Source organism: Arvicanthis niloticus, chromosome 2, assembly GCF_011762505.2.
Source record: "Arvicanthis niloticus isolate mArvNil1 chromosome 2, mArvNil1.pat.X, whole genome shotgun sequence".
Classification (NCBI taxonomy): domain Eukaryota; kingdom Metazoa; phylum Chordata; class Mammalia; order Rodentia; family Muridae; genus Arvicanthis; species Arvicanthis niloticus.
Window position 1 is genome coordinate 11,576,198 of NC_047659.1, and position 251,121 is coordinate 11,827,318.

General features: G+C 44.5%; 2 protein-coding genes across 19 annotated transcripts; one reads left to right on the forward strand and one right to left on the reverse strand.

Annotated features, from left to right (window-relative positions):
- Positions 1 to 9,057: 9,057 nt before the first annotated feature.
- LOC143441279 (uncharacterized) lies at positions 9,058 to 10,825 on the reverse strand. Of its 6 annotated transcripts, none has more exons than XM_076928564.1 (4): positions 10,492 to 10,767; positions 10,180 to 10,264; positions 10,042 to 10,074; positions 9,058 to 9,555 (listed from the first exon to the last, which is right to left on the reverse strand). In XM_076928564.1, exons 1-2 carry the CDS (start codon positions 10,765 to 10,767, stop codon positions 10,232 to 10,234), a joined length of 309 nt encoding a protein of 102 aa, XP_076784679.1. In that variant the 3' UTR covers positions 9,058 to 9,555; positions 10,042 to 10,074; positions 10,180 to 10,231. The 6 variants fall into 6 exon arrangements, with proteins under 6 accessions (XP_076784679.1, XP_076784676.1, XP_076784678.1 ...); XM_076928561.1 differs by having other exon boundaries at positions 10,480 to 10,767; XM_076928563.1 differs by having other exon boundaries at positions 10,042 to 10,264; positions 10,492 to 10,825.
- On the forward strand, positions 10,684 to 217,199 carry Mapkap1 (MAPK associated protein 1). 13 transcript variants are annotated; one of them, XM_034494898.2, is made up of 13 exons: positions 10,702 to 11,091; positions 22,505 to 22,662; positions 36,853 to 37,180; positions 39,776 to 39,865; positions 48,234 to 48,382; positions 96,006 to 96,178; positions 109,958 to 110,134; positions 124,590 to 124,699; positions 155,590 to 155,697; positions 173,335 to 173,475; positions 190,887 to 191,024; positions 213,200 to 213,297; positions 216,705 to 217,199. In XM_034494898.2, the coding sequence occupies exons 3-13, from the start codon at positions 36,922 to 36,924 to the stop codon at positions 216,828 to 216,830; spliced, it is 1,569 nt and encodes a 522-aa protein (XP_034350789.1). In that variant the 5' UTR covers positions 10,702 to 11,091; positions 22,505 to 22,662; positions 36,853 to 36,921; the 3' UTR covers positions 216,831 to 217,199. The 13 variants fall into 13 exon arrangements, with proteins under 13 accessions (XP_076784666.1, XP_034350788.1, XP_034350793.1 ...); XM_076928551.1 differs by lacking the exon at positions 22,505 to 22,662 and having other exon boundaries at positions 10,684 to 10,803; XM_034494897.2 differs by lacking the exon at positions 22,505 to 22,662 and having other exon boundaries at positions 10,696 to 11,091.
- The last annotated feature ends 33,922 nt before the right edge of the window (positions 217,200 to 251,121 follow it).

Here is a 251,121-nt window from a genome sequence, read left to right on the forward strand (position 1 = left end):
ACCTCTCTGAGGTTAGAAACAGAGAGGGATCCCTCGGCCTAGGCCAGGGGTGTTACACTGAGCCCTGTAGCGCCAGGCAGGGTAAGGCAGTGAGAACAACCATTCGGGCATGAGAAAAGCCACACAACACAAGGGTCATGTGGAATGATGGTTGCTGTCTTGTTTCCATAGCACCGCCACCAACATTAGAGCAGCCTGCTACAGACCCACATTGCCTTGGCAGATTTTCTCAAGAACAGCAGAAAATCTCAAGGAAGCTACAGGGAAATCAACCCTCAAGCTATTTCCTTACTATCATGCTAGTTATTATTACTTTTATTTATTTGTATGCACTCCATGTGTGAGCAGACACCTTTCTGGAGACTATTTTTCTCTTCTACATGTATCCTGGGAATAGAACTCAGAGCATGAGTCTTGGCAGCAAGCGCCTTTACCTGCTGAGCCATCTGTCTGACCCCAGGGTACTTCCATCCCCTCCTTCCCTTGATAGGGTCTCATGTGTCTTAGGCTGGTCATGTACTCACTAAGTAGTGAAGGATGGACAACCTTGCACTTTTAATCCTCTTGCTTTCCCCTTCTGAATGCTGGGTTCAAGGTGGGTGCCCCTGTGCCTACTATATACAGTGCTGGGGTTTGAACCTAGGATTTCATACATGCTAGACAAGCATTCTCCCAACCGAACTATTCCCAACCTCGCATCCCTTCTTGCAATAGCCACTTACTTTATTTCACTTTCATCCAGGGAATAATTAATTAGCATGACTTATAATCACTCTACACCATCAATACAGTTTTTGTTTTGTTGGTTTTGGATTTTAAAGAGAGGGTTTCTCTGTGTAAAAATTCTGGCTATCTTAGAATTCACTTTGTACACCAGGCTGGCCCCAAACTCAAAGAGATCCATCTGCCTCTTCCTTCTGAGTGCTGGGATTAAAAGCATGTGACATTCTGCCCAGAGTTTATTCTAATGAGCTTCACCAAGCAGATGTGGAGCAGTGTGTTCATGTGGAACATTTTCAATTGATCATTGTCGTTTTGTGTCATCAAAACATTTGTTGAACACCTACTACGTGCTCCATCAGTGCCAGTAATGAGCTGCCGTGAGGACTGACATTCGAGCTACCACAGGTTATTTCCAGCCAGGAAAATGATCCAGGTAGAATGGGAAGATGATGGAGTCACAGGGAATATTTTAAAGAGCTCTATTCTGAGACTTGGCTATTTTCTTGGCGTCACGGGCACAGCTGCTCTCCTGGCATGTATAAATTTGAGCATGGTCTGCATGCATGTGCCGGTGCTCCTTGAAGGTGATGATAATGAATTGAGATATGGGAAACCTGAAACTGATTTCAAGGCGTGTGGCTCAAGGGGGAATGCTTTAGAAAAAGAGCCCTGGGAGAAAAGGCAGAAGGAATTGGGGTTACTAACAATGTATCCCGGAGAAGAGAAGGTTAAGGAGAATTTAATAGCCATCTTCAAATATCTAAAGGGATATTGCTCATGTGTTTTAAACATCAGTTCCTGTCTACAAAGGACAGGGCATGAGGGAATTACCTTAAACAGGAGCAGGAGGGACTTAGATTAGATACCAATGAAGAAGAAGAAGAAGAAAAAACAGCTGGAAAGACCCTGAAAAGCTGGAAGGCAACTTGATTTCCAGAAAGGCAAATCACTTTAAGAACAGTGGCTGATGAAGGAAGCGAGCTTGGGGCTTTCAAGTCAGCCAATCACAAATGGTAGGATCATCAGCAAAGGATTTCACCTTTCTGAGGGTCCATCTCCCCATGGTTAAGTGGGGGACAATGACAGGATCTGTATATTGGGCTGGTTTCCAGATTGAATTAAGCTAGGTACAGGAAGCAACTAGCCTGTGGTCTGGCCTAGAGGCACGCTCACCCAGCAATGAATGCAGTTCGGTATTGTTAATCAACTGTAGCCTTAGAAGGGGAAAAATACTTTACTCATAAATACAAGCTCTCTTTTCAAGTTTATTTAGTAAATAGATACTGCTGTATGTTGTGGGGTTTGTAATCTGAGATTATGTGGTGTCAATACTTAAAAAGTCAATTTTTTTTTTTTTTTTTTTTTTTTTTTTTTGAGACAAGGTTTCTCTACATAGCCTTGGCTGTCCTGGAACTTGGTCTGTAGACTAGGCTGACTTCAAACTCAGAGATCCTCCTGTCTCTGCCTCCCTGGGATTAAAGGCATGGACACCACTGCCTGGCTTTAGATATAATCTTAAAATAATGCCATCATGGGCTGGGAGCCGACTCCCTCAGTCAAGTGTTTGTATACAAGCTTGAGTACCTGAGTTTAATCACCAGTGCTTATGTTACAAAGTCAGGTGCAGGAGCACACACACGCCTGTAATCCCAGCAATGGGCACACAGAGACAGGAAAGTCCCTGGGGCTTGTTGGCCATCAGTACTGTTCAGAAGGAAATCCTGTCTCAAAATACAAGATGGGCACCAATTAATACCCAAGTTTGGCCTCTAGGTTCCACACTTGTGCACACACACAACTTTGTACAGATACATAGAGAGAGATAGAGACAGAGAGACAGCAGAGAGAGACAGAGAGACAGAGACAGGGTGACAGAGACAGACAGAGTGACAGAGTGACAGAGAGACAGGGAAAGACAGACAGAAAGCAAAGTAAGGCACATTTTCTTTTCTTCTGCCAAGCTAGGAATAGGACTGAGGCCTTGACAGGTACTATGCAAATCTTTTACAACTGAGCCACACACCAGGGTCCACTAAGGTCAAGTTCTGAGTGAAAGGTAGGTGGGAGAGAGACCTATAGAGGTTTTCAGATGGAGAAATTACTACGAATTATGTGGATGCATAAGCATGGTGGTGCACAGTTATAATTTTAGCATTTGGAAAGCTGAAGCAGGAGGATTGCAAGTTGAAGTCAATCTAGGCTACACAGTGAGTTCTAGGACAGTCTGGGATATGTAGTGAGACCCCGTCTCAAAAACAAAAACAAACCATACAAACCACCACCACCAACAATAACAATAACAAAAGTCCAACAATCAGAAACAGATGAGTAAAAGTTGAATTCATGGGTTGACCAGATGGATCAACAGTTAAGGCATTAGTTGCCAAACCTAAAGATGTGAGATTCATCCTTGGAATTCATGTGGTGGAAGGAGAGAAGCAACTCCCACAGGCTGTCCTCTGATATCATCATGGACACTATGGCATATGTGTGCATACATACAAAACACTAAGATAAAACATGTGAATCCACTAATCTACAGATCAGCTCAGGAGGCTCTTAGATGACTTCAAAGCCATCAGTTATTCATTGTCTGGGAATCTCAGTGTTCTTAAAAATAATTGTAACTTCAGAGAAAGATAGCTATCTGTTTCTGACACTTTGAGTGTACATTAAAAAAAAAAAGCTATTAGCATCAGGTAAGAGGCGCACCTCAGCCCATGTGTGAAAGTCAGAAGCCAACTTTGTGTAGTCAGCTCTCCTTCTCTACCTGCATGTGGTTTCAAGCATTGAAGTCAGCTCTCATATGCCTTACTAAGTGCTTTTGCCTGCCAAGCCATCACACCGGCCCCCGTTCCAGATATTTTAAATGCTTTCAAGAATGCTGTCCTCTGAAATTGTATTCTAGAAAGTTTACTCCACCGCAATTATAACCCTGCAGCACATTTAACTTACTAATATTTATTGAAATATTTTTAGCTGCAAAAACATTTTATGTGCACTATTATTTATTAATGTCCTGTTTTAAAATATTACACATAAAATTTATTCCAGTGCACATTAGTAAATAAATTATGCTTGTAATTTCTAATGCATTTTTAATTATAAATTTATCCATGTCTACCTTTATTTATGATATCGGTGTCTCAGTGTTGAACATACTGTATATTAATGGAGACACTGTTAATTATGCATTCTTGGAAGTTGCATTCGACAAAACATCCAATTTTTTTTTTAAACATTCTTAGTACTGTTAGCATCTATTAATTTAGGAGTCAGCACTCAGTCGTAACTAACCTCTGAAATCAGAAAAGTGCTGTTAGGAGCTGGTTCTGAGGACAGATTTTGGAAGGGCTGCATTTATATGTAAATGGCTAGCAAGGTACTGTGACACCTGTCTGATGTTCCATTTTCACCCCAAATACCCAAAAAGAGTTACCCAACAGAGGTAACAATCAGTAGGGAAAAGCCACAGAACAATTTCTGCCTAGCCTGTACCAGGCAGCTCTATTTTGGGGCTGGGGACTGAACCCAGAGCCTCACACACTGTTGGCAGAGAACTGGACCACTGTGGAGCCATACTCCTGTGCTCACTGACAGGTATTTATTACATTGGTGTCGTGTGTGCATATGTGCGTGTGTGTGCATATGTGTGTGTGAATGTGTATGTGCAAGCTAATGGTCTGTATGAAGGTCAGAGAATCAGAGGACAACTTACAGGAACCGGTTCTCTTTTTGGCTATGTGGCTTTCAGGATTTGAACTTGGGTCATCATGCTTGGTAGCAGTCCCATGTGCCATCTCACCAACCCATCTATATTTACACACTAGTTCCAAAGTCTTATGTTTAAGATGATTTTGAGTGGTAAATTTTGCACTCCCCTTCCAGCAACCAAAGTGACTTAGAAGCAACGTATTTGTCTTTTTGAAGATTCTTTAAATTGAAGTATTATTTATATTTGAACAAAATGTATTGTTCTGAATTTTTATACTTCTGGGGTCTTCTTTAGAATAGTCTGAATGGAAATTTGACAGCAAATTTACTTTTTTCTGGATATTTCTTTGTACTATAGCAGTGCAAGTAAGTACCTATGTGTTCCCTGGGGAGGGGTAAGGGGGGGGGCACATTTCAAGATCAGAAGGCAGCAAAATCAGCAAGATAAGAAGGACAAGTATTAGCAGATTTGAATATAATGATAGTATAGGTTTACAGAGCACGGGGAAGGTGTCCCCGCATCTCCAAGCTCTGGCAACCTTCAGGAAGTATGGCTTCCTTGTCACTGTGCTGGCTCACAGCTTCCTGTACCTGTTTGCCAAAGCGGTCCTTTCCGCGCACTGCCAATGTTTATGCAGAAACAGATTTGAAATGCTTCATCTCAAGCACAGGTTTGGGCAACTTTTCAGTCAACATGCACACTACCAACATGTTGATGGTGTTTTAAGTGCACACATGCCAGGTGGGCCCCGAGCTATACCTCTAGCAGAAGCTTTTAGTACATGAAAAGAAGCAAGAAACCCTCTTCCTCGTGGCCCATCAGATAGACAGACTTGTGTCAAAAGGATAGGTGTTACGATTTGAATCGGAAATGTCCCTCTCTGACTTATGTCTTGAACATATGCTCCTTAGCACTAGTGGAAATTGGTCTTATTGGCGAAATAAGTAACAAGGGTGGGCTTTGAAAGTTATACTGACCCCGGGTGTCTCTCTGACTCTCTGTAGTTTGCTCTGATGTGAACAGTCTCTGCTACACATTCCTATTGAAGTAAAACCAAGATACCATGCTCTGGCTTCCTTGCCAGTGACAGGAACCTCCTGCAATCATGAGCCCAAAGAAATCTTCTACTTTAAGTTGTTTCTGCCATGTGTTATGGTCATAGTAACACAGAAGTAATTTGTGGAGAGAGAGCCTGACAGATGATGAACATGGAGAATAGGGCTGTGCTTGTGGCCTGTGAGGTCAGCAAGTGTGTAAGAAGATGCAGGCCTTGCTATCTTGGAACGTCAGGCCATAAAAGAATGGAACATTGCTGTATACCACACACTGTTCCAAGGACTCCCATGTATTACTTCTGGAACCTTCACAACAGCCTGGGTGAAGAAACAGTTGTCAGAGAGGCAAGTAGCTTGTTAATGCATGAGCCTCACAGCTGGTAGGCTTCTTTGATCTTCTGTCCATGGTCCCCCTATCCTGAGTCCCAGATGCAAAGCAACATCTGTTGGCTAACTTGGCTCTTTTTTCAAAGCTGGAGGTGAAGGCTATGCTGTCTGTCTGATGGTCATGGCTATGCTAAGGTATGGGCCTCCTCTGGGTTCTTGTCTCTCCAGCCCCTGACCCAGCACCATCAGTGTGCTCTATGTGTTTGCTCTTGAGGTCTTGACTGTATGTACCCATAGATCAGGAGGCAGGGCAATGAATGAGTTGTGTTCTCTCTCTTTTTAATTCTATGCATATGAATACACTGTTGCTGTCTTCAGACACCAGAAGAGGGCATCAGATCCCATTACAGATGGTTGGGAGTCACCATGTTGCTGGGAATTGAACTCAGGACCTCTGGAAGAGCAGTCAAGAGCCACCTCTCCATCATGAATGCATTCTCTTTTAATGTTCCCTTTGCCTTCCTTCGGATACAGCTCCTGCTTCTTGGGGCTCAAGTCATTCAGCTGCTTTGTCTTCTTGCTCCCTTGTCTACACTCTGGATGCTGATCTTTAGGTTCAGAAAAGCATGGAAAATGCCTCCCTCCTCCTCCTCTTTCTTCTCTTTTTCCTTATTTTCCTCTTCCTTCTCCTCTTCCTTCGATTTCTTCTATGTTGCTTTTTTATTTTTGGTATAAGAATTCACTCTCTAGTGCTAGGACAGACTTAATTGCTAACATTATATGATGCTGACTAACTAGAGTCTCACAGTACTGGCAACTGTTCTGTTATCCACAGGTCAGCTCTATCCATGTAACATTCTATCATTTAATCTTCACAATGCAGTGAGTTTATTTAGACTTTTGTCAATCCTTTAAGAAGAGTTCTTTCTTTTTATGTGTATTTGTGAGTGCTTGAATGTATATGTGTTCTCTATGTATGTGCCTGGTGCCCACAGAGGCCAGAGTAGACATCAGAGTTACGGTTGGGTGCAAGCTGCCTAATGGCGATTCTTGGGCGCCAAGGTCAGGTCCACTGCAAGTGCTCTTAGCCACTGAGCCAGGACTCTAGTGCCTGTGTGACAGAGGGGGAGCTTAGGGTGACAACTCACAGAGCCTTTGAATGGCAGAGTGGGGATTTGGTCTTTAGAACCTACACATGCTCGGCAGTCCAGTTGGTTTCAGTTTTACAAGTTTTATGTGTCTGAGAGACAATTAGACAGTTGGGTTTCAGAGTGGGCTCAAAAGAGAGAATAAGATCTAGAGGGACTGGGGGGGGGGGGCAGGGTCCATGTAGCCCTGGCTTAGCAGGCAATGACTAGGTTCCATTCCAAATAGACTGAGAGGAAAGCCCCAACTTTAAAGAACAGACCTAGAAAACTGAAGATCCACCTTTGTTAACATCTATTGCTTTACAGAGTGATGTCAGCAGCCCCCGAAGGAGTCATGGAGCTGTGTGTGTAAAAGTCCAGCAGGTCCCTGAAGGAACCATAGTGCCAGTGCCGTGTGTGTAAGAGCCCAGTTGGTGTTTGCTTCTCCTCTCACCCAAGTATAAAGTAAGAAATCAACCATATACGGCTTGAGTGAATCTATAGGATATTGGTCAGTTGGTAACTTTAAAACTGGTGTAGATCCATCAAGATTCAGCCTTGTCTTTCGGTTCTTTTGCTAGGTACATTTTTGTTCTTTTTCAAAAAAAAAAAAAAAAAAAAAAAAAAAGACAGGTATCATGCTACATAGCTCGGGCTGGCTTGGCTTCTGCTCCCCTGCCACAGCTTCCCCTGTGCTGGGGTTACTGACATTGGTGTGTCACACTTAGCTTGCTGAAAAGCCCATCCCCGCCCCCAACCCTCTAGGGTTTCTTGGTGTAGCCTTGGTTATCCTGTAGCTTGCTCTGTAAGCCAGGCTGGCCTCAAATTCACAGAGATCCACCTGCCTCTGTCTCCCAAATGCTGGGATTAGAGGTGTGAGCTTGAAATGTATTTTTGAGACACTTCCCAGAGGATTTCTCAGAGAACAATAGCATGACATAATTTATACCTTTCCTAGCTTTGTCATGACTTTCTCTTTTGTGCTGTGTATGTGATGTGTGTGTGTGTAGGCATGTGTGTGTAGGTGTATGTAGGTGTGAGTGTAGTGTGTGTGTAGTGTGTGTGTATGTGTGTATATGTGTATGTATGTGTGTATAGTAGGTGTGTATGTATGTGTGTATATGTGTATGTATGTGTGTGTAGGTGTGTGTGTATGTGTGGTGTATGTGTAGTAGGTGTGTATGTGTGTGTAGGTATATGTGTGTAGGTATGGTATATGTGTGTAGGTGTATGTATGTGTAGTAGGTGTATGTATATGTGTGTGTGTATATATGTGTGTAGGTATGTGTATATGTGTGAAGTATGTGTGTGTATGTGTGTTTATGTGTGTGTGTGTAGGTGTGTTTATGTGTGCAGGTGTGTGTCTATGTGTGTGTGTATATATATATATATACATATGTATATATATGTGTGTGTGTGTACACAACGGCCAGAGGACAATTTCAGGTATGGTTGTTCCTCAAACCATTCAACCCTTTGTTTTTTTGTTTTGTTTTGTTTTGTTTTTTTGAAACAGGCTCTCACTATGCAGTCCTAGCTGGCCTAGAACTCAATACATAAGCGAGGCTGGCTAGCCTCAGGTACACAGAATTTGCCTATCTCTGCCAACTTAATTTTTTGAGACAGGGTCTCTCTCTGTGTGTGACAATTAGGTAACTGACTGGCCAGCCTACCTCTAAGCTCTTCTCACCTCCGTTTCTCAGTAGTTGTGTGTATGTGCCAGCACATACAGATCTTTACATGAGTTTTGCAGATCAAACTCAGGTCTCCACGCTTGCATGGCAAGTGGTTTACTAAGCTGTCCCTCCAGCCCTCTGCTACTGATTTCTACCCTAGAAAGTTAATCTTACATCTCTCCCCAACTATCGACCAGTCCTGAATATGGTTGTTGTCATCACTATCTATAGGTCATCACTATAGGTGAGGAGCATGTTAATATGTGTGATGACGTGTTGAGCGCTGTGATGGTGCTTATCATACATCAACCTATTTGAGTCTCATAGCAATACCCAGAAGTTGGCACTGCTGTTACTAATGGAAACATCAAGATAAGGTCTAGTGTCCAAAGACTCACAGAAAGATAGAATTGATATTTAACTTTAAACAAAAATATTTTTAAATTAAATTTATTTACTGCTCCGTACAATGTATCCTGGTCATACATCTCCCCTGACATCCTAGATCCATCCCTACCCTCTTCCAAGTTTCTGACTAGTCCCCCTCCTCAAAAAATTTGATACCAATTTGTGTTGCCCATAAATTCCTGAGTGTGGGGCCATCCATTGGAGATGGTTGACCTATCATACCCTTAAGGTAAACCAGCTCTCCCTCCCCCCAGTAGCTACCAACTGTCCTCATTTAGAAATTGGGGCTTGTGATCTCTTCCTGCTTCCATTCTGAAATGTTGACTGGCTTCATTTTGTGTACTTCTTGTACAGGTCACCAGAGGTGGTGCGAATTCATGAATGCAGAGAACCTGTCATGTCCAGAAGGTATTGTTTCTTCCAGGCCTCAGGCTGTTATGATCTTCTTGTTCCCAATTTCAACGGTGGTTCCTGAGTCTTTCAGTGAAGGTGTGATGTGTCTCGTTGCAGGGTATTTGATCACACTGCAAACCCCAAGATTGTGTTAGTTACTGAAAAAAAACCTCTTTTTAGTTGTGGTGTAACTCAGTCCTTAGCTCACACCTTTAATCCCTCTGGCTGGAATACAGACGTGCCCTTAGTACACTCCTTTAGTCCCAAACAATGAAGATAAAGTCAGTGGGTAGAAGGAAGCAGCCATGTTTGAAAGTGATGTCTAATTGAATGAATGACAAAGTGATGAATCAGAAGGGAAAGAGGCAGTTTTACTGGGAGAGTTTTATAGAGACAGGTTGAAGAGAGAACAAGCTAGACACAGGTGAAGACAGAATGAGCCAGAGAATAAGGAGCCAGGAGATTAGAACAGATTGCTTACATTAGTATGAGGCCTAGCAGAGTAATGCAGTCAAAAACTGAGAGAAGCCAGATTGAATCAGTCAGATTGGAGAGGAGTTTGAGCCAGAATAGTCAGTCTGAGATCTAAGAGAACTAGAAAGGATCAGGGTACTCACCAGCAAGTCTCAGGGGCTGAAAACATTCTAGGCCTTGATTAGATTAAGGGAGGCGATAGGAGGAGACCTGGGTTAGCAGACTGAGATAGTAAGCCTCCCAGACAACAATTACGACAGGAGAATAAAAGTTACATTTACAGTGTCCCACTGTGGCTGAGCACTCCATGGACACTTCATCTCTGCACTTCGGTCAGTTGTGAGTTTCTGTATTAACCATTGTCCACTGAAGTTAAAAAAAAACAAAAACAAATTAAAAAAAAAAAAACCCTTCTCTGATTAGGTCTCAGAGCTTCGCTAATCTGGGTGTTTAGATAGTAATTTAAAAAGCAGTTTGATACTATGTCCATGTAGCAAATAATAGTTGTAGTGAACTCTTCTTTCTGACATGGCGGTGAAGCTGAAGACTTTTCCCTGTAAAAGTAAGAAGAAACAGCTTACAGCGATCCTTACACTTGAGGGTAAACAGAAGTCAGTTAACCTGCTCCAGAAACGGCCAAGGGCAGCACGCATGCGCAAGTCACTCGTCAGGTCCCGCCCCTTGTCCCGCCCCCGGGAGGCCGCGGCTTCTCCGTTCTGGCTCTGGGGCTTGCGCACTGCGTCCCCAGCCAAAGTCGCCTTGCCGATCGGGGACTTCCGGTACGCAGGGTACGGTTCCGGGTCGTGGCGCGGCTCTGGGTAACAGGGCTGCTGTTGCCGGCCGGCGGCGGCGGGGAGCGGCGGGGTCATGAGGGCGAGCTCCGGGCGCCAGGGCTGAGCCGGCCGGTAGGATTGCCGGTCCTCAAGGACTTCGTGGGCGCAGGGTTCGGTGCAGGGGCCGGGAGGCGTGGGGGAGTCAGGACCTCCCTCAGGGACGTGTCCTGGGCGAGGCGGCCTGTAGTGTGGAAGCCGCTTCAGGTAAAGGTTGCCCTAGCCTTCGCCCTTTCGCCCGCGGGACCCTCCGACCCCTCAGCACCCCGCTGCCCAGCGGCGCGCGTTGTGGCTGTGCTCGGTGGCCTGGGAGCATCCGTTTCCTGGTCCTTCCTGAGCCTGACAGCTGGGTGTGTGACTTAGGTGAGGAGAGACTTTGGACCTGGTGGTGTGGGGGCGGGGGAGGGGGCGTCCTTGGCTCTGGAGGTTTCAGGCCCCCGAATTCTGCAAGGTCCGGTGCCCAGGCTCCATCCTGTGAAATCAAGTTTCAAAGCATTGTTTGGGCAGTCCTGAAACAGTCCCACAGATTGTTTACCTACCCCGAGTGCCGCTGGGAACTTGGATTCCGTTTTGCTGTTTATAGGAGTGACAAGGAATGGTAAAACTGGGGTGTGGGTGGGAAGAAGAAAAGATTATAGTTTAAAGAAGTGTGTAACTCAAGTCAGAAAGTATAAGATGAAACAGAGACCTCAAAATGACTTTGAATGACTGCAGTATTTGAAACTGTCACCGTCCCCAACTCCGTGCAAAGCACCATATTTGTTACAAACCCCAAAACGGCCAAGTTCCAAACCTTCCCAAGTGTAATCAGTAAGGTGGACAGGCACATCAGTTTTAAGAGGTCGGCGTTCACATGACCAACAGAAAGGATGGGTCCCTCTGTGAACAACCAGCAGAGCAGAAATAAAGTGTGGTATTACTATGTTTAGGAGCTACACAGGCTGCAGTGAAAATTCTTGCTCAATGGTAATTACCCCCATCTTTTTCAGTCACACCCCCCTCAAGCTTACTGGACTCTGGGAGGGACGCATGCCAGGTGTCCCTTTCCTTTAAGCTGTGTGCTCATATCTGCCTTAAGCTACTAAATATGCCTACATCGCCTCTATGATCTTGTAGCTCTTGGCTAACTTTTTACAGTTAACCTTTTAAAAGTCCACACTATGGACCTTTCTTCTGCATAAGTAGGATCTTAAATCATTATTGATTTGTTCCCACATACCTAAAAAAACCTTTTTTTTTTTTTTACCCTGTCTTTCCCATACACTTCCCACAGTTTGGTTTCCATTGATAATGCTTCCCATGATCCAACTGAAGGTGGTCTCACTTAACCAATTAAGGACAACCCCAGCTTCAAATGAATGATTATCCACTCTCCCATTTTTAAGAATTATTTTTTAAAATATGTATGTGTGTCCATGTGGGGTTTGTTTGTGTACATGTGAGGGCAGTTGTCTACAGAGGTCAGAGGAGCTGAAGAGTGAGTCAGATCCCCTATAACTAGAGACGTTGGTGCTCTGAGCTGCACACTGCAGGTGCTGGGAACTGAACATGGGTACTCTCCACAAGAGCAGTACTGGTTCTTAACTACTGATCCATTTCTCCAGTCCTGGGAATAATTTCTTACCAAAAACCCTATAAGCACCCGTTATTTACAGCCATTTCATTTAGCAAGCATTTATTGTACATGGATATAGGTCAGCCACTGTATGGCAGTTTCATAAGTAAGACTCAGTCATTGTGTACAGCCAGTTCTTACTGTGGGAGGGAAATTAGTTACTCCAGACATGGTGTGAGAGTTTTTCTATGATACAGAAGTAGTTTGTCATGTTAGTTTTTAAGAGATGACACTCGGTGAAGGGAATGAGCATAATGTGAGGTAAACTGGGCTTCAGTTTTTCCTCATTTAACCATTTTAACTCAGGTTGACAGAGTTAAATACACAGCTGGTATGAGACAGCCTTCTTTCTTACCATGCAAGTACATATTGAAGCAACTGACTAAGAGGAACAATGAAATGTTGCAGTGGAGAGTAGACAAAGTCTGTGTTGCAAGCCTGTCTTAGCTGCTTGGTAGGCTGAGGCAGCAGAGTACTTAGACAGATTGCATGAGCCAGCCTGGGCAATGGTGAATGGCTCAGTGGTTAAGAGCATGGGCTGCTCTTCCAGAGGTCCTGAGTTCAGTTCCCAGCATCTGCATGACAGCTCATAACCATCTGTAACTCCAGTTCCAGAGGATCTGATGTCATATTTTGGCCTCTGTGGATGCCAGGCAAACACGTGATGTTTATACATACAAACAACCCATATACATAAAGTAAGAAGAAATGCTACATCTTAAAAAGAGAAAAAAGCATATTATGGTCCACAGCATGGGGATGATAGGTGGGTGGACTAGTGTGATAGTAGTCCATGGAGCATAGATAGGCGTGGTCTCTGCCTTTGTGTCTTGTGTGGCATGCCGTCCTCACTAGATATGTGGCCTTTGCTTAACTCTAGCCAGCATTTTCTTCATCTTGGGAATGGAGCACTGTGGATATTTAATAAACTGATCTAGGTTAAGAGCCAGGGCTTCCCACTGCCCCTGTCCCACAATGTGTATGAGGTCAGCCTGGTCTACAGAGTAAGTTCTAGGATAGCCAGGGTTACACAGAGAAGCCATGTCTCAAAAAAAAAACAGAGAGGCAGAGTGGGGGAGGGAAAGAAAGGGAAAAGAGAACTAAAGAAAGAAAGGATGAACCTGGTAGAACCTGAGTCCCGTGGCTTGAGCTTTCTGTGAAGCATTTGAGATTGGGGATTTTCAAGTTAGTGACACTCATCTAGTAAAGTCAGTGAAAGTGCTCTAAAACTTACTTAGAAAAAAATCCAAAAATCTGAAAACACTTCAGACCTCAAGCATTTTGAATAAGGAATTCTCAACCTGCAAATTGTCAGGTCTGCCTAGTAGTAACTTTAAGAGATCTGGGATGTGGTCTTAGAGGATCAGTTGGTTTCTAGTCTAAGTAAAGCAAGTCACTGCAAATGTTTCTAAACTGTTAGAGATTTATTGGAAGTCAATGTCCCATGACGTTTTACTCAAATCAAATTACAAAACGTTCCAGTCATATCACCGGGACATTGCCATTTCTACTTTTAGCAGGCATTTGAGAGGTAAACTGGAAGGGCTAGATTCCAAGAGCTCAAAGCCAGGCAAGCCATATCAGTTTTGGTTTGTTGATGAAGACTTGGAGGGTATCTGATTCATTCAGCAGTGCCAGGCAAGTGTTAGGCACTGGGATGCTGCTGGGAATAAAGCCAAGTCCCCACTTTGAGGTCTTTGACATTCCAGTAGGGTAGAAGTGTCTTCAGATGAAGTAGTCACGTTCTGTATGCTGCATAGAGCCCACAGGAGGGAATACCAATAATGGCAGTTTGTGTTTCCCATGCATCATCCTGATGAGGGAACTAGGGCATGGAGGAGGAGAGGGGTTCACAGTGCAGCTTAGTGCCATGAACGATGTCTTAGGCTTTTCTTCCAGGAATCAAAGTTAACAAAAGAAAAAAAAAAATCCTGACTGTATACAGTTGGTGTTTTGAGCTAGAGCCATGGTTTTCAACCTGTGGGTTACAACTTCTTTGGGGCTCCCAACAGCCGGTTCACAGGGCTTGCCTCAAACCATTTGCAGATCAGATGCTTACATTATGCTTCATAACAGCAACCAAGTTGCAGTTAGGCATGGAAATAAGTTTATGGTGGGGGTCACCACAACATGAGGAACTGTATTAAAGGGTCACATCATTAGGAAGGCTGAGAACCACTGAGCCTAGGATGTCCTCTGGCTTCTTCAGTCCTGTACCGTGTTGCTTGTTCTTGCTGCGTAGACAAGGACTTGGCAGAAACGCTACTAAGAAGTGCTAGCTACATATGGGGCTTCACTGCAGTGTCACTGTTAGGTACGGTGAGGATTGGAGCTGGCTTCCGAACTCAGGGCCCATCAGCTGAGCTACTGTTTCAGGCAGTGGTTTGTTGCTGGTTTTTTTTTTTTTTTTTCAGTTTTGGTGGGGATGTATTTTGCTTGTTGACTCAATTGAAGACTTTGGAAATTGTTCTAGTTCAGTGTATTTACAGGTTTCAGATTCAGAATCTTTTAGAAGTAGGTTATTCTGATGTTTAGGCCTTACTGTTAAGGATGTAGCCAGATGTCAGATTGCAGATGCCAAAGAAATCTGTTAAGGCTTCCCTACTGAAGGTGATCTGGCCTTGAGTCTTTAGAACCGTTACTAGAAGTCAGTGCAGTGAAGGAAGTATCCTGATGGAATTACTGATCAGAAGTCTGGGGAATCACCAGTGTGAGGAGTATTATAATACTTATTGTTCTGTTTTGCAGAGTGGCCAGTATATGGTTTTCTCATTTTGTCAGGCTTAAATCCCAAAGGGGTGAGGTTTGGATGAGGGGACCTTGTGATACTAGGATTTGGTGCTTGTAGCACTGTAAACACCATCAGCTTTATCCTTTGGTCCTCATCACATGGTTTCTTGGATAATGTTGTTGCATACATACTATGTTCCTTCACCCTTGTAACTGTTTAGAGTAGATGATATGACATAGGGAAGCAGGCAGAACTTTTTGAGATGAGAAAATAGGCAGCCAGAAAGCCACAGTTTTGGAGAAAGTCTGAGCGATAATAAGCTTATTTTGCTGAAGTCTTTTCAGGAATTGCTGGGCTTAAAGTCACACCGCAGGATGTTGGCAGGCCCTGGTAGAGAATGTCTCAAATCTCCGATGCTCTTCGTCTCTGCCTGATTAGGCTAGGTCCTATATTCTTTGTTATTGCTTCCAAGGGAACTAGGTGGGTCAGTGCTTCGCTCACATGTGCAGTGCTTTGTTTATATGTAAGACTGAAAGGGGACAGAGAGTCACCAGGAGAGTCAGAGAAATGTGGTCAGGGAGTTCCCAGCCCAGGAGTTTAATTTATTTTTGTTTTAATCCGCTTCTTCCACCATGTGAAAAGTGAAGAAATATTGGCCTTTTAGATACTTATTTTCATTCATACTCTACTGTATAAAGAAATAATAGAATATAAAAATGAAGGAAATAAATCCTGAGCAGTCATTTAGAGTTTATTACCTCTACTTGGCAGCAGTCTGGGTACATCAGGGAAGTAGATTTAAGATGGGAAATACAAAATTTGAACTGAAAGTAGAAAATAGTTTTTAGAAATTAAAAGTGAGAAAACAGAAAGAAACCACTTAAACACACACCACCAAACCTGAAGTGTAGGGAAAAGGTGTGAGAGATTGACTCCTGGGTTATTGTGATTGCTTGTGAGATAAATTGTTATGTCGGATTTACCCCCACATGTGTGCAATGTTAGGTTCATAATACCCCACAACAGAGCACGTTTTTATGAATATGCCTCTGTTATTGGTACAGTTAAGTGGTCAGAAGGTGTACATAGCTTCAAAGAAATGATAGTATTCAGTTCTCCCCCCTCTTCCTGAGGCTTGTTTTGAGATTCTGTGCTGTAAGTACTGCTTCAGCAGGGTAATTGGTGGGAAGTCATTTGAAAGAACGTGCTTCTTTTAAAAACAACAGCAGCTCTTTAATATAAACTTTAGTTGATGCCATCCAGGAGACTAAGGAACTGAGGTGCAGCTTGAGTATTGAAGTAGTGTGGAGCAGAAACCACACTCACCTGGGTTTTAAACTGGCTGGCTGTCACTTTGTCACCTAGACAGTCTATAGAGTGGTGTTAGCGGTACCAACCTACAGTACTTGTGAGAACTAAAAGAGACAGTATTTGCTATGAACCTCAGTGCTTTTAGAGAGATGCAGTGTCTGGCATGCAGAACTGACCTTCTGGAGTAGTTATGAACAAATATGATTTTCACATCTGGATGCTGAAATTAGTCACCATAAATTTGATTGTACTTTGTGAATTACTTAGCATCATGACTACTATGCACCGTTGAGACAAGTTTCAGTCTTTTTTTTTTTTTTTTTTTTTTTTTGAGTGGTTAAATAGATTGATCTGCAGAGTAACATTAGAAACTTAGATTGGGGTTGCGGAATGGGGAAAGGGGATGGCATCTGAAGTGTAAATAAAATATCTAATAAAAAAAAAAAAAAAAAGAAACTTACACTAAAGCTGGGCATGATGGTTCACGCCTTCAGTCCCAGCACTTGGGAGGCAGAGGTAAGTAGATCTCTGAGTTCAAGGTCTATAGATTGAGTTCCAAGACAGCTACATGAGAAATTTTGTCTCAAAAAAGTCAAAAAGTCCAAAAAAAAAAAAAAAGAAAGAAAAAGGAAAGGGAGAGGGGGCGGGGCGAGGGAGGACGGGAGAGAAGAGAAGAAGGGAGGGAGAGAGGGAGAGAAGTGGGGCAGAAAGAAAGAAGTGTACACTGGCTCGTGTGGTCTTGCTCTGTGCCTCGACTACTGCCTCATCTGGTACTTTTGTCAGTATTTCATGCTGCTCTGTATGTAGATATTGGAAGCAGCCCTTGTTGTGGGACTGTCATCCGCTTTGAGCATACTCCTTATTCATATATACTTAATTCCTTCCAAAAGTCATTTTTCATTATTTGTGATTGAGTGATTGTAGGTATAACCTTATGACATGAAGTTTAAAGATTTGGTGAAACTGTATATTGCTGGCAAAAGTTGGTGGTGAGTGTGTCACCCAGTCATTACTTGTGTGACTATAAGTTGGTAAAAATTTAGTAGAACTTCTGAAAAGACCTTGAGCAGTATTTAAGCTTTATGATGGAGTTATAACTGCATTTAAGCTTATAATTTTAGTTTTAAAAGATTATAGATACAGAAAAATGTTTATGTTCATGGATGTTTCCTGTACCTGGGCATGGTGGTCTACACCTATAATAACATTGGTTGGGAAACTGAGGCAGGAGGATCGTAAATTGAGGGCAGCTTGGGCTACATAGTGAGAATTTAAAAAATCATGGAAGAATTGGCATTTGCTTTGGGTACTGGTGAGCACATGTTACCATCACCTGTGTAGTGGGATGGGGGTGAACCTGCGACAGCTTCAAGTCTTTACTTTCAGGTGGGCTGTGTGCATTCATGTTAAAGTTTCTAGCTGATCAGTTGCGTTTAAAAAAAAAAAAAAACCAAATCTAAACCAACCACCGGCTGGCAAGATGGCTGAGTGGGTAAGGACACTTGTCACCAAGTCTGATGAACTGGAGTTCCAGGTTTGATTTCAGGACCCACATGATGGAAGACGCACAGGGGTATGGGGATGACACACACACAAATATAAAAAAAAGAAAGGTCAACTAAGATATAGCATAGATTTTTGTTATTTTCTTGGGTGTGATGTGCATGTGCCATGGTACCTGGCGGAGGTGAGAGGACAACTATAAAGTCAGTCTTGGCCTCCCAGAAACCAAGCTCCAGCCATTAGGCCCAGCAGCAAGCTCCTTAGGCTGAGCCATCATCTTCCTCATGTTTGAGAGGCTCTAAACCAGAAGTGGTTCAGCTGCTCTGCTAGGAAAGGCAAGGCTGACATTGTTACAGTAAGAATTAAGTAAATCGAAGGAAATATTTGGTTGTGGACTTACAGCTACCTTGTCTGATTTCTTTCATGGGTGATTCCCTAGTTACAGAATTACAAGTTAGCTGTAGCTGTAGTTGACTGACTGAGCTTAGATTCTGTTTTGCTGTAATGTAAGTAAGCATTTAGGAGAAATAGATCAAGTTAGTTTTGTTTATGTTTACAGGTCAGGCAAGATGGATGTCCCCTATGTGGCCTAGTTAACGTCTGCTCAGGGTGGCCTCTACTTTAATTTACTTTCAAAAGAACATATTCTATCGTTTTTATCAGAAAAAAATGAAGACAAGTTTATTTTCAATTTTCTCTAGTGTCATTAAAAGGTATGAGTATTAAAGTGACATGATGCATTGTCACCTTAGACTCTTCTAATTGTGTATTTCATAAGTGGTATCAAGTTAGTAGTATCAGCTTGCACATTAAGCATTATGACCAGTTAGGTGGTTCTTTTAACCGTGCATGGTAATTCTCCTGTATGTTGTTTAAAAACATGTGCAAAATTTAACAACTGTGTGAGCATATTTAAATTAGGAAAATAGCAGGCAAGTTGTTTCCTTTGTAAACTGCTCTGTCCAAAGCATTCTGTGTATTATCAGAATGAAAAATGACAGCACTTTGTCATCTGCTCAAATTGATACTGCACTCTTCAGGATGACAGCTGAAAAGGCCCACAGGTGCCATATAAAGAGGTGACCATGTTGTCATATTTCATTTCGGCATCCCTCTGCAAAGCCATAATTACCTAATTAGGTTGTTAATTAGGAGATTAGCATTTCACTATATTGATAGAATGCTCTTTACTGGTGTGGGGCTAGATAGAGACTTGGCTGCCCTAATTTATAATCTCTGCCTGTTTTGTACTTATTTATTTGCTTAAGATCCTTGTGTGGAGCAATTGAGTTTATCTGAGAAACAGTTTGTTTACAAGCTAATGAAGCTTTGATAACTCTGAGCTAAGGTATGAACGGAGCTAAAGAATGGCCACAGTCCAAAGGAGATTATAGAAGTTCTGAATTAATAGAACTTCTGTTAGCATAAGAAAAAACAGCTGGGCAATGGTGGTGCACGCCTTTAATTCCAGCACTTGGGAGGTAGAGGTAGGCGGATTTCTGAGTTCGAGGACAGCCAGGGCTACACAGAGAAACCCTGTCTCGGAAAAAAAAAAAAAAGAAAAAAGAAAAAAGAAAAGAAAAGAAAAGAAAAAACCAAATCAAACAAAAATCATAAAAATTCGGATTGTTGGAGTAAAGTCCAAAATGTGAAATGGGAGTTGAAATGTGATGTGTGTGTCCTGCACAAGACGAAGGGCATTACTTTTATTGACTGATGCACCACTTTCATTTGTACCTGACTGTATGCAGTTCAGAAACTGAGGCTTGCTCAATTACTTGAGAGTAAGTATATCCACTTCCTTAGTTTATTTCACATGTACCTTCTGTCTCTTGGTCTGTGCCGGGGACATTTTCTTACTATTCTTTGGCCTGAGTCTTTCTGGAATTTGAAGTATTTCATAATAACCTTATGTTGGTATTTGGATTATGCAGTGCGTCTCTTTTCAGGGGCTGGGGGCCCATTACTTCCTTTCTCAGTATAATGCCTATAGTTTGGTATCACAGGTGCCTTTCTTACCTTCCAGTTCAGAGCCCTTTCTCTAGGCCAGTGGTTCTCAACCTTTCAAATGCTGTAACCACTTAATACAGTTCCTCATGTAGTGGTGGCTCCCACATAAAATTATTTTTATTGCTACTTCATAATTGTAATTTTGCAAATGTTATGAATCACCATTAAGTATCTGATATGCAGATGGTCTTCCTTTCTTTCTTCCTTCTTTCCTTCCTTTTTTTTTTTTTTTTCCCAGAGAAGAATACATAGGGTTTCTCTATGTAGATCAGGCTGGCCTTGAACACACAGGGATCTACCTGCCTGTTTCCCAGGTGCTGGATTCAAGGTATGGGCCAAACAGGACTCAGAAGGATAAAGAAGTCAGGTGACTGGGCAGACAATTTTCAGAGAGAAGTTTTTGTTCAAGGTTGGGTGAGAACAAAGTTCAGTATGGCTAGAGGAAAAAGCACTGAGGGCTGCATGGAAATGAGGCTGCACTGCTTGGTAGGCAAGGCTAAGGCATCTCAAGAAGTTTGGGAAGTCAGTGAAAGACCTTAGGACAAGTTAGGAAGCAATTGTAGTAGCTTAGGTCAGCCCTGTGGCTTGCTTAGGTTATTGAAATAATGAGAAATGGACGAGTTTGAGAGAGAAGAACCAGAATGACAGGATTCTGACTAAATGCCTTTAGGGTCCATGGAAAGGAAGGAGTGAAGGCTCCTGGTATGATAGTCCATTCTTTGTAATTTTATGTACATTTGAGAGTATATATCATCGATATGAGACCTAAGTCCTACTTCCATTTTGACCCAAGTAAACATACTGAGCATCTGACTTGCTTTCAGGTGAGTTGGTTTGGGGTCCTATAGTGGCAGCTTTGTGACATTGGGAGGGGCTGAGGCCCAGAGAAACTGCACTTTTCCTTAGCTACTGGCTAATGGGTTCCAGCGCACAGCTTCTGTGTCTTCCTCATGTCATGCTGGCTTTCTTGTTTCTTTGTGCCATCTTGCTTATTCCAAACTGAATGGCTCCCAAGGACTGGCAGCTCAGTCGGTGGCGGACAGAGGTGGTATGTCACCTCTCTGTGACTTCCTAGACCAGAGTGCTGATGCTCCAGCATGCGGGCATTTCTCCTCGAAAGTAAGAGACACTGTTGGTATCTGGGCATGGGATTAGGCTCCCTTTACTAGAAATTTGGGTCAGCTGCCTCCACACTGATATATTTCACAGTTTCTTTCCTCCACTAAAGGAGAGTTGGAGCCTTGTGTTTCTACCCAAGTGATTTCCTACCTGTCTGATGGCACCAACTTGTTTTATAGGTTGTTTAAATGTTTTTGATTCTTGTTTGTTCATCAAAGGACTGTTGCTCTGAAGAGACTCTATGGCTATGGCAACTCTTTTAAGGAAAACTTGTATTTGGGGGTGGTTTATGGTTCAGAGGTTTAGTTCAGTATCCTTGTGGGGAAGCATGGATGGAGAAGGAGCTGAGTCTTATATCTGTATTGGTAGGCAGCAGGAATGGGGGAGGGAGGCAGAGACAATCGGACAGACTGACCAACCGTCTAACGGACTGAACCTGGCTTGAGCTTCTGAAACCTCAAAGCCTAACCCCAGTGACATATCTACTCCAACAAGGCCACACCTCCTAATATAGCCACTTCCCATGGGCCTATGGGGTCTGTTTTCATTTAAACCACCACGAATGTCGCATGGATTCTAGCCTTTTGTAGCTCCCGATGCTTTTTTACTGAGTTATGTATGACTCACATGATAGCACACCCTTTTCCAGTGTACAGTTTAGTGGGCTTTATATATTTGCAAAGCTTTCTGACCATTACCATTATGTGCTTAGAGCAGTCAGACCCCAGTTTTTCTGCCCATAGCTTCTGACATTTACTCTTCTACTTTGCATCTCTCTGGCTTTGCTTTCAGCCTTTTATAGAAATGGAACTGTAATCTGTGACCTTTCATATCTGGTTCTTTTGCCTAGGAAAATGTGGAAACAGCTAAGATTGTATTCCATCTCCCTTTCTGATCAGTAGTTCAGCATGTGTAGGTACTGCTTTTTGTTTATTCACACACCCGCTAGACTTTTTGGTTATTTCTTCCTTGCGCTATTATGTTACTTTGCACATTGGCTTACAAACTTGTGTATGAACATGTATGTTCAGTTCTCTAGGGTGCATGTTGATCCTGCTGGCTTACATGCTAACTCTGTGTCTGTAAGCATTGTGAGGCTCTGTCTAGTTGTCTCCCAAAGTGGCTGTACTGTGCTTATACTCCCAGCACATCTTTACCAGGCCCTAGTGGACAGTGGTGGAGGTCAAGGAAGGTTCGTCGTGCCTCCCTCGCAAGGACTTCTGATCCAGTGGATCTTCCAAGCTAGGGAAGAGAGGAAGTAACTGCTTAGAATTTGGGAATTTATACAGTATGCTTAATTTTCCATGTGTATGTGCATGCAGTGTGGGTGTGTGTGGGGGTGTATGCATGTGTCAGTCTGCCTGTCTGTCTCTTATTCTACCTCTGTATCAGTCTTTATTTCACTGTCCTTGTCTCTCTCTCTTCTCTCTCTCTCTCTCTCTCTCTCTGTCTCTGTCTCTAATACAGCTTCTGGGTTTTCTTTGTAGGGCTTCATGCTTGCGAACCTACCTTTAAACTGTCGCTGTTTCTTGGGCTTTCTTGCCATACATACTCCCTGGGCAAGCTCATTCACATCTATGGCTCCATCTGTCACACGTATGTTGATGTCTTCCAGATTTACACAGAGTTTTCTCCAGAGCTACAGGTATGTCTCTCCTCAGTCCCCAACAGTTCATATGTGTGTGTGTGTGTGTGTGTGTGTGTGTGTGTGTGTGTGTGTATGTATGTATGTATGTATGTATGTATGTATGTATGTATAGTATATAGTCTAAGTTGGTTTCAAACTGTGACCTTCCTGCCTCTGCCTCTAAAGAACTAGTATCCCAAGTATAAGTTTGGGTCTTGCTAATGTCTTTGGGTAATCCATACTTAAGTTCTTTGTGTCTGAAAATAATTCATTATCTGCACCCCACCCCTACTGTCAACTCCCACTACCACCCCAGCTTGCCTGCTGACCTATTTCTGATTACACTCTTAAAAACCGCTTGTGTGTCACATACACAGAGGTCAAGAAACAACTTACAGGCATCAGTTCTCCTTTGTGTGGGTTCTGGGGATTAGACTGAGGTAGTCAGACTTGACAGCAAGTATCTTTACCTGCTAAGCCATTCCGTGGCCTGTGTTTGGTTGTTGGTAGTGTAAAGGTTCCCCTACATCTACTTACAGCCACCAAGCTCTCTCGATTTTTCTCTCTGGAATCATTCTTGTTTATGGAAACATCTTACTGCTTCACTTGAGACTTCATCCTTTCTTCTATGGACTGTTGTCATAGCTTCACAGACAGCTTCTGTCCTGTCCATGGGTGTGACTGTGTGACTCCATAGTCTCTGAAATGCTAATCTAATCAGCAACTTTGAACTCCATGTAGTTTTAGTGATACTGTGTGCTCTGCTGTTTCTAGCTCTGCTGTTTCTAGCTCTGCTGTTTCAAGTAGGTGGCCACTTGGCTTGTTCTCTAGCCATCCAACTTCTTTCTTATCTTGTAGATGAATCATAGACCAGGAATAATAGCAATAGTACTAGTAGGTGTCCTTGTAGTGCCTGCTATGGGCCAGGCAGTGTCACAGGTATATAACATTCATTCATTCATTCATTCATTCTTTACAAGGTACTGAGTAGCCATCTGAGTGATTCCCATTTCCAGATAAGAGAGTAGATAGGAAGTTGTTATTCTCCACAGGTCCTACAGTGAGTGAGTGCCCAAGTCCAGATTTGGACCCAAGTAGCTTTGATTATTCTCAGCCCCTCAGACCTGCCTCTCCTGCTGATTTTCTCAGCGCCCCCACCATTCCCTTGACTTACTATAAGGATCCTATCTTTGATTCCATACCAGTTCAGCTCACAGATGGCCTGATGTTAATTTGAAGTCCATAGGACAGAACTAAAGGGGATTTTATTGTACACTTTCTGGTCAGACAGCCAGCATACAGAAGAGTGTCAGGTCCTTCGTGCCTGCTCTTCAGGTAGGTAAGTTGGAAGCAATGACCTTGTTGTCTTGGCTGCACTCATGTCTTGGAAAGCCTTGACTGAACACCCAATTTCTTTCTTTCTTTTTAAAATTTTTTTAAAATTTAATCTTTTTTTATAGTCCAGATTTATTCTTCTCCTGGCCCACCCTCTGACTGTTCCCCTATCCCCATGAGGATGTCTCCATCTCCCCACCCTCCACTGCACCAGACCCCACCCCCCCACCCCCACTCCTTGGGGCCTCCAGTCTCTTGAGGGTTAGGTGCATCTTCTCTGACTGAATCTAGACCCAGCAGTTCTCTGCTGTATATGTGTTGGGGGCCTTATATCAGCTGGTGTATGCTGCTTGGTTGGTAGCCCAGTGTTTGAGAGATCTCGGGGGTCCAGGTTAGTTGGTATTCCTGCAGGGTCGCCCTCCTCCTCCTCAGCTTCTTCCAGCTTTTCCCTAATTCAACCACAGGGGTCAGCAGCTTGTGTCTATTGGTTGGGTATAAATATCTGCTTCTGACTCTTTTAGTTGCATGTTGGGTCTTTTGGAGAGTGAGCACCCACTTTGATTTGGCTGTCTGTTAGTTGCGTTTCTGTAGCACTCTGTTGGAGTCCTTTAGTGTGGCTCTCATGTTTTATGGTAAATATTTATAGTCTTGTGTTTTCTCACTTGTCTGACTCTCCTCTTTCAGATAGGCACTACAGCTGAGTACCTGTTACCCTGACTTGCAGCATGTGGTAGGAGGGACAGATGTTTGTACACTCACTTAGATGAGTGTGCGCAGTAGGTTTGAGACTGTGGTGAGTGAACTAGGGATAGAATGTATGGGTTCAGGGTAGAGTCGTGGAACCAGCTCCCCGGGTTTTATCATGGCCCCACCTCTTCCTTATGTGGTCTTTGGCAAGTTTGTGCCTCAGTTTACTGATCTATAAAACTTGGGTAATAGTTGAATCGATGTCATAGTTTTGCGAATGAAAAAAGTGACTTTTTCAAACCATAGTTAGGGCTCTGATCACGGGAAGCTGGAGTTAGGTTTCTCCGTGGTCTATATGTGTGGTCGTACTCTTGTTGAGCTCAAGCTCAACTCGAGGGAGTTACTTCTGTCAACCATGTCTGTCTTCGGATTGAACTGAGGTTGTCAGTGTTGGGGGCAAGCGCCTTCAGTTGCCGGGCCATCTTCCAGCCCCAGAGAGATCCTGTGATATGTGTTTGATCCCATTACCATTGCTCTTTTCACAAGCCTCCAGTAACTCCTCATTCCTTTTGGAGTAAAGGGATATCTGCAAGGATAGATCTGTTCTTCTAGCTCTTACTCTGTGCTGCTTGTCCTCTTGCAGAGCCACTGGGTACTTCCTGAATTGGGGCAGGCATGTATGTCCCTGAACCTCTAGCTTGGCAGCTCTCTTCCCTCAAATGCTCACATGCCCCTGGCTTTTCTTGTCTTGCTTTAGATGGTCAGTAGGAGGCACCTCAGTCACTAGTCCTGTGCTAACTTGTTTACAGTTGCGACCCAGTACCCCATCTATCCCACATCATTCTCCCCCTGTGCTTTGCTCCACAGTGCTTCTGGCAGCCATAGTACACATGCTTTGTTTGCTAGGCTGACCTCATTAGAACGTGAGCTTCGTGAAGGCAGGGTTGTGAGTATAAGTGCACACTGTGTTCGGTATCTAGAGGAGTGCCTGGCAGATATCTGCATAGCTGCTGTCCAGTGCAGAGTTGCTGAATGTCCCCATTCGGTACTTAGTTATTGTTATGGGTGGATTCTTTTCTTAGAGGTAGACAGGCCCTAGCAGTGCAATGGAAGTATAAAGGAACAATTAACTGGGGATTCATTAGGAAGTTCTTGAAAGAATTAACCCTTGAGCTTGAATTTGAATATGAATAGGAGGCACCCAAGTAAAGAAGTGCACTTGAATGTGGAGAATGTTGGGTGTCTTCTTATTTATTTATTTATTTATTTATTTTTTTGAGATTGTCTCTCATTGTACCTGGGGCTCACAGACTCTAGCTAGACTGGCAAGTCAGCATGTAAATCCTGTAAATCCTCAAGATCTTGCCTCCCCAGTGCTAAGATGGCAAGCATGCTCTCAGGTCCTCATTCTTGCATGGCTAGCATTTAAAGTACTTGATCACCTGAGCTATCTTCCCAGCCAGGCAGACAGGCTTCGTAGAATAAGGAACAAATGTAACTTGTGATTGTTATTTGCTTTATAGCGTGCTCTTGCAGTCTTAAGTGCTGGGAACTTGGCTATGTATTGATGATGACCTTGACCTTCTGATCATTTGGCATTCCTCCCAAGTGCATGATTATGGGCGTATACCACCATGTCTGGTTTGTGCAGTGTAGAGATCTAACTCAGTATTTCTTTCGTGCATCATAGTGGACACTCACCAACTGATTGACATACTCAGCATTTTTTTTTTTTTAAAAGACAGAGTCTCAATTATGTAGCTCTGGCTGTCCTGGAACTTTCTAAGTAGATCAGACTTGCCCTTTGAACTCAGAAAGATCTGCTTGCCTCTGCCTCCCTAGTGTTGGGGTTAAAGGCTCTCATGCCTGACTTGCAGTTTGTTTTTATACAATGATTTGAGCTCTAGGTCTCAGATCTAGACCTATCAGAACTATCAGAACACATATGGCAGGAGCTGGTAAAAAAAGGTACTGAAATAAGTGACAGGATTTGTTTAGATTATTGATATTTTGAGTATAGATTTTAGTAGCAAAGTTCTTTGCTTTAGTCAGAAACAGTTCTGAGAGAATCAGAAATGACCACAGATGTCTTTTAAGTCACATATTAAGGATACTAACATTTTGATGGTACAAGTTTTTTGTTGTGTTTCCTTGTGCACTGTAGCATGATTTGCAACATCCTTAGTGTTCATCCACGTGTCAGTAGCACCCATCCCCAGTGTGACAACCAGAGATATCTCCAAACATTGCCAAATGTCTGACTGATACTGTTGCCATTGTTGAGTTTTCAGCAAGTGATTTAAGGAAAGAAACAGTCATACCTTCATGAAATAACTACCTTACTAAATCAAGAGTTGTGTCAAGCAGTTTAGAACAGACAGATTCTTAGAAATGATATTTCTACAACTAACAAATGAAGGCAGAAATAAAGTGTCTGTAAGGCCACTTGGGCCTGGGGTTCAGAGAAGAATTTGCAAGGGGTGAGGTGCTTGTATTGGATGGAAGAGAATGATTTGCTGTGTTGGAGAAGAGCACATTTCAAACATTTCCCAAGACCAGAAGACACATAGTTTCCCTGAGAATTGCAGGAGGTGGAGAGAAGGTTAATGGAGAAACCAGGCTGTAGAGAGCCCTTTGTGCTGTCTACAGAGGCCTTTAGGCTTACATGTGACAGTCATCGCAGACTCATGGTGTAGAGCAGTATAAACTTAGAACAGCTAGACAGGAGGCAGGTTCCAGGTGGGTTCCTTCCCCAGTCTCAAAAGGTTGAAAGGAAGGGTGTAATTGGTGGTGAGCTTCTGAGCATCTTAGGTTATTGGTAGGATGTGCTCCTAGTGACTGAGGGTTCCTGTTGTGTTTAGCTAATATTTGAGACATTTTCAGTGCCCTTGGTCTTTGCTGTGTAGTTCTGAAAACCAGCATTTGCTTCTTCCGGGCTCTTGGGAATCTCTTTACCATTTCCCTCTTCACTGGGCTGAGGAGTCTTGTATGACAGAAGGTCACCAAGGGATTGTATGTTCACACCTTTGACTTGTTCTTTTGTATAAGGTCCCACCTATGCTCAAGGAAAGAAGTAGCTACACCAAAGAGGTGGATGATGCAGAGGTCAGACTCTGCAACTACCTTAGAGTTCTGTCTCCCCCATAAATCTCCTGTTCCTTAAGGGCAGTGGTAAAGTCTCGATAGTGCCTTATGCATTGGAACACTCATCAAATGGGTAAAGTCTATGAGTGAGTACTTGGTAGGCAGATGAGCAGTGCTTTCTGCAGAAGTCCTTAAACCAATGATTTCACATCGAAAACAATCTGGTCGCTTTGACATTGTTTGTATCTTCACTCTAGAGAAAACTATAAACATTTTTACCTGAGATCTTAAAGTAAAACCTCAAATTATTTATTTTTACAGCTGCCAATCAAGTCTATTATGTCAGAGAGACAACACCAAAAAATAATTTAGGGCTACATTGCAGAAACTGGCAGATTTCTTATAACTGCTGAAATTATTGTCAGGTTTGGAGCTTTGAAAGTGGTGTGTTGTCTAAAGTTTTACTGCTACTGCTAGTTAATAAACATTATTTCAGTAACCTAAAAGTGCTGTTTTCTAACAGGGGAAGTAACACTGTAGTGTATGATTTCTGTATTATTGTTAACTTGGTGGTCAGTGCTTACATTCTCTGGACTTGTCATCAGGAATATCTTAGGCAGATTTTTAACTTGGAGTCGTCCATTGAGAAGGAATGACACTAAAACCAGTTTTATCCTCACCCTTGATAATCCTCACCATTGATATTGGGGTTCAGGAAAACCCCTGTGTGTTCTGGGAAACTGAACCACACAAACACAAGCATTGCACATTTTTCAGGGCTATCAATTTTAGTAACTTTTTTTCCTAAAGATTTATTATTTTAAGTATGTTAATGTGTGTGTGGTGGGAGTATGTGCACAGGAGTGCTGATGCCAAAGGAGACCAGTAGTGACTGGAGGATCCCTAGGAGCTGGAGCTATTGTAGGCGGGAACAAACCTCAGGGCCTCTGAAAGAGCTGTTTGTGCTCTTAACCACACAGCCACTTCAGTCTGTTTGACTGTTGGTGTATGTCTACTCGTTTGTTTGTTTTTGTTGTTTTTACTCTAGACTGCCTTGAACCTGCAATGTAGCTGGGGATGACTTCGAATTTCTGGTCCTACTGCCATCACCTCCCAAATGGAGAAGCTACAGGCCTGAGCCATCACACTTTGCTCTAGTGGTGCATGCATATATATATTTTTCTCTTTAAAAAAAAAAGAGGTATAGTTAGTTGTTTTGGTTTTTAATAGGATAGAATGTAATTAATGAGTTGTAAAAACAAGTTTTCTGGCCTGGTAGCAGTGACCTAGCCTTTAGTCCTAGCACTGGGGAGGCAGAGGCAGGAGTGGTGTACAGAATGAGTTCCAGGACAGCCAGGGATACACAGAGAAACCCTGTCTCCAAAATACAAAACAAAACAAACCACCTAAATTCCCTGGCACTGTGGCTGTTGCCCAGTCGTAGTGTTTGCCTCGCATGCACATACCACACACAGCGTTAAGATGGCCCAGTTGCCATGTAAGCATGAGGACCTGAATTCAGATCCCCAGAGCATAAAACCTGTGTGCATGGGGTGTGCCTGTCACCCTAGCACTAGGCTTGTGGAAACAGGTGGATCCCTGAAGCTCACTGGCAGTAGCTGGATTGTTGTACCTTAGGTTCAAAGAAACTCTACCTCAGAACATAGGAGGGAGAGTGCTTGAGGAAGACATACAGTATCCAGCTTTGGCCTCCACAGAGACACGTTCATGTACCTGTGCAGACACCTATATACACTTGCCAGAACATGTATGTATAGCACACATAGTTTTTCTTTTGATGTTGATTGGAAAGTAGTTCAAAGCCAGGCATTTAGAGGCCAAGATTTTGAAATTCCATTTTCACTACATTTGATCATTGTAAATCATGATGTGAGCCCAGATTCAAGGACAGGGCAGTGGACTTCAAATGATTGGCTTGATGTGAGAAGCTGCACAAAGATTATCTGCCATGTGCCCAGTAGGGTATTTAATTTCCTGTAAGGCTTAGTTTACAAAACAAAGATGTTCGTACATCCCAGTCTGGCTGTTAATAAGTACTACTCTTGGGAAAAGCCACCAGGACTCATCTATCACTATTCTTGTGTTTCTGCCTAAGCGATGCCTAGCCATCCTTAAAATGCTGTCACTTCCTTTCTGGGACTGTCTTGAAAGCATGCAGCCATTGGGAGGTGGTGTGTGCGTTGCACTGGGTTCTTGCTGGGTCATGTGCTGCCACTGTCAGCTTGTAGGGGACCAGCACACTCATGTAGATTCCCAGTCTCACTCTAAAATAGTGAATGAATCTCGTTCAAAAGAACATACAAGCTTTGCTTTGCTGCAGCTCTTGTTGCCTTTATTATCTTCAAGTAGCTTTACTCAAACGGTAGGAATAGAATGGGGGAGGATAAACTCCAAATCCGTGTTCTCACTGTCTTTGTACACTGAGGCTAGGCATAGTCCCTGGAAAAGGTTTAATTCCCAGAACAATTTTAAAAAGCCTTTTTTGTTAGTCTGAAAAATAGATGAAGGCTTAATTTAGAGTTACATTGGAGAGCATTAGAGAAGGAAATTTAGAAGCAATAAACCAGTTTATTTTAATAGCCATTTAAATTATTTTCAATTCCAGGAGGCATGAATTCTGAACTTTAACTGGATCAGAGAATGTTGATCATAGTCAAAAGATAGTCCTTTGGTTTCTATGAATGGAAAACTTCATATGTAATAAAAGGGTTTTATTTTCCTAACGTGTGACCATCCTGCATCATGGTAGATAAACAAGACTGCTTTTGTTAGTCTGTGGTAAGGACTTCTGTATAGGAATCAGGTTATCATGCCTAATATTAACAGTGTCAAGTTGAGGTACAGTATGGAAAGGTTAAAAAAAAAAAAAACCCTCTCCCATCTGCTGTTACATGTTGTTAACTCCCTTAGCAGACGGTAAATCATTTCAAGTACAATAATAGTGTGGGAGGTAAATTAACTAACCATTAACAATCTTATAAATACACAATTAACATGCCAGCATTTATATGACACATTGATGGGGCAGCAGTAATTTTTGATTGGGAGTTTGCAGACCTTTGAGAAGCCTCAGGCTGTTGCTTGTTCAGATAGGTTTCCACAGACTGCAGGTGAGGGCTGCAGTTGGCTGGAGAGCCGTGGGTGTGGCACGTGGACAGGAAAGGCACTGAGGGCTCTGGGTAAGTAGGAGCTTGAACACAGGCATTTTACTTGCAGTCCCGTAGGGAGTGGGGGAGTCCAGGGAGGGCTCAGGGTTTAGGAGGAGTTATTTGAAAAAAGATAAAATACTACAGCTATGGGTTTGTAGCTGAGGTCGCATAAATTAGTAAAATTTTCAAAAATGTCCTGGGGTAGGGTTGGAGGCATAGCTAGAGGCGGAGTGCTTGCCAAGCGTGCAGAGAGTTCCTAGGTTTGATCCCCAGCATTCCAGCCAATCAGCCAGGCGGAAACCGGACTTAGACCTAATGTGTTATGTGAAGTGAGAGCTCTGCGGTTTCAGGTTTCAGGTCGAAAGCAGATAAGCAGGAGCATTCCTGCCATGTGAGACATTTCTGGTGTTTTTCTTCCTTCCTTCTTTCTTTCCTTCCTTTCTTCCTTCCTACCTTCCTTCAAAAAAAATCTTTTTCAATAATTATTATAGGTTCTGCTTATTTTTTTTCTGTTGTAAAAAAATTACTATAGCATTAGCAGAAAGTAGCTAAGAGTCTTGTTTATATCTGAACACATTTGTGTCTTAAAGCTTTTATGAAGACCTAGGAAGAAATTTCTCTCAGGCCTTAGAACCCAAATAGCACAGCAATGGCATATTTGTTTAAAGATGGTTTATGGTGACTGTTTGTCACAATGGGTAGGACCTGTGCTCTGAACAAGTTTCTTAACCATTTTTTTGTGCCTTTTTTGTTTGTTGTTGTTTGCGTGTTTGTTTTAGAGACTATGTAGCTGGCCTGGAACTTGCTGTGTAGACCAGGTTGAATCTAAACTCGAAGAGATCCTCCTGCCTCTGCCTCTGAGTGCTGGGATTAAAGGCATGGGTTACTATGCCTGATGATAGCAGCAATCTTTAAAAGGTTGTTTTGATGGTTATATAAATTAATTCATGTTAAAAAGATAGAATAATTTTAGCTTTTACAGTCATTTAAGGTTAGGTACTGCCAGCTCCTTTGGCTTCTGGAGTTCTGTGGTCTAGTTAGAGCAGATATACAAAGTTCTTTGGATGCATTCTGTTTTATCCTGAATCACTGCCTCCTGGCGGCTTTCCCTGCTCAGCATGTATGTTTGATCAAGCTTCAGCCTGTGCTTTCCCATAAGCCTTTGCCAACCAAGCTCGGGGGCTTGTGTGCATAAAGTTCTTATTAAAGAGTATTCAGAACTGGGCCTGGTTGCTTATGCTCAGTTCTGAGACAGGAGATCTTCCTGGTTTGAGACCAGCCTGGGCTACAGAATGAGATCCCAATCTTAAAATGATTTTTCAGACCTGATGTTCATCAGAATCTTCTAAAAATGATCTCCTTTTCAGACTATGTGCTGAGTTACTACATGTAGGTTCTTTGATTATTAATGAGCATAACTAGGTGTGAGAAGTTGTGTGTAGTACCCATATTACACCAGGATCCTCTCAACAGAGTGGTAGGAACCAAGCACATATGTACTAAATATCTTTTTATAAGGAGACCAACTTCATATATGAAAATTACCTGTTATTTTTAAAACTTGGAAAGGTAACACATACATATAATCCCGGCACATTCGACATAGGGAAGAGGATCTGTAATTCAAGGCCAGTCTCATAGCAAGTTTGAAGCCAGCCTGGGCTATATGAGACCCTGTCTCAAAAAGAAAAAAAATTGTTTTGGAATTGTCCTCACTCTGCATAAATGTCCCTATTACTTACATTTTCTTAGTAAACAAATATGCTTTAAAGAAATATTAAAAACCCACACTATTTTGAAATTTAGACAAAACTGGTTAATTTTGTTTCACTTAGTTTTTCCCAGATTTAATTTTTTTTAAATTAAAAGATTTTCAGTTACAGTAAAATGTACACAACATGAAATGTATCATTTTAACGACTTCTAGATCCAGTTCAGTGGCATTATATATACTCTCCGTGGTTTGTAGCCATTACCGCTGCTCATCAGGAACTTTTCATCTTCCTAGACTGAACAGTACTGAACATCTGCCCAGTCCTCCTTCCTCCAACCCCTGACAGCTAACAGTGTCCTTTGTGTCAGTAGGAAATGATGTATGCTCTAGGTGGCCCATGAGAGTACACGGTCTGTGTGACCTGCACATTTCACTCAGTCATGTCCCTAGGCTTCATCATCAGTATTTCCTGGATTTTAAGGCTAATGCTATAGCCAGTCTATGTGTCACATTTTGTTTATCCTATATGTATGTTTCTTTTTTAGTAATATTTGTGTGTGTGTGTGCATGTGCATGCATGTTCTTGCATGCATGTATGTGTATGTATGCTTCTCTCTCTCTCTCTGTGTGTGTGTGTATGTATGTATGTGTATGTGTACATGTGGGTTTATGTGTGCAGAGGCCAGAGACATTAGGTGTGTGGTTCTGCTGTTCTTTACCTTATTCTGTTGCAATGTGGCTGAAGCTCACGCTAAGCTGCTGACCAGCAAACTCCAGGATCCTCCTGTCTCTGTCCTTCATAGCACTAAAGTCACAGGTGTATGTTGTCATACCTATTTTTTTAAATTTAATTTAATTTAATTTAATTTTTGTACATTGGTGATTTGACTGTATGTAAGCCTGTGTGAGGGTATCAGGTCCCCTGGAACAGGAGTTACAGACAGTTGTGAGCTTCCATGAGGGTGCTGGGAATTTGAACTCAGGTCCAAATCATGGTCCCCAATAGCGTTCCATTGCATGTTTGTGTCAGGGGATATGTACAGTTGTTTGGATGTTTAGGTTATGTTTAGATTTTCAGTACGTGTTTCAAACAATTTTGAGGTTAACACTTATGCTCAGTTACTTCCTAGGGCAAGTTCTAGAGTGAATTTCAGAGAGTGTTTATGTTTTATATTTTGATAAACATTACCAAGTTTCCTTCGCAAGTACCCATTTTCACTCTTCCTGTTGTAAATGAGAGCGTAATGTCTCAGGACACATGCCCATATTAGTTCTTCAAAATCTTTTTGCTCTTTGTACAATTGAACAGGAAAAGTAACTTGATTTCATCTTTGTTATGAACATCTGTTTTAGAAATCAAATACACCTTCAGGTGATGCTTAGCTGCACTTAAAGAGATTTTAAAAAACTGTCATGGTTCTGAAAAGCAGTATTGGCATAAGTTGACAGTATCCCAAGGTGACAGTTTTGAAGGGCACATTGGTGAGAAGCTCTCTTTTCTGTGTTAAGGAAATGTGATCCCTTCTCTCTAACTACAAACCTGACATGCTCAAAAGGCTTATCTTGACAGCAGAGTTGGATAGTCATTGGAAGTTGGAAAGTGACATGTATTGAATGTCCTGCTTGGTGTAGCATCTTGTTGCTGGTGGGATATGATGCTAAGACCCTTCCTTGTCCTTATGGAACTGCTGGCACACCTCATAGGATCCCAGAAATGGCACCCGCAATAGCATGTTTCCTAGGGAAGTCCTGAGAAAGTTCCCTCAGCTGGTATGGATCAGTTCACACACATGGTCAGGGTATGGAGTCATACTGTTTAATAGACTGCCTGCTGGTGCTAGGGTGTGCTCAGTTCTCTCTAATAAAGGGTGAAGTCGGGGAGCTAGTGTGCCTCCTCAGAGGTGCTTAACCCATCTTCTGGTGTTTGTAAGCTGCACTGGAGCAGATTCACTTTACTAGAAAAGAGTTTTGTTGTTGTTAGAATATTATTATTATCATTTTTATTATTTTTATTTTTTGAGGGAACTTCAGTGTACTTTTTCGTTGCTCTTTGGGTTTTGGTCCCAGAACGCTCAGTAAACATTTGGTTTTTTGGGAAGGCTAAATAGTATAAAGGTAAAAGGCACAGCCCTTTTTGCCAGCACCTTTCTTTCATGGAGGGAAGACTGCCACAGAAAAGCTTGCAGGTGGCCAGCTGTGACTTGATAGGTCAGCTTCTTTACAAGTGAGTCCATGCTCCATGCTCCCTCCATGGCTATAGAAAAGGCTTCATTTTTACAAATGGAATGTAAATGCTCACTTTAAATTTTATAATTATTTCATTGATACATTAACATTTTAACATTTCAGAGATGAGTTATTTCAAAGATGTGTGACGTTTATTGCATGTTATTGGGGCATAGGAGGTATGCATAAAGTTTTGTTCAGGCATGTGGCACTTAGCTTTGCACTTCTCATGAGCCTCTGTGAGAGCTGTTCATGAACCAGATATAAAGGAAAGAAAACAAATATTAATGTGATTATCTTGATTAGCAATGTGCTTCAATTAAATTTCCTTTTAATATCAGTATCTTTTAAGATCTACTAGATCAACAGTTTTTAAACTTGGAGTCATGACTCCTTTGGGAGACCTCTGTCTCCAAAAATATTTACAATTATGATTCATAACAGTAGCAAAATTACAGTTATGAAGTAGCAACAAAAATAATTTTATGGTTGGGGGGGTCACCACAACATGAGGAACTGTATTAAAGGGTTGTAGTGTTAGGAAGGTCAGGAACCACTGCACTAGACAATATCAGCAGAATGATGTGTTACCAGGCAAAATTAAAAAAAAAAAAACAATGATCAGCTATCATGATTTATGTCATTAGATTTTCCCTTTCTAGAAGAAACAAGACAAGATGACAAAAGTCTTTCATCTTTTATTCCTCTCTTTTCTTTTTCCTTATCTTTCTACTGGGAATCAAACCCAGGGCCTTGTACATGCTAGGCAAGTAGACTACTGTATCCCCAACCCCAATGGTAGGCATTTGTGTACAAGTGTGTGTGTGTGTATGTGTGTGTGTGTGTGTGTGTGTGTGTGTGTGTGTGTGTGTTCAGGTGCATATGCCCATGTGTATGAGGCCAGATTAGGACATTATTCTGCTGTATAACTCTCTGCCTTATTCCCTTGAAATAGGGTCTTACTGTATCTGGAGCTAGGCTAACAGCTGGCAAGCCCCAGTAATGCTCTTGTGCCTGTCTGCCATAGCTCTGGGGTTATAGGCAGTGCTTCTTCTGATTTTTATTTTAAGATTTATTTCATTTTATGTTTATGAGTGTTTTGCCTGCATATATGTATGTACACCAGGTTTGTGATTGGTGCCTATAGAGGTCAGAAAGTATCAGAGCCCCTTGAATTGTAGTCACAGATGTTTGCAAACCATGTAGGTGCTGAGAATCAAACCCAGATCTTCTAGAAGAGCTGCCAGAGCTCTTCTCCAGCTTCCAACACTTGCATTTTTATATGGGCGCTAGGGATTTAAAACTAGTTTGGTCTCTAGGTTCTATTTCCTAGCTACAATGTGCATTATTTTCTGTTGAGTATTTCCAGCCAACTTAGAGAGTTCCATCTAGTCCTTGGAATAAACATCATTGCATGTAGTTTTAATAGGATCAAGGAAGCAGTTCTTATAATTGTGTTTCTAAAATAAGAAATTAATCTTGTGGCAAGGCAATTATGATTAATGTGTTTTATTTTAAAAAACACAATATTATCTTAAATCAAAAGAAAGAAAAATGTTTATTAAGCATAGTTACTTTGATGATAAACTTTTGTAAAATCCCTAGCCACTCGGAAAGCTTCTGTCCCCTTTAAACTGACAGCCATGGCTGAAAACTACCTGGCAGCACCTGGCAGACCCCCACCTCCCCACGGTATCATCATGAGCGGGTGCATGGAGCCAAGGAAGAGGGAAGGAAAACATCTGCTCCCATAGTGCTTCCTTGCTTTGAATGGCCCTGCTAAGTGTTGCTATGATTTGTTTTCAAGAGAGCCACAGGCCCTAGTGCTTGTAAGGATTTCCTTTCTGTTTAGATTTAATTGTTCAAGTTCCTGGGTACAGAGATAATGTTGGTTTTCAAGGTAGAATTTTACCACGTTGAGTTTGTTTGAAAAAATGATTCAGCCATTTTCTGCCTGATTCTTAAATATTGCTGTGTGCATCATGTTTCTAGGTAGGTGAGCCTGTGAAACAGTATGAAGAGGAGAAAGTAGCCTTTTAAAGAGACTGGCCCACAGAAAGGATGGCCTTCTTGGACAATCCAACTATCATTCTAGCTCATATTCGACAGTCACACGTGACCAGTGATGACACGGGAATGTGTGAGATGGTTCTCATTGATCATGACGTTGACCTAGAGAAGACTCATCCTCCGTCAGTGCCTGGAGACAGTGGGTCAGAAGTTCAGGGAAGCAGTGGTGAGACGCAGGGCTACATATACGCCCAGTCTGTTGATATTACCTCGAGCTGGGACTTTGGTATTAGAAGACGCTCAAACACAGGTAAACTCTGTCTTCTAGTTGTGTCTTCCTAGCTTCAGATCAGTAGTCAGCCAAGAGATAATGGGCAATGTTGGTGGAACAGGTTCGTTGGGGAGTCTCTGTGTCTAATTGAAGATTGTGGCTGAGCATCTCTGTGTGGGTGAGTGGAAGAGCCTCTGGTATGGGGCTGTCAGAAGTAGACAGGAGAGCTGTGTGTAGGTGGAAGTTACCTGTACAAAAGGAAGTAGGCCTGTTTTGAGACCTTAGTGCCACCAAGTTTCAAGTCAGGTTCCTGGAGGAAGGTTTCAGGGTGACAAAGAACTCTTAGTATGGGAACAGGCTAGCCCAGGAATGTAAGTCATCAAAGTCAATACAGGAGCAGGCTAGCCCAGGAGTTCAGGCCACCAAAGTCCTAGTTTCTAGAAGAGCAATGGGATGTGGTCAAAACGGGACTTAATAGGAATTTGTACACTGGCTGAGGAACAGAAATGTCCCTATTTTTGTTGTTTTCTTTTCTTTTCTTAGGTTGATCACTAACTTTTAATCTGAGAGGTTTGTAGATGCTCAACTTTGACATATATATTTAGTCCTTAGCTGTTAGAAGCTTATCATTGTCCATTTCACAGCTGACTGTGCTTTTGTTATCTTTCAAGGAGAATGCGGTGTGCCAGTGCTTTTATTGAGAGAGACAGAGAGATGGGAAAGGGAGGAAGAATACATACATACACGCATATATATATTAGAGACAGGGTATTTTAGGGATTATTTTTAGACCATTTAAAATAAAATCAGCATTAGTAGCAGTAACCTCTTAATCCTAAGAAAAGGGAGTGGCAAGAAATTGGACAACATTGAAAATGTTTATTTTCATGGTGCAAATGTAAAATGTAACATGGGAGTTGGTGACATAGCTGGGTACACCTCACAGTGCAAGACAACATTGATGTTAGATTCAGAATGTAGTGCCTGTGACATCAATAAGAGTAGTTTGCCCTTACGATAAAAATAACTAATATCACGTCCCAGCATCTAGAGGGACTTTTATCAAAATAGGGTTTGAGTACAGGTTTGTATACAATTTAGAGACATTGATACTTAGTGCTATAGTTGGAACATCTTTGCAAGTCAGTGTGATGGTATCGTCTGTGACAGGCTGTAGAGATTTCACCAGGATTATGCTGCCCAGTCATAGCTTTATGATATTACTGTGGCTATACTCTCCATAGTTATTAATTACAGTGTAATATGTTTTTCCTCAGTGGATTTCATTAGATATAGTGATATCAGAATGCTTTGGCAAGGCAAAGTGGCCATGGTAACGCACATCTCTACTCCCAGCACTTGGGTGGCAGAAGCAGGCACATCTCTTCTGAGTTTGAGGTCAGCCTGGTCTCTAGAGCTAGTTTCAGGATAGTCAGGGCTACACAGAGAAACTTTTGTTTTGAAAAAAAAAAAAATCAAACAAACAAACAAAGAATGCTTTTGCCAGTGTAGTTTAAATTTCTGGCAAGATTGTTTCCAGAATTCTTCCACCCAGTGCTAAGGAAAGAATGGTATGGTTTCCCACCTTGAAAGTGGTTGTAAAGAAAATTTATTTTCTTTCTTTCTTTCTTTCTTTCTTTCTTTCTTTCTTTCTTTCTTTCTCTCTTTCTTTCTCTCTTTTATTGTCAAATGTGTGTGCCTTAACAGGATGTTGAAAATGAACAAGAGAAAGCAAGCTTTGAGAGAGGCCTCGGCTCTGACTTTTCTCAGTTGTGGCCTTGAGCAGCAGTTGCTAAGGGATACTGGTGATCTCTGTTTGAAGGATCAGGCCACTGGGTTTTAAGGTTGAAGGCTGATCAGCCAGTGATATTATAAGCATAAATGTGTAATTTTAGGTGACTCTTGAAGCTGAGATTTCTTTAGTTAACAATGAGGTTGTAGCAGTTAATTGAAACTATGGGCTGTATTGGTGATCAAGGGATTTAGTTTTTAATCTTTTCATTACATCTTAAAGTTTTTTAAAGAAAAATTGTTCTTTTTAAGATTTGACTAATGTTACAAAGATACAAATCATTTATTTTACTACCTATAAACTGTTTCAGCCCACTGAAGAAAAGCTATGCTAATTTATATAGCTTTGACATTTTATAATTTTCATGATTTTTAGATAAAGGATTTTATATTTAAAACTTTAATAGTCTAGTCTGAGTTCATTTATCTTTAATTTTTGAAACGGGTAGAGTAATTCATAACAGTAATTTTATTCCTGTAATGTAATATTCACTTCAGTTCATTTGTGCATTAAAATTCCTTTAAGACCGTTATTAATGATTTATATAATGAAATGTCATATTAATCACAGAAGTTTTCACATTTTATTATTCTCTTCCATGTTAATACTATCTTTATGATCTCTATTAATGTTTTATATCCTCTAATTTCAATTATAAATCAAGAATATTTTCATGTTTTTGTTGGTATTTGCTTTTCAGGGGTGCCACCTTTAAAATTTTATGACTTTCTCCCTCCATATGCAATATAAAACATCTTTATTCATATAAAGGTAGTTAATTATGTCTTTGTTTATAGTAAACTTTCATTGACAAACTTATAGTTATAATATTTCTTTTCAAGCTCAAAGATTAGAACGACTCCGAAAAGAGAGACAAAACCAGATCAAATGCAAAAATATTCAGTGGAAAGAAAGAAATTCTAAACAATCAGGTAAATGGATATAATTTTCATTTATGATTTGGGATTTGTATATTTAGTTTGTTCATTATGTATTGATTTTTTTCTTTTAATCTTTCCTTCTAAGTATATACATTTGTGTTTTAAGCTTTGTGCTCTGTCTGTGTGTATTGGCCTCTGAAGCTGTGTGTTCCTTATATATTGTTGGTTGGTTCCTTCACGGTGGTTCTCAGGGGTTAGTTAATTTGGGTAGAGGGCCTTTTCTAAGGCACCTTGTTCTTGGGACCAATCTGTGTTTAAGTTGTAGATTCATTAATACAGTTCTATTCTTTCTTTCTTTCTTTCTTTATTCATTCTTTTATTGTTTCTGCACACATGTCATAGCACATTTGTTGAATCAGAGGTCAGCTTGCAGCAATCCATTTTCTCCTATTGTGTACGTTCAGAGAATTGAACATGGGTTCTTGATACAGCAGCCAGAACCTTTACTGGCTGAGCTACTGTGCTGTTCCCATCTGTATAGTCCTAACCTACACTCTTCACTTGCTTCAGTGTCCATAATAACTGCCTTTTCTGCTTATATGTGTTGACTCTTTCAGCTAAAACTCCAATCTGGGATTGTCAGCATTGAGGTTTTGTGTTCATACACTGTATGTAGATATAGGCTGGCCATATTATTATTATCATTATTATTATTACTACTTTGTTTACTATGAATAACACTTTATTTAGCCTTTTTTTTTTTTTTTTAACAACTGAAACTCTGGGCTTTTAAAATTAGCATCCTTGCCCATGACCTTTTCTTTCTTTCTTTCTTTCTTTCTTTCTTTCTTTCTTTCTTTCTTTCTTTCTTTCTTGTACACTGTAGCTGTCTTCAGACATCCCATAAGAGGGCATCAGATCTCATTACAGATTGTTGTGAGCCACCATGTGGTTGCTGGGAATTGAACTCAAGACCCCTGGAAGAGCAGTCTGTGCTCTTAACCACTGAGCCATCTCTCCAGCCTGCCTATGAGTTTCTTATATACTCTAGAAAAAGTTCTGACCTTGTGCTCCATGTAGTGGTACATGCATTGTCTAAGTGTTGCTTTCTTCTGTCTGCCTCTCGCCTTTTATATGTCTCACTTCTAAGCCTCGCCTTTAAGTCATGCCCTTAGGGCTTGTCTCTAAATCTGATCTCTAAGTCACACCCTTAAGCCTCGGCTCTAAATCATACCTTTAAAGTCTCACACATGGGCTGGAGAGATGGCTCAGGGGTTAAGAGCACTGGCTGCTCTTCCAGAGATCCTGAGTTCAATTCCCAGCAACCACATGGTGGCTCACAACCATCTGTAACTGGATTCAATGCCTTCTTCACATAAAATAAATAAATAAATAAATAAATCTTAAAAAAAAAAAAGAGTAAAGTCTCACACACCCAAGGGAAGATCCTGGGTATCTAAAGCAAGATGTTATCAGAGTGTGCTCAGCTGTTATAGGCTGATGTAATCAAGTCTCTTATCAGGGTATATGGCTCAAGATGGTTGCAAGGATGATAGCTGCCTTCTGTCAGCTCCCCACAGGCTTCACAATCTCAGGGCTTGAATTCAACATGGCTTCATCTTTAGGGTTTTGAAAGAGCCATATTACATATTTTCAATATTTCATTTTCAACCAGAAGAAAAAAATTTAAATCTTCATTACTGTGGAGATGGCTCAGTCGGATAAGTCAGGTCTGAAATTCGAGTGCTGAGGATTCAGTGGCAGGAGGATCTTGTGGGCTTCTGCCCAGCCAGTCTAGCCAACCAGTGAGATCCAGTTCTAGTGAATGACCTCAGCAAAATGAGGTGGGAAGTGATAGAGGAAAAGCCTGGACACGATTGTTGGCCCTGCACGTGCATGTGTGTGCGCGCGCGCACGCATACACATCTTGATAGTAAAGTGGTCTTAACATACTTTAGAATGATTAGATCATGTTTCCAAAATGTCCTCCTTGTTCTCCCAGCACCTCCCAATACTGCCTTGGCATGCTGGATGTCTCCTCTATCTCTTGTTATCTCAGTTGACTGTCCCCATTGGTGCTCAGTAGTTCTAAGGCTGGTGGTGTCAGTGACTGCTGTTGGACTAGCAGGGCCTCCATATTCTTCCCTCTACACACAGGGGGAGGGATTGCTGCATATGATCACAAGGGAGACAGGCTGGAAGACTTGATGAACTCACCAAAGTCGCATACACAACTAGAAGGTAGAAGCAGGGTCATGTCGCAGTTTACACCCAGCTTTGTTTTCTTCACTAAACCACGCTGCATGTACTTCTTGTTTCCTTCAGCAGTGTTTTCATTAGGTCCCATTTTCTTAGTGGCTTCCTCTAATTGAGGCCTAAGTAGAACCAGAAATCCCACTGCCATGCTGAGCATGGCAGTACACACATGCCATCCAGCATTCAGGAGGCTCCTGTAGAAGAATCTCAGATTTAGAGTCTGCCTGGGCTACATAGTGAGACATGGCACTCGAACACACATACACATAGACCCTTTCTTTTTCATATACCTCACCAATTGATTTCTTACAGTTTTCAGTGGTTTCTTTTCTTTTTTTAATGTTCATGTGAGTTTGCATGCGCCTGTGTGTGTGTGTGTGTGTGTGTATAGACTAGACAGTGACACAAGTTCCTTTCTCAGTCGCTATCCATCTTATATATGGAAGCAGGAGTTTGCCTTTTCATCCATAGTGGGGTCCCCTGTCCACTTCTGCCATGTCACACTGGATTAAAAAGCTTTTAACTTTGGTCCTTGCATTTGCTTGGCAGGCCTTTATCTGCTGAGCCATCTCCCTAGTCTTAGCTTTGCTTTTGATATTTTAAAGATCTGACTGGGCTGCCTCTGTTACCCCTCTCTTCATTGTATTTAACATGACCTGAAAACATGTCAGTCATGTTGTTTCTTTCAAATTCCTGTGTATTTGCTATAGTTGCTGTGAGTCTCCTCTTAGGAAGACAAGAGAGCTTACGCTCTGATTCATGAGCTACCCTTCATTCGCTTTCTTCACTTTCAATTCTTAAGTCTATAAATAAATAACATCGTGAGCCCAGCACCTCTGCTGTCTATTCAGCAGTCCCTTTCCTGCTGGAGAAAGATCTTCATCTGTCTTTTATTTCATTCTTCACTAGAAGAATCGTGTAATTATCATGAGCTCCCCCAGAATGCTCTTTTTTCCCACTGATTTGGTGCATTCGTGTGCATGTGTGTGTGGGACTACACACGTGCTGTGGTGTCTGTATGAAGGTCAGAAGGAAACTAAGGAGTTGTTTCTTTTCTAGGAACAAAGTCAGGTCAATAGGTTTGTCAGCTTTACCCTCTGAACCTCTGACTGGCTCCAGTGTGGCCTTTTCATAGAGGAGTTAAGGAGACTTGGATAGTGACACAAATCCACATGACATGTTGTAGGCAAATGTTTAGGGTAAGAGCATCTGCATGTCCTGTGACTCAGACTTCAGAGACAGATATGGACAGTGTCATCAGCAGTCTACTGTGTCAAGAGTTATGTCACTTAAAGGTGAGAGAGAAGAAACTGAAAAATTGTAAGCTAACGGTTCCACACAGGGAAAATGATTGTTGAGGTTATTGTGTATTTACTGCACGTTTTATTTGTGTAGGTGCGTGAACGTATTTTAAGCTGATCACATGATCATTTGTGTGCACAAATAGCTCATAAGTGTATCAATTGTAATGTCTGTAGAGTCTCCACTTTTTTGGTTTTTTGAAACAGAGTTTCTCTCTGAAGCCCCTGCTATCCTAGAACTTACCCTGTAGACCAGGCTGACCTTGAACTCAGATCCACCTACCTCTGCCTCCCGAGTGCTGACATTAAAGGTTTATGCCACCACCACCTGGCAGATATTCTATGTTTAATAAGTCTTAATAAAGTTGTTTCTGGAGTTTATATTTTTATTGTAAATAGCAAGTTCCTTTCTTTACTATCAAATATCTATTGTAAGATTTGTCTGATTATCTCAGTTTATGTTTGATTTTGCTTTCTTCAGATTTGAAACTTAAAGTTTCTTTGTTTCTTTGTTTGTTTGTTTGTTTTGAGACTGGGTCTTGATATTTATTTAGCACAGGTTAGCCTTTGTAATGAATTCCTTCATAATAGCAATATCTTTGTCTTATAATACTGTTAATCCTTCTTAGCTACCATTCCTTTCCCAATCTAGAGTCAGCAGTTTCTTCAGAGCATGTAGGTCCTTTTTAGTGCCAGCAGGGACTCAGTGAGCACAGCCTGAGTGCTGATGTTGTTTACAGATTAGAGTTTTCTTTACAGATTAGAGTTTTTCTTGTAGTTTTGTTAGGCTAGACATAGGTAAGGAAGTCAGTGCTTGAACTGAAATGTAAGTTTATGATTGTAGAGTAGTTAGTGTTTTTGTTTGTTTCTGACAAGATCTCACCATTCTTCTTGTAGCCCAGGTTGCTCTCGAATCTACCATCCTCCCACCACAGGCGTTGCCCCTCACCTCCCTAGATATTTGTTGTTTTGATTTTATGCTCATGTGTCTTTTCTCCTTATGTCGAAAGTTTGAGTTCTGGATAGAAAATTTTCTGTTAGAAAATGTATAACCACATTATTATGTGATTAAAAAATAATAATTTCTTTATAAATTAAAAAATACCAACTCATTATTGCATGTAGTCTCTTCTGTTTCACTTTTCTTTAGGTTGTAAGATTGCACTTTTAATTTAGTAGGTATAGGAGTAGTTTGGATATCATTGTAGGATCTGTTGATGGGTGGAATACAAGATGTGAGAGAGAAGAGTCAGGCAGCTTCCAAGCTTGGAGCATCATGGGATTGAGTTGCCACTGGAGAAGGAGAAGACTGTAGAGGAATTAAGTTGGGAAAGGAATACGAATTTGATTATGGGCATGGTCACTGATACACCAAATGAGGGTGTCAGATATAAAGTTAGTGTGTGTGGCTGTAATATTAGGACCACAAATAATTACTTAGGAGTCACCAACATATATATTGGATGTTTATTTAGGTCTTCACAGAGAGCACATGTGAGGACCAGAGGAAAACATGGAGTCAGTTCTTCTCTTCTCCCTTTATGTAGGACCTGGGGCTCTAACTCAGGTCTCTAGATATAAACACGGGAAGTGCCTTTTCCTTGGAGTCATCTTGCCTACCAGCCCTGTTTTCCTTTTTTTCCAAGGCTGGATTTTACAAAGAGTGAAGTTTACAGATGTTGAATATGCAGTTTGACAACTTAACAAATACATATACCTATGATCAACACCACAATCGTATGTAGAGGGATTCTGTTGCTCCTCAGAGTTTTCCTTCCTCAGAGGCAGACATTGTTCTAGTTTATATCACTGCAGTTTAGTTTCACCTCTTGTAGATGGTATTTTAAAATACAGGGCTAGTAGAGGTCACTTAGGCTGTAAATGTAGATGGAGAAAGAAGAGGCCAAAGGCAAACTTTGAAGAATTCCAGTGACCTAGGGAGCCAAGGGGAATCCACAGTGTGCTGAGGAGTGCTGGCCTGTGGGAGAACAAAAGTCACATCAAGTAGAGTCCTCCGAAAGCCAGTGAGAACAGTGTTTAAGAGGAAGGGAATGTCAGCCATGCCAAAGACTGCAGGGGATCTAAGGAGAGTCCAGAGAGAGAGAGGTGTTTTTTGTTTGTTTTTGTTTTGTGTAATCTCCATGAAGGTTAATTTGGTGGAGTGGGTGGCTGGAGTGTTTGAGTGACTGGGATTGAGTGGTGAGAAGGCTGAGATAGTAGGAATATAATAGGCAGTGGCTTTGAGCAGGAGAGAAATGGTGCAATAACTAGGAAGAAGGATTTTTTTTTTTTTTTTTTTTTTGAGCAGTATTATATGTACTGCTGGAACTAATGGAAAGTGGAAGAAAGAAGGAGCGGTACTTCTGGCTCAGCATCAGGGTGTGTAGGAGAGGAACTGGGCTGAGAGAGATGTTCTTCCATGGTATTAGGAGCAAAGACAGGAATATGTGCAGGTGACAGCAACAAGACTTTTCCTTGGTTATCTCCATTTCTCCAGGACACAGAGAGCTAGAGAGGAAGGAGACAGCAAGCTGGAGTAGAAATTGTTCTGAATGGAAAGAGCTAATAAATGTATCATCATCCTATCCATAACCCTCCTGAAAACACATTCAGGGAGTCATTCCCACCTCCTCTGACCGTTTCTCTGTGGTGCTAGCTATTTCTTAAGCTCAAGAGGACAGAGCACATAGCACTGTTAATAGGGGACCTTTCCTTCCTCAAGTGTGGCTAAAACACTGTTAAAAATTACATGTAGCAAGTTAGCTGTAACATTGAAAATACCACCTTAATCCTCTTGCAATAAGTTCTTCAGATGTGTATTTGATAGTGCCTTAGTCACTGTTCTGTTGCTGTGAAGAGGAACCTTGACTAAGGCAACTCTTAGAAAAGAACACATTTACTTGGGAGCTGGCTTACAGTTTGAAGAGGACTAGTCCATGATCATCTTTGTAGGAAGCTGTCAGGCATGGTGCTGGAGCAGTAGCTGAGAATGTTACCTCCTGAGCCAGACAGCAGGTGGAAGGGGAGGAGGGAGCCATGAGAAGAAGGGGATGAATGGACAGACAGACACTAGGAATGATGTGGGCTTTTGAAACCCCAGAGCCCACCCCCAGTGACATATTTCAGCAAGGCCATACCTTTTAATTTTCACTAACTGGGAACCAAGCATTCAAACATATGATATTATGGGGGCCATTCTAATAAGACTGGCACAGATAGATTCAGTGTGTTTATATGCCCAGAATCCAGATTTAGGCATCATGTGTTTAAAAAGAGTTTGATCTGCTAGCCCTGACCCCAATCCCAGTTTTGCTTCCCATGGTTTTAATTTCTGGTCAACCCTGCTCTGACAGTTTTAAGTGGGGAAAATTTAGGAATCAATAATTTGTTGATTCAAATAACCTATTACAGAATGCTGTTATGATGTGTAAAAAATATTAACAGTAATTTTTTGCTGTTTTTATTTTATAAGTGAAAGTTTATCATCAATATGTATGTGTAGAAAAAACAGTATAACCATGCATCACCTAACAATTTGAGAGACATTCACAGAATTCTTTCTGGCAGTTTTGTTATTGAGAGTGTAAGGCTAGGAAGGACTGGCATAAGCCAAAATGGTTATGATGCCACTAGCTTGTGCAACTTTATGGAGGCAGCACCACACGTGCAGTTTGTCTTTGGCTGGAAGAGGCAGTATGAGCGTGTTTGCAGGGATTGGTTTTCCCTAGGGCCTTAGAACCTGTCCCCTGTGGAGTGGGTACTTTGTCATCTGGCTCATTGCACTAACTCTGTAGAGATTCATTTGATGAATTTGCCTTGCCAGCCTTTTGATAAGCTGATGGAGTTTTCAAAAATTGCAAAATAACTAATGGAGAACTCTGTTGTTTTCTCTTGATTTAATTTGACACTGCTGAAGGGTTGACTGGGATTGAAGCTGTTGATTTCAGATTTAAAATGTGGGATTGAGTTATATAAAAGTTGAAGTGTAGACAGTTTTTAAGTTTATGAAATGGAAAAGTGTTCTGGTCCTTGTGTACTTGCCTTGTTACCGCACTGGTCACTGGTTACCTTGGTGGGTGGTCAGGTGAATTTATGGAGCTAAATGATTTTCATGAAGATTGTGGAACTGTTTTGAGTCAGTGATGAATAAGAGCTGAAAATTTTGATTTGATATAATTTAATTTGAATCCCTTCAATCATTCAGCAAGTATTATTGAGTTTGTGATATCTTCATTAGCATCTCCATTGGTGTAGATCCCAGGCCTGGGGTTAGCTAGCTGCTTGATTCTGGGCTTAGCCAGAATACTCAAAGCTGGTTTCTGCATTGACAGAATTGGCAGTACTACAGCCCACCTCAGCCTTGTTATGAAGGGTAAGCTGCATTGATGTGTACAAGGAGTGTACACATCTTTGTTCCTCCTTTTCCTTGTCTCTGTTTTTGTCCTCAAGATTTTGTGCTGGGTGCCACTGGAAAATGTGAAAGGACCTTGACCTTAAAGCTCTAAAAGTTTAAAATCAAATAGTAGTAGGCCACAAGAAAACTCCTTGAGGTTTTCTGGAGATTGACACACCAGAGAGGTGGAGTGAAGTGCTGAGTGTCACACAGCAGTAGCTTCTTCTAAAGCCCGGAGGCCTCACTGTGAACACGCTTCTGAGGAAGGCTGCTTTGCTGCAGAATTCTTTCCTTCTCATTTCAGGGCTGTGCGGGTCTGAGCTTGCTGCCCCTGCTGTGCACAACCCCCAAGTGTGTTTGAGGCTTTCTGCATACATCGACCCCAACCCATCTCTCCACATGCAGGAAGGGTGGACAGACTGTCTAATGTACATAGTGACAATGATGGTTTTATCCTTTTCTATCACAGCCCAGGAGTTAAAGTCACTGTTTGAAAAAAAATCCCTCAAAGAGAAGCCTCCAAGTTCGGGCAAGCAGTCCATATTGTCTGTACGCCTGGAGCAGTGCCCTCTGCAGCTCAACAACCCCTTTAATGAGTACTCCAAGTTTGATGGCAAGGTAAGTTCAAAAGTAAAAAGGCTTCATCCCTTTAAGACTGAGGAAGTTGATGTTGGCATTATTATTTTTATTAGATTTAGGTTTAAGACTGCCTCAGTTATTATAGAGCACCACATTTTTAAGACCATAGATGTAAAAAGGTAAGAGTATGGGCTCGTTGTTTCGAGAGTAATATTTAGAAGGGTTAATGCCTAAGCCTGGCACGCTCCCTCTTTGCTTCTCTGTACTTAGAGTCCAGGACTGCTTTAATTTTCCAAGATGCATATTTTGCACACATGTAAATAAAAATACATGTATATAAAGTCGAATAAGATGGTACATACCCGGGATTCTAACACTCAGTACGCTAAGCAGTTTGAAGCTGGCCTGAGATATATACATAGCAAGCACTTGTCTCTAAAGTCAAATCAAAACATGCCTCCATGCCTCTCTCTGTCCCCTATCGCCTTCATTCATTCACACACACACACACACACACACACACACACACACACACACACACACACACACGTAGAAGCAAAGGGAGGGCTGTGTGTCCCTATTTCTTTACCTGTTTCATCTCCGTGTACTTGGGAGGTCGGGCTGGGTAGACCGATGACGAGCTGTGTTGGAAAGCCTTGGAAGTGGGTCTGGAGGTGGTTTGCATTGTCCTGTCCACTGACTACAATTGCAGAAACTGTGAGGTCTTTCCTTATGAATTCTAGGCGATTGCATTTTGGTCTTTCACTCTTAGGGGATCTTGTTGGATACTGACAGGGATGGTGACTTTTATTTTTCCCTCCTATTTATAGTAATAGTTTGGTGTTATAAAATTAAAGTATGTGTATTTTCCTTCTAGAAAAATGGCCACTGTTTCAGGAGGAGCCTGGTGATGTTCTGAGCCTCATTTCTGAACTAAGTGGGGCCCTTTTTAGGAGACAGTTGATTTTTAAATTTATTGCCACTGTGTTTGCTGCCTGGCAGTGGTGTGGGGTACTGAGTGATAGCTTGCTCCCTGGAGGGGTCGTATGTGATTTATCTCATTTCAGCACCATTGCAATTAATAAATGGCAGTGCTTTGCTCATGTTTGCATTTTTCTTCTTCACTTGCTAATTCTGTCAGTTATTATCTTTGAGCAAAGAGATCTTTTTCTTTAACAACATTTTACCTTCTTCCCTAGGTGGGAGTCAGTACATGGCCATCAACAGTAAGGCTGTTGCTGTCTGAGGGTGGAGGACAAGAACTAGGAACAAAGCACATAAGTAACATTCAGGCCTTCAGGTGCTCCAGAGCTCCTCCAGAAAACACCCAAGAGCACACCAGTCTTTTTAGATTGCATTGCTCTGAGTTTCTATTTAGTCGACCCATGCTACCCAGGGATGTGGAAAGTAGCAAAAGGAAGGAAGGTTCCCCAGGATCTTGGAATGTCTCCAGCTGCACTGCTGAGGATGCATTTAGATGGGTGAGAAGCTCTTCTGAGGTGGGATAGGAGAGCTCCCGTAGCAGATACAGTTTCATTGTTTGATGTTGAAGAGTAGATAGAATAAATAATGTGTGATTCCATGCCAACCTAGTTCAATTCCATTCCAAGCTAGTTCAAACTTCACAAAAATAATGCATTCCAGGATTTCCCACTTCTCATTAGCCAGGTTTGGATTTGTCAGAGTTGTGAGCATTGGGTGGTGCAGGCAGCTGACTTCTGAAGTCTAGGGAGATGTTATTTCCTCGGTCACACTTGAAGTTTTGTTGGATGTGTGTTTATGTTTAAGTTGCCCTATGGTTTGTCATCATAGGCCTTTTGGTAGTCTATAGAGAGTGAGCATTGATTAAGAAGGATTTATATATCGATAAGTCTATCTTACAATGCCTGCTCTTTTATTATTACCCCATATATTACAGTGCTAAAATACAATTAAACCCTTGTTCTCATCTATTATTTAATATTGATGCATTTGGCAGATATGTAATGAAAGTGGCTAATATTTGAAGGATATTGTACTGTACATATTAAATCAGTCTTTATCTTTGTGAAAGGCATCAATATGATAGTCAATGGCATCTCAGTGATTAATAGAGAATTATACTTGAGTCAAGCCTTTTTGTAACCTAGAAATTAAAATGACTATTCAAATAACACCTCAAAAAGATCAAATTAGCATTTCGTGATTACATAATAATGGGATTGTAGTCGTGCTAACAGCGCCATGGCTGCCTCCAGAGTTGAGATCGTGTCAACCCCTGGATAATAAAGCCTTTTTGTACAAGTCAGCTTTAATCATTTCCAGATTGATTCTTCCCATAAATCATCTGACATTCAGTACTAAATTTTTGTTACTGTTGTAACTTAGAATTATTTTATTTTTATTCAGCTCATATTTAAGAAATGAAACGAGTATTCTTTCTTAACGATTCATCATCTTGTTATTGGGACTACATGTTTTTGCCTCAAATATAACGGTTTTTCTTGTGTTTAATACTGTATATGAATATGCAAATAAATGTCTTGTATAATTACCTGTATATAAATATATATGTATTTGCAAAGAATTTTTAAAGCCACTAAAACATATACAGTGTTTCATTTTCTTTTTACAAATATTCATGATGCTCTCTTTGGGACTAGTGCCTGCCTTATTTACATAATTAACTGAGTAGCTTAGGTCTCCTGGGCAAATGGTACATAATCGGGGAGAGAAGGGGACAGGAAGAGTTTGGGGTCTAATTAAATATGCTAAAAAACTACTTAATTATGTATTTCCTCAAGAGACTAGTGGCTGTGCAGTCTGTGTCCTCAGGATGCTGCTGTGTCGGCTTTGAAGAAAGGATTTGTTTCGGGTGTGGAGTTAGACTCTTGTAGTAGCTAAGCAAGCATAGCTGGTGTCTAACAGCTGAACACTTGAGTTGTTGGTTTTAGTGAGTCTAATCTCAGATTTTTCCTAAATGACAGTATTTTCAAATAATTTTGATTCCTATAGTTAGCTAATAATTTATAAAAAGTATTTTGCGGCTAATATATTTTTAGAGCATAGAGTTGGGAGGTCTGTACTGAGTTACGATTTTTGACAGTTTGGAGGGAGGGACATGCCAGGCTTATAGTGTTTATATTATGTCTTTGGTAAATAGATGATGGTGTCTGTGACTTGATTTGGATCTGTAGATTAAGTCTGTTTCTGAGTGTTTCAGAGAGGTTCAAGGCAGGCTCCAAGGAGCTGTAGGTGACACTTGGTCTGCTGAGACAATCCAGTATAGCATCTGCATGAATGAATTCTATTTTTGTTTGTTTTGGGGGTGTGGGAGTGGGAGGAGTGGTGTTTTCTGAGGATAGACTGCGGGCTTCCTGTGTGATGGAGAGGTACTCTGCCATTGAGCTACCGCCCTGGCCACTGTTAGAGACAACCTCTGTGAAACCTTCATAAAACACAACCTCTGCTGTAGGTTGAGGTCAGAAACTTCTGTTTTCACTTTAGGGGATGTGAGCTCTGCTCTGAGATGCTTGATGATGAGGAGGAGAAAGAGGAGGAGGAGGAGAAGGAAGAGGAAGAGGAGAAAGAGGAGGAAGAGGAGGAGGAAGAAGAGAATGAAGAGGAGGAGAAAGAGGAGGAGGAGGAGGGTGGGCTCTGGGGGAGGCCCTGGGCTAAGTGACCTGGAGATGCTGTGTCATGCCCAATGGAGTCGTTAGAGGGTGAACCCAGGGTTTCTTACACACACATGCTAAACATATGTTCAACCACAGGGCTGCATTCTTGGCCCCAACTTTATGTTTAGAGAATGGATTTAAGCCAGGTGTGGTGGCACACTCCTTTAATCCCAGCATTTAAGAGGCAGGGGCACCATCTTGATGATGCTTTAGGCATTGGAAGAACAAGACAATTATTTATTTATTTGCTTACTTCTCATTTATTTGGAAGGTAATGGCTGCTAAAAATCAGTTGGAAAGATAGTTGTGCATTAGTAATTGCTTGGCAGTTGTAATAAAACATTAGGTATCTACCTACTGTGATATAGCTAAATATTAGTCCCTAAATGTGAGGGTGCATTGTTTGCCTAGACAAAGGCTTAAAGAAGCAAAAGAGGGCTGGTTCCCACCAACAGCTGTGACTTTGATTGTGTTAACTTGTTAGAAAGTAGCCACTTCTCAGTTAGAAACTGTTTTAACGGGAAACTGCAGGGCGTGGGGGAGGGGATAATTCACAACTGCTAATTGCTTGGCTGTTAATTTTCATAAGTGTTGATAGAAGCAGTTCCTTAAATTAAACTTTGTTTAAAATGTATCAGGGGAAATATTCCACAATGTCGAGCCTGAAGTGAAAATTAATATGAATGCCGTGGCAATTAACACATACTGGTTAATAGCTTTTAGCAGCATTTTGGGATGATAGTCCTTAAATACATTTTTGCATGCTGCTCTTGTTTCAGCATTGTTCTAGTGGATGTCTGGGTAATTATGAACAAATGTTTCCTATAATCATTGGCATTTAATAGCTCTCTTCAAAGAAAGTCACTTGAAACTTTTACAGAAAAGAATGACGTCACAAAGAAATGTTATACACTTAGAAAAGGTCAATGAATTGAAACCATGTTTTGAATAAACAGCTGGGCTGGACAGGTGGCTTAATGGTTAGTGATTAGGAGCACTGGCTGCTCTTGCAGAGGACCTGAGGACCCAGGTTCCATTCTTAATACCCATATGGCAGCTTACAACTGTCATAGTTTCATAGCTTACAAACTGTTTAGTTTCAGGGGTGCACAGCTATATACATCAAACAAAAATAAATATTAAAAACAAAAGCAGCCATAGAATAAAGGGCTCCTCATCTGAAGTTGGGAATTTTGCTATTATTATGGGAATGAGCCCTTCTAATGTTAAGTTACTTTAGCTTCAGAGTATTTTCTAAAATTGTGATAGTTTGGGTTTTAGTGTTGGCTGTCTTTCTTTCCAGTAGTGGCCTTGAATTACGAGCCCTTTGTCCTTCCTCTTCCGTCTGCTGAAGGGGCCTGTCCACCCTTCCTCTCCTACCCCAGGGAAATAAGAGAAACTAAGAATGAAGTCGGCTGCATTGTTACCCTCTTCTCACATACATTGCACCCCTCTTTTAATAAGGGGTCTCCTGAGGTCAACAGTAAGTTCCCAGTCAGAGACAAGCACAGGATGACTTAGGGCATTTTTAGGAGATGTCTTATTCTTTTTTTTGTTTGTTTTGTTTTTTGTTTTTTGGAGACAGGGTTTCTCTGTGTAGCCCTGGCTGTCCTGGAACTCACTCTGTAGACCAGGCTGGCCTCGAACTCAGAAATCCGCCTGTCTCTGCCTCCCAAGTGCTGGGATTAAAGGCGTGTTAATCACCTTTAATCCCAACCATTAGTCATCTTTCAATTAGATATTTTCCCTTTATCATCTTAATGCCTCAGCCTCCCAAGTGCTGGTTGTACAGGCACGAACCCCCATGCTTGTGTTTATGTTCATAAAACAAAGTTAATGGTAAATATAGTATTGTGAGGATCCAGTGGAGAGGATGTTGGTAAAGTGCCTGGTCATGGCCCGTGCTGAGAGATGTGTAGTTTACTTTCCTCACATTCATTTACTTTCTATGTAGAGGTCCAAGTGTGTAGCAGCACTTGAGTCTGGATAGTGGTGAGGGCGTACACCTGACTTCTGATGTGTGGGCTTCTTCCCTTGGGGGCAGGGAATAGATGTGGGACTATCTCACTTGAATGATAACACAGCCACCAGTGAGGAGGGTCTGAGGAACTGGAAGAAGTAAAGGCTATATAATTGGAACCCAAGGTTGAGGCAAATGAGGCTGCTGAGGCAAAAGTGTTCTCTTTAACCTAGAAGTACTGAGAGCCTTGAACGAGTTCAGATGGAGCCTTGAGGTATGCTGATGTATGCCTGAGTGCGTGCAAGCATGCGTGCGTGCGTGCGTGCATGCGTATCTTAAGGGGGAGGGTTGTTTGTTAAACCCACATGCTAAGGAAGTGTGCCACTAAGCTTTTACCACAGCCCTTCAGTTTTGTGTATCCAGATGGTCATTGGGAGTCTGCTGGATAGAGTATGCAAGGACAGAGACACCAATCAAGAAAATCTTACCTTGGTGAGAGATGAATGGGCAGGGGGTAATGGGCTTAATCAGTGATGGAATTGGAGATGCATTTGTGATGTCTAGTATATAAAAATGGTTAGACTCGATGGGTGATGTGTAGGGAGATGGAGCAGTATCACTTAAGAAAATAAGTTGATAGTAATTCTTGGATGGTAGCGAACTAAGAAGTCAAGTGCAGCTATGTTTCTGGTCTAGTGAGGTTACTATTAAAGCACTCCCTTCTCCTTAATTACCCCAGGTTAGTAGGAGGAAGTCTGGTGGAGTGTGTTCTTAGCTCTGTGGTACCAGGGAAAGCCTAGGAAACAGCCCTTACTACTGCTAACAGCTGATGGTGCATCTCTGACCTCGCCTTGCTCAACATGAATTGCAGTAGATATTCTTGTTTCTCAAAGCTCTAGGCCCCGAATCACTTTTGTTACTTACGTGAACAAACTGATGTTGAGATCTCCAGCCAGAGCCGAGTCTGGAGATTTCAGTCATTGCTTTTGTCCTGGTAGTCCAGCTGGTCTTGAACTTTGTAGCTCAAGTGATACATCCGTCCTCATCTTCTACACACACATTATTTAGTGTTGATTAGGTATGTACTACTCTACCCTGATTAATTTTCATTCTTTAAATTGTTTTTTATTTTTTGAGATTATAATCTCATCACATCACTTTCCATTTCCTTAATGTTCTTTCTTAATGTTATTCATGTTAACAAAAGGAGAGCCAGAAGACCATGTGTTGATAGGAATGCAGATACAGAGTCTCTTCCCGTGTGTTAGCTGTGACTGTGCCATTCTTTCTCTGGGTTCTTCACTTGCCGTTTCTCACCTATGAGCATCGTGTTTTCACATGTGTAGTTCCATGGTAATGGATAGTAGTAGCGTCTAGAGGGTTGTAAATGAAAAGTTTTGAATTCTTGAAAAGTTGGTATGTACATGTGCATACTGTGTGTTGTGGCCCAGGGTTTGTTACCTCATTTTACAGATGAGGACAAAGGCTGAGAAAGGGTACCCCACTAGTAGGTAACAGAGTTGGAAAGAACTTCTTTTTCTTTAGGCCCAGTGCCAAAGCTGTCTTTGCTGTATTCTTTTCTTCATTGTTATGAAGAGGAAAAAAGGTTTATACTTGAAGATTTTCAAAATTTAAAAACAAGTTTTTTCTTTGCCAATAAATTGGAAACCTGATAGAGCAGTTTGGGTCTTATTATCAACTGTGTGGTTGGATTAAGTTATTATCTCTTGAAAGTCTCAATCCCCTTAGAGGTAAAAGGGGACATGAAGATAGGGGCTGGGTGTGGGGGAATATTTTTTTGTAGACTTCACTGTGTGCCTCACAGGATATCTCTCTTCCCATTGATCTTCCTTGTGTGCAGAGTGGACTCACCCTTATTCTCTGACCTCCTACCTGTCCATTTTAGCCAATGGCGTACTAAACAGCCCGCCTGGATTAAACATTGCATACCAGTTTTGCAGATAAGCTGTAGTTAACTCCTTGAAGGAGTTGGAAGGTAATGGATCCAGTGATTGAAGAGTAGAAGAACCTCCTCCTGTCCCCATTCAGGGGATGGAATTCAGGAACTTTCAAATGTTAGGCAAGTGCTCAACCACTGCGCCACACCCCCAGCCTAGAAACCAGCTTTCCCTTCAGGGCTATACTCATTGCTGGGGACCCTGAGAGTTGGCTTGTGACTTCAAATGCATCAGATTCAGAGAGGAATAATCCCACGGACATCAGGCTGTAGCTAACATGGTACGCCCTGTAGTAGAGATTGACATGGCAGATTCTGGAGGGTGTCAGGACAGCAGTGGTGAAGAGCAGGTGTAGGTGGCTCTGCTCTGTCTAACCTCTTCCGTTGTCAGAATTTCTGTTGTAGAAATTCCTAGAAAGCAGAGGTTCTGTTTTGTTCACTCTTGTAAGGAAGCTCACAATGGCATTCTCCACATAAATGTGGAAATTTTGAATGGTAGTGGTAAATTTTTAAGGCCTGCTTTGAGGCAAGAGCTGTGTTCTATTCAAGTCTCTTCTCCCTTCTCTTATGCTAAGTTTAACACCTAGACAGAGATACACGTAAGAAACTAACTTTAGGGAATTTGCAAAATATGCTACTATGCAACCAAAGATTAAATTGATTTGTTATATGTGCATTTAGCTACAATTCATTTTAATTGTCTGTATGAAGTTAAAAAGTATTAGTGTCAGATAAAGATTCATCACCAGTGCGTGATTTGAGGCTGGTGCTGGAGCGTGCAGGCGTGTGCTCTGCAGATGTTTGTGTAAGGCGCTGTCTTTCCTGACAGCAGTTAAAAAGTATGGCTATAGTAATCAAATTGTGCTGCAGCGACTCTGAGGCTAGGACCAGATTGAATTAAAATAGATATAAGATTTATGAATAGCAATAGCTGTGATAAAATTTCACTGCCTTTTTCAACAGGAAGGACTTTCCACAGTGGAAAGAAGAAAATCTAATAACCGCTTTCCTAAAACCATGCTTTCGCTGACTTTCATTTTCCCTTCCTAATTACAGCATCAAAACAGTAACTTACAAGGGCATTTTCTGTTCTTTTCTCTCTTTCTTTGGCCGTAATAACCTTTCTTCCTCCCTACCCCTGTTGTATTCAATACATAGCATTAAAACAAGCATTTTGATATAATACTGTTTTAGTTTAGAAGTATAGTTCCGATAAAGCAGCCCAATTAAGAGAGGTGGTTAAGCCCCATTTAAAGAAAGCCTTTTTAGCACCACTGTAGCTGCATTTCCTTAGTTTCTGTTTCATGCCTTGTTCTATAAATTGGCCCGTGTTGTCTGCTTATTCCTCGGGCTTCTAGCGGCTATTAGCACTGATGGTCAGGAGCCTGGAGCACGGCAGAAGGAATGCATGATGCTCTGGCCAAATGCGTGAAACTGTGGCTCTTATTTTCTCTTTCTGAGACAGGCTTGCTGTGTAGAACAGGCTGGCCTTAAACTAAGGATCTGCCTTTCCTTCTGAGATGACCTTCTTGTGGGACTGTGCCTGGCTAATTTTAATATTACTCTGTCCACAGGAATTGTTTGTTCAAGACAGGGTTTCTCTGTGTAGCCCCCAGCTGTGTGGGACCTTACTGTGTAGACCAGTATGACAAGATCTAAGAGAGCTGCCTCTTGCTGCCTCAAGGCATGTACCACCACACCCTGCTTGTCCACAGGAATTTATCAGACTAAAATCTCTGTGATTTGTTTTCTTTACTTTCCAGGGGCCTTGTCACAGGTTAAACAGTTCTTTAATATTAATCATGTATGCATTTTTAAAATAGAGGACCTCTGTGTTGATAGAAGATGTTAAGAGTTCAGTCTTGGTTGACATGATAGCTATCATGATGCCACTTCTGCCTGCCTGGGTTGCAGGCTGAGGTAGGAGAAGCTCAAGGTATGCTTTGGTTACAGAGTAACTTGAAAGCCTGTCTGAACTTGGTACAACCTTATTTCAAGTGAGATCCAGTACATTCTGGGTAGTATGGCCATAGATGAGACCTTACTTCAGAAGAAAAAAGAAAATGCTTGTTTACCATGTGGAAGACCTTAGATTCAATTCCAGTACTGCGAGCACACAAACAGGTATGTATGTTTCTGAAGTGACAACCATTTTGGAACCAACATTGTCAGGGTTCTCTCAGAATCACTTACATGATGAGAACACTGCCTGCCAGTGTTTATGTTCCAAGCTCAGTCTACTTACAGGATAAATAAGAGGCAGAGGGGTGCTGACATCTTCTCTCCCAAGAGCAGACTCTTCTAACATTAGAGTACTGTGGACGTCCTCTTAGGTGACATTAGGGAAGGAAGCTCAGTCTCATTGGCCACTGCTCCCTGGCTGTCTCTAAAAGGGCACTCTTCCCTGTGCCTTCACTGAGCTCCATCGCTCAGATGTTGCGGGGGAAATAAAGTACTGTTTGACTTGAGGGTGGCAGAAGGGAAGGGTGCTGTCCTATCTTTTGTAAGCATGGATGGGGTCTGCCCCTGCAGCTTTTCCTGCAAAGCCCTGGCTTGAGTCCCTTCTCTGTCTGATCAGAGGCTGAACCGGCTTCCTTTTGGTGCAGCTGCCCTTTCTACTCAGCTCCATTCTAGCCGCCTCCCTCTACTTTCTCTTCCTAATAGCTTCTCTATGTATATGAGCACAAAGGATGGAGAATGAATTTCTGTTTGTCTTGTTCTCTCCTCTTGGTGATTTTGAGATTTCTCTCCACCTTCTGCATGTCTGAAGATCTGCCACATTATGAATGATGATTGTGCTGTGTCTAACATGCTGTTGAATATTTAAAAAAACACATTTTTCATATTCAATTAGGTATACAGAGAAAAATGTTAAGATGTAATTTTGATCTTGAAATGCAGTTATGTAGAACTAGAAACGGATATTATCTCTTTAAATGAGACAGCAAGAATAGGTCTGTTGACCATGAATAATTTTTGTCAGTTTTGCTACCCCGGCAGATCCTTCATTAAGCGTTCAGCATTAAATTAAAATAAAACCAGTTTCCAATAGTAATTAACTTGAGTATATCGGGAGGCCATTATTCACATTAAAGTAACCTTTTAATAGCTCTGCCTTTAACTTCACTGCAGGTAATGACTTTAAAGAGCACTTATTAAAAGAGAAATGGTAATGAGCTTTAATAAAGCAGAACAACTTGAAAATTAAGAACCATTTTCTATGGAACAGGATGTGTAGGTGTGACTTCAACACCACATTAATGCTGCTAGTAATTCTTCATCTAGTCTCTTAACGTTAACAGTGATTGCAAAGGGACAATTGTATTACAAAATTAATTTTGCCATTTTGGGGTAAAATTGTGCTAATATGGAATATTGTGTTTCATATTTTTCAAGGACTCTTACTACTAGAATGGATGAGTTGCTCACAGTTTTAATTCTGGACCCTTATTATGCACCCATCTTTAATGAAAATAATTAAGGTAAATGGGTTAATGAAGGTTGTCTTGAGCCATCTTGGTAGTTCATACATTAGACACTTGCCTTAGGAGGTTCTAAGGTGATTAGTAAAACCTGTCGTCCACCTGACATTCTTTCTTCTAAGAACACCCCCGTGAAGATCTATGGCTTTCTGATCTGCAATCTCCATCCCCTTTTCACCTCTTATGGGAAGGCCGGCAGCTTCCTGAGTATACCAGGTTTTTTTGAGCTCCGATTGAATTAAAACTTATTCCTTTTGCTGGTGTTTGTTTTTTGAGATAGAGTCGATCTAGATAGCTTAAGCTGACCAGGAACTCACCGTCTTCCTACCTCTGTCTCTTGAGTGCTGGGGTTAAAAATGGCATCACTAGCCCAGTTTTAAGTTCATAAATTTAAGGATTGGTATTTTCTAACTGTCCAACTGATTGTCTTAAAAGACAATGTTCTTCTGCATTTATTTATCAGTTCAGGAATTTCAAGGTGAGCCAAAGCTAGCAATGACAGGGAATTTCTTCCCATGTTCACACTGAGAAAATGTACATCTACAGTGGATTTAAGACACTATCAGCTTTCATTATTTATGTGTTGGAAATGCTGGCAATCAACCTAAATGCCCAGTGCTAGAGGCTGAGCAGAATTTGAGCATTAGTCTCTACGTAATAAGCGTTAACTTATAATAAAAATGATGGCACCTGTGTTACTGCTTGGCAGTGACAGACCTTTGTAACCTATGTAAAAGCAGGTTATGAGAACTGTGTATATTGTCATCAAGTGTGTAAATGTGCCCATGTGGAGATGTGCACAAATACAGAGTGCCATGTTTTTATTGATTCAGCAGTTGGTGTCTGGATTTCTTTTTCAAAGTGATTGCATTGTTCTTTTAATTGACAAAGACACAGAGATGCTAAAATGTAAAGTTTTAAGAAAAAAACAATTACCTAAGTTATTTAGAGAAACTTGGTAGGCTTTGTTTAGACAGATGAAGCTGAGTTTCAAAATAGTGAAATGCATTTTTTTGTTTTTTGAGATGGGATTTCTCTGTGTAGCCCTGGCTGTCCTGGATCTTACTTTGTAGACTACGCTGGCCCAGATCTCTGTGATTAAAGGCATGCATCACCACACCGAGCTGCGAAATATGTTCTTAAAAACTGTTGTAGGGCTGGAGATATGGCCCCCTTAGGACCTGGGTTCCATCCCTAGCAACCATAGAGCGGTTCATGACAACTTGTATCTCCAGCTGTAGGGAATCCTCTGCCTACTTCTGGCCTCTGAGGGCACTGCATTCATGCACACAAATCCACACACAGACGTACAACAAAAATAAAGGCTACTTTATTCCCTCTCCATGTGCATGTCTACTACTGACATCATAAGCTACCAGATTAATTTGTTTACAGATTAAGAAAAACCATTGAGTACTTGTTTGAACACCACTCTCTATCATAACGTCAACAGATGTTAAGTATCTGCTGTATCCAGAGCACAGACTGGTCACTGGGGAAGGGGAAAGGAGTCCCTGCCTTTAAGAATTATACAGGGTAACAGTGTCTGCTGTGCTGAGTCCCCCTGTGCCAGGCAGCACATGGTTCTGTGATCTAGACATTCTTACCCCATGTTGATACTGGCCAGCTCGGGGGAAATGAGTTAAGCAGTTTTCCTCCCAATCATACCTGCTGTGGTACAGATTTGGGTCCAGACTATAATGAAGTTTGGAGTTTATACTGTTTTAAGAAGAACTACATGTCTTAAGAGAAATCTTTTTAAAGCTAGATATAGTGTCTGTACAGTTAGTTCCAACATTTGGTCAGCCTGGTCTACACAAAGTGTTCCAGGATAGCCAAGTCTGCATAGAGACCCTGTCCAAAACAAAGAAAAAGAAAAATTAGAAAAGGAAAAATACTGTTTCAATGAATGCTATTTTCTTGTCAAATATACCAAATATTGGGGTGTAAGAGTCTCTAGTTTTCCTGACTTATAGCATGAGAAGCTTACTAGACTTGCCCTTTCTACATTGGCTCTAGGAAAGTACTTGATTCATAAACCCTGGATTTTATTTTATTTTATTTTATTTTTTGAGAATGAAATGTTTTCCCTCATAGTGTACTCTTTTGTTTTGTTTTGTTTTGTTTTGTTTGAGACAGGGTTTCTCTGTATAGCCTTGGCTGTCCTGGAACTCACTCTGTAGACCAGGCTGGCCTCGAACTCAAATCCGCCTGCCTCTGCATCCCAAGTGCTGGGATTAAAGGCATGTGCCACCACTGCCTGGCTCTTATTTTATTTTTTGAGACAGGGTCCCACTGTATATCCCTGGCTGACCTGGAACTTATATAGACCAAGCTGGCCTGCACTCACAAATATCCAGCTGCCTCTGCCTCCCAGTGAGATTAAAGGCATTTGCCATCACACATGGTCAAAATCCTGGATTTTATTAGTTAGTGTCATTCACTTTCTTCTTCTTCCTTTGTATCTCAGGCTGACCTCAGCCTAGCTTTCTATGTGATTTTGAATGCATCATCATATCCTTTTAAAAAGCTAAAACCATATGGTGACACGAGGTGTGATCCATTATTAAAATTAGATAATTTTTTGAGATAGTGTAGGAGTATTTGAAAACCTATAGCCATGTAGGTTCTTTTTCAAAACATACTAGTGTAGTCAGGGCAGGTGTTCATCCATCAGCTGTTTATTGTTTGTCTGGTTTCAAGTAGAGTGAGCAGTCCCAGGGGTACACTGCTGAGAGGGTGCTCCCTGTTCTCAAGGGCCCAGCTCAGAATCTGACTCAGTAAACAAAGACAGAAGGATCTGTAAGTTCAGAGAAAGGAGCTGAGCTAAGACAGAGTCTGAGTTGGAGATGTTCCTGAGTCCCAAGCCCAGCTTCTAAGATGAGGAGATACTAGCTAAAACCCTAATAATTTAGTTCTTCATTGGCTGCAGCTATCCCACTGAGGGCCCAGGACCCCCAGAGTTCCCAGAGTGGGTTTATGCTAGAGACCTTGTGGCATGCCTATTGCCATGTGGACTTTTTCTTCAAGAGCCAACTCAGCTGTTACTTTTCCTGTAACATTTCTTCTGGTCACCTAGCTGTGGCTTCTTCTGGACTCCACAGTGCCTATGCCTGCACCTTTCAGATTCCAGATCTGTCCATTTCTGTGTCCCTCTCCTTTTCTTCTCCATCACAGGGTACTCAGCACAGTGCTTGGTAGGAATTGGGAGGGAACAATTCACAGAAATGAAGTAAGTTCAGAGAAAGGAGCTGAGCTAAGACAGGGTCTGAGTTGAAGATGTTCCTGAGTCCCAAGCTCAGCTTCTAAGACGAGGAGATACTAGCTAAAACCCTGATACACACTGATGTCCTGGTGTGCCTGGCATGGATCAGGTGAAGTTCACTATATCCCTATGAGGTGGTACTGTGATAATTCTAATGACAGGAGAGGAAACTGAGACTTGCCTGTGGTTGTGTGGTTAGGAAGGAGTCAGCATTTGAATCCCTGCACTGTAGCCCTTGGAGTGTTCCTAACCTGTTCTACTTACTATGTGGCAGGCTCCCAGAGGGCTTCCACTTGTTATTGTGAGGTTAATTCTCAGCCAGTTTGTAAGTGGCTCCCACTTTACCCAAGGGGCTTAGCCACAAAGGTGGTAATGGTTCCTTCTGCCCTGAGGTTTTCATGAAGTCCTTTTGCGATGGAGTATTTGTAGCCAGAGCCATTTAGGAGACAGTGAAGTGCTTAGGGGCAGAGTGCTGCTGTTCTGCTCATGACACAATGTTTTATGTCCTGCAGCATTAAAGGGCACATATCTGCTTCCTCTGCTGAGTGATTGAGAGACATGAGTGGGAGTAACTTCTACTTGGAAAGATGAGGGTGCTTTACAGAAGATGAGGGTGCTTTACAGACCCGTGTTTAAACATGACTGGAGCTTGTAGAAAAAGCAGAAAAACACTCAAGTGTGGTTTCTGTGTCAAATAGGGTCTTTGTATGAAATCAGTAACATCCAGAGAAGGATTGTTTCTAGAATGTACTTTCCTTCTGTCACTCTGTCCTGCAGCACGTGTTCACCGCATTATCTGCCAGACTCACCGTCAGTCCCTCATGTCCTGTTTGGACTTTCCACACCCTACAGTAGCGACTTCTCCGTTGACCTCTCTGCCTCTTTCCCCTCTTATTTAGTGTGTCCTATGTTGTAGTGGCCAGATTCCCCACAGCCTCCCCACTGAACACAAGCATTACATGTACATGGACACATACACACACCCCTACACCTTTTCCAGTACACTTTTTGTTGTTGTTGTTGTTTTGCTTGTTTGTTTTGAGCCCTGGCTGTCCTGGAACTTACTATGTAGTCCAGGATGGCCTCAGATTCACAGAGTTTGTTTTTTTCTGTCTTCTCTCACTTTGTTCTTTCACACATGCCTCTCCAATAGCCTCTCTCTGTGGGCATGGCATCTGGTGCAGGTATGGTATTTCAGCCTCTGCCTGGCCCAGAGCTGTGGTGTTCTCAGAGCTTGTCTCCTGCCCTGTTGTCCAGCAGCCGGTCCTTTGGTTCCTTCTTTCACAAATCAGAGGAGGTAGACTTGGGAATAGCTCCTATGTGGCCTCTGCCCCCAAGTTCTTGTTTTTTTAGGGGAAGGCACCTCAAAGTAGTAGCTGTTCCTGCCATAGAAGCTATAGCTGATGCCAGGAGATCAGACACGTGCCAAGCCGAGCTGAGTCCAGCTGACTTTTCGCTGAGTGAATGCAGATGTACCTTCTAAACATTTTTCTTTAATGAAAAATCTCCCAAGCTCCATGGATACAAATATGAGTATCTGTTAGTGTTCTGAAGGACTTGGTGGCAGTAGTAGGTGGTATTGCTGGAGATAAGTGGGAAGGAGGAAGAGGCAGGGACAGGGAGATGGACCAGCCATCGGGGTACTTAGTCAGAGAAAGGTGCCAGAGGGATGGACCAGCCATCGGGCACTTAGTCAGAGAAAGGTGCCAGACAAAGAAAGGATGTGGTACAGTGGTGTGATCATGAACAGCAGAAGACTCTCCATCAAAAGATGTAGATTCCATCCCCCTGTTCTGGATTTTTGCTGATAAACATTCAGATAAATTCATTGGGAGGCTCTTTTTCCTGACCTGGAAACAGTGAGGTGAGTAAGGCCTCCTGCTAGACCATTGCAAAGGTCCAATAGAGAACAGCATTCAGGAAAGCTTGCTGGGGTCACCAGCTGCTAGACACCGCACTGTTAGACATTGTGACTTTTCAGGCTTTGACTTCTTATCTTCTTGTGTCAGGCAGTATCAGGATCATGGTAGGGAGAAATGTAAACCAGGCGTAACTTCACCAGTCAGTACTCAGTCTACCCAAAGGAAACAGGAGGGTGGCTCTGTGTAATGTGCATTTGCCTAGTTAGAAAAGAGGTGAGATCATAATGGTTTCTGTGGGGGTTTTCTTCTTCCTACCTTGTGAAAAGTGTATTCATATGTTTTCTAAGACTCCCTTGCAAGTCTAATTTGATGGCAAGAATCACCGTTGTTCTAAATTTATTATAGGCTCACCTCTTTTCCCTGAGTGACTCATTATTGAATCCTGGAAATGAAACTGTGTTTTTGTTTAGGAAGAGGAGGAGGAGGAGGAGGAGGTGGTGATGGTGGTGGTGAGGGAGAACTTGGGGATGACTTTTAAGTAAGAGAACTTTGTATTATATTTATCTGTCTGGAGGCAATAAATCTGCTTCAGCAGATTAAATACAGACTTCTTTATAAAGCCCTGTTTTCTCAAACCCCTTATCAACAGCACTTGGCAGTAATCACACCTATGGAAACTTGTAATTTTCCTCAAGGAGGTGACACTGACAGAATTAAAAATGAAGGCACCCCCCTGAAAAGCAAGTTCATTACAAATTAACAGTGGTCTTAGGAAAGCAGTGGGCTAAGGCGTGTCAAATAGCGATATGGATAAAGAAACCCAGCATTTTAAACTGTCAGAGCTGGGAGCAGGGCTAGCCTGAGAACAAATTAATCACATATTGTCAAGGCAAAGTTGCATCAAATTAACACATCGGATTCCAGCATATTAATGTTAGAATGCTTTCACCTGATTATTACTGCAAACCATTGCCACTCTTTGAATGCAAAGATATAATTAAATTGCTAAATAGAAAGTGCATATAATATCTCCACATGCATTTAGGATGCATGAGCTGAAAAGTGCACATCCCAGGAAGTGACAGGTTCTATTTGTAGGGGAAACTTTACTTTTTTTCCCCTTTTGTTTACTTGAGAGTACTAGAGTATGAAATTAGAAAAGTTAGTTATGTTATTCATATCCTATATGAGTTAGATGAAATACAGGTTTAATTTAACTGATTTGCTACACTGGCTATGAGTCCATAATTACTTCTGCATTTTTCTGGAAGAGAAATAGGAAAATGTTGCACAGTAGTTCTTTGCAAAATTGCCTATAGCCCATACTCCTAGCATGGATTTGTCATCAGAGTGCCTTAGAGAAACTGGATTGGCTGTTCTGACAGCTCTTTTACATAAGGGTCACTTTCCACTCTGCTTTAGCTGGTATGTGTTTTATTACATTTACGGCAAGAATCCAGACTGAGGCCCCAACTGTGGTTGACCTTTCTGATCAAGAAAGCAGCCTAGCAGAATGAACTTTGTCTGCTCATCCTTGGACCAGGCTTGCTGTCTGTCTCATCCATACTGAGCCTTGATTATCCTCCCTCAGTCTACTACCATCTCTCTCTGTCTATGCATTCTCTCATAAAACTTAACCTTCTTTCATGAACTCTCTCTCTCAGCAGCCAGCCTGTATTCATAGGTTCTCTTCAGCTCTGCGAACCTGTGTTCTTGCCTTTACAGCTGTCCACTTAGCAACCAAAGGGCTTCTGTTGTGTGTTAGAGGGAGGTGCATGCTTATGTATACGTCCCTGGGTATACATGGAAGTCAGAGGAAAAGCTCAGGTGTCCTTTGTCACTCTTTGTCGTCTGTTAAGATAGGATTTATCATCAAGCTTGGAGTCATATTGGCAGCTAGTAAACCCCAGTAAGTCTCCTGTGTCACACTCACCCTTGTGCCATGTTCCCCCAACCCCCGGCCCCTGAGCAGTGGAATTACAATTATGCATCAAGCAATGCTCAGGTTTGTTTTTTTTTTTTTTTTTTAATAATGAGTGCTGGGTATTTGAACTTAGGTCTTCAGGCTTGGACAGCAAGTACTGAGACACCTTTCCAGCCCAAGGCTTGTAATCTCACAGAGAAGAAGTAATGATCACCAGCAGCCACTTGTGCTGATTCAGAGCTAGAAAGGCAGGATGACTTGGTTCCCTTCTTGAATGGGGTGGGTGCTAGGACATTTTGGTCATTATGTTTACAGTCTTAATAAAGTATTTATTACTATTTTAGCAGAAACTTGGAATCTTCTTGTAGCCAAGCTGGAGAAATGTTGAAAAGTAACATTTTGGTCAAGTAGACTCTCAGCTAGCTAGTGAGCAGCTGGAGTGGTGGCTAACAGATGTGTGTCCAGCTCAAGAGCCATTTGTTGTGGTAAGCTGTAAGCAGTGTTTGCTCATTGCTGTCAACAGCTTGAATGAGTGCATGGGTGATAGGCTGAACACACAGTGGAAGGTGGAAATGTAGGTGAAGTAGAGTAGGCATATACATTGGTAAAGCCAGGGGCCGAGATCACAACAAACCAAAGTGATTCTTGCAGTTAGGTTATCAGGTCATTTTGGTGGAAAGCTGTGATGGAGAAAGGGAGGGGAAGATGAAGCCTAACCCAATACCAATACTTAAAGAAGGTTGGAAGTTACAACCAGTTATTGTTAGCAGAGCCAGACAGTTATAAGTAGACTATCTGTTTGTTTCTCAGACACTTACTGAGTTCCTTCACATCTGCCAATGTGGTTAATGCTGAAGATACCATGCTGAATGCGGCGGACACAGTCCTGATTTTAACAGTATCTTGTGTTACAGTAACTTTGTGATCTTTAAGGGAACCACATTATAATAAGATGTGATAAGCCAGGACGGATGACAGTCATGAAGCTGAACTCCTGAGAGATCACTGACTCTCAGGAACTGAGGAACCAGATGTAGTCAGTGGACCCAAAGTCTAGTCTTGAAGGTTGGAAAGGAGGGTATACACTGTCCAGAGGCTCTTAAGCAGTAGAAATGCTGGTTTAAAACAAACAAACAAACAAACAAAACCTTGAGGAGACAGACTTGTTCGTATGAACAAGTGAAAGCTGAGTGTGCCTAGAAGAGAGATCAGCTAGATCCAAGCAGTGCTCCATAGCAGAAGACAGTGTCTCGGGCAGAGGAGCTCGGCACAGCTCTACCAAGGCTGCAGTACCTACTACCCTTTGAATAGTTATCACTCAGTTGGTGGCTACTTGTGGGAGAGCACAGAGAGGAGCATTAATTACCTAGGTTGGCATCACAATACCAGGGCTGCTATACTGACTTGGTAAAGGAGTTCATCATCTGTAAAGTGATAAACTACATGTTTTGTGAAGGGCACCGACCTGGAACAGCTCTCCCATTACTACAGAGTCAAGAGTTCGGGGCCCCTTGACTACTGCCTGGCATTGACTGGTGCTTCTGTTTCTCCATGTCAGTGTCTGTGTCTTCATTCACTCCAGGTTCAGTGCCCCCTTCAGCACTCTTCTGTCCTACTTTGCTACAAAGACTTTGTCAGCTCAGGCCCACAAACTAATTTTGATAATCCATGTTATTTGAAACGCTTAGGAATTAAGTGTGTTGTGAAAGTAACATTTATCGTAATCCAAAGACCTCTAAAAGTGTTTATTATGGATAGCTCTCTACTTCAGTTAGTGTGGAGATTTGGGAGCGAACCATGCTTACATTTCCATATTTTTCATTAGGCTATACTAATTACACATAATGATATGATTCATTATTGTATTTTCATACACACACACACACACACATACTGTATTTTGGTCATATTTATACCTTAATTTTCTTTGGCCCTGCAACTCCCACTTATCCCACTTTGTTATCCCAATACATTGCTGTATTACTTTTCTCTTTTTAAAAAGAAAATGATATTCATGTGTTTGTTTCCTTATCCATTTCTCCATAGGTAGATATTTTACTTGTTGCTTTACTCTTGACTCCTGAGAGTAATGGGTGTTCAATAACATAAAAGGTACCCAGAAGTAGTGTTTCTGGATTATGTGTTTACTCCGTCTGTAGGTTTTCTTTGTTTGTTGCCTCTGCATTACTTTCTGTTGCAAGCACAGGTGTACATTCCCAGCAGCAGTACAGAGTTCAGTTTCTTTGTGTCCTTATCAATTCTGTTTCTCCCTCTCTCCATCCTTTCCTTGCTCGCTTTCCTTCTATTGGACCTTGCTAACAAGGGTTTGATTTGCCGCACTCTGATGTCATGTCCTTATCATCTGTGTATCTTTGGAGAGGTGTCTGTCCAAGTCCTTTGTCCTGTTAAGGGTTTTTCTGCTTTGTTTGTTTGAGTTGTAGTTGTTCTGTAAATGTTCTGGATATTAACCCCTAGTGGTTTGGAAACAGCTTCTGTTACAGGGGCTGTGTCGTCCTCTCTTGATTCTTCCTTTGCTACAGAGAGGAGGTCTTTTTCCTTCTTTTTCTCCTTCCTTCCTTTCTTCCTCCCTCCCTCCCTCCTCCCTTCTCTCTCTCTCTCTCTCTCTCTCTCTCTCTCTCTCTCTCTCTCTCTCTCAAAGATTTATTTATTTTATGTATATGAATACACTATTACTCTCTTCAGACACACCAGAAGAGGGCATCGGATCCCTTTATAGATGGTTGTGAGCCACCATGTGGTTGCTGAGAATTGAACTTAGGACCTTTGGAAGAGCAGTCAGTGCTCTTAACCACTGAGCCATCTCTCCAGTCCAGCCCGGGAGGTCTGTTGTTGTTGTTGTTTTGAGATAGAGTTTCTCTGCGTAGCCCCTGCTGTCCTGGAACTCACTCTGTAGATCAGACTAGCCTCAAACTCACAAAAATTCACCTGCCTCTGCCTCCTCAGTGCAGGGTTTAAAAGTGTGCCTCACCACTGCCCAGCTTCTACAGGGAGCTTTGATTTGATGGAGCCCATGGTCTGTTTTCAGTTTTGTTGCCTGAGCTTTTATGATCTATCCAGCATTGTTAAGCTTAGCTCTTATGTTGTCTCCAGGGATTTCACAATTTTAATTTCACATGAAGGCCTTTAATACTTCTTGAGTTAATTATTGTTTATCATCTAAAATAAGGGTCCAACCTCAGTTTTCACATGTTAATAATCTAGTTCCCAGAATGATTTTGCTGATGAGACACATTCTTGTCTTATGCGCCTCATAATGGAGCATAATGCCATGTTGAGACTTACATCCTACATATAGTCCTTTGACTTTTCTTGATATCTATATAGTGAAGCTTTTATTTAGAATGACCTTTTCTCCATATTGTCACACCACCTTCCCTGTCTGTGTCATAGCTTTGTACATATTGTTCTCTACCCAAAATGCTTTCCTTTGCTGATGTGTTCATCCTTTATGATCCACTGTACATAGGATCTCTCCCGATGCCTGGACACTCACTCCATTGTAATGATATACTTGAGTATCTTTTTTTTTTTTTTTTTTTTTTTTTTTTTTGGTTTATCTGCTTGCCTGCTTGCTTGCTTGCTTTGTTTTGAGACAGGGTCTCATTATTTAACCCAGGCTGGCCTAGAACTCAGAGAGATTGGCTTGCCTCTGCCTCCTGTGTGCTAGGATTAGAGGCATGGTCATCTCACTCTGCTATTTATGTATCTTTGAGTTTTGAGAAGGAAAGCAGGATGAATGAAAACCTGGCTGTTGTCCAGTTTGTCTGTATAACCCCAGCAGTCACACTCCATCCTTCTACCCAGTATCCACTTAGTAAAATTAAATGACGAACAGGCCACTGTTGTCTGTGAAATGATGAGAAGACTATAAGTAATAGAAGGCAGGAAGTCTCAGTCTTACATATAATCTGCTGATCTTCTGTTTTCCCAGTGCTGAAATTAGGCCGTGGATTGGCCCTCCAGAGTCTCTTCCGACTCAAGCAGGGATGCCAATCACACAGGGCTTGTTGGCCAGGCCTTCCCAGGGCTGCCTTTTCAGAACATGTACCATTAGGTCATCAACCCTTTGTGTCCACAGTCTGTGTGAGGATAAGGAGTTATGCCGATCCTGTCCGGTGAAGCAGAGCACACTGACCTGGCTTCTCCACTGTGTCCTGGCTCCGGCAACTTGTCCCTCTGAAGGGCAGGCATTCCCACCATACTTTCTGTAGCTTTACTCTTCCTTCCCCTGAAACTGGGAAGATTATTAGACAGGGTGATCTGTTCTTATGGCCTAGTGTATATGTTTGAGGAAGGAATGATAGTAGTTTGAAAAAGCATCCTCATGTTGTAAAGGAAATGAAAAAGTAATTTTTCTATGATAGCTTACAAAAAGTGAAGCCTCAATAACGGTATTTAGAAACATGCAGAGGCAGCTGTGGTAGTGGTAGAGTGCCCACCGTTGTGGGAAGTGGGAAGCTCAGGTAGTCATTAGAAGGAGCTGTAGCTCAGGCTGGTCTTGAGGCTCTGCAGCAGCTTCTGTCATTGCTGCCACTTTCTGGGACTCTGGGGACAGATGCAGGAAGCTTTGGTGGATGAGCCCAGCTTCTGGAGTTCAAGAATGTTCTGTAGATTTGTTTACTTTCATTCCCCTACCTATTTCTCCAAGTTTGAATTGTTGTGTCTAAAAAAAGTTTAAATTACATTTATTTATTTGTTTATTTATTTATTTATTTATTTATTTGTGAGTGAGTGAGTGATATGTATGCACCATGGAATGCATCTGGAGGCAGAGGCCAGCCTGTTGGAGCTGGTTCTCTCCTCCCACCATGTGGGTTCCAGGGACCACACTTAGGTCAGGCCTGAGAAAAATGCTTTTATCTACTAAGCCATCTTGCTACCCATAGTTCTTTTTATTGTTGTTAAATTGTAAAGGGCATGTCGTGGTAACACCTTTATAAGATTATCCTCCGAATATAAATAGATAATTAAAAAGTGCTTGTGCAGTGACTGACACACCATAAATATTCCCTATGTGCCACTTGCTATTAGGAATTCCATGCTAGCTAGTAACCAGACCTCCTCTGAAAGTTACATGGGGAAATCAGAAAAATGGAATTAGATAGAGCTACTTTATCATTGATGAATAGGACCTATAGACCTAATCTGGTTCCTTAATACCATCCTTTTAAGTCTAGACTAGCAGTTGTGCTAGTTTCTGTGATGATGGAAATGTCTACTGTGGGAGCCAGCAGCCAGATGGGACTGTTCAGCCATTGAGCTGTGACCAGTGTGATTATAGAACTGAGTTTCAAATTTTTATAAAATGTTTCAGATGTGTATAGGTAACATGTCTTAGCACCAAAGTCTTGGATAGTGCAGGTGTAGACATAGACCTGACTCAGCTAGGGAAGACTAGCTTTGCAGAGGAGACAGACTTAGCTAGAGATACTGTCTTTTACTCTTCCCATGCCAGTAATGGGGTCAGAGAGAGCTGAACCCCCAGACCTGCTTCTTGAAGGGAACTGAGGTGCTGACCCCACTGTGCTGAGCATGCAGAAGCAGCTGCTGAAGAGGCACTTCTGAGGGCTGGGACAGGTGAGCCGTGCCAGGCTACTCACTCTTCCTGGTACCACTCTTTCCAGCATTTCTAGAAGAACAAGGAGTCTCATTTTTATTCATTTTATGGCTAATACTTGGAAGTCTGGGCCTAGAAGCACTGGTTCTCTATCCTGTGTAGTAACTGAAACGCATTTGCCTAAAAGTAAAATTTCAGTTTTCAGTCCTTGGTGATGAAACTTGCCTGTGTTTTCCATGTTGTTGGATGTCCCACATTGCATGTTTTTTAGATTCATAAAAGACAAAACTTAAAACTCTGCTGAAATATTTTAGCCAGAAGTCAGGATGCTAAGTGGGAAGGGGGGGAGTTTGAGGCTAGCCTGCCAAAGGAAGGATGTTCCCCAAGCCTTTGTCCTGTTTCCCTCTTGTCTCATTTTTGAGGTAACAGTTCAGGCATGAGGTCTGGGGTCTGCTTATGAAGAGCCAGCTGCTACCTTACAGTGTGTTTCCTCTTCGTTCGTTGTCTTTTAAGCAGCATTAAATACTAGGCACAGTCTAGGTGGCCTGTGTTTGTGGAGAATCAAGTTGATGTACCTTTGAAACTTTGCCCAGATTGCAGCAAGTGTTGCATGACAGCAACACCGGTAAACAAAGCAAACGTGAGAAATGTGGAGAGAACTGAAACGGCAGCAGCTGTGAACAACAGCCTTCATTTTGGAATTTTAAAAGTTATAGCCACTTTTTTTCTAAGAATAAATGGTAATTATACCTCCTGACTTACCAGTTGCTATCTTTCTCAAGTGTTAGACAACTGCTTAAAAGGCTCTCCATAGTCATGGAGTCTGAGCAGCCATATTGAGACCCTGCAACTGATGTCATGAGGATCAAGCACTGCTAATCAGAAGCAAACAAAGAACTAAACTTTATTTGATTCAACTGATTGAAATGTCCTTGAAAATAGTTCTGATTTTGGAAGGCATTGCCCTGAGTATTTTAGATACGTTATTTTCATTATCTTCACATACCTGTGATACAGCTCGGGACCTCACTTTCCTCTCTTGTATGTTGGGGTTACTATTAACCTCCTTGGCTGTGTTCATATGGATTAAGTGAGAATCATACCCATGTTGAAATGAGTAGATTATTGTGTTGTATTGCTGTCTATTTTGGGTTTCAGGTTTTCAAATCATTAATTCAGGTTTTAAAAATCATTAAATTTAAAAATGTAGTTTTTAAATTTAATGATTTTTAAAGGAGTGTGTGTGTGTGTGTGTGTGTGTACCTGTACCTGCAGAGATCAGAAGCTCCAAGACTCTGTGGAGTTGAAATTACTGGTGGTTCTGAGTCACCCAACATGGGTGCTGAGAACTGAATTTGGGTCCTCTAGAAAAGCAGCAAGGTGCTTTTAACTACCAAGGCAACACCCCACTCCCACCCCTCAGTATTTATTTTTATGTTGGTGGTGTGTATGTATGCTCTCTCCTTCCACCTTTGCGTTGGCTTTAGGCTTTAACCCAGGTTGCCGGGCTTATGTAGCAAGTGCCTTTCCTTTGGAGCCACCTCATCAGCCTGATAGGACATTTTTATGGCTCAGGAATAGAAAAAGTTATTAAGCATCAGAAAGTCTCACTCTATATCCTGTGATTATATATTTCTCTTTTTATGCAAAATGTTGTGTCAGTGTCTATACAGTTGTGTTTGCTGCTAGGGTGGATCTCACAGGTCCTGGTGTATGGTAATAGTAAGTGTTACTACTTACTAGTAATAGTAAGTAAGTTCCAAAGCTGCAACCCCATGTCAAATTTGGGAAGAAGTCTGAGTTAGCACCCAAAGAACTTCTTACCCGTTTTCACAGCTACATAGTATTCCATTGTGTCCAGGAAATGTCATTTATTTAACCAGTTCCCTATTGATTCAGGCTTCAGCTGTTTCTAGTCTTTTGCCATTACAAACAATGCTATGGTGAATAATCTAGACTTCTTGTACATGTACAATTATAAATGTAAGGTAACAAGAATCAGAATTGTGGGGCTAGAGCTGATTTACATTCGTCACTTTCGTAAGCATTACCAAATTGCTGTCTACAGTGTCAGTTATCCACAGTGGGGATTTGGGGGCCTGATCTTTATAGCTTTGCTATAGAATTTATTAAGTGTTTGTAATTTTGCCAATTTAACAGATGAAAAGTGAATTTATATAATTTATATTTACATTTTGTTATAGTAAGGTTGGCCTCCTTTTAATTTAAGAACCTTGATAAATTTTTGAACTTCCTAGATATTTCTAAGGGTTCTTAAGGGTTTTCTTTTCTCTGGATATTCTTTATATATGAGACAGATTAGTTGAGTGTATTGAGTTTTTGCTCATGGATTTATTTTTCGATCCATTACACACTAATATTTTTTGTACTAAAATATATCATTTTTATATAGTTTCTATATTTTGTGTTAATTAATGTGAAAGGTTTATCAAATGTCTTGCTTATTTAATATTATATAGTTTCTGCTGTTAAAAATAGGCTCACTTTCTGTTAGATTTTTGTGTGTATTTTTTTTAACGAAGTTTTCTATAATATTTTTAAAAATTTGTTTTTGTGGGATTTTTTTTATGTAGCATGTATAGGAATACAGTCAGCATGCAGCAGAAGAAAGCAATGACTTTGCCTCTTTGTGTTCATCTGTGTCCCTGTGCCTACTGCTCCTGCTAATGTTGGCCCTGCTTGTCGCTGCTTCTGAGCTTCCACGGCTATGGTGTGCGGCTGTGAGCTACAGTGGGCATGGAGTCAGTGTTAGGTCTCTTTCTAAGTTACAACATGTGAATAGTCTCCACTGAAGCTAGCCAGTGCTATGTCAAGCCGAGATTTTTGTGCAGGTTCTAATGAGTGAAAGCTGAAGACAGGGCCTTCTGAGTGGTGCTCTCCACAGTGCTCAGGAGCAGCTGTATGAAATAGTTGTTTGTTGTTGTCTTAAAAGGCCATTGTTGAAAATATTACATGGAATTTGTGCTTCAAGTGCCTGGATTTATTTACCTTTGAAATCACTTGGTACTCTTGTTTGCTTCTGTGGAGGCAGCTCGTGCTTGACAGTAAACAGAAGTCTATGCATTTGTTTTCTGCCATAAACAAAGTTGCCTTTGATTTAATATAGATTAGCATTCTAATTATCAATAGAAATCAGTTTCAGGGTTTCCAGGACTTCAGTTAAGTGTAGGGTTATCCTTTTATTGTTTCTTTCATCTGCTTCCTTCCCCTCATTCTGGGTCTTAGTACAGACTAGACAAACCCTAGCAAGCATGAGTGCTCCTTCCAGCCCAGGATGGTGGTTTTGATCTGTGAACTTAGCAGGGACTTGCAGAATTTGAAAGAAGTTGACTTAATGTACTTCTCCCTCAAGTCCTTAAGTAAAATTGGTTGCCTGGAATTATAGGACTTCCTCTGAATAAGCTTGCAGGGTTGCTTCACACTCATCAATAAGGAAACGATTCACTTGTAAATATTTTTGTTTAAAAACTTTTAAGAGTAAGTATTGAATGTCTACTAAATTTTATTTTAAAACTACACAGAGCAGACTCAGTCCTACAGCAATCCCCATCTGTCTTTGCTCACTTTGAGAGGAAGGACATTTTTTTTAAAGGTCTTCTGGCTCCCCTCCCAGTCACAGAGTGTCTTTAACTCCCTTGCTGCTCATGCTTTTATACCAGGTATTTGTATCCCTGAGCAGGGTCTATCCAGTGTTGCCTAAAGGAATTATGCTGGGAGCTTGCTCATGGAGCTTTCCTCTGGCAGTATGATGGTCCAGAGATCCATATGCATAGCTGTAGTTCATTCATTTTCATTGGCAAGGAGGCTCTGTTGTCTGAACATACTGCAGGATATTTATGCATCTCACTGTTGGACACCTGGGCTGTTTCCAGCTAATAGCTACTGGAAACAAAGCTGTTTATAGACGTGTCACATGTGTAAGAGTTAGGGAAAGCAGATACTTACAAACATTTTGACCACAAAGTGACATGAAAAATATATTTGATATCCTATTTTAGTATTTTGTATAATATGTGCATGTATATAATAATAGAAACAAAAATTTAAAGAAAATATATACTTTTATCAATTGGGAATATACACTGAGTTTTAAAATTTGTTAATCTTCTATTTAAAAATTGCTGGTGGGGCAGCCACAATGGCACAATAAGGAAAAGCATTTATCCCCAAGCCTCGGGACCTGAATTTGATACCTGGAGCTCATGTACTAGAAGGAAAAAATTAGACATCTGAGTCCTACAGCTGTCCATTCACCTCCACTTGTGTGCACTGGTGCATGTGTATCTTCAGACATTGCATATATGTTGTGCACAAACGTATGTGCAGATAAAACATCCAAACACATAAAAATAAGTAAATTTCTTAAATTTTTGTTTAATTTATAGATAGTTTTTAAAAGATAATTGTCTTTATCAGATTGAATGTAATGGTCCTTGTAACCTTGAAAGCACTTTTGCAGATCCAGGATGGTCTGTGGCAAAATGACCTTGTATCCTTTTCCTTGATCCATAAGTTCATTTGCCTTACTCTGTCTATGGCTGAGTTGTTTGCACATTTAGCATCATAACTAGTAAAGGGTAATAAACATGCCCTTCTTCAAGTGTACTGATGGGGTGTGTACCTTTCTGCCTCCTTTTGTGTATTGGGAGTCCTGTGTTTTCTTCAGAGGTGTTTGCTCAGGTCAGGACAGTAGTTTCTCATTTGCCTGTGGTTCCTTGTCATAAAGGGCTTGGGCAGCTGTACTTACTTTAACATTTATTGGAGCTCTTGCTTTGTTTCCTAGTGGATACCTATTATCCCCTTGGAAACCAGGCTCCTGCCGTAAGAAGGGCTTCAAAGTGTAGGGACAAGAAGCACAGATACCTCAAGTGGGTTCCAGGGAGTGATAGTGAGTGAGACCATTCCTACTTTTCCCTTAGTTCCTTGAGCCACATATTCTGTCTCTTGGGGACATAGGATGTAATTGTTGGTTTTTAGTCTTACATGTTGCCACCTGGCCTCACAGGCTGTTGTCTCTGAGCTAGTATCATACCTTTATCTTCAAAGGGTTGTTCAACCCCTCTCTCAACCATCTCTCAGGTAGATCAACCAGTCATTGGTGACAAGTTGATGGTGCTAGATCCCATCCCCACTGGTGGGTTTGGGCAGAGATCCATACATATTCAAATATTGATATACCTCTCTGACAGTAATACTCAAACTGTACGGTATTGGGGAATCAGTATTGGTTTCTGTTGCTGGAAGAGCAAACATTTGATAGTGGGAAATGACAGCATTAGCTGTGAAGAGAGAACATGTTGGTAGCTCACAGACAGCCTCTCCTTGTTACCTTGGATGATATTGTGTGCCCATGTGCCAGCAGCACTGGGAGGCCAGTGCAGAAGGTAGCTGAAGTAAAAAGAGTCCCTAAGATCACTTGTTAGATCACTAATTTCCTAGGACCCACAGGACTGAGCAAATATTCACCCTTAAATCTCTGCTACAACACAGTGAGAATATGCACAGCACCATGAGCAAAGAGACAAGGTGCTGAGTGAGTCTAGAGAAGGATGCACAGCACTGTAGGCAGAGAGACACGGTTTGCAAAGTATCTAGACAAAGCCAGGTGCTGTCTGTTTCTCTGAGCTTTTATGGAGTGATGTTCCTTAAGGATATTTTCAGCTTTAGCTGGTTTGGAGTACTGTGTATGGAGTTGAGTATGGCATCCCTGCTCCTTTGGGTCAAAAAGGGTTCCTTCTTCCTCTGCCCAAGGATGTTTGTCCCATTCCACAGGGAATACAAGGATAGATAGGTATTTACATTGTCTCCAGTTCAAAAAGTAACCAGAGTTCCGGAAGTACCATTCAAAAAGAGGCACACATGCAGTCAACAGGGATACAGAGATACAGGACTGCTGGCATTGGTTAGAAAGTAAAGCTGAGGCTTTCCCCCTGTGCTTTGCTGTAACTCACCAAAATCTAATTTTCTATAACTGCTTAATTGGGCATCTTACTAGGAATGGGGGCTTACATTGCCTGCCTCCGTCTAGCCTTTTGCTCTCAGTTTTCGAATGTCTAGAGAGAAGAGATGCATCTTCATCACTGCCTTTGTGCTTCTCCAAACTACTGTTGTCACTTTGGTTTTCAGTAGAGGAAATCGGCTTATTTGAAACGTTTGTTTTAATCCTCTATGGAGATACCAGTTTATGGGAAGGTTAAAACAGCTCGCTTGGGTTCCTCCCAGAGTCTCTGCTGCAGTTGTTGCAAAGGAAACCCTAGGGAAACCCCAGAGCAGGGCTTCGGAAGAGCTGGGGCTATGAGATGCTAGCACTGCAGATGCTTTATCAGGTGCTGTCTGGAGAGCAGAAGGAATGGTTTGCATTCAGTGTCTCTGCTTTCCAGCAGAGCAGACATTGCCTTTAGGTACCTCAGAGGCAGCCAGAGAAGCTTTAAATGCGAGTATGTTTGCCTTTTAGTATTTTACATTGGCTCTGAAAGCATAGTATTTGGGTTTTGTCTGACTTGAATTCTTACTGTGCCCGTGTTCTGGACAGGGTCTCACTACATAGTTATGGCTTGTTTGGAACTCATTATGTAGAGCGGATTAGCCTTAAACTCCTGAGTGTTGGTTTAAAGGCTGCTCCACCACACCTAGCTTCCCACTGTCAGTGCCATTTTCTTCTCTGTTTACTCTTTACATAGAAGGATTCAGGAAGTAAGAGGAAAACAGACAAATGAAAAGGCAGACTAGAAACTTTGCTGCCATTGTCTTGGCCAAAAGGGTTGCCTGTAGCATCTGGTAGCACAGCAACTCTTTGATAAAAACTTTAGGCTTTTTCTTGGGAAATGTTTTTCCCCCTAGTAGGACTGTGGCCAGAGAGGAGCAGTGTGCTCAAGTAACCCAGCTCAGTGGGACTTGCTGTGTTGTTCTCTCACTCGCTGCAGGTGCTGTCTGAAACCTTGCCCTTCCTGAGGCCCACTGATACCTCCGCCACTCACAAGGGCCAAAGATTGATTTGTAAGTCATTTGCTGTTTGTCTTCACACAGCTATATTAAATACAAAATAAGTAATGTTGTACTGGGGGAGGCAGTTTAAGTTGGCTGAGAATGCAGGCTCTGGAGTTAGATCCAGGCTTGTACCCCACCATTACCATCTGTTACCTCAGGCAGGTCACTTCCTTGTAAAGTAGGAAGAACGATGACTGTCCCTCATGGAGCTGTTTTGAGATTGTCCATATCACTGTGTATGTCATTCACAGCACAGTGGGACCCACAGCAGTGTTTAATAAGCATCAGCTAGTGCAGCATTGGAATCAGAGGTAGGCTTTTAAGAACACCTTTGTCTCTTGGCTATCTTCCTTTCATAAGAGTGAAATTCATTCTGCTTCTGAAAATTTTCACTCATTTCTCCAACTTACTCATAATACTTAGTGTCTTAGTCTCTATAATATTGCCATATGAAATTACAGTCTTTGTAGGTGATAAATGATTGAATGCGAGCAGTTTCGTGTGATTCACCATAATCTGTTGAGTGTCTTCTGCCTGCTAGAATGTGTGTTTGTGCTTTTCTCTCTCTTACTAGCATTCCTGTGCAGGATGCACTGTTATTCACACCATTTGGGAGTAGGGAATCTGAGGATTAGGAAAGTGCCAGAACTCTAATTCAAGTCTGTTGAGTCCCAAGCTCAGTCAGTGTCTCTCCAAACTTCTGTCTCATGGGGAGTCCCACAAGTACTGTCCAGAGCTCAGCACTTGCTTCTTTCGCCTCTGTTGCAGATGACCTGGGTTTGTCTCCCTGTTTGAAGCACAGCACCTGCAGGGGTAGGCTCAGTCGGCTCGGCTCTTTCTTCAAGCTGGTTCTCACTGACTCATATGCTCTTTTTAGCATCAGCTCTGCAAGAATGTACGGGGACTGTGTCTCAGTTTCCTTGGAATTACTGAGGATAGATGCAGACTCCTGTACAGGGGAGGAAGCTGAGGGTGGATGGGTTGTCCGACTCAGTTAAAGGCTTGAGCCTCTTCTGCATCTGCCTTGGTTCAGAGCCCAGGTCTCTGCTTCTATTCCCCACTCACTTCCTCCTCATTTTTAGAACTGCTGATAAAGCTGAGGAGGTGGGAGCCCTTTCAGGAGGACAGCAATGTGCTTTTCCTAGTGAAGGCACCTTCCTATCTCGGTAATGAATTTTAAGACTGGAAGCCTTTCAGTATATTTCCTGAAAGAAATCATATTCTTGGTACATTCTTGTTTTGTTTTGTTTTGTTTTTTTTTTTTCTGGCACTAAAAAGTATTTCTAGATTTAATTCGCTTTCAGAGGAATTATTATCTTTGAAAATATGCTACTAAAATAACTATGGTTGAATTCTAGTCAATCTCAAAAGAGAGTGACCTCAGTCCTTAAAAGGCAGTCGGAAGTAATTGCTTAATACCTGAAATCAAGATAATGACATAGCGTGTTTTGAGAAGAGCTGCCTTGACCTAGCAGTACTGAAGGTCTGTGTGGTCGGGCTCCCTCCCCTGGCCTTGGTGGTGAAGCCTCTGGTGTTTGCAGCTGGAGGCTGCACTGTTTCTTTGTTGTTCCTTTGTTTCCTTTAGGGTAAGAGAGTAATTAAGGGGAACATCTTTTCTGAGCAGCTGGAGCCAAATTCCAGCTGACTACAGCACCTGCAAAGATGGCACCTCGGCCTCTGGATTGCAGGGTGGGATGCCAGCCATGAGTCACAACAGTGGGCACCAAAGTGCAGAAATGTGGCCATGCCACACAGCTCCTGTCTGCCTGGGAGCTTCAGATGGTAGGAATACCACTGAATGCAGTGTCTGCTTTAGACTAATCAGTGGGATGATTTGTGAAATGGTGGCTATTTATTTAATTAATCACCAGCACAAAGCCGTAAAACCCATATTTTAAAAATCCCTGTTACTTTGCCATGTGGTTAATAGATTGGAGCACATTAAAAAGTGACATTGTGATGTATTAAAAATGTTCCACCTAAGACTCCTTCAGGAAGGAGCAGAAGCTGTCTCAGATGCTGAGATGGGCCTGCCAGGATTTACCCTTCTGAGGTTCAGATGTTGCTAACAGCATTTACCTTTGGAATGGTGTCTGAATTAGAATAGCTCCTCCCAGAATATTCCAAATGGAAGAATTTTGTAAAGTAACTAAAAAATTAGGATTGAACTTAATTTTGTAGTGTCTCTCTTAATGATAAGGGCCTATAATTTTCTACAAATTACTATGTTGACCAAGCATCTCTTATAATATAGGTCTTTTGCTCTGTTTGTGGGTAAAGAGGCCATTTAATTAACAGAATACTAAATGCAAAAACATTTTCGTTGCAGCTGTTAGAACTGCATTGTTTGGCTCCAGTATTGTTTTCTGTCAATGGGAGAAAGGGTAATTGTTGTATTTGTTTGATCTCAGTTCAGGTGAATTGTTGTTCAAGAGATGAAACTGCCATTAAAATGAGAATAAATTACTTTAATTGTAACAAACTATGGGTGGCTTTTATAGATTCCAAGTTCCAGTTGATTTTTAGGATCAACTAGACACAAGCAAGTACACCACACATTGGATAGTATTTGAACCTCTGCAGGCGTCTGTCTGTGCAGTGCTTCTGTCCCATTCATACACACGGATTATTGAAGCAGTTCGGTTTAGAATGGCATGCAGCATGTCTGGGCCATGGGCTCAGTCTCCAGCACCATTGAGGACAATCAAACCGGTCATTGTTCTTGCTAAGAAGCAAGCTTACTTACAGCAGCTCTGCTCTCTAAAGTCCTGTAGTCATGTGGGAACAGGCAGTTCAGGGGATGTTTGTAAAGGGAGTTGACTAGCTCTCTGCTGTGCTGCAGGAGTCCCTGCTCTGTGAGGAGGGGACTGGAATAAAACATGATATGTTAATGCAGCCCAGAGCTGCTGTGCTGGTGATGATTACAATGCAGAGAAAGCATCTCTCATAACTGCTAGTGCCTACTGGAGCCTTTGAAACATCTGGACTTTTAATTGAAAAATAGTGTGGTGCTGTGTAAGGCAGACATGCTAAGTGAAGTCACTCATTTAGAATACAAAAATATAATTGATAAAGTGTTTTATTTACACTGTATTTAAGTATTCATACTTTGTTATGCTTTGTGTAACAGGGAGTTACTGGGTTAAATTTCCATGAACATAGACAGTCTAAAATGAGATAAATTAAGTGAAAGCATAAGTAGAATTTTCCATTGAAATCAGTGAACAATTTGCTCCAGAAGGGTGTGCAGTGTTTCATCAGTTTGAACCTTTCAAGGAAGCAAAGAGTTTAGGTGTTAGCGGTTGATTTCATGTTTTAAAAGAACTTAACTTCGACCTGGTAACACCATTACATTTCTTTCCTGTTACTGCAATCAGTTTTGTTTGTTTTATTTTTTTTAATTTTTTTTTTTTTTTTAAAAAGGTTTCCTGGCATAATGGTAAATGGTTCTAATGGCAGCATTATTGCCCAATAAACCAAAGCCTTCCCCACCTCTGGGGCAGGTTATCAGAGTCTGCCCAGGAGAGCAGAAGAGCTGGTGAAGGGCGCGCAATTAACCTTTGTCCTGCCTTCCAGCAGGGAACTGACCCAGCAGCCTTCTGAGGAAATCCAATTTAATTTAAAATGAATTTGAAAAGACAAATTAGCCATATCTATTTTAATAAGATAAAAATCCGACTCTGCCTGTGTCTGGTTTAGTTAGGACCTCAAAGGAGATCAGACTGACTGAGCCTCAGGATGAGCATGAAGAAATGTCAGGGGGCTGAGATAGACACCCTGGGGATCCAGGTGCACCAGTGACTCTTCTGTTTCTGCAAGCCAGCAAGTCTGGACTGCCCTTTCCTGCAGAGGGTTGTAACTCGAGAAGCATTGTGATCACCTCAAGCCAGGGATGAAGGTTGATACCATATGCTGCTGACCCTTCCCTCCTGGGGCCAAATTGTTATTTTCCTCCCTGGATGAAAGCACACTGGAGTACTGCCACCTGGGTACCAGATTTACTAACAGAAAGACCTTACAATTACAGATGTGTCTCTAATCTCATAAGAATGGCTATCCTTATGACCTGTGAGATAGTATTGACTGCTGCTCCTGAAAACTGAAGAGGTTGCTACCAGCCTTTTAAGGGTTCTTATGTTCTTTTGCATTTTTACCCCCCAAAACAAAGGATTACCGAGCTTCACAGTGCCCACCTGCAAGCCTCTCCACTCCCTGAGTAACTGAGGCAGCTCTTCCTCTGTGCCTCTTCCTCTCTTTCCAATGGCAACCCCAGTTTTGAATTTGTGGCTGCAGCATTTGTGCCCCTTGCTAGATAGTGAGTGCTTCAGGTATGAAATTCACCCAGTGATAGGGGTTTGCCATGGGATTCTGGATAGATGCCCAATAAGCGGTGTCAAGCAGTGGTAGAGAGCTACATGGGAGTACATAGTAAGGTCCCCATCCTTACTGCCAGCCTAGTGGCTGGCTCAGTTTGTTGCGTATACTCACTCCATGCAGTCTGATTTCACAGAGTAACAGACAAGCAGCCTTTCTTTCTTTCTTTCTTTCTTTCTTTCTTTCTTTCTTTCTTTCTTTCTTTCTTTCTTTCTTTCTTTCTTTTGGTTTTTCGAGACAGGGTTTCTCTGTGTAGTCCTGGTTGTCCTGGAACTCACTCTGTAGACCCAGGCTGGCCTCGGACTCAGAAATCCGCCGGCTTCTGCCTCCCAAGTGCTGGGATTAAAGGCGTGTGCCACCACTACCCGGCGACAAGCAGCATATCTCGCTGATCATTTTTTGTTTTGCTTTGTGGAGACAGGGTCTCACTGTGAGTCTAGGCAGCCTGGAACTCCCAGTGGAGGCCAGGCTGGCCTCAGCTTGCAGTAATCCTCTTGCTTCTGCTTCCCTACCACACTTGGGTGTCTTTCGGGTGCTCAGTACTAACTGTCCTCAGCGCTCACGGACTCTACCTAACCCTCATTTAAAAAGTGAAGCTTCCTTCCTCTTGCTCCTTTTCCCTGAGTTTCTGCCCAGGAGTCTGGTGAAGGCTTGGTAGAATTATAAATTTCATGTATAACTCCAAGCCGTTCTCTCAGGGTTATTCTAGATACACAATAATGATTTGCTTTCTATTTTTCTTGCGTATTCTGTTTTTGTGCATTTACAAACTGCTAAATGAAAATCTTCAGTTGACCATTTGTGTCTGTATTTTCCTATGGGAAAAGCATAGTGTGTTTTGGTCTTGAGTTGTAGGTTCTTTGAGTGTTTTTTTTTTTTTTTTTTTTTTTTTTTTTTAAATACAGAGCAGACCCACCCCAGATCTTACATATGCATTTTGAGGATGAAAGTGAATATCATAATTGGAGAAATGTAAGGCTATTTATTTCCATCTTGCCTGATGTTTTTACATTGTTTGTTAGGAGGTGCATCAGGGACTTGAATTAATTATAATTACTGAAGAGACATCCACTGATTGAGCAAATAAAGTAGTAAGCTCATTTGTGCCAGGGCTGTCTAATTATAGCCTAACTTTGGATAAGCTGTATGTGCATGAAAGATTAATTTTAAAAGGTTTTTAGGACTTACTAAATGATGATTCCGTGAAACATTTGAATTCTATCATTGAAGAACATCAAGTCTTAAAGTGATAAAGCAGGCATGAGCCTGGTACTGCACAGAAATTTATGAGTCTCAAAGACCAGGTAAATCAAGGAAACGAATTTTAAGGTGAATATTTATGTTGCTGTTTAATCAACTGAAACTTTACAAGAAAATCTGTGTCTGGATCTTCACTGTTTTTGCAGCTCTGCTCAGAAATGTTTCATTCTCTGAAGTTCAGTTGTCTGTGGGGGTAATTGGGAGGGTTGTGCCAAAGTTGCCTGTAGCTGAGGACTGTGGTGGTGGCCAACCATGTGACCTCTGCCAGAGCTCCGCCAGCCAGTAATGCAACCAAGCATGAGCTCTCCGTTGAGTTTTAATGTTGAAAGTTGGTATTAAATCTTAAAAAGACTCATTATACCATGAAAATTGATAGCGTTTAAAACATTTAACTCTTTTTTATGGTCTTTAAAAAAACCCTATTTTTACTTTTAAAGCATATTGATTTTATTATATAAATGATTTAATAATAAAGAGGTCTCTAAACTTATGCTAGGTGATGGGGCTTAGTTCATGCAAATTACCTTTCTCTGATATTATCATCATTGTGGAAGGCATTGTTTGTATAATTAAATGCAAAGTACTGTGTAGCATTTAATGATCAAAAAGATCCCACAATGGCTATGAAAATTCAAAATGGACACTTGTTATCCTGTAAAGATGGCTTTTAAAGCAGTCTATTCCGGCTTTTAGTTTTCCCCTCATGATTCCCCTATTCTTTGTTTACTGCTTAACATAAATTTGGAAATGAACGATTGTATTTTTCTAGTTGATATATATTTTTAAATTTTTATTTTACTGGCTGGGCATGGTGGTGCATGCCTTTAATCCCAGGACTGCAGAGGCAGAGGCAGAGGCAGGCCAATCTCTCTGTCTCTGTGAGTTTGAGACTAGCTGGTCTACATAGCTAGTTCCAGGATAGCTAGGGTTGCGTAATAAGACTTTGTCTAGAAAATAAAAGTATTATTATTATATGCATGTTGTGGGGAGCTTGTCAATGTCACAGTGTGTGTGTGTGGAGGTTGGAGGACAACTTTCAGAAATCAGTTCTCTCCGTCAATCATGGTTTCCAAGATCCAAGAATCAGGTTTATTGAGCAAGCACCTGCTCCTGTTGAATATTCTCGTTGGCCCTCATTTGCTGACTTAAAGAGTTATTTGAGTTTATTGTTCAAACCACACAGGATAACTCAATGCTTTTAAAACAGGGGTGCTAGGCTCCCCACCCCCCACCCCCAAGGATCAGAGCAGCAAAAATTTTAAATAGAGAATAGTTTTCTTGAGAGCAACAACTTCCTGGTAGCTCTCTAGGGCTGTATGTGCATTGCTATGACGTTTCAGGTTTTCTGTGCTATCCTCTTGGAAAGGTTCCAGTCTGGTGTACTCCACAGTGCCTACCAGCCCAGGCGGCATCGGGGTTTTTGTTTGGTTCGGTTTTGTGTGTTTTGAGTTTTGGTCATAGTTGTATAAAGGAGGCTGGGAGGGGAGTGCTGTAAAGCAGCAGACTTGTTCAGATGTCATTCATTAGGCTAGAACTAAGATCTAAGAGTGGGCAAACTCTACAGGAAGATTTTACCCAATAGGAAGAAACATTTAATTGTCAAGACTGTTCCTGGGAGTGAGACAGAGGGCTTAGTTTTTGTTGTTTGTTTGTTTACTTGTTTGTTTGCTTGCTTTTTGTTTTATTTTTAGCTGATAACAGGGCCACATCAATTTAGGGCTTCAGGAGAGGCTGCTGTATGCCACATTCTGATGGTGTTTTAAAGGAGATGCCCAGAAGGTGTCTTAAGAATATTAAGTCTATGGCTGTCAATAAAACCTTTTAAGTCTCTGATTATAAAGTAAGATTATTATATCTACATATAGCAAGCATAGTGGCCAAGAGCATTTCATGATCCGTTACTGTGGATCAGAGAAATGAATACTTCTACATGTAACCTTTTCAAGTCCTCTCTACAACCCATGAGGGAGGACTGCTGTTCTCCATGCTTTTGAAATCCTGGGTGTACATAGTGTGTGTTCTCATGCGTGTGTGGAGGTCAGAGGTTGATTTTGTTTCTTTGCTTTGCTGCTTCCATTTTATTTACTTACTTTTTGTTTATTATTTTCTTGAGACAGGGTTTCTCACTAAACTTGGAGCTCACTAATGGCTAGATTAGCTGACTATATAGCACATGTCACTCTGCCCTGTTGTTTATTTACAACAGATTGCACTATGTAGCTTTGGCTGACCTGGAGCTTGCTTGTAGACCAGATTGGCCTCGAACTCACAGAATCTGCCTGTCTCTGTCTTCCAAGTGCTGGGATTAAAGCTGTGTACTGCCACACCTGGTCTAGTAACTAGCATCTTATATGGGTTCTGGAGATCCAAACTCAGGCCCTCATTTATTATGGATGAGGACATCATGACCTAAAAAGCTTAAGTTGCTGACCAATACAGGCCTGTATTGGTGTTGTGTGCAGGACTGAGTTCCAGCCTGTGCTCCTCACCGCTGCACTGTGCTGCCTCCCAGCTTCTGTGATGACGGCAAGGATCCGAGAAGCACCCAGATCAGAACTTGACCTCCTTAAAGAAGGAGTGACAGTTGACGTTCTTGATAATAAAAGCTTAATATAACCAAGGTTGGTGATTCAGAGGGAATTAATGAGATTTTGTCAATTTTATTTTAAGCTTGTCAGAAAATACAGTGTCCAGTGACAAACTGTAGAAATGTTTTTGACAAATTAACTTGACTACAGGTGCCAGATCAGGGAAATGTTAATTTAATAGCCTTTAAGCAGTCTAGATTTATTGAGGGTTAAGATAGCAGTACAAAGCCAGCTCTATAGCTCTGAATGGATTTGTCATATAGTTTTATATAAAATCTATTCACATTCATTGCTACTATTTTGAATGTAAAAAAGTGAGTTCGTTTCCTGAGCCCATAAGATTGTAGTGTTTAGAAGTTTTTCCTCTGTTATATAGAGCCTCTTTATTTCTCACAATTAGATAATCTGGTTTATGCTGGGTTGTGTTTAGAAATATTACGTCTTTTCAAATGGAAGCCATTAAATATTCTCGGAGAAGTGAGCATTTAAGTGTATAGCTCTTGCCTTGCTATCACCCCTGTGGCACCTATAGAGCACCATGTATACAACACAGTATATTGAGCCCAGCATCCTGTGGCACCTATAGAGCACCGTATATAGAACACAGTATATTGAGCCCAGCATCCTGTGGCACCCATGGAGCACTGTATATAGAATACAGTATATTGAGCCCAGTGTCCTTCTGTCCCTGTTGAAGAGGATAGAGAGAAAGGTGTCAGTAAAAAGGCAAAGCAGCCATTGCTTAAACACAATGCTTCCTTTCAAAATCTACAAAATAAACCTTTTATCAATTTGCATTATTACATTGTCTGGATACACTGATGCATTTATTTCTGCATTAAAATTACATATAATGATCTGCTTGTGCAGTTGTGACTAATAGAATAATGTTCCCTGCTTTTTGTCTCTTTAATTGCAGAAGCCAAACTGTCTGTCCTTTCTGTTTCCTTCCTTTGGCAGAGAAATTGAACACTTAGCAGCAGTTTGGAGATCTGCTATTCAATTTATTATTGGAAGTGTTGATGTTAAGTAGCCCTGCTAACAGAGCCTTATGTTCATAAGTCTTAGTTCAGTTGACTCGCTTGATGAGGGTAGTTCCTAAATGAAGATCATTTTAAGCAGGCCATGTAGGTTGCAGTCCCAGCAGCATGCAGGAAGCAAAAATAGAAAGATCACACATTTGAGGCCAGCAAGACCTATATAGCAGTTTCCTGGCCAGCCAGGGCTATAAAGTCAGACCCTATCCAAAGAGGGTCGGGGGCAGGCTTTGAAAGATGGCTTAGCAGTTAAGAACACTGGCTATTCTCCCAGAGGACCTAGGTTTGATTCCAGGTACCCACATGGTGGCTCACAATTGTTTCTAACGCCAGTTTGAGGGGATCCAATACCTTCTTCACCTCAGACATTAGGCACACATGTGGTGCACAGATATACATACAGGCAGAAACACACACACACACAGGGTTTTGTTGTCTTCTTTTGTTTTGGGTTTTTTGTTTGTTTTTGTTTTTGAAGCAGGTTCTCTCTGTAGACCAGGCTGGCCTTGAGCTTGAAGCCATCTGCCTGCCTCTGCCTCCTTAGTGCTGGAATTAAAAGTGTGTGCACACCTAGTTTAATATAAAATTATTTTTAAAAAATGATTATTTGAAATTGAGCAGCATCTGTTCTTTCTGCTTCCTCTATTTTGGAAACTTTAAAGTGGTTTTATTATAGGCAGTAGATAATGTAAGCTATATATGTATATATCTAAGCTCCATACTGTTTTAGTTAATGAGTCACATTGTCTAAATGGACCAATCCATTATCATGTCCACTACTGTACGTTCCAGTTAGTTCCTATTTACATTCTGTGTGATAAATTGTTTTTAAGCTTTATATTTTTAGATTGGAAAAGCTAATTATTAGATTATTAATTAGATGCCATATATGGTTCATAATGTTGATATTCTCTTGATAGGCTTGAAAACACATTTCCATAAGCTACAAAGACTCATATCCCTTGACCCAGTAATATACACATAGAATGTGTACATATTTTTTTTTATCAAAGAATGCTTCAGAGAATACAGCTTACAATAGTGGGATGTTAAAAATGTTCAGCTCTGTAAGTTGCAGGGTAATGAAGTGTTTTAAATCATTATTCCTTACTTGCTGTATGTCAGGTCCTGTGTTACATGTGCAGGAGGCATTTCAGAGAAGAGAGTGGCCTGCAGTAACAGAGGCAGTCAGTTACAAGGATAAGAAAGAAGTGAGAGACCTGAGGAGGTTTTTTGGCTTGGCAAAGCTAACCCTAAACCTCTGCTGTACTTTAGGCCGAAGGAGCATGCACAAGTGGACGGGATACGGTTGTTGTGTTCTGTAATTCACTGTAAATGAGAGAAGAGGAAGGGAGAGATAGAAAACAGTGAACTGTAAGGTTGTGAGAAGCAAGGTGCTGGGAAGTAGGGGCGAAGCAGTGATTTTGGGCTTTCTCCTTCTTGGAAGAGGAGACATTTGAATTGAAGGGCAGAGGAAAGCCTGCATTCCTCGCTCAGTGAGTATGTGTGGGTCTGATGTGTATGAGATATACACCTTGTATTTGCCTGTCCCAGGAAGAAAGTGGAAGTTCTGAGAGGTACAGTTATGTGCTCAGTGTCTAAGGGCAGCTGTCAGAGCCAGGATTCAAATCTGGATGCAGATGACTGCAAGTCTGTGTTCTGAATTGTTCTGTGTATTGAGTAGCAGTGAGGCATTGGTGCTGGTTGTCCAGGTTATTAGCTGCTATGCCGAGGCAGAAATGTTAGCACCCAGTGATGGGAACAGCAGGTTTCTGACTGGTGTGATCTGTTTTTTGACACTGGGAACACTGATGTTCCAGAGTGACTGAGAGGATGCTTGGACTCATCTGGGCCAGTGCCACAGGACAGGAGAAAGGTTTGAGAGATGTGTCAGGGCCAGTAGTTGGAGCAGGTGATAGGAGCTGATCCAGAGGACACTGGCGGAGGAAGCCCTCTTCTGTTGCCTCAGCCTGTGGCTAGCTTCACGTGTGCTGACTGACTATAAGTCATCATTTAGAATTAAGTTTAAGTTTAATATTTAGATCTTACCTGGACACTTTCAGGTAATCTACTCTGTTCTGTGGGCCGTGGGTCCTCAGGTCTGGCAGCAAGTGCTTTACCTGCTGAGGTATCTCACCTACTGGATTTGTTGCTTTTTATTTTTCTTTAATGAAAGTTACTTAACTCTGGGCCTTCTCTATGCTGGGGAAGTGCTACCATGGTGCTGTAGCCCCTCTCACGTACTATGTGTGCTTGGTGCCTTACCATGAGCTGCATTTCCAACATGGAGCTGCTCTCTCTACCGAATGCCCTTAAGCCTTGAGTGGTAGTTACCCTTGCTCTCTTCATCTCCTTCTTGTTGCTGTTATTGTTTATAATTACAGTCTCTTGTTCCTAATTGGAAACATAGTATTCATTATAGAAAATACAAAGCAAAATATTAAAATCACTCATAAAATCACCATGTCTCAGAAGGAACCACTGCCCTGCCTCTGTTGTGCTGTTGTAAATGGAGTGAGCAGCTTCTCTGGCCTCATGGTTCTCTGTCAGGGAGCATGAAGGCTTTCCCAAGATGCCTCTTCAACCCCTTCCAGTGTGACCGACCGCCTCTGGGCTTTCTTGGCAGCCTTTATCTTTTCCTTCTTAGTGTTCACTCCCTAGCAGGCCAGGAGACTGCTGAGGGTCTTCTCCACACCATGCTTATTAGACTTGATCTTCAGGTCTCAGCGTGGGTATTTGTACAGTGGGTATTTGTTGAATGCATGAGAGGGGAGAGAGATACAGTTGAACCTTGTCCCTGTGAAGCCCTCTCTGGTGCTCTAATTATGGCTTTATCTCCCCAGTCCTGTATTGGGGAGCATATAAATTGCTGTGCAGTAAAGCTGTGTGACACGATCTTTGTTTATTGTTAGTTGCTTTTTAATACTTGGATGTTAGGCCTCTGGAATATTGCTTTCTTCACGTGTGATGAATACTTTTAATCCTTTGGTCACCTTATTTTTTTATAAGTTAATTACTTTCTATTATGTTGATGGATTGTTTTCTGTTTTAGATGATTTTCTCTAAATCTTGCAACACAGGGACTCTCGGATCAAGTGCACTGCCACCACCTGGAGCTTCTCAGAAGAGCCTTCTCATTAAAGTAGATAATGTCAGGGTTTGTAAGGCACTTTCCCAAGATAGAAGTAGAAAATTGAAATGATAAAGTGCTTCACTCATTTACTAAGCATCTCTGTGTTTTTTTCTGATTTCATATGAAATGAGCAGGGTTAAGAGACCATAGGATATACCATTAACACCTGCCAGGGTCTCCTACCAGTGACTGTCCTGCGGTTAGGATCAGAGGAAGTCCTTGGAGTCTCTGTGTATTTAAATTCTCCCTCAGATCTAGATCTTTCTGTAGGAGGCTCTTAACATGAATCCTTTGTTGTGTTTATGAGGACAGAGGGAGAGAGAAGGCGAGCTGCAGAAAGCGGGGTTAGTGGCACTTGGACTGACTAGGGGGGTGAAGGAGTTGGATATTCAGAACAGTGGTTTTGGAGTCATCTCACCGTGGCTCAGGTTGAGCTGTTGTGGTTCTTCCATGTGGCTTTGGAACTGTGAGCAGGACACTGTATTGTTGGAAGCCTTACTTCTCTCCGCTGGAATATAAAGGTAGAGTTAAGCTGAGAAATAAGTGAGAGCCAAAGCACTAAACAAATGTCTGTTCTACTAGAATTGTCAGTGTTCTCTTTAGAGCTTGTGTGCTATCTCTTTAGGCCCCATGTTCATGAGATCAGAATGGATCCGAAATCAGAAGCATCTAGTAAGCTGCTCTGCACTTAGGAAGCACATTGCAGTTTGTGAAGCAGATTCTCGTTGCCTTGCCCCGAGGTTTCCATGTCTTGCTATGTCAGCCCTGTCTGTGATCTCTCGGCTACCATTCCACAGCAGTAGCAGCAGGAATAAGTGAGGGTAAAAAGGGAAAGCAGTAGGGTGGCGAAAGAGAAGAGCACGTGTGTGTGTGTGCACGTGCGCGTGTAAAGGGATTTATTAGAGTGGTTTATAGGCTGTGGTCAGGACAGTCAACAGTGGCTTTGTCCCAGTGGAAAAGCCAAGAATCGAGTTGTTGTTCAGTCCACGACACTGGATGTCTCAGCAGTCCCAGCCTGCTGCTTGAGCCTAGGAGGATTCCTGGAGAGTGGCTTGTTTTCAGTCTTTGCAATCTGGCTCTGCAACAAGGGGATAGACTTGCCAGCAGGAATGAGAGCAAGCTGGCCAAGAGCAAGGCTTCTATTTTCCATGCCTTTTATGTGGACTGCCACCTGCAATAGCCCAGGTTTAAGGTGAGTCTTCCCACCTCAGAATTCAACTAAGAAGAATCCTTCAGCCAGACTCTGGTGGTACACAGTTTAATCCCAGCACTCACTAGTTCTAGGACAGCCAGGGCTACAAAGAGAAACTCTGTGTCTCGAAAACACAAAACAGAAAAAGAAAGTCCCTGAAAGGTATACCAGGCAGTTTGGGTTTTAGCTTGAGGTTCCAGCTGCAGTTAAGTTGACAACCAAGACTAGCTATCACAGCTCTCTAGGGAGGTTCCTCTGTGATTAGTTCACCCTCAGCCTGCCTCGGTGTCAACATGCTTGCTGGAGAAGCCAGCAATAATAACTACTGCTGTTATTATTTCTTTGCAAAAAGCATACAAAAGCATTCAAAGCTGTGCCTATGAAAAAGACAGGAATATTGTAGAGAATTGACTTTCTTACTCACTTGATACCTTTAGACTTGGGGACCATCACTTGGCCTAATGTTAGTTATTGGATTGAGAGAGAAGTAACATTTATGTAAAGTACTTTTGAAACCAACTTTATCTTACCTACTTATTCAGGTTTGGACTCTTAGAATGCTAGAATTATAAAGTGAAGCCATGTGATTGGCTAAATCTCTATGTTTTCCGGTATGATCAGAAACAGACACATGAAAAAAAGGCAAGAGGGAGAAAAGAAATGAAGATTTATTGAGTTCCTCAAAAGTATGCATTTAGGACGTTCAACGGTGTTTTATTTGTTCATTTGGCATTTAGTGTAAGGATAAAGTTCCGCCATGCCAGCCAGGTAGACCTCAAATTCTTGGGCTTAAGAATCCTACCAATTAGCTGGGTCAACAGAACAGCATGCCTTGGCTATCAGATTCTTTTTTGAGGAGGGGGGTCTTCAGCTGCCAGGCACACTGCTAGGCATGGTGTATGGAGCAAGAAGCAAAGAGACACTATTACCAATTTGGTGGGAAGAGCATGCACTAAAGATGAACAGAAATAAAGGCATAATGCTAAATTGTTAAGGGGTACAAAGGGAATGAGCAGGTACCTGTGAGAGAGTAACTGAGAAGGGCTCCGTTCTTTCATGCCATCAGTGAAGGAGCTGTGAGTAGGAGCCAGGAGCCGAGGCTTCAGCATCAGTCCTCAAGAGAGTCTTATCATTATCATTTTACATGTGAGGAACAGAAGCCCAGAGCAACTTAGTGTTGTGGCCAAGAGCAAGCATTAAAGGATGACAGGTGATGAAGAAGAGCCTTCTAGATCTCCTGAGTAGTGCCCAGTGGGGTCTTCAAAGCAAGACATGCAGACAGGGTATCCACAGATGTGTGCCCCCACACACACCCCAGGAGCACTTCCAGGCCAAGGTAGCTAAACCCTGATGGGCAGCCAGGCGAGTTGGCATTGGGTGATAGTGTTGTGTGAGTTTGGACTTTATTTGTTGTTATTCACTCACTAGAGAAATGAGAAGAGGCTTGTAATATGATGGCTTTTAGTGTCGTGTCCCTCACTCATACTGCAAACCAATCCAGGATGTGCTTAGAGAAGAGGGACACTCTACTAGTGTGCATGCGGGGGAAGTGTACATGCTTACGTGCACATGCAATTGTATCGTAACAACCTTTGCACAGTGGCAACTTAGCACCTTCTGTGTGGCTGGGACTTGCATTATGATAGTTGGTGTGGAGTGTCCTTTCATGTATTTATTGGTCACTTGTATTTTTTTTCTTCAGAGAAATGTCTACTCAAATCCTTTGCCAATATCTTAATAGGATTATCTTTTCTGTTGCATCGTGAGAGTTTTAGCATGTCCTTGATGGTAAACATTCCTTATCCTTCTGTGTATCACCTTTTTAACAATATTCTTTGGAGAATACATTTTTAAAATATTGATAAACTGATTTGTTTTTTTGTTGCTTAAAGAAATCAGTGCTTAATTCAGGTCATGAAGACGTATCCTACTATGAGTGTTATGGTTTTACTCTTAGAGTTTATGTTCGTATGTGCTGTGAGGTAGGAATGCAAGTCCATTCTTCTGCATGCTGCTCTCTGGCCATCCTACTGCCATTCGCTGCAAAGACCATTCTGCCATTGAAACACGGTTTTACAGTACATGTCCTTGAACTTGCTAGCAAATAGACAGTAGGAAGAAAAAGGATCTGGGACATGAGCAGCTGGTGCAGTGGTGGTGCCACTTGCTGCAGTGAGGTGACAGCTGCCGAGACTTGGGATAGGAGGTGATGCGGGGCAGTTAAGGGCACCAATATAAACTGAACCGTCTCTGCACGTTTCTCCTTATGATGTTCTGAACATGTTTTTGAGTGAGGAAGACTGCAAGCCAAAAAGACCAAAGTCTAGTCTCTGGTGAGAAAGGGGGATGGCTTGTAGCGTGTTTTATTTTGTGTGCAGAACCCACACAAAGTAGCTAAAGGAAAAAGACAAAGCTGCAGTGGCCCAGAGCCCCATAAACCAGAACAGGAGGGGATACCAGAGCTAGAGTTGGATGGTTTGGAACTCACTGGAACAGGAAGTTTTGAGGAAAAGAGGAAGTAAAAGTTTGGAAATGTTAGAGGGGACAACACTACTTACTTGGCCTCCTGACCTTGAGGATCTGGGGATTATGAAAACAGTGACTGAAGAGCCAGACATGGCAGTGTGCGCTTGTGCTGCAGCTTAGGCGCGAGGATCATGAATTGGAAGCCACTGTAGGCAGCAGAGCAACTTGGGAGTTAGAGAGGAAAGAGATGAGAAATAGGAGAAGGAGAACCTAGGGGAAGGAAGAGTTAAAAATAACAAAGCAGTCCTGTTTTAAGGGAATGGTAGAGGAGGCCTGCACTCCTCAGACAGCAGCTTTTGCTCAAGGCTCAGAAGTAGAATGTTTACAGAGCAGCTTGGACGTGTGTGTAGTACTGGCGCTCCAGAAAGCAGAAAGGAGAGTGCAGAGAAGACGGCTGAGCTGGGAGTGCATGGAGTAGAGTAGGATGAGCAGTGGTGGCCGACCAAGCACTCTTGAGCTGTGTGACACTGAGTAAGCAGGTGCGCCGCTCGATGGAATTAGTTCCTGAAATCTCTGAGGTATATAGACAAGTTCTTGTCTCAGTGTGAATGCCTTCTCTTTAACCTCTCCAGGAGAGACATGGCTATTACCAGGGAAGGCAGCTGATGGCAGGATCTGTTAGTACCTCCAAGGATAGAGAGTTGATAATAAACCCAGACCAACACCAAACACCAACTGTGCTCACACTCATACTTGTTCCTCTAGGAATACCCATTCGCCTTCCTGAATGTAGACTTTGATCCCCTCGAGACTGTCTAGGCTCAGAGCAGGTCTGTGTGAGAAATGGCTGTGCTAGCATCCTTACTGCCTGCAAGAGCACAGCTGTGTGTTTTACTCTGATGCGTGTGCTCTGTTCACAGGGTCATGTGGGTACAACTGCAACTAAGAAGATCGACGTCTACCTCCCGCTGCACTCCAGCCAGGACAGACTACTGCCAATGACCGTGGTGACCATGGCCAGCGCCAGAGTGCAGGACCTCATCGGGCTCATCTGTTGGCAGTACACGAGTGAAGGACGGGAACCAAAGCTCAAGTAATCCTTTTTTTGCTCGCTTGCTCTAGTTCCTAGTGGTTTCCTAGCCACCAAAGCTGCACTCTAGGCATGTCAGTCTCTCTAGGCACTAGCTGGAGGACCAGACTTTCACACTAATCTAGCTCAGAGACCTCCCTGGGGTCCTACTTGCAGAAAAAATGTATAGGTTTCCAGATATGGACACAAGAAAATGAATTCATGTGTATAAGAGTGACATGAAAGGGTCTGGAGAGATGGCTCAATAGTTAAGATTACTGATTGTTCTTCCAGAGGACCCAAATTCAAACCCCAGCACCCACATGGTGTCTCTCAACCATCTGTAATAGGATCTGATTCCCTATTCCAGTATGTGAAGACAGATCACTCATATACATAAAAATAAGTAAATATTGGGGTGAAAAAAGAGTAGGCCAGCCTCAGACTCAGGAGTTTTCTGCCACAGCCTCCTGAGTGCTGGGATTACAGATGTGCACCACATGCCTAGTGACTTTTGAGCTCTTTCTGACACTGCCTTCTGATTCCCTGAGTAAGTTTGGATGTAGAGATCACCTCTTTTGCTCTTGTGGCAATAGAGAGCTATTCCAACTGAGATACTCACTAGGCTCAGACCAAGGGTAGGGAGCCTTAGCTATTCCTCAGAAGGTGCTGAGATGTAGACCCTTCTTAGTGTGAAGGAGAAATGAGGAACAAGGAAGGGAGTAGTACCTGACCTGAAACCTTGAAGATACTGTCTGATATGGCCGCTGAAGCTGACAGACATGATTCTTTGGGAAGGTTGCATCTCGTGTGATTTCCTTATGTCACATATTCAAAGTGACAAAAGAACAGAGACAGCACATTCAGAAGATGGAGACAGAGACAGTGTTTGGGAGGAAATGGTATAAAAGACCTTTGTTATCCTCACGCAAGCAGACACACACACACACACATGCTGGCAGACACGGAGTGAGATTTGTAGTCTTGTTACAAGTGTTATGCACATGTCAATTTCCTTGGTCTTGATATTAGACTATAATTACATGAGTGGGGAATGCTACATAAAAGATTCAGAGGAAATGTTTTTCCTTCTTGAGAGTTTATAATCATTTAAAAATGAAAATTTTAAATGATTATAAAGAACAGTGCTTTTTAAAAAAGCATAACAGCAGCAAAAATCCACTTTCAATGTGTCAGGCAGCAGAAGTAGATGTTCACTGATGCCAGCACATATTGCTGCCATGTTGGAGGGCAGCATGGGTATAGGAAAAGTAAGAACTGCAAAGTTGCAAAGAAGGCACCCAGCCTTCTGTACAGCAAGTACGGGCGCACGCACAGCCAACTCCATCCATTGCATCAGGTGCCAGAAGACCTTGCTCTACCTCCAGAGTGCCGAGGAACAGCTGTGAACCCAGCTTCCTGATTACCCACTTCATCCCTTGACAGAGACCATATATCACACTGTGCACATCCCTTCACTTCAGATGGTGCTTTGACTTTTTGATCTTTATACTTTGAACCTTTTCTTTTAAAAACTATAGAGGACATCAAAAATTCATTTATGTTATATCTATCAGTATTTTCTATAATAGAACTAACTCTAACTTAGACATATTTGAAACATTTTTCAGTTTTAAAATAACATAAATATATTACATGTTAGAATACATTATTTTTTATTAATGGTTCTTCTTGAAGAACATTAGGTGAAATTGTGGTATGTGTGTATGTGTGTGCATCATGCACTCCTACACAAGTGAATGTGGAAGCTAGAGTTGTCCAGCTTGTGTTTTGAAACTGTCTCTTATTAGCCTAGAGTTCACCAATTAATTTAGTCTGGGCCGATTGGCCAGCAAACCTCAGGTGTCTTTGTTTGACTCTGCCTACCCAGAGCTGGGCTTTCATGCACACACTACTGTACCCAGCTTTTTCCTGGGTGCTAGATGGTAGAAACAGAAAGATCAGAGTCTTGCTGGCTAGTAAGCCTAGTCAGTTCAGTGAGAGGCCCCCACAAGGTAGATTTGTAGAGGAAGATACCAGATGTTGACCTCTGTCCTCCACAAGTACAGCACACACACATGCACATAAATGCCACTAAAAGCAGAAAAGTACCTACAGTCTTCTAAATAGTCAGAGAAAGTTAAACGTATCAGGTAGACAAAGCACAAAGAAGAAAATAAAGAAGCAAAGGGCCTAGTATGGTGGTACACGTGCTCCTGGCATCTGGCAAGAATGGCAGGAAAATCATTTCAAACTTCAGGCTAGCCTAGACTACATAGTAAGGCCTTAGTGTTAGGCTCCGTCTCAAAAACATACACAAAAAGGATAAGTTTATTCAGATGTATTGTTAATCAGGGAAATGCCAACAGAGACTCATCTATTTTACACACACACACACACACAATATGAAATTCGATTTAAAGTAAATTTTTGTTATGATGCTCTCTCTAATATAAAGTGGCATGAAGTTTAGATTTTCCTCCTTTTCCTTCTAAATCCCAAATCTGTCCTGCACTCCTTCTACTTGTTCCTTCCCATCCACAGGCGCCAGAGATGAGTCAGACAGTAGAAGGAGTTTGTTTTGGTTTTCTTTTTGTTTTTTCAGTTTCTCTGTGCAACATCTATTGTTGTCCTGGAACTTGCTCTGTAGACCAGGCTACCCTCAAACTCATACCAAAATGAGGAATAACCCAACTAGGTACTGTAATAATTCTTACTGTGCTTACCTAGCATCATGCAACAAAGAAAGAAAACACCATGGCCTTGATGATGCCCTTCTGAAATAGGCCCCTCAGTACAGCTCCTGCCAGAACCTGTCAGCCAGGGGAAGGAGCCAGACAAGAGGATCAACAGAACAAAGTATTGTGAAAGTGCATAGAGAAATCCATTGGTTTATATACTGATTTTAAAATGCAAAATAAAAGCATTAAATGAAAGAATACTAGTCGGAGTGAGTTCTAGGGCAGCCAAGGCTACACAGAGAAACCGTGTCTCAAAAAACCAAGAAAACATGCCGGGCGGTGGTGGCGCACACCTTTAATCCCAGCACTTGGGAGGCAGAGGCAGGCGGATTTCTGAGTTCGAGGCCAGCCTGGTCTACAGAGTGAGAGAGAAACCCTGTCTTGAAAAAACAAAAATACAAAAACAAAAACCCAAGAAAACAAAACAAAAAAAGAAAAAGAAGCAAAGAAAGAATACTGTGGACCAGGGAAAATTTGTAAGGACAGTCAGGAGTTGGCAGAGATAGTTTGAAGCACATAAGAAGTCACAATATGTTATTTAAGAAAAAAAAAAAAAAACAGAAAATGTACTGGGACAATACACAAGATCAGAACACTTGGTATATTGAAGCTATTAACTATACAGAATACTGGACTTAAAAGCTTCTACCTTTTTTTTTCCTTTTAAAGATTTTTATTAGTACACTGTGTCTATCCTCAGACACACCAGAAAAGGCATCAGATTCCAGTACAAATGGTTGTTGAGCCACCATGTGGTTGCTGGGAATTGAACTCAGGATCTCTGGAAGAGCGATTGGTGTTCTTAACTGCTGAGCCATCTCTCCCGCCCCAAACATGCACTTTTAGCAGCCCCTCAATTCACTGATTAAATAACACAATGGCCACACACTGTGGTTTTCATACTGATGCAACATGCTCAAATAAGAGAACTTTAAAATGTCTGTTTGTCTTACCACAAATTAAAAGAAAAACCTTTTAAATTCAAACTTTAATTTGAACAAATTTCAAAAACTGGTCATCCAGGCTAGCATTCCTGAAAACCTTCCTGGCATACATATTTAGAGAATTGTGGTAAAATACACTTAATTAATTTTTTTATATTTTAAGTTATATATATTTCATTTGGTAATCTAAAATGATTTAGCATCTTTATTTATTTTTTTTTCATAGTTGGTAAGAAGAGGCTCCTTTTTTTTCCCCAAAATGAAAACTAAACGATTTTTTTTTTAAATAAAGAAAACTGAACTGAAGGGTCAAATAGATGATCAGCTTTTTGTCAATGTCCTTGGTCGAGCTTGGCTTGCTGACATTTCAATAGTCACACACTGCATCACCCTCACCCCTATCCCTACCCCCACTCCCAACCACTAGTGCATTTTGAATTATCAAGTTAAGCCACAGGTCTTTCAGAAGTTTGCATTTCGTCTGGATTCTTAGTCTTCTTCTTCTTTTTTTTTTTTTTTTGTTATTGTTGGATTTTGGTTTTTCGAGGCAGGGTTTCTCTCTGTAGCCCTGGCTTGTCCTGGAACTCACTCTGTAGACCAGGCTAGCCTCAAACTCATAAATCCGCCTGCCTCTGCCTCCCAAGTGCTGGGATTAAAGGTGTGTGCCACCATTGCCTGGCCTTAGTCCTTTTTGATGTAAGCCAGTCTGTAAAATAAATCTCAGAAATCCCTTCCTGTGGGGTGGTGTGGGAAGGATTTTCTTTATCCTGTTAGTGTTGATGCTCTGGAATAGATCCTGATTTGGTCTTTCCCACTGGGCCAGTCTTTGGAAGAACACTTCATTCACAGGGACCAAATTGCTAGGTGCTTGTAAGAACTTTCCTCCAATTTTGGTTTGATTGTCAAGAAAACCATTTATACACGAGTATTGTTCAAGTGCCCTGCGCTATGAAAACTGCAGCATACAACTTGCCCCAGGAAAGGAATGGAGAAGTTGGCTGGGATTCTTGGCTTTTTTATTCTTTCTTGTGTTAACTGTTGGGTAAGATCTGACTATGATATTTAGCTTGATTTCCTCCCGATTTTGATAGACTGATCCTGAGAGAAACAGTGGGAAGACACTAACTGAAATTACTTAAGTCTGTCTACAAGACCAGATTGTACAATTTAGACTTCATTATTCACATTTATTGAATTTTGTGCCTTAAAAAGTTTTGTTTAGATTCAGGGGCCTTATTGTAATTTCTTTATATGTAGTCCATCATTTTGAGGGGAAAAAAAAATCTCTCCAAGTTGCCTTGGGTTTTGACTATTTGGTTTATGGATTAAGAGACACAGACTAAAGCTCCTCTCCAAGATCTCTTTATACTTTGTAGGTGAGCTCAAGCATTCCCTCAAGCCTCAATCTCCTGAGTGCTGACACCACAGGTGTGCCCATGCCCAGCTGTCCATTTCTCTTTATAGCAGAATACACTGCTTTTCCTCTTTTGTGTTTCCATTGAAGATTATCTCTTCCTTCTGAATTTTTTGACCATTATGTAGAAAGCTGTTTTACATGTTCCCATGCCAGTTTTGTGTGCATGTGAGCTTTCATCTCATTTGGGCAAGTACTTAGGAGCGCAGTGCCTGGGTTGCATGGTCAGGTAAACCTGTGTGATAAGATCCGGTCAGCTAGCTGTCTCTTAGAAGACTTCTGGGCTTCAGCCTTCCTATCAGTGAGCAGCTAGAGTTGTGTTGCCTACAGTTTCCCCAGCATTCAGTGCAGTTGGCATTTGGACTTTAACTATTCTTAGGGTGTGCAGTGGCAGTGCCTTTGCAGATTACCACCATGCTCAGCAGTGGAGGCCGGCACCAGGCTGCAGAGTCACACTGTTCAGAAGTAAAAATGAAGCTGAAAGCAGAAGGCACGTTTGTAATTTCAAATTTTCTGGTCATTACATTTTTAAAATTAGCAAAAGATGAACTTAAATTTTATGTAATGCATTTTATTTTGTTCAAAATAGAATCATTTCATCATTGGGATGGGAGTGTAGAGGTTTGTCTCTATTGGAAGCATGCTTGCCTAACATGTAGGGAGCCCTGAGGATCAACTCTAGCACGCCATAAAACAGGGCGTGAGGGCACAAGCCTGTGATCCTAGCTTATGGGAGGTAGAAGACTCGTATCAGTTCAGAGTCATTCTTGATGTCATACGGAGTTGCAGACCAAGCTACCTGACACCCTGTCTTTAAAAAGACAACTATACCCCCCACACACACACACACACAAAACACAAAATCTGTCACCATTATAAAAATTTTTACACATACAACACACTTATAAATCTTGTTGTGGTTGTAAATTTTTAATATGTGGTGTCTATTTGCAATTTAATATCCACTCAGACATGCCATTTGAGAAATGCATAGTAGCCACTTACAGCTTGTAATTGAACAGTGCTGAACATACCAAGCAGGTCTAGCCAGGCAGTGCAGATTCCCATCCTATGGTAGACCTATGTTACTAGTCTTAATGTCAGTTATCTGCAGCCCTTGAGGAGAGTTGGTGATTTTGTATAGTTAAAGACCTTATCTCATTAAGCATCAAACATCCTCATTTTTCCATAGACACTCTGAAACATGCTAGCATCTTTGTCTCTTCTCTTTGTCAGAGTTCAATATAGTAGTTAAAAGTATAAAATACAGGGCTGGAGGGTTGGCTCAGAGGTTAAGAGCACTGACTGCTCTTACAGAGGTCCTGAGTTCAATTCCCAGCAACCACATGGTGGCTCACCACCATCTGTAATGAGATCCAGTGCCCTCTTCTGGTGTGTCTGAAGACAGTGACAGTGTACTCACATTTAAAAAAAAAAAAAAAAAAAAAAAAAAAACTTTTAAAAAATAAGTGTTAAAATACAGAACCATGGCCTTGTTTTTAAATCTAGTGTTACTACAGCAGGCTGATCTTGTATGTGTTACTTAGGTTTCAAACAGTATAGTGTTCTTGTGTGTAAAATGTAGTGTATACAATAACAGTTGTTTTAAAAAAAAAAGATGAGAAAATCCATAGCCTACAATTTTCTAGTAGTCATTCACACAGGACTGTGAGTTAGCACTCTCTCATTACAAGTGATTTCATCGTGTGTGGTACTCTGATAGCTCATAAGTGTATGGCGGTATTAGGCAGGTTACACCTCTTATCTGTCTCCTCTGAGTTCACACCTCAGTCTACTCTCCTCGACTTTCTAGATCACTGCCTCCACTCTATGTTCCTTGGTTAAGAGCCTTTGCCCTCCCATGCATTCCTGTGCATGTTAAGGCTTCCCATTTAAACTGGCAACAGTTCCTTGTGTGTACTATTCTCTAGTCAGATATGCCTTTCTACCTTCATCTCTTGATATCCTGCTTAATCTCCAGAGCCCTGTGGATCACCTATATATCTCCCCTGCTCATCTTTGGCAGCCACTGATGCTTAAAGACTTTACCACCTTCCATTCCTTCATCAGATGTTTTTGGAACCGTAGGCCCTAGATATAGAGGAAGGGTAAAATGGAGAGGAAGCAAGAGGAATGTTGTCCCTTCACTCAGAAATTTGGAGTGGCCACTGAGGACCTGTCAGAAAACATAGAGGTTCAGAGCTGGGGCAAATGGAGGCATGGCTTACTGAAGGAGCATCCCAGGGAAGTCTGAAGAGCCGCAGCACAGGTGTGAGCTGAAGTCTGCATGGTGTCTCTGTGAGCTTGTACCCCAGTCCAGAGCACCATGCAGTAAGTGATATGTGAAGCAGATGGAAGCACATGCACGGAAACCTTCAGATCTACACAAATGGCTCAGCCCTGCCATGCAAGGGAGGCTTTCTCCAAGAGTCTGCGGAAGCAAGCTTCTGCCTCTCAGAGTCCTTTGCTCACCAGTAACTGCCATCCTGGTGAGATCTCCCTGCTTCATTTGTTTGTTTGTTTGTGGTTTTATTATTTATTGTTATTATTATTTAGTTTTATAAAATTATTGTTTGAGATTTTAATATAATGGCTTCATTTCTCCCTTCCCTTTTCTCCTTCTAAATGCTCCTTTATACCACCACCACCCCTCCGCCACTTGCTCTCTTTCAAATTCATGGTCTCTTTTTTCTTTATTGTCGTTGTGTCTGTATATTCTTAAATACATAAGAACAACCTTCTCAGTCCATATAATGTTACTTGTTTTTTTTTTCAGGGGTGACCGTTGGCTATTAGATAAGCAGTTGGTACACACTTCCATGGGGAAGACTATTCTGCTTTCAGCGTTTTTTAGAGACCTGTAGCTCTTTGTGTAGCGTCCTATCCCCTAGCCTCACCCACTTTGCCATATCTGTTGGCATTGCTTTTGTTTAGCAATCATTGGGACTTTCTGAGTGTAGTAGCTTCTGACATTCTGACAGTCTCACAGCAGAATTCCTGTTCCTCTGGCTCTTAACAGTCTCCTCTTCATCAGTGGTCTCTGAGCCTTAGATGCAGGAGGTGAAGGTGTATCTGTTGGGACTGAGCTCCCCAACTCTGCATTTTGATTGGTTGTAGTTTTCTGCATCCAGTCTCTATTTGTTGGAAAGAGAAGTTTCCTTGATGAGGAGTGAGGGATTATGCTGGTTTAGTAAAGTGGACAGCATGAACATTTTATTTAAGCCAAACCTATCTATATATAGTAATTTAAGTATAGAAAGGAGCCTTTAGGTAGATGGTTAATAGAATGGTTCCTTAGGACATCTTCAGAGACCCTTACTGTCCTTTTACGCCCTTCCTTTGTACTTACCTCCTTTCCTCTCTCTCACTAGAACCCCCACCATTTTCACCATTTTTAATTTTAATTTTATGTGTATGGGTATTTTGCCTACCATACCATTTGGCATACCATTTGCATGCCTGGTGCCCACAAAGGCCAGAAGAGGGTATCAGATCTCCTGGGACTAGAGTTGTAGACAGTTGTGAGCTGCCAAGTGGGTGCTAGAGCAGAGACCCAGGTCTCTGGGAAAGTAGCTCTTAAATGCTGAACCATCTTTCCAGCCCCCGATGTTCTGATTTAAACGATAGATAGAAGAGTTATACAGACATTGTAGTCACCGAGTGGAAGAGAAAGCAAGCCAATACTCAGTTTACAAACTGCTAGAGTTGCCCACTTCTAGGCGATGGTTGATAGATAAAATAGTGTGTCCCACTGTGTGCTAAAGCACTCTTAGTTTACTGTCTTACTTCTTATGGCAGTTCTGGAGGTCATAAGTAATGTTTTTGCTATAGAGAAACTGAGAACTAGGAGTTAAGGCACTTCTCAAGGTCCCGTCTGTTTTATTACATGGCACAGGCGGGAATGAGCAGGGTGCAGTTGTCAGTCAAGGTGTGAACTAGAGCTGCTTGTTTCCTGTGCTTTAGTGTTGTGGTTGTGAGCCTAGCCTTCATCAGCTGAGCCATCTCTCTTCTGTACCATTTCCTTAACTGTTCTGTACAAAGAAGTGAAGTTGCTCTCCTCCTCCTTCTTCCTTTTGTCTAAGGGGGAGGGGAACATTTTTTTTCCACAATTCATAACAACCATGGCTATTATGGAACTCGCTCTATAGACCAGGCTGGCCTTTAGTTCACAGAGATCCTCCTGCCTCTGCCTCCTGAGTACTGGGATTAAAGGCTTGCACCACCCTGCTTAGCTATGAAGTTCTTATAAGCAGCATCATGAACAGATGCTGTACTGCTGGTTTTGTATCAACTTGACACAAGCTAGAGTGATCAGGGAGGAAGGAGCCTCAGTTGAGGAAATGTCTCCATGAGTTCCAGCTGTAGGACATTGTCTCAATTAGTGGTCAGTTTGGGAGGTCCCAGCCTATTGTGGGTGGTGCCATACCTGGCTGGTGGTTCTGGGTTCTATAAGAAGGCAGGCTGATATAGATCATGTTCCCCTAACTGGGTCACCTTGTCTGGTGTCAGTGGGAGAGGATTTGCCTAATCCTGTAGTGACTTAAGTGTCAGGGGGTTGGGGAGATAAAGGTAGTTTGAAGGTGGTATTTGATGGGGGGGGGGACGGGGGACTCCCCATTCTCAGAGGAGAAGAGCTCTGTCTAGAGCCCTGTACTGCACTGGGGTAAGAGTCAGTCAGGGAAGCCTTTCCTGCAGTAATGAGGCTTGACTGTCTAAGAACACGGTGCCTCCAGGCTGATGGCCCACACAGATGAGACTGACAATCGCCTGAGGAGAGAACTGCTAACAGGAAGTTAGGCTGAGCCCAGGGTATGTGCTCTGGAAAGGACGGCAGTAAAGCACAGTGGAAGATGTGTTCTTGTAGAAGGTACGGAAAGGCCTTATGCAAGATGTGACAATTCCACATTTATGTTTCTGAAATGTCCTGCTGATAGTGGGATTGAAAGACTATCTACAGGAAAAGTTTATAATAGAGTATGTATTTGTGGAATTCATATTCACACTATTTCTGTAAATTTATTCGGAAGACTGTCTAATTCAGAATAATACACAGGACTTCTGTGTACAGAAATGATAAAATTAGCAAATAAGAATGTTAATACAATTATCATAAACATATGCACATAAGACAACACAGCTCTGTACAGGAACATGGTACGGTATGAAAACAAGAATGGGGACCCTCGAGGCCCTTGGGTTTGAAGAGACAGAAGCTCCCAGAGCTGAGGGCAGCTAGCAGCTAGCAGGTATTTTCTCTCTGGAGCTGCTGTGCTGGGGGAACTTCTGTGTGAGGTTGCTGTGGTGTGAGGTTGCTGTGCTTTGAACCTTACAATAATATTTAGCACCCTTACCATTCATTTTATGTGGGGTTTGGAGAAGTAGAAACTTTGACAGTCTTAATTTTTTCCTCTGACTTCAGAGATCAACTTCTGAGTTACAATCCTCTCAGTAACCTCCTGCTTCTCCCTAACCAATGCCCAGCAGACTCTTAATATCGATTGGCCATCACAATAACCACCAGGACCCTGGTACCGAGAGCTCTGGACATTTCAGAATAATGTGTAAAAGCAAAACCGAACAGTAAGCATTTGTCTGTGGTCATCACACTGCAAAGGATTTTTCCCTGCATTTCCAAAGAAGGGTGAATTTTTATGAGCATGCCAGATAAAATGAGGAAAAATCTGGGATGCTTCCTGAAACACTCCTGCATTTTCATGTATGAACTAAATGTTATCTGTATATAGGCTGCAGGCTTCTGTCACTTCATAAAAGCCAAACTAGCCTTTATACAGAAAATGAATATTGGCCAACCTAGTGAAATACATTTTCCCAATGGAAAAAACTTGATGTCAGCTATTGATACATAGATAAGTGAAACCAAGTTGCTATATTCACTGAAGATTTGCTTGCATGTCTCTATCTCTTCTGCCCGAAGGCTCTGACCACAGCTTCCATTTTTACTCCTGCTCAGTGTTCAAAGCCTCATCCTCTTATAGTTTGGTCGTCTCTCCTCTCAAGACTATCCATCATTAAGACTCAGCCTCTTGTTTCTCTCTTCCTGCTCGTTAGTCTGGATCATCAGATACCAGTCAGCCAGCCTCATGCTCTCTGTGCCTTGCTATAACCAGAAGATGAAGACTTGTTGAAGAAATCTTGCAAAATGAGAATCCTTTTTCATGCTAGACACTGCAATGAATAAAGTAATTTAATCTTTATAAGACTCTTGTGCAGCAGATAGGATTATTTCCTCTGTAATTCCAGAGTTCCATAGTACAGTGAGTGCTTGGAACCTGCAGCTGTGTTGAGAAATAAGTAACCACATACGCGGCCACAGCACTGGTAGCTCAGGGGTTAGGAAGGTTAACTTGTTGCAGACTTTTCCTAACTCTCTTATAAGAAAATGAAAATGAGAACAGGACATTTGGAAAGTACAGGAGATAGAAAGAAAAACTCCATGTGACAATTGTTTCCTTAGCCTTTGAAAAACTTTTGTACAGTTTCTAGTCTTTGAACACAACTCAATTCTTTATATAGTTGCAATCATTTCTTACTGTTTTTATCTATCAAAAAATGGGAAGTCGGTACTCATATCTTGAAGTGCTCTCCCTACTTAAGGATCCATACTTAGTGGCACACCTCTCCTGCCCCTTTAAGAAGCCATGTGTGGTGGTACATGTGCGTGCAATATCCACACTCTGATGGCTTCCAGTGGAAGCCAGAGAGTTGGGAGCTTAAGGCCAGCTATAGCTATATGGAAAATATAAGGCCAGCCTTGGCTGTATGAGCCTCTGCCTGAAAAAAAAAATTCTTTCACCTTGACTTCTGCTGCTTTCTTTCTTATCTGATGCTGCAATCTCTGATGTGTATAATGCCCAGAGCTCCCTACCAGGTCAGCTGATAGCTCCACCCCCTTCTGGTTATCACATGCCCCTTTGCTTTACTCTCAGACCTGAGCTTATGGCGTTTGTTGAGTTTGTTTTTATGGGGACTCTGGAGTGTCCCATGACAATCAAAAGCAGGATTCTTCTGATATCAGTATTGGGCTTTCTGCTTTGATCAATAATAGGCTTGTTATTTGCCTTCGAGCCTCTGTGGTATCGGGAAATCACAAACATCCTTCAGATTGATTTGCATGGCAAAAAATAATCTGTGCTGTCTCTTGCTTGTCTCATCCCATCTGCCCTGCTCATAAAACCCTAGAGGCACAGCAGACCCAAGGCTGCAACACAGCTGCCCCATTAAACTCAGAGACCCTCCTGCCCTATTGCTTCTCTGTGCGTTCATAACTTAAGGACTAATAGAACTCTTCAAGCTGGCTCCCATCTGACCTTACTATAGTCACCTCATCTTTAGATTCTATGTGCTTTGCTCTATAGACATCACTGAATCTAATCCTGAATTAGGACATTAAGACTTTGTTATGGATGTGGAAATAGAAAACAGGACTATTGATGAAGTTTATTCTGGAACTCATATAGCCCAAGAGCCATGAAGCTGAGAATTTAACTTGGGTCTCCCATGCCATTTCTGCCTCTAAAAAGCATCTCTTTCTGCATGCATTGGGTGTGGACAGTTTGCTGTAAAGATGGAGAAGTTCTCACCACCCAGACAAGAACTTTGTATTTCTTACCAATATTGCAAACACATGTAAAGTTATCAATCTACTTAGCAGATTTATGTTTCCATTAATTTTCATCTGTCCCTGTTACCTGTTTTATACAATAAATACTTTGCAGCCTTGAGAGACACACCGAGTGTAGATTCCCTGAATTAGGCTCTCTCAGTACACAGAGTTGCAGCTATAGATTGTGAATTAACTGGGAAAATTGCAAATCAGGTAGTCAGCGTAATAATTCATTGTCACATCCAATCAATAAACTTTGTAAATCAACTCATTTAATTCAAAAAATGATCTATATAGATCAAGCAACCAATTAAACAATTAGCATACACTTTGGAATTAATTAATTAAAGCATCAATCACATAATTAAAATTCCAAATTTGAGCTGCAGAATTTAGAGTTCTCCTGCCTTCTGAACTATTAGATTATGTTCTGAAGCCAGCCTGCCTACATGCTAGCAGGTTTGCGATTTCCCAGCTTGCCCTGAAGCACTCCAATGGCTTCACCATTCATTTATTTACACATTCACTAATGTATTGTCAAGGTCTTGTGTATCCCAGGCCTGCTAGCTATGTGACCAAGGATAGCCTTGAACTTGGTATGAGCACCAGGATAAATCAGACCATTTGCTTTTATTCAGGTAAGGTTCTATGGTGTTTGGAATCAGATCCTACCCAAAGAGGCAGCTACTTTTTAAGGAAAGAAGTGTGCAGCTGGTCTTAGTTACCAGGCCTACCTGTGTGTGATGTGCATCAGGGGCTCTCCAGCAGTACTTTTCCCTTTGTTTGTGAGTAGATTCTAAAGTACTGTTGTACTTACTTCCCCCTCTGTGTTATGGCCTTCCTTTAATGCCAACATTAAATCTCATTTTTTATCTCAGGGACTGAGTTCTAGCTCTTATCTCTACTAAGTGTCCAGTAAATGTGGGAGAAATGACACAATGTAAAGACACCTTTGTCTTGCTAACAGGTTATCCTGGGCTGAGGGTAGAGAGCAGCAAGGTTGGTGTGCTGGCTGGGCCACTGTCTGGTTACATGTCCCTTTCGTGCAGCCCTCACTTGCCTTTATGGTTTTGCTTTCAGTGACAATGTCAGTGCCTACTGCCTGCATATTGCTGAGGACGATGGGGAGGTGGACACGGATTTCCCGCCCCTGGATTCCAATGAGCCCATTCATAAGTTTGGCTTCAGTACTTTGGCCCTGGTTGAAAAGTACTCCTCTCCTGGTCTGACCTCCAAAGAGTCGCTCTTTGTTCGCATGTGAGTACTCCCTGTTACTTCCTCAGTTTGTCACCCGACCTTTGGGCTTTGTTTATCAGGTGAATTATGTGTGTCACCTGGAACATCTGCTCACACGGTTACTTGCAGAACAATTTGGGAACATGTGCATTGCTGTTTCGAGTGTCTGTACCTAGGACACGTGCAGCCTGTTGAACACTAGTAGACTGTAAGATAGATCTAGGAACAGCATGTCTACAGATGACCTCTGGGAGCAGTGGTGACTAGGATCCTGGGAAGCAGTATCTGGGTTTGCCTCTTTCTAGTCAAGGACACCAACCTACATGAAAATGCGTATTATGGCCATTTTTCTATTGTGACTTAAAATACTTTTCTTTCCAACTGGTTCAAATTGTATTTGTTTTTCCTCGGTTGCCTCTCTTTAGACTATGCTTGCTCTATGCTTCTGTCAGTCTGGTAAAGCCTTAAAGAAACCACTCTCAGAAAAGTATATGTACATACATAAAATAAAATTCATTGGAATATAAAAAGACTCTCTTATATTGAAAGTCAACAGATGATTAAACAACTCTCTATGTAGTGATACATCTAGCTTTATTAATAGATCACCTAACAAGACCCAGAGGAGTTCTGACCATGGCTCTTTAGGCCTGTTGATTCAGAGCAGAGAGATGAGTCTAGATGCTGCTTCAGGAATCTGCACCATTTGTAGCAAACAGTGGTGTTAGCTAAGATGTCTGCTCATGATGATCTGCACTAGCGTGGCTCATCCTGCTGTCACTTGTCGCCTCCACTTTCCATCTGAGGAAATGCTAAGGACTGCAGGTGGAAATGACCGTGTGTCCATTGGGATCCACGTTGCTGCTGAGTCCCATAGCTAGGGGTGAGCCCATACACTCAGGTTTGCATCTAACCTACGTGTGTCTAACCTGCGGCTCCAGTCTCCCTCTCCTGGCTATCTCCTGGGATTAATAGTGATCCCTTTGGCACCCCCTGCTGTTTGAAACCAGCAAATTCATGGTCCTAATGAGGGATTGCTTTGAAGGAGCTTCTCCTTTCCCTTTAAAACACATTCCTTTGTTTGAGACTTAGGAAAATGGGATTCTGCAGCATGTGATGTGTAAGTGTTCTATGTCTTCCTCCCCTTGAGCAAGAACAGACATCAGGTGCCAGGGGTGAGCTGGGAGCAGCCTCTCCAGTGGCTGCCTTACCTCTACTCTCAAGTCAGATTTGATCTACAAAAGAGCATATTTTTCCTCACATTTTCATTTCTGAAACAAAAACGACAGCTTTACAGAACACCTAAAATAATTTTAAATGATAAAGTTTTCAAAATAATTAAAAAGTTATGCAGCGATTCTGCCTTCCTAATAAAACTGGGGTACCCACACATTTGGACCCATGCGTACACACACAAGTAAAGCCAGAGGTCAGTGCCTTCTTCAGTTGCTTTTCCACCTTAGGTTTGGACAATATCTCAGAAAACCTGGTGCTCACTGTTCTGTCTAGGTAGGCTGGCCAGAGAGCTCCCAGGACCGCCTGTGTCAGTCCGTCCCTTAGCCCGGCCCTAGATGTGCACCACTGTGTCCATCAGCCGGCACTTTACACACCGGGAATCTCCTCAGCCTGTGTCTGATCCAGGGTATAGCAATTACAGTTTCATTATTTGTGTGTTACATTATATTTGTTTTACATTGTGATAGAATATTTCAATACCCTTAATTCCTATAATCTATTGTTACTTTGTGCCAGAAATCTAGATGGAGACATCTTGTAGACAGAGAAAAATCTTCTTTTCTTGTGAAGATTATACTACCTAATGAGAACACAGTTGTCAAAAAAAAAACAAAAACAAAAAAACCCAAAACCATAAACATGGTAAGCAGCTTGAACGCATGAGGGCCACAAAGTGCTAGGCAGGCTGGGTTTGGATTTTTCTAAGGAATGACAGTCTTCTGGATCCCTGTGCTCTGTTGAAGTACTTCTTACAGTCATTTCCTTTAAGTAAGCAGGGTTGTTAGTCAGAGAGTAGGAATTTCTATTTATGCTGAGACTTGAACTCAGGACAATATGCATGGTGAGTGCTCCATGACTTACACCTCCATCCAAATTCTGATTTCATTTTCAAGCAGCCTTCTGAAAGATGTACCCGTTTAGAAGAAAAGCATCAAGAAACTGCCTCTTTTCCCAGTTGTCTGGTAAAATAGTGCAGACTACTCACTCGTGTGTGTGTGTTGGGCTGAGTAGCCTCCCACCTGCTTATCTGGTCCGAGTTCTAAGCCTAGGAGACCTTTAGTCTAGAGACATGTCTTATTTGTATCAGCAAAGGGAGGAGAGCTTAGCTCCTCCTCTTCATTTCCTCCCTTTCCTCCTCCCACCTCTGTCTCCTCTAGCAAGAAAAGACCCTGAGAACTGAAGGAGTTAGGAAAGTAGGCTGGACAGTAAGTAGTAAAGTAAGGAGTCAACTGTGGAAATGCTTCCTTGTTTATCAAATTGCCCAGTTTTGAGTATGCCCACTGTGGAGCTGTGAGAACGAAGGCTGCACAGCATTATCCCCAAGCCTGCACTTGACTCCGTGTCCTATGAAAGGTGAGGGTGAAGGAGGGCTGCTGGTGGTCTCTTCTGTCAGGTAGATCCCATTCTCCGAGGGCTGACCTTCAAACCAGTACTGAGTTCAGGAAAGATCATCGAGGCCTTGAAGCCTATCTGTTGCCCAGCCTGACTTTGTCCTTACTGATGGGTTTGATCCTGGTGGATTCTGTAAGTTTTTCTTGCTTAGTTAAATGGTGATAAATGCTATCAACCTCACAGGTCAGTTGTAGGTATTAAATGGAAAGCTTGGAACTGTGTCTGGAGTGGGTAAGTGTGACCTTTTGTGCTAGCTGCTGTTACTGTTGTATTAAAATTACCCTTAGAGAGGGATAGCTGGATCCTCTGGACCTCTGGCACCCACACAGCCCCTGGATTGTTCTTGACTTGCTCAGTTTACTACAGCTACGTTTTCCTGCCTCCCTGCCCCCTATTTAGTGTTACACTGACTGAAAAGGCCTAATGGAAGTAAATGTCACTGGATGTGGGCAAGTAGTAGACGGACGTTGAGGCCTGGGAGAATTTCAGATTAGACTTCGTAGGAGTAGACTTCCTTAGAGATGGCTCAAGAAACATTGTGGAAGAGAAACATCAAGGGCCAGAATACCAGGAAATCTACTGTGAAAGAGTCTCTGTTAGAAATGGTTGTATAAACCAGACTGGAACAATAGCAATATCATTGGATAAGATAATGTAAAAGGTAACACCTTATATAAGCTCCCTGAAGGCTGGACACAAAAATAAGTTTCTGTGCCCTGAGCACCCAGTGGAGGGTTTTGTGGAGAAGGTATAGGTGAATCTTCAGGTCTGTGGCTGCCAGGGGACCAGTGGCAAGCACTATGCCCCATCTTACTTAACCTTCATGACTATACTGCACTTTGAGTACAGGAAGCTCACTTTTGCCTCCCAATGAAATCTAACACAGGCTTTGAACCCTGGCAAACCTGAGTTCAAGTCTCAGTAGTAACTTGCTATGTGACTTTGGCAACTTTGCTTATCTTAATTTATCTCCTATTAAATCCAGACAACAGAAATAATCTTAAACATAAGTAATAAACTTTCATAAACTTATGCTCATTGTTAAGCCTTACTCTTTCTCTACTACCTGAATACTACTTTAATACTACTTGAATGCATACAAATATAAAACTTGGGCTATAAAATTCTATAATATGTTAGCTATAAATGTCTCATTTTTATACAACCTAAAGTATGACATTAAATACAAGTAAATGATAGTGTAGTGGCTTGAATATGCTTGGCCCAGGAAGTGGCACTGTTGGGACGTGTGGCCTTGTTGGAGGAGGTGTGCCACTGTGGAGAGGTAAATTTTACCATCTTGATACCAGTGTTTTGCTAAAAATAAATTGACGTTGGGTTTGGTGAGAGTTTAATTGTTTTACTTGTCAAATTGGTTCTTGATTTTCACTTTCATGGAGATGTCATTGCCGTATTATTTTCATTTTAAGGAATGAATGGGATTTTTAATTACCAGTACATTATTTTAATTGATATATAATGTATTCTCCAAATGTAAATGTTCTCTACTAGAAAATCCTTATTTGCCTGTGTCCTGCCATACTTGTTGCTAGCAGAAGTGCTGTTCTGCCCAGGACTTTCCTACTGTAAAACTGAGAGCCCTGTGTTCAGAGCAGAGCTCTTTCCTCCGGTTACCTTCTCCCACCCCATAAGCCAGGCTAGCTATGGTTCCTGCTTTTGCTGTTTGGGCTACACAGAGGTGGGCCATCCTTCTGAGTGATACCTTGGAACCCATGATTCCAACACCAAAGAACACACATTTTTTTTAGGGACCAGCCAGCTCTAGTAAAGCACCTTGTGTGCTCTGAGTTCTTACACCATCTTTCTGTTTAGCATAGTTTGCATCTGTGTCCAGTGATAAATTTGACCTTTCTACTCCATTAGTGTTAAATAGCTCTAGCTGATGGAATGTGATGGAATAATCTCACCAGCTTATCTCAAACACTGCCAGACCTCCTGTGAAGGCTGTGTGTCATATGGTTTCTGTAGCAACACTCCATTATAGTGTGATGGTTGCCATGGGCAATGCAGAGGTAGTAGACATGGCTGGGGTTTGTTTGTCGGCCACTGGTTCTTTCTAATAGGCTGATTTCCTTTCACTTCTGGGCCAGCTGGGTAGAGTGAGAGAACCATTGAACGAGAATTGATGATGATCTAAGCATATGCATATTTACAATATATGTGTGTGTGTGTGTGTGTGTGTGTATATATATATATATATAGTATGTGTGTATAGAGTGACATGAATATATTTATTTATACATTAATTTTTCTTTTAATCTAACCACATATAGATCTCCATATATATGTATATGGTTTTTGTATATGTGTATGATTTTCATTGAACTAAAATAAAATGTTTAAGTTTTAAAGCTCAGCTTATAAATTTAATAGTTATCCTGGAAGAAGGGGGCTATGAACCTAAGAAAATGATACCATGCAGATGAATGTTAGGGGGAAAGGAGACTAAATTTTAAATTCCTTTCATTTTATCCTGCAAAGATTATGAATTATTAGATTTATATAATAATTTGCATTCTATTTTTATCATTTTCTTCCCTCATCAGACAGAAGTGAAAAGAAATAAACCTATTGCAGTAAGCCAGAGACTGTCAGTAGTAAAATAGACTTCATTTATCTGAAGGAGGGAAAAAACAGTAAATCCCTTCTGGAAAAAAATGTTGTATGGAAATGAATGTGGAGTTGGATGCCTTCTAATATGCCTTGTAAGTCCAGCCTAGGTCTCCAGCAAATCCTATAAGCCTTAGGAAATCCCAGGACATAGAGCTGCTGTGTGAGGGAGACTGGAGTTCTCTACTAATTTGAAAATTAGAAACTGCTAAGGAACACCTTTCTTTCCCAGCCCAGGGGTGGATCACTTTCTGAACTACCTGTTGCTTCTGATTGACTTTAGACAACTGGGTGTGTGCTGCCTGAGCCGTTTACCTTCACTGCTTTTGATCCAGCTGTGAGGATGAGGGGACATATTGGAACCGTGGGAAGAAGTAGTGGATAGGAAGGAGAGAGAAAGTAGGTACAAAGAGCAGGAGAGGCTCATTGTTTCTTGAGATGGGTTCTTTTTTATATAAGGCCGGCCTGGAACTTGGTAAGCAGCCAAAGGCACTTTGAACTCCTGACCCACATGCCTGGTTTGTATAGTGCTAGACATCAACCCCAGAGTTGTGAGCCTGCTGGGCAAGTACTCTACTAGCTGAAAATGTAGCCCCAGGATGCTTTTTGAGTGACGTCCAAAGCCAGGTGAAGAGCTGGATCTCAGCTGGTACCCAGCATCTGAAGAAGTGCTCCTTGCTAGCAGTGACCAAGCCAGGTGTTGGTACAAGAAGGAGACCCACCTCGTCTGCCTGCTTCTTTCCTCCTCCAGCACTGTGCTCATTCATCCAGAACTGCTGGAGAGAATTGAGCTCACAAATGGCAGTGGCAAAACAGACCTTGCTCCGGAATGAGGACTCCAAGGGAACAAACATCTAGGCTAATGAAACAGACAGAACCCAGGTCAGACCCCATCGGTCAGAGCACTTAACATTACCTTCCTTTGTGTTTTCCTTACAATGTTTAATACAATAAAGGGATATAAGATTGCAAGCTAATGGAGTCTAGCTACAGTTCTGCTGTGTGGTTGAAAAGCCACCAGTTAGAAGGTAAGAAGCTGGACTGCCTTGGACAGAGAGCATGGCCCAGAGGGTCCCCTAAGGCTGCCTAGACTCTGCCCAAAGGGAATGGTGAGCAGCTTTTTAAAGAGGCATAGCCAGGGTTCCCTCATCTTTTTTTTACGTGGGGACCTTTAAAAGCCTGTAGTTTTTAACTTACCTATCAGACTGTATCTTCAAAATATACCCCAAATGACCGATCCTTTATAAAAAGGACATCATTGGCTAGAAGCCTCTCCTGCTCTTAGGTGGGGTTGCCTTGTGGTCTATAAAATAGAGAGTGGAGGAGGAGGAGAAAAGGCAAACACTTTTCATCTATTTAATTTCTGCCTTTATTCCTTGCAAGCAGTTCATTTTTAAAACCTTTAAGCTGAAGGTCAGAGTGAGAGCAAAGAGTTTGGGATGGGTAGAGCATATAAAAGCAAGATGTGTGTTCTGTGGTCAGGCCTGGCGATCTGGGGAGGGATTACCGGGACCAACTGTGCGTTGTTTCTTTCCATTCTGTTGTGTTAGCAAACATTCTCATTGTCCAGATTGTCCTCATATATGGAAATGGAGCATATGCAGCCTGTTTAATTTTGTATTTGTAAATCTGACTTGATTTCCTTTTTGGCAAAGGCTATTGTCTGGAGGAAAGAAAAGATTTTTCTTTTTGTCTGTTTATAGTGACAGAAATACTGGAACAATTAATAAAGATGGAAAGAATTAATTACATACTTCTAAGAATTTAAAGGTCAGGCAAACCAAGTATGTATGCTTTGTTCACTGGAATGTCCGTCTGTAGAAAGTGTGCCAGGGCATGCCTTATTCATACAGCTGAAACACATATTTTAAATAGCCATCAATTTCCTTCAGTATCCAAAAATGCCAGCTGTTGCTGTAGTGACTGTGCAGCCTAAAAGTTTGGGACTCACATTCTGAGTTAGTACAGTTTATTTCGTGCTGCAGCCCCCCTCAGCTGTGTTCAGTTTCTTGGGTCTCATTTTGATTTCCTCTGCTCTCCCTCAGCTTACGGTGGAGTCTGTCAGCCGCTGCTGTGTACATGTCAGGCTAGTGACTCGTAATGTTTATTAATACAGTGTCAGTCTTGCTGCTGAAACAACCGTGATGCTTCAGAAGGTTGCAGTGGAACGAAGCGTTTGATTTCCAGATCCTGTCTGCACTGCATGGTGAATACGTTCTCACATGTTACACAGTTCACTGACCTGACAGTTATGGAACCCCGCCTGGGACCCCATTTCAGCAGGACATATTCGAACAGAAACAGTTTGCAAAACTTTACACACTTAAACTCCTGCCAAGGCAAACTGTTAGGCACTTGAGTTTGTTATAAATACCCAGTGGCAGTGGTTGGAAGTAGCCCACAGTATGTTTTATATTCTGAACGGAATGTGAATGTCTTTGTGGTTATATAGAGTAGTAAATAATTGAGTTTGATTAGGGAGAGGGACCTCATTATCCCCACCTGTGCCCAGCTGGAAGGGGAGGGTGGAAATGAAGCCATTAGCTGTCTCTCTTACTGGCATCTCAAAGAGCTCAAATACATCTGTGTCTTATTTTCTTTTCTGGCACAATCAGTCGAGCAAGCTAAGCAGGCATGACCAGATTTGGCAAGTCCCAAGGACTCTGGCAAAGATACACAAGGAGAAGGCGGAGGGCAGTCATTTTGGCTTCTCACTGCCCATTAGTCTAGCAAGTTATGTTTTTGGAAAATGTCTGTTTTGAAAAAAAAAAGTACTTTGTCCAATGTCAAATATTGCATGCTTGCACAATGTGCTTTGATCTTTCAAAAAATGCAGTCAGTGCAAGGGGAAGCAAACTGTGGCGTTCATACTAGCATCAGCCCCCTTTGTGGATAAAGTGATACCAGGGCCTCCTGCAATTATTGCAAGGCTTTTTCTTGCTCATATATTTTCATTTTCTACCTTGAAGTGCTGGGGAACGAGCACATGGAAGGGGCCCAGAGCAGGTGGCAGCCAGAGCAGCGCGTCTCCATTGCTGTTGTGAACTGGTCAGGACCAGAGAACAGAGCACTGCTCTTGGCAGCTTTATCCCACCTCTGGAAACTGAACCCATGGGTCATGAAAGCACAGCATCTTCCAGGGTATCTTTAGAAAGGATCTGAGAGCCAGAGTATTTGTAAAACTTTTCCACAGGTTGGTCATTGGTTCCCATCTGGGAAATGTACTGCTCTCTAGAAGTTTCTCCTTGCCCCGAGTCCCCCAGCCTCCAATCTAAGCAACAAAAGTGTTAAAAACACAAGCTTTGGGGTCTAGGAGGTGTAAGGTCCGTCTAGGGTTAAATTGTGGCTCCTGCAAGACTTGTTACTAGCTATAGAATTTATTAACTTAAGGTGTATTTCCAGGCAGGGTCTTAGCCTATCAGTCAGTTTCTTGTTATAAAGTAGCACTGCCTTTCTATGGGGAAGGGAGTATGGGAACAAGTAAGAGCTCGGAACTGTTGTTCTCACTAGTTATATGTTACTCCTTTGTTTGGCTGGTTTTTTGAGACCGGGTCTCACTAGGTAGCCCGAGTTGGCCTGAAACTTGAAGATGCTTAGCCCGCAAGTGCTGAGTTACAGATGTTCGCTACTGCGCCTGAACGTTGTATATCACTTGAAATAAAGACCAGTCAGTGGCTAATATGTTAGTCATCACCTATTAAGTATTATTTGACAGATGTTACTATAAACACTTTTGTGTCCAAGAATTATTATCACCCTATTTTGCCTGTGAGGAAATGGAGTCAGAGTAACTATGTGGTTTACTTCAAACCAGCCATTATTATATCCTACAGCTCTGTGTGCTCTGCTGCCCTTAGGTATTGCTGCCTCTCCACTGACATGATATGGAGCTTGAGACATCTCTCCTGAGAGAGCTCCTCTGACTCTTCTCCTGGGTGTGCTTAGTTAGGTATTACAGGCATGTATTTTTCTCAACATACTTTAATAAGGGTTCAACCTCCCCTCTAGCCTACCACCTACCAAAGGTAGTGGAAAAGAAAGGTTATTAGGATACAGAGAAGTGGACCTGTTTAGAAATAGTTCTTTGGGGAGATTCCAATCTTTGTTGTTCTCAGTCCAGTCCATTAGCACACACCAAACACAAATCAGCAGCTGCAGTCCAGTCCACTTGGCAGACACAGGAAACGTATGGTTTCTTTGGTAAGTTTGTTTTGTCAAAGAACGTTCGCTGAAGCAGACACAAGTGAAAGGATGTTTTGCTGAAGCAAATACAGATGAAAGAATGCATGACGTTAAGAAGGACCCAACAGACAGTGCTGGATTGTATTAGTATGCCTTGCCATTGTTTATTGATCACTGTTTGTCAGGACTCCATACAGAGAAATACACCAAAAACTTCTGGTGGTATGCTGGTGGTTTCTTGCTACTTTTGCGGACTCAGGTTGATTGGCAGAGTGATGTCAGCTAATACAGACTCAAGTACCAAGGCAAGATACATGATGAGGCAAGACACATGATGTTTGGAGGAGTATAAATAGGACTCAACAGACTGTGAGAGGGGCTTGCTTGCATAGCTAGCTTTGCAAGGCTTCTTGGTCTCATGTCTTCACTAATCTTTGCTTCATTGAGAGGGGCATGGCAAAGAACTCCTGCCATCCCTGGTAGTCCTGGTACCTCCTGCTGATTTGGCTGAAGCCTAGCTGCCTGTCTCTGCTAGGTTGTGCCACCATTGCTGATTCATGTTTGCTATCCCAACACTACTGAATTAGACTGCTGGTCTATTTGTGAAGTGTTTTCAGTGGATCAAGCTGCCGCTGCTGACCTGGGAACTGAACTCTGGTTTCTTAACAACACAGATGGGATTTGCTCCAAAGAACCTTTCTGAACAGGTTGCTTCCCCCATATCGTAATAACCTTTCTTTCCACTGCCTCTGGTGAGTGATGAGCTAGAAGGGAGGTTAAAGCATTTAAGAACCATTATTAAAATCAGGCTTGATTAAAAATCTAAGAGTACAGTTTTCGTTTCAAGGTGTGTTGTGTCCCTTTTGTCTGTATAGAAATCAGTCATCTGTAAGCTTCTTTGGCCTTCTCTACCGCAGACTGTACATATGTTAGGGACCATTTGTTAAGTTCTCAGTCCAAAATAGGATGAGTGTGAGTTTTGTCTCAGGAGACTTTCCTGATGCCTCCAGCCTTGTTTCTATGAAATTGTATTCTGCTCTTTTAGGATTAAATGATTGAATGCAGGTTTCTTAACAGATTAAAATAGTACTGGTCACATAGTAACTATTCAATAAGCAGTAGTTGCTACTGTTACTTTTGTGATTGTTAAATGGTGAGTGTATATTATACAGATTTAAAAACTCTTTAATTCTCACTGAATTTTCCCCACAATGTGACTGAGTTTTTATTGCCTGCTGTCTCTCAAAGCCATTAAGTTACACTGCTTCTGAAATTTTTACTCTGTCAATTGGAAAGCTTGAACATTGAACCCAGAATGCTGACCTTCAGGGAGGTTTTGATGCTTGGATCAAAGGCTACTTACTGACAGTGCCCTTAAATGATGCCACCAAGCAGCTCATCACACAGTTTAATGCCCCCAAGCTGCAGTGGGTGCTGAAATCCATTCCATCCCTCCCAGTAAGCAGTCTTTATTGGAGCTAGAGCAAAGAGGGGCTGCGTGAGGCCTCTTCTTTTGGGGTATGACTTGGGCCTGCATTAGGAAACACCTCCCACTGTTTGGCACCCCCAGTGCTAGGAGCCTAGCATCCATTGTGTGACAGTTCTGAAGGGAAGGACCTCATTGCAACATTACATGCACATACTTGTGTATTACAGCATCACACTCACAGGGCACATCACTTGCAGCCTGTGTGCTTTCCTCCCCAATAAACTGCCCTCTCCCTTGGTGTCCAGCTTCTGCCTTGCTCTTCTGTCCAGAGAGTTATGCTTTAGTATGAGGACCTGTGTCTTTATTTCCTGTGTCTCCTGTTACCTTTGGTTTACTTCTTAGAAAAATACTCACTGTCCAGGACTAATGCTAGTGTCAGAACTCTGTGGTAAGTCTGAAGCTGTCACATAACTCTAAAATCCCAGTGCTTTGGAGACTGAGGTAGGAAGGTCTCAAGTTCATTGCCAGTCTGGGCTACATTGCCAGACTATGTCTCTAGCTTCCAACCCCTCTCCCAGAAGCCTCTTTGGTGACTACATGACTTTCACAGGCACTGAGCTGAGCTCCTTGAGTGAGTCACCTCCTTTTAAATGCCTGCCCGTGCATGCGTTCTTCAGCGGCTTAGCAGACTTGATGGGACCCAGCTCTGCGTTGACTGAAGTACTGCTGGCAGCAGTAAGTCAGCTCTCTGCCGTGGAGTTTCATGTTAGACCTGCATAAGAATCCCACAGAGGTGCAAAGGTGGTCGTCATCTCGGCTTGCGTCCCCAGCATGCCCTGTCCTGAGCCCAGAATACAACAGCACACACTCGTGGATGCACGTCCGCATCCCATGCTGCCCACCCTCCCTCCCTCCCTTCCTTCTTTCCTTCCCTTCTTCCTCCCTTCCTTCCTTCACCGTTGTTTTCATTTTCCTCTCATGAACCCTGCTACCCTGGCTTCAGCTCTGAGGCTGTAAAGGAAGATGGAGAGCCGAGTTACCTCAGAATGATCACTATCGTTAACATTCACGGGTGGTTCACTTATCATTCCTGACTGCACAGACATGGCAGCCACGCAGAAGCGTCCGCAGGTGTAGCATGGTGATACATATTACATTGTGCCACAATGGATTTATGTATTCTGTAACAAAAGAAAAGTGTAATGAAAAAATACAGAAGGTGATCCTTTATTCCTCCGCTACACAATTTATCAGTAAGGCCTGTGGAGGGAAGGGCCAGGGATTTCCTCTGCTTGCTTTAACCTTGTCACCCAGGTATGTTTTGGTAAAATGACAGAAAAATACAGACTGGGGATTTTCCTTTGCTTCAAACCTTTTAAAAGGACACTTTGAATTTATGAAATTTCGTCCAGATGTGAGACTGCTGGTTAAGCTTTTACTCTGCTCTTTGCTGAAAAAAGTTGAGCATCCTGGCTTGGAATGATGCTACCAGCCGGTCACAGAACGGAAGCCAGTGCAGCAGTTTATAAACAGGCAACCTTTACCATTGTTTAGATAGCTCCCAGGTGGATAAGAGTTCATGAGGCCTGGGCCAGTACTAGTTTGCAAATCCCCAAGAACTTGTGTTTCCTTTTGGCCCTACTCATCTGTCACCCAACATATTGTCACAGATGGAGGACATACTGACTTCTGAGGAGAAAGCCGGGGAAGGCAGATCTGAGTATGGTTGATTGGCATTTGTTCCAGTACTCACTGGCCTAGTGCCAGAGCAAACACCCGCGAGTTTTTAAATGCACAGGCTCTTTACATTTCAGTACCCTTGCCAAAGTCTCGCTTACAGCAGCTCTCCCAAAATAGAGTTTTTTTTAAAAAGAGCTATTTCTTATTTTGCTTTGATCAGTAAAATAAACTTTTAAAGATTGTTCTGGGATGGGGTCCAGCTTCTGAGGTAAAGAATGGCTGGAGCTCAGGCATGATTCAGTAACAAAGTGTTCAGTAAAATTAGCTTGACAGTTCTCAGGCCTGCTGTTCGATAGCAAGAACCTTCACCAAGCTAAAATGGATGGCTGTGCTGGCCAGAGCAGCATCAGCTTTGTGCTTTTTAACAAATGGAACGTCAGGGATTAAACAGCAAGCTGTCTGGAGAGGAGTGCTGTGGACATGTCTCTGTGTTAGGGAAACAAATTGGGTCCTTGGTTTTGAGATCAGCCCATAGCCCCTGTGGCGAACCAGCCACCTGGATGGGTCTAACCTGGGCTCTAGGCCCCATCCCAGCCTCTTCTGCCATTGGAAAGCTTTTCCAGGGCTTGGCTTTTCTTTCAGATTTCTTGTCAGCATTAAGCTTTGCCATGATTTTTGGCCTTGTTCCCCTTTGAGATTCTTATGGGGAAATGGGAATGTGACCAAACTCCTTGGAGCAATTTTCGTGTTCCAGAGTTGGAAACTTGGTCCCATTTTTTTTACATGAGTTACTCTGAATTAGAGTGTTTTGTTCCAGTGCCCAAAGTGGGGCGTGGGCATATTTTTGTGATACTTGTCACTACAATTAACAGTCTCCTTGAAGTGACAGCTTACCCAGATGATGGGCTACTGGGTGTTTATTTTTTTGTTTTGTTTTTGGATGGGTTTTTGTTGTTGCTTTTGTCATTTGTTTTGGGTTTTTTGTTTGTTTGTTTGTTTGTTTGTTTTGTTTGGGTTTAGCATCCATTTGCTTGTTTATTTGTTTGTGTCTTTGCTGGTTTTTTTTCTTTTTCCTTTTTAGTCTAAATTAATTCTTCTCCAACCTAATTTGACTAGAAGCCTGCAAGCAGTGTTAGTGTTTTGATTTTCATTTATTTTGTTTGATTTTGTAGGAGTAGGTAAAGAAATCATTTATAGTGAAGTGTACACAGATTGTATATTAAAAGCTGAGTGGGATGGGCATGGTGAAGCACAGCTTTAATCCCAGGAGGGAGGCAGAGGCAGGTAGAACTCTCTGAGTTTGAGGCCAGCCTGCTCTATATAGTGAGACCCTGTCTCAAAACAAACTAAGAACAAAAGATGTATGGGCAGACCAGTGTTCTTCTAGACAGCTAAAAAGAGCCTTTTCTTTTTCTCTGTGCCCTGAGGGGCTTATTGTGACAGTAGTCTCTGCCTATAGTGACATGGACCGACATAAATCACACTCAGTTGTCAGTTGTCAGTCTTTGCTGCAGGATTTGGCTTCCAAGCCAAAACTGGGAATCTGGCTTCTTCTGATGCATGCAGACCAGGTTCAATCTACAATGATTTAGAGAAGCCTGCAGCAACCCTGGCCTTGGTTCACTTCAAGCTACTTCTATTAGAATGCCCTCACAAATGCCTGGGAATAGGTGTTTTGTTTTGTTTTGTTTTGTTTTGTTTTGTTTTGTTTTGTTTTACCAAGACAGGGTTTCTCTGTGTAGCCTGGCTGTCCTGGGACTCACTCTGTAGACCAGGCTGCCTGGTTGCTGAGATAAAAGATGTGTACCATCACTGCCTGGCAGAGTTCTCCAAAATATTCACCAGCATTTTCCGTAACATTGTTTTGAACTTTTCCCAGTGGAGTGCAGCTGTAGTGATAACTCTTGTTCTTGTCTTTTCCAACAGAAATGCTGCTCACGGATTCTCCCTTATCCAAGTGGACAACACGAAGGTCACCATGAAGGAGATCTTGCTCAAGGCAGTGAAAAGAAGAAAAGGATCCCAGAAAATTTCAGGTGTGTTAGTTAAATTATACCACGGCCATAGAGGCTTACCAGTTAGTTCAAAGGCTGTGTGTGTGTGTGTGTGTGTGTGTGTGTGTGTGTGTGTGTATTGAGAGAGAGAGAGAGAGAGAGAGAGAGAGAGAGAGAGGGAGAGGGAGATGTCTGGCTACATTGTTTTCATGATTAGCAAGCCTATAGTTTAAATCTTCCTCTGGGCCTCAGAAAGAACTGGGTCAATGGCATATGTCGGACATGTCAGACAAGCATATTCAAATCAGTTACGGGCAGTTCATCATTAATAGTTTGTGGTAAATTAAGACAGAGCTATTTGTGTTTACCATTAGTTAATGTGAACCTGTCTTAAAATCCAAACCAAGGAGTTAGAGACATAGTTTAGTGGCACAATGTTTACCTAGCGTGTGTGTGGTTCTGGCTTTCTTCCCCAGTACCACAGAAATTAAAACAAAACCTTGAGCTTGAACTACTGCTTCTAATTTCATGTTTTCACACAATTTACATGGGAATATTTTCAGTTGCTAGGCTTCAGGATATGGGGGTAGGAGGACATTCTCTTCATTTTTGCTAAATGAGGGCGATTTTACAAAGATGGTTTTAAAAAGATAAATTGTTTGATGTACCGTTCTAGCTATTAATCTCTAACTCCTCATTATCCAGCTTCTTCTAATAGGCTTGTGCTATTAGATATGAGATTTAAAGGACTTAGAATACAAATATTACTAATATTAAGAAAGTTATTTTCAAAAATAATATAAAGATTTATCTATAACAGACTACTATACTAAAAGTCGGCCCATATATGGCAAGTCAAGTGTCATAGCTTTGTAAGTAAAGACATTTCTTAAATACCTTTGAGCTCACCTTTTGGAAAGGAAGGGGACATTGCTTAGCTTGAAGAAAATAGTTGTGTTCTCTTTTTAAGGGGAGGCATATAATCTGTTCCAGATTTAATTAGCTATCTTCAGATGAAAGCTGAAGTTTTAATAAAAGTTAGAAGAGATAACACAGTGAAGGACACGGATGAGCTGTCTCAAGGCCATATTCCAGGGGAACGATAAGAGCTGTAAAAAATGGCAGAGGAGAGCAATTGAATGGAGCAATGAAAATCTGATTCTCATAAAAGAGAGGGAGAGAGAGAGAGATGCTGGTAGGGGCGGTTGTAGATGAGACCTGCTAGCGTCTGCAAGCAATTTGGATGCTTGCCAGGAGTCATTGTTCACCCTCGGCTGTGGCGGCTCCGTCCAGATGTGCCAACTGCACGTTTCGGCTTTTGCCAGCTGACTGCGCCGTTTGATAACCAGCTCTCTGGATGCCCATCACTGGCCGCAGAGATAGAATTAAATGATGATGATCTTCCCACAAGTTGGGAGAGGAAACAATGCATATAAATCTTGATTTCATCTCAGCGTGAGAAGTCTTTATCCATCATCACTCATAATGAACAAGTCGTTAGCTGGGATGAATGGTGCTCGGCTTCTCCAAACACCTCTTTTGTTCATTTTTTGGGTGACTTTTATCTATTGCATGGGGGTCAAACCTCTTTGCATTTAGGGGATGATTGAAGAGGCACAGCCTCTCTATCCCAGGGGAGAGTAGATGTTTGGGGGTTCCAGGTGCCAATCTAATAGCTTTTAAATAGCTTCAGATACTCGAGGGTATTTAATGAGCATTCACTCTGCAGAATCAGGAATCCTCATTCTCTAATTGTTTATATAGTAGTGAGTTTTGTAATACAATTCTCTATATTCTAAAAATGCCTTTTTTGGGTTGTCTAGGAACAAGGTGGAACTTTTTTTAAACCTTCTCAATAGAAATTGTGTTGTCAGTGAATTCTTTTGTTTTTTATTAGACAGTGAAATCCCAACAAACTTACGGGGAGACAGCTGAGCCAGTGTCCTTCCTTCTGTCTGCAGTCATCTCTGTCCACTCTTGTTTGTTTATCTGTGTCTGTCCCCAGCATCCATGTTAATCACCATCCCAGGCATGCACACACACTGGCGTTTGCTTCCTTATGCCCACCTTTGTATATCCACCCTGCCATTTTCATCAGTCTTTGCTGTCTCCTTGGCACAAGCTTGGGATGCTATCCAGAACACAGTGATCTAGATTATTTATTCCTATTCGTACTCCTGAAGCCAGTGGAGATTGATATTTACATGTATTTCTGTCCATCTTTTTAAGTCAAGAAACATTTTAAAATAAACCTTTTTAGTTGTTCTAAAAGTCTGGTCTCAGAAATAGAAGAGTCACCAGCTTGGCAAAGATTTGTTTAGGGTTAGCACAGAAGAGGTGGTGTTCCTGTTGTATTTTGAACTTCGTACTAGGAAATGAGATGCTTTTTAAGGGTGACTAAGGAAAAGAAGAAAAATCCTCTTTAACATAGAGGGGAAGTATATTTACTTAGTGAAAACCATGGTTGCCCACATGTAGTTATGAGATACTTAACTTTTCCCATTAGCCCAGGAACTTGGTTGTGACCTTGGTGGGAAAATATCAAGGTAGAATACTGTGTACATGCTAAGTGAGACTACTGTGTACATGCTAAGTTAGAATACCGTGTACATGCTAAGCTCTGGCCCAGTGACCTGCTCAGGCTTTGCAAGAACTCTGGGTGCACCCTGTGGCTGGGACTGGGTTTGTGTGCTTAACTCTCTCCTCGAACAGCCTTAGCCTGGTGGATCCCACTTGAGCTCAAGTGAGAAGAACTGACACGTGAGACTGAGCAACATGAGCACTGTGGGATATTTGTGTTTTCCCAGTTGTTTACCAGTAGAGGCTGGTCCAGAACGAGGCCTGAGGAACCCTTCAGTTCCTTCCCCACACACCTAGAGTCCCTCAGCTTTCTCTAGCCTGACCATATGCTTCATTTAATAACAGCTAGTGAAGAATTTGAGTGATCTGATTATTAAATAAAGTTGTGAACATGATGACACTCCAGGTACCTCATACTCTTGTTTTTCCTCTGCTACTTACTTAGTTCTTTCTTTCCTTCTTTCTTTCTTCCTTTCATCCTTCCTTTCTTTCTTTTTTTTTTTTTTTAAAGAAAAAAATTAGGTAGTGAGGAAAAAAAACACAAAACCTCAGTTTAAATATATGGCTTTGTTAAAGGAAACCCTTGGGACATTCAAGTAAAATTAGCTTTTTAGGATAGGCTATCATAACCAGTCTTTACTTCTGTAGAGTCTAGACTCTCATTGTTTGTCATTATTTCATCATTTCATCAAGTCATAACTATTGATGAACACTGCAGGGGTTCCTGTTAATATTCATGTCCTTACCTGTAGAACTCTCTTCATGGTGTGTGTTCCAGTCGGGTCTCTGGGAGGATGTGTTTAAATCCTAGTGTTAAATGTCTCTTTAAAGTTTCTAGTGTTTCATATTATCACTGACCTCCTTGAGGTCTGGACTTGCCTCAGTGGCAAGTGCACAGGGCTAAAGCCAACAGTAGACAAAGCTCACTCAATTCTAACATTTGGATGGGAGCGCTCTGACACAGCGGAGATAGATCCTATCAGATCCAGGGATTTAGTCAGTAAAGTCTAACTTGTCCTTTAGTGAGTAAAGGCCTGTGGCAGTTTCTCCCTTTGTCAGGGTCACCCTGATGACTGTGACCTTGAGCTTGTCACTATTTTGTTTACTCTTGTTGTGGCCTTAACACTGCTGTCTACCAGCTGTCAACAGCCTCCTGCAGCATGCTGGTGTGACGGAGGAAGGAGATGCTGAGAAGTGGAAACACATCATTTCAGATTCACACTGACACAGACACACAAGTGCTTCCAATCCATAAGAGGAAGACTTAGGAGTAGAATTTGGCCAGCAGAGTAGAGGTCTGTGTGACTCTGATTCTGTAGGCATCCTCACTGTGAATGAGGCAGTTTTTCTGTTATCTGCTGAAAGGAACAGAAAAGCATGCTGACTTTTCCTTAACGACCTCTTTGTTGCATTTTGAAATGTAGACATACTTTTTTAGTTTGAGGGTTTATATATATATATATATATATATATATATATATATATATATATGTTTTTACAGTATTAATGGCCTTTTGATGTTTCTGCTTGTCTGAGAATATTTCACCTAGAGAAGTGTTGGCTCCTCCTTGTCCTCTTTGCTGAGAGCCAGAGGCAGTGCATGCCCAATAGTTCTCAGTGCTTCACTCACTGCTTCTCAAGCAGCCTTCCCTGCTGTGCATGTGCTGGGAGGGGACAATGGTGGTGGAAGTAAGTGGCAGCCATGGACCTTGCAGGGGATTCCATGTGACAGACAGATGACTGGGTCTTGAGTTCCCCATTAGACATTCATGTGTAGCCTGCATGCTGACCCAGAGTGCACTGGTAACTGTATTATATATTCGTCTATTCATCACACTTCCCCTGTTCATTAGACCCGGCCTGAGTGCAAGGAGACAGTGGCACAACAAAACACTTGCCAAGGATACCCTTATACTGTAGAGGGAAAGGAGACATAAGGGGTAGAGAGTAAAAAGAACAGAGGCAGAGGAGATGACTACACCACACAGGAAGGTGCTCAGGGAATTCCCCTTTCCTAAGAAATAGACATTTGAGCAGAGACCTTCATGTGTATACCATAAAGACTTGAGTAGGGAGGGCAATCTCTGTGAAAAGAACATTCCAGTATACTATGCTGTTTGACTGACTTAACAGAAACTACAGTAAGATCAACCCTAAGAGACATGCAGCAGGGGCTCACACAGTCACCAGCACCACCATGCACCTAGTCACAGAGCCATACTCCAGCACCAAGCTCCCCATGCCATGACGTTAGTGAGACAGGTGAGTTTCACCTATGGAACATGTCTCAACTCTGTCCTGTCACTGTGACTTTTCATCTGGAACACTGCACGAGCCCCTGATTGGCTTCTCTGCCACTGCTCTTAGCACTTGCAGCCTGTGGTATACACAACCACCAGAGACACCTTGTAAACTGTGAATGTGATCATAGCTGCTCCAAATCCTTTGAGGACAACTATCTGCATTCAGAATAAAATCCAAACTCATAGTCATTGTGAGATACACCAAGGCTCAAAGAAAGGAAAGGACACAGAGATGGGGAATTAGTAGGGAAGGAAGTCCAGAGGATGACACTCTGACAGTTCCAGGTCCGCCAGTGACCTCAGCAAGGGAGAGGGCAATGTCAGAGCCTGTGTCCTCAGTCACAGAAGGCCTCACATTCATGCCAGACATGCTCAGAAAGTTGAATATAAATGAATGTGCTATTTATCAGGGGTGTCTTAGGGGCATTTGTGACAGGAAGGAGTTGGTCTTTGCAGATGCAGGATCTTTCTTTCGTTGGGGCAGGGAGCCAAGAGCTCTTGCCCCATGCGTCTTTGTGGACTTACAGATACCACCACACTTAAGTTGCACAAGCACTTGGTGGGTGGGGGGGGTTACAAATACCAAATACCATGTCAGAAAAATGAAGAGACAGGGAAACACGGCACTCTGTGGCATCGGGAGCTGTATAATCAGAACCTTCCAGGCCTCACTTTCCGGGAAGCTAGTTACCCAGATTTCTACAGCAAGTAAATGGCAAACCTAAATTAGAGCCCAGGCTTCTTTGACCTCAAACCCCATACTCTTTTTATTTGTACCATGTTGCTTATTAGAACCCTAATGGGAGAACAAATTTAAAATTCTGTAAACAGAACTGTTCATTGATTGTGAGATCGGAATGCACTAGGGAAGAGCAGCATTTAGAGGAACCCCGTGGTGAAGCTCAACATAAAGCCAGGAATTCTTTTTGTAATTGCACAGTTTGTCTATATTGGTGTCAGTTCTAATGTTTTATGTCTAGCTTTCTTAAAGCAACATACACCTGGCCTGGACTGCCCTATTATAAAGGGAAAACTTGGTCTGGGGATGTGGCTCGGTGATAGAACACTTACCGGGACTATGTAAGGCCCTGCATACCATCCTCAGTACCACAAGAGGCAGGACACATCTGTGTAGTAGAGTCAAGTTTTTAACAGTTGTGAGCACTGTTGCTCACAATTGCTCTGTGCCAAACCTGTGGAGACTCATGTGAGCACAAGTGTCTTCTGCATCAGGTTGAGTCCTACTTCACATAGAATTATAAGTCAGAGACTCAGTGCCCTTTCTTGTGTGAAAACAAAGCTTGTAAGCCAGGGACCAATGTGCAGTCTCCCTATGCTATAGCAGATATTCCTAAGAAGAGGACACAGGACCATTTAATGGTGGTTGTTTGTTTTTACAAAAGGTAGCAATTTCTGCAGACAACTCCTTCTTATGAAAAAATAAGTAATCAAGTGATGCCACTCATGCATGGGAGCTGAGTAAGAAATAAAGATTCAGCACTCAGTGTCTTGTGATGCAGTGGGAAATGCTGGACTAAATTAGGATTGCTAGGTGTTTAAATGTGAAACTCAGAAGTGCCCCAGGCAAGAATCTCAGAATTAAATATTCCTCCAGACACCACCCCTGCCTCTTTATCTTGTTGTCTCATCTCACCTGAGCTTCCCTCTGTCTGCAGTGCTCCGAGGCTCCTGATGGATCTTCTCCAGTACAGAGCAGAGCACGTTAAGGATGGCATTGCAGTCAACTATTTTATCCAGAAAGCCTGGAAATTTAGAGAATTTATGTCAAGCAAAAATCTTTTGGAACCACTTTAGAGACCCAATTATTTTAGAAGGGTGTTATGGCTCTCACAACTGCCGCATCAGAGCGACGTGAAATCTATCATTTGCCAAAACTGCGTTTGACCAGCACTTACTCTTCCTACTAGTCGCTAATCTTTCAGAAGTTCCTTTCCCATTACAAAATCTATTCATTCACTTCATCCAGGGCAGTCACTGCACAGATTAGATTAATGAAAAGGCAGAAGGAAAGGAAGAGAGAAGATGCACTGGCTGGGTGGTAGAACCGAGGTACACACAGCTCCAAGACAAGGGCACTCCATGGGCTCACTGGGGAGTTAGCTTTAGCTCTCAGGAAATATCACTGCCCTAAATGTCCATATTGATGGCCAGTGCTGCTTGATTGTAGGGTTGCCTAGAAGATCACAGTATCTACTTAGAATGAGAGAACTGTGGTGTTTGTGAGATGCCCTTACCCGCTCAGCCTTACACCCCTCAACGTTAACAAGTGGCTGAGTAGACTCATCCATACACATATGTACTGAAGTGAGGTGTCGCTCTGACATGCCACTTGGTTTACAGAAGTCATCAAATGCTATAGCAGTGCCAGTTCCACACTGGAAAATCACAGGAAAGGAGACATTAAAATGTGGTAAGTCTTCTAGCAGACACATCACAGATAAGGAACTACACTGCTGAAAACTACTGGAGGAACAGGCCCAGAGGAGATGCTCTGTAGTGATTCTTTGACATCTTCTTGAGGATTGACTAGGACTTTGCTGTGAGGCAAGATGAGATCATCTCAAGCAGAAGAGACGCACTGAGAGCGTAGACACCTCACATCATGAGAGCAGGAACCTAGTCAGGCCCTGGTGATAAATGCAGACTGGAGGGTCACTTACTAGGTCACTTATAAGGGCTGATGATGTAGCGGGTGAGTGTAGGCACTAGAGATTTCCTGACTCTTAAGAAGCTTGTCGGGCATAGGTGGCAGAGGAGATCTTTGGTCCTCTGAAGGCTGGATGCCCCAGTGTGGGGGAATTCGAGGGTGGGGAGGTGGGAGTGGGTAGGTGGGTGGGGCACATCCTCATAGAAGCAGGAGGAGGCAGGATGGGATGGGGGTTCCTGGGTGGGGGGGAAATGGAGAAAGGGAATGACATCTGAAATGTAAATAAAATATCCAATTTAAAAAAAAAGAAGCTTCTTGATTAGCTGAGAAGGCAGGCCAATAAGCAGGTAGCTATAATACCATGAACATGATAAGCAAAAGGTAAGTACAGCCCCAGGGGAGACTTGGTTCAGTCTTAGGGCATCAGAGAAGATTATCAGAATATGCTTTTGGCAGAGGTTGTCGAGGAGGGACAAGATTGGGCAATCAGCCTAGTGTTCTTCTCCTGTAGGAGGAGCTTAGTGAAAGTGTGAGGGTAGCATGCTCACTTGGGGCTAGGGCATGCTTGTGAAGCATGTTAAATTTGACCTTTATTTTGATGGCAAGAGGGCAGTCTAATGAGGATTCCTCTTCAAACAGTCACTGAGTGTGTTGTGCCAGGTAGATGACAGACTGCAGAACCTGAGGGAAGACATGACTGCAGTCTCCAGAGGAAGTAGGACAGCAGGCTGCTATACTTGCATCTTGGCTCCTCCTCCCAGCCCCATGCTACCAGAAAGAAGATTCAGACTCAGATTTATTTACAAATGCCTTGGCCAGATAGCTAGGCTCTTCTCTGACCAGATCATAACTAAGGATAGCCCTTGTATTTTAATCTACATTTGCTTGCCACGTGGTTGGTTACCTGTGCTCCGAAACCGTGCATCCATCTCCTCACATCTTTTCCAGCTCCTCTCTCCTCCCACTGTCCCATCTCTATTTCCCGCCTAAGCCATAGGCTATAGGCTTTAATTGACAAGTGAGGCATTTATACAATATACAAGATGACCTCTCTATGGCAGATGATGGAGCCCTGGATGCAGATGTAAAGCATTGTGTTCAGGGAGGAAAAGGAGGACACCAGTCAGAATATCATTTCCTTTCTGGAGCTGAAGTTGATTTGGGAACATTGGAGTAGGATGAAGCTGCAGCCTGGGCTCCTGGAGCCAGTCTCAGAAGACGGAGGCATAAGCTGGCCTTGTCAACTAAATACTGTGGGAAAGATTCTGGAGGTGTGTCTGGCAAAAGTATGTAGTTTACTCAGATAATTTCCTTTTGGGTTTTTACTCATTTCACGTACAGATAGGCACATGGACCAAGTTTGTGAACACATATGGTCCCTGGTATTTGTTTGTTTGCTTGTTTGTTTTACTGTGAAAAATCTTTAGCATCTACTTATTTTGTAGGTGTCTGTGTGACATGTATACATGCTATAGTGCACATGTGGAGGGCAGAGAACAACTTGTTCGGAATCAGATCTCCTCTTCACCTTCAGGTTGCCAGATTTGACAGGAAGCACTTTTACCCGCTAAGCCATCTTGTTAACCCTCATTCTACTAATTATTTGTGTATTGGGTTCTTTAAGAGAGGACCTCATTATGTAGCTCTAGCTAGTTTGGAACTTACTATGTAGACCAGGCTGGCTAGGGACTCATAAGAGATCCACCTGCCGCTGCCTGCTGGCATTAAACGCATGTGATAGAATGCTTTTAATTCCTCACTTAGAGCCATCGGGCCAGCTCATGATAAGTGAGAGGTGCATATGTGATATCAAATGTGTTTATGATATAATGTCTGTGTTACCATTCTAGTTAAATGTGTTTAACCTAACATTTAAGTTATTTGGATTATTTCTGACTTTTTAGTATACAAAACATGAAGCAAACAGTCCTGTATGACTATTGCATATTTGTGCCAAATAAGGGATTGCTTGTCAGTGATTTGCTTATTGAAAATATTGAAGGCAGAGGGGGTGGCTCAGTGGGTAAAATGCCTGCCACACACTCATGAGGACCTAAGTTCCGATCTCCAGCACCCACATGAAAGTTAGGTATAGTTATTTACTGTTTATCTCCAGTACTAGACAGAAAGATCCCTGGAGCTCACCTAGCCTAAGCTTCAATGCAAAGCCATCTCAAAGATGAGAGCCATAAGGCAGGTACCTGATACTGACCACTGGCTTCCATATCTCCTGCATGCACACATTCAAACACGTTCAAACTCTCTCACACACACCCACACACAAACACACAAAGAGAGACCGATGATCTCTTGAGCAGCTCTTACACAGCCCTCCCACTCCTGAAGTATGCAGATTAGGTACCTGCTCCCACAGCTTACCAACATTGTCTTCTACCAGTCTTTCAGCTTTTCCACACGGACAGATAGCTGTTAGTGTCTCATTTTACTTTGTGTATCTCAGTCTTCAGTGTACTTAAGTATCTTCAAATGGGCTTGTTAGCCATTTGTCTTCCTAAAAGATGCTACCATTTAAGATGGACAGTGAGGTCTTTTAAGGGGGGAAGGCATTGCGAGAGGTCTGACTGGATTAAAGTGTAAAATGTATCCTATAGTGCAAAGCGGGGTTTTCCCCGCCGGCCTTCTCTCTCTCTGCCCAGGCAGGTGAAAAGGAGCATGTGCTCACACAGCTGTGGAGAGAGAGAGGGGCACATCTAGGCCAGGCAGCTTTACTTGTTTGCCTGCTGCTTGTTTGATCCACTCACAAAGCTTCAGTGCTCAGAGGATCTGTGATGATTTACCAGAATTCAGTTCAGTCCCTTTGAGACCTTGTACTACTTCCTTCCTTCCTCATCAAAGCTATCATAAAACAGATTTTCAATGAAATGCTTATTTAATACTTCCTTTCCGTCTGGTATATGTACTAGCACTTGGAAAGTGCATCTTACACTGGGACTCAGAAATGTAGACAGAATTGTCACCCCTGAGCAGGCTTCTTTTGGGAAGGCATGTCTGAGGACATGGCTGGCAGCGTTATAAACAGCACTGGTACCAAGGGCAACTGTAGGGGGCTAATGGGGACCCTGCATCATTCCTTGCCATGTGCCTGGTGAGAAAACTCCTACAAGTTTCTGGAAATGGCAGCAAGTGGGGAGAGGCTGCAACCAACAATCAGTGTCACAAAGTGGGGATGACTAATTTGCTGAGGAGGCCGTTGAGACGGATGTTTAATTAGCTGAAGTCAGAGTGGATAAATTGGGAGAGGACTGCCTATGCAGAGAGGTGCCTTTTCCCACATCTCTCATTTAACTTTTTTTTTTCTTCTTACCTCATTACTGCTTTCTTTTTCAAAGCAGCGTCTTTAAATTAGGGGGAAAGAAGTAGAGAGAAAGTCCCGAAATGACTCTGATGTCCATTGGAAACTTATAGTATTCCCAGCATTTTTATGTTTATCCTTTACAAAAGACCTTGTGACCTGGGCTGTATCCTGTTTTACTTTTATGGTTGTAAATGCCAAGAATGGGGAGTGTATGTCTCTCTCTCTGTGTGTGTGTGTGTGTGTGTGTGTGTGTGTGTGTGTGTGTGTGTGTATGTATGTGTGTGTATAAACGCACCTGCACAATTTGTGAGTATTGATAATAGATAACAGATGAAATTAGATTTTTAAGCTCTGTGTAATATTTCTCAACCACAGAATTTCCTTCCTTACTATGAAAGGCTGTTAAGCATTCTAGGCTAAGGGCAATAGATTGTGTGTTGACAATCCTTGTGAGGTCAAGGGCTGGGCTGCACAAGCACAGGTGAGCAAATAGCACTTATTGTGCCTAAAAGTAAAAAGAGAATTATAAACATTGAATTCTGTTAATCATTTAACTACAGAGTGTTCTAAATGTACTAGTATCTGTCTCTTGGTTCAGATGCATTTGAAAAGATGGGTATGCGGTAAATACTTGCTAGAGCAAATATAGTCAAGTATCAATCAGCTATGGAATGTGGCAGCAGGTACCTGAACGTTTTGTGTACATCTCAGCTTTTCAGAGCTACCAAAGTTAATAATCAAATGGAGGGTGGGGAGCTGCAAAGGTGACTCAGTGGTCAAACCATTTACCCTATAAGCACAAGGAGCTGAGTTCAAATCCTAGCCAGACATGTAAAAGGCTAGGTGCACTGCATATGCCTCTCAGTCCAGCACTGGGAGGCAGAGACAGGCAGATCTCAAGAACTGGCTGCTTAGTTAGTCTAGACAAAACAGTGAGTTTCTGGGTTAGTGAGAGACTTTCAAGCTAGTAAGACACAGAGCAGCACAGGAAGATACCCGGTGATATGGGATAGTTTGTTTTTCTGTACATAATATGTTAAATAACATTTGAGGTCATGGTTTCTTTCTTCCATTGGCCCGTGGTTTTAACTTCCCTTGTAAAATTACAGATTGATAATAATTATTACCGCTTACATCAGCACTTTTCAAACTTATGTATTTTAGTTGGCTGTTAATTTCATTTTATATATGAGATGATGAGAGCTCACAGAGGCTACATGGTAGTAATGAATAACCTGGGACATAAACTCATGGGTCCCTATGTTGTCCTGTTCACGACTGCATGGTGTGTCCTCCTACTGGGTTTCAGGACACATAGCTCAATGGAGACATGTGTACACCCCTCTCGTAGAAAGACCAATCTGCTTCCTTCCAGAATGGTGATTCTGTAGGAAAAGCCTAGACTTTGAAACTAAATCACCTCGAGTCCTCAGCAGCACCTCTGATAAGCTGTGAAATGAGGCAAGTAGTCACAGCAGCCCTGCAGCCTCAGTCACACTCTGAAAAGAAGGTTGTCAGGTCACTGGGTGCTTATAAAATATTTAATCCATACAAAGAACTCAGTGGAAGTCATGTGTTGTCATCTCTGTCATCATCACCCTTGGGCCTCAATTTCTCTGGAGACGTTGCTTTACTTTCTTTCTACTCATGTGGCCTATAACTTTCTGTTTTCCAGTAAGTTAAGTCTGTAGAAGACTTAGTGTGCTCTAGAAGGAGCCTTTGTGGTACTCTTGAATTTGAGCCTGCTGGAAGTGCCATTTCCTCGAAACAGCTGCTTTCCTAACAAGGATGCCCATGCCGTGATAGGGGAGGGCTGATAGCTCAAGACTCCTTTGTCACACAGCTTATGTCATCAGCTTCCTGTGCCAGAGAGTCTGGAGGTAAAGCCAGCAGAAGGGTGCTGCCAAGGAACTTACTTACAAGTGGCATTTGCGTGCTTCTGTGGTAGAGGGTTAGCTCTTCCCAGGGTGACTGCTGCTTTTCAGGAACAGCTGCATGAAGAGGGTGTCATGAGAATGACTGTAGGATTATTACAAACAGAGAGGCTCAAGGTGCTGTGTGTGTCTCTGGGAGGAGTATGGGTCTTCCCCCACCCAGCACAAGCAGAAGACCCTTTCTGCAGGCATGCCAGAAAAGGGATCCTGTTGCCAGCTGGAAAAATTCTTCCTCTGCCAAGATTGAGTTTAGCTACTTTGCATAAAAGCGCTCCTTGACAAGAGTTAGCCCACCCCTGCAGACCTCTCCAAGACCAGCCAAGCATCCTCCACCCTGACCCACTGCCTGCAGAGGTCTGACACAAGAGCCATTTTCCTCCATAAGCAGTTTAGAAGGCAGTTTTCAGCAGCTGCAATATGGCAGCAGAGTTCTTCCTTTTCGGTCAGTTGCAGATAGAAGAGCTTTCTACCGTGTACCTGTAATTGTTGTGGGCACATTGGGAAAAAGAAGCTGGGATCCCAACACTTGAGAGGTAGGAGCAAGAGGATGAGGACTTCAAGGCCAACCTGGGCTCCATGAGTCTCAGAAACCCAAGCAAGAGCTAGTCAGTGAGGCTTTCTTTTTCTGTCTTATTGTGATAACTTCTAGAGACAAAGATAGTTTAAATTCAGGCCAGCAGCATCAGGCTTGTACAGGGAGACGGCTATTATCCACCCCCACCTCTATGACTCCCTAAGTCACAGGATGAAGTGTGTGAGTGCCGCTGTGTCATCAAACTGGATTTCCACAGAAGCCAGTGAGGTACAAGTAAAGCTCTAGTGCTACAGGAGACTCGTGGCCATAGGGCTCTTCTGTATTCCTAGAGACTGTCACCACTAAGTAAAAGAAATACTAGACCATAGCAAAACGTGAGTGTTCTGCGTTTCCCCCTTACTATATTTAATAGTGGAACAATGTGAATTAAGACGAAGTACAATTTAAGTAAAACAAACAAGCAGACTGAAGGGTCATGCAGATTTTTCAAGCATCAGGTGTCAAAGCATCCTTAGTCCTCAGTAAGTATTCTGGCAGCCTCTGCTGCGCTGGGCAGTGCATGAAGAAGATGGTCTAGTGGGAAGAAGAGAGTAAAGCAACAAGATGTAAGGACAATAGTTCTTTTTTGTAGCTTCACGAGTCCTTCTGTGTTTCAACTGAAGGAACGTCCTGTTTCCAGGATCAGACATGTTCCCACTTTCTCCTTGTTTCCATGAGCCTCCAGTCCTGTCCACCAGCACTGGGCCAAGCAGCAGGAGCCAGACAGACTCCCAGAGACTGAGTGACTCTACCTGGCTCGGCAGTGGCTGGGAAGGTAGGCAGGACTCGCCTAAGCCTTGCAGCATCTTGGCTTTGCAGCAGACCTGGGACTGACACCAGCAACATGGTAACCTTTCCAGTTGTTGATGACTGCCTTTCTAAAGACAAGTATGATCGGCTCCTCTTCCTTTGGAAGAGGGATGTTGAACTTAGGTAAATTAATTATATAAAATGAAAGCTTCTTGTGGACAATAATGATTTCCTTTTGGTTTGCCAGAACTTTGGTTGGCCCAGAGGTGGTGGCTGATGTATTTTGTAAAATCAACTAAACAGCTGTCTCATGACCTGCAGCCTCTTCACTGGCTGCTGGCCCAGGCCACCATCTTTTTTTTTTTTTTTTTTTTTTTTTTTTTTTTTTTTGGTTTTTCGAGACAGGGTTTCTCTGTATAGCCTTGGCTGTCCTGGAACTCACTCTGTAGACCAGGATGGCCTTGAACTCAGAAATCTGCCTGCCTCTGCCTCCCAAGTGCTGGGATTAAAGGCATGTGCCACCACCACCCGGCCTTTTTTTTTTTTTTTTTTTTTTTTTTTTTTAGATTTTTTTTATCTTATTATGTATATGAGTTCACAGTCTCTGTCCTCAGATAAACCAGAAGAGAACATCTGATCCCATTACAGATGGTTGTGAGCCACCATGTAGTTGCTGGGAATTGAACTCAGGACCTCTGAAAGAGCAGTCAGTGCTCTTAACTGCTGAGCCATCTCTCCAGCCCATCAGACCACCATCTTGGTTAGGAATAATTTATTGCATTTTCACTATGAGAGACTAAGCTTTTTCAGAGTTGAACCATTAAATACACACTTAAATATCTTTGAATCAAAAGGCCATACACATTATGCAGCATTGCCACACAGCTCCCATGACCAAAAAAAAATGTGTATGTATTATGTATATATGTGTATGTGCATATATGTGTGTATAAATGTACATATATATACATGTACATATATACATCTCTCAGGCATCATCAGGACCCAGAGGAGCATGCCACAGCCAGGCAGTTGTCGCAGTAGATTGTCGCAGTAGAAGGAATCGCTGTACATATCATGTACAGAAGACATACACAACAGACTCACATTCTAAAGGTGTGAGAGGGGTCAGGGGTGCACAGCCTGTGTACTTCTCTTCTTCTATAGTGGGCACGGATAGATACTGTCTGATCTAGATGATCACATTTTAAAATCACCTAATAAACATACTAATAAAAAATCTGAAAGTGTATACCAGAAGAAATACCCTAAAAACTTAAATTAACTTCCTGTGAGGTGGGGCTTGGGACGGTGGGAGTCCCTGGGCTTTATCCTAGGGCTTGAGTTTTGTTTATTTCCAAATTGTATGTGACCTTTGATGAAAGTAAAAATAAAGCTTCCTTTCAAATTCTTCACTTTAGAAAGATTTCTCCTTTTTCTCCTTGTTTGGACTTTCTCTATTTGGAAACTTCGTTTTCACTAAAAGCTACCATCCATTTTATCGGTTGGATGTCAGGTTTCTCTGAGAACATCATTAAATAGTTGCTTCCTGTCATAAACATTTCCAGACTCCATGAGAGCAAATGCTATGTGAGCATGGCTGTCGAGCGGTGACTTGGCCAACATTGCATCTCTGTGACCTGGATTTTCCGTGGGTCAAAGCACAAGCTATCAGCCTAATATGTGTTCCCATTCTAAGAATGACTAATACTTCTAAGAGAGATGGAAACAGCTGCTTTCCATAGCATTAGAGTCCCGAACAGCTGTCACATGTGCATTGTGACGTCTTTTTTCCTTTAAAACTAGGACAGAAATCGGTTTACTGAATCCACTGATCTGGCTCATCACGCCATGTAACTTTTGTGGAGAGAAGTCATAGAAGTCCTGTTGAGATAAAGTGTAGCTATCCCATGATGCTTGAACATACTTTGAATGAAAACCCTGTGGTGAGAATCTCTGTACCAAGAGCTGCACTGCTGCCTCTGCCAAGGAGCCTGGGCCCCAGCAGGCAGCCATTGCTGAAGACATTGTGGAGTACCCCCTGTCTCCTGAGATCCTGCAGTGCTGCCTCTCTGCAGCTTTGATATGTGTCAAGAATCACCACTGAGGCAGGAGAGGTTCTCCTTTGGCATAAAGCCCACTGCATATGCTGCCCACTGGGTGGCCTTGGTCAGGCCTTTCTACTCTGAGCACTTTGTCCTCATCAGTAAAATATGGTCCAGGCTACACAGTAGGCTGCTGCTTTGTCTGTTGACTGTGGAGTAAGGCCTGCCTTTTGGAAGGGCTGCCTGGTTCCACTCTCATCCTTCCTTCTACTAGCTCCTTGGTGTCCTAGCCTGCATGCCTGTATTTCTGTCATGTGTGTCTTCTCTGTGGCATTGCACTGAGACTACAAGGTCCACACTGTGTCCCCTTCCCCCCACCTTGCCATGTGTCTGCCCTCGGTTTCAAGTGAGTCCCCATCCCATTCACGTTCTGTGCTATAGCATTGGTTTTGGGTCCTATTTTGGTTTTGTCTGTGTGTTTGATGGCTGTAACTACTTTGAGACCTGGGAGACTATAGCTGCCAAGGAGTCTCAGCTTGACTTAAATCCCTAGGAGATACAGCAGAAAACATGGGCCTCTGTGTGCCCAGCTGCTCATTTGAGCTCGTCCAGAGCTGTGAGACCCTTGTCATAGCAGCAGTGAGAGCGCAGGGTGCGTGTTGACCAGACCTACATTCTTTTGGAGCACCCTGATAAGCAGAAGGGTTAAAAGCAGGAGAAACTTTTGTCATAAATTTTCTTTTCAGCAGGACTTCCCAGGGAACATCTGACATGAACTGAGAAGAGATGCTGGTTGGCCTGGGAGTCAGCTGAAGGAGACAGGAACTGCAGTGGAAGCTGCTGGATTTACTGTTATTAGCAAGGCAAATGGAAAGCCAGCAGGGCAGCCAGCTCCTAGATAATAGATGAAACCAGAGAGAAAGCTCCCAGAAAGGAATCGGGATGACAGCCTCGACCCCTCAGCTGCCATTTTTCTTTCCCTCTGTCACACAGGAAAAGCATGCTTAAACTTTTAGTTATGTCACAATTAGCTTAAAATAAAACAGGATCTGTAATTTCTTTTTTTACCTGTCTGGTATCTTGAGAGCTGGGCACAGCAGAGTATGCTGAGCTCCTCTTCGGTGATCACTGTATGCCAGGTTGAGTCCTGAGCCTGTGTCTGCGCCTCCCTTAACTATTGCAGCAACCACTTGAATCAGTGGGGTTCCACCCCCAGTTTAGAGACAGGGAGCTGGGATTTAAAGGTTGCCCACTTTAGTGGGAAGTACTGTAGCCAGAGCCCATGTGGCTGTTGGGAAGAACTGCACAGGGTTTCATCTACTCAAGAACTACTTAGGGTGTGGATTTCCTGGCTTAAAGCATGGCTCCACTTGGTACATGTTTGTTGGAAGAAAGATGGGACAGACAGAAAGGAGCCCTGCTGTCAGGTGGGGCTGATGTTTTAAAAAGTCTGTAGGGGAGGGTGGTATATTCCGGCACAAAAACCAAGAAAGCAGGTAATGTTTAGCGTCCAGGGATAACTGCACAGAGAGTCACGTGCTAATACAGAGCTGAGCCACAGAAGCAAGCAGTAAGCAAAAGTCTCATCATCAGAATCACCTCCTAAAAATGCCTTGAAAAATGATTCTTGGAGACCTACAGAGTGTAATAAGTTTTCTCATGAAGTGTCATACAGTTAACTTTTTATTCTCTCATATTAGAACAGATGAAAGCTAGGAATGAGTAATTGCAACTAGTGAAATCAAACTTAGCCAGAAAGATGCTCAGAGTATAAAATGAGCTGGAAAACTGAGACACCACCATCTGCCCAGTTAGCTCAGTCAGTCATTCATCACACATTGACCAACTTGCATCATTTCAAAGATGAATAAGCCAGTCATTTGTGGAGCTGTTGAGAATCATGGCAAGTGGAGTTCCACACATTATTTACATTGTTTTCCTGGTCAGGTCATTCCCTCTCTTGTCCTCCATTCTTAGCTAGCAAGTACAGTTGGGTTCACATAAATGTAGAATTTATGCACAGGAGATCCATGCATACAGAAGTTAGGGCAGGATTTCAGAGAAGTACACTGAGAGCATGCTGAGAACTGAGCAGGGCACCTGGCCCCTGAGGCAAGGGCCATTACCTTAGTGACATGCGAAGGCCAAGTCAGGTTGTTAAAAATGAAGCTTGCTTTTGGCCCCCTGGGATTGTAGAAATCTTGCTTGGAGCAGCACCCATGGGGACAGGGAATGTGCTACAACCTGCCTGTTGTAGGAAGGCTGGAGGATCATCTGGGACCTATGAGAATCTGCTCCTTACAGGTACACATTCCGTGATAAACCCAAGGGAAGCTCATTGATCCGCTTGCACAGGTGCTGAGTGAAGGAGTGATACAGGGGTACAGACAAGGAACCATGAAGAGCATCGTGAACTACAAGGGGACCAGCATGGTGATTCCTAGAGCACAGAACAGGAAATGAGGACAGAGGGAGAGCCTAGTGAGCAGCTCCAGAGGAAACCTTCAGAGTTTGCCTCTAGAGAGCACCTCTGACAGGTGGGTGAAGAAAGAATGACCAGAGGCTGGAGACAGTTACAAGACCTTTATGTGCTGATGGTCTGCATACAAGGGAGCTTGGCAAGTGGGTGGAATCAGCAGAGCTTAGGCACTAAGAACAGCAAGGGAGGAAGACTGAGTGCCCTGTGCACCCTGAAGTCTCTAGAAACTAAATGGAGTCTTTCCTTCTTATCTGCAGTGACTTGTTTGGGTCATGGCAACAGTGCTGAGAACATCTGAGTAAATTCACTGGTAGGAGCACTAGCAGGCCTGTGGCCAACAGCCGTTGCCAGTGCTGTTTGCTGAACACTGGTTCTGATACCTGCCACTACCGTCCTTTCCAGAGCAGAGACTGAGAGGATGTGCTATGCCTTAAGCAGTCTCTGGCCTCAGTGGGTTTAAAGGTAGCCTTCAGATTCCCCGGAATCAGAGCACAGTCTAGTGACTAGAAACAGTTGGCTCTGTGCACCTCCTCACTGACGCTGGCTGGAATCCCGGCTCTAGGCTGCAGAGGCATGCTCTCCTTTTTGTTTGTTCCTTTTCTTTTTGTCCTTAGGTGCTTGTGACTTAACTCACTAATTTCACTGCCTGTCAGTGCTGTGTTAAGGAAAATGGGTTTGAGTACTGGACTAGATGTCAGAAACCTTTGCTATCACGGGAAATTCTGTCACTCTGGATTTACTATCTGTTCCCCACAGCTGAATTCCTCAGCAGTGTGATTTAGCACCCTGGCTCCCCATCAACCAGTTTTGGCATTTATTTGAATGCATTACCCCACTGGTTTCCATAAACTATTTTACAATTGTTTAAAATAAATGACTGTTTATTTCCACAGAAACCATCTGTATTTCTTTACAGAGCAACAGATAACTGTATGTAAAATTTGGTAATGTCACAGCAACTCAAGTTAAGAGAAACATACCGAGTTGAAAAATTAGATGCTTTGGGAAAGTGTTAAAGATTTCCATCCTCTAACAAGTGATTTCTGAATCCTAAAGAGGAAAAGAATATTTCTTTTATTCCAAGTAATCTCAGACCTCCTGACTCTGAAGAGAACTTTTACCTACCATTTACCTACCTGAGACAAGATGTATGTGGTGAGTTCTCCTCACCCTTCTAGCCAATTCTCTGCCTGTTTTAATGGCAGGAGCCCTCTGTCCAGTGGCTTCTAGCCTCTAAGTTTTGAGGTTTCTAGTTGTCCAACCTCAGGGTCTGACCTACACTGACTCCTTGCATCCCCAGGAGGCAGAATTAGGGCACTGGCAGGAGCCTCCCTGGGAGGAATTAGACAGAGACAGAGCCCCCACTCTGGAGGAAGAGGTGGTTGAGAGGGCTAACTAGGCTGGAAGCACCAAGCAGGCAGCACATCCTAAACACACCTGTGTACTGAGACTGCCCTAGGAATGCAGGCTGCTGACATATGCTTCTCACCCCAGCTAGCATCCATCTAGAACAAGAAATACTTTATTTGGGCTTCCCAAGAGGGTACAGAGGCCATTTAGGCAAAGTTTTACTCTTACAGAAGGAGAATGTATAGAGAGATGAAGAGGTGAGAGACTAGTGGTATGGGGCAGTGGGCTGTGAGTGGCAGCTGGGTACCTGGTCAAGCTGGCTTCGAACCCTGGAGACCCTCAGGGATGGTAGGAGTTTGGCCTTGCCCCTGGGCCCTGGTTGTTTTCACATAGCCACAGCCCTCTACAGCCCCTCCCAAAGAGAGGTTTGTGGCCATTGGTCATGTAGCACAGGTAGAGGGTGTGACTACACGCCACAGAGCCTAGAGACATCTCCATATTCATAAGATACCTAAAGGCCAGAGGTCATAGCCAATTAAGCATTTCTCCCCAGACCCTCCTCCTCGCGTTTAACCTCAAGCCCGCCCTGAGAACATGGGGTATAGCTTCATCTATTTTCCGCCATGTCAATAAACATTTTAAGACCTTAGACTACTACCTTTCTTCTTTGAAGCCCACCATGGGGAACCATGGAGAAGGTTCTCAACTAACTTTCTACATTCCAGCCACAGAGGCCACCAATTCAAGGGAGTTAGCCCAGCCAGCCATGACCCAGCCAAGCGACTCCCTGTGACCAAGCGTCTCCTTCTCACTGGGTGCTCATCTTCTCCCCCTCTCTCCTTCGGCTGTGGGTAGATCCAGCCCATACGCCACCCCCCACCCCCAGCCTTTCCACGGCCTCTAGGCTGGCACCTGAGTGCCCAAGGGCCAGAGACCAGTGGGTTCCCGGCCACCCCTTGGCCCGGGGATCCCCAACTCAAGAACTCCGGCCCCCATGGGGTCTCAAACTGTATTCCCTCACCCCTGGATTGGAGCCCTGCAGCTTCTCACAGCCCAATGTCCGCCCAGCATGGCCCCAGCCACTTGGCAGGGCAGACACGGGACTCATAATTCAGCCCAACTGGACCCACGCACACACCACAGCCCAATATAGCGGGACCACTAGGTAGAGGTCCAAGGGTCTGGAGTCTCTCTCTCTTGATTACCACATCTGTATAAGAGAAGAAGATGAGGAAGCTGTGACAGGCCTCCAGAGGTTCCGACTGCTGCTGGGGAACTAAAGATAAGAGTAGCAAACCAGGCATTTGGATGTAATGTGAACTGGGCATCAGACACGCTTCTGTGGAGGCTTTCTGTGTATTCTTGAAACAGCCCAGAAAGATAGGGGCTGTTGTTCCTCCTTGATGACAGGAAACTAAGGAATAGAAAAGTTAGATAACTTACCTAGGGTTACACAGCTGGTAAGTGATAAAGTTATAAATCCTGGCTCAAACAAGGTGGTGTTTACATCCTCACCATGCTGTCTCAGATGCCGTGGTGTCAGCAACTTGAGGGCCACTTCGAGACAACATACCATGCATGATCCTCCTGCCTCAGCCTCCCAGATGTGAGATTATAGACATGCACATCTGGGTTTCTGTTTTTTTTTTTTTTTTTAATTTGGTCATTTATTACAGGACTCTTCCCATGTCTTACTACCCTAGCTTCTTTTTATAATAGCTATATGCCATCCCAGTGCACAGATTACTATAATTTACTTAATGGCTTCCCAGTGGTGACTTAAGCCATGCAGTATTAAGATGGTGATGTGGCAAATGTCTTAAGTATAGATCATGGTATTTAATGACCAGTATTTAATGCAGCCCACAGCAATGCACTTGAGTTGTAGGATCTGAAGTTCCACCCTGTTGAAGCCTTTCTAGTGAACAAAGGTTGTCATTCTACACTTACAAAGTCCTACAAGAGCAGAGGTTTTAAAGCCCCACCCTACCTCATGGGGAGGTCACAGATACACAAAAGTGTTCCTGCACAGCCCTGTGGGTGCTTCAGGACACAGGATCCCAGAAAAGTGGCTGGGAGGAGCTCTGAGCTGGGAGAGTTAAGCAGAGGCTACTCAAAGGAGGACGCAGCCAAGGTGTGCTCTTGCTCTCTGCGAGCCCAGCCCTGTAGCTGGTGTTCAAGAAGAGATTTGTTCTGAAGAATTATGATGCCCCTGCATTTTCTCCTACACAAAGGAGGAGATCCTGGCTGCACGCCCTTTCCTTTCCTTGCCTTGGCACTCTCTGATTGATGATTGGAAATGATGGCAATACATAAACTATTTTTCTTTTTATTTTATGACCTGGTAATAGCAGTAACATATTTCCAGTAAATGTTTTCTATCGCAATAAAAAAGTTGTAACAAGACTAGAAATGGGTATAGTTAAACCCTAAAGAAATCACACTTTCAGAACTGTGGATTGAGGCAGTAACTCTGTAAATCATTTAATGTAGGAAAAGAGCTCCCTTTAAAAAAAAAAAAAAAAAAAAAAGCAGAGCCAGCAGCTGGTTCTGGTTAAGTGCCTGCTGGAATCTTGAGTTTGACCCCCTAAGACAGCTGCCCATTCTGGCTTTCCTGATACCTACTCCCACCCTACCGCTTTATCCATTTCTAAGCTGATTAATCATCTCAATGATGAATTGTTTTTTGCTTGTTTTAATCTAAAAATGCAAAACTAATGTGGGCTGTAGCCTAGGGGGTTTAGACCACAGGCCCTGCTCAGACACACCTTTCTGAGCCTGACCTCACCACAGGCTGACTGGACAATCCGTAGTTGACTTTCCCTCTCTGCTGCAAAGATGATAGCAGGGCCTCGCCTTGTAGTGTTGTCTAAGATACCAGAACCCCTCAGGTGTTGGCCATGGCCATTGTTAGGCCTGGGGATGAAGTGATAGTTGTTCTCAAAAACAACAGGTTGATAATTTTGTCAGATTTGTCCAGCAGTGTGTTAACATTTATGACACCCTAGTTTGTGGCAGGCACTGTGTTACGTATATCTTAGATTATTGCTTGCTGCTCTAAACCATCTTGCTTCCTCGGTGTCAGACGGGAGCCAGATTTGAAACCCACATTTTAATGCCAGGCTCCTTCCACCTCCACCGTCAGGAGTTAGAAGCTCACAGAGGCTGGGAAACAGCACACAGAAGTAGCTGATAAAGACCCTCAAGAGCCTGTGCTCCTAGACTCCAGGGCAGCCAAAAGAGCAGCATTTGTGGGCAAAACAGGCCACCCCTCTTCCTTGGTTAGGTTCTGTTCCTCTCCAAAGAATGAAAGACTAGAGTTTGTGTCCTGGATGTGCTCTAAAAATTAGACATTTGCCAGCCTTTGTCTTTAATTTCTGATTCTAGCTGACACTTTCATTAATGGTTGAGCACAAGCTTTCTGTCGACTAGAACACTACTGTGTAAAAGTGGTTTTGCTGTCCTATCAATAATGGTCATAATTTCCCCAATACTCTCATCAGCAGTGAATTGAGTCTTGCAGCAAAGAAATGGAAACCCCAGTGCAGTGGTTGAAAGTGATTTGTCTTGTAGACGGCGTCTTCTTTCAGTAAAATCAGGTCAGTGTGGCGCTGCTGGGCCAGATGTAAGCCTGAGACAAATGAGTTGGAGGAAATTGATCATCTGAATCCTTGTGTTGTTTTTAGCTATAGTCACTTTTTCATATCTCCCTTTCTTTATTTCCATCTTTAATAAGCTTTAACTCGTGTGCTCATCAGGCAAATTAAATGTCTTCTGAGTTTGAGGCAGGCCTTAGATGAGGAAAGAGTGCTCTGCCCACCTGCAGGATTGGCCTTCCTGTCACAGACTTGGGGTGTGGTCTTTCCAGCAGTGGTGTTTATGCATGTACCCACTCCCCTTCGCCCCCTGGACAGCCCCCAGCTGGGGTTTGTTTCTCACACAGGCTGCCCCCTTGACCAGTCGGCTCTTCATTGCTGTTGAAAGTTAATGGGGGCAAAATTGCATTCCCAAACATTTGAACCTGAAGTGGCCAGGGCAGAACTTAGTTGATCTCTGGTGATCGGTTCAATTTAGTTACGATTTTTTGCCATTAGGCTAGGGCTGAATGATGGTGATTTGGTTGAGGCCAAATGTCTGAAGAAAATTGGCTCTCTGATAAGAGCGCCGTTATCAGAGGGGGCTACCTTCTCATTTACATTTAGATGAGTATTGATTATTTATTTACTCAGAGAAGTGAGATTCGTTTCCAATCTTATCTTTCTCGTCTCTGCTTGTCAGCAGAAAGAGAGCTAGAGCCCCTGACACCAGGCCAAGATAACAGCACTTTGTAGGAAGATAAAAGTTGGAATGGGCCTTTTTCTAGTCTTGACTGAAAGGATAAGTTTTAAAAATTAGAACTGATGGGTCGTGCTTTCAAAACCTTTCCTGAAGGTTCTGCAGTTTAACTAGGCAGGAGAATTGGATGATTGGAACAGCTCTGGCCTTTCTTCTTTTGTAATAGGAATTGTGTTTAATTTGATTATATTGGGCTGTTTCACCAAGAGCAAATTGTGTATTGGCTCAGAAGAGGCAAAAGTGTGACCTCATTGCCATGTCAGCTTGTTCTTATTTTATCATCTAAAGTCCACATTTTCTAGTCTGAGCGTCGGAGTGGCATAAGCTACAGTGGTCATCACTTGAATGTAGTTAAGTGAAGGATGAGAGCTGCCCCCCCAGAGGAAGAGCTTTGGGGTGGCTGGTGCTGTGTCTGTACTCCAATGTAGATTATTCTATCGGCTTGTCAGCGACAGCTTTAGCTGTGGGATTGAGCTGAGCAGATAGGTTTGCATGGTGGTCTTCCTCCACCGGCCTCTTCCAGCCCATGTCTAGTGTCACCAGGGGAATCTCCCCAAATAGATGGCTGTGTCCCCCCCACACTGTCCTAGTAGTGTCTGTTGCTATGAAGAAAACTCCAGATTTTGACCAGTGGTCTACGACAGCTCTGCATGTGTCCCCAAGCTGTCATGGCTTCTTTCAAGTTGGATTTCCTAGAGTCTACGCAGGTTCTTCAGGACTCCAGAGGAGTCTGCTTCGTCAACCTTACCCCAGGCTTCTTAGTCCTCCCAGGAGGCCCAGATCAGATGTTCTCCCTACAGGGAAGAGCAATGACCTGAGTTGACCTCACTTCTGATCCCACACCACCTTGTCTTTGGTAAGAGCAGCCCTTATTATGGAATTGAGCTGCTGCAGTTCTCAGCCTCCCCAGGCTCCCTGCAGGCTGGGCTGGGCTGTTGGTTACACATCTTGCCCCCGAGTATGGCACATCGTTGATGCTCAGAGGATGTTAGATGGCCATGGATGGTCTCCACACATGGCCTTTGATTTCTGTGCTGTCATGGCTTGTTGTATGAGTTCTGACATTGACTCGTTTTCAAACCCAGAGGCCAGGAAACTAGGAATCCCAGCTACTGAGCAAGTCTCTAATCGTAAATGCTGTCTATAGTGTCAAAGCAAGGTTTTTAAAAAGAATTCTATGGCCTCTCCTTCCCGCAAATGTGGTCTGCCATGAGAGACAGCTACATTGGAACCAGCATTCTTAGTCTCCATGTGTCCACCTGTGATGTGTTCGTCTGTTGTGCCCCGTGCCTAGGGATCTGCTGCTCCCTTGACCACAGTTTTTGTTCAGCATTGCTAATAATAGCTCTATCGCCTGAGTACTTTGCCTAGGGAGTCTTTGTCTCACTTCATCCTCACAGCAGACTTCTGAGCAAAGTTCTGTTGGACCCATTTTACAGATAATTAAGTAGTGTACCAGAATGCACAGCTGACAGTACTTCTTGTTCTGAAGTACAAATACTAGCCTTCTAGTCCTCCCTCAAGGCCCAGCCTTGCCTCTTAGCTAATTCTTAGCTTTTTTTTGACTACAAGAAACTCTTTAAGGTGGTGACTGGGAAATAGTTGACATGAATATGTAAGCATGAGCCTTGACAATTCTTTCCCTCCCTTGGATCAGTCCACTGTGTGAAAGGAAAAGGAGAATATAGGCTGGATGAGTGGCAAGGTGTCCTGATCACAGTAGTCAGGCTCCACCCTGAGTGCTACGTTCTGATGGACAACGGGAAAAGAGATAAGGTAGATGCCAGTGACAGGGTTTTGCCAAGCTTTGTGATGATACAAAAGCAACCAGGTACTTTGGGGAAGTCCCACATTCCATAGCCCCAAGACCTTCAGAAAACAGGCACAAACTGATGGGCCACAGGATGGCTTCCCCATCTTCACACTGGACTAGGCACTTGCTTCCCATTGGATGTCAGTTCCAGCTGAGTCTCAGCTGTTATGGAGCCATGTGCTGAAACCCTTCATGTTTCAGAGTCAGAGTTCAAGGAAGCCACAGTGAACATGTATTCCCAGCTGCCAGATTGTACAGATTTTCTTTGAAACTTATATGCTGGGATGTTTTGCCTTGGGTTTATAAAACCGTGCCTATGTATTGCAGCTTAGAATTTTCTCAAAGTGCCAGAGCAGTATTTTGCTCCCAGACTATTCTGTGCTGTGGCGTTGCTACAATAAATACACCATAAGAATGCCCAGCCAGGTTCTTGTCACTGTAAAGTGACTGCTTCCCAGAACCTTCTCTTTGTGTTCCCCTTTGCTATGCACCAGAGGGCATGTAGCTTCAAGCAAAACTGTGACATTTTAAAACCTTTTTTTGCAAAGGTCGGACACTGCCTTGAGAGCCGTGTGCTGTTCAATGTGTTCTTCTGTTTCCTGAAACCCTGTCTTTGGCAAAAGCACGTTCATAGAAACTGACCTCACAGCTTACCGTTTTTAAATGGCTTTCTAGTTGATGTTCTTTTCTTCCAGCTCTCTAGAAGTCAGACACAAAGTTAATGGAGATGTAGTCTGGCAGAGTGGGTGAAGGTCGTGCTGATCTGGAGTATTGTTTGCTAAGGGTTCAGTGGGTTATCATGGCATAGAGAACACGGGCCTGGGCCTCAGCACACAGGGCCTAGCCACCGCTCCCCGAGGGCCAGGAAGCACATTGTCAGCTCTTAGTCCCAGCTGATCTCTTAAATGGTGTTTGCTCTTTACTTCTCAAGGTTTCTGAAGCATAAGTGAAGCCATCTGTAGGAAAGGCTACTCAGTCCTTGGGGCAAAGAAGTCCTTCGAGTGATGGTGGGTGATTGGAGTTACCACCCTTCACCCCAGCTTCGATAGAACACCATGACAGAAACAGGTTAAAGAAGGAAGTGTATTTTGGCTCCTGGTTCCTAAGGGCAAGCGTTTATAGTGTCAGGGAAAGCATGGCAGCAGAAGCAGGAAGCTGAAAGATCACATCTCAGTGGCACACAGGAAACAGAGAAGGAACCGGAAATGGGATAAGGCTATAAATTCTCAGAGCCCTTCCCTAGTGACGTACTTCCTGCAGGAAGGTTCCACACCCTGAAGGTTAGATGGCTTTCTGGAACAGAACCACTAGCTGGGGACCACGTGTTCACATACATGAGCCAATGGGGGACAGTCATCCTGTCAGACAACATATACAGCTCTTGGCATGTGAACTCCTCAGACAGCCCTCTGAGGTTGGTGCTGTTGTCCTCATACTACAAAAGAAGAAACAGACTGGAGGTTCAGTAAGTTGGCAACATCATGAACTAAATGACTCAGCTAGGTAACTGAGCCCAGCATGAGCTGTTTTACCTCTCACTTGGGTCAAGCATGCTCTCGTTGCATGGAAGCTATTGATGAGGGTTTTTTTTTTTTTTTTTTTTTTTTTTTTCTGGATTGTGTGGGAAAGTCTCCCTCTACACGATCTCTTATCTAATCTCCTGGTGATTTAGGTCTTTGAGTCACATCTTCAGCAAAAGAACCTTCCCTTCCCCAAAGCCAAGACCCTCAGCCTCTCACCAGGCTCAGAGACGGTTTGCAGCTTGTGTTTCCTAGGGAACAGTAGGGCACACAGAGCAGACAGCAACCCAGAGTAGACTTCACTTCCCAACAAATGGAGAGTGATAGGAAAGTTCTTAAGAAAGGTGGGTGTGGGCGAGGTGCCCCCCCCACCCCCTCGCAGATAAAGGACCCACCCACGTGATGGAAGAAGAAAGGCGGCCCCTCCACTGTCCTCCGGGTTTCACACACTGGCTGCCTGATGCATACGTCATCACACAGCACAGAGTTTTGGTTTGGTTTGGTTTGGTTTGGGTTTTTGTAATAAAGAAGGAAAGATATTTTTGGATAGAAAGATGAAGAGATCTGCTCTTTGTTGGGACCTGTATCACCATGGACCAGAGCACAGCCATAGCTCGGGGTGTTGGTCAAGTTCATTAAAATAAATTATTTTAGATCATTTTCATTTTGAATCTATATAAACCACAAGTTAAGTGATTCTGAACCAGATAAATCTACAAATCTTCAAAAATCTATATTTATGATATAAGCTGTGGCCTCTGTAATGTCCCAGTAATTTATAGATTGCAGGAGGAGGAAAGGCTCAAAGGTCCAGAGTGATAAATCCAAAAGCCCAAAAAGATCTTGGGCCTTATTCCCCTCTTTGTACTTCTTACCTTGGGATCTTGGGCAGGTTTCTTCCTGGGGTCCTGTCTGTGAAATGGACTGCTGAGGCTGTCTTGCAGGGTCCAGTGGGAGCAGAATGGGAGTGCTTGACACATGATGGGCTAGTCGTAGAAACAAGAGAAAGTCCTAAAAGTCACTTGAAGATACATGCTATTTTTAATAGAAAGACCTGAACAAATGGCATATCAGAGTGCAGGGAGTTGGTTTTAGAATAAGGGGCCCTTAGCACCCCTGACTTCCCTGATCTCTGCTTCCCAGGAAACTGCAGAGACTGGAAATTTAAAAAAAAAAAAAAAAAAAAAAAAGCAACCTGAAATTTTCTCTGTGGCAGCCAGGCCTTGGTTCCCAGTGGCCAGGAAAGTGGAGACAGACATGCAGGCCAGCTGCCAGCTTGAGAAGCCCAACACCCCGGGAACCCTCAGAGTGCTGGTGCCACGGTACAAGGTGACTTAGGATAAAACTTCAGATCTGATTCAATTAAATTATTGTATGTGAAAGGCTCTTCCAAGTTCCACACTTTGTGGTATTGGGGGGGAAAAAAGACATAGTAAGAAATTGGAAACATCTTAGGTATATGCAACATTTTAAATTATAAAAATAGCCTTTATTATATGAAAATTTGAAAAATACAGGAAAACACAAAGGAAAATTTTTTTACAACTGTAATTATCCTATGAAAACTGTGCCTCAGGTTTTTTAAGTAGTATGCTGTAATGTCTCAGCAGTAGTCCACAGTATCTATTTAGTAGGCTCTCTGATATCAAATCTAAGTTGTTCTCAGAATTTGAGTGTATCATAAGTTATCAGATATTAGAATCCTGGCTGAGGGATTGCATCCAGGACCTCCATGGGCACCCGAATCTACAGGTGCTCAGGCCCCTTTTACAAGTGGTGTAGTGTTTGCATGCCATGCTCTTCCCACAGACTGGCACAGTGCAGACACTATGTGTGGGGGTGGTTGCTGCACAGACAATGAGGAATGATAGGAAATAGGCATTGTACTGTAGACAACTTTCCCCAAGTGTTTTCAGTCTGCAGTGGTTGAATGCAGCATAGATAAGGAGGGCTAATGTTATGGTTAACCTTTTTACCTAGACTCTACTCTAAAGTCATAGAAGTAGATGCATGCCCCTGACATACTGTGTCTCTGGAGGTGTGAGGAATAGAGGCTTAGATTCTTCTGGGGCCCCTGCACCTCGGTGCTGCTATCCTCAGCTTTCTCAACACCTCTTCCTCCTACCTGACCAAACACATCATTCAGAGTCAGGGGGATGAGAGTCTTCTGTGCCTCTCACCTGTTCAGTAACTATGAGTATACAGAGGGACAGTCTGTATCTGACCTTTTGACCCATTGAGTGTTTTCTGAGAACACCATTGCTATCTAGGTTGACAAAGAAATAATGAATAAATGTATAAAATGTTCTGCTGTCTTCTTAGATCTGCCATAACACTTAGGTGCATGGGATGGGTAGTAGACTTCTTAGATACTAAAATACTGAAACCATGCCTCTAGTGTTTCCACCAAGTCTGAGTAAAAGTGTGAACAACTAACTGATAGCTGCTATCTTTCCATTACCAAACCCAGAGCATGAGATTCACTCTGTAACTTTCATGGTTTTTATTTCTTTGACTTTGAACTATCATAGAGTTCTACACATACCTCCTGATTGTAATTGATTAGTGTGCTGTTATGATTATGCATACGTACCTTGGCAGCATTGCCTCCTGTGGAGCTGGTGATTCCTAAGTCAGTAGGGTGGGTGGTGGGCTGTTTGTTTGTTTGTTTGTTTGAGACAGGGTCTCACTACATAGCCCAGGTGTCCTAGAACTCACTGTGTAGACCAGGCTGGCCTCAAACTCACAGAGATCTGCCAGCCTCTGCCTTCTGAGTGTTTTATCCATGTCATCTTGTCATCCCACTATTCATATTAGGAAAGAGGTCCAGAGAGGAAGGTAGCCTGCTTCATATCAAGAATAAGGCAATCACATTTGCCTCCAGTTCATTCTGGCTCAGACATAATTTATTTTATATATGCGAGTACACTGTTGCTGTCTTCAGACACACCAGAAGAAGGTATCAGATCCCATTACAGATGGCTGTGAGCTACTATGTGGTTGCTGGGAATTGAACTCAGGACCTCTGGAAGAGCAGCCAGTGCTCTTAACCACTGAGCCATCTCTCCAGCAAATATCTCACCTGGTATGGGAAGAGCTGACTAAGAACAGGGTGAGAAAAGCCAGTTTCTGCCATCTTGGATAGCTACACCCTTGGGACAGACATTACTGTTTTCCTTTGGCTTTCCCCAGTGTGTGGTAATTTCTGAGTGTTACATTCACCATTTCAGACATCCCCCCTCCTCCTGCCCCTTTGATCTTCCAGGCCCTCAGTACCGCCTGGAGAAGCAGAGCGAGCCTAACATCGCTGTGGACCTGGAGAGCACGCTGGAGAGCCAGAACGCCTGGGAGTTCTGCCTGGTTCGCGAGAACAGTACGTTGGCTGCCTCGCTCTGTGCTGCTTTGTCTGTTGCAAACATGCTTAGGTGTAACGTGTTTGAGAGTATTTGCTGGTCTGGCTTCCCTACACAGACGAAAAGTGACTGTTTTCCAAGGCAGACCACAGCCTTTGGTGCTAGAAGTGTGTCCCAAAGCAGAATGATAGATTCTGTGCTATTTTGTAGTCTGCATCCTGTTTAGCACTGTGTGATTAATATTTTGCTCTTGAACTACATCTTCCAATTTTGGAACAACTCTGGAAACTGCTTAGAAACAAGAGGCCCTTTCTCAAGCAAAGGCTCTTTTGTATATACAGCAACAGGCCTGCTCAGTGTCAACTGCTTAACATCATGTTTTAGAGAAATCTAACCACTTGACTGTTCTCGGCAGAAGGCGTCCCAGTTACTGCAAGTGCCACTGTGAGAACTGAATGCCTTCTTGTCTCCAGAGTTTCTGAGTTCTAAGGTTCTCTCTGCTAGATGCTGAATAGGAGGGGATAAACGGCCCACGGCCAGTCATGATCCAGAGCTGCTCCTTCTGCCTGAAGTGTTCTTCCCTCTTTCTTGTCTCAGTTTAAAGTAACATCTGCAGAGATAACCCTGCCAGCCAAACCTGGTTCCTTTCTCACCTGAGCACCAGAATGCTACCATAGAGTGTTCTGGTTTTTCTTTATGGCATTATTTCTGTTATTTATTTTGCTCAGTAACTGGCTAATGTCTGCCTCCCCATTGGACTGCACAGCTGCAGGAGCATGCCTGACCCATACCGCTTCCTCGTTAACTCAACGGTCTGCTAAAGACTGCACCCTCTAGGGGCTCAGGGAAAACAGACTGGGTGAGTGACTGAATAAAAGATCTTTAGTCCTGCACTGCCTCTTAACTCAGACCAGAGCCCTTGGCCACCTCTTCTGGAGGTAAATGCACACATTTACCAAGAAGAGGAAATGCATTTTTGGCATTCAAAACAAATTCTTAAAATTAAAGGTTGATGGCCTTACCATCTGCAGCTGGTTATAAGAATCCTATGCAAAAACATGTAAAATTAAAAATTAGTAGTGCCTAAGTAGCCTAAAAACACTTTAAGCAAGTAGTAAATATTTATAAATGTGTGTTCCTATCAAGAGTCTAATATACAATTATTTCTATGCAAAATCTGATATTCTCATATCAAATAAAGTATGTATCTCAGAAATATTCCTCCCAGTCTGGGCATGGTATTGTGCAGCTGTTCTCAGCACATCGAAGGCTGGGGCAGGAGAGGCGGGAGTTCAAGGTCACCGACAGCTATGTGAGTCCAAGGCCATCCTAAGGTACATAAGACCATATCTCAGCAAAAAATAAATAAAACCTCATCAGTGGGGAGAACACCCTTACCTGAGGTATTGTTGCCTTAGACACTGGTGACAGCAGTGGAGTCTAGTATAGACAATAATTGGATAGATCAAAAGGACTAAGAATGTTCTACACAAAATTTCCACTTTGGGGAATCTACCTTGAGAAAAGACCTAAAATGCAGCAAAGATTTGTATATATTGCTGGTTTTCACAGTGTTATTTCTGCCTATCTCTGCATTGGGGATTTATGCAGTTTCTTGATATGCTTACTGACCACAATAAAATTAGCCTAGAAATCAAGAAAAGGGAAAGAAAAATCTGTATCCATTTGGAAACTGAGGCATAAGCTTCGGAGGCTGTGGGTAGGAAAACAATAGTAGTAGAAATTAGAAAACATTTTGATGGCATAACAGCAATGCTGTATGTTCAGCTCGTGGACAGCTCCAGCAGCGTGCAGGAGTGTTTTGGCCCTCGGATAGATGCGGTACAAAGGAAAAGCCATGAACTGAGCATTCAGCTTTAAAACAAAATAGAAAAACAGAAACAAACAAAAAAAAGCATAAGAGACTAAAAGGAGACAGCAGAGATCAGGAAGTGTTGAGCTAGAAGCCTCCAAAAGGACTCAACGTCAGGAAACTTCTTTCTAAATGGATCAAAGTTAAGAAAGAAAAATATCAGAGAAGCATCAGTAGTACCAGGCATGAAAAGGAGACACACAACAGATCCTACCGCCCTTAAACATATAGCAGGAGCCGTGCGTGTGTCTGTGTATGTAAATTCCCTTGCCCATAGAGAGGCATGGGAAGCTAGTGCTTCACCCCACCACTCTCCCTCATCTTGTTTGTTTGTTTGTTTGTTTGTTGTTTTGGTTTTTCGAGACAGGGTTTCTCTGTGTAGCCCTGGCTGTCCTGGACCTCACTCTGTAGACCAGGCTGGCCTCGAACTCAGAAATCCGCCTGCCTGTCTCCCAAGTGCTGGGATTAAAGGCGTGTGCCACCACTGCCCGGCCTCCCTCATCTTTTAAAGCAAGGTCTCACTGAACCTGAGCTCAGGGGCTGGACTGCCTGGTCATCAAGGCCCAGGGATTCCTGTGTCTCTGAATCTTATGCTTGCACAGCTGGCACTTTGCCCACTAAAGCCATTCCCAGCCCATACAGGATTACTCTGAAAAGTTCCACTGTGAAAATTCTGAAAACGTAGATGAAAAGAAGAAAATCCTGGAAAAAGTGAACATAATTAGCACAAAAGGCAAAGTGGATGTTCTGATGGATTTTAAAGTTAATTAGTGATTGGAAACCTTACAGAGAGAGAACTCAAGCGAGCAGTGATGGGGCACTTGAGAATACACAAGCCCACTCACACCTGCCATTTCAGAGAGACTGCCCTGGAGCTTATGAAAGAAATGAGGCAAGCAGAACGTTGGTAATGACCACCACGCAAGACAGAAACCTTTCAGACCAATCTTAGAACAAGAGAGCCAAAATTCCAAACAAATTGTTAACATAACAGACTAGCATACCAACATTTTATTAGAGTCACACTCCACTGCCAAGTTGGGTTTACTCCAGAGTGCAGAATTGGTTTAATGTTAATTACACCTAGACCATGTAATTTGCTGCATAATGGTAAAAGAAGAGGGAGAAAAGTAGGTACAGAATTTTATCTATCTATCTATCTGCCGCTTGACCTATTGTTGACTTCATTTAGCTCCTGCATTAAAGGTGTGTGCTAGGGCAGAGCCACACCACAGCAAGGCTTTTTCAGTAATAACACAATCTTGGAGTTCACAATGTGAGCAAATATTCTGCAATTATTTGTCTGTCTGTCTATCTATCTATCTATCTATCTATCTATCTATCTATCCATCTATCTATCTGTCATTTCTGCCATTAAAAGTTGTGTTTAGGGACTGGAGAGATGCCTTAATAGATAAGAGTACTTGTTACTCTTACAGAGGGCCTGCAACCTCCCAGCAGCCTGTAACACGAGCCTCTGGCCTCTTAGTGCACCTGCACACACCTGTTTGTGCACCCAAATACACACACAAGTAAATAAAGTCTTTACACTTATTTTAAAAAGTAGGTTGTGCTTAGCAAGTTTGGTGGAACAGCAAAGGGAAGAGATGTCAGGAGTGCACTGTGACACAGCAGATACGATCATATGATCGTACTTGTACTGAAGTGTAAGGATTAAGCTTCACTTCTCCCATTCTTTCTCTTCGCAGAGATAACAGGGCCTCTCCAGGGATGGTCTGTGCACATCCATATGCAAATGAGTATCTATGTGCATATTCAAGTACACACGCTCTTGTTTGTATTCCTCCTTACAAAAAAAAACACAAATGGTAACTTCCCTCACCGCTGTTCTATCGCCTTAGTGATAGCTGTAGCTTACTCTGCACTGATTGACAGTCTCTGTGTATAAATTCCTATATTCCTTAACTCCACTCTTACCCCAAAGCTTATTATGATTCAGATAGCTCTTGCTTTTCAGATGAGGCCCAGGTTTCTTGTATTAATAAGGGAAAAGAAGGTGTGAGGATTAGTGAGTGACCTTGGCATCTCCACTCTAGCTCTTGTTCCGTGACCAAGCAAAACCATGGGTCTCCACTGTGCAGCTTTCTTGAGCCCAGGACCACTCTCCCCAAGGCTTAGTCATGTGTTCCAGTTCTGGTGTTCTGAGTCAAAACTACTAGAAATAAGAAAAAAACCCACGGGTGTTTGCAAATGATAGAGCCCGGAAGCAGTCAGAAGAATTTGATGGACTATTTGACTTAGTTGTATAAAATAGAAGCAAATTATGAAAAGCAATTTTTTTTCATAGAAAAATGTTGTAAAAACTAGAGATCCCAACTAAGAACCATATATTTTTCTTCTCTGCTAGCCATCTACTAAGAACTTAGAGCAACACAGTATTTCAGAAATGTGTTTGTTGGTTTGGTTTGGTTTGGTTTGGTTTGGTTTGGTTTGGTTTGGTTTGGTTTGGTTTGGTTTGGTTTGGTTTGGTTTGGTTTGGTTTGGTTTTCACTGTTTTGGTATGCTTGGTCAGGCCTGGCACACACTTAACCTTTAGAACCATGTTCAAAGGGAGCCAAGTTCATGCATTACAACAGACTTGGAGACTGTGCTGTTGGGTCCATGGCTTCCTGTGCACACCATTTACTACTCTGAGAGCACCAGCGTTTCACTGGAACTGTGAGCACTTTAGCTGGCTCCCTGTTGCTCTCAGCAGGAGTCATTGTGTTCTCATCTAAGGCTCCTAGGATAGTACCTGCTACATACTTATCATCAAGGAGTGTTGGCTTTCAGAAATAATGGTAGTGCAGCCATCTGTGGCTGGTAAAGCAGAGGGGCACAGGTGTGGCGGTCTGGAACCTGGGAGCTATCAGAGCCTTTGCCAAGATGGGGAGTAGAGGGAGTGACCTGTAATGGAGGACCAAAAGAAAGCTTCCTGCTGTACCACAGTGAGGTTCAGTTTATAACTAGTGTCACTGGATTGGAACAGCCATGATATACAGCCTTTCAGTTTGTCTTCAGAGGAGTGGCTCATGACATTTTTGTTTTGTTTTGTTTTGTTTTGTTTTGTTTTGTTTTGTTTGGTTGGTTGGCTCTTGGTTTTTGGTTTTTCGAGACAGGCTTTCTCTGTATAGTCCTGGCTGTCCTGGAACTCACTCTGTAGACCAGGCTGGCCTTGAACTCAGAAATCCGCCTGCCTCTGCCTCCGAAGTGTTAGGATTAAAGGCGTGCACCAACACTGCCCGGCGGCTCATGACATTTTTAAAGTAGTGACACCCCACAGTGTTTTAAAGTCATTTATTGAAGCCTACTGTTACAGAATCTTGCACCGAACATTTTCCAAGTGCTTCTTGATGTTTTCCAAACTCTCCTACAGACATTCTCATTGTGAGGAGACTTTCCCAAAGTTAGCCAGCTAGAAACCACAGAGCACCAAAACTTGAAGTCAGCATTCTGATCCCAAAGCCCACTCACTCTAAGATAACCTGAATTTCCGATCCTGAGAATGGTTATGGCCGATTGCCTTTGTACTCTGTGAGAGAGAAACTTGCAAATGAACTGATGTGACAAGTTTCTGCCTTAGGACTGAGAGCTCACATTTGTGCTTGGAACCCGGCCTAGATAAGACTGTGATGAGCCAGAGTCCTTGAGCTTTCCAGTTTGGATCCTTGTCTGATAATCTACCACATCCTTCAGCCAACTGTCTGCTCGAAGCTGGAAGCAGACCAGAAGGAAGCAGCGCGTACATTCCATGGAGGTGGTAGCAGAAGATTCCCATTCTTGTTCAAGCTTCTGGATAAGTCCTGCCACCAAACTGAGCCCCAGTTTTCTCTTCTGCCAAATGCTCTGGGTGACCTTTCACACCCATCAAATCTAATTCTCATCAAGGGCCTTAAAAGAAAGGAGCATCTTCATTGATAGCTTTGAGATAGGAACTCTGGAATTCCTCCTCATTGGAGCCAAAATATGCTCAAGATTAACGTGGCTTTCGGGACTTCCTAGAAACTGCCAAGCACTGTGTTGTTATCACTCCCTAGGCTGCTATCATAATAGCTGAGCACTGTGCTTTATGGGTTGTCACTAGAGCCAGGTTGACCCTAGGTGAAGTGCTCACTGCCTCAGACATGAATGACAACTCTCCTGGACTCAGTTTCCTGTGCAGGTGTTTTGTGGAGATGGAATGAGACAGAATCACACTTGTAGCCTTTTAGGCAAGTGTGCTCAAGGAGGAGGAAACTGAGGCTCTGAGAGGGCCTCAAAATCACAAAAAGTGATTTGTTGATGTTTTATGAATACTAATGAGAAGCCTGGTAAACCGACTGTGTCTTCCCCCATTAACTCTACCAAAAAGCCAAGCCTCATTCCTCTACTTCCCTAATAGAAGGTACTGTGGAGAGAGGCCTGGGTGCCATCAGTTGGACGTCCATCAGAGAGATGTGCACACCACTTACAGCCTTCCTTCATTCTGTAGCTTCCTGAACTTAACTTCCTGTAGGTCACGCAATGGATGGATAAACACAGGTAGAATGTGGTGGAACGGATGAGCTGCAGGACCAGTGAGGCCTCACTTAGTTGCCCCCCTAAAGACCCAGGAGAGCAACTCTTCTAAGCCTGCTGGGACCCTGGCTGTCACATCCTGGACTCAGAGTCCCTCTACCTCCTCCTCTTTGACTATACTTAGTGGATTTGTCTGTTGCAAGCTAGACTGCAGCCCTATCACCATGGACAGTGACCGGACATGAATGCCCTGTCTCTCATTCCCCTAAAGTCCCTCACTCTGCACCCAAGGAAAGGTGTCTTTACTAGAGCAGGTTTCTCCAGGGTTAGATTTCATTCAACCTCCTATCACCAGTGAATTAGAAAGAAAAAGAAAACTGAAGGAAAGCTGTTGGCATTCTTTGATGTTTTTCATACCCCTTTGTGTTGCTTATTCTCAGCAGGCCCACTCCTCCTCCTGTTTGCTCTCTGCCTGGCCTGGAGACTCCCTGGTGGTTTCTCTCTGCTCATGGAGGCATTGCTTTCTTCTGTTTCAAATTATTAATCTCACCAGTTTCTATCATGTGAGTTGAACGAAGGGCTTTAAAGCTCTTTCATTAGACCACAGCGGTACTCATCAAATACAAAGGAAAATGTGATCATGCAAATAAGTTCTGTTTACAAGGAGCAGTGACGTGTGGCACCCGTGGTCCATATTTCAGGGTGACTTATTGCTGAAAGGCAGTTGCTTGTCTGGCTTGGGGGTAGGTATTCTCTGTAAGGAATTTTCTACTTGCCGTTGCATAACAGCCCCTTGCACACGAGCAGAATGTAAATGAAATGGAAGTGTTATCACACGGTTCCTGTGTCCACCTCTTGCTGTTGGTCCTGGGTTGTGTGTAGGAGAAAAGGTAAAGAGTTTGGCCCCGCTTTGTCACCTGGGCGAATGGGATGAATGTCATGGTGATCCCACCATGTAGGGCTGTTGTGAGGTGTCAGCCGTGGAAGCAAATGACACAATGCATTGAAAGCTCATAGTGAACCACAGTGCACCCTCTGAGGGTTGGCCATTACCAACCGCCCTGTCTCAGAGCCCTCCTAGTACCCTCTGAGCACTTCCACAGTCCCTTAGGCAAAGGAGGAGTGGACCCCGGGGCTAAAAGCTGTGCTGACCTTGATAGGAAGCAAACCTGTGCCCTGTCCCTGGGAACTTTTTGAGTAATGAAAGCTTCCATTGTGCTATATGGGCTAAGAACTTCCACATGAATTGACTTTTTCTCTCTCCCCCTTTCTGAAACCCCCCCCCTTTCATTTTATCATTAGGTAGTAATTAGTATTCAAGGGAAATTGGTCTTAATATATTAAAATTGGTTAAGTGCATTTAGACCTGTACCACAGCCAATGTCTTATTGGAAAATGTAATTGGGGACTCTGTGTATGTAATTAATTGAATTACAATTAAGAACTTTCATTAAGCGATACACTGGTACATTAGAGCAGAAAGGAAACATGTTTGACGAGCCACAAACCCTGTCTGGGCTCTAAGTGAGGGCACAGAGCCTCGCTCTCTTCCGCTCGGCTCCTGGCCCCAGAATATGCCCCGCTGCCCCCAGTAATGGTTTTGGTAATGCATCAGGTGCCGTTCCTGCAGTGGCTGGATGGGAGGTGGGTTTCCTCCAGTGATGTGTTCTACTTCTTGATTCCAGAGACAGGGAGAGAGCTGCCTCAGTGTTGGTCAGATTTTCCTAGTCCCTAGGAGTTCTGCCGTGTAAACTGTCTAGTGTTCGCACCCAAGAAAACCCCATTATTGTCCTTGTGTCCTGAGCAGAAGCAAAAACACCTTGGAGGATGGAGGGATGGGAGTTTTGCCAGCCAAAGTTGCAAGCAAACCTATCATGAGCCCTGTGTCCCACCCTGAAAATGGTCATACTCCAGCTCTCAAGGGCAGTTGTGTTCACATTGAATGGGTATTTGTTCATTTGTTCTTTATAGGTTAACATTGTGTCTTAGTCAGGGTTTCTATTGCTGCAGTGAAACACCATGACCAAGAAGTAAGTTGGGTTTATTCAGCTTATACTTCCACATTGCTGTTCATCACCAAAGGAAGTCAGAACTGGAACTCACACAGGGCAGGAACCTGGAGCTGATGCAGAGGCCATGGAGGGGTGCTGCTCTCTGGCTTGCTTCCCCTGGCTTGCTCCTGCATGGCATCACTCACAATGGGCTGGGCCCTCCCTCCTTGGTCACTAATTACTACTGGATCTCATGGAGGCATTTCCTCAAGGGAGGCCCCCTTCTCTCTGATAACCCTAGCGTGTGTCAGGTTGACACAGAAGAGCAGCCAAGACACATTGGATCTCGGTTATGATCCACGATAGCTTATGGGGTTGAAGAGTGGGCAACCAAAGACCAGTCGTGATATACTAGAGAGACACGGGAGGGTGAAAGGCAGAGAAAGAGGTTTTACCCAGTGTGGCCACAGCAGGAGGAGGAACAAATAAAGCACTCAGCAGCGCCCAAGTCTGCTTTCAGGTGCTGAGAGAGACTTGGGTTTAAGTGGAGGGCAAGAGGAACGCAGTCTAGTTAAGGTGTGGTCCTGCCCATCGTGGCTCAGCTCTGGTCCCTCCAGCAAGGTGTTTGGATAAAGTGTTATGCTCTTCATCAGCTGCCCCTTAGGTTGAAGCCTCTCCTCAATGGAATGGGAAAGGGCTCTGTCCTGCATGGTTTTGCTCTTCTGTCTGCATGGTTTGCTCTTCTTCTCGGGAACTCAAGGAAGTCATTCACCTCTGTTCCCCCAGTCAAAAGTCCATACAAATGAAGATGGAGTGGCATGTGCTTTTGCTACTTGGTGGGCTCACGTGAAGAGTCAGTGTGTTTATTTACAAAGGCAGCTTTTGAGTGTCTTTCTAGAGGAATAGGCTTCTTTGGGGAAAGTGAAAAATGAGTCAAACAATACTAAGAGACTGCTGTAAGCTAGACACTGCCCCTCTGAAGCCTCTCAAGACAGGAGAGTGCGCTTGGCACTGGGAGGATCACCCTGGCCTGAGCATGAGAGCAGGGTGAGCCGAGGGCTAGGCAGGGCCCCTTCTGTCATCTCTTCTCATCAGCAATTCTGCAAACCTAAACCTGCTTCTTTCTGACCACCTCATAAAGCAAGATTACCTTGATTTATTGAGGGAGAGCTGACATCTCTACGTGGGAAGTCCTCCAGCACGCTGCCTCTGGCTCCAGGGGTTCAATCAATTAAACACTGTGACAGCAAGGATCCCTACTCAGATTGTAGCATATCCTATATCCTACTGTGTGATCCTGGTGGCTTTAAAGAGAGTACGGTAGAGGGGTCTGTGTGTGTTATAGTATATCACCTATTGATCGCTTTTAGAGACCAGCGAAAATGACTAGCAGCTGAAGGGAAGTGTTTAATAGAGGGGAAGCTTTGGGCTTATGGGACTTTGGGGACTTAAATGGCTTCTGGAAAAAAGTGATGGATGCAGAGCACTAAGGAAGAGTTTTCTCCATGACTCACTCAGGCGTCCAGCACTGAGTCTGCCTGGAAGAGAGACATTTAAGTCTTGCTCCTGTTTCCTTTGTTCCAGCAGGGCAGGCATGTTTGTAATCTGTTTCCTCAGTACAGTTACGGCCTGTGGAGTTGTCCAGCTCCAGCCCATTGAAGGAATGCCTTTACCCACAGGAAGTCATACAGTGGTTACACAGGCCATTCAGGTTCTGGCTCAGCTTTCACAGATGCAGGACCATAGAACCTGAAGACACATTGAGCCTCATTTTTCTCATCTGTTGGAGGAGGATATCATCTGACCTAAAAGGACTTTGGGAAATGAAAGGAGACCACATGTCCATAGTGCTGAACATAGAGCATCTACTACAGTATGTATGTACACACACTGAATAACTGCCGGGCTAGACCCCTGTCCTCTGTGCACCCCTCTGTTGAAGGGTCTGCATGGCCTGGAGAGTTCAGTAGACCCAGGTGAACTCACGGGGTGAGGTCTAAGCCTTCATTCTTCTAACCACAGAACTTCTCAGATCACAGTTTATGGTTGCCCATGCAACCTCTACCTCTACTGGCAGCTTTTGTTGAATATTTACTGAGTGCCATACAGTGTACCACATAGTGTGGAAATGGCCAGCCTGCAGGAGTGCCTGTGCACAAGGAGACCACGGGTGTTTGTGTGACAGAGCCACAATGAGAGCCTTCCCCTGATCACTGCAGGTTTTAAGAGAGACAAGGAAGGTTCTATTGAACTAGACTTTGAAGCATAGACATTTTGAAGAAGAAAGGATACCCTGGCTACAGGGCACAACCTGAGCAGAGTCCAACTTAGGGTAAAGCAGGAGTGGCTGGGGAGTAGAAAGGATTGCAAGACTTTGGGGTATAATCGAGGGGACCGAGGTTTGTTTTCCCTTTCCCAGTTAGCTCCTTGCACAGCCATGTTTTTCTGTGTGCCAGGCTCTCTACCTTTACACTCCCCCCATTCTTCTCCCCCACTTCTCCAGCCAAAGGCAAGCCCTTACTCTTCTGAACACCCACTCACCCTTCTGCACAGTTCATTGTTTGCTCAGAATTCCTACCCTTTCTCATCATCTGAGAACCCTGCCTGCTCAGTCCCTGTGCAGCCCAGCATCTGCCTTGTGCTGTTTATTTTGGGCTGGAGGAAACAGGTCATCAGGATTTGTCATAAGAAATTGAAAGGCAAAGGTATGGGAGAGGACGCTTACCTTCTGGTTAGGTTCTAGGCTTGTTGCAGGAGAGTGGAGTTGCCTTAACTTGCACTAGACTAGGCCTTTAGGCTCAGTCTGAGACCCACTGAGCCAAAGGGTGAACTGTGTTACTTGCTCTATGGATACAGAAACCTGCTAATAGCAAACATCTGAGTCCATCTGAGCTTTGACTTAATGACTAGTACCTACTTGTTTAAAAAAAAAAAAAAAAAAAAAGCCTTATGCCTCTAAATGTTCCCCTTAGTACCTATAAAATCACCTGTGTGAAAGACTTTTTGAAATGGGGAATTATAGTTAGCCATGGTTCTCAGTGCTGAGAGCAAACTTACCCCTGGAATGTATATAGAAGATTTTAGCTGAGTTAGTTGTCAGGTTATACACAAGCACACAGGTCTGAGTCCACTTCTGTGTCCAGGCACCAAGGACAGGAAGGGCCTACTACCCACCCACCAAGTCAGCAGTTCTTGTACTGCTTGTGTTACAACCCCTTTACATGCTTGAAAGTTACTGAGGGTAGCTGGGGCTGAAGCTTGGTATTGGATCAGATGCTTAGCTCAGTTAGGACCTCAGGTTCAATTACCATCCAGCACCAAAAAAGTGCTGAAGCAGGAGGATTGAGAGTTCCAGGCCAGCCTAAGACACATAGACACACCTTGTCAATAAATAAATAAATAAATCCGGAAACAAAAGTTCCCAAATCAAAACAATACACAATGACAAAACAAATCATTTCCCTTCCTTTTTGGTGCTGGGGACTGAATCTGAGACATTGCAGATGTGTGTACCATCTGACTAATAAAAATGTATTGAAGACTACAAAAGTTATTTATTGTCTATACCTAAAATATAGACAAGAAGCTGTGTTTATTAAGTCATTAAAAACAGTACATCTGTGAGCATAAACGCTTTTGTGAAAGAAACAATACTAGATTTTCTTTGAAATGTTAATGCAAAGAGTAGCTCTGTGTTCCTCCCCAGCTCTGAGGCAGGCTGTCTGGTAGCCAGGCTGACCTTGGAGTCTTTTTGTACTGAGGATGACCTCCCACATGCTAGGGTTACAGGTGTGCACATCCGTGCCTGGTGTGTGCATGCTGAGCTGTCTTGCTGGGCCCAGGGCCTTGCACACACCAGGCAGATGATCTGCCACCTGAGCTGCGGCCCAGCCCTGTTGCACACTCTTGCACATTCTTGTCTGGTCAATAGGATATCTTAGATCTTCATATCTGCTCTGTACTCGGTTTGTTGCACTACATTGTTTGGGTTGTAGTATAGGAAGACAATTTGTCCTAACACAGATACATTGTTGAAACAGAGGAGAGACTTTCTGTACCCTTTTCAGATAATTGTTGGTATTAATTTTCATTTATATCAAAATTCAAGTGATAGTTTTCTAAAGGTTAATTGCAACGTGGAATGAGAGTTCTTTATTATACCGTGCACTTGTAAGGGAATGAGCGGAAAAGGCAAAAGATGTTTTACTGTTACTGTGAAAACAGCAGAGGACCGTAGGGCCTAGAGGGAGCTTGGAGGTAGATGTGCCCACCACTGGCCCAGGCCTACCTACACTTGTGGATCTCTGTTTTGAATTCACTATTCTAGTCCACATTCTCTTGTCCTGGGGTCACAGGGGTGGGCATGCGGCGTGGGAGTGTAGGAACTGCTTTTAGTACCAGGAGAAGAGAAAGCGAATGAAACACAGCAAAGGAACACAGGACTCCAGACCCAGACCGTCCTGTCCTAGTCATTCTAAATCCAGAGTGAGGGTCAAAAAAAAAAGGAACACAAGGACTCCAGAGCCAGACGGTCCTGTCCCAGTTTGTAAACCCAGATGTTAATCTACATCTACCTTTCTACCCGTGGTCAGTCTCCCAGCACTGACTCTCTTTTTTACTGTAGAGATAAAGTTGCCTTGGACCTGGCTCCCTTTATTAACTCCTCTTCTTTCCTTTGTGTTTCTCACTCCAGCCTGTTTGGCCTTTCTTCCCCTAAAACCAAGTCCTCCTGGTTTTACTCCAGAGAATTAGATTGCTTCCTCTAAGATTCTCTGTTGTCCCCAGGCCCTTCTGAGTTGCACCCTCTCAGAGCCTTCTTGTTAGTCCGTTTGTGCTCTGGTGCTCCAATCAACGCTAAGCCCCACCCCCAGAATGTGATCTATCACTTTCAGCCTTGAGTTCCTGCAACCCGAGCGTTTTGACACAATACATTATGGTAATGCACAGCACATAGAGACATTACCACTCACGACTTTGACAGAGTACACTGTGAAGTCTTTGAAGGCACCATTACAATTTATCTTGTCATTCATGAGAAGATCCAGTTCAGCTTTAATGTAGATGAACACAGTGTGGCTTTTGTCTTATTTAATTGCTTGTGACCTTTTTAATTGCTAATTTAACAAAATACCAAAGGGTTATATCTCGAATAAATTAATGGTTTGGGGAGGGGATCTGTGTATTTGTTTTTAAGACATTCTGGTTCTCTCTTCTTTTCACTTTGAGAAGATAAAATGTCATCTTGAACAGAAATAAGGTTGAAATGTGAAGTTGATAATACGGCTATGATTTCCATATGCAAATGGCACAACACCAAGTGTCTTGCATGCATGTTTGGGTTCCCCCTTCTCCAGGGTCCAGACATAGAAGGTTTACAGACCAACCCATTTTTCTGGTCCCCAAACACACTGCTAATTCAATGCTTTGCCTCAGATATCTGTCGTGAGGTGGGGTGCCTATTGCAGACGCCATTCATTGGGCTCGTCTGCTTGTCCTGTAGCTTTATGTTCTATAATTTGGTCATGAGCCCCAAGGATCAAAATCCTTTTCTGCCAGTACCTTCTCGCATTCTGCACTCCTGACAAGAGGGCGAGACACGTGCATGCACAGATAAGCCCTGCACTCAGTGCCTCTCTGGGCCCACTTGAAAACTGGCAGTGAACTTTGGAGTTGCTGTCCCATTCAGTAAGTGGCCTACCTGGAAGGGATGCAGGACTGAGCAGCCAGCACTGGAGGGCATCTGTTGATGCTCTGCCTTCCTGATCTTAAGATTCAGCGGGGCAAGGCTGAGAGCTCACTCAACCATCAGGAAACTGAAACCCTCTATGTGATGTGGATTTTCCCTGGCAGAGAGCAGAAGGTCAGTGTGTGAAGCATTAGTGTTGAACCAGCTCCAGCTATGAAAGTCTTGGACAGAATTAATAGAAGGAAATTGACAAGCTTTGCTGGTTATTCTATAGCTTTAGACCTTGACTGAAGTCCTATTGCTTCATCTGCCCATTATTAACATTTCAGCAAAATATAAAGTTTTCATTAATCTCCCACAGTAAAGTTAGCCATGAAAACTGGCACTTGTTTGAGCTTTTAGGACACATTAGCTGGTGTATTAAACAGAATGTGTCATTCTTCAGCAGCTTCTGCAAGAAGCTAAATCAATTTCTAGCTGTATTTATGCACCACTTTATCTAAAAGCATCTGAATTATCATTTACAGCTAAGTTGCTTCATTAGCAGCTGGCATTGAAATTGCTCAGTAAAAAAAAAATTGTATGTCACATTATAGTAATTTTTAAATTGGTTTTAATGCAACATAAAATGTAAAAATCTTAAGTGTGGGGTTTTGTTGTTTTGTTTTGTTTTAGTAATTGGCATTTTAGTGTAATGAGCTATTACTCTTTCTAAATCAAATACCTGCAATGTTTAGGAAAGACCAATTAGTTAAAGTTTCAAAAGCTTTGGAACTCAGAGCTAAACTCGGTCTAATTCAGCTCTGTCTAATGAGTCCTTCTCAGCAAGGATGGCAAAGGTGGACTTTGGTATTTTAGAAATCAGGACTGCTTTCTTCATAATGGTGTGTACAAAATGTCCTATGATAGAAATAAATGCATTTGGCACTTAACGTTTCTGTTAAAATGTAGTTTGGAGAAAGTGGCTGTGCTAAACTTTCCCCCAGCCCTTGTTCTGATATCATGTTACCCAGGAAACATTGAAGACCGTCACCTGTCCTAAATCACCAGTGCTTCAAAGAATGAAAACAGTCAACAGATGGCTCTTGCAGAGATGGCATGTCACTCAGTTTGTCCTGCAGTAAGATGCTGGATAAGTCACAGCCTCTCTGAACACAGCCCCTGGTGCCCACCCTGCACTTACACTGGGTTCCTGCTTTCTCTGCACAGTGCCTAAGACTAACTGCAGGGTGAGCACAGCCATCACTGACTGCCCTCCTGTGGCTTACAGTCTAGAGGCAGAGACAGGTAGTGACTCACTGGTCACTGTTCAGTGGAAGATATGGATGCAATGTCAGGAGCAGTACTAGATTTGTGAGCTTAGAGTCAGGGGAAATCCCCCTTCCTGGAGCCTCATTTGAGCCAGCATTTGAGAAGGGGTGGGGAAGGAGTCTAGTAGGGAGTGAGACAGGAAACAGGGCGCTCTGAGCATGTGTAATGTGCGCGAAGACAGGACTATGCCCCAGGTGTAGCACATCCTTCCCAGCAGGACCGCCTTATCACAGGTGCTGCATCATCCATGAATAGCCGTAGTGTTCAGGAGCAGAATATACAGCTCCTAATAACTGAGTTCAGTGTGAAAGAAAAGGAAAGTGACTTCTTTAAAGGTCAGCCTATAGGCAAAGGAAAACATGAAGTTGTCAGGCTGCAGAACAGCAGTTTATACTGTGATACCCAAAGCTAGTGCTTTCTCTCCCAGCAACTCCATCTGAAGGAATTCCTGAAGTTCCCTGTGGTTTGCCTGTAACTAGTGTGTGTGGCCTTAGGGTATGACTTCGCTTCTCATCAATTTAAGATGGGAAATTCCAGAACCCTCCATGTTGTCATGAGGCTTGACATGAGTAAAGTACTTGACATCATGGCTGGTCTGGGTAGCAGACTGGCCATTATTTATTTAGCAAGTTTAATGTGAGCATACCAGTTGTGTATGCTAGTCTCAGGAGAATGCATAAAAGTGAATAAGAAACTTGATTTACCTTCGTGAAACTTCCACATTACAACAGGGCAACCATTAAACAAGGCTAGGACAAGGCTGGGTATCAGCCCCGTGGCTACTCTTTGTTAACCATTGTATGTATTAGATAGATTCTTTACATGAATTTTTATGTTCTGTGAATATCAAGGGTGAGTTCACAGAGGTAGTTACTTGTCTAAGATCACACAGCAAATTAAAGGCAGAGGTGGGAGTTGAACTAGGTCTGTCCAGCTCTGGGTCCAGTACATACCAGCTACTGTACATGCATGTCAGAGCCACCAAAACAGGTTTTATTAAAGAGGTGAAGTCTGAGCTAGCCTGGGAAAGAGGAAGATTTTGGCTGTTCTGGGTAGGGCTGAAGTAGTAGACTGGACCGTGAACAAGGCCCAGCAATTGCACCTGAGAAGTGTTTGCCTTTGCCTGGTGTAAGCAGTCTGCAGAGTTTGGGAGGACTGATGAGAGATGGGAAAACTCTTCAGCCAGTTCATAAGCTGCCCTGCTTTAGCTGCTGGCTGTAGGAAGGGCTTCGTTCAAGAGGCCTGGGAGAGTTGTAGGGCACCAGTCTTCCTGTTTGTCACGTCATGTTACACGGTGTATGTGAGCAAGTGGGTAAGTGTACGAGTAGGTGAATGAGTGTGTGAGCGAATGTGTGTGTAAATGAGTGTATGAGTGAGTGAATGGGTGTGTGAATGAGTGTGTGAGTGAATGAGTGACTGAATGTGTGAGTGTATGAATAAGTGTGAGTAATTGAGTATGTGAGTGTATGAATGAGTGTGAGTGAATGAGTGTGTGAGTGAATGAGTGAGTGAATGTGTGAGTGTATGAATGAGTGTGAGTGAATGAGTGTGAGTAAATGAGTGAGTGAGTGAATGTGTGAGTGAATGAGTGAGTGTGAATGAGTGAGTGTGTGAATATGAATAATAATAATAATGAAGTGAGTTTATGAATGAGTGAGTAAATGTGTGAGTGAGTGTGTATGAATGAGTGTGTGAGTTTGTGAGTGCATGAGTGCATGAGTGAGTGAATGTATTAGTGTGTGAATGAGTGAGTGAATGGGTGAGTGAATGAGTGAGTGTGAATGAGTGTGAGTATATGAATGAGTGAGTAAATGTGTGTGTGAGTGAGTGTGTGTGTGTGAGTGTATGAATGAGTGAGTGCGTGAGTGACTGAGTGAGTGGCCAGATCACAGAGGCAGCTCAGCAGTCCCAAGGCCTCTGCCTGAGGCAGGGGACGCTGTGGAGCACGGCAGGGAGTTACTGAACAAACAGGGTAGGGATGTGGAAGGGTCGGGGTTCTTCAAGGAGCTTCGAGGACTTTGATGAACACCACACTCTTGATCCCTGCTCACGCCCGTCTCCCCACTGCCCAGCCGAGGGCCCGTCTTGGCATAGGCAGTGTTTGTGGAATTAACTGTTGGATGATTAATACGATAGCATTCTCTGTTTACTGGAATGGCATTATTAAGTCATCGCTCAGCCTTTTCCCCTCCAAATTAAATAGCCGTATTATTTTAATTTATCCCAAAGCATTTTAAGCAGACACCATTCGCCAAGCCTCATGTATCTTTATGTGTTAAAGTGTTCTTTTCCTCCCCAGGTTCAAGGGCAGACGGAGTTTTCGAGGAGGACTCACAAATTGACATCGCTACAGTACAGGATATGCTTAGCAGCCACCATTACAAGTCATTCAAAGTCAGCATGATTCACAGACTGCGCTTCACGACGGATGTGCAGTTAGGTAAGTGCGTGTAGACATGCAGGCACAGAAGTGGCATGCAGCGTGTATGTGACCTGCATGACTAAAGGGAATTTGTTTTCTGAAGAAGTGTTAAACAATGAAATTTAAAATACATCCTTTTCCCACCCAAGGGTTCTGTCTTGTCTTCTCTGTGAAGCAGATTAGAAAGAGAACTGTCCTCAAACGGGTAGATTTTTGAGAAGTCCCATGGCTCCTCTGGTCCTGGGGATGTCCTCAGCGCACCTGTCCTTACTCCCCAACCTTAGAGCTTTCTTGTTCATGAAGCTTCCTAATGATCTTACAGGTTACATTTGTGTCTCACTAGAAAATCTAGTACTTACTTTCAGCTAATGTTAGGGCTTGATTTGCTCGAGTTAAACACTAAATTTCTGCTTTTACTTAAACCTAACAGGAATAGAAAAATCATGTGATATTAAGACATCACATCATCATGACTGTTGTTGAGGTGTCCACTGCGTCTGGGTCACTGTGTTAATTGCTTCTCTTGCGCTCTTTACTACCTAGAAGGTGGTAGGTTTTGCCATCCCACTTGACAGAGATGGTGAAGAGGGACAGAGAGAGCCTCGTCCCCAACTTAGTCCACTCAGGCTGGTGGTGATAGTGTCTGGAACCCAGGTCTGACCAGCTCTCATCCTCTGCACTCTAACAAAGATCCCCGTGGGGAGGGGAGAAGCTGGGAGATTACCAGGCTCACACAGTAGGGAAGCTGAATTCTTACCCTGCCTGCCATAACTCTCTCCCATAAGGCCTTGTTCGCTGTTGCATAAGGGGATAAAGATTTAATCTAATTCTAAAACCACTAAGTTTATATTTCTCATAATAAAATCTCTGATATTGGCATTAAGCTGAACCTAGCTAATATGTCCTGGGCCTCAAAAGGCTCTTCCAGTATTCTTTCCCAACTGTGCGTGTGTACGGGTGTGAGCCTGTGGAGGCCAGAGGTCAGCTGATCTCCACGTTCTCATTTAAGACAGGGTCTTTGACCAACCTTGGAGCTTACCAATTTGGCTAGACTGGCCCACCAGCAAGCCCCTGGGGTCCTCCCACCTCTGACACCTCAGTGCTGCCTTTTTACTTGAGTCCTGGGAATCCTACCTCAAGTCCTCAGCCTGCTCCCACAAGCACTTTACTGACAGAGTCATCTCCCCAGGTCCCTTCCCAGCTTTATTGCCATATGCTGACTGTTCATTCAGCTTCCTTTAAGAGATGGGCAACTGAACTTCAACTGACTTAAAACTGTCTCTCTGAGCCTCAGTTATGCCCTGTCCAGGAGTTCAGCCAGAGTTACATAGTAAGACTCTGTCAAAACCAAAGTTAAGAACATAAAACTTTGAGTACTGTATTCACTAGGGACGTTTGTCTCTGGTGCCTCTTGTAGAGATGAAATGCAAACACTGCTCAGAAAGAAGGCAGGTGGCTAGGGCCGCTGTGAACCCAGGTAAGAGCATTTGCCCAGCCTACTCAGGATCCTCCATTCAGTATCACAACCTTCCAAAAGAAGGTTGACCTCTGAGGTAATTTGAATGAAAATGCGCCCCCCATCCTTGCCCGACCCATAGGGTGTGGCATTATTAGGAGGTGTGGCCTTGTTGGAGTAGATATGTCACTGAGGGGAGGGCTTTGAGGTTTCAAATGTCCAAGCCAGGCCTAGTGTCACTCTCTCTTCCTGCTGCCTGCAGATCCAGATGTACAACTCTCAGCTACCTCTCCAGCATCATGTCTGCCTACACACCTCAGTGCTTCCTGCCCTGATGATAAGGGACTAAACTTATGAACTATAAGCCAGCCCCAATTAAATGTTTTCCTTTATCTGAGTTGCCATGGTCATGGTGTCTCTTCACAACAATATAAACCAAATTCAGACAGCCTTTTCCCAAATGCACCACACAGGAACATGTTTGGTTTTGCAGGGAGCTACATTTTTCTTGAGCTCAGCTTCTCAAACCGTAGGCCTTGACGCACATGGATTCACATAACTGAGTGTGGGAATCTCAGATCTGATGATAGTAAAAGATTACTGAGTGTACTCTTAAAACTTGATTCAAAAACTAGTGTGTGCTTGAGGTGGCAAGTCAGTGTGAAGCATTTGAGAGGTCTGTTCCCCGTGTGTGTCACATGACAAAGTTCTCAGCAATGAATGAGGGGATCACCCACTTGTCGGTCAGCACCAGGGACTATAGGAAGAGCTGGGGACTGTGAGAAGTCACCACCAGTGCCTTTGGAAGCCTAGACAGATATCTTCACTGGGTCTGAGTAGCACTTGAACTTCCAGGTGCTCAGGGAAAGCATCTTGGTAGCACATTGACTCTGGCGTGCTGGCTGTGATGGCCACACCTGACCCACCTCACCCTCAGCTGCTCCTTTCCTTTCTGCTGAACCCAGAGTGCCAACTTGGCTGTGATATTCAGCAGTTCAGAGATCCTCTTGTCTTCACCTCCCTAGCACCAGGAATACAGCTGTACACTGCCACACCTGGACTCTCCACACGGCTTCTGGAAAGTCCAACTCATTCTTACACAGAAGACACTACCACATGAGCTGTCCTCCTCAACCTCGGGGGCTGCTTTTTCTGATGACTTCTGAAACTTTAATTTTTAAAAAAACCTGTTTTTAATTATGGTTCTTAAATGCTTTAACCTCCTTTTTAGTCCACCACCTACCAGAGGTAGGGGGAAAGAAAGGATATGGGGAAGTGGACCTGTTTTGAAAGGTTCTTTGGAGCAACTCCCATCTGTGTTGTGTGGAAATCAGCGGAATTCAGTTCACAGGTCAGCAGCAGCAGCTTAGTCCTCTCTCACACCTCACGGATACATCAACAGTCCAGTTCCATAGAGTTGGGATAGCAAACAAGAATCAGCAGTGGTGGCACTACCTAGCAGAGACAGGCAGGCCTTGGCCTTGGCCTGTCAGCAGGAGGGACCCTGAGGGACACCAGAAGAAGGTCTCGGCTGTGCCTCTCAGGGAAGCAAAGATCAGGGAAGACTTGAGACCCACGAGCACTGCACAGCTTAGCTCTATAAGCAAGCCACACTCGGCCTCCATCACTGTCGGTTGAGTCCTGTTTATACCCTCTCCAGACATCACGTGTCCTTCATGGGTCTTACCTCAGCACGTGCATCTGTCTCAGCTGATGTCACTCTGCCGATCAGCCCAAGTCCTGGAGTCAGCCACAAACTGCAGCACACCACCAGAAGTTGTTTGTTGAGTTTCTCTCTGTGGAGTCCCAACAAATGCAGTTTAACTACGCAGTGTAAGGTGGACCAATACATGCATATTGTTAGCAAAGAATCCTTCATCACACGTCCTTTCATGTGCTTGCTTTAGCAGAACATCCTCTCTCCTGTGTCTGCTTCAGTGAAAACTTCCTTTAGGAGTCGGCCTTAGCCTTTCACACCTGTGTCCACTCTAACAAAACAGTCCTTTACATGTTTGCCCCAGCAAAACACCATCCAATTGACTTTTCAAAAAACCCTTAAGTTTCCACTTCAGGCTTCTTTCTAGGAAATCCTACTGTAGCTTAACTGCTGTCAGGATAGGGGTCCAAAATAGGGTATCCCACAAGCCTACCACTCAGTCTTCCAGAAGCAGAGCCTGGAACAGCCACAGACCTGGGTGTGTCTCCTACTCTTTCCCAAAGGCAAAAGGAAAACTTGTACCCACCTGACCCACCTGCAGATCCATCCCCAGAAACAGGGCCTCCGAGTCTGCTGTCAGGACCAGGTTTAAGTTGTACCTTCTTTTGTACTGTGGTGGCACCCTGGACACGTCCCTTTCTCTTCTGCCTTAGTCGTTAGAAATTATTAAACAACTGGTATTGTAATGCTTTCCTTGTATGGTTGTGTGCAAGTGTCTGGCCCCAGAAGCTGGTTCTAAGCGGTGGCTTAGCTTAGCTCCGGGATGTCATCCTTGGTGCCTTTTGTCATCCCTCCTAGTCTCCATCTTGCAAGTGTTAAACCGGGTTGCCCAGGTTTGCAAATGGTTCTCCGAGCCTCACTTGTAGCCACAAAGGAAACCAGTGAGATAGAAAAAGATAAAGATAGTGTTTCTGGTGTCTCAACCCAGAGAAGTAGTTCTCTGAAGTGAGACTGAGGGGATCCCAGATCCAGGATACTTGTCAGGGCATACATGCCCTTTGGTTCGCAGTCTCATCAGAATGGGCTTATCTGCTGGGCTCAAGCTTCACCACCCAAAGCAGAGAGCTTAGTGGTTATTGCTAAGGAACTTTGTAACAGATAAACTGCCCTTGAGTATCATGTCGTGCATGTAATGAGTAAGTTCCCAAGTAGGTCAGGTCAGGTGTCTACCCTCAGACACTCCCTCCTCACAAAGCACATGACAACCCCACTCCAACTCACAACCCACACACTTACACACAGCAATCCAACTCACAATACACACACTTACACACAGCAATCCAACTCACAACACACACACTTACACACAGCAATCCAACTCACAACACACACACTTACACACAGCAATCCAACTCACAACACACACACTTACACACAGCAATCCAACTCACAACCCACACACTTACACACAGCAATCCAACTCACAACACACACACTTATACACAGCAATCCAACTCACAACACACACACTTACACACAGCAATCCAACTCACAACACACACACTTACACACAGCAATCCAACTCACAACACACACACTTACACACAGCAATCCAACTCACAACACACACACTTACACACAGCAATCCAACTCACAACACACACACTTACACACAGCAATCCAACTCACAACACACACACACGTACACACAGCAATCCAACTCACAACACACACACTTACACACAGCAATCCAACTCACAACACACACACTTACACACAGCAATCCAACTCACAACACACACACACAGCAATCCAACTCACAACACACACACACAGCAATCCAACTCACAACACACACACTTACACACAGCAATCCAACTCACAACACACACACTTACACACAGCAATCCAACTCACAACACACACACTTACACACAGCAATCCAACTCACAACACACACACACAGCAATCCAACTCACAACACACACACACAGCAATCCAACTCACAACACACACACTTACACACAGCAATCCAACTCACAACACACACACTTACACACAGCAATCCAACTCACAACACACACACACAGCAATCCAACTCACAACACACACACACAGCAATCCAACTCACAACACACACACTTACACACAGCAATCCAACTCACAACACACACACTTACACACAGCAATCCAACTCACAACACACACACACAGCAATCCAACTCACAACACACACACAGCAATCCAACTCACAACACACACACTTACACACAGCAATCCAACTCACAACACACACACTTACACACAGCAATCCAACTCACAACACACACACACAGCAATCCAACTCACAACACACACACTTACACACAGCAATCCAACTCACAACACACACACTTACACACAGCAATCCAACTCACAACACACACACTTACACACAGCAATCCAACTCACAACACACACACTTACACACAGCAATCCAACTCACAACACACACACTTACACACAGCAATCCAACTCACAATGCACACACTTACACACAGCAATCCAACTCACAATGCACACACTTACACACAGCAATCCAACTCACAACACACACACTTACACACAGCAATCCAACTCACAACACACACACACAGCAATCCAACTCACAACACACACACTTACACACAGCAATCCAACTCACAACCCACACACTTACACACAGCAATCCAACTCACAACACACACACTTACACACAGCAATCCAACTCACAACACACACACTTACACACAGCAATCCAACTCACAACACACACACACGTACACACAGCAATCCAACTCACAACACACACACTTACACACAGCAATCCAACTCACAACACACACACTTACACACAGCAATCCAACTCACAACACACACACTTACACACAGCAATCCAACTCACAACACACACACACGTACACACAGCAATCCAACTCACAACACACACACTTACACACAGCAATCCAGGAATTCTCTGCCTTAGTTCAACCCAGAGTTTAGGGCATCAAGCAGTACTCTGTCCATGAGTGTTCAAGTGAGCAGCCACATTGAGATCAGTAAATCATTTATTTTATTTCACCTGACCAGCCAGTGCTTTGGATCGTTGCTGACACTGATGGATAGTTCTCTCCACCCATCCATCCCGTGTCAGTCACATCAGAGATTTTCTATGGCCCTGCGGTGAGCGCCTCTCTGCAGCATGTGCCCAGCATCCCCGCTTACCCCACAGAGAGCCAGCATCCATACACATCCATGGTATGCAGGCTCACACAACAGAAGGTGGGAACCTGGGCTCTGCCCTGCGGCTGCAGCTGTCTGTCTGATGGTGCAGAAGGGGCCCACACTCTAGTTACCATCTGCCATTTACTTCTAAGAAAGTCAGAGGATGAGAGACACTCAAGCTTTGCTCTGTAAGACTCAAATGTAAACCAGTTTTCTACAATCTCTGACTATGAAACAGTGTATTCTGTTAATAAACTCATGACAAAGACCTAATTATTTAAGCTATTATCAAGAGGGACTGGGAGTTAGCTCAGTTTGTATACCGCTTGCCCACAAACACGAGGACCTAAATTCAATATCCAGCACCCATGAAAAAGCCAGAGCGCAATGGTACATGGACATAATCACAGTACTGACAGAGACAGGAGGATGCCTGGAGTCTGCTGTTCCAGGCAAGCTGCATGGATAGGCTCCAGGTTCAGTAAGACTGTAAGGTAGGAAGTGCTTAAGGAAGGTATTTTGCATTGACCTCCAGCCTCCCCACACACGCATACAAATGCACATGTGCATGCACATGCCTGCACGTGTACACATGTATACACACACACACACAAAATAAGAGACTAGGAGTGCAGCTCACGGAGGAACACTTACCTGTGCAAGAGCCCCTCAGTTCTAGCTTTAACACTGCAATAATGTTGATTATTTGTAGTGAACTATGAAAAAGTTAGCAGCTGCTATCATTTAGTCTATGTGTAGTATGTACCTGGCACTTGAGTGACCAGACTCTGTGCACTAATAACTGAAACCACAGAACTGTTACCTAACATACCAATGGCATGCCTGAGGAAACTGGTGTTTAGGTAACTCGCCCTGGATGCAACCCTGTCTGTGCTGTAGTACTCAAGTTCACTAACTGTTCACAGCATACAGACAATGTTTGCTACCTTATTTAATCTATTGGTACATCAACACTGTAACCCCAATTCCTGACTGAAGGAAACTGAGGCCTGAAGGATTTAATGAGATAATACGGTGTGTAAGAGGCACATAGCTTTTAATAGCTACTAACTAATTTGCTTTCCCTCCCATTCATTCATTCATCAAGATATAGTGGGGTTTCTAGGGGCTTGGGACCGAAGCCTAGTGCCAGACCCCAGCTGTAATACCAGAGATGCCACAGACATTCTCAACCTGGCTTGCACAGAGGAAGGCGTTGTTTCCAGCAGTGAACATCCTTCCCTCTGCTCCTCCCTGGCTATGGGTCATCCTCCACTCCCCATTAGGTAGTGCCAGCCAGCTACCACACCTCCTCCCTCCACCTAGACCTGATCCTATCTGTGGCTGTTTCTCTGAAGCGTTCGAGAATGTTTTATCATATCTGCTTCCCCTCTCCATGAGCCTGAAAGTTCAGATGCCTTGAAGTATGAAGCTTGACTGTGCTAATACCAAGTTGAGACTGTTTCCATTCCCTTAACCTTCTGCGGGTAGGGTCTGTATGCCAGGGCTGGTAGGGGCAAGTAGGCTTGTAGACACTGAAATTATGGCGGTGTGCGCCTTTAGTACCAGTACTGGAGGCATATGCAGGTAGATCTCTGTGTTCAAACCTAGCTTCGTCTACAGAGTGAGTTCTAGGACAGCCAGAACTACACAGAGAAATCCTGTCTCAAAACAGGGTGAGGGTCAGATGCTGAGTACCAGCCATGATCTAGAAGCTTATGATATCCTATCAGTAAGTGTTTTGTGGCACTAGGCAAAAAAGGCTTCCCAGGAATTAAGACAAGAAACAAGGCAGAAGACAAAGATACCGCCATGATAATACCACTCATTATGCAATAGAGAGTTACAGTCCTGACCATGTAACTCTGGCCTTGGCTGGTTCAGAATCGCCCCCTCCTCGGGGGAGAAAGGGCCAAGGTCTTGTCTCATAATTGCTGTATTTGGGAAGTTCAACCTCACAGAATTCAAAGAACTCTGCCTCACATCCGGTTTTCTCAACAGTCTCAGACCAAGAGGTCATGTGGTAGGTGAGCCAGTTTTGCTAATTTGCTTCCTTTGCCTTGTCGTCTGTCATCGTAGACCCTTCCCACATCACCAAAGAGATCTGCTAGTCAGCACAGCTGTCACTTTATCTTCTAGTTGGTAACCACAAGCAAAAACTCAAAGAAAAACTTGACTCCAGCATTGTTAACTTTACAATAGGGGCATTGACAATGCACCACAAGGCCAGCCAGTGAGAGCAGGCAGCTGCAGCCAGGGCTCTGTTCCTCCTCCTGCCTGTGTGGTATGCGTAGTTCTAGGTGGCTCTGTGAACAAGACAGTTCTTTTGTGTAGTTTTTAGCCAGGTACCTGTGAAGAATTCATATGCTCAGGAGTTAACTGGTCCTCCATATTCCTGGCCCAGTGTCAGGTCACTACAGTGACCACATGTGACTCCACATCTGTGTGGTCATTTGATGCAGCATTGACAATTCTGCAGCTCAGTGATTGGCCCCCTGATTGAGATAGACAAAAAAATCTAGTGAGTTTAATACTCATGGTAACAAGACAGAATTGACGGTGGCCTCTGAGAAATCCTGTGCGCTAGAGCTAACACAGTGGTTTATTGAGGGAAGATTCTGATGACTGCAGATTTCAGGATTTGTCTAACTGGGTATCATCTCCAACTCCTCTCCCAGAGCCTCCCTTGGGAAAATTCCTGTCCAGCAATCTGGACTTAACTCAAAACAGTGTCAGAGTCCTCGTTGGATGAGAAGGGACTGAGCACTGGGAAGAAAGAGGGAACATAGAAGTTGAGTGGAGCTGTAGCAGTAGAAGGAGCCAGGGTGGCTTCCTGAGGGAGGGCTCCGCCAGGATGACCCTTGATTGCTCCCTGCCCTCGGCATTCAGGATAGAGGGGCCAGTCCCTAGGAAGAAAGACCATTGCTACTTCCCAGCTGAAGCTGAACACTCGTGAGTGTCTAGTGCTGGACTCCTTTCTCTCAAAGAGAACTTAGCCCCCGTGCAGAGACAGCACTGAGCCCATACAACCTCAGGTCCCCTGGGACGAGCCCTGTCTTGTGCCCTGCCCTGTGCTGAATGCTGCCATCCTGGCTGGGACCACCCATGTGCTCACCTATGTACCCATAGTCCAGTTGGGGCACTCACTCGTCACCAGCTGTATTACCACACTAGAGCTGTCAGCTCTTGGCTGGGGCTCCAGTGACTTGAGATGACGAGCTTCTTGAATAGCACCTATGAGCCTTCAGCCCACACCCTCTCTGTCCAGGGAAGCAGTGCTCTCCAGGCTTCATCACAACTGTACCCAATGACTTTCTCCTGTTTTGAGTGCCTAGCATACTGTTTGACGGTGCTTTTCATACTGTGATGTGTTCTGCCAGTTGTGTCAGGAGTGCTGGTCTGTTAAGCCCTAGCCTGCTAGTATGGAGAGATGAATTACGGTTACAGCTCTGTCATTAATGGGTGACATCAGACAAGTCATGTCCCTCGCCCTGAGCTTCAGTGCCTTCCTATGGAGAATAAAAGCCCCAGACTGGTTGATCTCTGAGGTCTCATTAAGCCCAAATAGTCTGTGTGTCTGATCCTATGTGTAAATTCAGACAAGTCTCAAAGACTTCTCTGACTGCTCTGTGATTCTATCGATTGCCACATATATTCAGCAAAATCCACTCTGGCCAAGGATTGTTCATTGGCACTCCCAGAGGGCTTTCCGGGCCTTCAGGCTCTGTGTGACCTAAAGATGAGGATTGTGGAACTGTATCAGAAACTGCTCCAGGATTTAACAGCAGTAGGCTTCATAGGCTCAGATTCAAAGTTGTAGGAAATTGATGCATGAACCCCACCCTGTACAAGCCAGTAACCAGCGACTCAGGCTGCCCACTGCGTATGAAGTGGCAGCTGCTGCAGTGTTGCCAAGGTACAGTCTCATTTCCCTAGAGGTGGGTGATGTTCAGTGTGCCCACGACAGTGTGTCCCTCAGCGACAACTCGAAACAGCTCTCTAGTGTGGCTTTGATCCCTTTTGCAATTTACTAGCGTTTCCCCTTTCTGCGTTCATCTCATAGCACTAATAATTTTCATTTTTGGGTACGCACACGCACTCACAAATATTTCATATATACAGTGGTTTTATTAATTTCTTTAAAATTACATATAAAATATTTTGATCATATTCACCCCCTTCTTCCATTTCCTCCCTTGCCCCCTTCCCACCAGCTTCATGTTTGTGCGGTGCACGTTTGCTCATGTTCTCCCTCCCTCCCTCCCTCCCTCCCTCCCTCCCTCTCTCTCTCTCTCTCTCTTTCTCTTTCGATCTAACCCATTGTGCCATTGTGTCCAGTTTGTGTTGGCCAACTCCTCCTGGGCCTGGAGCCTGCCCTGAAGTATGTTGATATACCAGGTGGCAGACAGTGAAAGAAACCTGGCTTTCCCTCCCCGAGTCTGGGTTCATCTTTAAGAACTGTAATATGGCTTGAATTTCTTGCTGGAGTACAGGATAACCATTTGATGTGCTGTGCTATTCCATCCACAGGAGCTTACACTTTTGTTACCCCCATTTTACAGAAGGAAAGGCTCAGGCTCCTGGAAAAATAAATTTCTTTACTCAAGATAACACCAATGAAAATGTGCTCTACCAGATCCTGGCCTCCAATGAAACCAAAGTCTCCTGGAGGCTTTGCACATGGACACTCCCTAGCAGAAGTGCCTAGTGGTTACAGGAAGGTTTGTGCCATGAAACTTAGTGATAGGGGTTATTGGAAGAATCCATGGTGGTAGACTATTGGACTGCCTGGCTGGACAGGCATTCTACGTTTTTGTGCTTTCAAGACTAACACAGAGCAGATCCTAGGTATCCAAGCCTAAGGCCAGGGACATACTTGTTCATATTCTTCCTTGGCTTCCTTCTATGTCATTTGAATAGCAGGTGTCTATAGCTGTTACACCTTCATTCTTGTACTGGCTAATCTTCTTTCAACTTTGTACAAGTTAGAGGCATTTGGGAAAAGGAACCTCAATGTAGAAAATGTCTCTAACAAATTTGTCTGTAGGTAAGTCTGTGGGGCATTTTCTTGATTAATAGTGGGTGTGGGAAGGCCCAGCCCCCTATGGGAGATGCTATCCCTAGGCAGGTGGTCCAGGGTTGCCAGGAGGAGCAGGGTTAGTTAGTAAGCAGCATTCCTCTGCCGTCTCTGCTTCAGTGTCTGCCCCCAGGTTCCTCCCCTATTTGAGTTCCTGGCTTGGCTTCCTACAGTGATGGACTGTGGTTGAAAGAGTGGGCCAAGCAAACCCTTTCCTCCCTAAATTGCTTTTGGTCATGGTCTTTATCACAATAGAAAGTACTAGTCCTTAAAGCCCCACACTTGTGAGTTAGCATCCTGTGCCTCTTTCCCAGTCTGCCCCAAGTGAAAACTTGAAGTCGTGCTGGAGCTTGAACTTAGGACTTTCTTGATCCAGAGTTCCACTAACCACTCAGACCCTAACCACTTAGCACTGCTGCCTTCAGAGATATAGGTACTCAGTGAGCCACTGTCACAGCAGGACCTAAGGCCAGGAGCTGCCCAAAGGGGGACCTCTGCTGCACTGTGGATGATGATATACAGTGCTAATTTCCTTTTATGGAAATATTTTGGTTAGTTAAAACAGATGAGGATCCCCTAGTGATAACTCTAAACCTTGGACAAATTGTTTCCCCAGAGAGTTGTAGCTGCATTAGAGTTGCGCTTTGTTTATTTTGAGCTGTCTTGTTAAGGAAGGATTTATATGCTGGCGTTGATGTAGGACAGCAATCAGGCCATGTTTTCTGCCTTTGACAGTTGGCGTGATAGTTTGCTTCCAGTGAAGTTTGACTCACTGTATCTGGAAGCTGTCAGTGTGGGAGCATGAAAAGGTCATGACGGATGGCGACGGATAAGTGGGCAGGGAGGAGAGCTGGCAAAGGAGACAAATGGCCTTCCATGCTTCTGAGGGAAGGGTTGACCCTGGCCACTCCAGGCCAGCCCTGTGTTCTTCCTCCTTACCTGCAGGGGCTGAGACTGGGAAGCTCTGAGCACCTTTGTGACAGTGGCAGGACTTCCAGAGAAGCCCTTGTCTGCCTCTCGGCCCCTTGGGTGCATAAGATCTTATAGATGGAAGTGTGCTTGTATTTATGGTCGCTTTCCACGACCACCATTGCAGAGTCCAGTGAGGTCATCCTTGCCCACACTACAGGTGGGGAAGGAAAGCAAACTCTGAAATGGAAACGGTAGGAAAAGTTAGCTAAGTTTTTAGAACAGGGATGGCTTTGTTAAAAGACAGGGACATAGCTCAGTGGTAAAAGTGCTTTTCTAGCTGACATGCCTGAGGCCCAAGTTCTGCCCACAGCAGCACAGAATATAAATAAATAAGTAAATAAAAATACTGTTGTGGACTGAAGAGATGGCTCAGAGTTAAAACTGCTTGCTGCTCTTCCAGAGGACACACATTCGATTCCCAGCATCCACACAGCTACTAGTGACTGCCCAGAACTCCGTTTCCAGGAGATCCAGGACCCCCTTCTGGCCCCTGCAAACACAAGGCAGCACATGTCTGCAGGTATACAGACACGTGCTGGCAAAATGCCCAAACATGTAAAATAAAATTTTAAACTAAAAACAATATGTATTGTTGGGTCCATGCCTCCTGCTAACCAAAGCTGACTGTGCATTTAGAATGGAGCCTTTGGAAAGCCTTCCCAGACCACCTTCCCTGCCTCCTGTTCTGGAGATGAAATCCAGGCCTTGTCCATGTCAGGCAAGTGTTCTGAGCTCCATTGCCAACCCCTGTATAAATATTTTTCTTTCCTATTTCATTTGGTATTGTGACATTTTTTTTAATCAAACTTTTTTCTGGCCTGATTTCCTTGGGTTGTGCTCTCTTTCATTATAGGCATGTGAATGTTTCAGTGTAACTATTCAGTTTGAAGAAACATATATTTAGTTAAGGTCCACGTCCCCTCTTTCTTAGTATGTTTATAATTTGACTTGCTTGGAACACTGTGTTGAAAATGACACTGTCAGGAGTCCATCTGCATTTTCCAGAGATGTCACACAAAAACTTTACCCATTAAGAGCAAGTACAGAAGTCGGAAAACCAACGATTAGGTGTGCTGGCTTGGCAGATGTGGGTGTGGCATGCTTGACATCTGACCATTTTCTTATACCCTGGGAGAGTAGAGGGAGGGGTTGTAGGACCACTTGGACCGTTTCCTTTGTGTTTTCTTGACTCAAGACTGAGCAGCCACGAGGGCCATCTGGGTTCCAGTCAGTTCTGGATTGGAGGAACAGCTTTCCTACTTCCAAGCTCTCTAAATGATCAAAATAGCCCTGTCCCTCAGTAGACATGTTGTACTGAAGCCAGCACAATTCCTGCTGGCCCTTACAGTGATGAGAGACTGGGTCTCGCATCAGAGCTCCTAGTTCCAGGTCCCAGGCCACATGTGAGTTGTGCGACCTTGGACAGGTTTCGTAGCTATCCTGTATCTCTGTTTCATGAGGCTGCTAGAGAACACACCAAAAGAGGCTCTCCAACCTATGGCACCTAGTGGACATTCAGCGCTCGCTGCATGAACAGGCTGTAGACACTTACTAAATGATGAGTGTAACAGAGCCATGCCTGCTGGGCCTGAGGACACTGTGCCACATGATTCCTGGAGCTGGAGCTGCTGGGAGGCAGTGAGTGTGCCTGCCAGGGTCACACCTTTGCCAAAGGGCTGGGCCAAGCATGTCGAAGCACAGGGAGCATGGCAGCGACAGTGTCTGTGCTCTGCAGTCACAGGAAAGCCCTGCTGCTCTCGCCCCACCTTCTCCTTTGCACACTTGAAAGGCTGAATGTCAGATGGTGCAGTTGTACTGACTGACCTCCTGGGCAGTTACACACTGTACACTAGCCCCAGTGTCTTTATCCACAGCGTGGAGTGAACTTGCTAGCCAGCGTCCCTCCCGCAAGCATCCACTCTTCCAGAATGAATGAGTGGACAAACGAATGAATGAATGTGTATAAAGTGAATGTACGTAGAGGGATGGACAGATCCCAGGCCCCACAGAGGTCTCCAGGCTCTGTCCAATGTGCTCAGCAAGGGTAATGCCCACAGACGGCCTCAGGCTCTCCTAGCCTGCCTCACTTGTCCAGTAGGAACAACAAAGCCTGTGGGGCCCGACTCAAACACTCACACTCTTCAGTCCGTAGTGAGATTATTTAACACACAAAGGATTTTTCCCATCTCGAAAGATTCCCCTACAGGTTCCTTTAAATAGTGACTCCTGGAGGCAGGCGAGAGTTTTACAGATCATTAACTGCCTGACTGAAAGCCTGCAGGGCAGGGAAACTTAAAACTGAAGTGTCTGAAATGTAGGGAGTTCCTGCCAATTACAGATCAATCCAGAATGAAGATAGAGCACCACTGGAACTGAGGCAGTGGGAAAATGTGATTTGATTCAGGAAGGAAATCTCATGTGTATGCTGGTTCTGTGGAGCACACCAATTGTTTAAATGATGTTCCACCTGTCTGCCCATCTTGAACCTTTTACATTCATCTCCCACATCTCCATCCCCTAATTTCAGTCTTGGGGTTCCCTTCTGTAAACAGCATCAGTGGCAGAAACCCCAGGAAAGGGTGTTGTTGGGAAAGGGTTCTGTGGCCAAGCGGGGTGTAGGCAACTGATGCACTGATACAGCAGGTAATGGATGAACTATGCGCTAACAATTTGCAGATAAAAATAATGGAAGTTAAAAGTGTGCTTTACATGATAAAAGAAAGATGAAAGAGGAGAGCAGTCTGTTACATCTGCGATGGTTTCAGGAGTCCTGCTTTGTGAAGTAAGCTCTGTTGAAAAGATTGATGCAATGGGGACTGACCTTGGCTTGGAGCAGGAGCTGGTGATGTATGTATGAGCATCCCTCTGCTAAATGGACCCAGATTTGTAGCGCTAATATACATGGGAGCCCAGAACCAAACTCAGTGTGGCAATAAATCAACAGCCACTTTGGGTGTCGTTTCTGGTTTATATCCCACTATTGTTCTATCACTTTAATTCATGTCACTATCATCTTTTCATCTGGAACAGTTTTATATAATTTTCCAGTGGAGTTACCTGACAAATCCTATCAAATTAACAAGGTACATTAACAGTATTGACTGGCTGCGGCTTCAGGAGTTGCATGGCCTTCGAACAAAATTTTAACCATCTCTGTCTGGTGATGATTTTTTTTTTCTTTCTTCCTTTCTGAAAGAGGAATGTGGGGCAGGGTTTATTTCCACATAAGAGATATGCACATTTATTTTGCTCTGTCTGTTTTGACTGTTATAAATGTCAGAATAAGAAGCAGATAAGGACAGAAGCCCTGCTCACCATGAACGCACACACTCCCCATCACCACAGCGTGCACGTACATGAACACTCAGCCCATTACCACAGCGTGCATGCTCACGAACACTCACCCCGTTACCGCACATACACGCACATGAACACTCAGCCCATCACCACCGCGGGAGCGTACATGAATACTTAACACCACTGCCATGACTTAAGTACTCAGCCCCTTTCGGGGAACAATAGAGATGTCCAGATCCTTAACAATTAATGAGCAAATTGGAGGCAAGCGTATAGTCATAATCTGTTTTAAGTGAAACATAACCAGACTGGTCTCCTGACAGCCTCTCAGTAGGCTGAGACCCAGAGTAGGCTGCACTCAAGACATCATGCCTCACTGAAACACATCCAGTGTAACCCCAGCATTTGGTTAATAAAAACAAACAAACAAATTTGCTGATTTCTGGGCTCTACCAAAGAAGAGGGGTTCGAGACCATCCCTGTGTTGTGTCCTCTGCTCTCTCTCTGCACACAGCCTTCTCCCTCTGTCTGACTGGTTTTGGAATGAATCTGCTCATAAAGTAATCCAGAGCAGGAAGGACAAAAGCCAATCATGGAGAGGATATTCATTTTTATTATTTTTTTACATTTAAATTTGCTGTCAGACTGTAGTGGTTTTGTGTGTGTGTGTGTGTGTGTGTGTGCGCGCGCGCTTTGGTTGGAGTAGGGATATTAATTGAGCAGAGCTTGGGTGGGTTTTATCCTCTTTGAGTTACTGATCTTCTATCACAAGTCCTGCTTTTCTCTATCACAGTATATACAATTGATTATTTCAGGGTTTTTTTTTAAATCTTGACTTCTTTTTAATTTTTTTTCCACTTAGACCCTGACCTAAAAATTAATTACTTTTAAGGCTCCTGTGGGGCTCACTGCAGAACACATACTAAAGGTTTATGTCTCACTTCGTGAGCACTTTTTTTTTTTTTCCACAAAGGAGGACTTGTAGACTAGATTCAGTGTGTCGGACAGAGCATGCCATCCCTTAAATACCCAGAAGGCACTGTCAGCGTGTGTTGTCCTCACTGCAGACACCTCCTGCACCCTGCACCACATTTGTTCCTGGTCGTTGACTGGCAGAGAGGAAAGGACCTCCCCTACCTGAAAGCCAGGCTGCAAGATTTGAACTTCAAAGATTTTGTGGAAAGACCCTTTGATCTTCCTATGGCTTCCCTTAAATATTACTTGGGAAATTATTTAGTGTCACAGAGGGAAACTCTGTTTCTCCCTCTATTTTCAATGTAAGACTTTTCCATATCAGAAACTCTATATTGGTAGCATAATCTGCTACTTAGGGTCTTTATTTAAAAATAAAAAATCAGAATTAGCTTTAAATGGCCAGCCCTCTGTTCCAGTGTATGTGTTACAATGTAGACATAATGCTTTTAGCAGTATGTGGGGAAATTAGGTATTGTGTCTCTGCTATATCAGAAAAGGCACATCCCCTATGGGCTTTCCAGATAACTTTGGGTGGTCACTCCCACCACACACCTTGCTTGCTCAGCCAGACTGTGACAGTCTGGATGCTGTTTAAAAGCTTGGCCTGGTGGAAGAATCCCATGTTCCCTAAAGCCCTCAGAGCCCATGCCTGCCCACTGTCTGATTTATCCAGTAGGTCAGATCACTGCACTGAAGTCACAGGCATCATGGCTTCTTTTTTGTTCCCCCCACCCCACCCCTTGGCCTTACAGGTATCTCTGGAGACAAAGTAGAGATAGACCCTGTTACAAATCAGAAAGCCAGCACTAAGTTTTGGATTAAGCAGAAGCCCATCTCAATCGATTGTGACCTGCTCTGTGCCTGTGACCTTGCCGAGGAGAAGAGCCCCAGTGAGTAGTCTTTTATTTATGTCTCCGTTTCTCACCCCTCCTCCCTGGGTGCCGGGCGCTGGCAGAATATATGGCCACCATGTCCTTTTTTCCTTGGGCCTGTTTAATTCATTACCAGAAATTTCTTTTAATCAAACAGGATTGTGCTCTGGTCCCCAGAGCCTGATGGGAGCCCCTGTCTTGCTCCATCTTGCTGTCAGTAGAGACCCTTGAAGCCCATGCTCGGGGAGAGGGGGGTACCAGGCAGGTTCCTGCTGGGAATTTGCACCAAGGGGGTACAGCTTGATTTAATTTGTGTTCCTGTCTCTTCCCACTGGGGGAACTTGGCCAGTCAGCCTGGACCTGCTTTCCCTGTGCCGCGCATGGAAGATAGAGGATTTCCTGCAGTAGCCAGAGACTAGACTTAGGCACCCATCATGGCAGAAGTGCCAGCACACCCAGATTATTGGCAGCCTGTGACCTCCAACTTATAACTGGACTTCTGCCTGGTCCTACAGAAGAGGCCACTACACTGCTGGGCTGGCATCCTTCCACTAAACCATCTAAGCAGATACCATGGGGGTATGTTATATTTTTGCAGTTAAGTAATTGAGTATAGTATTTAGATTAATGACTTAATCATTTTTTAGGACTCCAGTCCTAGTAAGGGGCAAAAAGGACACATAGCTCAGAGTAGAGCCTCTCTGCAAAAGCAAGCAGCCAAAACTTTCGTCATGTTCTTGGTTGCACAGGAAAGGCCTACAAACGGGGTTTCCAGACACAGCTGCACCTCAGCATTTCTTGGTAACTTGAGGTACATACTGAGGCTCTAATTTGGGATCCTATGTTCCTGTGTCTATGGATTTGAGAAAAAATTCAGAGGATTCATATAATCAGAAGGAGCACTAGGTAAAGGCTAGGAAACATTTATAACGTGGCTGATTTCCAAGGTCATCATGACTAAAAAGCCACCTTGCAAAGCCAAGCCCCACAGCAAGGCTTATAAGCTAGGCACATGCCACACGCCCCCTATGACAAGTGTTTAATTTCATTGTCAAATCCAGCTATGAAAAAGCTCCTTTGACATAGCCTCCAGTTTGGCAAGAAATGAAGGCTTAAGCAGGTAGAGAGAGAAGAGAGGTCATTCTTGGCCTCTGGTTGTCATCTCTGTTGCCCCTGTGAAGCACTGACTGCAGGACACCTGCCAGAAGAAACCCATAAGACAATTCTTTGGTGCTTTTGGGTGCCTGAAGGCTACTATATCCCCTCTGCCATGAGTGAACCTCTCCCTGACTCCACCCACTCTGTCTTATGGCCAGACAAGATATGTTTGTCCTGGCACCTTCCTTCCTAAGCACTGAGGATATTCTGAAGAGACGTTTTGTAACTTGTCTCAGAAATAGCAAGTGGTCACCTGCGTGTTGCAGAGGGGCCTCACCTGAAATGGGCAGACTGGGGGAGGAATGAAACCTGGATTTGGGTTCTCTCATTGACAGACACTTGCTGCTGTGCCTAAGAAAGCTGTAACCCAGGCACTGAAAAAGTGTAGATATGGCACATCCAGCTATCTAGGAAGGGAGAATCACAGTCACCCACCTCCCACTGTCTGATGGTATCAGGCATCACAATCACCCACCTCCCACTGTCCGACGGCATCAGGCAGTCACAGTAATTGCTGGGCATCTATGTTCGTGGCCTGGCCACATGCTCAGCTTAAGAGTACATAACAGACAGGGCCATCTTCTCAATGTTGACTTTCTCTCCAGGGTCCCAGTGTGCAAACCAGGCACTGAGCCCTTGGGGAGAGGGGGCTGTCCTTGACTGTCTGTCTGTTGCTGAGGAGAACAGCCCCTGCCCTGTACTCCAGCAGAGCTTTTCAAGCCATAGTCTCTGAACTCAGAAGTTACACATTCAGGGACCTAAAGGACCCATTGTGGGCTGAGGGGAGTATGGATGGTATTTGGGAGCCCCAGAGTTAAGAAGTTCACAGGTAAAACTTTACTTTGGGGGTTTTTAAATTTGATGTTTTTGTTTTGCTTTAAACAATAAAAAGAAGAGAAAACATTTCATTTCATGTATGCCCGTAACCCCTGCTCCAGGCAGGGAAGGAGTCCAGCTGAGAAAAAAAAAATGAGCCCCAGATTCAGGGAGAGCCTTGCCTCAAAGTGATAGGCAGAGAATAATATTGGAGGTCATTTGACACCTTCTTCTGGCCTCCAACCACACATACACTCAAACCAATACACATAAATATAATAAATATTTTTTAAGAGTTTAAAGTTATAGGCTTGCAAAGTAAAGTTCAGGCTCCCCTCACAGCCTTCACTGACATTGAAAACTACTGGGCACTCGGGCCTCTCAGGCCAGAATTCCCCATCTAGACCTTGGCCAGGGAGATGCGCTCACAAAGTCTGTTCTGTGCGCCTGCCTGGCCCGACCTCTAATTCACGGCCATTGCCACCTCTGTCCTTCTTTCCACTCCTTTCCATTCATTCCCTCAGACATTTGTGTAGACCTCTGGACAATGCAGCGTGCCAAATTATCTCGTTAGAGTCCTCCCAACCCCCATTCAGTCTCCACTGAGCTGAGCGGCCCAGCCAGCCCTGGCCATTGTCTGCAGTGAGTGTTAGTCAACTGAATGAGCCAGGATTCTGGAACCAAAAGTTGTCCCCTGTAATTCTTGTAAAATGCCCACACTGGGATGTTAGTAAATGAATCAAATTGACATTGTGTGGTTTTATGATTTCCAGTATCTTCACTAAATTAATTCAGCCTGGATCTCGAAAGCCCCCCCTCAGGGCCTCACCGACACGGGGTTAATCTCCGGGGCCTTCTGCTTTCTCTCTTGCTCCTTTCTTGCGTTTTTTCCCTAAAGGATTAATGGTAACCCTTTTTATCTTCTATGTCTGCTGAACCTTAGAAAAAAAAGTTATTTTAGGAGCACTAAAGAAATGAAAGTCACTATATTTCATAAGTTTAGCCTGTGATTTTTATCAGCATAGTGATGTATGTTTGTAGCTGAGTTTACATCAAAAATTATTCTTAGGGCTTCTTGAATGAATTATGGCAAAGGAAAAGAGTCTAGAAGTAGATAAGGTTTTTGATTTCTGCAATATATTCTCTTTTTCATGTTTTTATCTCTCATAACACAAGTGTCTTCCCAAAGACTGGAACGTGTGACCAACTGGAATAATTTAGTTGTGAAAACAGAGCAGACGTGTTATTAAGCAGCCTGCTTCACAAAAAGGCATTAAGGGTGGGGAGATAATGAAGCTATCCCCACGTTCTTACTTGAGACGTGTTTGTCAGGATTTTGAACAGAGAAGAAATGTTTTAAACCCTTTGAATGTGGCCACTTTGCAGGGTTTGTGAAGAAAGCTGCTGTCATACATTCATTTGGTCGTCATAGGAAACACAACTCAGGTTTAATTGATGCTGCATTCCAAAGTGTGAGAATAGCTGACTGGGCAGAGCTGAGCGTTAGCGTCGGTGAAACATGGAATTGCAGACTGTGGAATCAGTGCGGCCAGGCCCCCAGCAGCAGCTCTGTGACTCCTGCACCCGGCTTCTCCCTCTTAGGCCAGTGTTAGAGAGAAGATTTATCACTCTGTCCCTGTGAGTGTTTAAGGACCTGGAACTTAATGACTAAATAGATACAAGCCTTAAAAAGCTGCATGGATAAATCCAGACTCTTAGAAGAATTCTGAAAATCTGAAGGGGGAGCCCTGAACAATTAAGAATGAGTTCTCTCTCAATTTAGGGGAAGAAAGGCCCTCCCTTTATTATTCAAATCAGGGTTCCTTCAGTCTGGCTTGCCTCCACTTAGGGTTTCTTTTGCTATTTTGAAGGGTTCCAACAAAGGTCTTTTTTTTTTTTTTTAAGTGAATTTTAATGTGTCTTAGCAGATCTATGCTTGACATGGGCTATGGGTGGTCGGTCGGCTTCTTAAGAAATACTAGTTCTAAACAAAACCAGGGACCTTTCTGTGACAGGGAAGGCTCTCTGGCTGTGTGTGTGGATGTCCATCACAGCAGGTCTGGCCTCATTCAGAGAAGCTTCCACAGGTTCCGGCTCTTTAAAGGAAGCAGCCATCATTAAGAAATCAGATTTAAACCTTAATAAAGTAGCTGTCATCTTTATAGCTGAAAAGCGCTCTGTATCTCAATTAAGTAGAGATAATATACAATCTTTAGGAAGCAGCAGAATAGAGGTAACCTGATTACGTTTCTTGCAATAGTATAATTTAAAGGAAATCTGATTCTGCTGTTGCTTTGGTTATATTGGTGGGAGGTGTTTTGTTTTGCTTTGCTTTGCTTTTTGTCCAAAACTGTTTGGACCCAAAATAGGAACTCTCTAGGTTAGGAGTTAGCTGCAGCCATGACTCTAGTAACTAGAACCCCTGGATATTGGAGACAAGATTCAGTTAAGAGCAGGAGCTAAATTAGCTGGCTTATTGGTGACCTCGCATTTAAATGAATCTTTCTTTTCATAAGTACTTGACAAGATCTGTAAAGTAGTGTATTTAATTTACTAATTAAATTAAAGCTACTGAATAATGATTTGTCCACATTGATTTAGCGTAAATGGAAAGGATTAGCTCTGTTGTGCTCCTGAGCGGCCTTAATGGCCAAGCCGGTTAGACACAAAGGCCCCTGTGTCTTGTGGGTCAGAGGACATAGGTAAGCCAGGCTGTGATTGAATTGCCTGAACCTCAGCCTGCGTCCAGCTCTCCTCTGCCTCTCGTTCTATTGTTGCACTGGGCTTAAGAAAATGTTAACGCGGTAATAGGCACAGGGCCTTCCCCATTATACGCCTTGCTATCGAACGGTTCTGCATGACTAGTTAAAGAAGGTGGCAAGAAGATTAATGAAAGCCAGGCTAATGCAGAAGGGGTGCTTCTGCAAGACTTGTACCAAGGAGATATTAGAGCTGAACCAGAGCTTGGCTTTTTCTTTATCCTGTGACCTTTGAACCTGCCTTACTGTTGAGAGCTGCCAGGGAAGTCGACATTTTGATTGATGTTGGTACACGAGTCAGTCTTTCCCATTGAATTTCACATCTGCACGAAAATAGCTTTTCCAGCAGAATTCATACTGGCTAGAAGTGATAGCCAAATTGATGGCTGAAATGCTTTTATGTAGTTTTCATTTAAACCTAAAAGTATTTGATGGTTTACTCAGTATCCAGTTTTCACAGATTATATGTGTTCACTTACAGGCCTTTAATGGGTTTATCAACATAGAGAGAAAGACTAGTGTTAGGGATGTTCACAAGTTTACAGACAGCGCCAAGCAGACTTCATGAGTTAAAAGTTGCCACCATCCTTAAAACAGAAAAATCTACCTGAGCACCCAGGCAACAGACTTTGAGGTCTGTGTAAATAAAGCAACTGTCTGGTTTTGGAAAGCTCTGGAAGGAGCTCTGACTTTGCATCTCTTAAATGTAGACCCCACACTGGGCTCTCTGAACTTCTGGGACAGCGGCATTTTATTTGAAAGGGACTGACTCAGGTTACCTGTAAGACATCCGTCCTCATGTGTTCCTAACTCTCATGTGCAGAGTTGCATGTCTGATTGGGTGGCATTCCCGTGCCCCTCTCCCAGTAAAGGCAAGCAGGAAAGGTGGCAGCGAAATTAGATTTTTTACTAAAGTCACTTGGCACACCCCATCCCGGGCACCAAACCCGCTGACCCTCTTTTCTCCCTGGCTGACGTGCAGCTCCAGCAGAGACCACACATAAACACACTTCTCCAACATGACAGGCACCCTCATTCAGCTTAGGAAGAAGCACATGCCTGGGATATTTGTCATTCTTTAGGTGCTCCTGTGAGTGTGTGTAAGAGAAATTCCAGTGAGGGGTGGGGAATGCGCGTGTCCTTGCTGCTGTACAGTGGGCACCTGTGTTTATACAAAGTGGCCCACAGCCCTACTCTCAGGCTCTGTTGACTCCCAGGAGATCGGGCCTCACACATGAGAGAGTCCAACAGTGTTGTGCTTTTATGTCTCTGACAGGGACTCTTTTCCAAAGTTCCAGATCAAATATGGTAAGTATTGCCTGTTGGCAGAACAACAGACTCTCCTGGATTAAATGCCCCAGTTATTGCATTGCCTTTTCCTAAGAGTGCTCTGGAGCACAATCAGAAACAGGACGTCTCTCCTCTTAACAGATATGTTCCCTAGCCCTATTAAAAGGGGTCTTCATCTAGCCTGTCAGAGGGAGTCTGCTGGGGTTTTTTAGTTTTAATTACAGTATCCAATTAAAACTCCTTGCTGCATTTGGATGCGCCTCTCCTTGGGCCTGAGTGGATATGACATTTACAAGGCTCGCCTTTCAAGCAGACAATAGTGTGATTGATGAGGTGCAGGTTCAGTGAAGGAGGCGAGCGCCTGCGGAGCTCTGCTGAGTGCCTGTGGATTTATTTATCATCTCCTTCCCAAACCGCGAACTCTCGAGAAGGGCTTAAGGAACCAGGCCTCAGTTTCTCCAGGAGTGTGAAAGGGAAAGACCCAGTGTGGCTCACAATAAAAGTGGAAAAAACTATGGGCACGGGACCATGTGTGGTCAGAGGCCAGCTCCAGGCCTTAGGCTAGACTCAGTGTAATAGCCTGTAACCTAAGCTATAACGGCTTTTAAACAGCCTTCGCTGCGTTTTGGGACAGTTCATGGAGGCTGGCAGGCATTGAACAGACCCCTGAGAGCTCAGCTTCTCAGGATGTGTCCGTCTACTGCCCTCTGCTGTGGACTGACACCTGATTGGTACCCACCTCTGCTGCCCAGAAGCTCCTGGCCCCAGTATAGTCATCACTACTCATGACTTCAGAATCAGCCAGTGTGTGTGGCCATGTGCTTGTCTCTGTACTGCCTGACCTGTGGAGAGGTGAAGTTCGAAGGCAAGAGTTTGTCCTAAGAGCCTAGCTGGTTAGTGAGAAAGACACCAGTGACTGCATCGACTGTTCTCTGGGCTGTGTCAGACTGATGCTGCTGTGGGGCGTGGCTTTCTTAGTGTGCACTTGCACTGTACCAGAAAGAAGTAGAGGATGCTGTAGCATTAGCTGGTGTGCTGGTGTCTGTTAGAGTGGGCATGCTGTCCTGGAAAAGCTACCTTCTTGTGTCTCAGTTTCACTAAATGGTTAACTGGGTTTTATGGGCCCATCATAACAAATCAGTTATCAAGATAGAGTGGAAAATTTGAGTACGTTTGCGTTTCCTAGATTCTTATTACCGGTCCCCTCAAACTCATCCATTCGAGATTATTACCATGAGTGAGTCATGGTAGGGCAGGGACTGTCCCTGTGGAAACAAAGATGCTGGACAGACTCTTTTTCCTTCTGCTTCTGCCTCGATCCCATTGTAGTTTATTTATTTTAGGTTTGATGTTGGCAGGGTGGGTGAGTTTTTTGTTTGTTTTTGTGTTTTCTTTTGATGTGATTTTATCTTGTTTTTTTGTTTGTTTTGTTTTGTTTTTGGTTGGGTTTTTTTGTTGTTGTTGTTTGTTTTTTGGGGGGGGTTAGAGGATTGTTTGTTTTGAGATAGGGTCTTACTATGTAACATTAGCTGTCCTGTGGAGCTCTGTTACTATCTAGGAGTCTTCACCAGACTTGTTTTCACTACCTATTAAAGAATTAAAAGGCAGAGAAGTCTCCAGTGCAACAGGTGACAGCAGAGAAATTTTCAGACATCAGATAAAGGCTTTTATTAGGAGTGAGGAAACATACACATGAGACACATGGAGAAAGATTTGGAAAGCCTGGAGCTGTGTCTCCTCAAAGGTGGGTTGTTTTGTTTTAAGCCTTTGGAGGATCTTCCTAATTTAGGGTTGTTCAGTTTGAAGGAAAACAGGGTGGTTGATTGGCCCACAACTGTTGTACAGACATGTCCTCATCATATCCAGCCTTGAACTTTCTGAGCCAGTCCCACCAGCAGGAGGCCTACTGACAGGAGAAGAAGCCCACTAAGCTTTTGTTTTAAGCTGTCAAGGCTTTTGTTTCACATCAGGAGGGTGAGGAAGAAGCCGGCCATCTTGGAAGTTCAGCATCTGTATTACCTACTCTTGTGGCACCACCCCTACCCCCCAATCTGTCTGTCTGCATGTCAAGGAATTTATCTAACTTCTACTCCTTCATGTAACCCATGCTGACCTCAAACTCAAAAATCTGCCTGCCTCTGCCTCTGTTTCCAGAGCACTGAGGTCACAGCACACACCACTGTGTTTGTTGCGTTTGTGAATCTCCTGTGTTCTGGGGTCTAGGTTGGTCTAGAAGTCACTGTGTGGCTCAGACTGGCCCTGAGCTCAAGGCAGTTTTTCTGAGCTCAGCTTTCTCAGTACTAGGATTGCAGGCCTCAGTCATGGATTATGCCCAGGTTCCAAACTGTATTTCCGGAACACTAAATTCTGTAAATAAATAATTCCATAAAATCTTAACACCATGTATGAGGTGTTTCGATCTTAAGTTGTCCTTCATAGACATAGAAAAAGTAACTATACTTGCATTAAAAACAAAATTTTTATTGCCTCTGAGGTTCTCACATGCAATTTTCAAGATGAACTAGCAAATTAGCTTTTTTAGAATAAATGACTAGAAAACTGGACAGACTCTTTTAAAGCCCTGCTGTCTCAGCAGCACAGGCTCCTGATCCCTGAGGGAAGGAGTGAGTGCCAGTGCTTCCTGTGGGCTGAGACCAAGGTAAGAGCTGGGGCTGCTGCAGCTAGTACTTGCCAAGAAGACAGAAGGGAGCCACTTGGGGAAGAGCTCTCCCTGTCAGGGCTGTCACTTGCACTTGTGGTGGCACATACAGGGCATTGGAATGACTCTGTAGAGGCCAGCACATGGGAATGGTCTCCACTTGCTCTAGAGAGACTACTCTGCCAAATAAAGCTTGGAAAAGAGTCCGGTTTGGGAAGAGAGTTCAGTGATAGCATAAGGATGGCCCCCATAGGGTCACATATTTGAATGCTTGGTGATCAGGGAGTGGCAATACTTGAGAAGGATTAGGAGGCATGGCCTTGTCGAAGGAAGTTGTGTCACTGGGGGCGGCTTTGAGGTTTCAAAAGCCCAAACCAGGCCCAATGACCTGTGGATCCAGAGACAGAACTCTTAGCTCCCTTGCCAGCCTCATGTTTGACTGTGTGCTGCTGTACTATATTGTAAGCAAGCTCCAGGTTAAATGCTTTCTTTACTAAGAGTAACCTTGGTCATGGTGTCTCTTCACAGCAGTAAACAATGACAAATACACCCATGGCATACAAGGCCCAGGGTTCAAGTCTCAGCTCAGGAAACAAGCCAATTCCTGGAAGGAGCCTAGAAAGGACCAGACTGATCCACGACTCAGTCAGCATCTCTGGAGAGGATGCCCTCAGTGAACTTCACTCACAGAGTTACTCAGGAGGCTGAGGCAGGAGGATAACAAGTTTGGGGCAAATCTAGGCTACATAATAAGACCCTGTCTTAGAAGACAAGCATAGAAGCAGGAAAACAGCTTTAAAACTATGTCCAAAGGGGTTGGAGCTAACTCAGCACTTAAGAGCCTGCTGCTTTTACAGAGGTCCTGAGTCGGTTCCCAGAGCCCACATCAAGTGGGTAACCGTCTGGAACTCCACTCCCAGGTGACGTGATGCCTCTGACCTCCACAGACACCTGCTCTCGTGTGCACATTTCCAAACACACAGAGATACTCCCATAATTTAGAATAAGGTAAAATTTTTAAATACATTCAAAAACTTAAAATGAAGAGAAATCTACACTCCCAAAGGAGAAGAAATATAAGCTAGGGAAAAGAACCGAATGAAAATTCTAGAGCTGGGAAGTAATTCTTCTGTCAAAACATTCATTAATGGAAGAAATAAGGAAGATAAAAAATTATTAGGGTGCAGGTTATCTATTACCATATAACAAGTTAAACTTTAGTGGCTTAAAGCAACAATTATATGTATTATTTTCTAGGTGGATGGGTGGGGAGCCCAACACAGCTCAGCTAGGTCTTCTGGCTCCGGTCTTCTTTGAAGCTACAGTCAAGGTGTCAGTCAGGTGGGAAATGTGATGTTGAGTGCCTATGGTCTCAGCCCTCAGGAAGTCAAGTTTGAGGTCCCCCTGGGCTACATTGTAAGATCCTGCCCAAAACGGGTGGGAAGAGAAGGAAGGGGAAAAAAAAGTCATAGAATCTGCTTTAAGTTCACTGAATGGTGGCTGGCAGAATTCAGCTCCTGGGAAATGCTTTTAGTTCTGTGTTACCTGGCCATCACAATAGAAAAACTAACTAGATGGCAGTGGGCTGCATCAAAGAACGCTAGCAAGAAGCCCTAGCCTCTTATGAGCTAACTCAGAACACCATCTCTACAGTGTTCTATATGACTGGTTATTAGAAGCAAGCCACAAGACCATCCCATAAACAGCAAGGGGTTACATAAAGCCGTGAGAATCAGGAGAGAGCATCATGAGAGGATAGTTCAGAGTCTGCCTGCCAGGATGAGTGAGCCGTAAGACAGCAATAGAAATGGCTCAGACTGCAGCCGGTGCTGAGAGCAGAGGCCAGCAGCTCCCTCATCCCCTCCAGCAGCTCCCTCATCCCCTCCAGCAGCTCCCTCATCCCCTCCAGCAGCTCCCTCATCCCCTCCAGCAGCTCCCTCATCCCCTCCAGCAGCTCCCTCATCCCCTCCAGCAGCTCCCTCATCCCCTCCAGCAGCTCCGTAGCTGCAGTCTCAGGGAACAAAAAGGTGCTCGGGATCTGATTTAAAATATCAAACCACCAACCTTGGAAGCGTAGCAAGGCCAAGCAGGATAAATACAAAGGAAACTACATCGAGTCACATCATAATCAAATTGCTGAGAGCCAGTGATAAAGAGAAAAACCTGAAAAGCACCCCAAGAAAGCAGCTGTGCACCTCACAGAACCATGATAGGAATGATGGCCGACTTCCCGTCAGAAGCAATGCCAGTCAAAAGACAATGACGTGCCAGCTCTAACACACTGAAGTAATATCTACCCAAAGTCTCTATTTTCTCAAGTGGTCCTCAGCTGAGGGTAAAATAGAGACATTGCAGACAGTCAGAAAGTGAAGTTTGTCACCACCAAACCAGTGCAAAGAAGTGCTGAAGACTGGGGAGGGAAAACTCAAGGTAGAACCCAGCTCTCCACAGGGAAGAAGCCCCTCCCCCAGCTCTCCACAGGGAAGAAGCCCCTCCCCCAGCTTTCCACAGGGAAGAAGCCCCTCCCCCAGCTCTCCACAGGGAGGAAGCCCCTCCCCCAGCTCTCCACAGGGAAGAAGCCCCTCCCCCAGCTTTCCACAGGGAAGAAGCCCCCCCCAGCTTTCCACAGGGAAGAAGCCCCCCCCCAGCTTTCCACAGGGAAGAAGCCCCCCCCCAGCTTTCCACAGGGAAGAAGCCCCCCCAGCTTTCCACAGGGAAGAAGCCCCCCCCCAGCTTTCCACAGGGAAGAAGCCCCCCCCCAGCTTTCCACAGGGAAGAAGCCCCCCCAGCTTTCCACAGGGAAGAAACCCCTCGAGCTGCTGCCCATGTTTGGCACCTGCATAGAATGAGCCAACTGGAGGGAAGGAAGCAGGCCTTAGGCTGGGGTGGGGAGTAGAGGGCAGGACACAGTTTTTAGGGTGATGGTTTGAATTCATCTTGGGAACACTAATTTAACTGGTAGTTAGGTGAATTCTCTCCAAAGGGAAAACCTTCATCCTTTCTTGCTACATCCCCTTAAAAGTTGGCCAAGTGTACTCCACTATTATATATTGAATTTTATGTAAAAAAAAAAAGAAACATTTTTCTGTATTCTGATGTGTCTATAATATATTTTTAATTTTGCCACAAAGCCTGAAATATCTGCCCTGTGATTCTTTATAAAGAAGTTTATTTGTCTCAAAAGATGAAAGTAGAAAGACGAAGGGACCTGTCATCTGTCAGGCAAGCGCTTGAGGCTCCCGTGTGTCACCTAACTGGTAGCAACTCTGGGACGCGTCTACACAGTACAGAGCCCCAGGTTTGCTGGACTTCATCTTGTGGTGACAAACACTCCATCCTGTAAGGAGTGGCCTAGGACTACACAGAAGTAGAAACAAAGGTTATGTCCTGCTTTTGCTACTGACGCAGCTAAGGACCAGGCATCTGTTCCTTCCCATGCAGGTCTAGCCCCAGCTGGGACCCAGGCTGGAGCAGTGGCTCCCAACCTGTGGGAGAACCCCTTTGGCAAACTTCTTATCCTCAAAATATTTACATTATGACTTATAACAGTAGCAAAATTATAGTTATGAAGTAACAGTGAAAATAATTTTATGGTTGGGATTTACCATAACATGAGGAATTGTATTAAAGGCTCACAGCATTAGGAAGGTTGAGAACCACTGCTCTAGGGAGTTATTTTTTTTTTTAAGATTTTATTTATTTTATATATATATGGTGAGTACACTGTAGTTGTCTTCAGACACCTCAGAAGAGGTCTTGAGAATGGCATTGGATCCCATTACAGATGGTTGTGAGCCACCATGTGGTTGCTGGGAATTGAACTCAGGACCTTCGGAAGAGCAATCAGTGCTCTTAACCGCTGAGCCATCTCTCCAGCCCGGGAGTTATTTTTCTAACAAATTTCGACCGTGCTTTGGTCCCTAGGTTTTCCTCTAAAGCTTGTTAAATGCAGAAAGTTAGCATAGAGGACAAAGTAACAGTTAAATAATAAAGGGGGAGGGGAGGGCATGGCTGCCAAGTGTTGCTCACAGAATAAATCAAATCTGCAGTAGAGGAAAGCAGGAAGGAAGCTCAGTGTGGTCACTCAAGTGCCTGGACCAGCACTGGGAAGGTGGGGACAAGAGGAACAGGAACCCAGCGCCATCTTTGACTATATACACAGTGAATTAGAGGCCAGGCTGGGCTCCATAAGACTCCCAGAAATCCAAGGGAGGGTGGGGCCTAAGGCAATAATAAGCACAGACGTATGAAACAGCTGGGTGGCAAGCTTGGCGCCTCGTGAGGTCCTGAGGAAATTACGCTGTCCAGTGTTTCTACATAGGAATGAGATAAAGTAGTCATTCCGACCAGGCAGAGGGCTTATGGGTAGGAGTGGATGGCTGCATGTGTACCTGCACAAGCTAGCCGAGCTCCAGATGCATCGAGAGACCCTGTCTCAAGGGACTAAGACAGTGAACAAGCAAGGCACCTGGTATTCTCCGGCCTCTACATCAAGTATGGACATATACGCACACAATGTGTGCACAAATGCACACATGTACACAGTGCACACACATGCACACATGCACACATGTACACAGTGCACACACATGCACACATGCACACACATGTACACATGTACACAGTGCACACACATGCACACATGCACACACATGTACACATGCACACATGTACACAGTGCACACACACGCACACATGCACACACATGTACACAGTGCACACACATGCACACATGTACACAGTGCACACACATGCACACATGCACACATGTACACAGTGCACACACATGCACACATGTACACAGTGCACACACATGCACACATGCACACACATGTACACATGCACACATGCACACATGTACACAGTGCACACACACGCACACATGCACACACATGTACACATGCACACATGCACACATGTACACAGTGCACACACATGCACACATGCACACACATGTACACAGTGCACACACATGCACACATGCACACATGCACACATGTACACAGTGCACACACATGCACACATGCACACATGCACGCAAATACACATATACACACACTTTTGAGTTCCTCTTACTGGAGAAAAAGTACATAATATAATATGGGATTTTACTACTTAAAATAGAAAGGAATATTGAAAGAGTGTAGACACCAGGAGAATCACTCAAAGTGCTCCTAAACTATTACTTGTTTTGTTGTTGATGTTGTTTCTTTTTGTGTTGCTGAGAATTAAACTCAGAGCCTTGTGCTCTCTAGGCACCCAACCACGATTCTTAGTTCATTTCCTGAAGTCCCTGGAGACAGCCGTTGCAGCAAGGGAAAGCACTTGTCCAGCTGTTTGAGTTGCTAGCTGAACTAGCCATTTATTCCATGGGACATATTTTTACTTGAAGAACAACTAACTGATTCTCCAAAGTCCCTGAGACTTTGACCACCATTTTCTTAAAAGCAAGTAAATGAACCTGCTAGTTCAGGTAGGAAGAAGCTGCCAGGTCTGTCCCAGTAATAAAAGTCACACTGCCTCAAATCAGAATTCTAACTCTGGAAAACTTGTACCTGTCTCTGAGAGCTTGGCTTCTCATTGCTTCAAGACTTTTCTGACACAGTCAGTGGTGCTAAAACATGACTTCCATAATACTGCGTAAACTATGCTTCAGTATTGGTAGTCCGTGCAGTGCTATGAACCAATATTTTTCAGATGAGATGCTACAAACCCAGGCAAGGTAGACATATACCCAGAGAATTCTCTGTCAGCATACCCCAGAGGAACTTGCATACCCATGCTTACTGCTGCACTGTGCACAACAGCCAGGATGCCCATTGCACAGGAACCCGTAAAGAAAATATAGAATGCACACAGTGGGATTTTATGCAGCTGTAAAGAATGGAATTGTGACATTTACGGGGAAGAGGATGGAAATGGTAATTATTACATTAATCCAAATAATCCATACTCAAATAGACATTCCATTTGTTCTCTCCCATATGCAAATTCTGGGTTTATTTTTATATATGTATATTTTGTTTATTTTTGCATATGTATATTTTTATATATGTATATGTGTATACACAAGGACATGGCTGAAGGTCATGAAACCAGAAATCAAGACTTAAGGAGTGATGGGCTCTTAAGGGAGGGGTAGGGGAAATAAGAGCACGTGACAGGAAGGCAGAAAGAGGGCCGTGGGGGTGGAGACGGGCAGGAGAAGGCAGCAGTGGGGGCATGGGAGTCAACAAAAACAAACTACTTAGGGAAATCCTGTAGCAAGCCCATTACATTGTGTGCCAGCTTTAAAGACTGGTGATATTTAGGGGTTTGTTTGTTTGTTTTTGTTATATTTTAAGACAAGGAGGAAGATTTATTCAAAGCCCAAGACCAACCAAGAGGGGTTTGTTGTTTAGGTTGGCTTATTGTTTGGCTGGTTTGAAACAGGATCGTACACTGGCTGGTTAGAGGTGTATATCATCACATCTGGCCTCCAACCAGTGGATTTTAATGTAACAATAAGAAAGCTCACTAATGAGATTTTACATGATATACTACAACTGTGCTTTTTAAAAAAGCCCCTTCACTGGGGCCTTTATTGGTGTAAACATCAGAGAATCTTCACAAAGAGCATCAATGAACTGCTGCTTGGATCACAGGTCAGACACACTGTAGAGTGCCCTCCTGGCATTCGTGAGGCCTCGGTTCAATGTACAGCATATTATATACTCAAATGACAATGGCCTAATGTAGCCCAATATAATAAAAATAAAATAATTTTTATGTATATAAGTACGCTGTCTCAGACACACCAGGGGAGGGTATCATACCCCGTTACAGATGGTTGTGAGCCACCATGTGATTGCTGGGAATTGAACTCAGGACCTTTGGAAGAGCAGCCAGTGCTCTTAACTGCTGAGCCATCTCTCTAGCCCTAAAATATTTTTAAATACTATTTTAATTATTATTTTAAATATTATTAAACTTTGGGTGATATAAGGGCTTTTCAACTAAAAAAATACTTAGGTTAACTTGTGGGCTTATATATTTTTTTGTTTTGTTTTTTGTTTTGTTTTTTGAGACAGGGTTTCTCTGTATAGCCTTGGCTGTCCTGGAACTCACTCTGTAGACCAGGCTGGCCTCGAACTCAGAAATCCGCCTGCCTCTGCCTCCCAAGTGCTGGGATTAAAGGCGTGCGCCACCACTGCCTGGCGTGGGCTTATATTTTTAATGAATAAATTTATTTTAAATTTCTCAGTTTTAGCTTCTAGCATAATAAAAATTAATACCCATAATCCATATAAGCTAAAACTCTAGGTTCCTCAGTAATATTTAAGAGTACAAAGGGCTCCTGAAACCAGAAGTTTGAGAACTGGAATATACAGTATTGTTGAAAACCATCTTCAAATGTGTTGGAGTTGAAGGATGGCGCCAGGACACGAATTATTAGGGTACACTAAAGAGGAAGGTGACAGATCCAGACCAGTGTCACTGGATTTGAGACATAGTCTTGCTCTGTAGCCCAGACTGGCCTCAAACTCCAGACAGTCCTCCTGCCTTGGCCTCCTGGGTGCCGGGATTACAGATGGTTTTATAAGGACAGTTGTACAGGTGGCTGCTTGAACCTAAAGACGGTCTGAGCAGTAGACCCGTCAGGACCTGGGAGAGGGTTGGACATGGGAGAGCTAGCCAGAGAGGAGTGACTGGTGTGGGGCAACACCTCCCCTGTACTCAGGACTTTCTCTTAACGGAAAGATAGGGTGTTTGAGTATTACTTTGTCTTTTCTTCTAACTTTATAATTTATTATCCAAATTAAATATTGCATCATGAACTGACTTTCAGTTCTCTAGACATAAGGGTCTAACAGATGGGGTCAGGCACCTCAGAACCCATTTGTGTTGGTTGTACCGCTGGAGTTGTTGGTACTGGACCCTAACCTGGAGTATAAGACCACCAAAGCCACACCTCCAAATATGGCCAGTGTACAATTGATTTTACTGTCAGAGTAGAAACGTTAGTATTTCCTTGTAAATACAAGTTAACTGGAAATGGGCATCAATTTCTGGACCTGCCTGCAGTTTCTGACTAGCCATGAGTTCAGTCTGCCAATATCACAACTGCCATGGTCAGTGCTCTTCAGTGTGCATAGCTGTCCCTCTTCCCAGCCCCAAGTGACTCCCCCACATGTCCAATGGACTACAGAGACTCGGATTTTTGCCTTGAAAGGGAGGTGCAGCTGGTGTGAAGACAGCAGCGCAATCTCCCTGGAAGCCTCTGCCATCTGGAGAAGGGGCTAACCCAGGTACCCCTGCCTCATCATCAGCGTGTAAGAGTGCTTACAAGATCTGTGCAGAGTAGGCCAAGTAGATCAGATGGAGCCTATGTGTCAGAGGACAGAGGTCATTATGCTCTGGTTCCTCTCTCATTGTAATGTGCTCAGCTGGCAGCTCAGTCTGTGGCTAAAGAGCTGCTAGAGCTACAGAAAGGCAGAGCCAACAGCCAAATGCTTGGTTTAATCTCAGTACATGGAGGCCAGAGGATTAGGAGTTCAGGGCTAGCCTCAACTACATAGCAAGTTTGAGGCTAGCCTAGGCTGCATGCAACCCTGTCTCAAAAACAAATAGAGGCAGTGTTATGACCAAAGGAAAGTGTGTTACTGTCCATTTCCCCCAAGAAGTCCAGTGAGGTTTTTCATGACCTTTTAGACAAGAGGAAGTAGAGACAGCCTAACCCCAGAAGCCAACTGTTTTTGTTTATTCTGCCATAAGGGGAGAATTCGAGCGCCTCCTTTATGGTGCTTGCTGTTTCCTAAGTGCTATTCCCAAGGTGCCAGCAGAACCACAGAGTGAAGCACACAGTTCCTACCACCAGTTGGGATGACATGCAACCATTGAAAGAGAGGTCACGGAAAAGATTACAGCAGAGGTGGGCTGGGAAAAAAAGCCAGATGTTGGTGGCACATCCTTAATCCCAACACTCAGGAGGAAGAGGCAGGTGGATCTCTTGAGTTCCAGGTCACAACGAGGTCCAGGACAACCAGGGCTGCACCGTGAAATCTTATCTCAAACAAAACAAAACAACAACAAACCCCTTAAATTCCAATAAACCATGAGAAAACATGACAACTAGAGGCACCTGTGGGCGTCAGCACATTGTTGCTGGGGTTGTGTGAGATGTGTAGGTTTTCCTTTGTCTTCTGAATTTTGAGCAATTTTAATGTTTTTATAATTCTTGTAATTAAAAAGAAATGAAAGAGATTTCAGCTCATTTTGGTGTTTTGAGCAAGGATACCACTAGGAATTTTAGGCATAGATAACTGTGGGCTCATACCAGGTATCACCCTGTTGGTGCTGACAGGTGTGTCAGCAGACACACACACTCTCTCTCTTTGTCTCTCTCTGTCCTCTCTCTCTCTCTCTCTCTCTCTCTCTCTCTCTCTCTCTCTCTCTCTCTCTCTCTCCCTCCCTCCCTCCCTCTCTCCCTCTCCCCCTCCCTCTCTCCCTCTCCCCCTCTCCCCAAGGGTACTTCCTTTCTCAGCAGGGAAGTATGGCTGTAGTAGCTGTCCTATCCTGAGACAGTGGCAGCTTTGTTTTAGTGAAAATGAATACAGAAGACAGATTACAACAGAGGCTCCGTGTCTCTACTGCTGACATTTCGGTTGTAATTAGCCCTCTTATGGGTTTACGCCATCTTCTCTGGTTTACTTTAAAAATATGTGGATGTAGAGACACATTTACATATGCAGATTTTCATTTCAACATTCAGAAGCAGATGTGACGTCTCAATGGCCCCCCTGAGCATGTGACCGATGCCTAGGTGCCACATTTGCCCCATTATGTTGCACTTTATTCCTATGGCCCTGTAAAAGCAAGTTGGCTCAGAGAAATCCAACTAAAAGCAATACTTTCAAGACAATGAGTGTGTTGCCCAAATAACAGTCCCAGGAGTTGTAAGAATCACCCTCACTGAGCCCCTTCTCCTCATAGATGTTACAAGCTAGAATCCTGTCTCTCTGGGATCCTTTGCTGAGACCACAGGTGCCTGGGCTGCTGGAGGCAGCGCCTCCCAGTGTCCTAGGCTGGGATTGCAGCCCACATCTGACTGTCTTCTGCAGTGGCTCAAGCCTCTGTCCTGCCCTAATTCTCAAGTGGAACATAATGCCTTGAACTAACTGAATACTAGATTTCTATGAATAGTTGTTTTCTCTGCTGACATTTTTACAGAGATGGAGTGCAGCTGTGGCTTCCCCTTTCTATGAGAACTGGTGGTTTTCTTTAGATCTTTAAGGGTGACCAACCCACCTGGTCCCTAAGACCTAAGCCTCATGGACTCCCTCTCTCATTTGGTCCTGAGGTGCTATGGCAACAAGGGATGTGAGAGCAGACCTCTCAGTCCAGGCTCTGATGCCTCTGTTGAAAGTTCCCCATGTAGCATAAGCCATTTGTGCCGTATTGGCAGGTTCATGTCAGTTAAAGAGCCACACTTAGGATTTTCAGGCTTGGAACTAGATGGCATTATCAGATGTGAATTCTGTTTGCTCACCTGTGTCCAGGCCCACCCACCGTGGCCTTCTCCTAAGTCAGCATTCTTTCTGCCCCTCTTTAGCTCAGTGCCACATGGGCAGACCACTGTGTCAACTGATCTCTCTCCCCCTGAACTCTGGGGACACTAGGGAAGCACCCCCAAATACAACTTATTTTGTATTTCCCTGCTGTTTCAGACCTACTAGTTCCTCATGAGTTGGCACATCTGGGCATTATCAGTCCCTCCTGTCTGTACACCAGGAGCTTGGTCAGCTCTGGATCCCTCCACACTCAGCACTCTGTTTGTTCCTTCCTTACCCAGCATCCTTTGTCCTCCATAAAACTGCCCCTAAGGGCTCCTCCCAGTACCTGACAAGTCTTCTCACCTCCATGTCTCCATGGCAGCACCTGTAGCTAGGACCCTCACAACATACACCACACATCACACTTGACCCTTGTTCACTTTCCTGCCCCTCCCCAACCTGTCCTCTGTCAGAATCTAGGCCAGCAAAGCGCAGAGGCTGGAGTGAGGGACCTCCAGTTAAAACCCCTTGGGGAGCAAACTCATCCCCTAGTCCTATAGTCCAACATGGGAGAAAACACAGCTACTGTCCTTGGCCCGTGCTTGGACCCCAGGCTCTGGTCTGTGGCTGCCTGCTATGGCTCTCCGTCAGCCTTAGCCCAGTTGCAGATGGTTAGCTCAAGAGCACACAGGGTTTTGGTCAGGGCCATCTCTAAAGGCTCCCTCAGTGGGACGACTGCTTTCACTGCCATTGGCAAGCAGTCAGACCCAAGAGCGTGAGTCCTTCGTCATTCCCATCTGCCTCTCCCTCAGTCGGGCACTGACGCAAGAACTGAGACAGACAAGAAACACACATATTCCAAGAACAGCAAAAAGTAATGTGGGGATGCAGGGGTCACAGTGACCCTCTGGCCTTTGCGATTTGGCTAACAGTAACTTGTGTTTACACCCAGCTCCTGTGCAGATGGGCCTCGGGCTTACCCTCTGTGCCCTCGCGGGCCTGTGCACACTGCACATCACATGTGCTGTGTGGATTTGACTCTGCCAAATCTACAGGACATTTCCCATGATGTCTCAGCTTCTCAGGCAAACCATACCACCTGCATCTTGAGGGTTTGTCAGTGACAGGTGGAAGCAGGTGGTGTAAACAGTACATGAGGTCACTTATCAGAGTGGTCAGTGAACCCCAAAGCTTCAGGTGTGCAGGCCTCCCTAAGACCTTCTGGTCCTTCTTAGCCCTAGGCCATGGTGTCTGTGTCGTGGCCAGGTGTCCACACAAGGCCTCCTGGGGGAATGTTTCTGTTTGTCCTTCACAGCCCGTGTCCTTCATAGTTCTGCCTGGTCACAGCATGGCCAACAAATGGCTCTGCATTGTCTTCCACAAGGTGACGTCACTAAGACTCTAGTGTTGAATGAGGGAGAGCATTGGAAATTCACTTCCCTATCAGAAACAAGCAATTTATACATTAACGGACTGATTAGTTTCCAGTCAAGAATTCTTACGTTTTAGAGCCACAATTTTAAATCAAGCCTAATTTGTCAACTGACTGAAAGTGAGGGTTTTTTTTTTTTTTTTTAGAAATTATTAGTAATTTTTTTAATATAGGATTTATAGTCCCAATTAGTATCTTGTAATGATGTTTCCAGGATAAAATACCAGCAGCTCAACTTTTCTGGCCACAAATGTACAACATATATCAGTTTATTTTTGGAGATCTGAAAAATTAGCTACTGTAAATAAAGTCCCCAGAAGATTTCTCCGGGAAGGAGGGGAACTTACAGTAATGTGGGTGACATATTATTAATTAATAATGTGACCAGCCGCTGCTTCAATTAAAAGGACAATGGATGAGGAGGCCTAATAGGTATGTGTGGGCTGGTGAAGCTGAGAAGAAGGGGCTTTAGGCTGGGGGGCGGGGCTGCGGGCCTCTGGTATCATGTGCCCAGAGCTCTTGGTCTAGACAGGACTCCGTGAGCAGGACCATGTTCTCGGGTACCTTTGCCTGCCATTATTGGAAACCAGCTTCAACACAATTGAAGAAAAATTCAGACCTTGGAAGGGCTCTGAGTCTCTCAGGTGCCAAGACCAGGCCTGTGTAGATCAGCTGGGGAGTCTCCCCTCAGGCTGAGGCCAGGGACCCCAAAGAGCCTCCTCTTAGCTTGTCCTTGTGAAGGTCACACACACTGACATCTCTAGCTCCATTTAGAACTGGGGACCTGTCTGGCATGTGTGTGCCATCAAGTACAGACCGGATTATAGACACAGCTTCAAGCAGGCAAAACAAGAAACAGGTCTGACAGCCACGGTTGCTGGGGTGACCACATAGGAAGTGTGTCTGAGAGAGCTTTCCTATGCAGGTCATGGTGATAGGTGCAGGAAAAGGCCCACATAAATCTGATGGCACCTGCAAGAGAGCACCATAGGCCAGACACGGGGTGTTGTGACGTCAGTAACTGAAGGGAGAGGAGTGGGAAAGAATTGAATGCAGGTCGGTGGCACTGCAAGGCACTGCATGCTGCTATCTGCTTCGTGGCCTTTAGGAGAAGCCTCTGTGCAGTGACAAACCAGGCCGCGCCCCAGCAGGAGCCAGCACAGTGACAAGGCCAACTGTTGATCGTGCCCTGTCCTGTTGCTAGCTTATTTCAGTGTAAGCACAGGTACTTTACTTGCAGAGTCATAATTTGGGGTGACTCGGCCTTCTGCTCTCAGGATACCAGTGCTTTGGTACTGATGCTGTAGAGGCAGCACTGTTAGGAAGGCCAGCCCTCCTGAGGCACGCCCCTCAGCGTTGTGCAGAGGGGACCTGGACTGTGAATCTTCATTGTCTGCCTTAGACCCAGCCTGTAATGAGAAACCCAGCCACCCCAGGGAGCATTGCCATCCAGCCTCCATGTGCTCTCGCGCAAGTCTGGATCAGGGAGGACACTCGGGGCACCCCACCCTCCATGGTGACTCACCTGGGCCCTCCCCTCTCTCCAGGTCACGCGGTATTTAAGCTTACGTACCTAAGCAGTCATGACTATAAGCACCTCTACTTCGAGTCCGACGCAGCCACAGTCAGTGAAATCGTGCTCAAGGTGAGTTCACTGTGGCCTCTGACCCAGAAGTAGGAGGGTGGGTTCTACCTGGGCTAGCCTCAGGCCAGGGCCACACCTGCCTCGGCCAGAGCAGGACTCCAGCTCCCCTCCAGCCCCCAAAGGGGGTCCTCAGCTTTTTTTTTTTTCCTTCATGCATCATTTATTTTCCCCAAGCACTGTCAGGAGTCCCTTGAGGCTCCAGAGCCAGCTGAGGAGACAATAGTCTTGAATCACTCAAGGTGATTTTCCCAACCTGTTTGAAGCATGCCAACTGGGGCTATCGTACCAGGTACCTTCCTGGTGCTAAGTGAGCATCCCAGCTGCTTCAGCAATGGCTATTCTACCCCTAGGGAGCTCTCCCTTGTCAGGGAAGACAGAACAAAATAGACATTACACCAGTATGCTGACAGTCCCAGAGATGCTGTGGGTTTGTAAAGGGTAAGCTGCTGACATTGCCCTGGGTGAACAGGCAGATTCACAGCAACCCAGGAAGGGGCCAGGCAGCAAGCTGGGTCTCTGAGAGGCTGCATCCAGGCTAGGAGGCACCTCATGGGTCTTATTGATTTCAGTGCTTAGGTCAGGGCCTGGGGATGACCCCTTCTCTGAAGCACCAGGTGCCACCCAGACTATTAGTCTGTGTGGTACAACTTGACCAGGACTCTTCAAAACCAATGTCCCTTTCCTAAGGTGAATCCTATACCATCAGAACAAGTAGAAGAAGCAGAGCTAAGGAGTAAGAAGGGAGACGTGCCCCTATCCTGGGCTTCAATTTCCCTACATGTAAGGTGGTGATCAAAGTAGCTGCATGGCCCCTATCCATAAGCAGCTGCTTGGGTTTAAATAAACCAGCTGAGATGCACCAGCCCCTCTGGGTCATTTGCTTCCGGGAAAAGCAGTCAGGTGGTAGTGACAGCAGCTGATCTGCCCTTGAAAGTTCCCATTTATGCATGAATAAAATACTCAGAGGAAAGGAGACTCAGCCAGGATGGTGACTCCGGTAAAGAACCAGAACTTAATGGTAGGTGTGGTAGATTCTGGAATGTGTACTGCCCATATCCAAGGCTCCCTGGCCATATTGGAATACTGTCATTCAAATACCACATGGTCACCAAGAAATCGTCCTAGGAGGATAATTAAAGAGGACACATAGTGGCATGGGCAGATGAGGAAGCTCACAGACCACACTGACCCAAGCTCCTCAGAGAGCAGGGTGAGGACAGAGCCCACTCTGCACCACTAAATCCCGGGAGCCAAGCGTTAACTTGGCAGAACTTCATAAGGTGTCCATGGAGCAAGTCCGAGGTATTTGGATAAAAATATCCCAGTCCCGCCCCCCCCACCCCCACACACACACACACACACTGGGGCCTGGACTTATTTTTATAGCCAGCATTAAAATATTCAAGACGTGAGAAGGATTCTAGTAAAATTATAATCTTGTGTTTGACATCAGAATAATTTTCACAACAGCAGATTGATGACAGAAACACAGGTTTATGACTTGAGTATGAGACAGAAGATCAGGTGCAGGGAAATCATCACAGGGCCGAATGCTCCCTCAGAGCACATGCTTTTCTGCAACCCCTCCCCCGCAGCCCCCAGGCCTGCCGCCTCCCCTGAAATGTCTGTGTGCTCAAGATGTTTGTGGAAATCTCACATCATCATGCACCTCAGAGGGCTTTGTCCCTGGACCTGCCTGACTCATAGCTAATGGTTATGGTCCCGACCAAAGGCTGAATTTCACTTCCCGCTGAGAATGTCAGCTTTCTAACATTCCATCCGTGCCTCAGCCAGGCCAATGTGAGCTTTGTGTCAGCGCTCAGTTTCTGAGACCTCAGCCTGGCTCCAAAATTTGACAGAAATGTTGAGGCTCTTCAGGGTTCACCTCAGACTCAAGTAAAAATGAGAGTTTAGACCAAAATTAAATAAAGAAATTAAAACCCAAAGACTGGTGCCAGCTTAGCCATCAGAGACAGGGGCTTTCTGTAAGATGATGGAGGGATCCCCTCAGTAGGGGCTGAGTAGCAGCTACATCTAGCATGTCTTACATCCCATATCTCATCCAACCCTCCCAACTGGCCTGCAGAATGTAGACATCATTGTCTCCATTTTCAAGGTGAGGAGTTGGAGGCCCAAAGTCTCAGAGGATGCGGAGCCTCACTGGAGGCCCGTGCTGCTCAGGCCTGCCCCCCCCCCCCTTCCACATATGCGGGCCACACAGTCCCTCCTGCTAGCCCCGAGAGAAATCTCTGAGCCACTGTTGGGCTCTTCACACCGGGTTCTTCTGTGATTGAGTGACGGAGGCTGTGGCTTTATTGACCATGAAAACTCCCTATATTTTTATGCCTTAAGCTGTAAAGTGCATCGAAAGTAAAACCCTCTATAGTGCATAAAATTGGGCACGTTTTAAACCACAGCATATTAACCAGCTAATGGCAGACCAAAGGGCGTTTTTATCTTTTGATTATTGCATTAATCTTGCATTAAAATTATCTATGTGATTATCACAAAGTACTGAAGATAATAAATTTAGGAAATACTTGGCTTGTTAAGGACCACTTTAAATGCTTTTGTCAGATTAAATGTGCCAAAAATACACTGCAAACGCCAGGTGAGATGGTGTTCACCAAGCATGAGGATGCCTCCTGCCATCCCCACACCGTGTCCACGCTGTCCCAGATCACCCGCACCAACCTACATCCTGATTTATGGCTCTCCACTGGTAACTTGGCCAGGTGAGGCAGGCCTTCTGTACCCACGTGCCTGTACCTCCCACTGTTGGATGTTTGGAGGGACATTGTCAGAGCCTCAATCTATGACTGCCCTGCTTGAGAGCCTCTGGCTGCCTTCTTCAAATGAAGGCTGAGCTTTCTGGCAAGGCTTCAGAACGTGTGAGAGTGAAAGAATTGTGTTTTCACAAAAAACCATGTCTGGAAAGGTGCACAGGTGGCCCAGTGAAGACACACACTGCAAGTTGAAATCCATCCTGACCTCGGTGACCTCAGTCCTCTGAGTCCTCTGAGCCTCACCTTTCTTACCTGGTCCTGGCTGGTGGGTGCAGTGGTCACTAGAGGACACATGCCAGACTGTCAGGAGGCGGAGGGCAGGAGGCCGGCGATGTCAGGTGATAACCAGGACTAGGGATCTGGCTGGGCAAATCTGAGAGTCGGGAGCACTCTGGGAGGCAGCCCACACCGAAGAACATAAGCCTAGGGATCAGTAGCCCCACTGCTCAGTGACTGAGAAGCCTGCACTGGGCCTCCCGTCTATGGGGGGAGAGGGGGTACAGTGTCAGAGCAGCTAGTCCCAGGATCCCTTGCCCAAACCTGGCCTCTCTTCCACCCCATGCTCTGCCCTGGGGGAACAGCCGGTGCTGCCAATGACAACCATGTCCTCTTGCTTTCTAGGTTAACTACATCCTGGAATCACGAGCAAGCACTGCCCGCGCGGACTATTTTGCTCAAAAACAAAGAAAACTGAACAGGCGTACAAGCTTCAGCTTTCAGAAGGAGAAGAAATCAGGGCAGCAGTGACAGGGGCCTCCAGTCTGGTGCCGCAGCCCAGATTTCCTGCAAGGCCAGGTGGACCAGAGTCCATCAGCATCCTGTAGTGCCGAGACCCACAGGCACAGGCTGCTGGGCTCCAGGGGAAGGTTGAGAGGTAGAGCTGCCATTGGACTGAAACTTGGCAATGGTTCTAAGTAGCAATGCCGAGGAGCCAGACCACCTCCTGGAGGGGCCACGTCCTGCTCAGCCGTGTGCACTGCCTGGCGGCCCCACCAAGGATGTACATAACCATGCCAGACATCTCCTTGCAACTTGATCATATTTCTTAAAGCAAACAAAGAACAAAAGTGTACATTTCTCTCTTTTTTTCCTTTTAATAAACAGGTGTACTCTTTATCATGGTTGGTATGATGGACCATTCTTTGGGGTGGAGGATTGACAATATTGTCTTCTTTTAAATCTGTCCCAGATTGAACAGGCAGATTACAAAAGCTGTGGTTGGAGCTCTCAGAAGCAATGTTTAGGGCTTAGCCAGTAGTTCAACTGTGCCATTAGTTTAAATGAGTGCATTTGCTTTGAGAATAGCATCTTATTAAAGTTAGGAATGAGGACCTAGCATGTGCCGTGCGTGAGTTCGTGCGTGGGTGCATGCCTGCGTGCGTGTGTCCAAGGCTGTCATTTCCCCTTTCAAGGCCTTCTCAACATGTCAGCACCTGTGATCTGAGGGACAGGTGCTGGTAGGATAGTGTGACAGTGTCTCCAGGTGGTGCTGAGTTCCCAGCCAGAGTCCGCTCTCATCTCCTCATAGCAAGTATGATACGGTCCGCCTGCCTAGCTGACCTGTCTCCGATCCTCTTACCGGTGCCTGCTGTGGAGCCGGAAACAACAGCTGCTGCTGCTGCTGCTGCTGCTGCTGCTGCTGCTGCTGCTGCTGCTGCTGCTGCTGCTGCTGCTGCTGCTGCAGGTTCTCTGGGTCCTGCCCCATGGTCACTGCTGCTGCTGCACTGAATCAGGGAGAAGGAGAGCAAGCCCTGGGCAGAAAAGGCAAGGTACCCAGCACCCTGACACCACACTACACCTCTGTCTACACAAGATGCCTCTGCAGACCTCACCATGGTCCAGCCTGTGGCAGCATCCTGTCTTGGGCCAGGGCCACAGCCAATATCTTATACGACCCATGTTTAGGACATTTTTTAAATCATTGTGTCTAAGCATCTTAGAGTCAAGTATGCTTCTTTGCAGAGGGGTCGACTGAATGAATGCCTCTCTCATTCTGATCTGTTCAGCCAACAGGAGCACCCTTTTCTAATGTCTTCCATTCCTATCTCCCCCCAAAAGAAATATTATTTGTAGCTTGCTCTGTATTTGAATTTTTAGCAATTTTATATTTAGATATCTTTGAAAATGTAAATGACTAATTTGGTCATTAAATCTTGTCACATATTCAATGTTAAATACTAAAATAAAAGTCATAAAGGCCCTCCTTTGTATATTGTTTTGAATTCCTAAAGCCTTGAGAACACAGTGATGAGACAGTGACGTCACAGCAAGCCTCCTGAGGTGACACCCTGCAGTTGGTGCTACACTGTACAAAAACCACGTCTGGTTGACCCTTTAGTCCAGGGGCACTGGAATCTTTGGCTCGGCTCTCCAGAACTGGTGGTATGTGGCTCTCAGCTGGTTGGGGACTTTGGGGTTTGAGTTGCCTGGTGTTACAGTCCAGGTACTGCGTTAGATGATCTGCACCTCAGGGTCGCTCCTCAGGGCCACTGTGAAGCAGCCGGTTGTTTGTGTTTGCCTTGAAGAAGCTTCCCTAGGAAGTCTGATCTCAGGTAAGTCAGTACTGTCAGCCTCTGCCAGCACCTCTGGCCCTATGGTGTCCTTATTGCCCAACCTAGTCATCCTAAGTACCTGTCACCTGCTGCCTGCTGTGGCCCAGAAGCCCCCAGCTTAGGCATGGTCAGCCAGCAACATGGCGACACATGATGTGTCCTTCCCACCAGTCATATCCCTGCTAGCTGCCTTCAGGGGTTCCCCATCTCCTCAGATCCAGGGCTGTAGCATATGAGGATAAGGACCAATAAAGTTATGCAGTCCCACACGAGAACGTACTACAGTCCCCGCTGCTGGGCCTTTATGTGAATTACTTGACTCCCTTGAGCCTCAGTTTCCCCTTTTGTAAAATGAAGATGAAACTGGTTCCTTTCAAGGGAGCTTGTGAGGGCTGGATCATGTTTGCTATTAAGAATGGACCAAGTCACCAGCCTGGTGCGGCACACCTTTAATCCCATCACTCAGAAGGCAGAAGCAGGTGGATCCCCCGGGAGTTCAAGGTTAGCCTGGTCTACAAAGAGAATTCCAGGCCAGCCAAGGCTACATATTGAAACCCTATCTCAAAACAAAAAGGGAGTTGGAGAGATGGTTCAATAGTTAAGAGCATTGATCACTCAGAGGACCCAAGGTTCTTCCCAGCACCCACATGGTAGCTCACAATTGTCTATAACTCCAGTTCCAGGGGATCTTGTGCCCTCTTCTGAACTCTTTGGGCATCAGGCACACATGCGATGCTCAGACATCCATGTAGACATAACACCACACACATAAAAGGAAAACATTTTTAAACCACCCATCCAAGTACCCCCAAAATCATGTCATGCACAAGAACCACACCACAGGGTGGGCATTAACTACCTTTGGAAATTTTGAGACTATTTTTATCACATTTTATTCTGTGGGTGGCAGGCACACACATGTGGAGGTAAGAAAGCAACTGGCCAGGATTTGTTCTCCTTCAACCATGAGAGTCCTGCGCTCAAACCCCGGTCACGAGACTTGTCAGAAAGTGCCTTTACCCAGTGAGCCATCTCGTCAACCCTGCCTGATGTCTACTGGTGTCCACCCCAGCCTGAATTTCACAGGCTGTAGACCCACATTTCTATTTCACAAATCTTGGCCATGCCAGGCCAAGCTCTCCCCCACTTTACAGATGGGGAAAAGGGAAGCCACTCAGGGTCCTGGCTTTCTTTCCTTCTGTTGCTGTGATAAACACTCAACCAAAAGCAGCTTGAGGAAAGGGTTTATTCAGCTGACAGTTGTAGGCCACAGTCCACCATAAGCCAGGCAGGAACCTGGAGGCAGGAGCTGATGCAGAGTGGCCAGAGGGGTGCTGCTTACTGGCTTGCTTAGCCTGCACCCTCTCTTTGAGCACCCAGGACCACCTGCCTAGGAATGGCACCACCCACAGTGGGCTGGTTCCTTCCACAACCACCAATCAGTAAAGCCCACAGGTTTGCCTGCAATCTAGACAGAGGAGAGTAGGTCCTCAGTAGAGGATCAAGACATGTCCCCTCCTGTCACCTCCTGTCTGTCCACCCACCTGCCCCCACCCCACTGACGAGAGCCAACAGGCAGGGAGTAGGTGGCTGGGAAGGTTAAAGCACGAATATCTGTCTCCACCAAATTCCTCTGAGAGAAGCAGAGCCCCACCAGGGGATGTTGTTACTCATGGACTTCCCATGCCACTAGCGTTCTCAGTGTGACGGACAGGAAAGCTCCCATCTCACTGCCGCTGCCGCTCACTCACCTCCTGATTAGACAAACACATGCTGAGGTCTGGAATCAGAAGTTAATGTGCCCATTTATTCATTTTTCTGACAAGTCACAATAGATTTTTAACTGCCAATGAGTAACCTCCCCAAGGTGCAGTGGCCGTGAGTGGTCATTTCCTCTCAACATCCCCTGCTGCCGGCTCTCCTGGAATCAGGCCAGCTGCGCTCTCTCCTGCACTCCACCCAGCCTCCTCAAGGTTACCAGGAGATGGCCCCTGTCAGGACCACACTACTCTACAGCTAGGGATCCAGATGCCGTTTTTACTCGGACTCAGCCACTGTAAGGTGGGGGCTGTCTTGGTGGTGGAGTTCAACTGAAGGAGGGGGAAAAAAAAAAAAAAGACTAAGCTTGGGGCCCTGCTGCAGCCCCAGGGCGCCAGCGGAGGAACCCACAGAGAAAATTAACATCTACCTCCCTATGCTGTGCTGAGCCCACACCCATGACTCAGCCTCTCTGAACACCTTGTCAGCTTGGTAGCATCCCACTGTCTATGAAATGACCACGGTGATGTGCACTGACCTGGCACCTGTGTATTGTGGCACAGGAAACAGGTAGCTATGCAGCCCAGCCAGCCTCGAACTCTCAGAGAGCACTGGCCACCCCTCCCCACCAGCAGGGCCTCTTCAGAGAAGGGCAAACCCTGTCTGCACTTTGCCTCCAAGAGCCCCGGCAGCTGGCCCTGCTTCCCCCCTCAGCTGAGCAGCCCCGGGCCAGCCTTGCATCTACACACAGTTAACTGCTGGGATCAGGGAGAAATACTGGAAAGCTAATTCTTTTTAAACAGATAAAATCTGTCTGTGTTACAGCCCCCAGCTTCCTGAAAGCTAAAAGTATTTTAATGTTATATTTCCATGCAAATTTTAGTTTACAATTTAATACCCTTTTTAACATACATTAAATTTTTAGCATTCTTCAAGCTCTCGACTGTGTTAAGAACTTAACTGATGTGTGTTAGGGAAAAAAAGCATCTGGAGGAAGCTGTAAATTAAGAAAGTTCTAGAAGCAAGGTTACCACAAACCTTCATGTTCACCTCCTTTGGGATGATACTCTTCTGCCTGGACCTTAGCATTCTGGGGAGGAATTGGATGACTACAGTCCTCATGGGGACATGGACTGTCATTGGTAGCTTCCCTGGGAGTGGAGGGTCCCCACAGGAGGCCAGCTACACTGCAGGTCTCAGCATTGCTGTGTCATTTGCTGCATGAGGCTCTTGTCATGCTTGGCTGTCACCTCACCTAAGGTTCAGACACAGAGGTGAGTACAAAAGAAAGGAGATGTTTGGGGGTGCTGTGTAGAGTTGGGGTGCTGCCTTATTCTGGGCCCAGGATACCATAGCATAGGGTTAAGGACAAATGTGTCATCCACTTTCATTTAAAGAGCAGAGGAGACCTTGGGCCACAGGAGCCATAGACTGGTCCAGATTCCGTTGACTCTGCAGCCTACCTCCTGAAAGTCTTGACACCAGCTTGGCAGGGCACAGCCCCTGAGGACAGGAAGCGGCTAAGTGCCCAGCCAGACCCCTGGGAGTTACAACATCTGAACAGGCTATGGGCAGCACAGCCAGGCTCAAGGACCATAGATCCCAGATCCACTATGGGCAGAGCTGCAGAAGCCTCCGCCAGCCCCAACCAGTATCTTTATTATGACTTCCCAGTTCCCAGGAGCCTCAGATTCTAACAGACCTTGACTGTCGGCTAACAGGGACCCAGAGGTGACGCAAAGCCTATGATTGGCCCATGAGTTCTGACACTTGATCAGCAGCCTCCAGGAAAGACCCTAACCATAGCAAGGAGAAGGCAGGGTGGGCCTCTTGACCCCTGCACTCATAGACCCAATCATGGAGCCTTGCTGAGGAGCTTTATGGCTGGGCCTGCCCTAGGTCACCAGACCAGGGCCCCTGGCTGAACCCGCTCTAAGGAGTGTAGACCAGAAGTCAGTCATCAGCCCTCCTGGGCTGGAGGTCAGGATACAGTGCCCAGGCAGGCTACAGAGTATTATTGGCCACCAGTCATAAACAAATGCTTTATTGAAAAAGGCTGGGATGTCCCTACCTACCGTGCACGAAGCCCTGAGTTCAACCCCAGTGCCACCTTAACCAGTTCCATGGTACACGCATGTCAAAGATCGGTGAGCGGAGACTCCACCCAAGGCCTTCAGGTACTACAAAGAAGGGGTTCCTTCTGTTACCCCAAACTTGCTCGCTTCTCTCATGTCTAAAAGGGAGGTCTGTGCCCTCCCTGAGCAGCTATGAGGAAGCCTCGGTGACAGGAGATTCTGATGCTTCTGGCAAACTTCACCTGAGAGACATCACAGCCAGGCCACATGTGTCCCTCAGTGCCGCTGCCTATGCCTGTGCCTCATTTGCGCCCCCAGATCAGGGGACAGAGCCACTGAATGTTCCAGGCAGTCCAGTGCCCTCCCAGGTCAGCACGAGTGTCATGTTCATCCCATCCAGTCCCTGGTGTGAGGGCGTGTGACTATGAGTGGCAACCCTTCTAGGACAAGAGTAGAGCACCAGAGGACAGGGAGTGCTAAAACCAGCAGCTGGCACATAAGTCAAGTGACAAGACCTGAAGAGGAAGGAGTTTTCCCAGCAAGGAAGAGACCCTTGGAAACCTGCCCCCGGTTTCAGGCACCCTGGGGAAGTAGAAAATCTTACACAGCAGCAGCTGCCTGGTGATGGCGGAAGGAGTGAGCATGCGCCTGTGTGCGTGTGAGACGTTTGACTTGTATCCGTGAGGGAAGGTTGGGCCACATGCATCTGTGTAGGAACTTGTGTGAGCCTGAGCTTTGAATCAGTGTGTATGTATTTATGTGTGCCTGTGATATGAGTTTGTGTTTGTGAATGCATGTATGTCTGCATCCCTACATGAGCGCATGTGTTCATACATGTCTCTACAGGCACTCATGTATGTGTATGTGTGTGCATATGTGGGTGTGTGCGTGCGTGCGTGCGTGCGTGCGTGCGTGTGTGTGTGTGTGTGTGTGTCCTAAAGCCCTGGTCAGACCAGCCAGCCAGGCACCACCTGCACACACCTGCACTGGGCTCGGGGCTTGCCGCCTGCTCTCAAAGGACATGTCCTGGTCTCTGAGCAGCCCCTCCTTCCAGCCAAGCAGCTGGCCACCATTTTGGCACACATTGCCCTGTCACATCTGATTTGCGAAGTCACGTCTGCCAGGCCCACAGGAGCGTCCAGCTGGGCTCTTTAAGGTCAGGTTTTCATCTCTGGCTTTTAAGGAGTGATGCAGAGAGAGCTACCACCTCTTTGGTCAGCTGACCACACTCAGCCCTCAGCCTTAGCCCTTCATAGTGATGGGGAGCTTGGATCTAGAGAACCCGTTTGTCTTCCCAGGGTACACAGGGACTGAGAAGAGACCCAGCCTGTATGAGCTGACCCAGCCTCCCAGCACCTGCCCAGAGCCATGCAGGGTTTCTGCAAGGTGAATGTGACCCCCAAAGTTCCCAGGAGTCTTTAGAGCCAATTCTGGAAATGGAGTACCAGATCTGATGTGCTGTCAGGTGCCCTGGGAGTCCAGCTGAGGTAGTGCACAAGGGACAGCCACACGTTTCTCTGAGGTGTGTGGCTGCCAGTTCTGTACCAACAACACCATAGCTACCAGATCAGAAGCCACCCAGACTCCCAAAGCCCACTGTCACTCCTCCATCACTGTACTGCCTGAGAGCTCTGCCTCCCAGAGGAAGTCCCGATGGCACAGGCTACCCTACATTCACAACCCTGACTGGGGTTGAGTACAGGGAGACGTCTGCCTTCCACAAGAAGTCTGTGCAGTGCAAGTGGGCACCCACTGGGGAAAACCCACTTTCCTGTGGGAGTCTCTTATGGCCTACATACAGCTGTCTGTCTGTCTGTCTCCTCCCTGAGTTCAGGGATAAGCACAGGCTTAGGGATAAACAGCATGACATTAAAGGCTCCCAGGGAGACTCTCCAGCTACAGAGGTTTGCCAGACATCACGGTGTATGTGACTGCCCCAGTTTGCCCTCCTGCAGAGCCTGTCATGAGCCATTGAGCCCTGTGCTTCAAGACAGGTGACAGAGAAACCTAATGAATGGCTGCCTAAAAGTTAAGCTCACAGCTGAGCCTGAGGTGGTTAGGCCTGCAGAACAGTAGTCATACAGCAGGTGCCAGTCTGAATTTATAAAATCAATTACGGCTTTCTGCTGTCCCAACCTGGAGCACGATGGACTAAAGCTGAGCGCTGGACCCGAAGCCGTGCAAATGAGCCCGGCCACAGCCTAGACCCATTCTCTAGTTCCAAGGGCTCTCCATGGGGACAGGAGTCTTAATACGTGTCAGCCAAGGTGACAGCAACATCAGTCAGGGTGGCTTCACAGTCAGTCAAGCCCACCAGAGGAGCCAAGATGGCTGCCCTTCAGCCACCAAGTCGACCCCCAAAAGGGGGCTGGAACTGGGAGGCAAGAACCAGATACAAAACAAAATTAATTGTTAAGTTGCACCCTGGCTCCAAATGAAGTAATCCAAACCTGAGGTAAGCCCCAAATTCCCAAAGAATAAGATGGAGCTTGTCGGCTATCCCTACACCCGTGAGGATGCTGGGTAATTGCTCCCCCTTTGTCTTTTTGTTTGCTCTTAGCTCAACCACCAAGAGCAGCTACAGAATCAGTTAAAGCGTCCAAAGTGTGTCTTTCTCCAGAAATGTCTTATAAGAGACAAAAGATTTACAAGATCTGAAGAGTAAAGCAGGATAATTGTTTTTGGAATGACCCCAATATTTTCACCCCGGCGACCCCGGCTGGGCATCTTGCCCCATATTTATGATTCCTGGTCCTTTGCGCACTACTGGGCGACCTTCTGAGCCCCTCTGAGAAGCCCCAATCCCTTATCGGGCCTGTAACTCACCCTGACGTTATCTCTCGGGAGGGTTTTATACACTTTAATTTAACTCCCCCGTCATTATTTCCCGGACTTCAAGGTTTTCTCTTTGGAACTGCCCTTCCTGGGACGAGTATAATGTGTTTGCCATCAAACCCAATAAATATGTTTGCCCGGGAGATGGGAGCCATTTGGGGAGAGGAGATCATCCTGGAGAGCCTGAGATCTCACCCCGATGTGCTCCAGGGTGGGTGGGCTCTTGTGTCCTTGACTCTCTGTGGTGGTGGAGGTGGGGGTTGGATGCAGGGGGAGGAGGCATCTAACAATGCATAAGATGCCCAGATGAACAGACACCTTCTTTCTGCTGTTCCTTGCTGTTGTCTGTCTTGGGTTTGTGATGTGGTTGTCACTGTTGAGACACTGGATCAAGTCACTTCGTAGCCCACTATCATGGAGCCTAAGCGGGCCTCAAACTCACCACCTCCCGCTCCCACCCTGTGAGTACCCAATTACAGACCTGAAGCAATGCTGTGGGCAGGCATGCTTACCCAGGATGCACAGAGAAAGAACCAGACACAGAGGACACAGGCGTGGCCTGGTCACATAGCACACAAACCCAGGTCACAGGCCAGCCAGGGCTACAGAACCAGAACTCTCTCCAGGACCTTCCATGTTTGCCTTTGAGCTTCTTAGAGTCCCATCCACCTGACTACACGTGTTTTGCCTCTCTAAGTTCCCTTTGAAGGAAGTTATGGTACACAGTAGGGATCCAGCTGGAAGTCCAGGGGGCTGGTTTGGGATCCTCTCAGGAACAGCTGTAGGAAGAGCCCCCTACAGCAAGTGGTCTGGGTTTGTCCCCCAGCGAGCCTGACAATCACAGTGACAACCTCCAGCAGGAGCAAATACATTTTCTGCCCAGTGCTTCCCCTCCCTTCAACACTGGACCCCAGTCTTCGCACCTGCAAGATGCGGCAAGGAAAATGGGCTCTGGTAAGTAACCAGATGCAGGGGCTGAGGAGATGGCCAGAGACTATGAGTAGGTTTTGCTGTTGCATAGGACCTGAGTTCAGTTCCCAGAGGTTCACAAATGCCTGAAAGATCTGATGCCTCTGGTCTCGATGGGCACCTGCACATGTGCACATGCCCATACATATACATATTCATATACATATACATAATTAAGATAACCGAACATACACATATACATAATTAAAATAATTCCTTAAAAAATTAACCAAGATGTGGGGCCTCCAGGCGTTCCTGCTTCCCATCCTGTGCCCAGCCGCACACAGTTCAGGGCTACCGCTACTACAGATGCTAGCCCTGCCCAGTCTGTGGAACCTCCAAGGGTATTTATTATAAATGTGTCATCTACTCCCAACCCCTCAGCTCCTTCTCCTGGGACAACCAGAGCACCTCAGCCCTGACCAAATGGCCCAGAGCAGAAACCCCGTTGGTTGAGGTCTACTGCAAGAGCCAAACTATGTTCTGGGGGCTGCCGAGTGACAGAGCACTGTGAGACAAAGACTGGGGGGGGGGGTGAAAGGGTGAGAAAGGGTGCTCTGGCCTAGACTAGGAACTGATGAGAGCCCCAGAGAAGAGGAGGCTCGGACACTGTAAACCAGGCCCAGGGTGGCTTCCAGCACTCTACAGGTGCCTGGGGCCTGGTAATGACCCTGTGTCAAAGATGCTACTGATGCTACTGACATGCACCGGGACCTCAAAGAGCCTCAGAGGTGGGAGTGAAAGTCTGTATCTGCGGCCAGTGTGTAGGGACGTCCAGTGCGGAGGGACGCCCACTGCGGAGGGACGCCCACTGCGGAGGGACGCCCAGTGCGGAGGGACGCCCAGTGTGGAGGGACGCCCAGTGTGGAGGGACATCCAGAGCAGAGGTCTGCTGACACTTTGGGCCTGGTGGGAATAGGTGGGACATTTGCTCACTGATATGAAAAGTGTCCACATGGGTCCTTTGCCCTTTACTATGAAGAACTTTCTGCCACTGGGTTCTTGAGTCCTTTAAAATGATTTTGGACACTCTGTCCATTTTCTATGTCATGGACTAGGGTGTGTGTGTGTGTGTGTGTGTGTGTGTGTGTGTGTGAAGGTCAGAGGCATCCAAGCATTTTTATTTAATCTGATTTGCGTCTGGCTACCACAGATCAAGTTTCCAACTCTCTTAGCACCACCTTTGAGGACTCAATTTCAACCTGGGAAAGCAGTGAACACGACTGTCCCTGTGTCTCTACTGGAACCTGATTCCCTAATGCAGACACTGACTAACCACACCACATACTGGACCTGGAACACTGGCTATGCTGGGACCCAACTGCATTCTGTCCCTGACTAAAGACTCCAGGAGATCCACCCATATGGGTCAGTAGTCTAGCATGGTCTAGCATGGTCTAGCATGGTCTAGCATGGTCTAACATGGTCTAGCATGTTCTAACATGGTCTAGCATGTGCAAGGTTCTAGATTCTGATTTGATTCTGGGGATCAGGATGTGTCTCCTAGCATGCCGGAAGCCCCAGGTCCAGTGCTCAGTACTACATAATGCAGCTAAATCAAGGGACACCTATAATCCTAGCATTTTGGAGGTGGAGGCAGCTGACTGGCCCAGGTTGGACTATAAAAGATGATAAATCTGATTTACAAGTTCAAAAGTGTGTGTGGACAACTTATTAAAACATAAGGTTAGCTGACACATGGTCTGGAGGTACACAGGGACAAGAGAGACTCTAAAGCCCTCACTGACATCTGGACTGAGGCTTCTGCAGTCACATGAACATGAAGAGGTATTTCTGCTTCTTAGAACACTCTTTCAGTTGCCAGACAGTGGTGGCTCACACCTTTGATCCCAGCACTTGGGAGGCAGGGGCAAGAAGAATCTCTGAGATCGAGGCTAGCCTGGTCTACAGAGTGAGTTCCAGGACAGCCAGGGCTACACAGAGAAACCCTGTCTCTGTGGGAAAAAAAAGGAAACAAACAAACAAAACTGAAAAGAAAAGCCCTCAGTCAGCTTCTAATGCCTCTAAACACACTGCTTTTAATGTCCACCTCGATTCACATGTTGAGGAGAAAAGGGACCATGTCTGAGAAGATGGTCCAAGATCAGGGCGTGCTAGTCCTCAGACATGATAAGACAAAGTAGTGGTGGCCCCGACAAGAAGCCAGCCAGCCTGCCTGCCTGCCTGCCTGCCTGCCTGCCTGTTTGTCGTCAGCTTGTCTGCCTGCCTGCCTGTTTGTTTGTCTGCCTGTCAGCTTGTCTGTCTACCTGCCTGTCTGTCTGCCTGCCTGCCTGTCTGTCTGTCTGCTTGCCTGCCTGTCTGTCTGTCTGCCTGGTAGCTTATCTGCCTGCCTGCCTACCTGTCTGTCAGCTTGTCTGCCTGCCTGCCTGTCTGTCTGTCTGCTTGCCTGCCTGTCTGTCTGTCTGCTTGCCTGCCTGTCTGTCTGTCTGCCTGGTAGCTTCTTGCCCTCAGAGTTTGGCACAAAAAAGACATAAAAATAACTTGTTAATCACATGTAGATGTGAAGGAACAAGTGAGTGAGGACATATTGCCTCAGTTGACTTCCCTGAAGTGGGTCCCAAGAATGAGGGCACTGTTCCTCCTCAAAGAGGCCTGATGCAGCCAGAGGTGCCCACCGCTGATCCCTTCTCTGGTGCCCAGGCACTTAGAATCTGCTTGTGAGGATCTGGCCATGCCCCTGCCGTAGAGCCTAGTAAGGCACCAGCCTCAGCCCTGGGAAGACTTGGAGCTTCCATGAACGGTCTCCAGATACAATAACAGATTATCAGCCAGATAATATGAGATGTGACTAGAGCCACTGTGCCCGGCTGGATTGAAAGCCAGGGAGTCAAGTGTCCCCTCCCCCAGAGATTTATTCCCCATGGAGTGCTGGCTTCCCAGCTGGCCCAACTGGAAAGATTAGACCTGGTCTCTCTCTCTCTCTCTCCATTTGGGGGAGGGGAATCACATTTTTATTTAATCTTCAATGAGCTGGAACAGCAAAGATGGCGTGAACGCACATTAATTCTGAAACAAATTATTAAGGCTTGATCTAGGATTCCGGGAAACCCACCCCCCCTCCACCCCGCCCCCACCCCGTCAGCCGCCTGTCCTCGTTCAGACCATGCATTCCCTCCAGAAAACCCACCATCAGGCCAAAGCGTTTCCATCGGGCTGAATGTGAAGGCCGAGGACAGATCAAGCTCAGGGTCAATGTAGCCGCAGGCCTGGTGACCATCTGCTGTCCTGAGCCTTGACCCTTTCAATGACCTCCATGTTCTGTTTCCTTCCTGCCTGTGCTGCTTCTCCCCAGCCTCAGCCTTCACCTTGCTTCTCAGGAACCTTGGCCTACCCAGGACATCAAGAGCCTACCTCCCTGGGCTGCCTCAAACGTGTGGCTACACTTCCAGGGTCATTGGGCTTCCACCTCCCACAGACTTGGGGCAAAACCCAGAGTCCCGTGGGCTGGAGCACCATTTCCTTGTCCCTAGAAAGCTTCACTTGTTGGTCCTGCCTTCCCTTCTATTCACTCCTCGTGGAGTAGTGGCCCCACAAACTGCCTGCCCCTTCCTTCCCCACCCTTCCCACTTGAGAGTGTGAACTGACATCCGAGTTTTTGTGGGGCCTCTGCTCCCCATAACTCCCAGTGGATACCAAGTCTCGCCATCTCTTGTCCTTGAAATCAAACAGTACATACTTAAGGGCTGTCAAGAGGGCTCAGTGGGTAAGAGCGCTTGGCGCACAAGAGAGCAGACCCGAGTTCAAATCCTCAGCACCCATGTGAAAGATATGCATTGCTACACACACACACACACACACACATTTATAACCACAGAGCCATGGATAGAGATAGGATGATCACCAGGGATTGCTGCCTGCTTGTCTAACTTGGGGTTCAGAGAGAGACCCCCGTCTCAGTAAGGTGAAGAATGGTAGAGTGGTACAGTGATGTCCTCCTCTGGCTTCCACATGCACACACATGTACACATATATCACCTACATACAGTACTTGCACAACAACAGCAACAACAGTAATAGAAACATACATACTTAGTGTCCAACCCTAGTAGACAAAGCTGGACAGCAAAGGCCAAAATCTTGGAATGACCTTGGCTAGCAAGGACCCCTCTTCAGCCCTGGCCTGAGCCACCTTCCTTGCCAGTGTCCTGCCTCTCCCTGTTCAGGCCGCTAGCCCAGGCCAGCTCTCATCTCTCTTGGATTTACTCTTTCCCTGTCATCTATAGCACCGGAGTGACCAGGCCAGCTGCAATTGTATACATCGGCCTCCTATGGTTTCACTCTCAGAGCCTTAGGTCAGGGCCATGCGTCCCCCATCTTCCCCAGTCTGGGTCAGAATTCCTGGGATGTAGCTGCAGATACGGCAGCCCCAGGCTATGATGACAGCCACTCCACAGAGAGTCCAGTCCTCCCAGGACTTGGCACTGTCTGTGGGGTGGTGATGGGGTTCCTGGGGACAGAACTAAAGGCTGAACAGGCCCTGAAAATGGGGAAGACCTTGAAATGTCAGCTCATACAGCCTGGGCGTTTCTAAGTACTAAATTCAGCAAAGAATGGGGACCCCTCATTGTCTCTGTCCCAAGACTCAAAATATGTGATATCAGGGGCCTCCTAAGAAAGCCAAGAAACTGGGGCTGGAGAGATGGCTCAGTGATTAAGAGCACTGACTGCTCTTCCAGAGGTCCTGAGTTCAATTCCCAGCAACCACATGGTAGCTAACAACCATCTGTAATGGGATCAGAAAACCCTCTTTTCTGGTGTGTCTGGAGGCATTAAAAAGAGGGGGAAAAAAAAAAAAGTCAAGAAACCTGGTACAGAATCCAGTCTGTGCCTCTACCCACTCTGCCCCAGGCAGGGTCAGGGGTCCCAGGGTAACCTTGCTCAACCAGTGTAGGGCAAGCAGCTGCCCAGGGGTTCAAGTCCCAGCTGGGTTCCAGTGAGCCCTGGGTGGGTTCTAAGCATGGGGTCTGGACTTAGAAGCTGCCTAGACATGGATAAAAGGGAAAGAGACTAGAGGCATGGTGGGCAAACTGGGAAAACAGGCACGGGAGAGTGGCAGAGGAGGAGGGGACACAGGCACCTCATGTCACCAGTGGTTCCAGCTTTGGTGGCCTGAGGACCTGCTATCACAAGCCTCCAAGGTCCTGTGCCCAGCCTCTGCCTGCTCTTAATCTTTCCCCAGGGCCTAAGTGGACACTTGCTCTTGAGGGCTGCACCCAGTCTGGCTTGGTTTAATTTCCCTAGTGGGACCTGGTGGCTCCCACTTGTCCCTTTAGCAGATGAGGTCTGCGGACTTTAGAGCCCTCATAGGCCCTCCTGGGCTTGTGACAGTCACTTCTAAGCTCGACACCTCCCCCCCCCCCACTGGTCCCAAAGCTTGGAATGCCTCTTTGGTGCTGAGGGACTTGAGCAGGTTCTGTGTCCTGAGGAGGGGATACGCGGCTTTCTCCAGTGTGATGCAGGGGTCAAGGGAGTGAGCCACCGAGGCAGGGACTGAGACCTTCGTCCTTACAGACTACGGCAGGGCGGGGCACAGGGGGAGGCAGTGAAGCCATCGCCTGCAACTCAGCGAGGAACAAAGGAAGCACGGGGCGGTGGCCCTGCGTCCCACGCACTTCCCCGGCACCCACGCTCACGCGTCTCTCATATATACACCTAGGGTTTCGGGGCTCACCACGCGGGTGGGGACCCCGACTCCAACACACCGCCCCTGCGCTAGTGTGGTCCGTCTTTCACACCAAGGCCCTGGAGTGGCAGCTGCAGGGACCAAGGAGGCACCTCCAGGGTTCTCCCCTACGTCCAGTGCGCGCGTGTGGCTGGCTCTGGCAGACCTGGGCGCAACCCTAGTGCCCCAAACTGACTCGCGGTGTTGGCGGACTCTGGTGATGGGGGATGGCCACCCAGGCAAGGAACAGCCAGGACCAGACCGCGAGGGAGGCACAACTGCAGCCCTGTGGCGCCACCTACGGCCCGGACTAACTCGCAAGCTTTCTGCCAGGCAGGCACAACTCCCCGCATGGCTGTTTGTCTGTCTCTTTCTTCTCTGGTGATGCCCTTCAGATCGAGGCCTCGGGAGATGCCAACGCAGAAAGCCCTCCGGGTCCTGCCTCCGCCCTCGAATCAGCTGCGGGCAAAGGAGAAAATGCCCAAGCTGCCTACTCTCCGAGCCTTCCCCTCCACCACAAAGAGGCCCCGCTGGGGAAACTGAGGCTGGACTTGGGTGTAGGTAAGGGCAACAGATAAAACTGCTGACATGTGGATTCCAGGTACCACCACCTAGGTTCTGCCTTCCTCTGTCCAACTCCTACAGAAACCTCCTCTTCCTGCTTCTGTACCCCACATTTAAACCCATCCCAGAGTTTCTAAAAACTCACATCAGGAAAAGCCATCCTTGTAGCTCCAGAAACACCAGCCCCAGACCCTTTGTTCTGACAGGGTTCCATTTCCTCGCGTTTTCCTATCAGCCCCTGCTGCACCCAGAAGCAACACGGCCCTCAAGGGTGAACACTCTTGGGTCAGGAGGCGTGGGAGGGCAGATGTGGACAACCCTGATTTGAGCAGAACCTGAGCTGGGCCAGGGCTCCCAGTCCTCATAGCCACGAGCACCTGAAGGCCAGACTACACTGGGCTCTGAGGGGACCATATGACATGACACCCGAACGCCACCTGTGAGAAATAAGCTCTGACCACACCCCTCAAAAAAGGGACAATACCATGTTTCAGAGCCTCCAAGTGGTGCCCAGAGCAGTGTCACACACACCAGAGTCTAAGCCCAAGTGACCCTCGCCATGGGAAGTGTTAGCTTGTGGGTTGCTCCATAGTGTGAGGGACACAGCAGGACAGCAATCGGCAAAACCCAGTGGTCACTAAGACCTAGGCTCAACCAGGGCTCAAACTTTTGGGGAGTTTGTAGGAGAGATCACAGGTGAATTCTCTGGAATTCACCAAGAGGTGATAGCAGTAGGCTTTGAAGTTAGGAGTTTGCCAGAGGGACCATCTCAGAAGGTGTGGGCAGGTGTAACTTGCTCAGGAGCGAAGAGTTGAGCATTAGGCAGGCCAGGGTTCAAGTCCAGGCCCTGATGGGTCACCTCCAACAGACCTAGGCAGGTCGAATGAGAGTGACCCTGCTCGGTTAGCACACTGTGGAGCCCACAGGAAGCCTCCAGGAAAGACCACTCTTGAGGAAAATGGGGGAGCAAAGGTGACATGGTGGGGTGGTCACGAGAGGTCACCCTGAATGTCACTCTGAGGACTATAAGTCGATACGGCAGGGACCTGGCAAGAGTGATCTGGGTCTCAGAGGGGCAGGCCTGAACTCACCCTTAGGGAAGGTGCTTCTGCTCCAAGAGGCCTCTCACTAGGGTCAGGCTTTAGGCCTCACCTTCTCTGGCCAAGCTCTACCAGGCTTATGACCCCCACCCCGAATCCAAGTCTGGACTGGGCTAAAGGGCCTGCTTCCACACTGGGTTGACCTGGAAGAGCCTTCCACCTCCCCCAACTCTGCACAACCCTCCCCACACACTGTGCAGTCCCCGCCACAGAGAAAGGACGGTGGCACCACCATAATTTCTATTTCCTTCTAAATAGAAGCTCCCAGATCTGCTCCCACAGAACCAATTAAAGCACCTGCCGGGACCTGGCTTTGTCAGCAAATTACTTCCAGGCTCCATGGCTCAGGGATAAATCTCAAGCAGATGAAGGGGCTGGGATGAGGCGAGGAACCACAGGCCCCGGAGCAGGGGGGGGAGGCACATTCTTTCTAGTCCAGGCACCCCAACAGCAGATGTCCGGTCTGGATCATTCCTTCCACTTCTGCCAATTTCTAGGCATGGGACACCCATGTCCAGTAGACCAGGATGAAAATGGCTCTTCTGGGGCATGGCCTGGTTGTCTCCACCTCCTCATCCCAAAGGCCAGGCTCATCTGTGCCCTTGGCCTCTACTCCACGAAGCAGAGGGGAGCAGCGGCCTCCTAACCCTGAGGCAGAATCCAGGACAAAGCCTCCCTGCTCTGGCATTTGTGTTCCTACCCATGTCTCGGGTTCCAGCTTGCTGTCTCTACATCAGCTTCATAGGACCTCATCACAAACCATGTGGCCTTGCTCCTGGGACAGAGCTAAGGCCTGGAGTGTGTAGAATCTTAGCCAATGCTACTCCAAAGTTTACAATCAGGGAAGGGGAGGAAAGGGCCCGAGATGGGGTTGGGTGGGTAGGCAATGACTCTAACCCCAGGGGTGGGGAGAATCACGGGAGCCTGTCTTCACAAATAAATAGAAGTTTGCCAGAGATCAGCTGTCCTCCCGAAGACAGAAAGACTCTGGATCCTGCGTCATCTCTGTGAGAATTATGAAATACATCCTTAACACCCATTTCAGAGAAAATCATTCTAACTTTAGAAAATGTACAGTGTTTGACCGTCGCTACCCACATCCGACCCGAGGAATAAGGCAACGGCAACCGTGTTCTTCTTCAAGCGGTGGTTTATTCAGCTATCCCTGTACAGCACACTTCCTCTCTCTCCTTCTCTTCTCTTCTTTTGTCCCTCTCCCCAGCTCCCGCAGCCCCTTATAAACATTGCCTTGATCCTATCAGCAGCTGCTAGTCACTGCTAATTGGCCACTCTCAATGATGCGAGGTGGGGTGATCGGGTAACCACACCTCTCAGCACATACAACTCCATATATGGAGTTGTCTTTTCTCTCAAGCAATGCCTATGCCAAGTGCCACTTTGTAACGGTGAGAGTGGAGCCGCTTCCCACATTTGACCAGAACAGAGCTTCTAGGATTGTATAGTGCATAACCTCCGGAGACGGACTGAGCCAGCGGGGGTGGGGTTGCTCCTCACCCCCAAACACTGTAGTGAGGGAACTTCCAAAAGGACAGAAAGGTCTCCCTGAGTTTGGACTATGCCCGTCAGAGGGACTGGTGGCATGGCAGCCACTTCACCCTGTGAGTTCTTGACCAATGCTATGACAGGGTGCACTAGGAGAAACTGAGGCAACCAATGATGTGATAGAGAGACTGACTGCATCTCTGTGCCCTGTGACAGCCAAAGTCCTAATCCCTGCTGGGTGGGACTGGGGTGGCTGCTTGCTTGTCCCTTATGCAGGGCTGGGGGAGGGACCATAACACACAGAATCCCTGCTGTGACACTCAGCTTGGAAGACCAAGCCCAAAGGAAGCCAGGCAGTCACCCAGCACCCCATGCTTTGCACTGTGGTGGCCCTCAGGCCCAGTGACCATTAGCAGAAGAGTGGTGACACCCCTTCTAGCAGCCGCCCTGAGGGCATCCACTCTTACCTGGTTTTCTTTGCCTCTCCTGCTCTATTGCCTGGGACTTTGTCACTACTGAGTCCACTCGGCTGGTGTCTCCTCCATGACGTTGTGTCCCTGCCACTACTGAGCGTCAGGCTCAGAGGGTCAGTAACCTGCACAGATTCATCCAGCTCTACCATAGGCAAGGTTTGCACCTTAGTTCCTCTGGTGCCAAAATACAGCCTCAGGACCACTCCTCAAGCTAGATGGGACGTACTCTGGCTATGCAAAGCAGGTCAGATGGGCCGTGAGCGGGCTCAGAGAGCAAGAAGCAGCTCCCAGTAGGAACCAACCAGTCTGACCAGATGACAGAGGCAGTGGGACAAACTGTTAGCGCCAGCTGCGGGCAGGGAGGACTACCTCTGCTTATGTACCTGTAAGTGAGGATGTCTCATCTCTCAGGGATAAAGACAGCTGGCATCCTGCTCAGAACTCTGGTTCCAAACACACTTCCTTTGTAGCTGCTAACATTTCCATTGCTGAAGAAGCTTCGACCTCATTTCTTGAGCCTCTGGCAGAGCCCAAGCTACACAACTGTCCCATTTCACAGGAAGAAAACTGAGGCTGGTGATCAGAGGTCACTTGCCCAGTGCTGCCCACCTGACAGAACATTCCCCTCCTGTCACTGAGGCAGGAGGGACATGCTCATGGGAACAGGGACACTTGATTTTCTTAGTCATATGCTTGGAGTCAATCTCACCTAGCCCAGGCTGGCCTAAGGATGACCCTGAGCTATGAAGCACACACACTTCAGAATAACTAGATCAAGCTAGTTCACCTCACAGTTCTGAGTGGGTGGAGGGAACACAGGGTGGTCTTGGTGTTGCCTGAGAGGTTTTAGAAGAGCAAAGAAGGCAAGACAGGCCAAGACCTCAGTGTTAGCAGAAACCCACTTTCCCCTCAGGAAGTGAGCCCCAGAAAAGGATGGAATCTGGGGGCGGAGGGTCATCTAGGTGGGGCCACAGCTGCCAGATACAGCCAGTGTCAGAGTCTGCCCCTTGTCCCCCCCCCACACACACACACACTCACAATGGGGTTTTTCCCCATCTTCCCTGTCTGTCCCCTAGGGCCTCCTGGTGTCCATTTAAGGGTACTAGACACTCAACCTCAGAGCAAGCTACTCAGAGAACAGCAAGGATCTGAGAGCATTGGTGTCACTCAGGTTGTGGTGACAACCCAGCCGGGTGATGGCCCTGGTTCCTATTCTTATCCTTTATGCTAATAAAATGATATGGAATAAAAGCTGTTTTGTGATGACAGAAGTCCACTCAAGCTTACCATGAAAAGCAGGGCTTCACCTAACGCTGTGGAGTGTTAAAGGACGGCCCGGGCTGCGCCTCCGTTAGGGAAAGATGCGGTCCCTGCGTCCTCTGCACCATGCCCCCTTTCCAAGCACCCAGGCTGTTCCTGTTCTGATCCGATCAGTCCAGTCCAATCTGCCACTGTGTCTCCAGGTCTGGGATTACAGGTGTGGCTCTGCCCAGCTATCTTTGACTGGTTGATTGGCTTGGGTTTTTTGTTTTGTTTTATTGGTTTTTTTGGGGGTTTTGTTGTTTTGGTTTTTTTATATTTATTTATGTTATGTGTGTCAGTACACTGTAGCTGTCTTCAGACACACCAGAAGAGGGCATCAGACCCCATTACAGATGGTTGTGAGCATCTGTGGGAACTGAACCAAGAACCTCTGGAAGAGCAGTCAGTGCTCAACCGCTGAGCCATCTCTCCAGCCCCCGGCTCTGTTTTATGTATGTGTTTTGCCTGCTTGTCCATATGTGTATCATGGACAGGTCTGGTACCATTGGAAGCCAGAAGAGGATGCCAGGTGCCCTTGGGCTTACAGGCAGTTGTAAGCTATCTGATGTGGATGCTGGGGACCAAACCCAGATCCTCCACAAGAGCAGCCAGTATTTTTAAGCACTGAGCGGGCTCATCATTGTTTTAATGTGAGTTCAGAGTACTGAGCTCAGGTCCTCACACCTGCAGGGCAGGTGGTTTACACGCACACGCACACGCACACGCACACGCACACACACACCATCTTCCCAGGCTCTGCTCTTATTTCCAACAGAAACTCTGGGGCAGCAAGGAGCTGTGCCGAGCTTCCTCAGGAAGCCGGTCCCAGAGTTGAATGCAGCCACCTCCCTGTCTGAGTTCTGTTTCCTGCCTCTCTGGCCAACAAAGGGCAGTGGCTGGGAGGTCTCCCTGAATGATTGCTCTCTAGAAGGAGAGCCTGAGTTTAGGATTTTAGGAGTGATCAGCAGGCGAGCGCAGCTGATTTTGAAGTCTCCATTTCTCTTCAGGCTGCAATGATAAAATAACAAGGGTGGGGGCCACCAGGGTGAGGAAGGCAGGATCCCGGGGACTGAAGCCGCTGACTTACACATCCACAGTCAGGAACAGGGAGTGACAACTGCATGCCACTCCTCAGCTTCCTCTCCACTTACCCAGTCCAGGATGCCAGCCAGAGAAAGGCACCACTCTCAGCGGGCGGGTCTTTCTACCTCAGGTAATGTAACCAAGAAACCTGCCCACAGCCATGCTCAGAGACTTGTATCCCAGGAGGGTGTGGATCGCCTCATGGTGACAGTTGACACTGACTGTCACTCGCCTCCCACCGTTGCCTGACTTCACACAGGACCAGAGGGGACTTTATTTTGCCTTTTTAAGGCATCTATTTATTTCCGATTGATTAATTATCAGATTCATTTTTATTCCCAGCTCCAACATTTTATACTGTGAAATCACACAAAGGCTGGTGGGTTTAACTAAAGGACCTAAGGTGTTTTCCTCACACACATAGGAGATGAAACATGCATGGTGGACACACTTGGAACACTGAGGCAGGAGGACCTGGAGTCCAAGGCTAACTCTACCACAAGTTCCATCCCCAGCCAGGAGGGTTATTTTTTTTCTCAATTTTTATTGTATGATTTTTTCAAAACACCCCAAAACTTGAAAGAACTGTAATGAACTCAGACATCCCCTCCGCCCGAAACAAGCACTGTCTACTGTACACAAAGCCTCCAGTCCCAGCTCGGGAGTCAGGTGTGGTAGCATGAATGACTGGCTAGGCAGAGGGTTCAGTGGGCAAAATGCCTGCTACACAAGCCCAAGGACCCCAGTTTAGACCTCCAAGCCCCTGGTTAAACAGCCAGGTGTGGTGGTGTGTCCTTACAATCCCGCCACTGGGGAGGCAGAGGTGAGCAAAGCCCCCGGCTGGCCAGCAAACTCTGGGCCAGGGACAGACCCTGTCTCAAAACCTGAAGTGGGGCTAGAGAGCTGGTTCAGCAGTTAAGAACACTTGTTTGAGGCCAGCCTGGTCAACACAGCGAGTTCCAGGGCAGCCAGGGCTACACAGAAAAACAAAACCAAACAAACAAAAAGCCGTGGTCTTCCCAGCAGCTTTCCTTGGCAAAGCTGTGCAGAGGACACGGTCAGACCGCAGAGTCCAGAAAGGCTTCCAGCTGCAGCCGCAGAGCTGACACTGAAGACCCGGGCAGAGTGCAGGATGCTGAACCTAGGCTCTTGCATCATGCAGTCTCCACTCCAGGGAGAGGATCGGTGCCAGCCATAGCCACGCAACCATGACACGGTAAGCAGAACCCGGCTCCTGGCCGGGGTCCCTCCTCTTACCAGGGCAAGAGTAGGATTTTTTTTTTTTTTTTAATGTTTTCAAAACAGATTTCATGTGGTCCCAAAATGAGACCATGATTGTAAATTAAAGTGTAATTAGCCTTTCTGCTCTTATATTCATTAACTCTTCTCTGTTAATGATGCAAGGCTGGAGCAGAACCCCCGCATTATAAAACCACATCCAGGAAATAAAATAGTGATTTAGATAATAGCCACAATGTATTGCTGCTTACACATAATTAAACAAATGCGCCATTTAAACTTGGAAACATGACTGAATGTTGATTAACCTCGCCCGGCAATTCTGCTCGGCCCAGAGAAGGGGAGAAGCCTGGAGCCATGCTGGAACAAAGTGTCTGGGCCAGCTACATCCACTGGACACAGGAGGATGGAGCCATGTGGAACCTGGGAGCAGTGGCCACAGAGTAGCCCTCGGTCATTTGAGAAAGAGACACATTAAGTAAGCCAGACACACAAGGATAAAACTGTTATTTTTGGTCCACATGTGTGAGATTCCAGTGTGGAATTGTGAACAGGGGAAGGGTGACCACCAGGGACTGGCAGACAGTGACTGGGGGATGAATATTTACATTTGCATTCTGTGTGTGTGTGTGTGTGTGTGTATGTACGTGTGTGTGTGAGTGTGTGTGTGTGTGTGTGTGTGTGTGTGTGTGTGTGTATGTTAGAGATTGGGTGCACACATGCCCATGGCCTGTGGAGGTCAGAGGACAGCTAAAGTAAGTCAACTCTCTCCTTCTACCATGTGTATCCCAGAGACTGAACTCAGGTCGTCAGGCTTGGTGGCAAGTGCCTTTGTCCACTGAGCCATCTCAAAGGCCCAAGGACCAATATTTAATGGGGAGGGAATTTCAGCTGAGCTGACAGAGACATGGTGACTGTCCTAAACACTGACAGTCCCTGAACTGTTGTCTCAAAAAGGTGACATTTCATACCACAGTTATTACATGAGTATTTAAAACAATAAAAATGCTGTTGCTGGGGGCACTGGAGAGATGGCTCAGTGGTTAAGAACACTGGCTGCTCTTCCAGAGGTTGTGGGTTCAGTTCCCACTGTCTGTACAGTTCCAGGGGATCCAGCACTGTCGTCTAGCTTCCACAGGCACCTGGCAGGCACATGATACACATACATGCACATTGTAAAAATAAAATAAATGTTTAAAAAGTAATAAAGACCACTGCTGGGCAGTCAAGAGGGCTTCACAGTAAAGGTGCTTGCAGGCACACCTGAAGACCTGAGCTTGACTCCAGGACCCACTTGGAAGAAAAGAAACAAAACCTGAAAGTTATCCTCTGCCCTCCACACAGCACCCACACACCCACACACCCACACACCCACACACCCACACACCCACACACCCACACACCCATGCAAACGGTTGCTAGTCTCCAGACCAGCTGCTGGCTGGGTACAAGAAGCCAGAAGTCCACCTTCTCCCTGGGATCTGCTTCTGGGATCCAGTCTTGGGTCTTCTAAGGCCTCCTCCTAGGCTTGATGGAAATGTATTTTGTGGTTTTAAGTGTTATGATAAAACAAGGCATGTAAACAGTAATGCTTCTGGAACCTCTGAAAAGAGTCCCCAGTATCTTTCTCTTTTATAATTTTTTTCTTAAATTTTCTTTTCTAAATCGTCTGTTGTCTTGGTTGGGTCCCCCCGGAAGCAGAGGTAGATGGCTGACTTAGGAGGTGGTCCTGGGAAAAGCGGAATGGTGTGGTGGTCACACAGGAATGGATGAGACAGAAGAAAGCGCATAACTGGCTGGGAGGCACCCAATGGATGAAGTGTCTGCTGTGTGGGTCCCCCCGGAAGCAGAGGTAGATGGCTGACTTAGGAGGTGGTCCTGGGAAAAGCGGAATGGTGTGGTGGTCACACAGGAATGGATGAGACAGAAGAAAGCACATAACTGGCTGGGAGGCACCCAATGGATGAAGTGTCTGCTGTGTAGGCATAAGGAGGTCGCTTTGATCCCCAACACCCATGTGAAAAATCAGGCATGTTGTAATCTTGCTGGGGACAGCATACAATGACAGGGACTGCCTGCAGTAGGCTGGGATGGAGACATCTCAATAGCCAGAGGCAGCTCTTTGTAAAATCAGTTGTTCCCGTTTCTCCTAACCTTAACCCTGGACAACAGCTGTATAGATTTCATTTGTGTGTGACTGTTTTCCAGTTGGCCTTGGTGTGCATAATTATTCTATCATATCTGACTGTCTTCTTTCTCCTTCTGCTCTGGTGAGTTCTGTGAAACTAGATGGTCCTTGATGTAATGATTCTTAAACAATTAAAAACTGAGGCCCAGGGCACAGCACAGCACAGTCCTAATGGCCCAGGTGCGTGCTGTGTGTTCTCATCTGGGAAACAATGAGATAACTGCACAATGGTAGTTCCAGCTTAATGCTTGACTTGTAAAGGAAGTTTGAAGAGATTATTAGAAAATGAAATAGAGCCAACACTGGGACCTCGAGAAAGGAAAAAACTATTGAAGTTATGATAGAAGTTTTGTACAACATTTAAAACTGGTTCCTGGATAAGCAAGTAGAGAATGCATAAAATTCTATATTAGTAAAACTAAGTCGAAACACTGGGACTCTTAGGAAAGTCATTGTGTGCAATGTACAAAAGCAGAAAGCAGAACTACCGAGTTAAGGGTTAACTTAATTCTGGCCACTGCCTGGCAGCTTTGCCCATGTCACTTATCATTAGAGCTTCACAGGAAAATGCAAGTAGCTGAGCTCGGAGCTCTGAACTCTGAAGTATAATAAGTTAAAAGTTAAAGTTTAAATAATGATGAGTTTGCAATTATTATTATTTTGGCCACAGGCCTGGGAATAGGGAAGCCTGAAACTTTGGGGAACAATTGTAATTCTTAATTCTTTGTGGGACTTGGTTATTCTTTTGAATTTGATTTGGCAATGATTATACAATGTCTTTTTTTCTACCTGCTTTTGGAGTATCAGTAAAAGACTGGGGCAAGAAAAAGGCGAGAGAGCAGAGAAGAGAATGTGAGGAGTAAGTGAAGAGAGAATGTGAGAGTGAAAGGAGAGTGCATGTGGTGTGTGTGAGGTGTGTGTGAGGAGTGTGTGTGTGAGGAAAGGGGAATGCACAGAGGTGTGTAGGAATGTGGGAGTTCCAGAAAAGAAAAGTACACAGGAGAAAAGCAGAGTGTGCAGGAGAACGCAGAGTGTGTGCAGCCTCAAGCTGCGAGCGAATGAGAGAGAGAGAGAGAGAGAGAGAGAGAGAGAGAGAGAGAGAGAGAGAGAGAGAGAGAAAGCAGCGAGTAAGAGAGGAGAGAGAGAAACTTTAAGCCTTGAAAAATTGCCTGTCAGCTTGTACCCAAAAAGTAGTCTGTGTATATTTATTATATGCCTTCCAGATATCCCTGCTTCCAGTTGAAAAATCCAATCCTGTGTCGAGGCTTAGACCCCAAAATAATCTCAGTGCTGGGGAGACAGAGACAGGAGGATCCCTGGAGTTCAATGGCCAGCCACCTTAGAAATGGGGAGCCCCAGATGCCAGTAATAAAACCTGCCTCAAGACACCAATAGGGGCCAAGAAAATGGCTCAGCAGACACATGCGCTTGCAACCAAGCCTGGTGACTTGAGTTCAAGCCCTGGGAACCCACAGGGTAGAACTAACTTCCAAAAGCTGTCCTCTGATCTCCACATACGCACTATGGCATGTGCATGCATTCATTCATACATACACACAATAAATAAATACTGTAATACAACATTTTTTAAAGGTTGGATGGTGGAACTGGAGAGATGGGTCAGCAGTTAAGAGTACCGGCTGCTCTTGCAGAGGACCTGGGTTCAGTTCCCAGCACCCATGTAGTGGCTCCCAAGCATCTGCAACTCCATCTACAATTGAAAGCCCTCTTCTGGCCTCTGCAGGTAACAGGCATGTACATGGTGCCCAGATAGAAATGCAGGCAAGCGCTCAAACACATAAAACAAAATAAACCTTTTAAAAAATGTTGTATGGTACCTGAGAGCATCAGACATCAAGGGTATACTCTGGCTTCCCATGTTCACATATATATATATACACATGCACCTGCCACACATGTATATGTGTACATATACACATGGCATGCCCACGATTGTTGCATATTTAACTGCTGTCTAGCAAACAGTCCCCAAATTAATAATCTTGAAACAAAAATTCTTTGTCAGTTGTCTTCATTGGGATTTTTATTGCTGTGATGAAACACCATGACTGTAAAGCAAGCCGGGGAGGAAAGGGTTTATTGGACTTACACTTCCATATCACTGTTTGTCATTAAAGGAAGTCAGGACAGGAACTCAAGCATGGCAGGAACCTGGAGGCAGGAGCTGATGCAGAGGCCATAGAGTGCTGCTTACTGGCTTGCTCACCATGGCTTGCCCAGCCTGCTTTCTAATAGAACCCAGGACCACCAGCCCAAGGGTGGTATCACCCACAATGGGCTGGACCCTTGGTTTCAATCACTGAATAAGAAAGTGGCTTAGGGACAAACCTCAATGAGTCATTTTCTCTAAGGCTCCCTCCTTGCAGATGACTCTAGTTGGCATCAAGCTGACACAAGACTAGACAGCTCAGCACTGTCATGGTTTGTGTGGCTGACAAATCATAGCATCTGGAGTCCCAGATGGGAAGTCAGAGGTGGGCACTGCACATGTAAAGACTGACCATAAACATGTAGCTAGCAGTTGGTGCTGACTGTCCCTTAGCCTGGATGAAGCTATCAGCTGAAATCCCTACATGTGGTTACCTGGAATCCTCAAGATTGTGGTAACCTAGGCTCCTGAGTCCCAAAGGCAAGCATGGAGAGAGTCAGGAAGAGGAAGAAAAAGGGAGAAGAGACTGAAAGAACTGAACGACAACTATGTTGTGTCCTGAGTCCCTCAGAAGTCACAGCTATAAAGATCCATCAGGCTCAAGAGAGGAGAGTCAACAGCCTGTCATGACAGAAGAACGAGGAGACAGTCTGCCACAGTCACCAGGCATCCTCAGGACAGCTGGAGCTTGGAACCTCGGGGCTGGCTCACCTAAAGGTGTGGAGGCCATGCTGCCAGTTTCACTGAGAACCTCACTGGGTGAATGGGCGTCCAGCTTCCTGAATGTCTGGTCTGCAGGGCACACGCTGAGAGGAGGCCATGCTATCAGAGAGAGCTGTCCAGCAAAGAAGTGGCAGCTGGGACTGGGTGTCACCATGTAAGGCCAGAGGGGCCCTGAGGGGGCACTGACAGCTTCAGGTGTGAAGCTACTTGCTGTCAAGAGAATGTGGCCACTAGGCCATTAGGCCACAACTCAAAGGTCACTGACTAGTACCCTCCCCCTCATGTCAAGCACATGCTGTGAAGGACGGGATGATACCCCGTGAGATGCCTGTGCCACCCATAGCTGCAGCTGCAGCACTGAGCAAAGGACCGGCAAAAACATCAGCCAGGATACAGTGAGATACATGAACACATCTGCTGAAGACAAAATCTACCTCAGCCTGGATCCCTGCCTGAGTCACCTCATGGGAGAGTCCCTGCATATTACTTTTGCATGAATGTGACCAAAATACCTACCTGATAGAAACTCAATCGATGTTATAAAAAATACCATGGCTAGGAAACTTAGATAAGAGTTTATTTTGGCTTATGGCTGCAGAGTTAAAGTCCATCACGGTCAGGCGGCATGGCAGCAGGCGTGGGGACAGGAACCTGAAGCTAAGAGCTCACATTGTTTGTTTGTTTGTTCGTTTGTTTGTTTGGAAACAGGGTTTCTCTGTGTAGCGCTGGCTGTCCTAAACTCTCTAAGTAGGCTAGGCTAACCTCAGACTCATAGAGATCCACCTGCCTCTGCCTTCCAAGTGCTGGGATTAAAGTTGTGTGCCACGATGCCTAGCTGAGAGCTGGTAGTAGCTCTTTAAACTCTTTATTTTATTTAATGTATGAACCCTCTGCTGCATACATATCCACCTGCCTGAAGAGGGCATCAGATCCCCCTGCAGATGGCTGTGAGCCACCATGTGATTGCTGGGAATTGAACTCATGACCTCTAGAAGAGCAGGCAGTGCTTTTAACCACTGAGCCATCTCTCCAGCCCTCTTTAAACTCTTAAAGTCTGCTTAAGGTGACATTCTTCCTACAGCAGGGCCACACCTTTAGAACATCCCCAAACACTACCAACAACTGGGGACTAAATAATCAAATTCCCAACACTGTGGGGGACCTCTCATTCAGGAGCACAGGAGAGACAAGAAGATCCCAGGGATAAAATACAGCTTCCAACGGTCACCTACTTCCTCCAGGTAGGCTCAGAGCCTCTCAAAACAATGCCACATGGGGAACATTGACTACTCACACCACAATGCTTCCTTCTCTCATTTATACACAGGAGTGTTACTATAGAAACTAACGTCTTACTTCTTAAAGGATTTTTATATTTATGTTTAATTATGTGTATGTGTGTGAGTGAATGCCACATGCGTATAGGCATCTGAAGAGGCTGGAAGAGGATGTTGGCTTCCCTGGTGCTAAAGTTACAGGTGGTCACAGGGGACCCAATGTGGGTGCTGGAAAGCAAACTCAAGTCCTCTGGGAAAGCAGCAAGTACTCTTAGCTGCTGAGCCATTTCTCCAGCCACAAGGATTTTTATTCTTATTATTTATGCATGTATTTTTTGTTTGCTTTGTTTTGTCATGTTTGCGTGTGTGTGTGTGTGTGTGTGTGTGTGTGTGTGTGTGTGTGTGTGTGTTTGCCCACAGAGGCATCAGATACCTGGAGTTACAGGTAAATTAACATCTGGATTTACAGGTGGATTAACATCTGTAGTTAAGGTGGATTGACACCTGGAGTTATAGATGGGTTAGCATCCGGAGCTGGAGTTACAGGTGATTGTACAAGGGCACCATTCATTCCTGTGGGTCTCTCCAGCCCTTTCATGACTTACTTCTGTTATATTTACACCCTGGTGTGTTTGGGTCTAGTTGTTACCGCAGCTCAGCCCACTCTGATACAGTGTAACATTTGGACTGAGCGTCTGAAACCATCAACTTGCCATTTTGTAAATCTAAAATGTTCAAATGGGGCTGGCAGGGTAGTTCCGTGAGTCAGAGAGCGCTCTGCTCAAAGTCTGACTACCTGAGTTTGATCCTTGGGGCCCACAGAGGAAGGAGAGAACTGACTGTCGAAAGTTGTCTCTGATGGCCACATGTGCACTGCGGTGTTCTTGTGCACACACAGGTAAATGAATGCTTTAAGTTTTTTTTAATGGTCAAACATTAATTCAGATGATTCAATCTCCACACAGGATTTATTCCTGCCCGGACTGTGCCACCGTGTGCCCAAATCTAACTTACTTAACCTCTCCAGTTCTCACCATCTGCATTGGGCGTTGTTTGTTCATTTGAGTCAGGGTCTCATTATGTAGACCAGGCTAGACTAGACCTCATTATATAGACCTGTAGAACTAGACTGAGTTCTACCTGCTTCTATATCCCTAGTGCTGGGATCAAAGGTGTGTGTTACCCTGCCTAGAACTTTCAACTTTTTGTGGTTTGGGGAAAAAATTAGAATTTATTTTATGTGCAAAAGTGTTTGTCCACACCTCTGTATGTGCACCAAGTTCATGTGGTGACTGCAGAGGTTGGAGGAGGAGCCGCAGCTCCTAGAACCGGGATTATGAGAAGTTACTAGCCAGCATGTGGATGCGGGCAAGCAGACCTGGGTCCTCTGGAAGAGCAGCCAGTGTCCTTAGCCACTGAGTCATTTCTCCCACCCTTGGCTTTTTTTTTTTTTTTTTTACACATGGCACAACAATCCACTTGGGAAATGGATACTTGTGTTGTTCTCTGAGTGTGCCCGTCGGGCCCATCCACCTGCTGGACCAAGGCTGCAGGTGTGGCAGGGAGGGGGTGACATGACCATGAATTTTGTTCATGAAAAATTATTATTCTGTGTGCATGGATGTTTGCCTGCATAGATGTCTGTGCACAGGAGGCCGGAGAGGGTGTTGGACCCCCCGACCCCTGGAAATGGGGTTACAGGCAGTAATGAGATTCCTGTGGTGTGGGTGCTAGAAGTTGCATCTAGATCCTCTGGAAGAGCAGCCTCTGCTCCTAGTCTCTCTAGCCCCCACCTTACGCTTTCAGACAAAGCTGGCGAGGCTGGCTGGCCAGTGAGCTGCAGGGATCCACCTGCGCCCACTCCCCAGCACAGGAGTTAGAGACTCGGAATCTGGACCTGGTCTTTATGTGCATGCTGGGCTCTGAGCTCAGGGCCCCGTGCTGGACAGCAGGCACTTTGGGAGCCGAGCCATCTCCCTAGCCTTATTCCATGGTTTTTGTTGTTGTTGTTGTTTTTACAAATATTTGTTTTATATTTGAAACTATCTTGTGAGGTATGTACGGCTACTATCCCCACATTAAAGCCAGGACAGCTGTGACTAAGGAGTTGAGACGCTTGCCCAAATTCTCATCCTCAGGAGGGGGTGCGGCAGGGACTCGGCCCAGGCACAATAGCCCCTCATGAACACTGTGCCCCTCTGCCCTAGGAGGGCAGGCCTTGTTTTAGGATGTTCTCAGGCTGAAACATGGCATCTAGGCCTGGCAGGGGGCTCTTTTTTTTTTTTTTTTTTTTGTCAGGCAAAGGAGAGAAGTTGGGGTAACCAGCCCTATGAGCGGTGAGCAGGCCCTGGGAAAGTGGCACCAGCTCACTGAAGGCCATCTAGAAGGTAGACTCTCTTCTCATGACTCCACGTTCTACCTCAGGGCACTGGCTTTCTTGGTCCCAGGAAAGCAGATCAAGGTAGATGAGAATTCTGTCCCAACCAGCAGCAGCCTGTGCCTTTGACCCCCTGTTTGGATGGTGAAGTTAATGCCAAGACTCACCAAAATGCTGCCATGTAAGCAAGCTCGTGTGAATGTCACCAGCCCGTCTCCAGGGCTAACTGTGGTGTCTAGCTTCTCAGCTGTCCAGTAGATGTATCTTCTCAGCCTTTCCACCAGTCCCAGACTGACCAGGCTCATTCTCTCATAATACTCACCAAGGGCAAGCTTCCTGAAAGAGCCCCTTCCCCAAGTGGCAGCCTGGCACGGCAACAGGAACCTTTCCCAAGATCTGCCTGGACCTCTCGATGCCTCTAGATCTTCAATTAGACAATGGCCCTGGCAAGTCTCAGGTCTCGGAGACACAGGGTGGCCTACAACAGAGAAGGCTAAGATGGCTGTGATAAACACCGTGGCCAAACTACACAATATAGGGGGGTTATTTGGCTTACGGGTCTGTCTCTATCAAATTCCACTGTTGACGGAAGTCAGGACAGGACCCTAAGGCAGGAGCCTGGAGGCAGGAACTGAAGCAGAGGCACGGTGGAGGGATGCTTACTGCCTCGATCTCCATGGCTTGCTCAGTCTGCTGCATTCCTAGTCAGCTCAGGGCGGGGCACTGCCCATAGCGTGCTGGGCCACCCTGCATCAGTCACTACTCAAGACAAGGTCAGATAGACTGGCCTACAGGCCAATCTGATGAAAGCATTTGTTTTTCTCAATTGAGATCCCCTCTTCTCAGATGACTCTAGCTTGTGCCTAGTTGACAGAACTCTAACCAGCACATGTGCCAACATAAGTCATCAGGGCAGGTTCTCAGGAGCTAACCTTTCATGTCACACTGGAGGAATAGAGCGTTGGATCTGGAGTGACTCGTCGGCACAGGCAGGCACGCTAAGTGGACACTGGACCCTCTGTGGGGGCTCAAGCAGTCAGGATGGCTCTAAGGACTTGCGTGGTTAAGTTATTGGATCTTGGACCTGTGTCACAGGGATCATTGTGAACTTTACCCCAGTTCCCACACTAAGTGGCTTACAGCCCCAGAGGCCTTCAGATGAAAGGATCCCCATGATGAAAGACTCTACCACACGATCTCTGTCCCCTGCTCAAGACCTCTTAGCAACCAGATCCTGTGTTAAAAAGAGAACATCAACCGTTTGTTTCAAGGATGACTGAATGGTGGCTCTGAGTTGAGCTAATTCTAGAAGTTTCTTGAGATACCCCTGCAGTGCAGGCCAAGCAGGGACTTTTGGGTGAGTTCTGCAGTGCCACAAACCCCCACGTGTTTCTCAAGTCACATTCAGGGTTCATGCAGAGCTCAAGGACTCTCTCTTCCTCCTGCCCCCGCCTGCCTTGATCATGCCCTGGTTGTGGGTGGGGTGGGGACTCTTGCAAGTCCATGAAGCCTCTCTCTCATACCTTCCAATCTCTACTTCTCCAGTAGAGGGATTACACACACTGACACACGTATGTATGTATGTATGTATGTATGTATGTATGTATGTATGCATGTATGTATGTATGTATCATATGGATCCTGAGGGTTAATTAAGCCATCACCCCCAGTCTCCAGAACATTTATTTTAATACAGATTTGCTTTCTCACCCAAAATGCCTCTGCCAAAGCTCCATCATCCAAGTTCAAGGAGCTTGTCACGTGGAGACATGCACAGCCCTGCCCAGGCCCACAGCCTGCAGCAAGTTAATGTCACAGGACCTGTGCAAGCCACCTGTCCACCCAGACCCTCCACCACTTTGCAGCAGGCTTTGTAGACAGGTATAGTTGGCATTTAGAAGACTCAGGTATATCACTGGCCACAGAGCACAGTACGCTGCAGGAAGGAACTTTGCTTATCAGGCTGGGCTGGGCTTCCAGGGTCAGGAGTCAAAGGTGGGGATGTCCCCAGTCACTGTTACCCCTAGAGACCCTCGAGTAAAACGTCTTCCCATTCTGGTAAGGAGAAATGTTCCCACCTGGGACACAGCGTTAGTGCCACACCCTGGAAGCTGAGGCCATCGTGGGTCCTCTGTGCCACTGACGTGAAGCAGATAGATGGCATCTAGGCTTGACAACTAGAGAAAAGTTGCTAAGTATTTGGCGGGGTTAAGCCAGAGGATACGGCCATCTCTAAGGAGTTCCAGGACCTGCGCAGACCAGAATCCACTACTGCTCAGGTTCCTCCCATGTGTGAGTGTAGTGTCTACGGAGAGCAGCCCACAGCCCCAAGCTGTCTCCAGATTGCTTGCAGTACTCCACGCAGGTATGAGCAGCTGCTAGCCTGTGGTATTTAGAAGATGGTGGGAAGAAGTGAATCTGCCAGAAAAAAAAAAATTCAGTCCAGGTTCACAAGTGGAAACTTCTGGTTTGTTTGGAAAGACAGTTATATCAAATGATGTTTTGCTGGGGCACACAGGTGGAAGGATGTCTTGCTGAAGCAGACACGGGAAACTGTTTTCCTGAAGCAGACACAGGTGAAAGGAAGTTCTGATATAGCAGACACATGAAAGGACCCACGGTGAAGGAGTATAAATGTGACCCCACAGACAGTGGGAGACGAGCACGGAGCATAGTCAGTTTGTGCCTCCCGATTCTTTGCTAACAACATGCATGTATTGGTTTCCCTTACATGGCCGTTGTTGATCTCCAATAGTGGTGACACCAGAGAGAAACTTGCCAAAGAACCGCTTGTGAAGTTGCTGTGAGCTGCCGACTTCGCCGCCTCACCTCAGGCAGGTTAGCAAGCCTTGCAGTTTCTCCAGGATTGGACTACATCCGCTGGTTAGTGTGTGGTGTCTGCCTGCTGAGACGACTGGTCTGCAGCTGCTACGGGATCGAACTGCTGCCAAAGAAAATCAAGCTCTCCCCCAAAGAACTATTTACTAAACAGGTCCATTTCCCCCGTGTCCTAATAATTTTTCTTTTCCACTACCTTTGGTGGGTGGCGGACGAAGTAGAGGCTGAACGTTTATTAAAGTAGGTTGGAAAAAATTTATGCCGACAGCTGACGTAACATTTTCCAAAATACTTTCAACTGAAGTTGGTCAATTCCACCAGCACAGAGC

Bases quoted from the DNA above. Each gene is read 5' to 3' on its own strand.
- LOC143441279 (XM_076928562.1), bottom strand. From the start codon at position 10,767: ATGACCCCGCCGCTCCCCGCCGCCGCCGGCCGGCAACAGCAGCCCTGT. The intron at 10,265-10,479 runs GTAAGCTGTTTC...TTTTAACTTCAG, and splicing joins CCTCAAGTGTAAGGATCGCT to TGGACAATGGTTAATACAGA.
- Mapkap1 (XM_076928551.1), top strand. From the start codon at position 36,922: ATGGCCTTCTTGGACAATCCAACTATCATTCTAGCTCATATTCGACAG. The intron at 48,383-96,005 runs GTAAGTTCAAAA...CTCTGTTCACAG, and splicing joins ACTCCAAGTTTGATGGCAAG to GGTCATGTGGGTACAACTGC. The intron at 96,179-109,957 runs GTAATCCTTTTT...TTTTGCTTTCAG, and splicing joins GGACGGGAACCAAAGCTCAA to TGACAATGTCAGTGCCTACT.